We start from the raw sequence: 214390 nt of genomic DNA, 5'->3' as shown, positions 1-214390 counted from the left end.
AGATGTACACAATCTTTCTTTACAAAATGTAATTACCGGCCGGGCATGGTGGCTCACGCCTGTAATCTAGCACTTTGGGAGGCCCAGGCAGGTGTGGATCACGAGGTCAGGAAGTGGAGACCATCCTGGCTAACGTGGTGAAACCCCGTCTCTACTAAAAATACAAAAAAATCAGCTGTTTGTGGTGGTGGGAGCCTGTAGTCCCAGCTACTCGGGAGGCTGAGGCAAGAGAATCGCTTGAACCTGAGAGGCAGAGATTGCAGTGAACCAAGATGGTGCCACTGCACTCCAGCCTGGGCAACAGAGCAAGACTCCATCAAGAGAGACAGAGAGAGAGATGTAATTAATTACCTTACCAGGAGCCATAAGGAAAATTTAGCTAAATGAAGAGAGACCTCAGGTCCTGGGTGGAAAGATTATTATAAAGGCATTCCTTCTCAAGGTAATGTGTAAATTTAGAGTTAGAATAGTATTTAAGTTAATAAGCTTTTATTCTAAAATTTATTTGCCTAGTTAGGCAAAAATTCCAAACATCTTTGAAAAAGAGGTGAACAGAAGGAAGGAGGGGCAGAGGCGACTAGCCCAGCATTGTCCCGTGGAACTTTCTGAAGTGACGTAAATGTTACACACATAAGGTCCAATACAGTAACTGTTAGCACGTGGATACTGCAAACTTGAAATGTGGCTAGTATGGCTGAGGAAGTAGATTTCCAATTATATTTAATTTTAATTAATTTAAATTTAAATAACCACCTGTGGCTACCAGATGGAACAGTGCAGGCTAGCCTAATCAGATAATCTAGCATATTATAAAACAGTAACAAAAGAGCGAGGCACTGATCTAAAATTAGAAATTAAAAATATGAGTCAGTGAATCCAAATGGAGGACAGAAACCCAACTAAATAGAGAGACAGAGATTTAAAAACATGTACATATGGGTGTGTATTCATTAAAAACCATTTCAAAACAAGGAGATAAGGAAGAATTATGTAACAAAGGACATGTTATAATTGAATAGAAATTTGAAACAAAATTAAAGCTAACTCCAACCAAAATTAACTGTAGCATTAACTCGAAAACCATGGACAGATAGCAAAAATTTGGCAATGTGTGTGAAGCCAATCACGGAGATAATTTTGCTTCTATTCTCAGGAAGTAATCTTAAATGAAAAAAAGGTAATAAGCTCAGCGTCTGAAAGTATTCATTCATTCATTGTAGCGTTTCTTATAATAGTGAAAAACAAGAATGTGGGGAAACACGTTAACAAAAGGGGAAAGACGAGTGTTCACATTAATTCAATTATGGAAACTTTACATGGTTGTTAGAAATGGATGCTTGGAAGAAAGCGTAATAAATTGGAAGTGATTTATATAGGCAAGACACCATGGCTCAGGGCTGTAACCCCAGGGCTTTGGGAGGCTGAGGCAACAGGATGGCTTGAGGCCATGAATCCAACACCAGGCTGGGCAACATAGCAAGACCCTGCCTTTACAACAAAAAAAAATGTCAAAATTAGCTGGAAGTGGTGGCACGTATTGTAGTCCCGGCCCCGGCTACCGGAGAGGGTGAAGTGAAAGGATCACTTGAGTCCAGGAGGTGGAGATTGCAGTGAGCCGTGATCGCACCACTGCACCCCAGCCTGGGTGAGGGAGCGAGATCCCAACTCTAAAAAAAAAAAAACTTACGGCCGGGCGTGGTGGCTCAAGCCTGTAATCCCAGCACTTTGGGAGGCCGAGGCAGGTGGATTACGAGGTCAAGAGATCAAGACCATCCTGGTCAACATGGTGAAACCCCGTCTCTACTAAAAATACACAAAAATTAGCTGGGCATGGAGGCGCGTGCCTGTAATCCCAGCTACTCAGGAGGCTGAGGCAGGAGAATTGCCTGAACCCAGGAGGCAGAGGTTGTGGTGAGCCGAGATCGCGCCATTGCACTCCAGCCTGGGTAACGAGAGTGAAACTCCGTCTCAAAAAAAAAAAAAATACATGTTAAAGTTTTTTTTTTTTTTTAATCTGTTGAATCGCGAGGTAAGAGTTTAAAAACATGGAGTTAACTAAAAATAAAAGCTTTTGTTTAAAAAAAGAAGAACCTGCCCCTTCCCCTGCAAGAGGCTGGGGCATTGGAAAAGCCAGTGGTGTTACACAGCCACCTTCACGGCCGCCCACATCTCCCCCACGCCCACAGCGCCCTCTTCGGATTGATACACCGACCCAGGGACTTCGCTTCCTACATGCTGGGCATCTTCATCTGCAACCTGCTGCTGTACCTGGCCTTTTACATCATCATGAAGGTGAGAGCGGGCGCCGGGAGCGGCTGCCTCGGCCCTCGGGCTGGCGCAGGCGGGGTCCCGCAAGGCCGCATCTGGTTCCTCCCGACAGCTCCGCAGCTCCGAGAAGGTCCTCCCGGTGCCGCTGGTCTGCATCGTGGCCACCGCTGTGATGTGGGCCGCCGCCCTGTACTTTTTCTTCCAGAATCTCAGCAGCTGGGAGGTAAGAGGCTGTTTTCCTCTCAGACTCCTCTCTCCAATTTGCCGTTTTGGGCTTTCTACCTTTCTCTCTAATCGTGTTTTCACAGTGTCTAAAATGAAAGTTTTCTCTACAAGGGATGGTTTTTAGAAGCCACACATAAATGCACAATAACCGCATGTGGTTCTCATGCTCAGCATGGCAGACGCCCCGACTTGGCCTTCACTGCGTGTTTATGAGGGTGCCGGTCCCAGGGGATGCTCACCGTGGTCTTCACTGCGTGTTTATGAGGGTGCCGGTCCCAGGGGATGCTCACCGTGGTCTTCAGTGCGTGTTGTATTAGGGTGCCGGTCCCAGGGGATGCTCACCGTGGTCTTCAGTGCGTGTTGTATTAGGGTGCCGGTCCCAGGGGATGCTCACCGTGGTCTTCAGTGCTTGTTTATGAGGGTGCCGGTCCAGGGGATGCTCACCGTGGTCTTCAGTGCGTGTTGTATTAGGGTGCCGGTCCCAGGGGGTGCTCACCGTGGTCTTCAGTGCGTGTTGTATTAGGGTGCCGGTCCCAGGGGATGCTCACCGTGGTCTTCAGTGCGTGTTGTATTAGGGTGCTTGTCCCAGGGGATGCTCACCGTGGTCTTCAGTGCGTGTTGTATTAGGGTGCCGGTCCCAGGGGATGCTCACCGTGGTCTTCAGTGCGTGTTGTATTAGGGTGCCGGTCCCAGGGGATGCTCACCGTGGTCTTCAGTGCGTGTTGTATTAGGGTGCCGGTCCCAGGGGATGCTCACCGTGGTCTTCAGTGCGTGTTGTATTAGGGTGCCGGTCCCAGGGGATGCTCACCGTGGTCTTCAGTGCGTGTTGTATTAGGGTGCCGGTCCCAGGGGGTGCTCACCGTGGTCTTCACTGCGTGTTGTATTAGGGTGCCGGTCCCAGGGGATGCTCACCGTGGTCTTCACTGCGTGTTGTATTAGGGTGCTTGTCCCAGGGGATGCTCACCGTGGTCTTCAGTGCGTGTTGTATTAGGGTGCCGGTCCCAGGGGATGCTCACCGTGGTCTTCAGTGCGTGTTGTATTAGGGTGCCGGTCCCAGGGGATGCTCACCGTGGTCTTCAGTGCGTGTTGTATTAGGGTGCCGGTCCCAGGGGATGCTCACCGTGGTCTTCAGTGCGTGTTGTATTAGGGTGCCGGTCCCAGGGGATGCTCACCGTGGTCTTCAGTGCGTGTTGTATTAGGGTGCCGGTCCCAGGGGATGCTCACCGTGGTCTTCACTGCGTGTTGTATTAGGGTGCCGGTCCCAGGGGATGCTCACCGTGGTCTTCAGTGCGTGTTGTATTAGGGTGCTTGTCCCAGGGGATGCTCACCGTGGTCTTCAGTGCGTGTTGTATTAGGGTGCTTGTCCCAGGGGATGCTCACCGTGGTCTTCAGTGCTTGTTTATGAGGGTGCCGGTCCAGGGGATGCTCACCGTGGTCTTCAGTGCGTGTTGTATTAGGGTGCCGGTCCCAGGGGGTGCTCACCGTGGTCTTCAGTGCGTGTTGTATTAGGGTGCCGGTCCCAGGGGATGCTCACCGTGGTCTTCAGTGCGTGTTGTATTAGGGTGCTTGTCCCAGGGGATGCTCACCGTGGTCTTCAGTGCGTGTTGTATTAGGGTGCCGGTCCCAGGGGATGCTCACCGTGGTCTTCAGTGCGTGTTGTATTAGGGTGCCGGTCCCAGGGGATGCTCACCGTGGTCTTCAGTGCGTGTTGTATTAGGGTGCCGGTCCCAGGGGATGCTCACCGTGGTCTTCAGTGCGTGTTGTATTAGGGTGCCGGTCCCAGGGGATGCTCACCGTGGTCTTCAGTGCGTGTTGTATTAGGGTGCCGGTCCCAGGGGGTGCTCACCGTGGTCTTCACTGCGTGTTGTATTAGGGTGCCGGTCCCAGGGGATGCTCACCGTGGTCTTCACTGCGTGTTGTATTAGGGTGCCGGTCCCAGGGGATGCTCACCGTGGTCTTCAGTGCGTGTTGTATTAGGGTGCCGGTCCCAGGGGATGCTCACCGTGGTCTTCAGTGCGTGTTGTATTAGGGTGCCGGTCCCAGGGGATGCTCACCGTGGTCTTCAGTGCGTGTTGTATTAGGGTGCCGGTCCCAGGGGATGCTCACCGTGGTCTTCAGTGCGTGTTGTATTAGGGTGCCGGTCCCAGGGGATGCTCACCGTGGTCTTCACTGCGTGTTGTATTAGGGTGCCGGTCCCAGGGGATGCTCACCGTGGTCTTCAGTGCGTGTTGTATTAGGGTGCTTGTCCCAGGGGATGCTCACCGTGGTCTTCAGTGCGTGTTGTATTAGGGTGCTTGTCCCAGGGGATGCTCACCGTGGTCTTCAGTGCGTGTTGTATTAGGGTGCTTGTCCCAGGGGATGCTCAGCGTGGTCTTCAGTGCGTGTTGTATTAGGGTGCCGGTCCCAGGGGTTGCTCAGGTGCTCGAAAGCCCTGAGTAGTGCTCATCTTCACCACTTTCTCACCATCTCCACCCATCAACACATACCCAAGCGGGAGTGTCATTATGTCCAGTCCATAGACAGCAGAGCCCGGGCCTAGGAAATTAGTGGTATATCTGAGGCACAGAACAGTAAGAAGTCTCAGCATTCCACCACAACTGTCACCACCGTGAATTTTGGAACACTTCTGTCACTCTGGAAAGAAACCTGACATCGTTAGCATTCACTCCTCACTTCTCCGGACCCCTTAGCCCTAAGCAACTACTAAATCTACCTTTCGTCTCTGCATATTTGCTTATTCCAGACATTTCATATAAATGGAATCACATGGTACGTGGCCTTCGTGTCTGGCTTCTTTCCCTCATGTGTGCTAGGTTCGAGCACGTGGTAACATACACAGTACGTCCTGTCTAGTCATTGCTGAATAACAATCCACGGTACTCATATGCGCATTTTACCCACCTGCTCATCAGTTGATGGACATTTGCATGGTTTTTATTTTTGTGTCTGTATGAATGATCCTGCTGTGAATATTTGCATACACGTTTTTTTTCTTGAGGTAAAATATACATATAAAATTTACCGCTGTTACCATTGTAAAGCGTGCAGTTCAGTGATAATAAATACATGTCTATTGCTTTTCCCCTCGTCTCCCTCTCCCCACTGCCCTTCCCGGACTCTGGTAACTACCGAGCTGTTCTGTATCTTCACGAGATCCACTTCTCTAGCTCCCTCATGTGACTAAGAACATGCAGTCTCTCTCTCTACACTTCACTTAGTTCAACTTATTATAATGGCCCCACATTCCATGTGTTGCTGCAGATGGCAGGGTTTTATTCTTTTTTATTTGTGTGTGTGTGTGTCTGTGTGTGTACGTTGTCTATGTAGATATGTGTATCATATTGTCTTTGTCCATACTTTCGCTGATGGCCATTTAGATTGATTCCATATTTTGCCTATTGTGAACCATACTATATAATCAACATGGGAGTGCAGATATCTCGCTGACTGATTTCTTTTCTTCTAGATATATATCAAGTAGTAGAATTGCTGGATCATATGGTAGTTCTATTTTTTTTCTTTTCTTTTTCATTTTTTTTTTTTCTTGAGGCAGAGTCTGACTCTGTCACCTAGGCTGGAGTGCAATGGCATGATCTCGGCTCACTGCAACACCTCCCGGGTTCAAGTGATTCTCCTGCCTCAGCCTCCTGAGTAGCTGGGATTACAGGCACCTGCCACCACGCCCAGCTAATCTTTTTTGCATTTTTAGGAGGGACAGGGTTTCACCACGTTGGCCAGACTGGTCTCAAACTCCTGACCTTAGGTGGTCCATACACCTTGGCCTCCCAAAATGCTGGGATTACAGGCCAAGCCACCACACGCAGCCGTAGCTCACTTTTTAGTTTTCTGTACTAATTTACACTCCCGCCACAGTGACTGAGGGTCCCTTTCCTCCACATCCTCGCCTGTGTTTTTGATACAAGCCTTTTTAATAGGGGTGAGGTGATATCTCATTGTACTTTTGATTTGCATTTCTCTGATGATCAATGAACCTCTTCATACGCCTGTTTGTCATTTGTATGACTTCTGAGAAACGTCTATTCACATCTTTTGCCCATTTTTAAGTTAGGTTTTTTCCCTTAGAGTTGTTTGAGCTCCATATCTATCCTGATTACTAATTTCTCATCCGACGGATAGTTGGTAGATATTTTCTCCCCTTCCGTGGGCCGTCTCTTCACTTTGTTCGTCATTTCCTTTGCTGTGCAGAAGCTTCGAAGCTTGATGTCATTTCATTTCCCTGTTTCTGTTTCGTGCCTGTGCTTTTGCGGTCTTCGTGTACAGGTTTTTGTGTGGATGTGTGTTTTCTTGGAAATTAACTTTTTGAACCAGACAACTGGTAGTGTTTTTGTAGCTTTCGGATGCTCAACTCTTTGAACAGTTGAAGTGTGGGAATCTTGCCCATGCCCTGTCTCCCTTTCCTCCAGGGAACGCCGGCCGAATCCCGGGAGAAGAACCGCGAGTGTATCCTGCTGGACTTCTTCGACGACCATGACATCTGGCACTTCCTCTCTGCTACTGCTCTGTTTTTCTCATTCTTGGTGAGTGCGGATCTCTCTTTTTGTGACTGTCTTCTCTGTTTACATCTTGTACTCTCATTTTCTTCTGCTGCTCTTCCTTATATCCTTTTTTTATATTCCTCTCATTTTTCTTTCCAATTCCTCTTTGTAATTCAATGTACAGACCATCTTATTTCTTTTTAAAAATTTTGTATCCTTTGGTTAGATCTTTAGTTTTTCTTTACTCTTCCGTGTCTTTAGACACAGAGGGACGAAAGCACAGCACATTTGTCCGGAATTGGTTATTAGACCCACGTGCCCAGAATTTCCCCAGGAATGACGTTTAGCAATTCCGATAACATTGGGTAACTCCTTCTCATGCGGTACTCACACCCCTCCCTCCCCTCCCCCTCCTCCCCTCCTCCTCCCCCTCCCCTCCCCTCCCCCTCCCCCTCCTCCCCTCCTCCTCCCTCTCCCCTCCCCCTCCACCCCCTCCTCCCCCCTCCTCCTCCCCCTCCCTGAATGTATCACAAATATGTTACAGATTCCCTAAGTGCCCTGGGATAGCAGCCATGCCCCTGCTGCCTCCTGACCAGTCTGTCCCAAATCTCTCCTGTACTTTGTCTATTTTTTTGCCCCAACCCTTTCGCAGAGGCCATGCGTATTTATATCAACCCTGGATTATAGTTTCATCCTTTAATCCCAACTTTGACTTTTCCCAATTAAAAGTCCGTGGTGCCTGTAGGCAGGTTCAATTGACAATTCACCCTGCTAGACTCCCCGGCTCCACGCTAAGCAGGCTCAGGCCTGCCGGGTAACTTCAGGAGTGGAGCAGGGGTACCCCCTAGTGGCCACTTTGGGAAGCTTACCCACTCTGTACAGACATTCCTATGGCTTTTACTTGTGAGCATCTTTCATGAGAGAGGCAGAGACAACAAAAGCGGGAGTGAAGGTTCCACGCGGGGGCAGTGGTAGTCGGAACTGGAAATAGAGAAGGGTGCATTTCTATACAGCAACACTCTATCCAACAGGACTTCATGCCCTTTAAGTCTTGACCTAAATGTTCCCTTCTAAGTAATTACTTCCCAGGCCACCCCATCAAAAGTTTTTACCTCCTCACACCTGAAGCCTCCTCTATTTCCTCCCTTATTTAACGTTTATCCTTAGCACTTATTACTATCTAACGTGCTACATTTCACTTGTGTATTTGTTTCATCTCCAAAGCCCTCTTTAGAATGTAAGCTGCATGGAGACTAGGGATTTTTCTCTTTCATTCCAAACTGTATCTCCATAGCAACTGGAATAGCTTCACAAATATTTGAATTAATTGAGAAATGAATTGTATAATTATGACAAGTGCCTATTAAGAGCAAGGCATTGCAGAGAGCTGCAGAAGACATGAGGGGACTCACAGTTTCCAGTCTGTGGATGTCTCCGAGAGAAAACAGGGACTGAGCGTGACAGTGACTGTCCATTCCTTTCATTCCTCCGTCCCTCTCATTTCAGGTTTTGTTAACTTTGGATGATGACCTTGATGTGGTTCGGAGAGACCAGATCCCTGTCTTCTGAACCTCCTACATTAAGAGGAGGGGAGGGAGCGATCAATCCTGGTGCCGTTTCACCAAAATTACAGTGACTGCGGCAAAGTAACCACTGCCAGACGCTCCACTCACACTCTAGAGCCAACTCTGCGTTCACACAGGAAGGAGAGGGGCTGCAGGAGATTTACACCTGCAAGAAGGGAGGCAGAAGGGGAGCCATGCTGAGGACAGATGCAAACATGAGGAGCTGAGAGACTTGCTCCTTCCATCTGCGGCTCTGAGTGCGACAGGGACAGACGCTGCCTCCAAGTCAACTCGCCATCTTGGGGTCCCTCCCACCCTCATGGAGACTTGCCAGCAATGGCAGAATGCTGCTGCACTCTTCCCTCCAGTTGTCGCCCTGCCCAGAAAGGCCAGCAGCTTGGATTTCTTGCCCAGAGACTGACTTGACCCCATTCATACCTCTGCAACACCTGCTGCTCCAGCAGGAGCATGTGATTCTTTAGAATATGGTGGGAAGGTGACCCCAGGCCCTACTGGGATACATGTTCTAGTGGCACCAGCTAGTCTTCTCCCAGAAGAAACTGTATGTTTCCCCAAGTTTCCGATGCCATCAGAAGGGCTCAGGAGGGGGGTCTGTCACACATTTCTCTTAACAAGTAACTGTCACTGGGACCAAGGCCTGGGTGCTTATGTGTTCCTTTGTGTCTTCATCTCACTGACCTGTGTGGATCTCATCACTCTGGCTCTGCCTTCTTGGAAAGGCCCTGTCACTCCACAGATGTCTGGCCAGCTTCAAGGAGAAGGAGAAACAGGAAAAGCCCTTTTAACAGCAGCAGGAACAAGAGAAATGACTAACCATACTAAGAGACCGGTAACAGCAGCAGCAGGCAGACAGGCCTCACGGTAAGGACTTGGGCTGCCAGAGCAAATTCACAGAGTGAGCAGTGCTTACCCGGCCCTCCCATTCACCCCGCTCAGTTCTGTGCCCACATCGCCTTCGGGGAAGAAATCAGTGTTCTAACCAGGAACACTACTGCAGGAGTCCACAGCGAGTCCATCATCTGTCATTCCATGTAGATCAGGGTTCTGGATTTCCTCCCTGGAGTTCTCAGAAGCAGCTCTCAGGATGAACATACTGTCCTCTTCCCCTCTTCTTGCAAAGAGCACCGCTCATCTAGTGTTGTCTCTCAGCTGTACCTGACTCTCATTGTCTCCCCAGTAAGGTGTTGGAAGACTCAGTATCTGGGTTCCACTCGCAGTCTGGCAGCTCTGTCTGTGAAGTCCTGCATTGGCCAGGCCCCCTTGTTGCCTGTAGTATGATGTAATCAGAAAACGGATGTACGGATGTGCACACGGGTGTCTATTTGCTTATGAAATTAAAGTCACCTCTCGCCTCTGCTTTCCTGATCATTCGTTAGAAAAAAATGGATCCGGCATTTTTTTTTTAAGTATTATTCTTTCTCTAAACTGTTTGCACTGTGTTCAAAAACCCATTTTAGAAGTTTGAACAGCAAGCTCTTCCTGATTTTAAAAACATAAAGATGCTTTCAACAAAATATTTTGTGATTTTTTTTAAGTCCCTAAATGTGTACTTGGTCTCCTGTTATTCTTTATTCTTTAAGAAGCATTGGCTTCCATAGACCATATGAAGGCCACCAATTACATGGTGGTGTTAATGCAACACGTAAAAAAATTTGACAGGGCACAGTGGCTCACGCCTGTAATCCCAACACTTTGGGAGGCTGAGGCTGGAGGATCATTTGAGCCCAGGAGATTGAGGCCGCAGTGAACTATGATTGTGCCCCTGCACTCCAGCCTGGACGAGAGTGAGACCCCCATCTCTTAAAAAATAAAAATAAAAATAGAGATTTGAACCTGTTTAACTAAGGCTGCTTTGACCTAATTTCTTTATCTTAACGCGCTCTGGTTTCTAATCCACCAAAGACCAAGGAAGGAAACGTGAACAGCGCAGTCCATTCAAGTCGCCCCGTGGCTGAAGTGAATACACGGAAGAGGCATAGCCTGTTTGGTAGCTTGTTTGGGAAAACGTGAGTGGAAATGGGGAGAGGGCGCTGGAGGAAAGGGTGGACTGTGCTGCTGGAGCCTTCGCCGTTTTCTGATCACGCCTGTCTTGTGCTACAAACTCACTGTGGTTAGTTCTGTTCTCTGCAACAGTACCGAAAATCCAGATCAAGCTTGCTATTTGTTTTTACAAATAGTTCCAAAGGGACGTGTTGCTCATTCCTTCCACGGCGCCTGTCTCACGGTTGGAGCACGTAAAGTCATTCAGCGGCGCCTGTGGGGTTTGCACAGGTGCCGGGGTGGCGGGGAGCACGGGGAGCTTAAAGAGCTGAGCGAGCCGTTCCTGTGGTGCAGCGTCTGCGCCCCCTGGGCCCGGGTTCGTGGACTTCGCTCTTTAAAAGAGCAAGGAAGAGGGATGCCGAAAGCCGAGCTCGCCAGGAGGGTCCCTGGAGGAAAGCAGTCAGTACCGGGAGGCTCTTGGCAAAGGAAGCGCAGAAGTACTAAGAGCAGTTCAGCTGGAGCAGCCGGAGGAGCAAAGCTGCGCCGCAGAAAATGGCCCCTCACGCCTCTGGCCAAGGCTGGAGGAGCAGCCCCAGCTCTTCGTGCTCCACAGTTCACTGAGGGGTTCGCCCGGGTTTATTTCAGCAGCAGGAGACGCCCGCGGAAAGCCGGAGTCCAACGGGGGAAGGGACTTTCCAGGACTGAAGGAGGTCGCCGAGCCGGCTCCTCGGGGCAAAGAAAAGGGCAGCTGCTCTCCTTGTAACTCCAGGCACCCACCAGAAGGTTCTGTGGGGTCACAAAATGCATGTGTTGGTAAATCAAACACCCAGATCCTCCTCAGTCTGGGTGACAGTCTCTCTATCCAAAACTCAGGGAAAAGGGAGGAACAAAGGTCAACGCTATTATTCATGGAAGAAACCGTACAATCTGTGACAGATTCTGGAGTCCACCTAATCTCTGTGCGCCCTTGGACAAGTGGCTGAAACTCTCGGATCCTCTGCTGGCACATCTCCAGGATTCTTCGTGAGAATGGCAGAGGTGGAGGCGTGCGGGGCACCCGGAGCGGTCCTCACGCAGAGAGGATCCTCAGCTTACCCTCCCGAATCCCACAGGGAGGCAGGGAAAGACTGGATCTGTCAGCCGGGCTGGGATCTCTCTCCTCCAGGGCTCTTCATTGAAACAACCGTCGCATTTCCTGTCCTCAGCCCCGGGAGGCCCTGAGCAGGTTGGGAGGCCGCCACCTTCAGAGACTCTGCCCACAGCTGCTCAGCCTCCTCCTGTCCCTATCCCCCTCCTTGTCCTTTGTGGCTCCATTTCCCTGACTCTGGCCCTGAATATCCTTATTCCAGCTCAGATTTTTTTTTTTTTTTTTTTTTTTTTTAATGCTACCAGAGCTAGGGCCAAGTGGAAAGCCTGGCTGTTTATAATGTGACACCATCACTGCTGACTCTGCTGAATCTTAAGGAAAACCTAGGTTCTCTCCTCTCAAGTAGCGATTACCACCCTGTTTCGGAGACTGCCACGTGCAAATGTTTTCCTCCCTTCCCACCCTGATTACCAAACGTTCTGTAGGGCAACCTTGCATCTTCAGCTGAGAAGAACGCTTCAGCCTGCAGGTGACAAAACAGTCCCTGAAAGGGGAAGCCTGGCTTTGAAATGAACCACTACAAATCTAATGTCCCTAGTGAAACTCAGGAGAAGCACTATCGGCAGATTCTATTTGCTCTGCTTGAAGCAATGGAAAATTCTTCTTTACCATGATTCTGCCCAGCTTGTAGTAGTTTTTTTGTTTTTTTTTTAAGCACTGGAGGAGACGAGATATATTTGTGTAGCTAAGCTTTAATGTCTCCTCAGTATGAAGGCACCTTTGTTAACAAGGTTAACTGCATGTTAAATCTTAGGCCTTAACGCTCATGAATTCAAGGAATCTGGGGAAGAGTCACAGATCAGCCTTCACCACTGAGTTTCTAGAACACCACAGCAAGAGAGTTTCAGCTTGGGTCTCCTCTGTAAAGAGACCCCTACTCTTGGGAGGCTGAGGCGGGTGGATCATGAGGTCAAGAGATCGAGACCATCCTGGTCAACACGGTGAAACCCCGTCTCTATTAAAAATACAAAAAATTAGCTGGGCATGGTGGGGCGTGCCTGTAATCCCAGCTACTCAGGAGGCTGAGGCAGGAGAATTGCTTGAACCCAGGAGGCGGAGATCGCGGTGAGCAGAAATCGCGCCATTGCACTCCAGCCTGGGTAACAAGAGTGAAACTCCATCTCAAAAAAGAAAGAGACCCCTGCTCAATAAACTCGGAGGCAGTGGGGGCTGTTTGCACTGTACAGCTTTCCTGAAGCATGGTCTTGCTGTTCTTACTGTAGGACAAACAAGACTAGATGGCTACTAGTACCTTTTGCTGCCCCAGTTTTATATCTCTAGATTAAGAGATTTTATCATTTTCCCTGAACTGTTAAAATGTTTTAAATTCCTTGGCTCTATCTTACCTCCTTATCGTCTTGTCATCTAAGGTTTACTCTTCACTGGAGATGAACAATAGCTGACATTTATTTAATATAAAAGCTGAAGTCTACGTTACATTTCAGTCAAGTGCTAAATAAAAGCTGGGGTCCCATCTCCTGTTCCAGCATTATAGTTATGATTTAGAAATCAACAGATTTAAACAGTGAAAGATTTTTAAAACAGGGCAAGAGAAACCTGATGTGCAACCTCACCATGGCTTGCTCCCGGGGCCCTGCTTTATATTTAAGTCTCGATTTAGTGTGTGAATTAAAACTCCAGGCAAGGCGCAGTGGCTTACACCTGTAATCCCAGACTTTGGGAGACTGAGGCGGGTGGATCACGAGGTCAGGAGTTTGAGACCACCCTGGCCAACATAGTAAAATGCTGTCTCTACTAAAAATACAAAAAATTAGCTGGGCGTGGTGGCGCGTGCCTGTAATCCCAGCTGCTGGAACCCAGGAGCTGGAATTGCAGTGAGCCGAGATCACGCCACTGCACTCCAGCCCCAGCAACAGTGGGAGACTCTGTCTAAAAAAAAACACTCTAGGTCCTTTAAGCAGAATATTGTCCAAACTAATTCAAACGCTATGTGCTTTAGAGTGCTGCAACATTACCGTCCCAGAAAGGTGGGTTTGCATTTTACAGTTAGCATGAAATTGTTCACCTGAGCCTTTCACCAAGCTCCCTGGTACCAGGCAGGCATCCTCTAGGAAACAGGACATATTCAGGCATGAGGTTTACTCTTCTTTTGTCTCAACATGGGACCCCTTGAGAAGTAAGTTTTTTAGCGGGTGCCTTTCCCCTTTCTTCTCTCATCATATCTCTGTTCACTTAGAGAAATCAGAAATACGGCTTTAGTAAAGAGTCATGAAATGTGTGGGCGAGGTACTTTGAGAAACCAGGCACAGCCATGAATGAAATGCACACATCCCTTCCAGCATGTGCTCTAACGTCCATTAGGGAAGATGGACAAGAAGAAACACATGATTATCTTTTACGATAATCAGGCAAAAAGCTACAAGAAGAGAACATCCTTTTAAGAATCGTATCATTAGGTGCAGAACAGGAAAAAAATCCAAGTAATTGTCAGCAATGTTTATGCTTAGATGTGAAGCCCTAATTGCTGACAGCATCTCCCTCACAACCAAATTCTTCGAGAGCATACTTGGTTCTGGAGCCCTCCCTAAGAGACCTCCTCAGGGAGGTTCAGGCTTTCTCTGTCTATGGTGCCCGGTTCTACTACAAAACCAAACACAGGAATCAAGTGATTAGGGGAGACCCCGTGCAGGATCTGGTGTCAGAGAAGGATGTTGGTTCTCAGGGAAGGGTGACTTTGAAGAAATAAGCTTCTTGCTGAGATTCCTCCAAACAAGTCTGAGCATTTCCAGTTGACTTTCGAAGGCTAAAACCTTGTAACAATTATGTGGATGGAACATTCAGGAAAAGGAAAACAGGTGCGGCAAGAATAATGTAAATCCGGAAGACCAAATGGAGACGCAGTTGCAGGTCAGGGTTAAGCAGTTAGTGATTTCTGAAAGCCTAGGTGGGAAGGGAACACGTAAGATTTTAGCCTGCACCATCCATAAAAGCCACGAAGGTGGAAGGCGGCTTTAAACGAGAAGGTAAATGAGACCGGACGGGGACATACAGGGAAAGACAGCTGCTGCTTTGAGTCATAGAAGTTCAGAGGTAAGCTAGAAGGAAAAGAAAATTACTCAACTTCATGAAAAGCATTGGGCAGTAGTGTTGATGACACAGGACGCATGGAGCCTGCGGAGGCCATTTTAGTGTCTGTAAAATGGTTTGGGGATGGGGGACTAAAGGAGGAGAAATAAACTTTTGATGTGGTAGATGTGTGGGTTTGATCTTGCTTTTAGGCAAACTGAAAGCAAAAAGAAAGCAAGCCTTGGGGTCCACTGAGCTGAGGCTACAGTGACTACTAGCTACAGGCAGAATTGTAAAATATCATACTGGGACTAAGAGGGAAGCTTACGGCCTGTCCGATGCCTACTGCCTGGCCTGGCCTGCCTAGAGGAGGCGAATAACTGGTAAAAGGGGACAAGTCAGAAAAATAAGTGTGATGATGTAACTGACGACCTCAAATTTTTCATAAGAAAAAATGAAAGTCCCAGTTTTAATCCCAGAGATCTAGAGAGAAGGATAACTGGAGTGGGGATGATTGTATTCCATCCTTAAAAAAACAAAAACAGCTCTTTCTGCCTAACTCTTCCTGAGGTTGCAACAACCTCACTCTGCTAAAGGGCAAGTATGGGACTGAAGCTTTCAGGCTGCGCTCTTAGTGGGATCTTACTATTGGAAACTTATATCCTCAATTTCTACCTTCCGACTTCTATTAATAGAACATTCAGGTTGGCATAACTGATGATCATAACGGCCAACGTTTGGCTGCATGCGGTGGCTGACCCCTGTAATCCCGACGCTTTGGGAGGCCAAGGCGGGTGGATCACTTGAAGCCAGGATTTCAAGACCAGCCTGGCCAACATGGCAAAACCCTGTCTCTACTAATAATACAAAAATTATGGCCCAGTGCAGTGGCCCACGCTTGTAGTCCCAGCACTTTGGGAGCTGAGGTCAGGAGTTTGAGACCAGCCTGGCCAATATGGCGAAACCCTGTCTCTACTAAAAATATTAAAAAATTAGCCGGGCGTGGTGGCATGTATCTGTAATCCCTGCTACTAGGGAGTCTGAGGCAGAAGAATTGTTTGAACCCAGGAGGCGGAGGCTGCAGTGAGCTGAGGACGCCCTACTGCACTCCAGCCTGGAGGACAGAGTGAGGCCCCATCTCATAAAAAAAAAAAAAGCCAACATTGATCATTGGGCACTCTGCTAAGGGTTTTATACACAGAAGCACATGTAATCCTGGAAAGCTCCCTGAGAAGGTGAGGTTTTCAGGATTAGATGTGGTTGTGTACATACAAACTATAACCATGAGCCCCGTTTCCTAGATAGAGAAACTGAAACTTGGAGAAGTCACTGCTCACTAGGTGAAGTGAATGGTGCAGAAACCCGGTCTAACAGGAGTGAGCGGCTCAGGTAAGAACAGGGAAAAGGACAACAGACTGCGGTGCTGTGAAGAGTCACCTTATTTTTGTGTGTAGCTATATTTGCAAAACAGAGGCCTCGAATTATATAACTGTTGGAGGTATTAAAAAAGGAAAGTGTTTTTCAAAATACGGAAGACACATGCCTGATAGATAAACCCGAGTAACAATGAAACTCACTGTGCCTTGGGAAAGCCAATCCATAAAACCATGGCTGTGGAGCATTTTGGCTCTCTAAACCGGAACGGCTGGATTTATATAAGGACTATGGCTTCGGTTTCTAAGCTTGTAAAGTTAAGAACCAAAGTCTGTTTTATAAATTCAATGATTGTACTTGGCAAAGCACTATAGACCCAAAGATTTATTTTAAATTAAAATATATGTAGCATAAAGCATCAGGTTACCACTGGGAGCCTGTTGTTTCAAAAACAAAATTTAAAATGGAGAGAAATCACAGGAATGTAGTGGGGTTTTTTATTTTCTAAAAAACATTCAGTAGCCCAGTGCGTTGGGGATAATCCCAGCACTGGGGGAGGCCAAGGCAGGAGGACCACTTGAGGCCAGGAGTTTGAGACCAGCCTGGATAACATAGCAAGACCCGGTCTCTACAAAAAAAGAAAATTAAAGGTTACAAAACATTCAAAAACTCAAAAAGTGGTCAAGAGTCTAAAAGTTCTCCAAAGCTGCTTCCAAAACCATGGGCTAGCAATCCGTGCTACCCCATGGATTGGGCAGAATCTACAACTCCCACAGTGGAAAAACCATCTTGATTCTTGGTCTCTGGGCCCAGCTCTCTCCTCCTATAAGGTAGTGGTTTCATCATAGCTACTTTAAACTTTCTTCCCCCCCCCCAAAATTTAAAAATTTTAGACAAAACTAGCTGAACTGAACTGGAAAATGGTATTTCTTCATTTAGGGTATAATGATAATGGTGATAAATATTTCTAAGTGTGTCCAGAAATAAGACAAAAAAAGCAATAGGACTTGGTTTGAAACTCTGACATGCTAATGTACACCTGTTTCATCTTCTGTACTAAGCCGACTGTTGGGCTTTAAAATATATATATATATTTAAAGTGAGCTGGGCGCAGTGCCTCATGCCTGTAATCCCAGCACTTTGGGAGGGCAAGGAGGGCAGATCATTTGAGGTCAGGAGTTCGAACCCACCCTGGCCAACATGGTGAAACCCCATCTCTACTAAAAATACAAAAATTAGCTCAGTGGGATGGCACATGCCTGTAGTCCCAGCTACTCAGGAGGCTGAGGCAGGAGAATTGCTTGAACCCAGGAGTCGGAGGTTACAGAGAGTTGAGGTCGCACCACTGCACTCCAGCCTGGAAACAGAGTGCGACTCTGTCTCAAAAAAATAAAAAATAAAAGTATTTAAAGTGAATTTGCATATCACTTCATTGTAACATTTTTTTTTTTTGAGACGGAGTCTCACCCTGTCGCCAAGTTGGAGTGTAGTTGTGCTCTCTGGCTCACTGCAACCTCCGCCTCCCGGTTTCAAGCAATTCTCCTACCTCAGCCTCTCGAGTAGCTGGCACTACAGGCTCGGGCCACCATGCCCAGATAGTTTGTATTTTTAGTAGAGATGGGGTTTCACTATGTTGGCCAGGATGGTCTCGATCTCTTGACGTCGTGATCTGCCTGCCTCAGCCTCCCAAAGTGCCGGGATTGCAGGTGTGAGCCACTGCGCTCGGCCTGCAGCATTTTTTTTTAAAGGAATATAACCTAATTAAACCATGAATTCCCAGAAACCTTCACAAACCAGTAAGTTCTACACAACTACAATCAGGCTGCAGCCTTTTTCCAAACCACGTATCTGAATGGGGCTAAGCAATGTAAGAAAACACCACCAATCAGACCCGTGCAGCAGAAAGTTAGTTAAAAGCTGGATGTTAGTATCTTCCCCAGAATCTGTAGCTTATTTGATCACGTGAAAAATTAAGTAGCACACTGATACTAGTTAACCGACGTACCTGAATTCTGACCTTATCTAGGAAGCAAATTAGCATCATCTCAATTTCTCACAGGAAGCAAAGGGCGAAGAAGCTGTGGACCCTGACCAACAAAATAGATTCTAGTGGAGGCTGCATTTCAGTCGAACATGCAGGGAAGGTGGAAATGAGGGTGGGCATGGAAAATACATTTAAAACCCCATTTGTCCTTAACCACAGCCCTGAGAGGTATGCAGAACAGGTAATAAGAACAATAAACAGGTAAGAATGAGAAGTAAACGGACACAAAGAAACTATGCCATCTTCCCCGAATCACAGCCAGGTAACCGGAGGAACACAGAAATAGTGCCTCGCTTTTCCTTTTCTAAAGAATGACTGCTGTTGGCTCACACCTGTAATCCCAACACTTTAGGAGGCTAGGAGGGAGGATCGTTTGAGCCCAGGAGTTCAAGATCAGCCTGAGCAACACAGTGAGACCCTGCCTCTACAAAAATTTAAAAATTAGCTGGGCAGGTGGTACACACCTGTAGTCCCAGCTACATGAGTGGCTGAGGCAGAAGTGTCCCTTGAGCCCAGGAGTTTGAGGTTGCAGTGAGCTATGGTCACACCACTACACTCCAGCCTGGGTGACTACCTCAAAGTGAAAAATCCTCTGGATAGTTTTTTAAAGAGATCTAAGTTATTAAAATTGGCTGGGCATGGTGGCTCAGGGCTGTAATCCCAGCACTTTGGGAGGCCAAGGCAGGCAGATCACTTGAGGCCAGGAGTTTGAGACCAGCCTGGGCATCATGGCAAAACTCTATCTCTACTAAAAATACAAAAATTTACTGGGCCTGATGGCACACACCTGTAGTCCCAGCTACTCAGGAGGCTGAGGCAGAATTGCTTGAACCTGGGAGGCAGAGGTTGCAGTGTGCCAAGATTGCACCACTACTCCAGGCTGGGTCACAGAGACTCTGTCTTAAAAAAAAAAAAAAAGTGTTAAAATTATTTTCTCATTTTCCTTCAAACTTCTAAGTGGAAAGCTAATAAAATTGTAAAGTATTCTGTTGGCGCAAAAGTAATTGCAGTTTTTGCAATTGCTGTTAATTCCAAGAACTATATTATACCTTTAGGGAGATCAAATTTAAGCACAGTGTTTGCATCTTTATGATTTATATGTCTTTTGTGGATATTGGGGCTTCTTGTATAATCAAAATGTGTGTTCCAACTCTAACATCTAAATGGGAGCTGGCATATAAGAGCAGCAAGTTAGCCCTTCACAGAATACTGACTTCTAATCTGAAGTCCCAAGAAGGTAGGTCAAGGAAAGTATTGTGAGCTTGAACTTCCTGGAGTGCGTGTGAAAGTGATGTCTAAGGCCCTCGTTTGACCTGTTATTTTTATTTCTTTTTTTGAGATGGAGTCCGGCTCTGTTGCCCAGGGCTGGAGTGCACTGGTGCAATCTTGGCTTACTGCAGCCTCCGCCTCCCAGGTTCAAGCGGTTGTCCTGCCTCAGCCTCCTGAGTAGCTGGGATTACAGGCACCTGCCACCAAGCCCAGCTAATATTTGTATTTTTAGTAGAGATGGGGTTTCACCATGTTGGCCGGGCTGGTCTCAAACTCCTGACCTCAAGTGATCCACCTGGTTCAGCCTCCCAAAGTGCTGGGATTACAGGTGTGAGCAACCGCGCCTGGCCATTTTACCTTTTAAAACATTAGGATATACTTTAGACATTCATAAGACAGTGACTTCAGGCATAAATGTGATCAAAACCTGAGCATCTGCTACCCAATGAGGTAGAATATAACAATACCTTTAAGTACTCCTCCCTCCTTGATATCATCCCCCTTCATCCTTTTCTAAGAAATAGCCATTATCCTGAATTTCGAGTTTATCGTTTCCTTATCATTTTTACCACACCTGTTGGTATTTAAACTTTAAACAATGAATTGTCCGATGCACAGGCATTTACACTTTATATCACTTTATACTGTACAAGTTCCTCTGCAATGTTTTTGCCTCCAGGCTTCATGAATGTGAGTTTTGCTAGGTGATGTGGGTAGCTATAGTGAAAGACCTCACTCTTGTCTTAAAGTTCTGTGTTTCAGTTTCTTCCACTATTAAATAAGCAGAGAGAGTTTAAAATGGATCACCTTGAAATACTCTTTCAGATCTGAAATTCTAATTTTACCTTTTATGAGTATAGGGGTACACAGTTTGTTCTAACAATACAGTTCTGGTCCTAATTATAATTTGAGGTTCGCTGGTTGATCAGGACCACAATCCCTATGGCAAATACGTCATGGCATTATTTTCAGATGTTACAGCAAAATTTAAAGATAATATGAACAGAAGACTTCAGTGTGCAAGACAAGCCACTTTAATGCAGGTTTCAAGTGGCACATGCAATCATCAGGGAAGACAGAATTTACGATGCAAAAATGCAAAGTTTATTTTCTTAAATAAAATACTATATTCATATCTATACAAATAATTATTACAACCATTAAAATGTTACATTTAACAATAAAAATTTCCAAACTTTAAACAAGAGGATGGTTCAGAATATTCACACCCTAATACAATGCATTTGTAAAAAGATGTCAAAATAAACAGGACCTATTCTTATTTACAGCTGTAGGACAATCCTGATCATATTATACATTTCTGGTCTGGATTCCATTACAAAACAAATTAGTTTCCCTAAGAATTATAAACCAGGTGGTTTACGGTAATAGGACGCAATGCGCAGCAGACCCTACTGAAAGCACTGAAATTAGTCTTCTGGCGGCTGCCCTTCAGTAAGCTTCTCACCCAGTGTATCTATAAATAATTTGTGAAGGTAATTATGTTCTCCTCAGATTTTCCAACTTTTTTTTTACCAAAGTGAAAATATATCTATATATGTGTGTATATATTTATATAGCCTGCTGAACGTGGAAGCGAATCTCTTCTTCACAGTAACACAACTGCAGCATCTTAACACTGTCTGGTCCCCTTCTTCTTGGAAGATCAACAGTTCAACTCCCCTCAAAGATTACCACTGTCGTCAAGCCCAGTACCTCAGTGACTTCACAGATTAAAAATGATTTGAAGACGTCAGGGGTGGGAGCGCAGAGAAGTCTCAGAAAAGTGAAGGGATTTAGATGCATCTAACTTTAGGTTCCTATGACATAGTATGGTGTGTAGTTGTATACACAACTGAGGGAAAAAAATTAAATCTCATCTTTTTAAAAAATGTGTTAAATTACAAATCATTATCTTCTATCTTATGAAATCTCTAATGACAGGATTATGCAGTCATCCAAAATTACCCCAATTTGGATATTATGCCCAATATTTACAACCCACATTGGTTCATGTTTATGAAGCATCTGACCAAACACATGTGCCAAAAAAAATGACATTTGATACAGTCTGTGTAAATCTAGAAATAAGGATGTCGCGTGGCCACCACATAAGAGCTCCGAGTTTAACAGGAGTTTTGCTACTAAGTTTGTTTTTTTGTTTGTTTTTTGTTTTTTTACAAATCAACATCAAAGATGGCTCAGAGAATGATAAGGCAACAGTGAGAAACATCAGCTGTACTTGTCGAGAAGGTGTCTGACTACACAGCATGTACCATCCCAGCTGGCCCTTTGCTATAACAGAGTGGGTGAGTGATATGTTCCAATAGCTGGTCTAAAGACCAGAGGCACAGTTTCAGGTAAAGTGCAGGAACAGGGTAGAGGCTACAGGTGGAAAGACCTAGAAGCTCTGTGTCCAACAAGGTCCTCACACTTCTTACTAGCGGGGGCTGCCTCAATCTAAATTTAGTGTCCCCCCTCCACAGGCTCTAGTAGAAACCTACACAGGAAGAATATAATGCAGACAGAATATAGTTAAATCCAAGAAAGACCCCTTTCTGTTAAACCCTGGGGAAAGAAAAATGGTAACTTTCAGCCAAAAAGGCATCTTGAGAAGAAACTAACTTCTGCCTTTCATTTGCAGATAGCTATTAGAAAATCGTCCCTCACAGAGTAACCTCACTAGTTTGTGTGGTTGTTGGCTATTACTGTCGCCCTCTGGATGTACACAGCCACAGGCGCACAACCTCCAGGCAAAGACAGCATTTACATAGACAACAGAACTACAAAAATGGCTTCCAGTCTCCTAAAGATATCACTCCAAAGCTGTTTCATTTTGGTACCACCTTTGCCCTTTCATTCCTCCATAGGAAAAAAAAAAGAACAATCAAATCAAGGGGCAGAGCAATATGGCACACTGAAATATTTTAAATCAATTTGGAACTAATTTCGTTTCAAGAAATTCTTGTTACTCTTAAGAGAACAAGAGGCATACTGATTTCCAAAGCCAAGACTTGAGAATCACTGATTTGGGAGTATGACTTCACTACTACACACTGACCACACATGGTGGGCCCAGTGAATGTTTCAAGGCAACAGAGTAATCATCCGCTAAGGAAAGGACCAGCTTCCCTGAGCCCTACTTGACATGGAGCAGATGGAAGAGCCTAAGTGCCTACATATCAAAAAAGAAGCTAATGCTAAGAAGATGCATATTAATGAGATTTTACCCTTTCCCAAAATTTTTAAATTTTACTCTCATTAAAATGTGCTTCCACGTTTTTTGGAGTATAAGTTTTAGCCTCTCCGTGAAATGGCTAATGTTAGAAGGCAAGAGCGAGGCAAATAAATTATCTTTAAAATACTTAAATCATTTTGTATTTTAAGAAGGCTAATTTTTAAAAGTTAATCTTTGTTGCAGTTCAGTATAACCCTGATATGTGACTGGAAAATGCTGCAAAAGAATAACCCCTCCTTTCTCTTTCCCCAGTTCTCATATGTTAACTTTATGAAGCAAGACCACTGAGGAATTCCCACATCTTACCTAGAAAAAAGGTGCCATCTCTGGTACCCCAAAAGGTCTTAAAATAAAAACAAAAATAAATTTCCTGAACTGGCATAAAACAACGTATAAGCCATCCCAGAGCAACTTGTATTTTCCAAAAAAAAAAAAAAAAAAGAAACAATATCAAACTAGATTCCTTTCGTCTACGACTGACACATTAAACATTTACACATGAAGAGAATCCGTACGGTTTCCCTCCATTAGAAGTTAATGTTAAATGTTGAATAGAATCAACCCCTTTTTATAACTAATTCTGTGATCAATAGTGCTAAAAAAGAGACAGAAATAAATGATTTCATCAACGACTCTCCTGACTCAGACATAATTTGGTGTATTTCTAGAAGTTAAAAATTGTTTTACTTTCTATAATCATACATTAGCAAGCCAAGAATGGTTACATTTATTATAACCAAAACTGACTACGTTTTCCGCCATTGCTTTACCAAAATTATATCCAGATTGGCACTAGATATAACAAATTTCTTCCCAAAAACCACGTAGCTGTAATCATCAAATACTTAATACTGCTAGGAAATCTCAGATATTCATGCTTTTAAATCAAATAAGGGCACCATGGTCTGAACACTTTCGGCATCAAGCCCATGTATGAACTGGACTCTTACATATACATGCATATGTCTGTAAAATAATTAGAGCTACACAGAAGCAGGAGCCAATTATTCACAGATGGTCACATTTTTCCTTATATGGTCAAGTAAGCCTTATCGAGACTCTTTCAAGATCAAAATGTTATCTTGTTGGAATGAAGCTCTGAGAAATGCAAATACTATGTCTGAACACAGCTAAGCAGGAAAATACAATTAATGCACAGAAATACTTTAGAGTCACAGGCTTTGAGGCCTTTGCATTGCAGTGTTCAAACTGAGCTTCTCCTTAGCCTGTTACCTTCCTTTCCATTGTGTCTAGCAGTCCCCAGTCCTTCAGAACTCAACAGCCACTGTAGAGTGAGTGAGTGTGTGTGCGTGTGTGCATGAGAGAGAGAGATGGAGGCAGTGATAGAAAGAAGACAGAGGGGGAGAGAAATGAACAGCCAAACACTTGGATAACTGCCCTCCTTGAAATTAGCAGATTGGACCTTTCCAGTACAAAGAAAAACTTGAATGTTGCAGCTTAGAATTCAGTTAAGAGAATTAAAAAGCAAGTCATAAATGCTGCATTTTTCCTCAATAAAAAGTTTTAACTACTGTGTTTATCTGTTGTCTTGTTTAACTAACTTATTCATGAAGCTCTTCTATTCTTCCCCCAAGACCATTTTGAAGGAAGAAAATACAGGTTGTTCTTGCTTTGTAAGCAAGAAAAAAAATATATTTTTTTGTCCCGTAGAGGCTGCTTAGTTGGCAGCAGAAAAAGATAGGAGAGTTTGTTAAGAACAGTAAAAGAGGCACAATTGACCCTTCTGCTGTCTTAAAAAAGAGGTATTCACTGGAGTTAACTGCTCTGACCAACCCTTAGGAAGCTTTTTAGAATTAAAACAAAAACCTGGGGGGCGAGTGGGGGGAACAAGAGCAGTGGCTCACACCCGAATTTCCAGCACTTTGGGAGGCCAAGGTGAGTGGATCACCTGATGTTGGGAGTTCAAGACTGGCCTGGCCAAAATGGTGAAACCCTGTCTCTACTAAAAATACAAAAATTAACTGGGTGTGGTATTATACACCTGTAATCCCAGCTACTCAGAAAGCTAAGGCCCGAGAACTGCTTGAACCTGGGAGGCAGAGGCTGCAGTGAGCCAAGATCATGCTATTGTACACTCCAGCCTGGGCGACAGAGTGAGACTCTGTCCGAAAAAAAAAGAAAGAAAGAAAGAAAAAAAAAAAGAAAAGAAAAGCTAGTTCTTGAGTTCACCTGGTTAACAAAGCAGATAAAACAATTTCTACACATCTTTCCCACCCCATCCCATTTCTGGCAGAATATAACAACAAAAAGTAATGGGCTTCATGGGTTTAAGGAAAGGAATATATACCCTTGTTTTCTTAGTTTTTTTTTAAGTTTTCAAATTTCCATATGGGGTTTTAGATGTATTATAAACTTCTGAGGGGCTTTAAACTACCCCTACCTATATCAAGTTCTTCTATGCTTTAGCAGGTCTCAGGTCTCAATTTCCCATTTTCAGATGGCAGGCCTGTTTTCAAAGAACCAGTTCATACTTTAAAATATGTGTACACACACACACACATACACACAGAGAGACATAAAGACTATATGTTTTTTGAAGCACCATTTCACACCTACCAACAAGAAAAATAACACACTAATTCACATCCTCATTATAATTCTGTTATGAAGGATAATCACGTAATATACAATGCCATATTTAAAATATAAATACTTTCAGTAAATGAAAATAGTGACAGAGCCTAAATCTCTGTTCAGAAATATTTTTAAAGTAAGGCTCAAATAAATGTGTAGATTACAAACACACTATTTCCTGATCAATCCTAATATTTAAATGAATGCAAAGAATTTATTTCAAGATCAAATAAATAGAATGAAAATAGAATACTAAATTAAACTCAGCTGATGAAACATCAATTGTTAACTGAACCCATGCAAAACCTCACAATACAACTAACTGCTTTTACCCTATGGCCTGATGCAAAATGCAAGCACAAAATGGAGAAAAGTACCTAACTTTTTAGCTTTTTTTTTTGAGACGGAGTTTCACTCTTTGCCCAGGCTGGCGTGCAATGGCCCAGTCTTGGCTCACCACAACCTCTGCCTCCTGCGTTCAAGCGCTTCTCCGCCTCAGCCTCCCCAGTAGTTGGGACTACAGGCACGTGCCACCATGCCCAGATAATTTTGTATTTTTAGTAGAGACGAGGTCTCTCCATGTTTGTGAGGCCGGTCTCGTACTCCCGACCTCAGGTGATCCACCCGCCTCAGCCTCCCAAAGTGCTGGGATTACAGGTGTGAGCCACCGTGCCCGGCCTGCTTTCTATTTTTAAGGCTAAATAATTGTCTAAGGAAAACCTTGGCTTTAAAGAATCTTGGCACATTGAAGGATAGTGCAGCTCCCTACTTTGAAGAACAAGGCAAAAAATTCAGATACTTTATGGATCGTTATATTTAGAAAGAATCCTCTGTCTTAACTAAACTTGAGAATAAACAATTCATTTACTGGCTAACTACTTGACTTCATGGACATTGAAGTCAACACCAGTTCAACGTCTGCCACAGGTGAGCAGCTGCTCTAGAGGCTGACATTGGCCAGCACTTGGTTATGGGCCACTGTGTTTTATCAAGCTGCCTGTATTTTTCAGTGGCAACTTAACTACATATTCTACAAGTTATCAACAATCAAGTTGAAAAGCTAGGCCTCCCTCCTGCTACCCAGCACATGACAAGATGACCTTCCCCAATCTCCCGCTAATTAGTATTTAGGAAATATCAACCTGGAAATGTAAATCTGCTTGGAAAATAAAGAAGTACACCATGCAGTTGAAAATGAAAGATAACTTGTATTCTGACAACCCAGTATCTATATCATCTCTGACATGGCTTCCCTAGATTCAGAAGATAACTGAAAACTGATTATACAAAGACACACACACAAAATCCTTCTCTTCAAGTACATGTCTGTGCCCATACACACACACAAATACATTTGTAATCTCACTCATTACCTTTACATTTCATTTATCAGTATTTAAACAGCTGAACTGCAATCATGACCTAGAATATGGCTTATGTTATGGGCAGGTCTGTTTGAGGACTGCTTGGAAGAGTCAGAGGCAGAGGAATTTGCTATTGTAAGCAAAGGTGACATTGCCGAACCATCAGGAAGCGCTGTAGCTATTTCTGGAAACAAAGATGTCATATTAAAATTGGATAAGTGAGAGTTGGTCATGTGCATTGGTGGCATATCTGGGAGAAGAGGAAAACTTGGTTGAGCAAAGCCAACAGGTCTGGGAGGAGATAAAATTGATCCAAAACGGTTATTTAAACTTCCACTGTTTACCTTCTCTGTGCTAGGATTTGAGAACATCTGATTAGAGAAATAGGGGATTGAAATATCATTGGACAGCGTTGGATGAGCAGGAGAGTATGGAGGATAGAAGGAGGGCAGAGTATTTTGCGGATCTACCGGGATGAGGGCTGGAGTTCGAGTGGCACTAGGCTGAGTAACCTGTGGAATGAAAGAAGCATTAGCATTTATTGGTGGATTCATGCCACCCTCGGGAATAAAAGAAAAACCAAAATTTTGTGATAGCGTATGCTGGTCAGGACCTGGATTATCATTAGGTACTTGTGAGCTGTCAGGCATGAAACGAACGATACTTCCTCTCTTCTCTGCAGCAGGCTGTTGACGTCCAAGAATCATGCTGCCACCAGCAGGAAGAGGAAGATGGGGGAGACTGGGATCAAAGACATTACTTTGCCTTTGGTTTCCAGAACGATTCCTTTCAGGCTGACGAATTTTGGAACCACTGCTATCTTGCAGGGGATGCCTTGATCTCTGGGGAACTGAAGAATTAGCTTGACGTACAGGAGGGCCTTGGTCAGCATTTCCATGAGACACAGATGGAGGCGGCAGTGCCGGCCTTGCAACCCCATGCATGTTGGTTGTGACTGGAGGGTTCATGTGGCCCTTGGTTGCTTGACTGTCAGTAATCCTCATGGGATTGGATTTTTGTACAGACACATTGGGGCTTGTGTTTCGACCCTGAATATCTCCTGAGGAAGAGGAACTTGAAAAAGGAATATTCAAGGTGCTGTTCCTGGTGTTGATTGCACCTAAAGACATGTCACAACTTTCCCTATTCTGACTCTCACTCTCTCTTCTAATATGGACATTTTCATGAGTTGGGGGACAATTATATTCAATTGCAGAGGATGGACCACACTGTGTATTCCTCTGATGTTCTGAGAGTGACCTCTGGCTCCCAATGACCTGATCACTGAGGTGAGGGGCAAGTAAGCTCTGCATGAAACTTTGGTGACAAGCGTTTTCACTGTCCCTTGATGGAATACCGTTTCCTGTTGGGATGGTCTGAACCGGTGGGTAAGGTAATCTCTTCTGACGGTCAGTTGGCGGTGGGCCAGTGTTTTGACTAATTCTAAAAGCCTGGGACTGCATACTCCGCAATGACGATACAGGGTTACCTATTTCATTATTTCGTGAAGATTGTACTTCAAAGTTACTCTGGGGCTGCTGACTAGCTCCACTCGTTTTAAATGTCTGACAATCAGAAAGGCGGATATCTGAGGCTACAGCATGGTCCACACGACCCTGCATATTATGAATAGCCAAGCTCTTATTTCTGGGAACATCAAGATAGCTTCTCATTTCAAGCTGATCTGAAACTCTGGAACCCTGAATCGATATCCCCATTCTCTGCTCTGAATTAGAAGATGTCTTTCCAATGAGTGCCTCAGCAGAATAACTTGAAACTCTATTTCTCTCCGGCCTGTGTGGAGTACAGGTCATGTCTGAAGATCTAGTCACAATACTTGGTTGGGACACCATTTGCTGCTCTAAGCCTCTTGATGTCAAAAGCCTCTGCATTGGATTATGCCCAGATACATGTTCAGATGAAACCCCGGAACCCTGCTGTCTGCTTCCAACCTCCTGCTGTTGGTGCATAATATCTTGATTGAGATGGTTCTGGGGACGGTTGTGATGGTTTCGGGTAGCTGAAGGGTTTTCACAGCTCTTCTCTGTCTGGGAGCTTCCAAAGTGTTGCTGCATTTGTTGCTGCAGCTGCTGATGGTGGGGATGTGGCTGGCCACTCTTGGATCGGGACTGGTCAGTCCCATGGTGCTTCGCTTGTAAAGAAAGCTGAGAGGCCTGGGTGCCCTGAACAAGATTCCTCTTTTTCTGCATCTGCACTTCCTGCTGCAGAGTCCTCTGCTGGTGGACATTATGGGGCTGAGAGTGCACAGAGCTCTCTGCATGAGGTACATGATGCTGCATTGGATATAAGTGATGCCTTTCTCTTAACTGCCCCGCTTGCTGCTGCTGCTGCTGCTGCTGCTTTATGTAAAGATGGTTACTGTGAAGGTGAGGTACCCCTTGAGCTGGAACGTGCTGCTGCAGGGCCTGTAGATGTTGACTTGCTTGGGTTTGCTGCTGCTCAGCAACTGAAGGCTGAGAGCCACACTGAACTTCACTTTGCCTCAGTGCAGGAGCCACAAAGTTGTTAGCAGGTGGAAATAATCGTGTGAGGCCATCTCCATGTGCTGGGTTGCTAACAGGCACCACCGAGTTTGAAGAGTTGGGAGGGAGCTGACTGACCATCATTTGAGTTTGATCAGAAATGGTGTCTGGAGTTCTGCTCATCAGGGACATACTTTCAAGCCTGAGGGAGGCTGGCTGACAATGCTTTTGACGTTTAGCCGAGGACAGTAAAAGGTCATCTTGGACAGCACGCTTAGCAGAATCCTTCCGGCTTTCATGACTTGGCTTTAAGAGTGGCTCTTGAATCTGTGAATTTGGTATGGTACTAGTCATAGTATTGAGCTGTTCTTGGGAATATTCGGTTATCAGAGATGGTCCAGGAGGTTGACTGCCGTAGGAGCTAGATGAAATGGTCAGATTAACCGTTGCGGGCACAGTTGTTGGCTCCGAAGCTGGAGATAGCCCTGCACAGCTGACCAGAGGATGGCTGACGCTGCTCTGATGGATAAGATTATTCACACTCAAACTGGTGATGCTTGGTGGCTGAGGGTTCGAAGCCTGTAGAGATGCATTTGATGTTTTAATTCCCAGAGAACAACTTGGTTTTTCAAGGGGCCTCTCCATAGTTGCTTCAATTGAATCCTGAGAATTAAATTCATTCGGTGTTGCTTCTGCCTGTCCTGTGCCATTTTCTTTAGGTATCTGTGATTTGAAAGGTGGGTCTCCCTCTAACGAGGATGCTTCAGAAGGCTTTGAAGCAACTTCCCTTATATCAGCCTGGAGGCCAACTCTTCCCTTTTCAAGGTTTTCCTGGTCAAAAATGGCTCTCGCTGCAAGAGCTACTATATCAGTTTGCTCCACAAAGGTACAGCTGTCACATGTGTTAGTTGTTGCATTGCTGGTCACATCTTCTCTCGTTGTTTCAGGAAGCATGGATGCAACTGAGAAACTGCGACTACTGCCAGAGCTGGTTGACATGGGAGAGTCAGCCTGCCTACTGGTGATCAAAGAACCATGAATAACCTCCTGATCAGGGAGGCAGGGATGATGCTGTGGAGGATCTCTCTCATCATTGTTCATCAATAAGAGTTCCTGTTTGGGTTGTAAATTCACACTTGAATCAACTAATTTAGGATTTTCTGAAGAAAAGTCAGGATGATCCATCTGATCAGAAAGAGAGGATTTCTGAGGGTCTTTTTTTTTAGCAAGATCAGAGAGCAATGTAGTTAGACCTTGCCCCTTTAAGAGACCCGCGGTTTGCATGGTATCTGATGCGTCTTGCTCAACTCTGCAAGGTTCAGCAATGATTTCTACCTCAGAAACACAGTCCGTACTTGTAGTGCTTGTGGTAGATGGTAAACCAGAAACCTGAGAAACCAAAATGTGAGGATCACTTGGAGATGGAATCAACACATTGGCTGAAGTGCAGGGTTTGGCAGCATCTGATGATGCTGAACTACTGGGTGGTTTACCCTGAGACATCTCTTGTTGCAGATTAGGGGTAGAATCTTTGGATTTTGCTGGGGCCACTGCAAAATGTTCACTTGTTACAGATTCTTGAGAGGGTGAGCTGGACTTTTCTGCTGACTTAGATTTGGATGCAGACCCAGGTATTAATGATTCAGAACTCACAGCACCCAAAGAATGTGAAGCAGAAACACTCACACTATTTGCCTGGGACACAGAGACAGATGGTAATACAGCAGGGAGGCTTTCCAGCAGTCCATCATTACAGGGGGGCTCTGCTGAGCCTTCAGTGTTGGGACAGTCTAACTTGTTCACATCTCTAACTGGATTCAGGGAACACGCAGACTTGTTTGCAGCTAAGTGTTTCTTGGCACCTGGCTTCTTAGTCAGCCTTTTTGACTTCACGTTAGGAGGCAAACCGGCAACAGTGTTCACAGAGGAAGGAGTCACTAGATTGTAAGTACTGGCGAGTGTGGCTGAACTATCTGTTGCTACCGGAGGTGCTGCAGTTGTTGCTAATGAAACACAGTTAGGAGTGGTTTGACTATTTGCAGCAGTTTGAGTGTTGGCAGGCTGGCTCATAGACAGTTGCACACAGCTTTGCCCAGCCATCTGTGATATGCTCTGATTGAGGCTGGCCAAAGCACCAAACGTATTCAGGGCAACATTGGTATTTGGATCTTCGCTGGTGGTGGGCTGAATAATCTGCATAGGCGTTTGATTTGTAGTTCCTGACGAAGACAGGACAGGCTGCAAAGCAAAGAGCTGTCCATTTAAAGAAATGGTTTGAGGCTGTTGGCTTGACATCGTAACAGAAAACGTTTGTGTTGAGTTAGACACTGATAAAGATGAAGGTCTTGGTAATATGTGGACAAGATGCTTTCCTCCAAAAGTCTGTGGTGTTGAAACGTTTTGCACTGAATTATTAGACCCTATTACAGCATTGGCTCCATTGATAGGGAGTCGAACAGAACCAGGAGGTGGAGCAGAGAGGAGAGGCAAAGGGTTCTGATTGGCTGCCTGTATGATCACTATCTGTTGACCTACTGTTTGGCTGGGAACTTCTGCCCTCATCACTGTTGGGCATGCGGTGGTGCTGGCTGGTTGAAGAATTATAACATTTTGATTAGTTGGGCCTGCATTAACAGCCGACCCAACTGGCTGAGCCATCTGAATCACTTGCATTGCTGAATTCAGTGGAAGGATATTTTTGGGCGGCTGAGATTTAACTTGTGGCGGAGCAATTAGTGGCTGCATAGGTAAAGACGGACAAGAAGGCAATGTTACAACTACCTGCTCAACGGGCTGCCCATCTGCTGGAAAGGAATTATTCAAGTTGATGCCTGTAGCCATGTGTCTACTGTGGTTGCTTGTGGTGGGGCTAGTACCAGACTCACTCAATGCTGGAGTCACAGCAGAAGACGGTGTCTGGCTTAAGGGATGAATAGTGTTTCCTGCCAGTTGCAAAGTAGTCCACGTTGTCTGTGTGTTTCCAGCTGAAGAAATGCGGGTAAGGCTATTAATGTTTTTCAAATCTGAAACACTAACGCTTGAAGAAGGCAAAGAACAAGAAAGAGTCCAACCATTGTCCAAAGGGTTTCCTGAAAGAGTGCTTACAGGAACGGTGGCCTTCCCTACTGCAGGGGCAGATGAAGCCACCACTGTAGCTGTGCTTGTTGAGTCTGCACTCTTGCTGATGCTCACCGGAGAAGACTCACCTGCAGTTCTGGGAGGCTGGGCGCAGACTGTGGTGGTAACTGAGACAACAACAGTGTTCTGAACATCACCTCTGAAGTCCTGTGTGCTCAAGCAGGACTTGCTTCCATGGTGCACCTCAGTGGCAGTTGCTGAGGAGCTGAGGGGGATGTTTGTAGTACAGGGGGACATTTTCTTCAATAACTTGGGGTTCTCCTGTCCATTCTTATTTTCAGAAGAACTTTGATCATTTAGACATGTGTGCAAAGAACGATGTTGGTGAGGCTCAGGTCCAACGGAAACGGCAATCAGGGAGCCACCAGTGGCACCAAGCACACTTGATTCGCTTTCAGAGGTGGGAAGCTCGAGAATACTTTGAGCAGAAATGGTAGCAGGAAGACACAGAGGAACAGGCTGGTTGGTGGCCAATGCAGGAACTGTGGTCTGATGCCATGGCTTGTTTTCAGAAGGGTAAACTCCGGAAATAGACGCAGGAGTCACCAGATTGCAAGTCCTCGGTACTGGCACCACACTAGCGGTCTGCTTTTGTAAATTAGGACCAACATTAAAAGTTACCCCCTGAACAGCGATTCCCTGGCTGTTTCCACCAGGCTGATTCCCGTTGGAATAAACAATAATATTTTTTTGAACCTGGTCACTAGGAATAACAACAGAGACCTTTGAGTTTTTAAGATTTCCTTTCCAGTGAATTGTGGGGTCATCATATAAGCATATGTCATTAGCTTTCAGTAATTCAATATATCGGCCATTTTCTTTCTGGATTTCTTCGAGTTGTTTCCGTAGCTTTTTTATTTCTTCAGCTAGAATATTAAAAACAAAAATTTAAAAATACCTGTGAATGTCAGTATGTACAATAACTTCCTAAAGAACCGTGTGCTAACCTACTGAATTCTAATTCTAGCACTCTCAATACCTCAACTGAGGCTCTTCAGCTCTTTTTTTAATATGACTTCTTTCTTCTTTTTAGTATGATATCTTAAATCCCTCTGCCCTCATTTAAAAAGTGTAAATCTTAAAAGGTCAACTGAAAAATTACTCATAATGTAGAAATCTCAAAATTCCCAATTCAAGAATTTCCAATAGGGCAGCTACATAGGTGAAATAAGAGAAGACAAATTGATATCATGGTAACATGCTGAGATAGTAACACTGAACGTCAACACGCACTTTAAATGCTGCAGCAGCTAACATTACCTATGATGGTAACAGACAGCCTCTTTATTTTTTATTTTATTTTATTTTATTTTGAGACAGAGTCTTCTCTGTGGCCCAGGCTGGAGTGCAGTGGCACGATCTCAGCTCACTGCAACCTCCACCTCCCAGGGTCAAGCAATTCTCCTGCCTCAACCTCCTGAGTAGCTGGGACTATAGGTGTACACCACCACTCCTTGTTAATTTTATATTTTTAGTAGATTCTGGATTTCACCATGTTTGCCAGGCTGGTCTTGAACTCCTGATCTCAAATGATCTGCCCACCTCGACCTCCAAAAGTGCTGGGATTAGAGGCATGAGCCACCATTCCCAGCTGACAGTCTCTTTTATAAATGGCTTTAGTTTCTATTTTACCCTTTGAAACAATGGAGACAAAAAGGAATAGAACATGTAAGAAGCAAAGTGGCACCAAAGGGCACCAGAGAAAGCATCGACAATGGAACCTGTATTTTGCTAGTTAGGACCAATACAAGTATGCTACTGAGCAGTGAGGGCACTGTCACAGTCCTACTTTCTAAGGTAGATAGCTTCACCTATGAGTCCCACTATTGGGGCAGACTTAATGCTGGTATATGCTCTGTGACCCCACACATCCCCATCTGCCTCCACAGTGGAGGGTATTCTCATTCCTTTCCCAAAGCAGCCCATTCTCCAGGCTAACACCATGTGAGGGAGCCTCAAATGAAAAGGTCTATTCCAACAAAGATGAGCTGAAACTGGCAGATCATTTTCTTAGCTTAAAACTAAGAGACGAAAGAAAGATACCAGTGTCCATGGACAGTAGAAATTAAAGGACAATCACTGTGGACCAAATAATAATCACGGTTCTCACTTACTGCACCTTTACTACCTGGCACAGTTCATTCATTGTCTCATTTAGTAACAATGACCACTATAACAGCTAACATTTATCAGGCGATTACTACGCGCTAGGCTTCCATCTAAGTTCTCGTGTTATCTCGTTCAATCCTCACAAGAACCATGAGATGGCAATTTATATTTTATCATCACCACTTTTACATATGAGAAACAGGGTCAAAGTAGTTACGTAATTTGCCTCAATTCAGCCAGGCAGATACCACGATCACCCTGATTTTAACCTAGGGAAACTGGGACTCAGACAGGTTGAGTAGCTGGCCAAAGGGTACTGAGGGAGTGAATGAAGCTGGGACTCAAACCTAAGTGGGCCCGCGTCCAAGGTCATTGCTTTGGACACTAGGTATGTGCACAGTGAGCATGCAGAGGAAGCCACTGAGAGAAAACAGAGGATAGGGCAGATGCACAGAAAAAGAACCAGAGAAATAATGATCATGACAGAAATAATGAACACAGATTTAGGCTGCCTTAGATACTGCCCCTAACCCATGGCCTGGCTGGTCAGCTTTTTCTGAGCCCCATGCAACTGATATTTTTCAACAATTTTCCTTTTTCCTGTGGTAACTTGATCGTCTCAGCCTCTGTGCTCTGAAATCAAAGGAGCCTTCATTAGAAAAGTCTACTCATTCCCAGGCACAGTGGCTCACTCTGTAATCCCAACACTTTAGGAGGCCGAGACAGGTGGATTATCTGAAGTCAGGGGTTCGAGACCAGCTTGACCAACATAGTGAAACCCCGTCTCTACTAAAAATATAAAAATTAGCGTGTGGTGGCACACACCTGTAATCCCAGCTACTCGGGAGGCTGAGGCAGGAGAACTGCTTGAGCCCAGGAGATGGAGGTTGCAGTGAGCTGAGATCGTGCCACTGTACTCCAGCCTGGCTGACAGAGCAAGACTGTGTCTCAAAAATAAAAAAAGAAAGAAAAGAAAAGTCTACTCATCATTCTGTCTTACTTTCCTTTTGTGGGGTGCCTCGAATGGTTACCAAACATGTATCATTTATGTAACTATCTCACTGCATCAAAGAAGTACCTGGGCCATAAACAACAGCTAACCTAGGTGAAGGGGGAAGTTGCTAATATTTAACTAAAAGTAAACAAGGAGAATGCTGAACGCTGACCTCTTAGGTCTGCTTCCTAATATCCTTCTCATCCATTACAGCAAACACAGCCCAGCACTGACCTTGCCTCAGCCAATTCTGCCCGTTTTTTTCCTCCTTTTAAGATGGACTCCTGAGTTGTCAAAGGAAACTCTCTCCCTGCACTTGTCGGGCTGTAAATGAAAGACAATTGCAAACCGGCCTACCCTGAGCTTTACACTTGCCTGGAATATTTTTTTCTGCTGCCATAAGGAAATTTTGTCTTCAATGCTAATGGAAAAAGAGAATTCATTTGATGGCATTAAAAAGTCACCTTTATCTAAAAATCAAATATAACTAAATGATCAGGCAGTTTGATGCATATATTACAAGTAGTACAAACAAAATGAATGTTTTGGTCTTTTTTGTTAATGCACACTTAAGCCTTGGCACAGGCACATCCTAATCTTGTTTCTAAGCTACACTGAGCAGAACTCCCCACTTACATCCTCTATGGGATTCCCCCAAACTGCAATGTCCAATTGGGATGAAGGTGATTTAGCACTCCCAGTATCATGAGTTAGGCAAACATGCAATACACAAACGAGTTCAAAGTCAAAACCACGTATGCCTGAGACATAAAGGTGCTCACAGAGGAGAAAGAGTTAGACTCAAATGAATTTATTGGCGACACTATTCTTCCAGACCCACTGAACGGGGTCTTAATATTGTTTTGGGGCCAAAAAGCTTTCTATATCCTAATATAAATTTTACCGCGACACAAACGCCTAAACATTTTAAAAAACAACAAAAAGGAAGAACTTTTCAACATTTACCTTGTTCATTGTTTCCTCCATTAAGCAGGAGTTCATCATTTTGCCTTTTCAATTCTGTTATGTATTTAAAGGCTTGGTCCAGGATCATATTCTTGCTCTGCCAAAGGAAAGATTAAAATTTTACAAGTTTCACTGAAGCGTAAGAACTTGCCAGATGAAATTTAAAGATTTGTCTTTACCACATATATATGACATATATCTTCTCAAAATTTAAAATAGGCACTATATTCAAAAGCTTCTACTGTATATTTTTCATTTATTAATTGGTTATTGGGCATCTAACATGTGGCAGGCTCTGTTCTAGGCAGTGGGGATATAATAATAAAACACACAAAGTCCCTGTCCTTGAAGAATACACACACACACACACACACACGCACACACACACGCCATGAAGAAATACAAAGCAGCATAAGGAGGGGGCTAGAGTGATTAGAGTGATGGTGGAGGTGACTCTGTTACTGTGTGCAAGGGACTGAATGTTTGTGCCCCCTAAATGCATATGTCTAGACCCTTATCCCCAATGTGATGGTATCTGGGAGGTAATTAGGTCATGAAGGTAGAGTTCTCATGATGGGATTAGTGCCTTATAAGAAGAGACACACAGAGATGATCTCTTGGTCTGCCACTTGAGGACATAGCTAGGAAGTGGGTCATCTCCAAGAACTGAACTGGCTGGCACTTGTTCTTGGACTTCCCAGCTTCCAGAACTGCGAGAAGTTAAGCTCCACAGTCTATGGTATTTTTGTTGTAGCGGCTGAACTAAGACACTGAGAACACTGGTTGTCTATGGAGGTTGGAGAAGGCCCCTGAGTAAGGTGATACCTAAGCAAAAACCAGAAGGAAGTGAAAGGAAGCAGGCCCCGCAGATATATGGGAAGGGGAGTCCAGACGGCAGGATAAGAAGGGCAGGGACCCTCGGCCAGGCTAACGGTAAGGAGGCAAGCAGAGCCACAGTGGAGTACATATGGGAAGAGTGGTAGAAGGGGCCAGGCAAGGCTTTCAAAATTGTGTAAAGATTTTGGTTATTCTTTATTCTGTTTACCATAACTACAAATTACTCTAAATAATGGGTCAAGAAAGCAATGTCACCTGACTGAGTTTTGCTATCATGCTTCCAGTACCCTGTGTTCCTAAGCTTTTCCCAAAAAATGTTATGTTAAAGTATTCCTTTATTCTTATGCCCAATTCATGCCTGTATATATCTTTTTTAAAAACCTAGACAAGGCCAGGTACGGTGGCTCACACCTATAATCTCAGCACTTTGGGAGGCCGAGGAGAGCAGACACTTGAGGTCAGGAGTTTGAGACCAGCTTGGTCAAAATAGCAAAATCCTGTCTCTATTAAAATTACAAAAAAATTAGCCAGACATGGTGGCACACACCTGTAATCCCACCTACTCAGCAGGCTGAGACACGACAATCGCTTTAACCTGGGAGGCGGAGCTTGCAGTGAACTGAGATCGTGCCACTGCTCTCCAGCCTGGGCAACAGAGCAAGATTCTGTCTCCAAAGAGAAAAAAAACAACAGATAAAAGGATTTTGTATTTCTTTACCTTTAAAAATATATCTTGGTATACCTATGCAACAAACCTGCACGTTCTGCACATGTACCCCAGAACTTAAAAGTATAATTTTAAAAACAGACTTTACATACAGAGCAAAAAAAAATAAAAAATGTATCTTGGCAATACTTCCATATAGCATCTAAATATCCTTCTTCTTCTTTCTTTTTTGTTTTGAGATGGAGTCTTGTTCTGTGGCCCAGGCTGGAATGCAGTGGCACAATCTTGGCTCACTGCAACCTCCACCTCTCAGGTTCAAGCAATTCACCTTCTCAGCCTCCCAGGTAGCTGGGACTATAGGCATATGCCATCATGCCTGGCTAATTTTTTTTTTTTTTTTTTGTATTTTTGGTAGAGATGAGGTTTCACCATGTTGGCCAGGCCGGTCTTGAACTCCTGACCTCAGGTGATCCTCCTGCCTTGGCCTCCCAAATTGGTGGGATTACAGGTGTGAGCCACCATGCTCGGCCCCTACTTGTTGCTTCTAATGACTGTATTTATTTTATTTACCAGTCTATTATTGATAAACATTTAAGATATCTTAACAGTCATTTCTGGTTTTTACCCTTCAGCCATCAAGAATGTTGCAATGAATATTTAACCTCTACTCCAGGATGTATATTATTAGCTGTCTCTACTCCAGGATGTACATTATTAGCTGTCTCTACTCCAGGATGTACACTATCAGCTGTCTCTGCTCCAGGATGTATACTATCAGCTGTCTCTGCTCCAGGATGTACACTATCAGCTGTCTCTGCTCCAGGATGTACACTATCAGCTGTCTCTGCTCCAGGATGTACACTATCAGCTGTCTCTGCTCCAGGATGTACACTATCAGCTGTCTCTGCTCCAGGATGTATACTATCAGCTGTCTCTGCTCCAGGATGTATACTATCAGCTGTCTCTGCTCCAGGATGTATACTATCAGCTGTCTCTGCTCCAGGATGTATACTATCAGCTGTCTCTGCTCCAGGATGTATACTATCAGCTGTCTCTGCTCCAGGATGTATACTATCAGCTGTCTCTGCTCCAGGATGTATACTATCAGCTGGCTCTGCTCCAGGATGTATACTATCAGCTGTCTCTGCTCCAGGATGTATACTATCAGCTCTCTCTGCTCCAGGATGTATACTATCAGCTGTCTCTGCTCCAGGATGTATACTATCAGCTGTCTCTGCTCCAGGATGTATACTATCAGCTGTCTCTGCTCCAGGATGTATACTATCAGCTGTCTCTGCTCCAGGATGTATACTATCAGCTCTCTCTGCTCCAGGATGTATACTATCAGCTGTCTCTGCTCCAGGATGTATACTATCAGCTGTCTCTGCTCCAGGATGTATACTATCAGCTGTCTCTACTCCAGGATGTATACTATCAGCTGTCTCTACTCCAGGATGTATACTATTAGCTGTCTCTACTCCAGGATGTATATTATTAGCTATCTCTACTCTTTTCGTGTAGGAAACACTGTGATTCAGCCCTTTGTTTGGCAATTTATAATTCTGACTTCCTTACAATGAGTCCCAGCAGAGACCCAATACACAAACCCAGGCAACTCTTTACTATTAAGAGAAAAATAATATTGTTCTTTTTAAAAATAATAACCTGAACAAAGGCAGAACCTGACAATTCCCAGCCACCTGTCCCTCTACTGCAGACAGAGGCCAAAGCCTGTCGAGAAAATCTTAGTCGGTTCTGCTTCTGATAGCCAAATACTGACCTCCTTTGCACATTCTAGCACACCAAGGAAGTTAGATGGTTATGGTTTCCTTTCTTCAGAGAAACTCGCAGGAATGAAAGCCAAGAGCAGGAAAATACGATTTTCCTGGGCAAACATTTGTTTACTGAATAGCTACTTCCATTGAGATGTGGAGAAAGAAAAACAAATTACAAGACATCATGTATGCCATTGTGTTAAGGAAACAGAAGCACGATTTTTAAAAAGGCTGAGAAATACATATATGGGGCCAGGCAGAGTGGTTCACACCCGTAATCCTGGCACTTTGAAAGGCCAAGGTGGGTGGATCACTTGAGGTCAAGAGTTCAAGACCAGCCTGGCCAACATGGCAAAACCCATCTCCACTAAAAATACAAAAATTAGCCTGGCATGATGGCGGGCACCTGTAATCCCAGCTACTCAGGTGGTTGAGGCAAGAGAATCGCTTGACCCTGGCAGGCAGAGGTTGCAGTGCACTGAGATCATGCCGCTGCATTCCAGCCTGGGTGACAGAGCGAGACTCTATCTCAAAAAAAACATGTGGACATCTAAGAGCATCCTATTGGGAAGCATGAAAGGAAATGAAGAGTATGTCCTTTCCAAGGGGACACCACAGAGAAGCAAGCTGATTTGTTCCCTTGATATCCAAGGACATCTCAACACTGAGAAGCACCAGCCTCTACAGAAGGTAGGGTGAGGTAAGGGGTTAAATGAGGGTACTGGTCGAAGGACTCCTAATAAAGCAGTAATAAGAACCACCCCCTAGCCAGCCCCCACACACATTTTCTACACAGCTGGATGACTTTCCCTTCCTGCCCAAACTGCAGGAGACAAGTTTATTTTCTGTGAAATTTGAACCAGAGAATTTCAACCTCAGGGATACTTGGCACAGAAGTGGACAAGATGAGTATCCTAAGTGGAAACACGGGGGTGAGTGAAACTCGGCCTACTACAGCACAAGACTCTCTAGCCCCCCACGCCCTATCCAGCTCCCAGAATAACGGCAACCAGGCTTATACTCCTCTCCCCACCAGTCCCACTCCCAGCCAGGACACTGATGGTTCTTCTCTAAGAAAAGAAAAAAAAATAGCTATCCCACATAAGAAAAGAACTACAAATACTGATATGTTTTAGTTCCACAGCAAGAACAACAGACCTAGAATAGCTTCTGATCATGCAACACTTAGGCCCACCAAAAGACAAACCTATTCAATCAACGTTTTAATGCCTCATTCTCAAGTATGAAAAAAAGCAGCTTCAAGTCACTAAACATTTAAGGAAAACCCCCAAAAAGAAAGACAAGACAAAAGAGGGGAAAAAAGGAAATCAGAGGAAATAAACATACACGGAAAAACTTCAGGAAAAAACCTACATATACCATTCAGAAGTGAGAAGACATTATTGTATCCACGAACATATGGTAGGAAAAGGAACAGAGATTAAGAAAAAAAGACTCTTGGAAATTAAAAATATATGAGCTGGAATTAAAAACAGAAGAGCTGGAAGAGGCCAACTGGTTGAGAATGAAAAAGGAGAACAGAGGGTTCCAGAAGTAAAGTCTCAAAGAAAGAAAATGGCAAATGGAAATGATGCAGTGCATTTGACCTTGAGGGAAACTACTGAGAGATGGCTGGAAGTGTGAGAAGAATTCAAGATAATGATATGAAAAATTACGCAAATGGAAAACTCCTCCCAAAAACAAAAGCAACAAATGAAATATAATAATAGTACACTCCTTGGCTCAACCATGAATAATATTTACAGTTTTAAAAACACAAAAACTGAATACCAATTTAACCAAAAGTTGGATATAATTATACTGGGAGGACTAAAGAAGGAGAAGCCAGGGGAAAAACATAATAATGAGTCAATAGATAATATCTAAGATTGAAAAATAAAGATACAGCAACATAAGCATGTTATTTAGAAATATAAGAGTCAGCCGGGCGCGGTGGATCACGCCTGTAATCCCAGCACTTTGGGAGGCTTAGGCAGGTGGATCACGAGGTCAAGAGATCGAGACCATCCTGGTCAACATGGTGAAACCCCATCTCTACTAAAAATACAAAAAAAATTAGCTGGGCATGGTGGCGTGTGCCTGTAATCCCAGCTACTTGGGAGGCTGAGGCAGGAGAATTGCTTGAACCCAGGAGGCGGAGGTTGCGGTGAGCCGAGATCGTGCCATTGTACTCCAGCCTGGGTAACAAGAGCGAAACTCCGTCTCAAAAAAAAAAAAAAAAACCAAGGAAATTATTAACTTCAAAAGAACCATATATAAACATAAAAAGGAACAAAAATAATCATTCTAAGCACCAAAACAACTTAGGGAATTATCTGTTCATAAGTAATGAATGAAGATATGAGTAGACTTCTTACCTGCTTCAGGGCAGGAGAACATGGGATCAGCTCTCCTATTCTGTTTATTCCAGCATTGATTTTCTTCTTTCTATGCCTCTCCACTAAATGGGAGAAAATTCATTTATCAAACCTTAACTACTTAGTCAAAGTGACCTCATTGAACCAGGGTAAAAAAGTGTTAGGTAAAGAAATCCCTAACAAATGCTTATCAATAGCCAGGCATAGTGGGTCACACCTGCAAAGCCAGCACATTGGGAGGCCAAGGAGGAAGGACCACCTTAGGTCAGGAGTTCAAGACCAACCTGGCCAACATGGCAAAACGCCATCTCTACAAAAAATACAAAAGTTAGCTGGGCATGGTGGCACATGCCTGTAGCCCCAGCTACTTGGAAGGCTAAGGCAGGAGAATTGCTTGAAACCCAGGAGATGGGAGGTTGCAGCGAGCTTAGATCACACCACTGCTCTGCAGCTGGAGCAAAAGAACAAGACTCTGTCTCAAAAAGAAAGGAAAGAAATGCTTGTCAAACATCTACTCTAAATAACTATAGTAAGTAAAACGTCTGCGATGTCATTTTTAAAGTCTAGTGTTACAGAAATCTACATAAGCAATACTTTTGTTCTTTCTTTAAGACAGGGTCTCACTGTGTCACCCACGCTGGAGTGCACTGGCACAACCTCGGCTCACTGCAACCTCCAACTCCCAGATTCAAGCAATTCTCCTGCCTCAGCCTCCGGAGTAGCTGGGATTACGGGCACGCACCACCAGGCCCAATTAATTTTTGTATTTTTAGTAGAGATGGGGTTTCACCATGTTGGCCAGGATAGTCTCAATCTCCTGACCTCCCGATCCGCCTGCCTCAGCCTCTCAAAGTGCTGGGATTACAGGCATGAGCCACAGCTCCCAGCCCCTTTTTTCCTTCTTTTCCCCTTTTTCCTTTTTCTTTTCTTTCTTTCTTTTTTTTTTTTTTTCTCCTGACAAGGTCTTGTTCTGTTGCCCAGGCTGGAGTGCAGTGGCAAAATCACAGCTCACGACAGCCTTGACCTCACAGGCTCAAACAATCCTTCTACCTCAGCCTCTAGAGTAGCTGGAACCATAGGCATGCACTACCATGCCTGCCTAATTTTTTTTTTATTACTTGTAGAGACAGGGTCTCCCTATGTTGCCCAGGCTGGTTTTGAACTTCTGGACTCAAGACATCCTCCTGCCTTGGTCTCCCAAGTGCTGAAATTACAGGCAGAAGCCATCACACCTGGCCTAGCATCCTTTTTAACGATGCCTAATTAGTCTTCCTAAATAAGTTAGGGTAAGCACATCGCTTTTTTAATTTGAGACAAAGTCTCACTGTGTTGCCCAGGCTGGAGTGCAATGGCGCGATCTCGGCTCACCGCAACCTCCACCACCCAGGTTCAAGCAATTCTCTTGCCTCAGCCTCCTGAGTAGCTGGGATTACAGGCACACACCACCAGGCCCGGCTAATTTTTTATATTTTTAGTAGAGAGGGGGTTTCGCCATGTTGGCCAGGCTGGTCTCGGACTCCTGACCTCAGGTGATCCACCCACCTCTGCCTCCCAAAGTGGGATTAAGCCCAGCAATTTGGGAGGCAGAGGTGGGTGGATCACCTGAGGTCAGGAGTCCGAGACCAGCCTGGCCAACATGGCGAAACCCCCTCTCTACTAAAAATTACAAAACTTAGCTGGGTGCAGTGGCAGGTGACTGTAATCTCAGCTACTCAGGAGGCCGAGGCAGGAGAATCACTTGAACCCAGGAGTTGGAGGTTGCAGTGAGCCAAGATTGTACCGTTGCACTCCAGCCTGGGAGACAAAGCAAGACTGTCCCCCCACAAAAAGAAAAGCCTCTAAAATAATATTTTTTAGACCTGAATGTAGTCCCTGATGGAAAATAAGATGCTATACAGTGTGCTAAATTCCAAATGTATGGACGATTAATTTTGTGAATGTTTATCTGGCTTTGGTTCATAATTTCAGTATCTGAAATAAAATTCAATATTTATTTTCTACAGTTGTTCCTACACTAGAGCACTCCAGAACTGAATTTGAGACTGTTCACACTGCAGGATCCTTTAGGGACTAGAGCCTGCTGCTCATCTCTTACCTATACCTCTAGGCAGCCAGCCCCTTCGGGAATTGCTGCAAAGATACACACTCTCCATATTATCTAGGAGAATAATAACTGGATTACCTTGGTAGGTAAAATCACTTGAAACACTAGCTCCAGAGATACAGTAACCTCTTAAATGATCTCCATAGACTGAACCAGAAGATGAGAAACAAGCCATCTTCATGAGACTTAGGGAGTATTTTGGCAATTAAAAACAATAAAGGAACATTTTCCTAAAACATACTGAATAATGATTCCATGCCTATACATAAAAACTTATAATCAAGTGAGGTATAATTTCATTTTGAACGCAAAAAGTGCTAACGGGTAAAATTTAAATTGTTTCTACCTGCATTGTGTGTCTCCCGGTTTTTCTTTCTGAAAAAAAAAAGTACAGATAAAAGGTAACATGAAAATAATGGGAAAGTATTTTTACCACTTTATACTTTAAGAATCATAAAAATTAATTTTATGAATTTGCATTTGTTGCATCAATAAGAAACAATCTGAAGAAACATTTCCTTAATATACATTATGGTATGAAAATTTAATGGCAGAGAACCGCAATATAAATTTAGAAACCACAGGCCAGGCACAGGTGGCTCACACCTGTAATCCCAGCACTTTAGGAGGCCAAGGCAGGCAGATCACAAGGTCAGGAGTTCGAGACCAGCCTGGCCAAGATGGTGAAACCCCATCATCTCTTCTAAAAATACAAAAATCAGCCGGTATCTCATGCTTGCAATCCCAGCACTTTGGGAGACTGAGCAGGTGGATCATGAGGTCAGGAGTTTGAGACCAGCCTGACCAAGATGGCAAAACCCTGTCTCTACTAAAAATACAAAAATTAGCCATGTGTGGTGGCAGGCACCTTTAATCCCGGCTACTTGGGAGACCAAGGCAGGAGAATCACTTGAACCCGTGAGGTGGAGGTTGCAGTGAGCCGAGATCGTGCCACTGCACTCTAGCCTGGGCAACAGAGCAAGACTCCATCTCAAAAAAAAAAAAAAAATTTAGAAGCCACAATTTCTGGAGGTAACTACATTCCATACCCAGAAGTCACAGGTTGGGAAATGAATCAATCACTGAAAAGCTTAATTAACTATTTCAAAATGTAACATAGGTGCTGGTAAATTCACAAAGGGATATGCCAAGTAGGTGATTTCTGATGTTGTCCTGGCACCTGGGCCAGTACGGGTGTGGGTGTACAGGAGAGACACGCAACAGTAGACAGTAATTTTGTAATCCCCACGCAAGGAGATGTGGTAGCCAACAGCACCCATGCACAGACTGGCATTTGAGCTATCTTGCATTGGTGTACCTTAGGTTATCCAAACTCTTAAATTTTTTTGAAAGCCAATCTACTAAAAGCATTGACTTTCCCTTTTATACAAAATTACCAGGAGCATTAGCATTCTCTAATAGCTATTCAGTAAGGAAAGAGAATCACGATTTTAATATTAGAAGCATCAGCCATGTAATACTAAGCAGAAACATTGCTAAAGGTGCTAGAAATTCAGAAAAAAAAAAAAAAAAAAAAAAGGTTGTACAAAGAACCAGAAGTAATGTAGTACTGATATGCATTGGCATTCATGGATTATAATGTCACAAAATGTCTATTCAAACTGACTAGAGCCTGATGAACTTACGATATACTAAAATTAATAGGCAAGTAAAAATGTCATTAGAAACAAAACATTTAACATAGATTTGGTAATATATTATTTTAACTACTGACAGTCATTCTTACTTGTTATACTACTAGCAAAATAAAAAGGACAGATAACTTTTTTTTTTTTGAGCTAAGAGTCTAGCTCTGTCACCCAGGCTGGAATGCAATGGTGTGATCTCAGCTCACTGCAACCTCTGCCTCCCAGGTTCAAGCAAATCTCCTGCCTCAGCCTCCTGAGTAGCTGGGACTACATGTAGGCATGTGCCACCACACCCAGCTAATTTTTGTATTTTTAGTAGAGACAGGGTTTCGCCATGTTGGCCAGGCTGGTCTTGATCTCCTGACCTCAGGTGATCCACCTGCCTTGGCCTTCCAAACTTCTGGGATTATAGGCGTGGGTCACCATGCCCAGCCAGGACAGAGCATTTTTAACTATATACGTCTTTCAGTAAATCTATATTTATCTACAAATATTTTTGGAGAGTAATAATTTCCTAGGTAACTAAATGAAAGTTCTCTAAAGACTACCTATGTAGCAAAATAGAAACTAATTCTGCTTCTTATCTACCCAAAGTAGATCATATTGGGGCTGTGGATACATACCTGTGCTGCTTTTTTGTAGGCGTCTCATTCTCTGTCATTTCTGGCATGGTTACAGTAATAGGAACCTAGGAAAGGATAGAAAGACATACCAGAAAGTTTAGCCATTCTTATAAAAATTGATCAGTAGCAATTTGATTTGAATGCTAAAATGCTAAAGAAACTGACATTGAAAAGCACTGGATTCCGTGTTGCTGATAGAAGCATAATAGGACAAAAGTGCTGTAATTAGCAAGTATAGAAAACGGTGAAGATCAAATGTAAGTTATAGCCAGACAGTGCTTGAGAAAATTTGAGTAGAGAAAGATCATTGCAGGCTTGGAAATCAAGAAAGGCTTGATGGGGATGTGAATTTGAGCAACAGCTGGAAAGATCGGTAGAACACACTTTTGAGTTGGGAGAGTAGACTACTTGTTCATATAAAGTGTTATACAGAATTTAAACTAGAACAACAGTCCCTGACTCTGAACACAAAAAATCAAATGTGACAAGAGCACAAACATGTAGCTTTCCATACATGAAAGCACGCATGCGTTCACTCATGCATTTGTTGGGCTTTCTTTAACTTCAAACTGCTATAAGTCTCACATCATTTAAATGTCATTAAAATCTGGGCATGAAAATTCTATATATTTTTTAATTCTCGGGATACTAAAGAATACATGTACTACTGGAAAGTATATACACAGATGGAAAAGCCCAGAAAGCAAATACATTAATACATTAATCATAATTAAGTAAGGGTAGTGATATTTTGGTGATTTCATCCTCTTCTCTGACTTTCAAAAATTTCATAATGAAAGCTGTAATGCTTTCAAATCCCAGAGACTGACAACTGTATCAGTCCATTCTCATGCTGCTATAAAGAAATACACGAGACTGGGTAATCTGTAAAGGAAAGAGGTTTAACTGACTCACAGTTCCACAGTGCTGGAGAGGCCTCTGGAAACTCACAATCATGGTGCTCTGTCACCTCTTGAATACTTTGCTGCTTAGAAATTTCTTCCACCGGATAACCTAAATCATCTCTCTCAAGTTCAAAGTTCTACAGCTCTAGGGCAGAATAAAATCTTTCCAGTCTCCTTGCTAAAGCACAGCAAGAGTCACCTTTGCTCTAGTCTCCAAGAAGTTCCTACTCTCCATCTGAGACCACCTCAGCCGGGACTTGTCCACATTACTATCAGCATTTTGGTCAAAACCATTCAGCAAGTCTGTAGGGAGTTCCAAGCTTTCCCACATTTTCTTGTCTTCTTCTTTGCCCTCCAAGCTGTTCTAACCTCTGCCTGCTACCCAGTTCCAATGTTGCTTCCACATTATCAGGCATCCTTGTATCAGTGCTCCACTCCCAGTGCCAATTTACTGTTAGTCCATTCTCAACGATGCTATGAAGAAATACTCTAGACTGGGTAATTTATAAAGGAAAGAGGTTTCACAGACTCACAGTTCCTCAGGGTTGGGGAGACCCCACGAAACTTACAGTCATGGTAGAAGAGGAAGCAAACACATCCATCTTTACGTGGCAGCAGGAAGGAGAAGTTGTGAGCTAAGTGAGGAAAGCCCCTTATAAAACCATCAGATCTCATGAGAATTTCACTACCACAAGAGCAGTATGAGGGTAATGGCCGCCATGATTCAGTTACCTCCCACTAGGACCCTTCCATGACAGATAGGATTATGGGAACTGCAATTCAAGATGAGATCTGGATGGGGACATAGCCAAACCATATCAACAACCTTTCAAAATGGGTCTACCAAGTTGGGATACCTGCTCTGGTACACTGGAGGAGGTGCAAGTTTTTTCCTCTGAGAGAAAAAGTAGCAACTATGAAATCTGGAGTCAGAAAGCATGAGCTTAAAATTTGGTTCTGCCACTTCCTAGCTGTCAGGTCTTGGGTAAGTTACATAACCTCTCAGAATCTCAGATGCTTCATCTACACCATGAATCATAACAACTGTATTACTTTATTGGATTGCTTTGAGCAGGGAATGAAATTTTGCAGGGACAGCACAAGACCTCGTTGCCTAGTAATAATAAGGATTCAATAAATGTTAGCTTTAAATGTTAGTGAGATATTTCAGGTTAACTTTAGCCCCAGGGAGAAGGGAGAAGGGTCCTGGGAAATAAGTAGATAAGAATGCAGGAAGGGGACGACAGAAAGTGCTGACTGAAGCAGCCTGTGTAGAAATGTGTCATCAAAACCCATGTCCAGCAGCTTATTCCTATTCCACCTTTTCCCTACCATTTGTGAAGTACCTATCAGCCTAAAAGCAACGCACTCACATTAGGTAACCTTATGGTGATGGTGGGGGTCATATAATTACATAAATAAATGAATAAGCCTTGTGACCTTCTCACCTAAGGACTTGCAGAGTTTCTTCACTTTTGATTCCTGGCTTCCAACGCCTCCCGTTTCTGATCCAAACATAACATCTTCTGCCAGAAGATGGACTATAGGTTTTGCTTTCTTCTTACTACACAAGAGAAAAATCAATGAATGTTTATAGTTGGTAGGTGCCCATTAGCAGCACGTAAGACAAGGGCTGACAACCTATGACATGCAAGCAGATTTTTAGTACCACGAAGGATGATCCTGAATTCTCCCCACCACTTGAAAGCAAATCAATGCAGTCACTCTCAAAAGTCACTTTCCTATTGGTTACCAATACTCCACCCCCACAAAGATGTAGTCTTACAGCCAATGGATGGTTCCTAGGAGGTGATTCTCTGCTTTCTCTTATGCATGCTCATTGTCCCTTAGATCCTCTCTAGCTGCTGGTTACTCAAATCCTCCACCTGGGTCTTACCCTAATCTCTGTCCTCAATTCTAAAGTTGTCTTTCCTTCAACTTCCTACCTCCTACTTCTCTCTTGTAAGAGTGCCTGAAGACTTACATAGGGACCTTCTTCTGAGACAGTGACACTAGGAAGACAGCCCTCAGACCTGTGCATTTTATGTGTCCTAAAAAACTGTAAATCTGGGGGCTTCATTCCAAACATGACAAATGAGAGGTCTGGGAAGGGCCCAGGAATTTGCATTTTCAACAATCTCCTGGGGTGATCTTCTCCCCTCCCCACTCCTTTCCTTGTCTCCTCCCTTCCTCGATCCCTTCCTCCCTCTCTTCCTCCCTCCCTCCTTTCTCTCCCTTTTTTTGTTTTGGTTTTTTAGGTACAGAAACGTTTTAGAAACTTCAGGAGAGGGATTTGAGGTTTAGTAAGTGCCCCAGGTGATTCTAACAGGAGAAAGGTGGAAACACAGGCAGTTATCTTTAATTGGTGAAAGTTCAAGCATTTGACCAATATCCTAGTTCCAGCCTTTCCCCTGCAGCACTTTTGAAAGTCTGTAGATAATTTCACATATGATTAAGGCACATGAAGTAAAAGTTCTAGTTGTCTCAACATCTAGGATCTTTTTTCTGGCCTCAGTCCTTAATAACCAATATCTAGAATCTTAAAGTCAATGACACTAAGGGTCTATCACATAAGTAAACACATCCACTGCACTCAGCTGAGAGCCAAGAATTTAACTGAAAGGAATACAACTGCAAATCAAAATCATCCCATTTACCAAATGCCACTGTGAATATCCATCTCAATGTAAAATTATTTCTGTGCCCAATCATGATACTAAAATTGCATTCCTGATGTCAAAAAAAAAGAACATCTACTGGAAAAGAACTATACAGTATTTTCATGAATCCCTATCCACTTACTAATTAGCTTAACAAAGAAATTGCATTTTTAATATATTTATGTAACTAAATTCCAATATATTCTTTAAAATATTTAAAGTGACATTAAAAAAATTTTTTTTAATTTTTAAAAATGTTTTTAGACACAGGAGTTTGCTCTGTTACCCAGGCTGGTGTGCAGTGGTGTGATTATAGCTCACTGCAGCTTCAAACTCCTGGGCTCAAAAGATCCTCCCATCTCAGCCTTGTAAGTAGCTAGAAATACAGGCACACACCACTATTCCTAATTAGCTAATTAGTTAGCTAATTTTTTGTAGTGATAGAATCTCAGTATGCTGCCCAGGCTGGTCTCTCTCTAACTCCTGGATTCAAGCGAGCCTTCTGCTTCAGTCTTCCAAGGTGCTTGGAGCCATTGGCACCTGGCTCCATTCATATTTTGGCTTCATTAATTTTTGAATGCCAGAGGGTTACATTAGTCATCTCTGAATTATGTTTTTATGGAAGAACTATTTCTGAAGTTAGTCAAACCCAGTAGTTCTCAAGTGTTGTGCTCATATCACCTGAATCAAAATCACATTTTTCAAAACTTTTTTCCTTGAGGTAAAATTTACATATAATAAATTGCATAAATCTTATGTTTATGGGTTTTGACAAATGCACACAACTGTGTGACACAACCATCAAGGTACAGAACACCAGAGAAAGTTCTTTTTTTTTTTTTTTGAGGCAAAATCTCGCTCTGTCACCCAGCTTTGGAGTGTAGGCGCAATCTCAGTTCAATGCAACCTCTGCCTTCTGGGTTCAAGCAATTCTCTTGCCTCCACCTCCCTAGTAGCTGGAATTACAGGTGCCCGCCACCATGCCCAGCTAATTTTTGTATTTTTAGTAGAGATGGGGTTTCACCATGTTGGCGAGCCTGGTCTCAAACTCCCGTCCTCAAGCGACCCACCCACCTCAGCCTCCCAAAGTGCTGGGATTATAGGCATGAGCCACCGTGCCCAGCCTAAGAAAGTTCTTTTATGACCCTTTCAAGTCAATCCCTTCCCCTACTCCAGAGGCAAACCCTATCCTAAATATTTTCATTATATAAATGTATTGATTGGGAATTCTTTTGTGCCGAACTTTCACTAAGCATGTTTCTGAAACTCATCTAGCAGATTATTCATTTTTACTGCTGAGTATAAATATATAACTCTATGTGAATTTGTAACAGAGTTTATCTGTTTTTCTATTGGTGTATACCTGTGCTGTTTCCATGTTTTGGCTACTACAAATAAAGCTGTTACAAACATTCTTGCAAATCTCTTCATGGGTATCATCTTTCATATCTCTTGGGTGAATATGTAGGAATGAAACTCTTATCATATACCCTGCAATTCCAATCCTTGGTATCCAACCAAGAGAAATGAAAGATGATATCCACACATTTACATAAGAATGTTTAGGGCTGAGCATGGTGGCTCATGCCAGTAACCCCAACACTTTGGGAGGCTGAGTCCAGTGGATCACCTGAGGTCAGGAGCTGGAAACCAGCTCTACTAAAAATATAAAAATTAGCCAGGCATGCGTGGTGCACATGCCTATAATCCCAGCTACTCAGGAGGCTGAGGCAGTAGAATACCTTGAACCCAGAAGGCAGAGTTTACAGTGAGCCAAGATTGCACCACTGCACTCCAGCCTGGGTGATAGAGCAAGACTCTGTCTCAGAAAAAAAAAGAAAGAAAGAAAAACAATATTTAGGCCAGGTGCAGTGCTCACATCTATGATGGCAGCACTTTGAGAGGCTGAGACAGGCATATCACTTGAGCCCAGGAGTTCTAAACCAGCTTGGGCAACATGGCAAAATCCCACATCTACAAAAAAAATTAGCCGGGCATGGTGGCACATCCCTGTAGTCCCAGCTACCAGAGGGAGGCTGAGGTTAGAGGATTATTTGAGACCAGGAGATAGAGGCTGCAGAGAGCTATAATTGCACCACTCAGTCTGGGTGACAGACCAAGACCCTGTCTCAAAAAAAAAAATCTTAGCCAGGCGCAGTGGCTCACACCTGTAATCCCAGCACTTTGGGAGGCCAAGGCAGGCAGATCACTTGAGATCAGGAGTTTGAGACCAGCCTGGCCAACATAGTGAAACCCCATCTCTTCTGGAAATACAAAAATTAGCTGGGCATGGTGGCATGTGCCTGTAGTCCCAACTACTTGGGAGGCTGAGGCAGGAGAATCACTTGAACCTAGGAGGCGGAGGTTGAAGTGAGGTGAGATCACACTACTGCACTCCAGCCTGGGCTGGACAACAGAGTGAGACTCCATCTCCAAAAAAAGAAAAAAAAAAAAAAAGAAGAAGAAGAATGTTTAGGCTGGGCACAGTGGCTCATGCCTGTAACTCCAGTACTTTGGGAGCCCAAGGTGGGAGGACTGCTTGCATCTTGGACAACACGGCAAGACCCTGTCTCTTAAAAAAAAAAAATTAGGCATAGTGGTGCGCGCTGCCTAGGATCCCAGCTACTCAGGAGGCTGAGGTGGAAGGATTGCTTGAGCCCAGGAGGTCAAAGTTGCAATGAGCAGTGTTCGTGCCGTTGCACTGCAGCCTGGGTGACAGAGCAAAACCCTGTCTCAAAAAAAAAAAAGTTTAGCGTAGCTCTCTTTGTAATAGCCAAGAGAGTTTTTTATACCTTCTGGATGCCTATCCTTTGTCTGAAATACTGAAATATACTTGGTGAATATTTCCTCCCATCATGTGGCCTGCCTATTCACTTTCTTAATGGTGACTTTTGGTGAGCAAAAGTTTTCGATGAAGTGTAAATTATCATTTCTTTTCTTTTATCATTATTCTTTTTTGTGTCCTGTCCATAAGATATTATCATATACCCTGCAATTCCAATCCTTGGTATCCAACCAAAAGAAATGAAAGATATCCACACATTTACATAAGAATGTTTAGGGCTGAGCATGGTGGTTCACACCAGTAACCCCAACACTTTGGGAGGCTGAGTCGGGTGGATCACCTGAGGTCAGGAGTTGGAAAATAGCTCGGCCAACATGGTGAAACCCCATCTCTACTAAAAATATAAAAATTAGCCAGGCGGGGTGCACACACCTATAATCCCAGCTACTCAGGAGGCTTTACCCATCCAAAAGATATTCTGCTATGATTGTTTCTAGAAGGTTTACACCTTTTTTTTTTTTTGAGACAGAGTTTCACTCTGTTGCCCAGACTGAAGTGCAATGGTGTGATCTTGGTTCCCTGCAACCTCCACCTCCTAGGTTCAAGCAGTTCTCTTGCCTCGGCCTCTCAAGTAGCTGGGACTACAAGTGTGCATCACCATACCCAGCTAATTTTTGTATTTTTAGTAGAGACGGAGTTGGGCCATGTTGGCCAGGATGGTCTCAAACCCCTGACCTCAAGTGATCTGCCCACCTCAGTGTCAGCCACTACAGCTGGCCAAGAAGGCTTGAGCCACCATGCCAGGCCAAGAAGGTTTATAGCTTTAACTGTTATATTTAGGTCAACAATCCATATTATATATGGCACAAGGTAGGGGTCAAGGTTCATATTTTCCCCCGTATGTATATTTAGTTGTTCCAACACGATTTGCTGAAAAGATTTCTTTTCCTCAAAGGACTGTTCTGGCATCTGTGTTGAAAATCAAGTGTCCATATAAGTGTGGTTCCATTTCTAGACACTCTGTTCTGTTGCTCTCTATCCTCATCTGTCCTTGTGCCATTACCACAAAGTCTTGATTATTTATATGCTTAAAATATAGATTCCTATGCCCTACTCCAGACCTAATGAATCAGAATCCTGGGAGGGAAAGGTCCAGCGATATGCACTTCTAACAAGCTCTCCAGTTGATTCTTGTGCACCCTAAAGTTTGAGAAGTATTATATCACTTTAACACTCCTTCCCCTAGAACTTACACAAACTAAGGGACACACAAATTAAGATCCATATGGAAAGACCAGTAAACTTGGAATTAGGAAACCTGAGCTCTGGCTTTAGATTTGCTACTCAATAACTAAATATAATTGTAGTTAGCAGGGTGTAAGTTTCTTCATATGTAAAACAAAAGATGGAACTAGACTCAGTCATTCAATTACGGGTTGCATACCTACACTGTCCTCGGGACTGCTGATATAAAGAAGGATAAGGCACATTGGCCAACAAGAACACAGGCTGGATCAGTGCTGTCCAAAAGAACTTTGTGCAATGATAAAAATTTTCTTTATCTGTGCTGTTCAATATGGTAATATAGTCACCACTAGTCACATGTGGCTACTACATATTTGAAATGTGTCTTGAAATGTGGCTAGTGAGATCAAAGAACCTTTCAATTCTATATAATTTTAAGTAATTTATATAGTAACACACGGATAGTGGAACCATATTGGGCAGCACAGACAAAGGAAAAACTAATTAAAAAGATGAAAAACAGGCTGGGCGCAGTGGCTCACGCCTATAATCCCAGCACTTTGGGAGGCTGAGGCAGGTGGATCACGAGGTCAAGAGATCGAGACCATCCTGGTCAATGTGGTGAAACCCTGTCTCTATTAAAAATACAAAAAATAAGCTGGCATGGTGGGGCGTGCCTGTAATCCCAGCTGCTCAGGAGGCTGAGGCAGGAGAATTGCTTGAACCCAGGAGGCAGAGGTTGCTGTGAGCCGAGATCGCGCCATTGCACTCCAGCCTGGGTAACAAGAGCAAAACTACATCTCAAAAAAAAAAAAGATGAAAACAAAAATTAGTGGATGTCAACTTCCAGGTCTTCATAATATCCTACAGATATATAAGATATTACTATTGGGGGAAGCCGAATCAAGAGTACACAGACTGTTTGTGCTATTTCTGTAATTTCCTATAAGTTTATAATTATTTAAAATAAAGAAAACGTTCTTTGAGACAGGGTCTTGCTCTGTCACCCGGGCTGGAGTGCATGGCCTATTGTCAGCTCACTGCAACCTCCGCCTCCCAGGCTCAACCTCCTGAATAGCTGGCACCACATGAGCATACCATCACACCCTGCTAAGTTTTGGATTTTTTCTAGATACGGTTTCATCATGTTGCCCAGGCTGATCTTGTTTTTTTCTTTGGGTTTTTGGAGTGTTGTTGTTGTTGTTGTTTTTCAGAAAGGGTCTCACTCTGTTACCCAGGCTGGAGTCCAGTGGCACAATCTCGGCTCACTGGAATCTCTGCCTCCTGGGCTCAAGCAATTCTTCTGCCTCAGCCTCCAAAGTAGCTGGGATTACAGGTGTGTGCTACAATACTCAGCTAATTTTTGTAGGTTTTGCCATGTTGGCCAGGCTGATCTTGAACTCCTGAACTCAAGTGATCTGCCTGCCTCAGCCTTCCAAACTTCTGGGATAACAGGAGTGAGCCACTGTGCCCAGCTGGTTTTAAATGCCTGGGATCAAGTGTTCCTCCCGCCTCAGCCTCCCAAAGTATTGGGATTACAGGTGTGACCCCCTGCACCCAGCCTAAAATAAGGTTTTTAAAAGTAAATTTAAAAAGTGTACCATAAAGACTTATTAATAAAATGCTATGCATGGACAAAGTATTGAGCCTATATTTTGTGGAACTCAAAGAAAGACAGACTTGGAAAATGAGTAGAATTTTACCAGGAAGAGATGGGAAGAAAAGAATATGAGGCAGAAGGAAAAGCAATTGTAAGGTAAGGGCAATGAAACATTAAAAAACATGGTGAGTCTGAGGGCTGCATGAGGAATGCAGAAAACACAGGAGGGAGGGAAAGAGGCAAGAGGTGAGGGCAGAAAGAGAACTTGAAGCAGACCGCAAAGGAATTTTCTATGCCTAATAAATGTGTTTGGATTTTATCTCGAGATCAGTTCCCAAATATTAACCTATAAACTAGTAATGGTCTGACATAAAGTCCCCCTGGTTCTACAGTAAAATGGAAGTGGACAATGAAGTAAGGATTTGGTTATTAACATACAACTTACATACAATAAGTCACTGAAGTAGTCAGCTCAATGGGTTTTTATATATTCATACAACCATGTAGCTACCACTCAGATTAAGATACAGAACACTACTGGCATCTCAAAAGGCTTTCTTGAGGTCCCCGCCACTTAATCCCTTGAAGTTTCTTTTAAAAATATATACTCAAAAATGTGCTAAAAGCTCATACATTGCCGGTGGGAATGTAAAATGGAAAACGGCTTGGTGGCTCCTCAAAACGTTAAAAACAGATACTGCAAGATCTAGCAATTTCACTTATAGGTACGTACCCAAGAGAATTGAAAGTATATGTTCAAAGGTTCCTAGTAGCAGTATTAATAATAGCCAAAGAGTTAAAACAACTCAAATGTCCATCAATAAATGGATAATGAAATTTTATTCAGGCCGGGCTGGTGGCTCACAGCTGTAATCCTGGTACCTTGCGAGGCCAAGGCAGGAGAATTGCTGGAGCTCAGGAGCTTGGGCAACATGGCGAAACCCCATCTCTATCAGAAATCTAAAAATTGGCCAAGTGTGATGGTGCACACCTGTGATAGTGGCTACTGGGGAGGCTGAGGTGGTCTGGAAAGCTGAGGCTGCGCCATGACTTCATCAGTGCACTCCAGCCTGAGTGGCAGAGCAAGACCCTGCCTCGAGAGCAGAGCAGACTATTCAGCAATAAAAAGACATGAAGTACCGATATATGCTACAGCATGCATGAGCTTTGAAAATATTATGCTAAGTAAAATCAGCCCAAAACTAAAGGTCACCTATTGTATTATTCTATTTGTATATAATGTCAAGAATATACAAATCCACACAGACAGGAAGTATATCAGTGGTTGCCAGGGGTAGGAGAAGGTTATGAAGAGTGACTGGCTGCTAATGGGGATCGTGTTTCTGTTGCGGATGGTACGGTTGGGTTTTCTTGTTGTTTTGTTTTGAGCCAGGGTCTCACTCTGTCCCCCAGGCTGGAGTGCAGTGGCAATCACAGCTCACTGCAGCCTGGACCTCCCTAGCTCAAGTGACCCTCCCACCTCAGCCTCCCAAGTAACTAAGACTAAGGGCATATGCCACCACACCCAGCTAATTTTTTGAATTTTTTATAGAAACAAGGCTTCCCTATGTGGCCCAGGCTGGTCTCAAACTCCTGGGCTCAAGCAATCCTCCTGCCTTGGCCCAAAGTGCTAGGATTACAGGTGTGAGCCACCACACTTAGCCAGTGCTTTTAAATTAGATTGTGAAGATGGCTACACAACTTTGTGAAAATGCTAAAAAGCACTGAATTGTACACTATAAAAGGGTGAATGTTGGCCAGGCACAGTGGCTAACACCTGTAATCCCAAGCTTTGGGAGGTTCAAGAGAGGACTGACTGAGCCCAGAATTCAGGACCAGCCTGGGCAACATAGTGAGATCCCCATCTCTACAAAAAATGAAAGAATTAGCCAGGCATGGTAATACATGCCTGTAGTCCGAGCTGTTTGGGAGGCTGAAGTGGGAGGATTACTTGAGCCCGGGAGTTCAAGGCTGCAGTGAGCTATGATTGTGTCACTGCAGTTCAACCTACACAACAGTGAGACCTTGTTTCTTAAAAAAAAGGTGGGGGCACAGGGGGTGGTGAGCGTTGTCGTATGTACATTATATCTCAAAAAAAATAAAAATTATAAAATGAGCCGGGTGCAGTAACTCATCCCTGTAATACCAGCACTTTGGGAGGCCAAGGAGGGCAGATCACTTGAGTTCAGGAGTTCGAGACAAGTCCGGCCAACATGGCAAAACCCCCTCTCTACTAAAAATACAAAACAGCCAGGCATGGTGGCAGGAACCTGTAATCCCAGCTACTCGGGAGGCTGAGACAGGAGAATCGCTTGAACTCAGGAGGCCGAGATTGCAGTGAGCCAAGATCGTGCCACTGTACTCCAACTTGAGTGAAGGGGTAAGACTCCATCTCAAAAACTAAATAAACTTCAATATGAAGTGAAAAGCAAAGAAGTGAATATGAACACAAAATATCTGATATATCCTGATTTAATCAACCCTATGTTTGTGAAAACTTTTTAAAATTCATTTTATTAATATGCATAATCATATAATTATATTCATTATGTAACTATTTGTATACATATACATTATTTCACTTACTATTAACTAATTTATAACATAAGTAGTATTAAAATAATTCAGTAATTTGTCCACAGTCACACAGTTAATTAATGGTGGAAGCAGCATCCTAATTTAATTCTATCATACTCTGGAGCCCAAGTCCTTAGCTATTTTCATAGAGCTTCTTCAAAATTAACCACTGTACATTTTAGCAAAATCATATCTCTAACTATATAGTCTCCTTTTTTCAATTTACATCTTATAGTCCTGGATATATGTAGATAGTACAGGTTGAACACTCCTAATCCAAAAATCCAAAATCTGAATTGCTCCAAAATCCAAAACTTTTTGAGAGCTGACATGATGCCACAAGTGGAAAATTCCATACCAAACCACATGTGATGGGTCACAGTTAAAATGCAGTCACGACTTTGTTTCATGCATGAAATTCTTAAAAATACTGTATAAAGTTATCTTCAGGTTCTGTATATAAGGTGTATATGAAACACTTGTAATGAATTTAGTGTTCACACTTGGATCACATTGCAAATATTCAAAAATGAAAAAAATTCCAAAATCTGAAACACCTTCTGGTCCCAAGCATTGGATACTCGACCTATCATATCTAGTGCAGAAAACTACTTTTCTCACAAGTTCCCTGACTCACAGGTAACAAAAACATCCACTGAGAGCCATATTCAAATAAATAATTTATAGTTTTTCACAAAACAAAATATTAAAATCATCTGTTTTTGATGTGTTAAATGTTTAAAATGGAATTCCACTGTTGGAACTGCTTAGAAAAGAAAAAGACTGGCCAGGCACAGTGGCGCATGTCTGTAATTCCTGAACTTTGGGAGGCCAAGGCGGGCGGATTGCTTGAGATACACATGCTCTAATGTCTATCATCTTATTTAATGTTTCAGGTATCTTTGCTCTGTGCTTTGCTATGTGAATTATTATTTGCAGTTATCTTGTCCAGCATCTTAGGTTAAAAATCTTCTACCTGGCGTATTCTATTGCCAAGTTTACCTGCTTCAATTCATTAAATTCTAAAAGCGTTTGGACATATCTGCATGAGTGCAGAAACAGCACAGCGTGCTTGTCATACCCAGAGGAATCTTTCCTCTATGTACATGGTTTCAGCAGCTGCTTTCCACCTCGGTGAGAACTTGAGGACCTACTTATGATATGCTATGTTGTCTTCCACGCAGTATAAGTTCTTATCAGAAGTTCTTTTTTCCTTTACCATTAAGAAAATCCTACATCCTTCAACAATGCCTTGTGGCTCCTTCCCGTCAATTACATCATCATGTTTGGCGCTATCGGTCACAGGGGCTCCTAGTGCCAATCTTGACATGTTACGACACATATAAAAACAGGAAATAATGAAGTCCTGCCACTAGAGCTTTCACCGTGAAGCTGAACCAAACTATATCTTGAGAAAAAGAAATAAGCCGAAGATGTAATTTGCTACATACAGTTTGAAATTTTTCTTTTCAAACTATACAAGTAATCTGTTTGCATACAAATTTATTTTTGAAGAATACAGAAATGTATAAAGTTAAGTGGAAAAGCTTCTTTAAAGATCCAGTCTTCAGGAATAACTACCATGAACAGCCTGACATTTTTTAAGACATTTTTTTACACCTTTTCCTTGTTCCTAACCATATAAACTGCAAACACTTTTAGCACAAAAATTGTATCATAACTAAATTCAAGGAGAAATTCATGCATTAAGGCTTTTTAAAACATTCACTCACAAAAATAAAGCCTGCTCTTTAAACAGCACAGATGTATATGAAGCACCAACGCCCGCTACTTGATACTCTGGTAGTATGGATTTCATTTTTATTTATTTATTTATTTATTTTATTTATTTTATTTTTTTTTGAGACGGAGTTTCGCTCTTGTTACCCAGGCTGGAGTGCAATGGCGCCATCTCGGCTCACCGCAACCTCCGCCTCCTAGGTTCAGGCAATTCTCCTGCCTCAGCCTCCTGAGTAGCTGGGATTACAGGCACGCGCCACCACGCCCAGCTAATTTTTTGTATTTTTAGTAGAGATGGGATATTTCAGACATTTTCTTCCTGCGTATGTCCAAGCAACTACTTATGTACACATTAGTAATGGTTATGTGGAAAGAGCAGGACACATATTCGAAATCCAAATCCTATAAAATACTTTTCACTGCCAGTTCAAATCTCCTGCAGGATGATCCTACTTGGATAAAATACAGGGCAGCCCCCATGACTTTGCTGGTCACAGTGATATAAAAAAAATCCTCTAGTCATTTTTAATCACAAAATGATCCACTAGGAACATCTCAGTACAGTGCCTTTGATGTGAGAAATGCCTCTCGCCACCCAGTGTCTTACACTCTCCCTCTACCCACCAGCTCCTGCCTGACCTTACAGCTCCTGTGTCTTTCTGCTGAGACAGGTTTACTGCTGCCAGGTACCCAGATCAGGTCCCTCTTGAGTGGCCCACATGTGGTCTACAGAAACACCTCTTAGATTAAAATCCTAGAAACTTACTCTATAGGTATATTCATATACACACAAAAAAATTCATTCAAGTATATTCATTTCAACCGTTTCAAGTAGCAAAAGATAAGGAAAACGTCCTATCAAAAGCAGACTGATAAAATGTCATAGTAGTAAGTGAAACCATCTGAAGTTGCCTATATTCAAACCTTTCTGTTTCTTAAAACTGCAATTGTAGGTATCTTTACCCACTGTGGTCCTATTATGTGCTGGTGTGCACGCATGTGTGTTTGTTTGCATGTGTGCGTGTTTGTGTCTGTGTGTGTAAAAATATGAGAAAGAAAGAGAGGCATGTGCATATATACACATACATTTTATTTTTAACCTTTCTGCATTTATTTATCTGCAGTAACACAAATCTGGAGATTTGTTTTCGTACAATCTTAGAGCATATTTTTAAATGATAATTTATTCCAGTCAGTTATTGTAACTATTGTCATATTTGGTCATATTCTGCTCATATTCTGTTCCCTCTCCCCCATTCCTTTTTACTTTTACTTGCCTGATAATTTTTTTCTCTTCCTTTTCCTCAGTATCTTTCTTCCCCTTGCATTTCTATTCCATTCATGAATGTCCTTAACAATTTTAAGAAACATTTTGTAGTGGACATTATTATTATTATTACTTTGAGATGGAGTCTCACTCTGTAGCCCAAGCTGAAGTGCAATGGCGTAATCTTGGCTTACTGCAACCTCTGCCTCCAGGGTTCAAGTGATTCTCCTGCCTCAGCCTCCCAAGCAGCTGGGATTACAGGCATGTGCCACCACACCCGGCTAATTGTGTATGTTTTTTCAACATTTAATTCCTGCTGAATGCTTAGAAAGCCTTCTCAAGAAGGCTGGGTACAAACAAGCCCAGACAAAAAAAGACTGGAATAAATACGTAACTTTTCAGTGCAGAGACATTGACAAACATCCACAAGCATCCGCCCGCCTCGGCCTCCCAAACTGCTAGGACTACAGGCGTGGGCCACCATACTTGGAGATATTATTTCAATTTTTAAAAATGTTTTAAGACTTTGGCCAGGCCCAGTGGCTGACACCTGTAATCCCAGCACTTTGGGAGGCAGAGGTGGAAGGACTGCTTGAGCCTAGTTCAAAATCAGCCTAGACAACACAGTGAGACTCTCTCTCTACAAAAAATAGAAAAAGTTATCCAGATAAAGTGGCATGTGCCTGTAGTCCCAACTACTGGGGAGACTGAGGTGGGAGAATCACTTGAGCCCGGGAAGTTGAGGCTGCAGTGAGCCATGATCATGTCACTGCACTTCAGCTTGGGCAACAGTGTGAGCCCCTGGTCTTTCAAAACAAAACAAAACACAAACATTTGCTTTGCGGCCTAACATATGATGTATCCTTCAGAATGATCCATGTGCTGAGGAGAAAAGGTATACTCTGCGGCTACCGGATGAAATGCTCTATAAATATCTATTAAACCCATGTGGTCTATAGTGCAGATTAAGTCTGATGTTTCTTTGCTGATTTTTTGGTCTGGATAATCTCTCCAATGCTGAAGGTGAGGTGTTGAAGTCTCCAACTATTATTGTATTGGGGTCTATCTCTCTGATACAATAATATTTGCTTTATACATCTGGATGCTCCTCTGTTGGGTCATATATATTTACAATTGTTACATCCTCTTGCTGAAATGTCCCTTTAAAATCATATAATAATAGCCGGGCGCAGTGGCTCACGCCTGTAATCCCAGCACTTTGGGAGGCTGAGGCAGGCAGATCATGAGGTCAGGGGTTTGAGACCAGCCTAACCAACATGGTGAAACCCGGTCTCTACTTTAAAATACAAAAATTAGCCAGGTGTGGTGGTGCACACCTATAATCCCAGGTACTTGGGAGGCTGAGGCAGGAGAATTGCTTGAACTGGGAGGCGGAGGTTGTGTGAGCCTAGAGCATGCCTGGGCGACAGAAAAAGAAATTATATAATGATGCTCTTTGTCTTTTTTTTAATAGTTTTTGTCTTGAAATCTATTTTATCTGATATAAGTATAGCTACTCCTGCTCCTTTTTTGGTTTCCATTTGTATGATATATCTTTTTCCATCCCTTTGTTTTCAGTCTATATGTGTCTGTGTGTCTTTTTAAGAGAAGTGTGTTTGTTGCAGGCCACAGATCTTTTGGCTTTTATTTCTTTCCTTTTTAATCCATCCAGCCATTCTACGTCTTTGGATTGGAGAGTTTAGACCATTTACATTCAATATTACTATTGATAGTTAAAAACTTACTCCCTCCATTTTGTTATTTGTTTTCTGGTCTTCTCTTCCTTCCTTCTCATGTCACTGATTTTCTCTGGTGGTATGTTTTAATTTCTTGCTTTGTACATTTTGTGTATTTACTGTATTTTTTTGATCTGAGGTTACCATGAAGCTTGCAAATAACATCTTTTGACCCATTATTTTAAATTGATAACAACCTAACTTTGATTGCAAAAACAAATAAATAGTCAAGAGAAAACCGATAAAAATTCTACATTTTATTTTTATAAAACTATGGTTTACTTAATAAACATAAGACTAAACAGAAAATCTAAATCATGTTTTAATATCAGATACAAAGCCCTACACCTTAATTTCACCCCCTACTTTTTAACCTTCTGTTGTTTCTACTTGTATCTTATTATACTGTCTTAAAATGTTATAGTTATTATTTTTGATAGATTTCTTTTAATCTTCCTACTCAAGACATGAGTGGCTTACACACTAGAATTAGTGTTAAAATATTCTGTATTTGTCTATGTATTTAGACAATTTCTTATTGCTTGTTAACATCTTTTTCTTTCAGGTTGAAGAACTCCTTTCAGCATTTCTTGTAGGACAGGTCTGGTATTGACAAAATCCCTCAGCTTTTGTTTGTCTGGGAAAGTCTTTGTTTCCCCTTGATGTCTGAAGTATATTTTCAGGGCTAGGTGCAGTGGCTCATGCCTGTAATCCCAACGCTTTGGGACGCTGAGGCGAGTGGATCACCTGAGGTTGGGAGTTTGAGACCAGCCTGACCAACATGGAGAAACCCCATCTCTACTAAAAATACAAAATTAGCTGAGCATGGTGGCTTATGCCTGTAATCCCAGCTACTCAGGAAGCTGAGGCAAGAGAATCACTTGAACCCAGGAGGCAGAGGTTGTGGTAAGCTGAGATCATGCCATTGCACTCCAGCTTGGGCAACAAGAGCGAAACTCCATCTCAAAAAGAGAGAGAGATAAAAAAGAAAGTATATTTTCACTGGATATAATATTCTAGGATAAAAGTCTTTTTTTTTCAGCACTTCAAATACGTCATCTGACTCTCTCCTCGTCTGCAAGGTTTCCACTGAGTAATGTGCTGCCAAACATGTTGGAATTGCTTTGCATGTCATTTTTTCATTTTCTCTTTCTTTTAGGATCCTTTCTTGTTTATTTGTTTTTTGGAGACAGAGTCTTGCTCTGTCGCCAGGCGCCAGGGTGAAGTACAGTGTTGCGATCTCTGCTCACTGCAACCTCCGCCTCCTGGGTTCAAGCAATTCTCCTACCTCAGCTTCCTGGGTAGCTGGGACTACAGGCTCGGGCCACCATGCCCAGCTAATTTTTTTGTATTTTTAGTAGAGACGGGGTTTCACCATGTTGGCCAAGAGATCTCGATCTCTTGACCTCGTGATCCACCAGCCTCAGCCTCCCAAAGTGCTGGGATTACAGGCGTGAGCCACCACACCCAGCCTAGGATCCTTTTTTATCTTTAACCTTTGGGAGTGTGATTATTACATGTCGTAAGGTAGTCTTCTTTAATTTTTCTTGGTGATCTATAACCTTAGATTTGGATACTGATATCTTTCTCTAGGTTTGGAAAGTTCTCCAATATTATCTCTTTGAGTAATCTTTCTACCACAGTCTCTTTCTCTAACTCCTCTTTAAAACCAGTAACTCTTAGATTTCCCCTTTTGAAGCTGTTTTCTAAATCCTGGAGGCATGTTTCATAGTTTCTTCTTTTGACTCCTCTGAGTATTTTCTTTTCTTTTTTTTTTTTTTGAGACAGAGTTTCGCTCTTGTTACCCGGGCTGGAGTGCAACGGCACGATCTCGGCTCACCACAACCTCCACCTCCTGGGTTCAAGCAATTCTCCTGCCTCAGCCTCCCAAGTAGCTGGGACTACAGGCATGCGCCACCATGCCCAGCTAATTTTTTGTATTTTTAGTAGAGACGGGGTTTCACCATGTTGACCAGGATGGTCTCGATCTCTTGACCTCGTGATCCACCCGTCTCGGCCTCCCAAAGTGCTGGAATTACAGGCGTGAGCCACCGCGCCTGGCCCTCCTCTGAGTATTTTCATATAGCCTGTCTCCAAGCTCACTAATTCTTTCTCCTGCTTGATCAATTCTACTGTTCAGAGGCTGAGGCATTCTTTCGTTTGTCTATTGAATTTTCAGCTCCAGAATTTCTAATTGATTCTTTTAAATTATTTTAATCTCTTTGTTAAATCTGTCTGATAGGATTCTGAATTTCTTCTCTGTGTTATCTTGGATTTCGTTAAGCTTTCTCAAAACAGCTATTTTGAATTATCTGTGTCAAAAATCACACATCTCTGCCACTCTAGAATTGGTCACTGGTACCTTATTTAGTTTATTCAGTGAGATCATATTTCCCTGGATGGCCCTGATGCTTGTGGATGTTTGTCAATGTCTGTGCACTGAAAAGTTAGTTATTTATTCCAGTCTTTTTTGTCTGGGCTTGTTTGTACCCAGCCTTCTTGAGAAGGCTTTGTAAGCATTCAACAGGAATTAAGTGTTGCAATCTAAGTCTTTGGTCACTGCAGCCATATGTGCATTAGGGGGCACTCCCGAGCCCAGTAATGCTGTGACTTTTGCAGCGGTACAACTTGAGTGGCCTTGAGTAAGATATATCAAGCAGAGTCTCTGGTTCTCTTCCCTTATGTTCCCCCAAGCCAATGGCGTCTCTTTCTTCATGCTGAGCTGTCTGGAATTGGGAGTGGAGTCATGCAATCCTCCTGTGGATAAAACCACTGAAACTTCTGGGTCACACCTGAAGCCAGCACAGTACTGGGTTTTGCCCAAGGCCTGTGGCAACTGTCTCCTGGCTATCACTGATGTTTATTCAAGCCCAAGGGCTCTTTAGTCAGCAGATGATGTGTCCTGCCAGGACTGGGTCTCTCCCTTCAGGGTAGGTTCCATTCTGGCCTGGTGGGGTGGTCTAGAAATTCATTCCAGGAACCAAAGCCTGGAATTGGAAACATTAGGGGTCTCCTTGGTGCTTTATTTTATTGTGGCTGAGCTGATACCTGAGTTATAAAACAAAGTCCTCTTTATTCTTCCCTCTCCTTTTCTCAAGCCAGAGTCTCTCCTGATGGCCACCACAGATAAGAACTGTGCTGGGTCACACCTGAAGTGAGAAGTTTGGGTCTTGCCCAAGGCCCATGGCAACTACTGCCTGGCTACTGCTGATATTTATTCAAAACCCAAGGGTTCTTCAGTCAGCAGGTGGTGAATTCTGCCAGGAGTGTGTCCTTCCCTTCAGGGCAGTAGGTTCCCTTCTGGCCCGGGGTCGGTCTAGAAATGTTATCCAGGAGCTATGGTCTAGAATGTGGGCTTTATTTTACTGTGGCTGAGCTGGTATCCAAGTTGCAAGACAAAGTCCTCTTACTTTTCCCTCTTCTCCTGGAGCTGTGATGTCTAGAGTTGGAGGAGTGGGGATGCAAGCACTCCGTTAGTCACCCCAGCTGGTATTTAACTAGGTTATGTACACCCCAAGTCCACCTGCTCCAAGCCCAGTAAAGCACTAGAACTTGCACAGGAATGGCAGTCCTTGTGGCCTAGACTGTCTTTTAAGTTGATTTAAAACTCCAGAGCACTTTAGCCCTCACTGGTTCTGGGCTAACCAGAACTCACATTCCAACTGATGGGATGGAAGATTCCCCTCTGGCAAGGGCTGGTCTAAAAGCTCCTTCTGTGGGCATCGGCTAAATTCTGCCCTGTGTTGCTTTCCACTGAGATAGAGCAGCACTGAATTTCAATGCAAAGCTGCACAGTCACTTTGCTCTCCCTCCCCCAAGCACGGAGATTCTCTCTCCATACCATGTTGCATGGCTGGGGAAGGCGGTAAGGGTGGTGTAGGCAATTCAAGGCTGTCTTTCCCTCTTCAGTGTCTCCTTCCTTGATATGATGCTAAAACTAGGTACTGTGATCACTCACCTGATTTTCTTTTCTTTGTAGAGACATGAGTAGCTTACACACTAGAATCTCACATAGGCTCTCACTATGTTGAGCAAACTGGTCTCAAACTCCTGGCCTCAAGCAATCTTCCACTTCAACCTCCCAACATGCCAGGATTACAGGTGTAAGCCACTGTGCCTGGCCACCTGATATTTGGTTTTTATGAAGGTACTTTTCCCTTCTTTTTTTTTTAAGTCAATAAATTTTTATTCAAGGAATTCCATGTTGTGATTTCGTCTACTGTTCATCAAGGTCACTTTAGATCCTCTAAAGAGCTGGGGTGAAGTTAGCCCTTTTTAATGAAACTGATGCTTATTTTAATCCAGCTGTCCTGTCAACCCATAATTCTTTTATTTTGGCTTCTGTCATCTCCTTTTAATATGGATGTACTGATGAAGACCTCACAATTCACCAATAATCTTTGGGATATAATTCATTCAACCAATTGACTTTAGGGTCCTTTTTACTATAGGTGGTGGATCTGCCTGGTTCTTAATTTGACACCCTCTCCTAACATGATTGAGTTCAAATCATATTCATTCCTAAGCGATCACACTCAAGAATAGTACAGATGTCTGGAAATATGGCAATGCCTTGAGACATCACGTTCTCAAGGGTCCCACCTTAGTGTGGGGATTGCAAGCTTGAGCACTGAGCCTGCCTTGGAACCAAACTTTATGGCCACCAATACTCCCATCAGTTAACTGTCTCAGGTATCGTAATATCCCTTCTTATATGTATCAAAACTCACACTGAACAATGAATTCTGGGTTGCAAAAGAGGATTTATTTTTTGCACCTAACCATAAGTCTTTGCCCACAAGTTAAACAAAAACATACATAAGTGTAGTTGAAGGTGCTTTCTTATGTGGATAGTTGTTCTGCAGCATGGGGGCAATTGCTGGAGGGTTCTATTCAGCCCTCTTGCTCTGCCTCATCCCCTCCTCAGTGTTTTGATCTATACGTGACAATTTTCCCAGCTTTTCAACAACAATTATGGTAACTCTTATTTTCCTACTTTCTTATTCTTTTTATTTGTTACTTACCTGGATTTTTTCATTATATAAATGAAATATGCTTGTTTTCATCTACTCAGATCATACTGAAGGAGTTAAGTTGTGAAAAGAAGTACTCTTTTCCTCCTTAAATTTCCTGTTAATACTATTCAAGTATCTATTGCTATATTACTATTTTCCCCTTTTTGTCCTTTATTTTTTGGAAGTGAATACTAACAGGCACGGTGGCTCATGCCTGTAATCCCAGCATTTTGGGAGGCCAAGATGGGCAGACCACCTGAGGTTGGGAGTTCAAGACAAGCCTGACCAACATGGTGAAACCCTATCTCTACTAAAAAGACAAAATTAGATGGGCATGATGGCACATATCTGTAATCCCAGCTACCTGGGAGGCTGAGGCAGGAGAATCACTTGAACCCAGGAGGCAGAGCCAAGATCATGCCATTGCATTCCAGCCTAGACAACAAGAGCGAACTCTGTCTCAAAAAAGGAAAAAAAGATTAAAAAATGAAGGGAATACTAAGTCTAGCCCACACTCAAAGTGAGGAGAATTAATCTCTACCTCTTGGAAAAAGGATTATTTATGTATTCAGAATTATTCTGCAAGGAAAATTTTCACTTCTCCCCTATTTATTTATTCAATAATTTATTTATATCAGTATGAACTCATGATTTATTTTATTCTTCAGATCACAATTCAATGCTAGAGTTAATATGCTGTTTAAATTATGAACACATTGGCCATTGGGTGCTCTTTTGGATTAGCTCTTATCTCTTATGCCCTTTACACACACACACACACACACACACACACACACACACTCTCTTTCTAGTACTTCCTTACTTTTTGGTACTACAAGATACTCCAGACTCATCTTGTGTTTTCCCTACCCCAGTCTTAGAATCAGCTTTCCCTTCATGAAATTTTTGTTCTTTTCATTAGAGAATGGAATTTAGAAACCAAGATCTAGGTGCTGCCTGTTCTCATTGCTACTGGGGTGTCACCGCTTCTGGGCCTTCTCAGCAGACAGATTATTAAATAAATTTACGTCTATTAACCCAGGTATAGACATAGACCTACATTTGCTTCTGTATCTATCTGTATTTATATTAAAATGAGCATGAGTTTACACGTATATCTCTGGTTCTAATCTAGCACCACAGGGCTCAGTATAGTCTGCCTCCCTGCTTATTTGTAATATCTTTCTGACAGTAAGAAATCTGGTTTTCAATGTCTACAATTACTTTTACTAATTTGCTCAATCCTAATATCCATATAAAATGGTTCCAGAATGCTAACTCTACTTCTCATGGTTCTTTTAAGGACCAACTGACATCATACACATCCAAGGTCCTTTAAGGCAATTTCATCCCAAGGGCTTAGCACAATATGTGCACAATGTGTTACTCAAGTGCTTATTGAATGAACAATGGTCTTCTGAAACTAGTATAGCTAAATCTATACAAATGTAAAATATCATTATAATCATGCATAAGCTTCCTTTGTAGTATAACTGTAAAACTGACTCCAGGGTCAGCTAATTCAAAGTTTAACTCCTTGGTCTTATGCTAGTCCCTTGATATACAATCACCTACCGGGAATGTTTTCTCCTCTGTTACTGAGTGGTCCTGAGTGCCATCTGTGCAGAGAAGGCCCATTTTGAATTCACACTCAGCAATCCTAGTCTGTCTCCCATCAATTACTCCTAGAGCAGAGGTTCTGAAAACTGACTACTCATCAGAATCATCAGAATTCATTTCCAGAGATTGGTTCAGTATATAGGATGCAGTGTTCTTGAGGGCAAGTATTTGAGTGTGTTTCATTCACTGATGTACTCTAAGTGCCTAGAATCATGCTAGGCACATAGTGAGTAATCAGCAAGTATTTGTTGAATGAAGGAATGGGTGACCGAGGTGGGGTACAAGAATTTTTCAATACTCCTGAAATGATTCTAAAACACAGCCACTGTGATCATTAACACAGATGCTCTAAAGCCCCTGTGTACCCTTCGCCTTATATCAGTGAATGAGATGGTATAGTGAACAGGAATAGCCTTTGATGTCAGACTTAGGACATCTCAAAGCTGGCAGGTGCTGGCTATTTGCTTTTGAAACAAGTACCCTTCAGAGTCTCGGCATCCTCACATTTAAAATTGAGAGAGTCTCACCAACTCCACAGAGGGCTGTTACGAGTTTACATGATGACACATTTTATGGATCTGGCAAAGTGCCTGGTACATAGCAGGTGCTCAATACACATTAGTTGCCTTTCTTCCATTTCCCCCTTAATTGACTGAAAAGATAGAAGTTATCTGGTCCAAGTTCCTTAACTGGATTCTACATTTACCATAACAGAATCCTGTAAACCTATAAATCTATCCTTTCAGGCCTCCAGGACTTCCTAAAGTTAATTCTTTGATCTGAGAAAAAGGATCCTATATTTGATTCTTTCCTTTTTAGCACTTTAGTTTCCCTCTTCCATCTCTCCTTCCAAAATGCAAGGATTTCCCTCACATTAAACAAGAATTTACTGCCTTTCCTACCTACAACTCCATTTCTCTCCCCATGTTCCTGTGAAACTTCTCACCTCTCCATCTTGGTCAATCTCTCCTAGACCTTCTGACAGGTCTAGCCAACCAAAGCTGCGGTCAGGTGCCATTTTGCACCTGACATTTTCTTCTTGGCAGGATTTGAGGCTGCTGATCTCTCCCTTTGTTGAAATTCTCTCTCCTAGGTTGTCTTTCTCCTCTCCAATCATGCACCCTCTTTCTCTAACATGAACGCTTATCTTTCTCCTTTGAGTTCCAAAGCTCAACACTCCTCTTTTTCAGTCTTGCTTTTTCCTTACAAAGGTTCAAACTGTTTCTATGCAAAAGCCTTTTTGTTTTTGTAATAAAGCTACCTTTCAACTCTGACTTTGTCCCAAATCTCTGGATAGGCAAAGCTCTCTTCAGAACATTATATTTCAAACAAATTAACAAGTCTGTTTGGAAAGTGTTAAATTCCCTTCTCTCTTAAGAGATCTGTTTCCAAGTTCTCCATCTTATCAATGACATCAAAAGTTTAACCTGGCTCTAGACCCTCAAATAATCTTCATATCTTCTCACCAAATCCTATCAACTCTTTCATAATGCTCATCTCTTCCCCTTTGTTATGACTACCTTAGACTAGGCCCCATTTTACACACGTCTGGCTTTAAGGAGTCTTTCTGCCCTCAGCCTTTCTCCCAGTAGATGGATTTTATACCTCAAAGTCTCAACAGTCTTTTCAATTCGCCATATTTACTGTGTCCTTTCCTGCTTCAGAATCTCCAGCACTGTTTCCCACCATCTACTGCATTACATCCAAACTCCAGGTTTGGCATTCGTGACTGTACCTCTTCACTGGCCGGTCTCACCTACTCAATTCCATCTAGCACAACACACATAAAAGTGGGGTTTTCTAGCTTATCATGCTATCTCCCTCTCCCTCTTCTTCAATTCAAGTAGGTTTATCCCTGTGCTCCTTATCAGCTAGTTCACTTTGTGCTAAATCCACGCTGTTTTCCCACTGAAATGACCTTTCCACCTTGCTCTGTTTATCCAAATCCTACCAACCCTTTAAAGTCCAACACAAGTCTGTCCTCTCTATAAAATTTTCCCTAATATTTCTAACAAAACTAAACCCTCTACCTACACGCTGGACTCTATCACTCTCAATATTTAGTAAACTTCCTACATAACATCCCTTTTCTCTCATATATTATAATCCCTCCTTCCCTCTTAGTGCTTGTCCATTAAAAATATCCTTATTCAGGGCCAGGCGCAGTGGCTCAAACCTGTAATCCCGGCACTTAGGAAGCCAAGGCAGGTGGATCACTTGAGCTCAGGAGTTTGAGATCAGTCTGGGAAAGAAACAAGGCAAAACCCCGTATCCACCAGAAATACAAAAAATTAGCCAGGTGTGGTGCTGCAAACCTGTAATCCTAGCTACTCAGGAGGCTGAGGTAGGAGGATGGCTTGAGCCAAGGAGGCAGAGGTTGCAGTGAGCTGAAATCGCACCACTGCACTCCAGCCTGGGTGACAGAGAGAGATTCCATCTCAATAAAAATAAATCCTTATTCAACTGTTTCCATGTAAACCCCTAAAATGATTTTTTTTCCTGATCTTGCACCTCCCTACAGGTGTCCCCATTCTTCCTCGTAACCATCAGGGTTCTTGAACAAGCCGTTGACACTTCCTGCCCTCTTTTCCTCACTTCCCATTCACTCTTCACCCAGCTGTTACCTGACTTTTATTCCTAAAACTGCTTACACCAAGCTCACCAAAAGACTTCCACACTGCCAAATCCAATGAACGCTGCAAGAAATCTCTGCTGTTTTGGTCTTCTGATAATAATACCCTGGCTTTCCTTTGGAGACCTTCTCTGTCTCATCCCTGAAATCAGGTGGGACCACCAAATATGGGCTCACCTCTGGGGCAGGCATGGGCCTAACTAATAAGACTCCCCACAAGGAGGAAAGCCAGCTGAGGTTGAATCAGCCCCATGGATCCTTGCGGTCCTGTGTGCTCTTGTTCTCCTGGCCTTCCCAAGACTTCATTATTCTATCTCCCTTTCTTTCTGTGAGTTTATCCACTGCCTGCTTAACTTTAGCCAAATTCAATTTCTATTGTTTATAACCAAAGAGAAGTTGGCCCCTCCAATGACACAGAGGTAGACAGTGGTGACACCACAAATTTCTTCTCTTTATTCCCTCCATTTTGGTTTCTGCTGTTTAAGGAATTTCTGAGAGTCCTCACTATATATCCTCTTTAAGCTTTCTCTGAAACCTAGAGCAGTGGTCCCCAATCTTTTTGGCACCAGGGACTGGTTTCATGGAAGACAATTTTCCATGGACAGCAAGTGGAGCGGATGGTTTGGGGATGAAACTGTTCCATCTAGCTTAGGCATTAGATTCTCACAAGAAGCACACGAGCTGGATCCCTCGCATGAGTGGTTCACAACAGGGCTCCCACTCCTATGAAAATCTGATGCTGCTGCTGATCTGACAGGAGGGTAGCTCACCTCCTGCTGTGCAGCCTGGCTCCTAACAGGCCACCTGGGGACCCGTGCCTTAGAGCTTAGACTAAACACCCTTCTTCATACCCCCAAACATCCTAATCCTCCACAATGTCTTAACATGAACTACAGTCTATATACTTACTAGTTTTCCCCACTAGGTTATAAGCTTCTAAATAGTAGAAACTTACTACTCCACTACTGAGTGCTAATTATTGAGAATACAAACGTGAAAAAAATCATATTATTCATATTACTGAGAATACAAACATGAAAAAAAAATTTGATGTTTGTATCCTCAACAATTAGCCCTCGGTAATTGGGTAATAAATGTCTGCTGAAAGAATAGCTCGTCTTTCCTTTTTTTTGTATTAATCATTACATCATAGATTTTACATACTTATGTTTAATTTAGCATCTAATGAATACTCCATTGAGTTCCTTAAACAATCCTCCCAATCAGTCTAAAAAGTTCTTATATGCTGAGTCCACCATTTACTATTTCTGTTTTCTCTTTACAACCTAACAGTGTTGGGCACATGGTAAACAATAAATACTTGGTGAACCGAATTAAAAACACAGCATTAGCACACTAATAGAAACAACCTATCATGCCCTACTGATCCAATTAAAAGACCTGGCCTTCTGAAGTAGTGCAATTGTACCCATATGGAAATTTTAATGAGAAAAAGAAAAATTATCCAATTGGACAGTTAACCACTTTTCTCTTAGCAAGAGTTCCACAAATATTTTATGAATAATAAGTGTACACCCTTACAGTACAGAGTAAAAAACTCAAGACACATATACGTCTGTGCATATTAGAAGGAAGAGTACATATTTAAAGGGTCTGTCACAACTACAATCACTTAGATTCTACTAACCTTTAACAAATCCATAATAGGAGTATAGGACAGAAAAATATTTAATAGCAAAATCAATTAATGCCAAATAACTTATGCTCAAGATGTATACGGCTATCTTTTTATAATATATAACATGGCAGTCATTTACTCATTCAAGAACATTTATTAACGCCTAGTAATCACAAATGCAATGTTAGGTCCTGAGAATACAAAGATAAAAAGAACACAGTTCCTATGTTGGTAGAGTTCTACTTCTGCCGTGCTGCAATGCTATTCAAGAATATGTGAATGGTGCCCCCCGGAGCTGCTCAAAATGGAGGCTCTGGTTAGCAGTATGGTGGGGAAGGCATATAAACACACATTTAGGGCAATGTGCTAAATGCTAACACAGAAGTAAGTACAAACTGTTATGAGGCCACGGAAGATAAATAACTTACTAACAAAACAAAGACAAGATATGAAAAAAATCCTGATGTCTATACATGAATTCAAAGCTAGTTAAGGTATGAGGAAGCTGCTAACATTTCTAAGATGAAATCAAACCTAAAACTATGGTTGCAGGAAGAGTCAGACCAATCAAACTTAAAGAAAACTTCTGTAGAAGAGATGAAAAGTAAAATATTCCTTCTCATTACATTTGAGAAGAATGAAACACATACACATAGAATTTAAACTGCCATATGCTGTAAGCATAAAGGGAGTCTTTTAAACAACGTGTAGCATAAAAGTTCAAAGGGAGTTGATCAATAAGAACCAGAGTAAGCTATGCAGAAAACCTTCATAAAAGTGTAATCAGAACTATTGTTGGCAGGACGGAAGAACAGGGGAAAGGTCTCCATATCCTGAGAAAGGCCAACATTTTTAACAAAAGCAGTGGGGGGAAAGTTAGACACATGTGTGAAGCCTGATTTAGAAAAGCCCAGAACACAAGATTAGCCTTTGGACGCTGTTCTACTCTCATGGGAGTTCTCAGCCAGGGCCACTGAACAGAATCACCTGGAGAGCTTTAAAATATATGCCCATGGGGGCCAGGTACGGTGGCTCACACCTGTAATCCCCGCACTTTGGGAGGCAGAGGCGGATGGATCACCCGAGGTCAAGAGATCGAGACCATCCTGGTCAACATGGTGAAACCCCGTCTCTATTAAAAATACAAAAAATTAGCTGGGCATGGTGGCGCGTGCCTGTAATCCCAGCTACTCAGGAGCCTGAGAATTGCCTGATCCCAGGAGGCGGAGGTTGCGGAGAGCCGAGATCGTGCAATTGCACTCCAGCCTGGGTAACAAGAGCGAAACTCCGTCTCAAAAAAAAAAAAAATATGCCCATGGTAGAGCTTTACTCCAGAACAAAAGTAAGAGAATTTCTGGGGGAAATGGCCTGGGCATTAAAACTTAAAGACACACAAGGTGATGCTCAGGTACGGTCTAGGTTGAGAACCACTGGGCTGGGGAATAGAGAGGTAAAGCATGGCAGATACAATCAAGACTCTAGCTTGATTTAAGACCCTGTTTATAAGCAACAAATCTGAGCTGATTACCTGTTGAAGCTTATCTTCTAACCTGAGTTAAAAATTCTCAGTTTTCTTAGTGTTTCTTTTCCCTTCTCCACAAGGCTAAGCTCTGAAAATAGGAAAAGTACCCATCAGTTTCTCATACATGACTGGTTCATTGCGTGTAGAGCCTACAGCTTTAGAACAGTACTTCCATGGTGTTCCATAGACACCTAACCTAAAAAGTAAGTACTTCTTCAATTCTAAGCGGCTCTTACAGCCGCGCGATGCACTGCTTTTTTATTAGATGTTCTTGGCTGCGTGTGGATTTTACAAAACTCCTAAATACAGAGAGAACCCATTACCTATGCACACCTATGTCTTTCAGCTTAGACCAGGGAGTCCAATCTTTTGGCTTCCCTGGGCCACAATGGAAGAAGAATTGTCTTGGGCCACACATAAAATACACTAACACTAACGATAGCTGATGAAAAGAAAAAAAAATCACAAACAAAAATCTCAATGTTTTAAGAAAGTTTACAAATTTGAGGCTGGGCGCGGTGGCTCATGCCTGTAATCCCAGCACTTTGGGAGGCCGAGGCAGGCAGATCACCTGAAGTCAGGAGTGTAAGATCAGCCTGGTCAACACGGAGAAACCGTCTCTACTGAAAAACACAAAAATTAGCTGGGCTAGTGGCGTACGCCTGTAATCTCAGCTAATCAGGAGGATGATGCAGGAAGATTGCTTGAATCCGGGAGGCAGAGTTTGCAGTGAGCTGATATTACACCACTGCACTCCAGCCTGGGCGACAGTGGGACGCTGTCTCAAAAAATAAAAAGTTTATGAATTTGTTGTCTTGGGCGGCATTAAAAGCCGTCCTGGGACGGTGGTTAGACAAGCTTGGATTAGACTCACGCAAAACGTTAACATTTAAGTATTGATTCTTGCATGGATATATTATACTACTTCTGCTTTCAGAAGTGCAATTACAATGTATTTCACTTAGTTTGCAAAGAGTACTTTCTGAGTACTTAAAGAGAAACAACCTATGTATTCGAAACAGCAACTCTGTCCTATGTTAAACAAGAGTCCCGTCCGGGAGAAAAAAGTCCTCAAGGTGAATGGAGAGTAGAAGAGCCTGCTGATCCTTTGAAAAGTAGGTCGGTCTGTCTGGTTTTCTTTACAAAAGAGCAAACGTGGGAATATGCTTCAGGATCCATGTTACTCACCGTAAGATTTATTCAAGAAATCTGCACGTTGTTTATAGGTAAGGAAATGTCTTCTTTACCTACAAAGTTGGCCACGATTGCCTTGTTTTGTGTGGTGTTAGGTCACTGCATCTATTTGACGGTAAAAATGTTATGCGAACAGAAGTTGAAATTCTGCACTTTGGTTTACGCAGTCTCTTGTTTCCAGATAAAATTAATAATCGCAAAGGACCTCATCCCAATGTAACGGGGAGGGTTGGGAGGAGAGGCTTCAGGAGTGAGTGGGGTGAATTCAAATGTCTAAACTGCAAACGTGAACAAGAGCCAGGAATTGCAAATTTCACCCGGATATATGAAAGTAGACTTCAAGAGCTGGTCATTCACTTGCACTGCTTCTATTCAGAAAGCAAAAGAATGGTTTCTAAAACGAAAACGTCAGCCGAACACTTCGACAGGGGAGCGAGAGTGAAAAAAAAGCCACGAGCGAGTCTGACGACTGGGTCCGAACGAAATTCAGAGGGCGAGGAAAGAAGGCGGCGAAGGCGAGGGAGGCGGGCAAAGGCCATCTGGGGCGAGCCCGGCTGCCCAGCTCTTCATGCACCCAGGGCAGCGTGGGGCCCCTCTCGGCCCCCGTGCGTTAGGAGCTGGGCGCAGGGCGAGCTCCCCAGGGGCCGGGCAGCTGAGGGGCGCGCACGCCGCGGGCGCTGGCACCACACCAGGTACCGCACGCGGGGGTCCCCGGGAAGGAGGCGCACTGAGCGCAGCCCCGGCCTCCGGGAGCAGGAAGGGGGTGGGTGGAGCTGAGCCCGGGGCCGCCCCCCGGAGCCGCCCCCGCAGCCCCGGCCCCCGCCCCCCGCCCCGGCTGTCAGCGGCCCCCTCCCGCAGTCACTTACCCGCCGGCTGCGCGGTCTCGGCCGCGGTGGCGGCGGCGACGGCGGCGACCCCCGCCTGGGTCATGATCCCAGGAGGGGAAGGCAGGAGTGTCCGACCGTCTGGGCGAATCGCTCCGTCCGCAGCCGCCGCCTGCTCCTCCGGGGCTGGGGGAGCGCGGGCCCAGGCCCTCCTCTCCCCCCGCCCCCGCCGCTTCTTTTTGCGGCCACCGCCGCCGCTGCGAGCCCGAGCCCTCAAGGCCGGAGACCCGGCGGCAGCGCGGCCTCAACTTTCCCAGCCCCCCTCCCCCCGCCCCTCCCCGCCCCTCCCGCGGCCGCTGCTCAGCGAGCGAACAGCCTACCCTGGGCGCGCCGCGCTCCCGCCTCTGTCACTCCACCCGCCAATCAGGATGCGGAACGCTGCCATAGTAGCCAATAAGAAGACAATGCTTTTGCGCTACGCCAGGGGGCGGGAGGAGGCGGAGAGAAAACCAAGGAATGAACGGGACTCGGGCGGCCCAATGAGGAGGGCCGGGGGGCGGAGGTGTGCAAGTTGGGTTGAAGGAACAGGAAATATTCTTAAAGGTAGAATGACGGACAGGAAGGAAAGCCAGTAGGTGAATGGGAAAGAGGTGGGCCTGGTTCCTTAAAGGGGACGCCTTGAGAACCTAGAAAAGAAGGCGTTTTAAGAAACTTCTTTGTATCGTGTTCCGTGGTCTCCTTCCTTATCTTTCAGTGGGAGTTTGGAAGTCGAAAAATGGAAAAGGAAGAGGGCACGAAGCCTTTCGGATTAGTTAGCCCCTCTTGGCGCCGAGGGCGGGAAGGTGAGAAGATGCCTCTTAGTTAAGGTGGAGAAGGAGGGAGATCATCAGAAGTCTCCGACCTCTCTGCAGCTGGAATATTGTTGCTGACTTGACGCTGCTCGCATTCGTGGGCTGTGATCGCTTGTCCTCCTCTATTTGCAGCAACGCAGATTTCTGCGAACTGGAGATGGCCATGTTCAGAAATGCCCTGGGGCCTCCCAGCTGGGACAAGGGAGTTTGGCATTGGGGGATGGGGTTTGAAATCTCAAGCCTGGGTCACTGAAGACCTGGGTCTTGGAGGCGTGGGGCCACGGGTCACGAAACAGAGACCTGAGTGCCCCCTAACTCCAAGATGGGTGTGGAGCCTTTGGAACCGTGATCACAACTCCCTTTTCCTCGTTTCGCTTCCTATTTTATCACCCCTCCCGAAACAGGTGTCCTCTACCTAGTTGTGGTTGTAGATTTCCAGGCCCTTCCACTACCAGATTCGGAGGCTTCCCAGATCTTAGATGTCCATGGGCTAACTTCCAGATCACATAACTCCCAGAAGGTGCACACAGGGCATGGCATAATGGGAATTACTTGAGCCTGAATACAGAAGCAGCAGCCCCCGCCTTGACAAAAAGGGTAAAGGTAAACAGTAACTGAGTCGTACGTTCGTATAGCAGATTGAAAAGCTGTGATGAAACGGAATGCCTGTAATGTTGCTTATAAACCCGTGGCACTAATGAACAGGCTAGACATTTCTTTGACTCCCCCATCTAGACACAATGAAGTTGTACTTAGCCTTTGAACAGACTTGGTACAACCAAATCAGAGCTGCAGATAAGAAAGAGTCTAGAGTCAGAGCCATGACAGCAATGCTAGTAACACCACCGTAGAATTGTATGCTCGGCCGTAGGGCACAATTTCCAATGTGTTCAGATTATTAGATATTTCTGGTTAACAAATATCATATCTAGGGTATGCATGATTTCCTAAACAACTGCAATGCATCAATTCTAAAGTAAAGCCACACGAATACTTTTGATGTTTCATGAAAAAGAATTTAACAGTTTATTTAGATCACTTTTAAAAATACACATTAATACCTTTCTGGCACGATATAGACTTAGAAAAGCATTTTCTGTTTGATAAAGATCAGAATATTAGGTTTTTCAATTAATCCTTATTTCCTAAGTATAGCCTAAATCCCAAACAGGGATTTTTCTTTTTTCTTTTGTTTTCTCTTTCACTTGTCTTTTTCTTTTATTTCCTTTCCTTTTCTTTTTTCCTGCAACAGGGTCTCCCTCTGTCACCAAGGCTGAAGGTCAGTGGTGCTATAACAGCTCACTGCAGCCTCCACCTCCCAAACTCAAGCAATCCTCCCACCTCAGTCTCCCAAGTTGCTGGGACCACATGCCCAGCAATTATTTTTTGTTTTGGGTAGAAATGTGGGTCACATTATGTTGCCCAGGTTGGTCTTCAGCTCCTGGGCTGAGGCCCAGGGATCTTTTCCTTGGCTTTACCCTTTTAACATCAGTTTCAGGTAATCACACCAGTCCTACTTGCAAGCTAGCTGGCAGTGCTCCAAGTGCCTATATGGTGGTAGAATATAACGGCCAAGTGAATCAGTCTATAGAGCTGTTCATTTTTTCCAAGTGGACAATCTGATTTTCACCCACATTGTTGAGACTTTCCAATGGTTCTAAAAGACTATTTGCATGATTTATAAGCGCTTCCTTGCATCCCCAGTTTCATATCAAGACCTCTGTTTATTCCTGCTACTGGAGATGAGTGACAGCGGGAGGGAGCTGCTGACAGCCCGGAGGCAGCCAGGGCTGCTGGGAGGCCCCAGGCTCAGTTCCACCCACCCCCTTCCTGCTCCCGGAGGCAAGAGCTGGGCAAAGTGCGCCTCCTTCCCACGGACCCCTGCGGGGTGCCAACACCTGCAGGGTGTGCACCCCTCTTTTCCCTGTCGGCTCCGCGTCCCCAGCGGCGCGAGGGGCAACAGGGCTCCCAGGCTGCCCTGGGTGCATAAAAATCTGGGTAGCCAGGTTCCCAGCAAATGACCTTTGCCCCACTCCTTCACCTTTTCCCGTCTCCTTCATTTCCTCTTCTTTTCTTACCTTCTGAATCTCTTTCGGGCCCATTCGTCAGACCCGTGTAGCTTTTTAACTCTCACTTCTCTGTCGAAGTGTTCGGCTTAGAAGCCATTCTTTTCCTTTCTGAATGGAACAAGTTGAATGGCCGGCTCTTTTTTTTATTTTTATTTTTATTTTTTTGAGATAAGGGTCTCACCCTGTCACCCAGGGCTGAAATGCAGTGGTGTGATCATGTTCACTGCAACCTCAACTCTTGTGCTCAAGGGATCTGCCTCAGCCTCCCAAGTAGCTAGGACTATAGGCACTTGCCACCACACTCGGCTAATTAAAAAAGAAAAAACTGTAGCAACAAGGTCTGTGTTCCACAGGCTGGTCTTGAACTCCCGGACTAAAGAGATCCTCGCAGGCCAGGCGCGGTGGCTCACACCTGTAATCCTAGCACTTTGGGAGGCTGAGTCAGGTGGATTACCTGAGGTCAGGAGTTTGAGACCAGCCCGGCCAACATGGTGAAACCCCATCCCTTGCAAAATTTCAAAAATCTGCCAAGTGTGGTGGCAGGTGCCTATAATTACAGCTTCTTGGGAGCCTGAGGCAGGAGAATCGTTTGAACCCAGGAGACAGAAGTTGCACTAAGCTTAGACCACACCATTGCATTTCAGCCTAGACAACAAGAGCAAAACTTCGTCACAGAAAATAACAATAATAATAATAATTAGCCCATTTAAAAATCGATATGCTTATCTTATTGAATTGCAAAAAAAATTTAGGTGTTTTGGATAAAAATTCTCTCTCAGATATGTGTTGTGCAAACATTTTCACCCAGTCAGTGTCTTGCTTTTTATTTGCTCAACAGTGTCACTAAAAAAATAAAATAAAATACATGCATACCTCAGGGATATTTTGAGTTGGATTCCAAACCACTACTACAAAGAGAATATTACAGGGCTGGCGCGGTGGCTCAGTCCTGTAATCCCAGCACTTTGGGAGGCCAAGGAGGGCAGATCATGAGGTCAGGAGATCAAGACCATCCTGGCCAACATGGTGAAACCCCATCTCTACTAAAATACAAAAATTAGTTGGGTATGGTGGCGCGTGCCTGTAATCTCAGCTGCTTGGGAGGCTGAGGCAGGAGAATTGCTTGAGCCCAGGAGGCAGAGATTGCAGTGAGCCGATATCACAGAGAGCGGAGATCGCACCACTGCACTCCAGCCTGGTGACAGAGCGAGACTCCATCTCAGAAAAAAAGAGAGAGAGAGAGAGAATATTACAGAAAAGCAAGTCACACACATTTTTGTTGGGCAGGCACTGTGGCTCATGCCTGTGGACTGCTTAAGCCCAGGACTTTGAGACCAGACTAGGCAACATAGTGAGACCCAGTATCTAAAAAAAAAAAAAAAAAAAAAAAAAAAAATTTGACAAATAAAAAAATGAGTTGAGAGGATCACTTGAGCCTGAGGTGGAGTTAACAATGAGCCATGATCTCGCTACTACACTTCTGCCTGGGCGACAGCAGTGAGACCCTGTCTTACAAAAAAAAAAAAAGAAAAGCTGGACGCAGTGGCTCACTCCTGTAATCCCAGCAGTTTGGGAACCCAAGGTGGGCGGATCACAAGGTCAGGAGTTTGAGACCTGCTTAACAACATTAGGGAAACCCCATCTCTACTAAAAATATAAAAATTAGCCGGGTGTGGCATGCGCCTGTAATCCCAGCTACTCGGGAGTTGAGGCAGAATTGCTTGAACCTGGAAGGCAGAGGTTGCAGTGAGCTGAGGTTGGGCCACTGCACTCCAGCTTGGCTGACAGAATGAGACTATGTCTCATAAAAAGACATGTCTTGGGAGATGGAGGTGGGAGGATCACTTGAGGCTGGGAAATCCAGACCAGCCTGGACAACAAAGAGAGACCCTGTCTGTACCAACCATAAAAAAATTTAAATGAACTGGTAGCACACACCTGCAGCCTCTGCTACTTGGGAGGCTGAGGTGGGAGGATGACTAGAGCCCAGGAGATTGAGGCTGTGGTGAGCTGTGATCAAGCCACTGTGCTCCAGCCTGGGCAGCAGAGTGAGACCCCATCTGTTAAATAAACACATAAATGTTTAAATTTAAAGTGTTTTAAATTAAATTAAAATTGGAGCCAGTCTTCTCAAACCCTGCTGCTGCTTTATCAAACGAATTCATGTACTGTTCCAATTCCGTGAATGTCATTTCCACAATGTTCACAGCAGAGTCTATCCCATCAAACCACTTTGCTCATCCATGAAAAGCAACTCCGTAGCCAGATTCGGTGGCTCACAGCTGTAATCCTAGCAATTTGGGAGGCTGATGCAGGAGGACTGCTTGAGCCCAGGAGTTTGAGACCAGCTTGGGCAACATGGTGAAACCCTGTCTCTACTAAAAAATTAAAAATTGACTGGGCATGGTGGCATGTGCCTGTGGTCCCAGCTACTCAGGAGACTGAGGTGGGAGGACTGCTTGAGCCCAGGAGATCAAGGCTGCAGTGAGCCAGTACATATGGCTGCATGTCAGCCTAGGCAGCAGAGTAAGACCTTGGCTCAAAAAAAAAAAAAAAGTTTGTGGAAAAAATGAATTAAAAGATAAAAATATAAACATGATTTCTGAACATAAAAACTCCATCAACTTCAACTTCAGGATACTTCTGTAAGCAACGATACCAGCAATTTAGTCCGTCCTTAAATAATTGGGAGACCTGGAAATTTAACCATGTCAATGCAGTCTTTTTTACTGATTATTAACTGAAGAAATGTGGGTGCCTTTTAAAGATTTTTTTAAGGTTAGGAAACATGAAGAAGTCATAAGGAGCCAAACCAGGACCATAAGGTGGACGCCTAATGATTTCCCATCAAAACTCATGCAAAATTGCCCTTATTTGATTGGAAGCATAAGCATTGTTGTGGTGAAGAAGTACTAGCCACTGAAAGCTCACCTGGGGATTTTTCTGCTCAAGCTTTGGTTAACTTTCTCAAAACATTCTCATAATTAGCAGAAGTTACTATTTTGGGGCCCTCCAGAAAGTCAACAGGCAAAGTGCCTCAAGCATCTCTTGACCCTTTCACTTGTGCTTTGACGGGGCCACTTCCACCCCGTGATGGCCATTGCTTTCATTGTGTTTTGTCTTCAGGACCATCCTGGTAAAGCCGTGTTTCATGTAGTGTTATAATACTCAGAAGTGCTTCAGGATCTTTGTCTCGCTTGTTTTAAAATTTCCATTGAAAACTTTGCTCTTGTCTGCAACTGATGAGTTGTCTGCCTCAATCCTGGCTACTGCAACCTCTTCCTCCCGGGTTCAAGCAATTCTCCTGCCTCAGCCTCCCGAGTACCTGGGATTACAGGCAACCGTCACCGCATTCAGCTAATTTTTATATTTTTAATAGAAGTTTTCACCATCTTGGCCAGGTTGGTCTCAAACTCTTGACCTTGTGATCCACCTGCCTCGGCCTCCCAAAGTGCTGGGATTATAGGCATGAGCCACCACACCCAGCCCATGGTGTTGGCTATTCTGTTGTTAAATCATTGACCAATGATTCTCTTCAATTAGGGTGTGAATAAAACTTTTTCTCACAAATGGATGTGGATGGTCTGCAGCTGTGGGCTTCATCTTCAATATCATATCCTTTCTTCCTAAAATTATGTATATATTTGTAAACTGTTGATTTCTTTGGGGCTCTGCCCTCATAAACATTTCGTAGGCCGGGCGCGGTGGCTCAAGCCTGTAATCCCAGCACTTTGGGAGGCCGAGGCGGGTGGATCACGAGGTCAGCAGATCGGGACCATCCTGGTCAACATGGTGAAACCCCGTCTCTACTAAAAATACAAAAAATTAGCTGGGCACGGTGGTGCGTGCCTGTAATCCCAGCTACTCGGGAGGCTGAGGCAAGAGAATTGCCTGAACCCAGGAGGCGGAGGTTGCGGTGAGCCGAGATTGCGCCATTGCACTCCAGCCTGGGTAACAAGAGCGAAACTCCGTCTCAAAAAAAAAAAAAAAAAAAAAAAAAAAACATTTCGTAAAGCACCAATGACAATGACTTTACCATTCTTCCACCCAAGTGTCACCAAAAATTCGTGTTTTGTTTGTTTTTTGAAACAGGGTCTCAGTCTGTCACCCAGGCTGGAGTACAGTGGCATAAACATGGCTCACTGCAGCCTTGACCTCCCGGGCTTAAGCGGTCCTCACATCTCACCCTCCCAAGGAGCTGGGACTACAGGTGCATGCAGCCACGCCTGGCTAAGTTTTGTAGTTTTTGAAGAGGCGAAGTTTCATCATGTTTCCCAGGCTGGTCTTGAACTCCTGGGCTTAAGAGGTCTGCCTGCTTCAGCTTCCTGGAGTGTTGGGATTACAGGTATGAGCCGCCATGTCTGGCCCATAGCTTTTATGTGATGTTTGTTCTTGCTTCAATTTTAGCATTTTTTTTTTTAGAGGGAGTCTTGCTGTGCGCTGGAGTGCAGTGGTGTGATCTCAGCTCACTGCAGCCTCTGTCTTCTGGGTTCAGGAGATTCCCCAGCCTCAGCCTCCCAAGTAGCTGGGACTACAGGTGCGCATCACCATGCCTGGCTAATTTTTGTATTTTAGTAGAGACGGGGTTTCACCATGTTGGCCGGTATGGTCTCGATCTCCTGACCTCATGATTCACCTGCCTCGGCCTCTCAAAGTGCTGGGATTACAGGTATGAGTCACCGCCCCCAGCTAATTTTAGCATAATTTAAGTTGGTCTGAAATGGGCTCTTATAAATTGATGTTTTATCCTTTTTAGTGCCTCAAACTACATCCTGTTCAAACATATTATAACAAGTTAGTATAAGTTTATTTTGGTGTGAAAAGTTTTTGAAATCCATACACATAGTTTTTCATAATATGAATTTTCTGTGAACTTTTTGAAGACCCCTCGTTTTGGTGGCTAGAGCCTTATAAAATGTATTTCCTGAATAATGAGACTTGAAAGTTGACGTTACTCCTTGATCCACGGGCTGCAGAATGGACACCGCGTCAGCAAGCATCAAACATTAACCTCCCACGCATCTCCAGCAGAGCTCTTGGATGACTGTGTGCGTTGTCAGTGAGCAGTAATATTTTGAAAGGAATCTTTTTTCTGAGCAGTGGGCTCAACAATGAGTTTAAAATATTCAGTAAATCATCCTGTAAACAGATGTGCTTTATAATTTCACTTACAGAGCATGTGAAGAGTAGACTTAGCCTAACTCTTAGGGCTCTGGGATCATTGGGACGGTCAGTGAGCATCGACTAGAGCATGCAAAGAGTAGACTTAGCCTAACTCTTAGCGCTCTGGGATCATTGGGATGGTCTATGAGCATCGACTTCAACTGAAAGTCATCAGCTGCATTACCCCTAACAAGAGAGTAAGCTCGTCTTTTGAAGCTTTTAAGCCAGGCATTTACTCCTTTCTAGTTATTAAAGTACTGTAAGACATCATCTTTTAAACAAAGAAAAGTAGAAAAAATAAAAATAAAAACACAAAAACATTAAAAAAGAAAAAAAAAAGGCATCTTTTAATAGAAAGCTGTTTTGTCTGCATTGAAAATCTAGTGTGCAATGTAACCACCTTTATCAATGATCATCGCTAGATCTCCTGGGTAACTTGCTGTAGATTCCATATCAGCCCTTGCTTCTTCCCCTTGCACTTTCATGTTACGGAGACGGCTTCTTTCCTTAACCTCATGAACCAATCTCTGCTAGCTTCCAACTTCTCTTCTGCAAGTTTCCTCACCTCTTTCAGGCCTCAGAGGATTAAAGAGAGTTAGCACCTTGTTCTGGGTTAGGCGTTGTCTTAAGAGAATGTTGCAGCTGGTTTGATCTTCTATCGAGATCATTAAAACTTTCTCTATATCAGCATTAAGGCTACTTTGCTTTCTTACCATTTGTGTGTTCGCTGGAGTCGCACTTTTAATTTCCCTCAATAACTTTTCCTTTGCATTCAAAACTTGGTTGCTTGGTACCAGAGGCCTAGCCTTTAGCCTATCTTGGGTTTTAACAAGCCTTCCTTGCTAAGCTTAGTCATTAAAAGCTAGAAAGCTTTTAATTTCAAATGAGGGACATATGACTCTTCCTTTCACTTGAACACTTAGAGAACATTGTAGGGTTATTAATTGGCCTAATTTCAATATTACTGTGTCTCAGGTAGGCCTCAGGAGACGGAGATGATGGAATGGCTGGTGAGTGGAGCCGTCAGAACACACACTTTTACCAATTAATTTCACCATCTTATACGGGCACAATTTGTGGGGCCCCAAAAGAAATACAATAGCAACATCAAAGATCACTGATCACATATCACCATAACCAATATAATATTATAAAAGTTTGACAAAAAAATTGATAAATGGGACTTAATTAAACTAAAGAGCAACTGCACAGCAAAAGAAACCATCAACAGAGTAAACTGACAACCTACAAATTGGGAGAAAATATTTGCAAACTATTCATCTGGCAAAGGTCTAACATTGAAAATTGACAAGGAACTCAAACCAATTAACAATTAAAAAAAACTACAGTAAAAAGTGGGCAAAGGACATGAACAGGCACCTTTCAAAAGAAGATATACATGTAGCCAATCAGCATATGAAGAAATGCTCAACATCACTAAACGTTAGAGAAAGCAAACCCAAACCACAAGAAGATACCATCTCACACCAGTTAGAATGACTTTTTTTCCTTCTCACAGGGTCTTACTCTGTCACCCAGGCTGGACTGCAGTGGTGTGATCTCAGCTGGACCTCCTGGCTCAAGGGATCCTCTTACTTCAGACTCCTAAGTAGCTCAGACTACAGGTGCACACCACTACACCAGCCTAATTTGTGTAGTTTTTGTAGAGAGGGAGTTTCACCATGTTGCCCAGGCTGTTCTTGAACTTTTGGACTGAAGTGATCTGCCTACCTGGGCCTCCCAAGATGCTTGAATTACTGTAGGTTTGTGCCACCTCACTTGGCCCTAGAATGGCTATTACTAAAAAGCTGAAAAATGGCTCATGCCTGTAATCCCAACACTTTGGGTGGATCATGAGGTCAGGAGATCGAGACCAACGTGTCTACCATGGTGAAACCCTGTCTCTACTAAAAAACCAAAAAATTAGCTGGGCGTGGTAGCACGTGTCTATAGTCCCAGCTACTTGGGAGGCTGAGGCAGGAGAATCACCTGAACCCAGGAGGCAGAGGTTGCAATGAGCCAAGATCGTGCCACTGCACTCCAGCCCGGGTGACAGAGCAAGACTTCATCTCAAAAATAAAAAATAAAAAAAGCCAAAAAATAACAGATACTGGGAAGGTTGTGGAGAAAAGGGAATGCTTACACACTACGGGTGGGAATGTACATTAGTTCAGACACTGTAGAAAAGCAGTTTGACGATTTCTGAAAGAACTTAAACAGAACTACCATTTGACCCAGCAATCCTATTGTTGGGTACATACCCAAAGGGATATGAATTGTTCTGCCGTAAAGGCACATGCACACCTGTGTTCCTCACAGCACTGTTTACAATAGAAATACATAGACGCAATCTAATTACCCATCAATTATAGACTGGCTACAGAAAATTATGATACATATACACCATGGGATACTATACAGCCATAAACAAGAAAAAGGTCATGTCCTTTGCCGCAACATGAATGGAGCTGGAGGCCACTATCCTAACTGAATAAATGCAGGAACAGAAAAGCAAATACCGAATATTCTCACTTATAAGTGGGAGCTAAACGTTGAGTACACATGAACCCAAAGAAGGGAACAGACATCAGGGCCTACTTGAGGGTAGAGGGTGGGAGGAGGGTGATGATCCAAAAACTACCTATGGGGAACTATGCTTACTATCTGGGTGATAAAATAATATGTACACCAAACCCTCATGATACACAATTTACCAATATAAGAAGCCTGTACAGGTACCCTTGAACCTAAAATAACGGTTTAAATAAATAGTAAACACTCAAATTACCATGACATTTGAATAACCAGCAATGAGAAAAGTTCAGCAACAATGGTTCATCCTTGTCAGCTCTCCTGCTAGAAACCGAATATGTATTCCTCATCTTTGAAAAGAGCAATATGACACCAATGTAGCACATTATCCTCTTCTATGAAATCCATTATTTTCTCCTTTTTTTTTTTTTTTGAGAGGGAGTCTCTCCCTGTTACCCAGTCTGGAGTGCAATGGCGCAATCTCGGCTCACTGCAACCTCCGCCTCCTGGGTTCAAGCAATTCTCCCACCTCAGCCTCCCAAGTAGCTGGGATTACAGGCATGTGCCACCACATCCGGCTAATTTTTTGTATCTTTTAGTAGAGACGGGGTTTCACCATGTTGGCCAAGCTGGTCTCGAACCTCTGACCTCGTGATCCACCCACATCAGCCTCCCAAAGTGCTGGGATTACAGGCTTCAACCACCGCGCCCGGCTACTTTCTTCTTATACTGCATTATCTATCACGGTCTATTATATTCCATGGGACATATATCATGCTTTGAAAACTCTTCCAATGGGTTTACACCTTCAACTTCAAACACTGGAAAGAGTTTTTTTTTTTTTTTTAAGACAAGGTCTTACTCTGTTGTCCAGGCTGGTGCGATCTCAGCTCACTGCAACCTCCGCCTCCTGGGTTCAGGCAATTCTCCTGCCTCAGCCTCCTGAGTAGCTGGGATTACAGGCACGCGCCACCGTGCCCAGCTAATTTTTTGTATTTTTAGTAGAGATGGGGTTTCACCCTGTTTGCCCAGGCTGGTCTCAAACTCCTGAGCTCAAGTGATCTGCCCACCTCACCCTCCCAAAGTGCCACGACTATAGGTGTAAGCCACCATGCCCAGCCTGGAAAGATTATTCTTTAGAGTTAATAGTTCCAAAATCCCCCCCTCAAAATTAATAACAGTTTAAAATATTGCAAGAGTTATCAAAATATGATACAGAGACACGAAGTGAGCGCATGCTGTTGGAAGAATGGCACTGCCAGCCTTGCTCAATGCAGGGTTCACACAAACCTTCAATTTGAAAAAAAGTGTAGCCAGGCGTGGTGGCTCAAGCCTGTAATCCCAGCACTTTGGGAGGCTGAGGTGGGTGGATCACGAGGTCAAGAGATCGAGACCATCCTGGTCAACATGGTGAAACCCCGTCTCTACTAAAAATACAAAAAATTAGCTGGGCATGGTGGCGCGTGCCTGTAATCCCAGCTACTCAGGAGGCTGAGGCAGGAGAATTGCTTGAACCCAGGAGGCGGAAGTTGCGGTGAGCCGAGATCGCGCCATTGCACTCCAGCCTGGGTAACAAGAGCAAAACTCCGTCTCAAAAAAAAAAAAAAAAAGTGTAATACCTGTGATTCTCAATAAAGCAATACAACAAGATATGCCTGTAGCTGTTCTGAGATACAACTGACCTGCAGAAACTGAGCATACCTACAATGTATAATGTGATAGTTTTGACATATATATATACCTGTGAAACTTTCCACAGTAGAAAAAAAAAATCATGTTCTTCTTGCTCCTCAAATTACCATGCTCATTTATTCCCTCCTCTGCTCCCCAGGCAACCACTAATGTACTTTCAGCCACTATACACTAATTTCCATTTTCTATTATGTTACATAAATGAAATCATTAAGTATGTACCCTTCTTGTCTATCTTCTGTCATTCAGTGTACTTACTTTTTCCCCTTAAAGACAGAGTCTTGTTCTGTTGCCCAGACTGGAGGGCAGTGGTACAATCACAGTTCATTGCAGCCTTGAACACCTGTGCTCGAGAGGCTTTTTTTGGTGGGGCAGGGAGGGTGCGGATAGATTCTTGCTGTTACCCAGGCTGGTCTCCAACTCCTGGACTCAAGTAATTCTCCTGCCTCAGCTTTCCCAGTGTTAAGATTCCAGGCAGGAGCCAACATGCCCAGCCTGTGTTTAGTTTTAAAACCACTGCCAAACAGCTTTGCAAAGTTCTGGTACTACTTTATATTCCCACTAGTAGTATATAAGAATTTGAATTTTTCCACATCCTTGGCAACACTGTATATGGTCAGTTATTTTTTATTTTATTATTATTATTTTGAGACTGGGTCTCGCTCTCTTGCTCAGGCTGTATTGCAGTGGCGTGATCATGCCTCACTGCAAACTCTGCCTCCTGGGCTCAGGTGATCCTCCGGCCTCCACCTCCTGAAGAGCTGGACTACAGGTGCACACCACTATGCCTGGATAATTTTTGTATTTTTAGTAGAGATGGGGTTTCGCCATGTTGTACAAACACTGTCTGTACCAAAAATATAAAACCAGGCATAGTGGTGCATAAATCTTAGCTACTCAGCAGGCTGACAGCAGAATTTGATGGAGGTTGCAGAGATACCCGGTGACAGAGACTCATGTCTCAAAAATAAAACAACAACAAAAAACCTCTACAATGTTAGATTATTTCTGCTGCATAAATTCTGAACTTTTGCCGGGCACGGCGGCTCACGCCTGTAATCCCAGCACTTTGGGAGGCCGAGGCGGGTGGATCACGAGGTCAAAAGATCGAGACCATCCTGGTCAACGTGGTGAAACCCCGTCTCTACTAAAAATACAAAAAATTAGCTGGGCATGGTGGCGCGTGCCTGTAATCCCAGCTACTCGGGAGGCTGAGGCAGGAGAATTGCCTGAACCCAGGAGGCGGAGGTTGCGGTGAGCCGGGATCGCGCCATTGCACTCCAGCCTGGGTAACAAGAGCGAAACTCCGTCTCAAAAAAAAAAAAAAAAAAAAAAATTCTGAACTTCTCTTTTGCACTCCTTTTCACACTTTTAAGTCTCAGTTCTCCTATGGAATTAAGGCTTTTTGTTGGTACTGGAGCCAATGTTAGAGAAAACAAGTCAATGTAGGGAATTCAAAATTAAGGTAAAATCGAGATCCTTGAAGAAGCTGATTAATTTTAGTAAAGAGATGACCTTCACTTAGACATGAATTCTACTTATCTTTAATGAGATCACAGAAATGATTTGCCTTGATCGCTAATGTATCCCTAGAGCTCCGAATGGTAGGCACCCAACACATTTGTAGAAACAATGTACAACTTTTATATCCACTAAAGGAAGATCATTTCTAACTTAGGAAGGTGATAATGAATACGGTAAAACTATTTTAAAGGTGCTGTAACAAAGCTCATATTATTAAGGGAACTGGGTTTTACTATTTAGGCTGTGTATTCGAATTTCACCTGCATAAGCAATTACACATATAGTATCTGACAGTTTCATTATACTTTAGGGGAAGAGATTGCTAGTGACAAGGATAATTCAACATTGTTCAAATCTTTTAAGAAGATTTTTGATACTGGAAAATGGTTTCTCAAAGATAAAGTAGACAAGCTCTGTAAGTATGGACAAATAAACAAAGAAAAGCATTATCATCAGATGTCCTGTGAAAGGGGCAGCTATTTAGCATGCGCTTTAATTTATACTGTTTAGATCCTTTGAGTTCAGATGCCTTGAGTTTTTGAGGACAGTAAATAAAACAAGTAAAACTGGGATGAAATTAAGCTATGTGGCAAATTAGTTGCAGTTAAAGCAGGAATATCTAACTCAAAGTTTACAAACTCCTAAATATTCCAGGCAGTAAAGTAACTTCCCAAATGCTGGATTTAAGCTTTCATCACACATTTTAAAAGGTCATAATTCTTCTAGATCTAAAATCTAGGCTGTTAATAAGTAGCAATTCCTTCATATTAACTTACTGCTCCCAACTGTTTGGGAATCAGATCTTGATGCTATTTTTTTCTTCTTCTAGAAGCTACTGAGCAAGGAACAGACACACCTTGATTCACTCTAGATAAAAAACATTTCACCTAAGAAATCAAGTATCTTAATTTTAGGGAACTGAAAAGGTTGAGAATTTCTGTCCCAGTAACAGATTGCTCTGACTTAACATTTCTCAATGTTCTACCAAGTGAACTACACATAAAGAAATCTGACTCAAGCCCTTTTTCCAATGACTATATTACTTGGCTGTATCACAAATTAGGACTAACTTCCTACAGTTCAGCCTTGCAAGGGAAAACTAGTTAAGCACACTCTGCCATAGAAAACATTTACTCCCTGAAAAATTTCCATAGGCTCACTGTGCCTACTTGACTGTAGTATCCAATTTCCCAGAAATGTTCAAATCACTGAGAACGTCATCACTGAGACAGACTAGTCTCCCCTCCCCACTGAAATCCCAACCACAAGAGCAGAGCCTTTAGACCGACCATTTCCTTTCTATCCTGAATAAGTGTGAAGTGCAGTGCTTTCTAACCCTCATCCAGAAGACTACTTGCTTTAGAGACTAATAAAACACAACTAACTACAACTACCCTGACCTTGGGAGACAAGTCCGGCATCTTCTGAGAGGTGTGAGTCTCCTAGGGGGTCCAATGATACCCACCTCCCAGTATTCGCATCCTTGTGCAGTCCTCTCCCACACTATACCAGGCTGATTCGATGGTTGCTCTGTGTGACTAATGGAATATGGCAGAAATAATGTCACCTGAGGCTACATCATTAAAAAATATGGCTTCTGCTCACTTTCTTGTATCACCTGCTCTGGGGGAAGCCACGTGCCAGTTGTCCATCAGGCAATCCCATGGGGATACCCATCTAGTGAGGAACTGAAGCCCAGGAGCCATGTGAGCAAGACATCTGGGAAATGACTCCTCTAGCCTTGTCAAGCTTCAAGATGGCACAGTCCTGGCTAACAGCTTGACTGCAACCTTCTGAGTTCTCAAGACAGAACCACCCAGTTAAGCAGCTCTTAGATTCCTGATCCCCAACTGTGGGAGATAATACGTTTGTGGTTTTAAACTACAGTCATAACTAAGACACACTAGGCAAGGATTACTCAGTTCCTTGAATGAAAAAAGCAAAACTCATTTTAACAATTTTGACTAGAAATAAATACTGAATTAATTTTGTTAAAGAAAATTCTTAAATTCATGTTTGATATTCAGGAAAAAGCTTAGAAACCAATTCCCAACTCATTAAACTCCTTCCTTCCTACAAACAAAACAAAACAAAAACCTCAATGTTATCTGTAGCCAATACATATTGCTAATTAGATTGCCGCCTCAAGTGTCAAGTATTTCTAACAATTACATTCAAATTACAGCAGCAGGACAGTTCCTTGGATCTTATTTTTTTCTTTCTCATTGGAACTGTAGTTATTGGGCAGTGTACCTAGCAAGTCACAGAAGATCTGAATTAGAATGCCTTAATTACACCTGGCCTATTTTAATGATTTTAAAAGTAGACCTTAGAGAAATGTGACAGTAAATTCGAGCAGTAAGGGAAATGCCACACAATGAGTATGTCCAGTTGCTGGCTGCAGAATCCAGCAATGCAGCTTTGACATTTACAGATATCACAGATCACTAACAGAACAACACGTAAGTTTATTTCAGATGTAACAGCAATGTTAACATTGACAAGTTTAATTCTTAACTGCACCAAGTAAACTTAGCCATTTAAGTATTTTTTTAAAGTTATTCCCTCCAAAAAACTGAGGGAGCTTTGCTTTTCCACCACCACACCATGGTTTCCCAATAGTTCTCTTTTTGGAGGACTTTTCAATTGATGAGTAAACAAACTGCTTTAGAGATATTTCAGAACTTCTCCCAAATGAAAACTAATCTGGACAAACTATATATTGCATAGATTTCTCTAGATTCTTTGCCTTAAAACCTAAATGCAACTACCATAAAGTGTAATTTTAACCTATTTGCCCCACAGTAAAAACTATTTGTCCTGAAAAATATGATGGATATATCCTGTGATTTTCTAGTTAACAGAACTGTTCTACCTCAAAGATAATTATCATCATATATCAAAATAATCAGCTCAACATGGGACATTAGTTCGATCTTTACTGACTCATAGGCATATGAAGTTGTGCCCAGCTTTTTACCTCTTCCACATTTTTCTCCTCCTCCTCCATAAGTGGATGGAATTATTTAATGTAAGTTTGATGTAGGACAATTAACCTTTTATAAACATTTACAGTTTAAGTCATTGACTAGCGTGGAAAAAGAAACTATATATATATTGATAGGGAGCCTACACAATTCAAAATTTAGTATTTTTTCCTCCTTAAATAACATGTACTTGTCATGAGGCAGCTATTCGGTTTTCAATAACCACATTTAGGGATACATTCATAGGACTGATTAGATAGTCCAGGTGAAATGGTTATAGAAATAGAGGCAGTGTCATCTCAGAAAACCATTTATATATCAAAGTCCATTTTGATATCTGGAAGTTTACAAAAAGGCTGCTGTATTCTTCAAACTAATTACACCTTCTGTAACTCAAGCACTCTTCTCTTGGCAAGAGCAAGCTGAAGCTTATCCATGAAGATAAAGGTGCTTAATGCTAAACTTTTCTTCTAAGCTTAGATTTGGATTGTTTAAGAAATGAACATCCCCCCAAAACCAGCAAGGTCTTTTTACATTTTTACCATCTTAAGATCAGAACTCTATAAACTCCTTCGTCAACTGTCTTCTTTTTCTGTATTATTCTTGGCACTCGAGACTGTTGAAGTCTACTGCACTTTGTACTTTCACATTCTCAAAAACTTAAGGTTACAAAGTGTGCATAAACATTTTGTAAAATAATTTTGTCATTTAACATATTTGGAGATGAGACTTATATACCAGAATTTTACATAACAGGATAAATACTATGAATGAAACTTCCTTTTAAAGTCAAATGACAGAAAGCTCAAGCCCTGTGCATTATTTTAAAGTCTGAGAAAATGTCTAACTATTGGAGATGGGAGTACAAGAGGCAAACAAAAATCTTTCAGATGTCTTCCATCTTACAAAGTTATCAACCTGTCAAAGCCACTCCCTGTGTGCCAGAAAATGATCTGGCATAAACCAGTCCTCTCAGTGGAGGACACAGTGCCATTTGTATTATTAACACTTTACACTTCTGCTTTTCCAAGAATAGAAGCAATATGTTTAACAATTATCCCTGCCCCAAATCCTTAAACTCAGTATCATAGGCACAGAGTGTAAGCAAATCTGGGATGCTCTCCAACAGATATGCAATAGCACAGCTATGTTATTCTCAAAAATATTGCCTATTTTTTCCTGTAAAATCAAATGCTCAGTGGTTACACTTTTAACAGCTGGCACTGGATGACATTAATTGCATTTATTATGTCATGGTCCATCTAAGCTTCCTTTAGGTATTTTTAATATGTTCAACAGAAAACACCTGCTTCACGTTTATTTAGGGGCAGTGACCTATAAGGACATCAACTCAATTTTTAGGGTTAGACTATTTTTGGGTTTACTGAAGAAAAAGGAACAGGGAAAAAATTAAATCACAACAAACCTCTTTAGGTCAGTTAAAGGCCATATCTCTAGCTGGGATATTAAAACAAATTAATCTCACCAGCTCATATTCTAAAAGTTAATGCCACTAGTAACAATCAACAGCAGGAAAAACCAACCTGCTAGTAACCAGCCCACTCAATAACAAAAAAGCAGTTTAACTCAAATATTTAGACAAAAGTATAACACTACCTAAACCAAACTGCCCCACCCACCAGCAAGAAGAGAAGAAATAATTGCTTAATAATCAAAATAAGCTTAGTATTTCTTACACGGATAATGATGTTCCAACTTCCGAGAGTGTGCTCAGAAGGACTAAAGGTGGAGTGAAGGCAATGCCTAGGGATTAGTATCCCATGAAGTCTTTTAAAACCCAAAGAACCACAAGCACACTCAACTTGTCTATGAATTAGAGAATAAGATATTGCTGCTGCTTCTATTTGTCTTTTGAAATATACAATATTTTGTGGGCTCTGCCATTTAATGTGAAAGCAGGACATTAAATTTGCAATTATTTGACAACTAAATTTGTAGGACCATCTAACTTTAACTGCAAAATTAAACAGATCTACCTTTTCCTTCCTTCAAACCACCTCACAAAAATAAGAGAAAACAATCCAAACATGATTTTTTTTTAAGTCCTTGAAAGTACTAAAACTCTTAGAGGAAACGAAAGGAAGAAGGAAAAACAAGAACAAGGAGGGAGAAAAGCTTTAAAAGAAAACGGGGGGAATCAATGGGCCTCTCTTTTATTTGGCGACAAGCAAGTGCAAGAAAGTTCATTTGTCATTTGATCAGTTGTCTGTCTTCTGTACATCTGCATTCTGAGCAGAGGGGACTCTGAGGTTTTTCTGCAGCACATGGGCATCTGCGGGCTCTATCCTCTTATAGTAGTTCTTCTTTGTCTCGATAATCTCAAAGCCAAACCTCCTGTAGAAGTCAATTGCCGACTCGTTGCTGATCTGGACGTGCCTGAGACATAAGAAAAATCAGAAACATTAAAATTAAGGTTTCATCGTGTTTTAAGCATTCTCCACAGATAGCAAGAATACTGTAGACATTTGTTACATTCTCTTTACAATTACCAACAATCAACAAAGGTTAGGCATGCTTATCTAAAAGCTTATAACGAAAGTTTACACTTTTAATCTAATCTTGTCTAAACTCTGTAAGACGAATGGCTGAGATTAGAAGGCTCATAGTGTTTATTCTTGTAGCCAACAAAGGATAAAGCAACATAGCTATCAAAATATTTTTCACTGTAAGAGGAGAAATTATGGCTGGGTGCAGTGGCTCATGCCTGTAATCCCAGCACTTTGGGAGGCCGAGGCTGGCAGATCACAAGGTCAGGAGATGGAGATCATCCTGCCAGCATGGCAAAACGCCATCTCTACTAAAATACAAAAAATCAGCCAGGCATGGTGGCGCGTGCCTGTAGTCCCAGCTACTTGGGAAGCTGAGGCAGGTGAATCGTTTGAACCCAAGGTTGCAGTGAGTAAACATCGTGCCATTGCACTCCAGCTTGGCCACAGAGTGAGACTGTCTCAAAAAACAAACAAGCAAGCAAGCAAGCCAAAAAAAAAAAAAAAAAAAAAAAAAAAACAGGAGAAATTATTAAAAGGCCCTAATAACACAAAGAAAAAAACAATGAAAAATAAAAAGCTAGGGTCTCAAAGTTTGAATATTTATCTTCCTTCTGATTGATTGAAAACATGTTATGTCTTTTTTTTTTTGAGACAGAGTCTTGCTGTGTCACCAGACACCAGGCTGGAGTGCAGTGGTGCAATTCTCGGCTAACTGCAACCTCTGCCTCCCAGGTTCAAGCAATTCTCCTCCCTCGGCCTCCCGAGTAGCTGGGATTACAGGTGCGCACCACCAAGCCCAGCTAATTTTTGTATTTTTAAGTAGAGACGGGGTTTCACCATGGTCTCAATCTCTTGACCTTATGATCAGCCTGCCTTGGTCTCCCAAAGTGCTGGAATTACAGGCATAAGCCACTGAGCCCGGCCTGGCATGTCTTAAAAATTATAACACCATATAATCTCTCACATGGCCAAACCAAATTATAAACATCTATGACTGCGATCTTAGTCATAGCTCTTAATCTACAGTCTCCTGAGATTCAAGTATAATTTCAGCTAGATAATCCCTAGTTTTGATTATTAAGCTCTATTACAAATGATCATGTCACATATCCCTGAACAAAACACACAGGGTTTTCCACAAGAAAAGTAGTATTTAAGGTCTTGAATGGCCATGAATTCTGAAGACCTGAGTTTTAATCCTGATTTCATCCTTATGACTTTGGAGCTCTCATTGTAATATAATAAAGCAATGTGTTCTATCTCAGGTTCCTAATCTACTACTATTAATAAAACAAAACTAACAATTACATATCTACTGCCATAGTGTTTCCAAAGGCACAATAAGTGGCCAGATTTTAAAGTTTCTAGTAAAGATTTCTACTGCTAATTTATTAAACCACTTTGATAAGAACATTAAATATTATTTTACTTACAGATAGATGTTGTCAAAAGTACCATCTTTTTCACAGATGTTTAAGACATGATTTAACATTTTAGTTCCTGTTAATAAAACAAACAAATATGTGACTCTGTAAATCAGCCTTTAAATTATACATCTATCCATTTGCCATTTGAACTATTTATTGAGTCCTACATACATAACAAATCTATGCAGGGCTCCCAATAGAATTACGTTAATAAACATCACTTATTTTTCACCACATTTTGTAAAATTCAGTAACCCTTTCTCAGTATTCCTTAAAAAGACCCAATTAACTAACTGGGTCAGACACATTAACAAATAATATATTTATGCTTCTCTGAAGAAGAAGGAAAAAAAAAAGACCACAAAGAATTTTTTACCTATTCCTAGCCTTCGGTAAGGTGCCAGACATCCTAGTGTCATGATGTAAAGTCTCTTCTGGTTCTGTGAATGATCCACCCTACAGCATACCGCACCTACAGCAATATCATTGAAATAGGCTGCCAAGGAAAATACGAAGATATAACAACAGAGTAACACATTTTAGTTAATCTTTTTCCCTTTTAAAGGACTACACTGTTGCTATCAGCATTAAATTTCATCAACCATTCCATGAATATCAATGACCTCAAAACTCATTTATGCCATCTTAGGAAGTTTAAGCGTCCTCTAGAGTATAGTTTAATAAGTGAAAACACACAGGCATACAGACACTAAATAATTAAGAACATTTAGCATTTCTTTTTAAAATTCAGCTATTTTATTCAACTGAATTCTCTGAGATTTTTCTCACAACCTAGACCACTCCCATTTCCTCACTTGTAATATAAGCAAACTAGTTAACTCTTTCTGCTCTATAAAAAACTAGGGTTCAAGAACAGAAAGAAAGAAAAGAAGGGAGGAAAAAAACTGTATTATACCAAGTTTTGCTAGCTCGCCAACCTCCAGCACATCCTTGTAGAACTTGTCATTGTAGCTGACTGGAAAGATGACCTGATTCAATCTTTTCAACTGTTTAATATTGTGTGGTGTCACATCTCCCAGCTCGATCCGGCTACTGGAACAAATCAAAATGTACTCAATAAAATATAATTAGCCTCATTTGTTAATATGAATATATGAAAGGGGTACTAAAGTCTTTTTTACATGATTGATAAATCCAACTCCTTCAGAGTGGCTTTATATCCTCATGAAGATTACCATTTATATGCAAATTTCACCATTCAATATAAATTCTTCTCATTGCTTTCATACAATTACATACACTTAGAGACAAATATGGTATAGAACAACTACTACAAAGGCCAGAATAACATTCTACAGGCGTCAAAATTTTCCTTATTTGTAGTTCAGAAAAATTTAGATACACCTATTTCTGGTAAAATTACAGCTCATTTGTCCAAGGAATTTATTATAAGTAAATAATGGAAGTATGCAATACGATGCACATTCTATTCATTGAAAACCGTGGTCTAGGAACTACCTACATCAGAATCACAGAGGTGATACCCAAAATTCACATTCCTGGACACACATACCCCATTTTCAGAAGTACAGTTGCTGGAAATGAAACGAAGGAAATACACATTTTGAAAAACACCTCAGTTTGAAAACGATCCATTAAGAAAGCAACAGGAGTAATATGGTTTGGCTGTGTCCCTGTCCAAATTTCATCTTATTGCTGCTCCCATAATTCCCACATCATGGGAGGGACCTGGTCAATCACAGGGGCGGTTGTCCTCATGCTGTTCTCGTGATAGTGAGTTCTCACAAGATCTGATAGTTTTTTTTTTTTTTGAGACGGAGTTTCGCTCTTGTTACCCAGGCCGGAGGCAATGGCGCGATCTCGGCTCACCGCAACCTCCGCCTCCTGGGTTCAGGCAATTCTCCTGCTTCAGCCTCCTGAGTAGCTGGGATTACAGGCACACGCCACCATGCCCAGCTAATTTTTGTATATTTAGTAGCGACGGGGTTTCACCATGTTGACCAGGATGGTCTCGATCTCTTGACCTCGTGATCCACAGGCCCTAGACTCCCAAAGTGCTGGGATTACAGGCGTGAGCCACCGCGCCCGGCCGATCTGATGATTTTAAAAGGGACCTTTCCCCCTCTTTGCTCTCATTCTTCTTCCTGCCATCATGTGTAGAATGATGTGTTTGCTTCTCCTTCTACCATGATTACAAGTTTCTGAGACCTCCCCAACCCTGTGAAACTGTGAGTCAATTAAACCAATCTTTCCTTTATGAATTAGCCAGTCTCGGGTATGTTTTCATTAGCAGCGTGAGAACGGACTAATACAAGGAGCATTCCTAAGAAACCACCAGTAATCAAAACAATTGGTTCCATGAACAAAGAGATTAAAGCTAAAAGGTTCTGAGTTCCAATTCCTAACAAAGTATGAAAGTTGTTTTACCTATAGAGCTGTAAACAAAAGAATTTTTAACAGCTGAAGTGAACTTCACTACTGTTAATTAAAGGCAGATCAAATGCGAGAAGGCAAACCTGACAGTATTCTACACTCCCCCCACCCCCAACTCCATCCGTATTATTTGCCCAAAAAGATGTTGTGGTATATTGTAGAGAAAAAGCACATTTCAACTATATTTAAAAACTGACTTCTGTTAACATATACAGAAGCATGCTTGAAAGAATTGTAATGTGTAGTAGAAATTGTAATTTTAAAAACTGTATTTTGAAACGTTGAAATTTAGATTAAAAAACAAAAAACACCAGCTGGGCATGAAGACCTGTAATCCCAGCACTTTGGGAGGCCAAGGTTAGAGGATCCTTTGAGCCCTGGAGTTCAAGACCAGCCTGGGCAATATAGTAAAACTTTACAAGAAATTTTTAAAAGAGAGCTGGGCACGGTGGCTCACCTGAGGTCAGGAGTTCAAGACCAGCCTGGCCAACATAGTTGGCCCATCTTTAAAAAAATAAAAATTAAAAAGACAAAAACAAAAACAAAAAAAACCAGGTGAGGTGGTTTGTACCTATGGTCCCACTATTTAGAAGGCTGAAGTGAGAGGATTGCTTGAGCCTGGGAGGTCGAGGCTACAGTAAGCTGTGATTGTGCACCACTGCATTCCACTCTGGGTGACAGAGAGACTATCTCAAAAAAACAAAACAAAACAAAACAGCAACAATTACAAATTTAAAAAAAAAAAAAGAAATTTCTAAAGTTGATTTACCTGGATAGAGAGGAATATGATATAATATTTACCTTATAGTACAATTCTCTAATGTATTACTCTGTAATGCCTAGTTTGGAGAACATTCTGCTTGCTAAGGAGTTAGAGGCAAAAACAGAGGAGACTTTGCTCCCCATTTAAGTAGTCTATATGAAGAACACAAAAGATACCATAAAGCATCCTTCCTGTCATACTTAGCAGTTTTGAAAGGCTTAGCTCATCTGAAACCTTTAGCCTTTCTTTCTCAATTGTTTAGTTTTTATACCACTGATCTGTATTATTTGTTGCAATCAATTATCTTTGCATGTCTTGTATGTCTTCCTAAAACCTGAAGTTTCCTAGGAACCACCCAGATTAAACAAACATGTTAGTAAAGGAGTAAGAGATTTATGTGTTTCAAAAACCTCTCAGACCACAGGAAAGGCTAAAAAATAAAAATTAAAAAAATAGAGATTTTCTTGTCCTAGTCTCTTCCAACTTCTAGCCACTTAAGTATGGCCTTTTCTCATCCCAAATATTTGACAAATGCAATGAATTCCCTGTAAGAAATTCATGTTTTCTTTAAATAGATTACATCTCATTCACACAACTCCCCCTCTTCATTAAAGCACACCTGGTTTTTTCCTTCTTTAAGGCTGAAAGTAAATGACATTTTGCCCAGAACACTTCCCTGACTAAAATCTACTGGACTCACTTTCCCCACTACCAACCATTCACATAAAAAGAAAAAAAAAAAAAAAAAAAAAAAATCTGTGGATACTGTTATCCTGTAAAATACAGAATCCTTTATTTATTTATTTATTTTTTGAGACAGGGTTTCACTGTTGCCCAGGCTCACTGCAGCCTCCACTTCCAAGGTTCAAGAGATCTTGTCACCTCAGCCTTATGAGAAGCTGAGACTACACGCACATACCACCACATCCAGCTAATTTTTGAATTTTTGTAGAGGCAGGGTTTCACCATGTTGCCCAGACTGGTCTCCAGTTCCTGAGCTCAAGTGACCCACCCACCTTAGCCTTCCAAAGTTCTAGGCTTACAGGAGTGAGCCACTGGGCCCGGCCAAAATACAGGACCCTTTAAAAATGCTTTAGCAGACAGGGATCAAATCTTACCTACATTTTCTGCTATTTAACTTACCAGAGTGCCACAAGTTGGGTGTAATTTTTTTTTACATACAGTTTATATTAATTCAGAGCACATCATTTGAAAAAAGTTTTGGTATTTAAAAAGTGATTTAATCTTTGCCAAATTTAAAAAAATACGTCTTTTTTTTTTTAAAAGCACACCACAGAAATGACAAAGGTAAAATATCCTGCAGTAATACATCCAGAAATAAGTCTGTTGATAGTCTTCCAATATTTTTCTATGCACATATAAATACACATACACGTTTTAAACAAATTTGAGATGCATTTGGTAGCTGTTGAAAAAATTAAGTCATTTGTGAGAAATTAATGATTTTTGCTAGAAACAAACAGGCCAGAACAATTTCAAAGTGTTCAATTAATGTAACCCTGTCAGCCAAACTGAGCTTCAAATACAGTTTAACTCTAACATGATATGTCTGACTGAAATGGAATACTTCTGTAATCCTGCTCACTTAGTTCCAAATTATTTTAAGACACAGATTTTCTAAATATATCAAAGTAATAACATCAATTTGCAAATTTAGCAAAGAACATGTAGTAAAGGCATAAGCATAAGGGATATGTAGAAATGTCAATAAAATGATCACATTACTTGAATGTAAACAAACAAAAAGCTTTTAGTTAAAATAACCTATAAAAAATTAAAAGTCCAAAGTCTCTATTAAAAAACTAATTTAATGGAGATTTTAAGAATTCTGTGAATCTTAATTTTTCTAAAGTTCTTAAGAACAGAGTTGCCCATTTAAAAAGCATACATTTCAATAAATTTGAATATCTATGTGTTATGCATCTGGAATGCAAAGGAGTTTATATTTAGTAGGAAAGACAGGTAAATACAATGTGCTACTAACAGTGAATGCACATATAGTACAAAAATACTAGAATGAAGGTGACTCTGGGAAACATTTTGAAGAATGACTAGCTTATTCTGTGGAAGGGCAAGAGATGCAGCCTAATAAACATGAAAAAAATAACAATGATGTAGTGGAAAACTACAGTCAGTTTGACATGGCTAAAGCAACGTGAGCTTGTGTGTAAATGTGGAAGCTGAAAAACAACCAATTTTATGAGGAACTCATGTATGGACACATTTGGTTATCATCTCTATACTTATTCTCTTGGTTATCTCATTCAATCTTGTAGCTGCGTGGCTTTAATGCTGCCAATTCCAAATTTCTTTCTCTAGTCTATTACTTCTGAATTTGACACTCCTAAACCCAAGCCATTTCTTGTAGACACTTCAAAGTGAACATACTGCAAACAATTTGGGATCTTTTTTCCCACATCTGCTTCACTTGCAGTTTTTCCTATGTCAATGATGGCCTCTCCATCTTTGGCTGCAGAATACGTTAACTCCTTCAAGTCTCTGTTCAAATAATATCTCAAAAAGGCTTATGCTGACACATTTAATTTTCTTTTTCTTTTTTTGAGATGGAGTCTCACTCCGTTGCCCAGGCTGAAGTGCAGCAGTGTGATCTTGGCTCACTGCAACCTCAGCCTCCTGGATTCAAGGAATCCTATTGCCTCAGCCTCCCAAGTAGCTGGGATTACAAGCATATACCACCACCCCTGATGAATGTTTGTATTTTTTGTAGAGATGGGGTTTCACCATGTTGGCCAGGCTGGTCTTAACTCATGGCCTCAAGTGATCTGCTTGCCCACCTTGGCCTCCCAAACTGTTGGAATTATAGGAGTGAGCCACTGCACCTGGCCCTTGTAATATTATTATTTTTAGATTGATTCTCACCCTGTCACCCAGGCTGGAGTGCAGTGGTGCAATCTCAACTCACTGCAACCTCTGACTCCTGGGTTCAAGCGATTCTCCTGCCTCAGCCTCCTGAGTCGCTGGGACTACCAGGCCAATTTTATTTTTTTAGTACAGACAGGGTTTCACCATATTGGCCAGGCTGGTCTTGAACTCCTGACCTTGTGAGCCACCCACCTCAGCCTCCCAAAGTGCTGGGATTATAGGCATAAGCCACGGCACCCACTCCCCTACAATATTCTTGATATGTTTTCTTATCAGGGTTATGTTGGCCTCGAAGAAAGTTTGGAAATGTTTCTTTCTTCTTGCTACTTCATTTGATCAATGAAGAGAAAGCTCCAAGTCTTTTCAAATTACGTTAGTAAGGGCATAAATATTTAGTATTTAGTACTACTGTTGCTAATTTGACCCTTTTATCATTTTGAAGTATTCCTCCTTTTTGTTGGTCATATTCCTTGCCTTAAAGTCTACTTTTTTCATCAATGCACACATACAGCTTTTTTTTTTTTTTTTTTTTAAGATGGCGGTCTCAACTCTGTGCCCAGGCTAGAGGGTAGTAGCACAATCTTGGCTCACTGCAACCTCCGCCTTCCGGGCTCTCAGGGGATTCTCCTGCCTCAGCCTTCCAAGTAGTTGGGACCACAGGTGCATGCCACCACTTCCAGCTAATGGTCTCGAACTCCTGAACTCAAGCAATCCACCTGCCTCAGCCTCCAAAAGTACTGGGATTACAGGCATAAGCCACCAGACCTAGCCGTACAACTTTCTTCGAATCAAAGTTTATGTTCTTTTACCCTTTTTTCTTTTTACTTTTCCTTGTGTCCTTATATTTAAAGTATGTGTCATGTAAACAGCATATACTTGGATCTTATTCCTTTAATCTGACAATTGGAATAACTAGTTTATTAACATTTAATGGGCCAGGCACAGTGGCTCACACCTGTAATCCAAGCAGTTTGGAAGGCCGAGGCAGGTGGATCACTTGAAGCCAGGAGTTTGATATTGGCCTGGTCAACATGGTGAAACCCTGTCTCTACTAAAAATACAAAAAATTAGCCAGGAGTGGTGGCATGTGCCTGTAGTCCCAGCTACTTGAGAAGCTGAGGCAGGAGAACTGCTTGAATTCAAGGGGTGGAGGTTGTAGTGAGCCAGGATCACACCACTGCACTCCAGCCTGGAAGAGAGAACGAGACTGTTCCAAAAAAAAAAAAACAAAAAAGAAAACCCCAGCACCAAAAAACAGATTTAATGTAATTATTGAATTGCTGATTTAGTTGATTCACGTCCCTCAGCTTGCAATTTTCTATTTGTACCTAGTATTAACAGTTCTTCATTTTCCAGCCTTTTGTGGGGATCAATTTTGATTCATCTCTTGGATTTCAATAAAAAACTTTTTAAAGCTTACATAAAATTAAATTCATCTTTTTGGTGTATAGTTCTGAGTTCCTACAAATACATATAGTCATGTAACCATTATCAAAATATAGAATAATTCCATTACCTCCAAAACCTCATACATGACCCTTTAAAGTTCAACTGCCAGGTACCCACTAATCTCTGTTCCCCATAATTTCACCTTTTCAAGAATGTTACATATATGGAATCACAAAATACATAGCTGCTTGTTTGGTTTCTTTCATTTAGCATAATGCCTGAGACTCACCACAGTGTTGTGTACAGCTCATTCCTTGTTAATGCTGAGTGGTAATCCGTTATGTGGGTGTACTGTAAATTTATCCTCTTGTTGAAGGGCAGTTCAGTTGTTTACAATTTTTTGGAGATTATGAATAAAATTCCTATAAACATTTATATTTACATATAGGTTTTGGTGTGAACAAGTTCTTATTTCTCTTAGTAAATCCCTAAGAGTGGAAATGCTGGGTCTTAAATGTATGAGTTCTGGCTGTTTTGCATCCTCATCAGCACCTGGCATTATTAATGTTTAAAATTTATGCTATTCTAAATACAGGTATGTAGTGACGCCTTATTGTGGTTTTTAATTTGCATCTCTAAATAATAAATGCAGTGAACACCTTTTCATGTATTTCTTTGCCATTCATGTATCACCTTTGATAAAGTATTGGTTCAGATCTTCTGTCCATTTTTTTAAAAACTGGTTTTTCTTGAGTTTTGGGTGTATTATGCATACTTGTCATTTGTAAGTTATGTATGTTGCAAACAATTTTTACCAGTTTATGGCTTTTTTCATTTTCTTATTGTTTTTGAGAGTTGTACGTTTTGACAAATTTATTCCATGGACTGTACTTCTGAGTTGTATTTAAGAAATATTCCTAACTCAAGATCACAAAGATTTTTATGCTTTCTTCTAGATGTTTTACATTTAGGTATATGAACTCCCCCTTTCTTAAATCCCCCTCATTTTTTTTTTTGAGACGGAGTTTTGCTCTTGTTACCCAGGCTGGAGTGCAATGGCGTGATCTCGGCTCACCACAACCTCCGCCTCCTGGGTTCAGGCAATTCTCCTGCCTCAGCCTCCTGAGTAGCTGGGATTACAGGCACGCGCCACCATGCCCAGCTAATTTTTAATATTTTTAGTAGAGACGGGGTTTCACCATGTTGACCAGGATGGTCTCGATCTCTTGACCTCGTGATCCACCCGCCTCGGCCTCCCAAAGTGCTGGGATTACAGGCTTGAGCCACCGCGCCCGGCCCCCCCCTCATTTTTTTTAAGCAACCTTCTTGAGGAATAATTTATATATCATAAGAGCCATGTTTTAAATGCACAATTCAGTGATTTTTTTAAAACTATAAAGTTGTGCAACTATCAATGCAATTCAGTTTTGGAACATTCTCATTATATTCCCAAAATTTCTTAAGATGCATCTGCTATCAATCTCCTTTCCTACCCCCAGACAGCCACTAAATCTTTCTCTTTCTACAAATGTGCCTCTACTGGACATTTAAAATAAATGGAAGTATACAATGTTATCTTTTGCACTAGACTTCTTTCATGTAGCAAGTTATGTTCACCTGTGTTTTCACAGGTCAGCAGTTTGATCTTTTTTTTAAATTTAAAATGAAATTTTTATAATTTCTAAAAGATATAAAGACAGGGTTTCACCATGTTGGCCAGGCTGGTCTTGAACTCCTGACTTCTGGTGATCCTCCTGCCTCGGCCTCCCAAAGTGCTGAGATTACAGGCGTAAGCCACCACGCCCAGCCAGCAGTTTGATTTTTTATTATTGAATAGTAGCCTATTTTGGTATAGTTTATACTACGTTTTGTTTATTCATTCACCGGTTGATGGATATTTGGGCTATATTTGCATCTTGGCTATTATAATGCTGCTATGAATACTGCATAAAAGTCTGTGTGTGAACATATGCCTAGTTGTTTTTTTTTTTTCTGGTAGATAACTAGAAGGGGGATTGCCAGGTTATATGACAAATATGCTTAACTTTTAAAGAAACTGCCTGTGGTAGGTATAATAATGCCCCCAAGCCCCCAAAAAAAGATGTCTATGTCTTGATTCCAGAAACCTTGAATGTTACTTTACATGAAAGACTTTGCAGATGTGATTAAGATCTTGAGATGTGAAGATCAACCATGATTGTCCAGACACGTCTATATAATTGCATAAGTCCTTAAGAAACATAGGAGATAGGACAACGGAATACTATTCAAAGAGATTTTAAGATGTTCCATGGCTGGCTTTAAAGATGAAGGAGGAGCCAGGAGCCAAGGAATGCAGGTTACCTACAGAAGCTGGAAGAGCCAAGGAAATGGATTCTCCTCAAGGCCCTCTAGGAGAAACACAATCCTACTGTACTGAGTATCCTAGGGCTATCTTTAAAAATTACCACAAACTCAGTGTCTTGAAGCAACAAACATATTTTCATATAGTACAGGCGGCTAGAAGTTCAAAATCAAGCTGTTGGCAGGGCCATGCTCTCTAAACTCTGTGAGAGAATCTTCCTTGCCCTTCCAGGTTCTGGTGGCCCCAGGCTTGCGGCAACCTATCTCCAATCTCTGCCTCCATCTTCACAAGGTCTTTGCAGTTTGTCTGTTTCCTTTCCTCTGCTTATAAGGACACTAAGTCATTACACATTTAGGACCCACTGTAATTCAGCATGAACTCAATTATACCCACAAAGACCCTCTTTTTTTTTTGGAGATGGAGTTTTGCTCTTGTCCAGGCTGGAATTCAGTGGCGCCACCTTGGCTCACCACAACCCCCACCTCCTGGGGTCAAGCGATTCTCCCGCTTTAGCCTCCAGGGTAGTTAGGATTATAAGCATACGCCACCAAGCCCAGCTAATTTTGTATTTTTAGTAGAGACGGGGTTTCTCCATGTTGGTCAGGCTCGTCTCCAACTCCCAGCCTCAGGTGATCTGCCTGCCTTGGCCTCCCAAAGTGTGGGATTCAGCATGAGCCACTGTGACCAGCCAAAGACCCTATTTCTAACTTAGGTCACACGCTGAGGTTCCAGGTAGGTTAAGAATTTTTGAAGGACACTAGTTTAAAATCACTGTATCTGCCACCTTGAATTAGCCCAGTGAAACCCATTTCAGACATTTAACCTCTAAACTGTGGCTGTGCCATTTTATATTTCCATCAGTAATGTATTTGGGTTCCAGTTCTCTACACCTTTTATTGCCTTTGTTTTTTTCCATCGAACCTAGTGTCAAATACTTCTAAGGTATGAATGGGCACTTTAAAAACTGATTTATAAAATGCAGTCTAAACGTTACCCAATGTGACTGAAGCAATGCTAGTGTTAAACAGACAAAAACTAGATGGTAAAGGGAAACGGACTTTTTAAATGAAAGAATTCCCTTTTATACCTCACTTTGACAGCTGTTTCCTGAAACAACTAATTCACAGCATATAACCTTTGATTAAGGAACTGTGTCAGATTACCAAGGATGTCTGTAGTGAGAAGAAGGTCAAAGAACAGAATATAAGAAACACTTGAATTTTAGAGGTGAAAGAACAGGAACCTACAAAGATGTCCAAGAAGCAATTTCCAAGAGAATGGACGTAAAAACCTGGAGAGTAATGCTACAAAAATCCAAGAATGGATCCCAAACCTGGTTATATACCAGAATCATCTTGCCAGTTAAAAATTCAGGTTCCCAAATTCCACCTTGGCAGCTTTACTTTTGTAATTAAGCTTGTTATGTAAATCATCCAAATTTAACACCCGTCTAAATTACATTTCCACTGCATGTGTGTCAATTCCTAAATCTGAGAAATTTGGTGAGGGAAACAGGGACTAAGGACGGGCATAGAGAATGGGTCATTGGAAAAAAAACTATGCTATATGATAACAGTGGATTTCACTTAAACCAGTGCAGGAATATTTGCTTAGTTCTGATAAGAATGTAACATAACAATGTAGACTATCTTAATTTATCAGTAGTTTAACACCTTTCTTCTGTATATAAGACACACATTGCTGGCCTAAAGGTTAAATCACCATGTGGTCACATCTATTTGACCCACACTTTTTTTTTTTTGAGACAGTCTCGCTCTGTGGCCCAGGCTGGAGTGCAGTGGTGCTATCTCAGCTTACTGCAACCTCTGCCTCCCAGGTTCGAGCAACTCTCAGGCCTCGGCCTCCTGAGTAGCTGGGACTATAGGCACCTGCCACCAAGCCCAGCTAGTAGACATTTTTAGTAGAGATGGGGTTTCACCATGTTGGCCAAGCTGGTCTCGAACTCCTGACCTCCTGCCTAGGCCTCCCAAAGTGCTGGGATTACAGGTGCGAGCCACCGTGCCTGGCCTACCCCATAGTTTTTCTTTTTTGTTTCTGGTTTTTAAGTTTGCTGCAATATTTAAATGAAATGATTTTACACCAAGTCTCAAGTTGCAGCTTCTCCTAACTGACTTACCTTATCTGCGCGGTCCCCTTGGCACTAGTTTACAGCCCCTACCTGTGGAAAGTTGAAGACGGTTGCTGTCAAATACACTAAATGACTCTCTTAGCTCAAGTAAATTGGCATAACAGGCTACTTTTCCTTGTTTTTCAAATCCATAGCAATCAAATCCCAAGGCACTTTCATATCACAATTTTTAGACTAAGGAACGGAAAGTGGGACAGACTGTGATGTAAACAAGAAACAGCAACTGCCAGAGTGCCCACAGACACTTTACACTAAGTCCGTAAATGTGAAAAATGCAGTTACTTGCCTGCCTCTTTAGATTCCCATTGGCTATTAATATGTGCCAGTCTCACAAGATTAGTGTATTATTCAGTATAATTTAATGTACGTAACTTCTGGGCTTAGAATGTGCTAGTAGGAAATCTTTACTCTTGGCTTACAAACCAAGCAGTGTGATGAGATAGATAATCACACTAAATTTTAGCACAGTGGTGTCGGATTAATATGCATGCAAATGTTTTTAGCTATTTAATGTATTGTCAATTATGCTCATAATTGTAAAAACATTTAGTAGCAATATTCTGAAAGGCCACAAGATGGGGATATGACTCCACAAAAGTGGGTCTTGGTACAGAGTAGGTTTTTTTTTTTAGGAGGAAGGTTTCACTATGTTGCCCAGGGGCCTCTAACTCCTGGGCTCAAAAGATCTTCCAGCCTGGGCCTCCAGAGTAGCCAGGACTACAGGCATCACATCACCACACCAGGCTCAAACTGTGACTTTTAAAGTTACATAACAACAAGTGAAAATGAGGCTGTAATCCCAGCACTTTGGGAGGCTGAGGTTGGTGGATCACGAGGTCAAGAGATCAAGACCATCCTGGCCAACATGGTGAAACACCGTCTCTATTAAAAATAGAAAAATTTTCTGGGTTAAGCATGCCTGTAGTCCAAGCTACTCAGGAGGCTGAGGCAGGAGAATCTCTTAAACCCTGGAGGCAGAGGTTGCAGTGAGCCCAGGTCGTGCCACTGCACTCCAACCTGGAAACAGAGTAAGACTCCATTTCAAAAACAAGAAAGTGAAAATGAAGTAAAGACAAAGCTTAAAGCCTGTTTATACAGTATTAAGTGTACTATGGCACATAATTTTTACTGCCTATTCATCTGTTGTACAGAGCATCTGATATTTTACAGATGATGAAACTGAACCCCCAAGAGACAAATGTGTCTGCAGCTATACAGGCAATTACAGATAAAGCCAACATTGAGCCTATGTCTATTAGTTCCCATTGTAGCACAAGATCAGTCACACCATGTTCTGTCAAAGGAGTGATCTTTACTTCTCAAGACCACTTTTCAAAAAAAGAGAGATCTATTGGGAAACATTTTTCGGATGCATACTGATAAAGGTGCATTTGCATGAAACTCAAATCATCTTTCAGTAAGGATCAAATGGTCCTTTGATTTAAAAATGTCAAGGGGTTAGAAGGGAGGTAATTTTTTCTTAGCTAGCAGTAATATTTCTAAAATCTAACCCTGTAGTAAATTACATGAAAGGGAGATTCCTCTAGAAAATAAATTCCTTCAACCTGAAAGTACGCCCATTCAGAATTTATCAAAGTACAGCTTAAATATTAACTGTTCAGAAGGTTTTAACCTGTCGTCCACTTCTACCTTATATGAACTATATTACTGTTTCTGTCCTTACAAGGTATATCTCTGCCCTGCGACAAACATGTATTTTTATACCTTACCTCTTTAAGACTTAGGGCAGGATCTCAAATATTTCAGGAAATTACTAAATTACTTAGTAAGTTCCGTGTCATCTGGATTTTAGAGCAGGGTTTCTTAATCTCAACATTGGCATTTGGGGCTACATAACTCTTTGTTGTGAGGGGCCTTTCCAGTGTACTGTAGGATACTCAGCAGGAGCCCTAGTTTCTACCCACTAGATGCCAAAACTCTCCCTCATCCTGTTAGGAAGACCAAGTGTCTTCAGACATCATCAATAATTGGGAAGAGGGTGCTGGGGTTGCCCTAGTTGGCAGTCACTGTTCTAGAGGTTTAGCAGTAATTTAAAAAGTGAAAGTGGCATCTCAGCACTTTGGGAAGCAAAAGTGGGCAGATGCCTTAAATCCAGGAGTTTGAGATCAGCCTGGGCAACAAGGTGAAACCCCGACTCTATTTCTTTAAAAAAAGCGAAGGTGGGGTGGACCAGCTCTCCAAACTGTATGCCTGTAAGTATCAGAGGTATAAAAATCTCAGAAATTATTTGGTCAGTTACTAATGCTAAATACACACACGGGAACAATCTGCTCAAGACTATATATAACCTAAAAAGAATCAAATTATTCTTTGGAAAATTGTTTCCACTGTCATCCATATATTCAGTAAAGAAAGCTCCTTGCTAGCTATGGCTTTTCTTTCACTACTATATAAATATTAATGTTTTTATTTCCAAATCTCTGAATCTAAGCCATTATTTCTGACTGGTTACTGGTGATCTCCACAAGAATCTCAAATTCAACACATCCAAAAGCGACATCATCACTTTCCCTAAGAAATTAGAACTACCTCTTTGCTCTATGAAGAGCCCACCATTCATCCAATAGAGAAATTTAGTTTTCGATGTATTCTTTATGCCCTATTTTAATCTGTTAATCTTGCTTCCACAAATACCTACAAAACAGAACTGGCACAGAGCTAGAATTTTTGACCATTCCTATGCATGTTCAAGCCATTCCCTTTCAAGACAGCCAAGGCCCAGAGGTTGGAATACCTTTAGGAGTGACCTAGTTATCATGTGTAGTGCATAGAATTGAAACTTGGTTGCTTTTAGTTCAATGCTTTTTGCATTACAGCAAGTTTCCTTTAAAATAAATAACAATACAGACTAGAGGCGGGGGAACCCAAACATACCTTTAAATAATATCCTATTTTCTGGAAAGAGAAGTGTTTGAAATGCTCCTAAGTACAAAATATTTTCACCTCTAAAAATTTTTATTTCCGAAGACCTGGGCCCTAATGTCTCAACCCCACTTTCTAAAGAACATAATCTGTTTTATAATTTGAAGTCAATTAGCATCCCAATTAATAACTGGGTAAGTTATAAAGCAACTTACATTGTATGTCCCAACTTTACTAAATAATCACCAAACTTTTAAAAAAGGAAATGCCATTACCTAATCAGCAAAGTAAAACTACAGTTAGAGCAAAATGTGAATATTCATTCAAAGAAAACTTGTAAGGAAGTCATTAGTTACTTCTATAATCTAAAAAGGATTCCATGTATTGAATGGATCCCAAAGAAAATTTAGACCATTCATGGTTGAAATGTCAGTCACAACATCTTCATCTGTTTTCTTGAGGTTTTTCCAAGTGCCCTTCCCATTCGTTAGCCCTTGGAGAAAGAAGGACATTCTCACACACTGCTGTAGAATAAATTGCTACTATGTTTTTGGAGGTCAACCTGCAACAAATATCAGAGGTTTAAAAATGCCAGTACCTTCTGATCTGAAAAATTCATTCCTGGGAAATTATCAAAAAGAAATAATTAAGGATGTGTCAGGTAGTTTTATGAACAAGCATTCACTAGAGCACTATAGGGGACTGAGGCGAGATGTCTCTGGAATTGGAGAACAAGGTTTTCCCTAAAGAACAGTTTCTGGGCCGGGTGCGGTGGCTCACGCCTGTAATCCCAGCACTTTGGGAGGCCGAGGCGGGTGGATCACGAGGTCAAGAGATCGAGACCATCCTGGTCAACATGGTGAAACCCCATCTCTACTAAAGATACAAAAAATTAGCTGGGCACGGTGGTGCGTGCCTGTAATCCAAGCTACTTGGGAGGCTGAGGCAGGAGAATTGCCTGAACCCAGGAGGCAGAGGTTGCAGTGAGCAGAGATCGCACCATTGCACTCCAGCCTGGGTAACAAAGAGCAAAACTCTGTCTCAAAAAAACAAAACAAAACAGTTTCTGATAGAGGCAAAATATAGTGTGCACTAGCTCAAGAAACAAGAATACTTCCAATTATCTCTTCCCTACCCATTCACAGCAGACCAAGTGACTCATAACACTTCAACCAAAAACCAGAGTCACCTCAAAATCTTTCACCATAGAGGTATAAACAGCCATAAACTATCTATTGGCCTAGAAGTTGAAACATTAGAAATATCTACCATCTGGAAAGTAGATTCTAAGGGAACAGATCCTATTTTATACAACTTTGGCTTTTAATGGGTTTAGCACAGGCCTGGTCCAACACAAATACAAGTGACATACAAAATTTAAAAATGTTTACTATCTTGGGAAGACTTCCTTGATACAACAACAAAAAGTTTCTCCACATTAACGTGAGGATAAATCATTTCAACACGTAGTCAAAACTTATTTCACCTTAAAAAACTTTTTTTCATTCCAAGTCTTTAAAATCCAGTTTACTATACTTACAGTATGGCCCAATTCAGCTTCTCATTTTCCTTAGAAATACTTGATCTGTATTTACATTTCACAAAATTTGTAGTAGATCCACCATATCTAAGTTGTTTCAAAACATACTTAAAAACTGATCGATAACTGACTGTGAGTTTTCTGTTCTTTTTGAGACAGGGTCTCGCTCTGTCACCCAGGCTGGAGTACAGTGGCATGATCAAGCCTCACTGCAGTGCAATCTCAACCTCCTGAGCTGAAGCAATTCTCCCACCTTGACTTCCCAAGTAGCTGGGACTATAGGTACACACCATCATACCCAGCTAATTACAAGTATTACTATTTTTCTGTAGAGATGAGGTCTCACTATGTCACAACCCAGGCTGGTTTGAACTCCCGGGCTCAAGTGATCCTCCTGCTTTGTCCTCCCAAAGAGTTGGGACTGTGAGTATGAGCCACAGTACCAGCTGAGAATCAGCTGTTACACTTCAAAGTTTAAAATTTAGTTCTTCTGTCATAAAAGGCACACTTTTCTTTTTTTTTTAAACATCACTTTTAACTAAGACCCAATGACAAAAGGTGAACTGTAATCAATTTGGTAAAGCTGATTAAGATTTACAGGACCCTTTAAAGCTTCCATTTCTATGTCTACTAATGGTTTCCCCACATAGGCCTTATCATCTAGATGATAGTAGAGTTTTCAATGACTTCATCATAAGGACTAGTGGTGGTAACAAAAGCTTTATCACTTTGAACTTCACAGACATTATCTGAGACACTGTCTCTCCTTCTTTTACATAACATTAACAGTTACGTCTTTGTTTACAGAGGTATAGTAAAAAGAAAAGAAAAAAAACCAGTTAACTTCTTTAATCTCTTCTTCAGTGTCTGAGAGTCTGAACTGAACCTGTCCACATACAGCAGTAGGTGTTTTCAGAAAGTAATGTGGATGACTATACTTGAATAAAGGATAATCGAAGAAACATATAATTTGGCTTCAAAACATGAACATTACATGCTGGAAAACAGTGAAACACATCAGCTGCCCAGCATTCCTGCTCCATATCCTCAGCTCCCAGACTGCAGCCATCTTACCCAGGAAATGACAACTGTGCCACAGATCACAAGGTACATTTCAACTGCTCAATAGACAACTGTAGCTAGTCAGGACTCTATTGGACAGAACAGTAACATTTTTGCCATTAAGTTAGGCATCGAATAGACTTAAATGTAACTCTCCTGTTCACCATAGGAAGAATGTTTCTACTGGTTACTATTGGTATTCTATTGGTTACTGCAGCCTGCGTTTGAAACAAGATTAAGGCCAACATTTGAATAATTGAGAATCTTGCTTCAGATGTCACACAGCTGAAAGCGATAGATAGTACCTGGAAGAAAAAATTAGCAGTCAAAAAGATTTCCAACTGGGCGCAGTGGCTCACACCTGTAATCCCAGCACTTTGGGAGGGCAAGGCAGGCAGATCCCCTGAGGTTGGGAGTTTGAGGCTCCCTGACCAACATGGCGAAACCCTGTCTCTACTAAAAATACAAAATTAGCCAGGCATGGTGGTGCAAGCCTGTAATCCCAGCTACTCAGGAGGCAGAGGTGGCAGTGAGCCGAGGTGGCACCATTGCACTCCAGCCTGGGCAACAAGACCCTAACTTCACCTCAGCAACAACAACAACAACAACAACAACAACAACAACAACGGCAACAAGATTTAAAGATTTCCACAGGCCAAATGGAGGATGCAGCAAAGTAAAATTTAACAAAGATATTAGTTTGGTTTGGTCAGAGCTTTAGATTTAAAAAGATTTTAATTGACAATACAGCTAATGTCCAACAATGTAAAATTAATTTGACCATAAATTACAGTAACAGGAAACACATGATTTGGACCAGTTACAGTTTCCACTCTACTGAGCATATGTACAGTAATATTCGCATACAGCAGTCAGGATCTTTGACATTACAACAAACAGGGAATATGTCTTGATTTACTAAGATGAGTGCTTGAACTACTAACTGACTTAAAAAAAAATCTTTTCTAACCCAGAAATTATTGACTATTCTTTGTTCAGAGCTTTACTAAGAGCTGTCTGAAATTTCGAGGAGAAATCATATCCCTAACGGCAACAGGAGCCAACAAGGCACACAACTGTATAGGCAGCAGCTAGACTTTCTCAATTCCACGATTCTATTTACAGATAGATGCAAACACTTGATCTTATGCTCTAAGTGGCATAGTTGTGCCACATCATTAAATACTGACATAAATTGTATTATAAATTATGTCCCTTTTATATTAGTGATGATTTTTTTAAAGAAAACTTATGATGTAAGTAGGTTGTATTTTATATGAATTCATCTCAACACAGTAAGTGCACATTACAAAGTACTTGTTAAAATTCACTATTTCAGTCAACAAATCACGAATTGTTTGTTTCACAGAAGGAAGGAGTATACACTGCAGGTTTATAAAAGGTGTCAAATGCTACATCAGCCTGACTAGCTTTTGATTTTGCTGAAAAACAAAACAGCAATATAACCTTTTAAAAAAAAAGGTGTTATGTTTTTTTGGTTCTTTTTTTTGAGGCCAAGTTTTGCCCTGCTGCGTAGGCTGAAATGTAGTAATAAGATCATGGCTCTCTGCAGCCTTCACCTCCTGGGCTCAAGTGATCCTCCTCCCTCAGCCTCCCATGTAACTGGAACTACAGACATGCACCACCATGCCTGGCTAATTTTTTTTTTTTTAAACGGAGTCTTACTCTGTTGCCCAGGCTGGAGTGCAGTGGCATGATTTCAGCTCACTACAGCCCCGGGTTCTAGTGATTCTCCTGGCTGATTTATTGTTTATAGAGACAAAGTCTCACTATGCTGCCAAGCCTGTTCTGAAAAGTTTTATTCATGTGTTAGAAACACAGTAAAGATCACAAATCTTGTTAACATCTATACATATCTATGTCACCAATACTGAAATATAAATTCTAGCATCTCAGAATGCTAGAAATACTCCTTTTGCCCCTTTCCAGTCCATAGGCTGTCAGATGTAACCACTGTTCTGAGTTCTTAAAAGTTTTGTTTCTGACTGCAGAATCTTACATTTTAACATTTGATAAAATGGCTTCCCTATTTCAATTAGTAAACTACATTTTTGCATATTTATATTACTGCTACCTACTTTCCCATCTTAGTCATGTATTCACATTTTGCTAAAGAAATTTTTTATTAGAGCTAATCTGCACTTCTTTACTATGATTGAAGGCCAAATGACTTGGTTTATTATAGTTTCCATTACACAGCCACCTCAGTCATGGTTATCTGTGACATACCTTCTCACTTGAAATCACCTCCCCTAGAGAAGAACAACAGATAAAATTACCACCCACAAATTCAAACTACAATGTCCGTGGTTCATAAAAAACATCAACCTAAAAAGGAAGCAATATCTCCTAGTATATCTCAAACTTCTACATGTGCACATAAATTATATATTGTAGTTAATAACCGGAAATTTATCTTCTATGGAGGAAAGACATGCCAATACAATGGAATGTCCTACTGCTACTACTAATACAGAAAAAATACGAAGAAAAACCAGATAATCTGCCAGGTGCGATGGCTCACGTCTGTAATCCCAGCACTTTGGGAGGCTGAGGTGGGTGAACCATGAGGTCAGGAGTTTGAGACCAGCCTGGCCAACATACTGATACCCCGTCTCTACTAAAAATACAAAAAGTTAGTCGGTGTGCTGATGTGTGCCTGTAGTCCTGGCTACTCAACAGGGTGAGACAGAAGAATCACTTGAACCCAGGAGGCAGAGGTTGCAGTGAGCTGAGATCATGCCACTGCACTGCAGCCTGGGTGACAAAGCAAGACTCCAACAAAAAAGAGAAGACCAGACCAGACAAGTTTTAAGTTTCAATATGATAGGCGATACAGGCAACAAAGTTTCAAATATTTGACTGGTTTTGTGTTGGGAATTCTGCAGTTTCCAATTTTAGATATTTCAATTTACTGTTTACTTAGCTCAATATACAATAGAACACTTAGCAAATAAAATTTCATACAAAAAAACATATAATCAGGACCACTGTTTCATTTTTACAGGCCATTCCAAATTAAATCAGGACTATAAAACTGACCACGTTGTACACGGTGGTCCAAGTTTTGGAACTCAAGGCACTTAACTTATTTTAAACCTATACTGTTGCAGGTGCAGTGTCCGAGCAAATACAAGTAAGGTTCACACAACTCATTTGTTGAGAGTCTTAAATACAGACTTAGAAGCAAAAAAAAAATTAAAGTTTCATCTCATCTGGGAGTTAGTTCATTTTTTAAGTTAAAGGGATTACTCCTGTGAAATCATCTTGAAGGTTTACTGTAAAGAACACAATTCTAAGCTCCCAGTCACAAGAAGTAATAGAAACTTTACAGGCATAGTTACTGGCATAAAGATACAGATGCAATAATTTTAAGTTTCCTCTAAATTCAGCCAGTTACTCATTTCTAGGGCTCTGTCTCCATCAGGTTACATGTAAATATCCATTTAAACAGAGATAAATTGCTCCATGAATATCTTAAAGGCAGACTGAATAATATGACTGGTTGGCTCATTTCTATTGCCAAGTTAGCGATCAGAAAGAACATTACACCCGATGGAGACTGAACTAGATTGAAGATTTTGGATCTAAACATACAGAATAATTTCCTGCAGTCCCCCTTTGTAAATCCATGGCAGTTTCAATATTGGGAACTCCTCGGTCTCATTTTTCTTACTGAACAGAACGTGGTAATAAGTACTAAGGGCCTGACAATGAGAACAAAAATGAGTAAGAGACAGCAACCAGCTCCAGAAGTGCAGTATATGCTGTACGTGGTGGCTCATGCCTGTAATCCTAGCACTTTGGGAGGCAGAGGCTGGTGGACTGCTTGAGCCCAGGAGTTTGAGATCATCAGCCTGGCCAACATAGTGAGACCTCCGTCTCTACAAAATATACAAAAATTATCCAGGAGAGTTGGTGCGCGCCTGTAGTCCCAACGACTCGGGAGGCTGAGGTGGGAGGACTGCTTGAGCGAGGAAGGCAGAGGTTGCAGTGGGCCGAGACCGAGCCACTCCACTCTGGCCTGGGTGACAGGGTGAGACCCTGTATCGAAGGGGGGAAAAAAAAAGGAAGAAGAAAAAAAAGAAGTGCAGCATAGCAGAAAAACAACATTCCCCAAATATGTTGGATTGTATCTAATACAGCCAAGCTTCCCAGATTATGACTCAAGTGGAGCAAATACTTCCTATACTCATCAATTAATTTCCCTAACTGGAACTCTCTAGAACTTGAAGTGAAACAATGCAGGTATGGTGAACAGTTCATGGTTCTTAAACTTCAAAGATTCTTAATACAAAACATACTATTCAACATTAGAATATCCAGTATTTAAAGGAAAATTAGAGTAAGGAAACATGTTACAGACCTAAGACCAAATTAAATTTTCTTGGAATTTCTCCAATAATCTCGAACACTGATACACAGAGATAATATGTAGGTCCTTATTTGGGGCAGTATGAGATTACGTTGAAAATGACTTTTACTTCATCCTCAAAAGGGCTGCTGAATAGTTGGACCGGCTTCGCTAACTTAAAACATAGTTACGATTTCCTAATCGATTTACAACAAGAACAAACTAAGGCATTGCAGAGAACTTGCTAACGATTATGAGCTTCCTTTCTTTGAGGGTAAAGACAAGCTCCAAAACGGCTTATTTAGGCAATGCTTTGGAACAACGTTATGTAATTAATATATATGTAATTAATATATTAGAACTATATAACTTAATGCTAAAGAGACATTTCGTAAAAATTTAAACAGTCGAGGCCGGGTGCGGTGGCTCCAGCCTGTAATCCCAGCACTTTGGGAGGCCGAGGCGGGCGGATCACGAGGTCAAGAGATCGAGACCATCCTGGTCAACATGGTGAAACCCCGTCTCTACTAAAAATACAAAAATTAGCTGGGCACGGTGGCGCATGCCTGTAATCCCAGCTACTCAGGAGGCTGAGGCAGGAGAATTGCCTGAACCCAGGAGGCGGAGGTTGCGGTGAGCCGAGACTGTGCCACTGCACTCCAGCCTGGCGCCTGGCGACAGAGACTCTATCTCAAGAAAAAAATAAAATAAAATTTAAGCAGTCGATAGAAAATAATTCCTGATTTTATCCAAGAGGCAAACGGTGAAAGAGCGAACATTTAGTCTGCCGATCACCTGAAGGGAGCAGCGTGGTAAAGTACCCAGGAAGCCCTCGGCACTCGGGGCAACGGTGAGCTGCTAAAGCAATAGCGCCACCTACCGATCCACGCGGTACTTCCTGGAAGATATTGGCTCCCCAAGTCCACCGTGATCGTGCCCCCCCCCGCTGTGACCCAACCCAAATCTAGTTGAGTCACTAGCTGTTAATACTCGTCCCCGCGCTCTGCGCTCTATTCCAACCTCCTCTTCCTCCGCAAGGTTCGGCTCCGCTCCCGAGCGTGAACCAAACACCGCCGCTGCAGAGTTGAGGCTGGAGACGGAAACCAACCGAACGACTCCACCTGGAGCGGCGGCCCGGGCGGCTCGGTGGTCCAACCCCGGGAGGGGGCCGCAGGCGCCGCACCGTAGCCTTTCCCTGTTGCCCCACTCACTCAGCCCGCACTCATCTCCGGACCGAAACCCCGGGACCCTGGGGTCCGGGCTCCGCTGGCCCTTCAGCCCGCCAACAGCCCGCGCCCCGCCTCCGCCCCCTCCGGGAGCGGCCGCACTGAGAAGCCCAGAAATCTCCCTCCGCCGGTCTTCGCCCCGAGACTCCGCTCCTCCGCGGCTCTCCCCCGCGACACCCGCCCGGGCCCCTCTACCCCGCCGGCCGAGCCCTGCCCAACTGCCCTTCTCACCCTTTCATCTTCCCCGCCTGCTGAGGCCGTCGTTACCACCGATATCAACGCCGCCGTCGTCGCCGCCCTCCGGTCTCCGCGCCCTCAGCTCGGACCACTCCACCCCGCAAGCCGGCCTCCTGGCCGGGGCAAGGAGCTGAGCTAGCGCCGAAGGCCGCGAGAGTCGAGCGAGGGCCTAAATCTCCGGTGGGGGCGGGGCTGTCTCCCTCCGCCGCGCAGGTCCCGCCGCTTCCCCACACGTGCGCTCGGGTCTCAGCTCCCTCCCGCCGCTACCGCCAGCCAGACCAGCCGCCGCGCGGTGACCTTTCACCCCGCCCCTCTGCGCGCCGGCGCGTCCGCCGCCTCACGCGCAGCCGCACTGCTCGCCCCCGCGCACCCTGCCCCCTCCACCCCGGAGCCTCCATCTTTCTCCCGGACTGTAGCTTCCGGCGTCCTTCTCCTCCCTCCCACCTATTACACTACTTGTGTGGCTGGCTCGGTAGGCCCTGGCGGTAAAACCCAGATTTTTCCACCCCTTCCTCTCCTGCCTCGTATCCGCACGATCGGTCTTTCTCGGACCCCTTCTTCCCGGTGTGTGGTCTCCAGAGTGACCTTCAAACGCTCTTGCCTTCCACTAGGGTTTTGTAAGGCTGGTTCTAATAAATGTAAATAAATCTGCGGAAAGCTCAGGTAAGTTAGGTGTCTTAAAACAATTAGACGTAGTTAGCGATGGGCCCGATCGCTCGGTTACTCTCCAGCACGCTTCCAGTTTTGAGCTCACGTGATGGACCCCAACCTCAGAGCCTGGAATTTTACAGGCGGCTTCCGGAGGGAAGGAACCCCGCCGCCATTTCCTGTCCCTCGATAGCGGCGTGAACGTCACTTCCTTAGCAGTGCGCTTTAGCCCTTGCTGTCCGCGTCTTCCACGTTGTACTTTACAACACGGTCCTTGTGAAAATTCATCTTTATTTCTTTAATCTAAGGAGATTAATATTCAAGGAATCTGTGAAAATACGGGCCCCCAAGTTGTAGCGAGATGGGATGAGGGAAGTCAGGGCGGAGCTGGACGTCACATGACTGTTGGACCCGCCCCCCTCCTCTGCAGCTGAGGACTTCCCCGCCCGTGGTGACAGAGCCTCTGGGTCCTCGCTCGGTACCGTCTCTGCACCTCGCGCCCCAGCAGGTGAGCGGCGGCCGGTGACTGGCGAGTGGTGGGGGCAGAACAGGTAAAAGGGGTAGAAGAAGGCAGAGCAGAGAGGAGGGAGAGTGTGAACGGCGACCTCCCTGCCTGAGGCTTCTTCCCCGCTGTCACCCTGCAGGGGCAAGGAGCTCATTTCCCCTGACTCCCCCTTCCCCAAGTGTGGTCGGCCCCGCTACTTGGGGATTGAGATGTCCACCTTTCCCAGGGTTGGGAGTGAGTGCGGCCATGATGATTCTGTAGTCAGAGCCTTTGGGGCTTCGGGTAGCAGATTATTTCAGCCGTTCCACAGGGTCTGCAGTAGACACTAGGTCCTGTTCCTTAACGCCCATTCTTTGGCAGAGATCCTCAGCGTCCTTACCCTCAGCTCAGGGCTGAGGAGCGGGGAGGAGGCAAAAACCCTGCAGGCAGAGGCGTCTCCGGTGAGACGGGCTTGGGAGGGACTGTCAGATACGGCCCTGACTGCGGAGTCGCTGTGAAGCTTCCCTCCGAATGTGCTTCCTCAGTCATTCTAAGGGTTTTATCTGACATCCCTGCAGGGAAGGTTCCGCAGATGTTCACGTGCTTCAGATGGGACTGGAAGGGTGAAAGAAGGGCTTCTACTTTTCCTTCTCTGAGGGAGAGGACAGTTGAAGGAACACTGTCTCCAAAACAGGGGGTGTTAGTAATGCGACAGTCTCGATTGAATGAGGAGGCGTTGAAAGATGGTATTGTGGTGTCGTGGTGTGCGGGGGGCCCGGGCTAGTTTAGGGAAAAGTGAGTAGGGTTCCTTGAAACCGAAGTAAGAAACTGACTGGGTTGGAAATACTGTTAAACCGGATTCATTTGGCCGTATGCTTAAAGGTAGAATCAAGTCGAGATGTTGCTGTCTGCACATATTTTCTGCCTTTAATCTTTCCCTTTTTGTCCTTGTCCCCTAAGATATTACTAAATTGCCACTCCCAGAATATTCCTCGACCCGCTTTATAGTAAATTTAGGTGAAGTAGAATTTGTATCCCTCCTAAATTTTCCCAATTGTAAAACTCCCGGTGTCCTCTTCAAATTTTGATGAATAGTATTTTGTGAAAATACAGTTGTTTTGCCCAGGTGTTGTCCAACCTGAGTACTCCCATTCTGTCTGTAATGTATTACCAGTGTTTTGACCCCAAGCCACGGGCTTTAGGGAAGAATGTTTTTCGGTTTGTGGTTAAACTCTTTTTATTTGTACTGCAAACTCAGAAGGTTCCATGCTTCTTTTCACTGTTACAAATATTACAAATTTTGTATTTAAAATTTAAATTACACCTTAATATGAAAAATAGTATGTTCAGTTAAATCTTGTAGTTTTCTAAGATAATTAAAGAAGACTGCTGAAAAATGAGGAAGATGGAATCACCTTTGAGTGGTGGATGTGGCTGATTTATTTTTGTTTTTCTGTGTCTTCCAAATGCTATACAATAAACTGGCCTTATTTTGTTAAGGAGAACAAAAAGTTAATATTCTAGAATAGTAGCAATTTAACAAAGTACTTTTATAGTAAGTTCAAAATGCACAACCTGGCTTATTGATGCTCCTTGCTAGGAAACAAGGAGATGAAGATGTTGCTTTCCCCAAGTAGTGAAGAGGATTACTATTATCTCTTGTGGATTTACCGTTTTAGTATTTTGTACTTAGGATCCATACTGGACAATAGACTACTATATTAATACATGTATGTCACCATGCCTGCTTTTGATATATTTGTGTGTGTGTGCATGTATATGTATGTGTGTATGTGTGTCTGTGTATATATATTTATAGTTTTAGCCGTTAATTTTCTCCATAATAAGATTTCCTTGATTTCTAGAGGAGAGAGGGAAAAAAGGAAGTGTTACTTCATTGACCAGGTGACATTGCACCACAAAAGGAGAATTTCTTAAGTGCCCTGGAAGTCCTAACTAGTCCTGTCTGGCTGATACCAAAATGGGAAAGAGAAAATCAGTTAGAAGCCATTGACTACTAGAGGGGAAAATATCAATATGAAAGTGGTTAAATGAGTCTGCAGTTTTACTTCACAATTCCCCCAATTTTAGGGAACTTATGAAAGCAATAACTTAGACCACTGATGAAATGTAGATTAGTAGCGGGAATTGGTGGCCACATTGCTGTTAAGGTTAAATGTGAAAAAAAGCTTCGACATTATGCATAGATCACACACGATTGGAAGCCTGGAAAACATCTCTGAGCCTAGCCTTATCAGTTTATGAGTGTTACATGTAGAAATCTTAACATTTATTAGGGAATTGTGCTATAGTCCACTGTTAACTAAAACATAAGGATTTTGTTCTGTTTTAGCGTCCTCGGCACCTCTGGTTTTCTTACCCTGAGGTCTTTCTTGTTTTCAGTGCCTTTACAGATTTTTGCAACCACTAAGAATGCTTTTTTCCCCCATGGACAGAGGTGGCCACTCACTCATGGTGATGATGATAGACTTCTAATCATAATCATTATCATCATCTTTTCTATTCGTCTACTTGCACTTCTAGCCCTGTATTTAATTGCTGTTTCCTGGGCTGTTCTCAGCAAATCATAAAGCTTCCAGGACTGTGAACTATAACACTGTTTTGTCTTCAGCACCAGAATACTGAAGCTCCTGATAGGTACTCAATAAATTGTTTATTGAATGAATGTTGGACAATAAGACAAGGAAATTAAACCACTTTAATTTTTGCGGATCATAGATCTTCCTAAAATTGTGCACTAAATGTTAACTTTAAAACATAAAACTAGTAATAACCTTCAAAATTCATGATAAATACATAGATAAAAACCTCAGGCCAGGCACAGTGGCTCACGCCTATAATCCCCGCACTTTAGGAGGCTGAGGCCCGTGGATCACAATGTCAGGAGCTCTAGACCAGCCTGGCCAATATGGTAAAACCATCTGTACTAAAAATACAAAAAAATTACCTGGACGTGTGGCTCATGCCTGTTAATCCCAGCTACTTTGGAGGCTAAGGCAGGAGAATTGCTTGAACCTGGGAGGCAGAGGTTGCAGTGAGATTGGGCTGCTGCACTCCAGCCCGGGCAACAGAGTGAGACTCTGTCTCCAGGAAAACAAAAAATCAAAAACCTTAGATGGATTTTATTAATGCTGAGACCAACTTATTTTCACAGCATGTTTATTTACTAGTAAGTATTTTTGTCGTCAAAATATGGGAGAGAAGGGAAGAGGAATGAATTGTTCTAAATGAAAATTTTGTAGCTCTGCGTGATCTGTAAGTGAACTGGCGCTAGACTAAAAGTCAAAGGATCTTCATTCAGCTCTGCCCCTTTAGTTATATGTCCTTTTTAAGTAATGTTGGGGAGAGGTTCAGGTTTGATACTTAGGAACCTCACTATGACAAAAACCCTAGGTAATTTATGTGAAAATATTTTAAAAACTAAGTAGTGTCTGTAATCCCAGCACTTTGGGAGGTGGAGGTGGGCTGGTCACGGATCAGGAGATCAAGACTATCCTGACTAAAACGATGAAATCCCATCTCCACTTAAAAAAAATATATACAAAAAATTAGCTGGGTGTGGTGGCATGCACCTGGAGTCCTAGCTACTCGGGAGGAGAATCAGTTACTTTGATTTTATATACTGAATTTATAAAGAAGACTTAAGACATCCCACAGAATTGACTGATGTCCCTGTGAGCAGCAGGTTTGGGGGATGAGGAAAGGAGTAGAATTTGAAAAGAAGCTGTTACCCAAGAACTGGAGGAATAAGAAAAATGTACTTGTAGCAAAAATTCTAAAACAGATTTATTAATTGTATCTGAAAAATATAGTCAAGATAAAGTCCCTTATTTTGGCAACTACAATGTCTTAATATTTTCTGCATAAACATTTCCCAAAGCTTGTGATATATGGAATCAATTTAAGGAGTCATTTCTTCCATTTTGAATTTTTTATTTCTGCAGTGGATTATAGAAATATGTTAAAATTGTACAGAATTGTAGAGTAGGGACTTTTGAGTCAATGCTTATAAGTTTAAAAATTTTGTCTTTTTAAAAAAAATTTAAGTGTTTTTATATCTTATTTGTCTATGTGAAACAGACAAAGAAATGTAGAGAACATAATGGAGACATAAACTAGAGTAAAATTCTTCCCTTCCTAAATTGATGATTCACAAGGATTAGTAGTTTGGCAATGGAAAATATCAGTAAGTTAAACAGTAATTTAAGTATAGCTATCATGAGTTTATGAATCACTTTAATCCTGAAAAAAAAATTACCCATTTATCTTAAGGAAAGATTTTATTAAAACTTGATTGACTTTTCTTTAGTGTTGATTATTACAGTAGATGGATTTATTGATTTATGAATGAACTTATTCTTTATATTAAATAAGTTTATTGTAAATAAATAAACTGTGAGCAATGAGAATGTTTTCTATATAATTTCTGAAGATAATTTTAGTTTGCTATTCTTTTTTTCTCTATGGTGAAATGAAAGAGACTTTGGTTTATGTAAGTGTATTCTTTTGGATGTAGTATATACATATTTGCGTATAGTTATACATAGTAAATATTTGTATATAAAATACATAGTATGTGTATGTATATATAGAGACAGCTGAAGTGGACGTGTATCATTGTAGTTACGTATTTATTTTACCTGAAACTATTGAAGTGATTTTTAGAATTATCTAATGATTTATTTATGTTTGAAACTCCTCTTTCTGTATATTTCTTTGTAGTTAGCTCTAGTTAATAAATTTACAACTATGATTAACTGTTTTGAAAAATTAATGGCATATCATAAGTATTTTTAGATTTAAATGTTAGAAGGAAACACTTTCTTATATCCAAAGGTTTAAAAAAACCACTATTATTTTTTGGTATTGCTATTATGATAACTTACATTAAAAATTTCATTTTGGGATCTTAATGCTATCTGTCGAAACTGTTCTCTTGGTGATAAAACTTAAAAAAAAATTTTATCTGCAACATGCCACATGTTGTTTCTTTTCTGAAAAATAATTAAGCTTATTTCACTGAAAATAAAATGGGTGGTGTATGATATGATACACAGAAGTTCCAGATGTGCTTGAGCAATGAAAAGCAACTAGACTTTATAAGTTTTAATTCTTACTTTTTAAAATGTTTATTTAAAGGTAAAACAGAGAAGACTAATTAAATTGGAAAATACCTATAACATTGGAAAGAGGGAATGTGGATAGTAGTGACAGTGTATACATATGGAAAAAGTTGTAAGGAAATGCAGCAAAGTAAGTAAGTAGATTGATGCAGTAAAGAAAATATTGAGGACCGAGCACAGTAGCTCACACCTGTAACCCCAGCGCTTTGGGAGGCCAAAGCGGTTGAATCACTTGAGGTCAGGAGTTCGAGACCAGCCTAACCAACATGGTGAAACCCTGTCTCTACTAAAAATACAAAAATTAGCCAGGCATGGTGGCTCACACCTTTAATCCCAGCTACTCAGGAGTCCGAGGCAGGAGAATTGCTTGAACCTGGGAGGCGGAGGTTGCAGTGAGCTGAGATCGTGCTACTGCACTCCAGACTAGGTAACAGAGCAAGACTCCGTCTCAAAAAAAAAAAAAAAAAATTGAGAAAAGGGCATATGTATAGTAGTGATAGTATATACATATGGAAAAAGTTGTACTGCGCTCCAGCCTGGGTGACAGAGCGAGACTCTGTCTCCAAAAAAAAAAAAAAAAATTGTAAAAAGGGCATATGTATAGTAATGATAGTATATACATATGGAAAAAGTCATAAGGAAATACATCAAAGTAAGTAACTTATTACTATAACTTCTGTATATTTGAATTTATATTATCAATAGGCATTGCAAAATATTTCTTAATTTGATATGGAAAATTAAGGCACCTAAATAATTCTTTCATCTTCACCACTTGGATACCTTCAGTGAAATGTTTTGTCTTATCCATTTAGCTGAGTAAGTTATTTAATTTTGTAGATGTGTAGATGTATTTTTAAGTTTATAAGTGCAGTAGAACTTTAAAAAGCAGAGTAAATCTCAGTATATAAGAGAATTTACCACATATCAAAGGGATAATTCAAAACAATGGGGGGAAGGCACATATATATCATAAATGTAACTGATACAACTTGCTCATCTAGAAGAAAACAAAATTGAACCCCTACTTTGCAACATATGCAAAACCTGCTTTCAGATGGATTAGAGGCTCAAATGTAAACCGTAAAACATTTGAGACACTAATCTCCTAAGTTTCTTTATACATACAATCCAGATGTGGTTTTTTAAACCAATGTGGGAACCTAATGTCATAAAACATTTGAGACACTAATCTCCTAAGTTTCTTCATACATACAATCTAGATGTGGTTTTTTAAACCAACATGGAAACCTAAATGTCATAAAAGTTCAGACAGACACATGAGACTACATAGAAATGAAGGATTCTTTTTTTTTTTTTTTTTGAGATGGAGTTTCGCTCTTGTGGCTCAGGCTGGAGTGCAATGGCACAATCTTGGCTCACTGCAACCTCTGCCTCTCGGGTTCAAGCAATTCTCTTGCTTCAGCCTCCCAGGTAGCTGGGATTACAAGCATGCACCACCACACCAGGCTAATTTTGTCTTTTTAGTAGAGACAGGGTTTCTCCATGTCGGTCAGGCTGGTCTTGAACTCCCAAACTCAGATGATCTCATCCTTCTAAAGTGCTAGGATGACAGGCATGAGGTACTGTGCCTAGCCAGAAATGAAGGATTCTTTAGTGGCAAAAATAAATACAAAATCAGGTGAAAAAAGGCTTGAAATATATATAATAGATGAGTTAACAGTTGTAAGAACTCTTACCAATTCAGAAAAAGTTCACCCAGTAAACATAGATAAAACAAGTGACCAGAAGTTTACAGAAGAGAAATTCAAACATTCAACAAACCTAAAAGGATGTGTAACCTTACTGGTAATGAATATACTAACAATAAAATATTACTTCTCTGATAAGCAAAAATTAAGTGGTAAACCTACTGCTAGCAGGGATATGTGGAGAAGGATTATCTCATAAAATGCTAGTGGAGATGTGAAGTGTGAAGTTTTTTTTTTTTTCTAATAAACAATCAGGCAACATCTGTTAATAGTGAGAATACATATATTTTCCACCTATCAGTCTAACTCCATGTAATCTCTTCCTTAGAAATAAAAGCACCAGTAAGAGTTTACCTGAGTGTTAGTTGCAACAGTGTTTCAATGTCAGTAGTGGCAACAAGGTCGGAACGAAAGGAATACCTGTTAGTAGAGGTATTGTTATATAAGTTTTGGCCTAGGCATTTTATGGAATGCTGTGAAGCAATTAAATGGTAGGAGTTAAATCTATTCATGATTGGAAAGGATTTCCAAGTACATTCTGAAAGGATTTCTCTCATGTATCTTTTTTTCTTTCTCTCCCTGAGACAGGATCTTGCTCTGTTACCCAGATTAGTGTGCACTGGTGCCATCTTGGCTCACTGCAACTTCCTCCTCCCAGGCTTAAGTGATCCTCCTCCTGCCTTAGCCTCCAGAGTAGCTGGGGCTACAGGTGTGCACCACCACACCTGGCTAATTTTTTGTATTTTTCGTAGAGACAGGGTTTCACCTTATTGTCCAGGCTGTCTATCATGTATCTTAAGAAAAAAAAGTACAGAGAAACATTTATACTGAGATCTCATTTTTGGAAAACCAGTTGAAAGCACCATGAGTTTTCTATATTTTTACCTGGTTGTCTCCGTTCAAAAGAGGGAATAAGCAGAAAGGAAAGAGACAGAGTGTCCCTGGTAACATATTTATATGAAACTACATGTTTGTGTATAAGATGCATTATAAGAAACAATGGGCATTTAGGTGATTTAGTTTCTTCCTTACATTTTTCTACATTATATGGTTTTTGTTTCTGTTTTTTGAGATGGAGGCTTGCTCTGTTGCTAGGCTGGAGTGCAGTGGTGCGATCTCAGCTCACTGCAACCTCTGCTCCTGAGTTTGAGGAATTCTCCTCTCTCAGCCTCCCAAGCAGCTGGAACTACAGGTGCAAGCCACGACACCCAGCTCATTTTTGTATTTTTAGTAGAAATGGGGTTTCAACATGTTGACCAGGATGATCTCCGTCTCCTGACCTTGTGATCCATCTGCCTCAGCCTCCCAAAGTGCTTGGATTATAGGCCTGAGCCACCATGCCAGCCACATTATATGTTTTTATTTTTACAGTGGACATGAAGTGTTCCTGTAATTAGGAAAAACAGGTTGGGCACTGTGGCTCACGCCAATAATCCCAGCACTTTGGGAGGCTGAGGTGGGCAGATCACTTGAGCCCAGGAGTTTGAGACCATCCGGGGCAACATGGCAAGACCCCCTCTCTACCAACAAATTAAAAAAAAAAAAATAGTTGGGCATGTAGTCCCAGTTACTCAAGAAACTGGGAGGATCACTTGAGCCCAGGAGTTCGAGGTTGCAGTGAACTGTGAATGTTCCACTGTACTGCAGCCTGGGTATGAGAGCAACGCCCTGTCTCACAAGTTAAAAAAAGAAAAATGTACCAGAAAATGATAGCCATTACTAGATAAGATTGCAAAATGGCATGTTATTTTTGGTATGGGTAGTCAGTGCTCTAGACACGCTTTCTACCTTAGAGCTATAGAGCATATTGTGCAAGTATGGGATCTGTCACCTGACTTAATCATATGACAGAATCATGAGAAAAGCTCATATTTGGGTTTTGGCACATAAACTAGATTGCAAAATTAACTTGCCTTAAGCAAACTTTTAGCAAGAATTTCTTTAAAGAAGCAAAATGTAAAGTATTTACAATTATTTAATACTTGATTTCTATCCTTTTAAAAGTATGTCAATAGAATACATCATTCAAAGCCAAGGTAGAAAATGGCAGATGCTTTAGAGTTAGATTTGTTGCATATTTAAAGTAGCTGTATTTTTTCTCACATTGGTATTTCTTTCCCTTTTCATTACCAGTTTATTAATTGCATATGTATGCTTTAATGTAAGCTGTCCAGTCTTTTTTACAAGAGTTGGGATGTATGTAAATAAGAATAATTTAAAAGTATTAACATAGCAAGGAGATGAAGGACACCAGACTGTGTGAGTCAGATCCTGGCTCTACTTCCTAGTGGCGTGACTTTGGGGGAGTTAGTTGTATCTTTTTGTATTGCATTTTTCTCAGCTTTAAAATAAGAGTATTTAGCTTCATTGGGTGTTGTCAATAGTATAAGAGAAGTGATTGGAATAGTAACTGGCACATAAGACCCACATATATATTTGCCAGCTGGGTGCAGCGACTCACACCTATAATCCTAGCACTTTGGGAGACCATTGCAGGCAGATTGCTTGAGCACAGGAATTGAAGAGCAGCCTGGGCAACATGGCGAAACCATGTCTATACCAAAAAAAAATAACAAAAATTAGCCAGGCATGATGGCACACACTTGTAGTCCCAGGTACTCAGTAGGCTGAGGTGGGAGGATCACTTGAGCATGGCTGGCAGAGGTTGCAGTGAGCTGAGATCATGCCACTGCAGACCCTGGGTGACAGAGCCAGACCCTGTCTCAGAAAAAATATATATATAATAATAAATATGTACTATTATTTGCTCAGTTAGGTATAATATATAATAGTTTTACTTGGCTCAATTGTTTTAACATTCATTGAATCATCCAATAATATTTTTAATTCAGTTGAATGGGTAATACATAGACAAATATGGTAAAATTTATATATAAGTGTATTTGCTCTCTCCTTATTGTTTTTTTCTCCCATATGGAGAAAATGGCAGCACCTCTTCATACGTTTTTCACTTAGGAGTATTATCTTGGAGATCTTTTCACGTTGATACAGTTAAAGCTGCCTCATTCAGCCAGGCACGGTGGCTCATCATGCCTGTAATCCCAGCACTTTGGGGGGCTGAGGCCGATGAATCACGAGGTCAGGAGTTCAAGACCAGCCTGGCCAGCATGGTGAAACCCCCTCTCTACCAAAGATAGAAAAAATTAGCTGGGTGTGGTAGAGCGTGCCTGTAATCTCAGCTACTCGGGAGGCAGCCAGAGAATCACTTGAACCTGGGAGGTGGAGATTGCAATGCGGTGAGATTGTGCAATTGCACTCCAGCCTGGGCAACGGCTTGAGAGGCTATGGTTTGGTGGGGGGAAAGCTGCCTCATTTTCTTTTTAATGATAGTTTAGTAGTCAATTGTATTAATATACTTTCATCATCATATGTAACATTTATTGAGAGCTTACTCCTGATCCAGATGCTTTCTTAATACTTGAGTTGTATTAACTCATGGAAGCCTCAAAGCAACCTGAGATAGGCACGTTTTCCCATATTTAACAAATGAGGAAAATTAGGCACAGGGTGATTAAATGTCCAACAGTCACACAACTCATAAGCCCCTACGGCTCAAGATTTGAACCCAGGGAGTCACTTTCCAGAGATTGCTGTCATAATACCCCTAAACATGTAGCCTGTCATAGTATTACAAGGTATTTAGCCTCCATATTAGTGGACATTCCGGTCTTTTGCTTAAGACAGTGGTATAGTTAATATTTTGTTAATAAAACATTTTATACACATACAGTAAATTCCTAGAAATGGACTAGCCATGTCAAAGGTAAGTACATTTTGAATTTTGGCAGGCACTGTCAAATTGCTCTTCAATTTAGGGAGGTGCAGAAGTTCACCTTTGTCCTTAGTAATCTGTTAAAATCTGCCGTTTTGCTTGGGTGTGCTTTTAACATTTCTAGCATCCCTGAATTGTGTGTGATCTACCATCATGTAATAGCATAAGTTACTGTCATATGGAATTAACGTAACAATGTCAGTATGAGAAAATGGTGTGACCTTTGGACTTGTTAGTTACAAATAATAGTAAGTATTTTAGATATAACTTGAAATGCTCCTTAATGTGATACATACATTGAAATTCTATCAATCAAAGTTTGAGTATATATTATTGAAAGAATAAAATGCTGTAATTGTAAATTGTTAAAGTTGCTGACTTTGTGTACTAAAGCAATTATGTAAGAGTGTTCAAGTAGTTATTAATTTGAACATTAAGAGTGTGGTGACTAGCTAAATATGGGAATAACTGTGTCCTTTCTTGTGAAGAGTGATTATTTTCAATAATCCGTGAGTCCTAGTCTGAGATAATGCAAAATTAGGCAGTGAGGGGGTTTATTTAGATGAGTTATAAAATCCACAATTATTTTGAGTATAACACACTTGGATTCACTGCCCAATATTTCACTAGTTCAAGAAAGGGAAAAGTATCTCATCGTGAATCTAAGAAGCAGGTTGACTGACACCAAACTCTTCAATGTGATCCAAAATAGATGCTTAAAATACGGAATCTTCTCAGGTCCCAACCTAGTATACCTGCAGTGCCTGAATGTGGACCTGCAGTACCTGCTTGTTTTACAGTGGGGTGTGTGTGTGTGTGTGTGTGTGTGTGTTTGTGTGCACGCGCACATGCGCCTTTTAAATATGACCTCATTCTCCCTAAGAAACTCTACTGGGGTTAGGGACAGCTTGGGAAGTCGCTATAAATAGAGACAAACAGACTGTCTAAAACAGTTCTTTAAAGTGAACTAATTCTACCTCAAATTAGAGTAGTATAAAGTAACAGAAAATAACTTTCCCTATACCCCCACCCTCCAGATGAGCCATTGAGCCATATCAACTTTGATGTCTGAATTATTAGAGCTTAATCTAGCCTAATGCCTCATGGCACGGAAGTGTATTCAAGATGGAGTTAATATTTTCCTAAATTCTCATTCAAGCTATTCTAAGTCAATATGCCATTAGCCCTGTTCTGAAAATATAGGCGAATAAAGTACTTAAGAGGCATATCTGACTTCTACACCTCTGAGCTATTAAGTGACTGTGGAAATTCCCAGAATTAGCTAAACTTGCCAGGACCAGAGGGTGCCCACACAGCCTTATCCAGAGCCACATTATTCATTCTAAATAGACAAACAAAAAGCTGGTTTGGTTAAGTCTTCATCTGTTCCCCCAATGCGATTTCTAGGGTTCAAATTCTCAAGTTTGCATAAGCCAAGTAGTCCTTTAGAAATACTCTGTTAGTCAACAAATAAAAACCCAAGTGAGTATGTATTCTGTGGAAGCATGTCTTTATAGGAGTCATGCTGGCAATAACTCGTGCTTTTCAAAAAATAATTTTATTGAGATATAATTGGCATGGCTGCACACAAAGTATACAATTGGATAAGTTTTAATATGTATGTACACACATGAAGCCAGCACTATAATCAGTATAGTGAACATATCCATCACACCCAAAAGAAGTTTCCTGGTGCCTCTTTTTAATGCTGTCCTTCCATACCTCCTCACCTCATCCTTAACCATCATGATCTATTTTCTATCATCATAGGTTAGTTTACATTACATGTATCAATGATTCATATTTTCCTTGCTGAGTATTATTCCATTTTATGGATATACCATAGTTTGTTTATCCATTCACCCATTGATGAATATTTGTGTTGTGTTTCCACTTTTTGGCCATTATGAATAAAGCTTCTATGAACATTCATGTAAGTCTTTGGACATAAGCTTTCTCATGGTTAAGTAACAAGGAGTAGAATGGCTGAATCATATGGTAGGTATAAGTTTAACTTTTTAAGAAACTGCCAAACTGTTTTCCAAAGTGGTTGCACCATTTTACAGTTCTACTAGCAATATGTGAGAGTGTTAGTTGTTCTACATCCTTACCAACACTTCCTTTGGTCAGACTTTTAAAGTTTTAGCTATTTTGATTGCTGTGGAATGGCATTTCATTGTCGTTTTAACTTGCATTTTCCTAGTGACTAATGAACTTGAACTTAAGCATCTTTTCATGTACTTTGCTATCTATCTTCTTTGGTGAAGAGTATGTTCAAATCTTTTGCTTATTTTAATTGAGTTTTCCTAGTATTGAGTTTTCTGGGTATAAGTTCTTTATCAGGTTTATGTCTGTAAATATTTTCTCCCAATCTTTACTTTGTCTTTTTGTTCTAACAATGTTTTTTGATGAACAGAGGCTTTAAATTTTCATGAACTTCAGTTTACCCTTTTATTCTTTTATGGATGGTGCTTTTAGTGTTATGTCTAATCCAAGGTCACAAAAGAAGTTTAATAGTTTTAGGTTTTACATTTAGGCCTACCATTTCATTTTTAGATGCTTTATGTAGTTAAGGGGTGTTTTTTTGCATTTACATATACATTGGTTCTACCAACACTTGTTGAGAACACAATATCCTTTCTCCACTGAATTGCCTTAATACTTTTGTGAAAAACCAGTTGCTCATGTTTATGTTGGAGTGGAGCCTTTTTGAGCTGATAAATTTTGTAAAATTTTAAATGATAATACTAGACAGATTCGCAGAGATTAAATTTTATCTATTCTTTATAGAATTATATGTGTTCTACTGTTCATAAGATGGAACAAAATAACCACTAAAATTACTAATAAAATTATAACAAAGTTAATAAATGAATCAAATTTAATATTTTCTTAATATTTAAGAGTATTTAAGAATAATCTCTGATCTCAGAAGATCATTCTGTGATGGTAATATTTGGATTCAGCTTTGGCCTCAGGTGAATATTTTTAAAATCTTGGCCATCGAGCATTAGGCCAGAATGTGTAGTCAGTGTACTTTGAAGGTGTTTTTGTCAGTTTTCACTCAACAATGAGAGTTGTTTTTTGTTGTTTTTGGGGGGGGAGAGACAGAGTCTCACTCTGTTGCCCAGGCTGGAGTGCAATGGCACAATCTTGGCTCATTGCAAATTCTGCCTCCCAGGTTCAAGTGATTCTCCTGCCTCAGCCTCCCAAGTAGCTGGGACTACAGGTACCCGCCACCACACCCGGCTAATTCATTTACAGTCTGGCAGTGAAAATAGACATTTAACAGCTTTTTAATCACAAGAGTAGTAAGTGCTGCAAAGGAACAGTATTAAAGACCTTGAGCACAGGGGAGCAGGCAGTTAATTTCTTAGCAAACCACACTATTTAAAACCTCGCCTCTCCCCACAACTAACTTAGTTAAATAAACCCTGGTTGTTAATCATAGTATACTAGGAAAACTGTTAGAAATACAAATTTCTTGCCCTCTGAATTGAAAATGTCTGGACTTTTGACCATAGTCATTGTTGAAATCCAGATTGTAAGGTGTTTTTTCACCTATCTTAGGCAGCATTCTTTTTTTTTTTTTTTTTTGAGACAGAGTTTCGCTCGTTACCCGGGCTGGAGTGCAATGGCGCGATCTCGGCCTCCTGGGTTCAGGCAATTCTCCTGCCTTAGCCTCTTGAGTAGCTGGGATCACAGGCACGTGCCACCATGCCCAGCTAATTTTTTGTATTTTTAGTAGAGACGGGGTTTCACCATGTTGACCAGGATGGTCTCGATCTCTTGACCTCGTGATCCACCGCGCCCGGCCGGCAGCATTCTTTTCCTCTTTTGTCTTTAACTTTATGCTTTAGGATATATTTTTATTGCATAGATTTTATGAATTTCTGAGTTAGGTGTAAACCTTTTTATGTGACACTCTCTTCTAAACATTGGGTTAATATCCCAGAGCACAGTTTATGAACCTTTGTCCTCTCCTATTCCATCCATTCAATAAATGACAGGATGGATTCATTTAAATGTAGACATCATATTTTCTTTTCTCTCTCTCTTTTTTTTTTTTGAGTCAGGGTCTCACTACGTTGCCCAAGCTGGTCTTGAACTCCTAGGCTGTTGTGCAATCCTCCTGCCTCAGCCTCCCAAGTAGCTAAGAATACAGGCATGAGCCACTGTACCTGGACAGCATGATTTAATAGTATAAGTGTAAAAGCACTTTTACTACAATACTCTTGATGCTGTCTCTTTTTTGTTTCTTGTATGTACATCAATCTCAAATGCTGACACTGCTTATATTTGGCTAGTTTAGCTGCTCCTATTTTTTTTTTTTTTTTTTGGCAAAATGATCAAAATTTGCTCACTAACATTTAAAAGAGTAATGTGGTAATCCTAAAGTTTTAAAAATAAGTTTCTGGCTGTGTGCTGTGGCTCATGCCTATCATCCCAGCACTTTGGGTGGCCGAGGTGGGTGGATCACCTGAGGTCAGGAGTTCAAGACCAGCCTTACCAACATGGTGAAACCCATCTCTACTAAAAATACAAAATTAGCCGGGTGTGGTGGTGCGTGCCTGTAATCCCAGCTACTCAGGAAGCTAAGCCAGGAGAATTGCTTGAACCTGGGAGGCAGAGGTATTATGAGCTGAGATTGAGCCATTGCACTCCAGCCTGAGCAACAACAGCAAAACTCCATCTCCAAAAAAAAAAAAAAGTTTCTAAGTATTCTAAGCAATTGCCTTTTAAAAGTAGTTATACAGTTTCTAGTTTGACTCTTTTTGAAGGTGATAATTTTCCTGCATGATTGCCTGCAATTTTTTTTTTTTTTTTGAGATGGAATCTCGCTCTGTCTCCAGGCTGGAGTGCAGTGGTGTGATGTCACCTCACTGTAACTTCCCCTTCCTCCTAGGTTCAAGCGATTCTCCTGCCTCAGCCTTCTGAGTAGCTGGGACTACAGGCGCGCGCCACCACACCCAGCTAATTTTTGTATTTTTAGTAGAGATGGGATTTCGCCATGTTGGCCAGGCTGGTTTCAAAGATCCACACACTTTGGCCTTCCAAAGTGCTGGGATTACAGGCATGAGCCACTGTGCCCAGCTTCCCGTATCTTTTAAAAGAGCAAAGACGTTATTCCCAGAAGATCCCCAACAGATTTTGCCTTATTTCTTATTGGCCAGACCATCATTTATTATGTGCGTATTTCCAAAGCAGTCAAAGGAACTGGAATTACAGCAATAGGCTTACCAAATTTTGAACAAAGTTGGCTTTTGGTTGGCAAGGAAAAATCGGGAAACTAAGTACAGATAGCGAAATAAATCTGCCACATAAGCCATTCTAATAGGCTTGCTAGGTAGGTGGATTGAAGGAGATGAATAGAAAGAGCGTCACAAAATGACTAGTACTGTACTCTAAAAATACGATAGGGTACTTAGCTGGTATTCCACTATAATTTCCAGAGATAGTCTTTAATCAATTAGATAGAATGTATTTTTTCAAGTGTTAACATTAAAATAATGCTTCCTTATCAATGAAGCCCCAGGATTTTGTATGTGAATAAACATTACCTTGGTAGGTTAGTGTTTAACTTACATATTACCTCATCTTTGCCCCCAACAGCCATATCATCCAAGACTCTGCTTACTAAAAGAATTATTTCTGAAATAATGAAATTATCAAGTGCATGAACCAGCAGCAGTTTGGAGTGGACATTATAGGCAAACATTTTTTCCTCTGGTGTTATTTGCCACGCCAGTGTTCTGCAGTGCCTGTTGGGGAGAGACTGATGACTCATTAGCTCAGATGGTTGCCTCTGCTGCCTTTCTGGATTTTTCCTCTTCTACCACAGGGTTTTTACTTTTGTTTAAATCTTTCACAAATGGGGAGTGGAGAGGAACCCCTATAACTTGTAACCAAAGAATCTTAGTTGTAAGTTGTATTTACTTTTTATCCTTAAGCAAGGTTGAAGTCAAAACAGCTGAAGGCAACATGTTTATATAATCACTGATTTGAGTTTTCCGTGAATGCATCTGTGTCTACCACACAGCTTTCAGGAAAGTATGTAATAAGTATTCCTGCTTTTATTTATTTATTTGTTTATTTTTGAGGCATTCTCTCATCCTTTACCCAGGCTGGAGTCCAGCTCACCACAACCTCCACCTCCTGGGTTCAAGCAGTTCTTCTCCCTCAGCCTCCCAAGTAGCTGGGACTACAGCTTTGCACCACCACGCTCAGCTAATTTTTGTATTTTTTGGTAGAGACAGGGTTTCACCATATTGGCCAGGCTGGTCTTGAACTCCTGACCTCAAGTAATCCACCTGCCTCAGCCTCCCAAAGTGGTGGGATTACAGGCATGAACTGTCGCACCAGGCCTCATGCTTTTATTTTTTAAATGTTTGGGAACAACAATAGCTGTATAGGCTGGTGTAGGGGCTCATGCCTATAATCCCAGCACTTTGGGAGGCTGAGGTTGGCAGATCACCTGAGGTTAGGAGTTCAAGAATAGCCTGGTCAACTTGGTGAAACCCCATCTCTACTAAAAATGCAAAAAAATTTCCAGGCATGGTGGCTCATGCCCATAGTCCCAGCTACTTGGGAGGCTGAGACACAAGAATCACTTGAACCTGGGAAGTGGAGGTTGCACAGAGCCTACATCATACCACTGCACTCCAGCCTGGGTGGCAGACTGAGACTCCATCTCAAGAATAAAAAAGAGAATCAATAGCTGTATATTGTCCTAAGAAGGAGTTACTACTTTGGGAGGCTGAGGCGGGTGGATCATGAGGTCAGGAGTTCAAGACCAGACAGGCCAACATGGTGAAATCCCATCTCTATTAAAAAATACAAAAATTTGCAGGGCATGGTGGTTCATGCCTGTAATCCCAGCTACTTGGGAGGCTGAGGTTGGAGAATTGCTTGAACCTGGACCTGGTTGGCAGAGGTTGCAGTGAGCCGAGATCACGCCACTGCACTCCAGCCTGGGCTACAGACTGAGAGACTCCATCTCAAAAATAATTTTTTTTAAAAAAGGAGTTATTAAATAGCCTATAAAACTATTTCATGTAGCATTAAATCCTATTATAGTTTGGACCGTAGAGAGATTTGGGCTAAGATTAATTTTCAGGTCGGGCACGGTGGCTCATACCTTTAATCCCAGCACTTTGGGAGGCTGAGGCAGGCTCCAACACAGGTCAGGAGTTCGACAGCAGCCTGGCCAGTATGGTGAAACCCCGTCTCTACTAAAAACACAAAAAAATTAGCGGTCATAGTAGCGTGTGCCTGCAATCCCAGATACTCGGGAGGCTGAGGCAGGAGAATTGCTTGAACCCAGGAGTCAGAGGTTGCAGTGAGCTGAGATCATGCCACTGCACTCCGGGCTGGGCAACAGAGTGAGACTCCATCTCCTCCCGCCCCCCGCTCCCCCCCCCACAATTAACTTTTAACATGATCTAATTTGCAGTATAATTTGCTTATTGAAAGTTGAGTGTTCTAGGAGATTGTTTTAACATTTTAAAACGCCTATTCTTTTTCAATTAGAGCCATAAGCATTCAATGATGAAGCAGAAGATTTTAGTGGGCTATTTTTAACTCTTCACAGACAATAAGAAAAAGTTATAAACAAATTAGTATGTTGTATTACCATGGTTATCAAAATACTATATGTTTAGCCCTATTCAGTCATCGGGTCACTATGGTATGTGTACCTGATGAGTAATTTTTATCTCACTGTGGGGAGGAAACACTTGGATATTTTTCTCTCTTTTCCTTCTTGAGTTTTTTCAGTTTCTTATTTTTATGGATACATAGGTGTATATGTTTACAAGGTACATATTTTTCTTATAAAATTTATTGTATGAATGAAGTAGAGTACAAAGCTTGTTTGGAATTCAGAGAACATACAACAGCATTACCAAGAATCTCCCTACCTATAGTAGACTGCTGTAGCGTCCTATTTCTTGGTCACATTCTGGGATGGGGGACACAGAGCAGTGAGTGGTTATTCACTTTGATGTTTATTTGGATGGATACATTTGAAAGGAAGAGGGTGGGAGCAGAGTTGGGCAGAGGAAGAAGTTGAAATGTAATGCAAGTCCCACAGAGCCTCAGGCACCCAGTGGGAGAGATCTGGAGTGAGTGTTGCTTGCCAGAGTATTCTGTATCAGGCTGAGATGGCTGGGCCTTTGTACCTCCACTGTGTCCAGTAAGCAAAACACTGCCCTACAAGTGGTGTGAATGCAGGCAAGGCAGCTCTCTGCATCTGAGGCTGACCTTGAGGGGTTAACAGCTGTTAGTTATTTACTAAACACTATGGGAGTGCTTTTTGGACTGGGAGTATTTGAGCAGACACATGAATGATATGAAGAAATGAGTCCTCGAGAAAAGAACATTCTGGGCAGTGACACAGGAAATATAAAAGATCCATGTTGCTGTAGCAGATTAAAATGTAAATATTTTTAAATGTCAAGATGCTTTTTTAAAAATGCTTGGAATTTTGCACTTTAAACCTCGTGTTTTCATAATTGTTAGGAAAGATGTGGTAAGAGCAGGTTCAGGATGTATTTGCAACTACTTCTCTGTATAAAAACAATGGAGTAGAGAAAATGAAAATACTCAGAATCATCATTACATTTTTCTCCACTTAATACTGGCTTTTTAAATTTTATTTTATTTTTGAGACAGAGTCTTGCTCTGTTACCCAGGCTGGAGTGCTGGAGTGCAGTGGCGCAATCTTGGCTCACTACAACCTCTGCCTCCCAGATTCAAGTGATTCTCCTCAGCCTCCTGAGTAGTTGGGATTACAGGCGCGTGACACCACGCCTGGCTAATTTTTTTGTATTTTTAGTAGAGATGGAGTTTCACTATGTTGGTCAGGCTGATCTCAAACTCCTAACCTCATGATCTACCTGCCTTGGTCTCCCAAAGTACTAGGATTACTACAGGCATGAACCACCCTCACCCAGCCAGTATTGGCTTTTTAGAAAGGACATTCATCTTGGTTTGCTGATACAAGAATATTTATGAAAGTAATGTAAATTTATGGACCTGGTCAGTCATCTTTCGGTAAATTTTGTAGAATTATCACTTAGGCTCTTGGTTCTCTTATTAGCATGATGTCACTTCCTAATGTCTGCTATCTTTGGCATAAATTAAATAATATGTACCTAAAAAAAGTTTAAAACTATAGAATCATTAAAATTCTTGTGTTGGCTAGGATTTTCCAGCTGACTGCTAACCCACAAGACAGCTGGATATGAACAAACCCATTTGGTTTCCGCTAATCATTCCTCATACATATGGAGGCATGCATTGTTTAGTCTTAAAGGGAAAGCATGTAAATTTCTGTTTTAAAAAATTGGAACAGACATTATTATTCCCTCATAAACTTTAGAATACCTTTCTGAACCACAGGTTTCAACCATCTATGGGGAAGCTTTACCAGGTATGCTGATGCTTCTTTGTTCATCCCTCCAAGTCTCAGCTTAACCTCCTGTTAAGTCACTTTTATCCTGTCCAAGTCTAGGTTAGATGTCATTGCTTTATGCTCTTCTAAATCTCTAGCCTATAGTACTCCTAAGAGAGCAGATATGTCACCTTATAAGAACTACCTGTTTGTCTTTTCATCCCACCATGCCAGAAGATCCTTGGGAGAAAGATTGTGTCTTACTCCATTATATTTTCTATCTATAATCCAGCAGCTGGCACATCATCAGTGCTTAAAAAAATCCAGTCGGTCTTCGAAAATAAAGTTATGATAAAATACACCTGATAACTAGGGGGAAAAAATAGCTAAGTGACTAGATTTGGTTCAGATCACAAGGTAAGAATCACCAGATGCTTTAGAGAAAAGGCGATCTTAGCTTATATTGACAGAATAAAATTCTGTAAATAAAAAAATTAAAAAGTAGTCATTAGAATTACTTTACTGTTAGGCATACTGTTAAAAGCCTCACAAAAACCCCATTAGATTTTACAGATGAAACTGAGGCTTAAAAGGATGAAAGAATTTGATTTGCCTAAGGACAAAACTTACAAATTCAGTCTTCGGCGGGAAGCAGTGGCTCACGCCTATAATCCCAGCATTTTGGGAGGCCGAGGTAGGTGGATCATGAGGTCAAGAGATCGAGACCATTTGGCCAGCATAGTGAAACCCAGTCTCTACTAAAAATGCAATTAGCTGGGCATGGTTGTGCGTGCCTGTAGTCCCAGCTGCTCTGGAGGCTGAGGCAGGAGAATTGCTTGAACCAGGAAGTCGGAGGTTGCAGTGAGCCAAGATTGTGCCACTGCATTCCAGCCTGGCAACAGAACAAGATTCCGTCTCAAAAAAAAAAAAAAAAAAAAAAAAAAATCAAAGTCTTCAAACCATGGTATTTGTTTCTCAATAAAAAGAAGCATTCAGGGCCAGGCCCAGTAGCTCACGCCCATAATCCCAGCACTTTGGGAGGCCAGGGTGGGCAAATCACTTGAGGTCGTAAGTTCGAGACCAGCCTGGCCAACATGGTGAAACCCCGTCTCTGCTAAAAATTCAAAAATTATCTGGGCATAATGGTGCACACTGTAGTCCCTAGGTACAAGAATTGCTTGAACCTAGGAGGAGAAGGTTGCAGTGAGCCAGGATCATGCCACTGCACTCCAACCTGGGCGACAAAATGAGACCGTCAAAAAAAAAAAAAAAAAACCAGAATTCAGAACAGATGAAGCAGTACTCTTCAGTACTCACTTATACAGCATCTAGAATCTTGTTTTATCTGTACCATTTAAAGAAAATAGTGACATCATGAAATACTTCTAGAGAAGGGTAGTCACAGGAGTGAGGGATCTGAGATGAGTCTGTTTGAGGGACAGTGGCAGTCACTAAAGAGAATTTGCTCAGAGGGGAAACATACTTTGTATGGCTATAGTAACTGGAAAAATTAGGGCCAGAGGATAGAAGTTAAGGGAAGTAGATTTAGGTTGGATATGAGAGATAGTATTTCTAAAAACAGAATGGCTTTTTCCAAATTGAGGACCTATATTCAAATAGTGTTTACTGATGACATTTTTGTAAGCATTTTACATTTCACAAGGAACTTTTTTTTTTTTTTTTGAAACAGTTTCCTTTTTGTCGCCCAGGCTGGGATGCAGTGGCGTGATCTTGGCTCACTGCAACCTCCGCCTCCCAAGTTCAAGCGATTCTCCTGCCTCAGCCTCCTGAGTAGCTGGAATTACAGGCGCCCACCACCATGCCCAGCTAATTTTTGTACTTTTAGTACAGATGAGGTTTCACCCTGTTGGTCAGGCTGGTCTCGAACTCCTGATACCAGGTGATCCGCCCACCTTGGTCTCCTAAAGTGCTGGGATTACCACCATGAGCCACCGTGCCCAGCCTCAAGGAACCTTTAAACAAACGCATTTGTAATGCAGTCACAAGTCTGGGGCAGGTGGTAGCATTCTTGTTTTTCAAATGCAGATGTTAAGAGATTTTGATTTGTCCCAGATGTTTTACAGCATGTCATTGATAGGACCAGAATGTGATCCCAAGTCTGCTGACCGAAGATCTCATGCCGTTTCCACTTCAATGGGCAGATGACCATGTGTCATGAATGCTATGAAGGCAACATCCGTATCTGAGGAGGAACTTAACACTGTTTGTGATTGTCAGTTTCTTCTCTGACTGAAAATCTTTGATTTTTGGAAGATTGAAATTTCACCTCATTCATTTGTTCACTACTTCTTTGAAGACTTTTCCCAACCTATTTTTCAATAAATATGTTTAACTTTTCTTTCTGTTTTCCACTGTATTCTCTCATAGTTTCCAGGAAGTCTCATTCTGTTTAGATTCCAATTTTTACAATTCTGTCTGTTCTTAATGACTTCTTCTACTGTATCTTCAGGAAGCCAGGAATCCTAATAAATTTCTGCTGGGCATGGTGGCTCATGTCTGTAATCCTAGCACTTGTATGCCGAGGAAAGCAGATTACTTGAGCCCAGGAGTTTGAGGCCAATCTGGGCAACATGGTGAAACCCTGTCTTTACAATAAATGTAAAAATTAGCTGGGTGCAGTGGAACACGTTTGTCATGCCAGCTACTGAGTGGGGTGAGGAGGGGGGGCAGCTGAGGTGATCACTTGAGCCCAGGAGGTAGAGGCTGTAGTGAGCCGTGATTGCGCCACTGCACTCCAGCCTTGTGACAGCGAGAACTTGCTCAAAGAAACAAAACCAAAAAGCTTGCTTTCCAGCTACTGGTTCACTATATACTTCATCCGTATTGGTCTACACTTCTTCCTGTTCAATCAGTTTCTCCTCTGCTCCCAAGGTGGTGTGTGTACCTCAATTGAGCATTCAAGTCATGTTGTTTCACTATACAGCTGTTTAAAGCTTCAAAAGCTCTGTAAACATGTGATAAATGGAATTCCATTGACATTCAAGCCTTACCTATTTCCAAAGCTTTTTCCACTTATCCTGCCTCTCCTACTTTAATTCTGTTAATGTAATTGAGTATCATTTTTCTCATAATAGTTCTTCCTCAATAGTTCTTTCCTTGTGTTTATAAGATAAAGACCACTTGTTATCTTGGCAGTCAGTTCAAGACCTGCAAATTAGTCTTTACCCTTACATCCTTATTTCTCACTGCTGCCCTGAAATAAGTCTTTTATACCAGTCAGGCTGGTCTGTTCACTATTCCTGAATGTTTTCTTTCCAGTCTTTTGTTATTGGCACCACCCCCGCCACAATGTCTCTGCTACGTTTCCTTTTCTGCTGTGTACAAATTCTACCTGACCTTCAAGATGTCTTCTCTAAACAGTCTAATATGTGAACTTTCAGTAAATAAGAGTATAGTATATGATACTAACACTTACTGATCTATGACTCTTTCTTAGTGGCTGTTTTGGGACATTATTTAGCTTTCCCTATGTACATGTATTTCATCTCCCTCATTAAATTGGTGATGGTTATTAAGGTATACCAGAAGTCAAAAATAACCTTTCTCCTTTGGAATCTTACCAGTGTTTAATGTGAACTTGGATAGTTCATGTTTTTCAGATTGTATATCTATAAAGTAAGAGGTTGAAATGAATTTCTTAAGCAATTTGGTGTGTTCCACTAAAAGAAAAAAGGAACACCGTTCCCAGTTAAAATTTAAAGATAGGTAATAAATAAATACTTTTAACGTAAATAAAATATATCATTTGTTGCATGTGAAAAGTGCTATGGTATAAAATAAAGTAGGGAAGGAAGGAGTTTGTTGCAGTTTTGAGTAAATGGGCAGGGAAGCCTTGTGGAGAATGTGATGTTTGAGTGAAGATCTGAAGAAGTGCTGAACACGGTGGCTCACACCTGTGATCCCAACACTTTTGGGAGGCCAAGGCCAGAGAATCACTTGAGCCCAGGTGTTCAAGACCAGCCTAGGCAACATAGTGAGATCCTTCACAGAAAATAAAATAAAACAAGCCAGATGTGGCAGCACACCTCTGTGGTGCAGGGCACTAAGGAGGATGAGGTGGTAGGATTTCTTGAGCCCAGGAAGTTGAGTCTGCAGTGAGCCATTATCATACCACTATACTCCCACCTGGTTGACAGAGCCAGACCCTGTGTTAAAAAAAACAAAAAAACTGAAGGAGGTGTAGGAGCAGATACCTCGGAGAAGAACATTTTAAGCAGAAGGAACAACCTGTACAAAGGCCCTGAGGTAGAATGTGCTTGCGTTTTTGATAACTGACAAAGAGTTCAGTATGTATATGCAGCACAATCAAGCAAAAGAGTAGTTGGAGAAATCAGAGCGATGGAGGATGGTGTTGTTAGAGGGCTGCATAAGTTGTTGAGAAGACTTCATGTTTTTATCAATACTTACTGATATTTCCTATGAAATACTTCACATAGCGATATCATTCAGTTGCAATATAGCCATCGAGCATCCAGGAAGGGGGTACTTTTAACTACATTTTAGGAATTTTGGCTCAGTTCAGTGGCTCATGTCTATAGTCCCCGCACTTTGGGAGGCTGAGGTGGGCGGATCACTTGAGGTCAGGAGTTTGAGAACAGCCTGGCCAATATGGCAAAACCCTGTCTCTACTAAAAATACAAAATTAGCCGTGCATGATCACATGCACTTGTAATTCCAGCTGCCGTGGAGGCTGAGGCACAGGAATTGCTTGGGAGGCAGAGGTTGCAGTGAGCAGAGATCCCTCTACTGCATTCTGCCTGAGTTTTGGAGTTAGATTCTGTCTCAGAACAAGCAAACAAACAAACACCCTAGCTGGGCCTGGTGCTACACACCTAAACAAACACCCTAGCTGGGCCTGGTGCTACACACCTAAACAAACACCCTAGCTGGGCCTGGTGCTACACCTAAACAAACACCCTAGCTGGGCCTGGTGCTACACACCTAACCAAACACCCTAGCTGGGCATGGTGCTACACACCTAAACAAACACCCTAGCTGGGCCTGGTGCTACACCTAAACAAACACCCTAGCTGGGCCTGGTGCTACACACCTAAACAAACACCCTAGCTCGGCCTGGTGCTACACACCTAAACAAACACCCTAGCTGGGCCTGGTGCTACACACCTAAACAAACACCCTAGCTGGGCCTGGTGCTACACACCTAAACAAACACCCTAGCTCGGCCTGGTGCTACACACCTAAACAAACACCCTAGCTCGGCCTGGTGCTACACCTAAACAAACACCCTAGCTGGGCCTGGTGCTACACACCTAAACAAACACCCTAGCTGGGCATGGTGCTACACACCTAAACAAACACCCTAGCTGGGCCTGGTGCTACACACCTAAACAAACACCCTAGCTGGGCATGGTGCTACACACCTAAACAAACACCCTAGCTGGGCATGGTGCTACACACCTAAACAAACACCCTAGTTGGGCCTGGTGGTACACACCTAAACAAACACCCTAGCTGGGCCTGGTGCTACACACCTAAACAAACACCCTAGCTGGGCATGGTGCTACACACCTAAACAAACACCCTAGCTGGGCCTGGTGCTACACACCTAAACAAACACCCTAGCTGGGCCTGGTGCTACACACCTAAACAAACACCCTAGCTGGGCATGGTGCTACACCTAAACAAACACCCTAGCTGGGCATGGTGCTACACACCTGTAGCCATAGCTACTTGGGAGATGAAGGTGAGAGGACCTCTAGAGTCCGGGAGTTTCACACTGCAGTGAGCTATGACTCTACCATCACACTCTAGCCTGGGTGATAGAGAGCCTCTTAACATTTTTTTTTTAATTAAGGAAAAGGAAATTTTTATATTCTACTTTGAAGAAGTATAAAAACTCAAGAATACGCCAAAGATGAGAGTGGTTTCATCTTAGTGGACTACCTATATTGGTTCTTTTCCTTTAGGATTTATAATTATAACTTATTTTTTTATTTACCATAGGTTAACTAACATGATGGATTTTTCCAAGCTACCCAAAATACTCGATGAAGATAAAGAAAGCACATTTGGTTATGTGCATGGGGTCTCGGGACCTGGTAAGTAATACATTATAATCTCAAAGTAAGGATATCTAACTTTGATTGATGTCTCTATTTCTTTTTTTTGAGACGGAGTTTTGCTCTCGTTACCCAGGCTGGAGTGCAATGGCGCGATCTCGGCTCACCACAACCTCCGCCTCCTGGGTTCAGGCAATTCTCCTGCCTCAGCCTCCTGAGTAGCTGGGATTACAGGCACGCACCACCATGCCCAGCTAATTTTTTGTATTTTTAGTAGAGACGGGGTTTCACCATGCTGACCAGGATGGTCTCGATCTCTTGATCTCATGATCCACCCGCCTCGGCCTCCCAAAGTGCTGGGATTACAGGCTTGAGCCACCGCGCCCGGCTTCAAAGTATTTTACATAGAAATATACAACTTTCTGTTTACCTGCATACATTCTGTTTGTCCTTAGAAGATCTCATAGTGACTATAAGACTGAAGTAGTATCTCTATCATAAGGGCTCATCTAGCATTGATTGTCTAAATTTGATAATTATTATTAAGGTGCTACTTTGTGATATTCTGTTATAATTATATAAATATATAACCAGTATTTAGTTTTATATGTGTCTTAATTTTTTGTTAAATTTGAGGTTAAAAAAAACTATGAAGTTTATAGCTTTTAATATGTAATACCTTGCATATAGCAGGTATTCATTAAGTGTTAATTTGCTTTGAACTTTAATAATTCAAATGCTCAGAGCATTTCTCAGCAATATTAGCTGTTGCTCTTTGCATTTATGAAACTTTTTGAGTAAGTGTCACGTTATTAACCACCTGTGGGAAAAATGTTGTAGGACCCAAACTCTATGTCCATTCTGCCAAAATGTGGAGTACTGCTTTTTAAATAATAAATCTTACTCCAGTGTTTGTTTTGTTACTCAGTACTCCCTCTACAAAATGTGATTCACAGCCAATTTCTCTAAGTAAAACCTGCCCAGTGATTTATTATTCTTAAAACCTCATGCTATACAGTCTTTTTCTTGTTCTAGTTACAGTTGAGGTGGTGACAGTTTTTTGATGTTTATGCAAATGAAGACTGTCAGTCACTGTGCCTCATTTTTGTCCCCCAAAAACTTGGTGTTTGAGCTTGATTTCATTGGTTAAGTTATAAAAAGGTTATCAGTATATTTTGCCATGTAGAGAAATAATTGTCCTCTTAATGATCATCTTAAGGGTCTTTAGGATGGACAGGTTAAACCCCAGAACTTTTAGAGAAAAGGCAAAAGACTATCAAAAGAGTTTAGGAAAAAATATTCTGTGAAAATGTGTAGTAAACTGCTCCTGGAAACAATCTTTAATTTTTTAAAAATATTTTAAAAATGTTACTTTAAGTTCTGGGATACATGTGAAGAAAGTGTAAGTTTGTTACGTAGGTATACATGTGCCATGGTGATTTGCTGTACCTATCACCCATCATCTAGGTTTTAAGCCCTGCATGCATTAGGTATTTGTCCTAATGCTCTCCCTCCCCCTGCCCCCTGCAATTTCTAATTCTTAAGTATTTAATAAGGTAATAGAACAGTGGCATCCTTTTTTGGCTTATGAAATATGATTTTAAATCTCTGGTAATTTCAATGCATCTTAATTCTTAAGTAATTGGTCTAGAGGTAAATATTTATAGAATGAATAAGTCTTCATTCTTTTAATGCAGTTAATTAACTATTAAACTTTAATAGTTTCCACTGAAGCATTATCTATTACATAGTTGTAATCAATTGTATCAGAAGGCTAAATATTAAAAATTGATTTATTCTTATACATATCTAAAAATATGGCAACCTTCCCTCCCTGCTAGAAAAGTCATTTTTGCTTACTAGACAACATGGTCCAAAAAGTAAGTTCAAATTTTGGTTCAGTATGTATGTAAGGCTTCTCAGTGGGGACTTTACTGAGTGGCAGTGATTGACTATAAATATTCTTATGGCCTATGAAAAACATTTTGTACATGTGTCTGTGAACTTTTCTAGTAGACCTATTATTAGTTTATCAAAAGGTCCATGTCCCAGAAGAGTTTTAAGACCCTGGTATAAATTGTTAGAAAGTAAAGATGTTGCTTTTGTCTTATCTCTCAATGGAAACATTCCACCATACTACTACCTAAACCATTTATTCCAATTTCTACTTCTTTTTTTTTTTTTTTTTTTTTTTGAGACAGAGTCTCACTCTGTCACCAGGGGCCAGGCTGGAGTGCAGTGGCGTGATCTCGGCTCACTACAACCTCCACCTCCCAGGTTGAAGCAGTTCTCCTGCCTCAGCCTCCCAAGTAGTTGGAACTACAGGTGCATGCCACCATGCCCAGCTAATTTTTTTTTTTTTAGTAAAGACAGAATTTCACCATGTTGGCCTGGATGGTCTCAATCTCTTGACCTCGTGATCCGCCCGCCTCAGCTTCCCAAAGTACTGGGATGACAGGCGTGAGTCACCACGCCCGGCCTCCAATTTCTGCTTTTAAAAGTTTTTTTATTGTTCCAAAGCCTTCACTCCATATATCATGGCAACTCCCAGAACGTATCTGAATCCTACCAGGTAAGTTTGCCATGCAGAACTTGAAATGTTTGAAAAGTTTTCATATATATTAATGCAAATGAAAAATCTTTGGCTTACCTTTTTATATCATGTACTAAAAATATATCTTTATGTGAAACTACCAGTTTATTCCATAGTAGGTTTTTAATCGGTCTTATGAATCTATGAGAGAGGAATGTTATTGGGCTTATTGGGTGTTTTAATCATTTGTGACTCTTCAAAGAGCACTAGAGTCTTAAGTCATCAAAATAGTCTTTTGTTCTCTTCAGTGGTTACAGCCTGTGACATGGCCGGTGCAGCCATGTATGAGCTGGTGAGAGTGGGCCACAGCGAGTTGGTTGGAGAGATTATTCGATTGGAGGGTGACATGGCTACTATTCAGGTGTATGAAGAAACATGTATCCTTTTTGGCTCCATTTCCTGCCTCACTCTCTGTTTCAGAATGTAAGGATTTAGGCCAGGCATAGTGGCTCACAGCTTTAATCCCGGCACTTTGGGAGGCCAAGGCAGGCAGTTCACCTGAGGTCAGGAATTTGAGATCAGCCTGGCCAACATGGTGAAACCCCATCTCTAGTAAAAATATGAAAATCAGTTGGGCATGGTGGTGGGCTCCTGTAATCCCAGCTACTCAGGAGGCTGAGGCAGGGGAACAGCTTGAACTCAGGAGGCTGAGGTTGCAGTGAGCTGAGATCTCACCACTGCACTTCAGCCTGGGCTACAGAGCAAGACTCTGTCTCAGAAAAGGAAAAAAATAAATTTAAGGATTTAAGCCAAAGGTAGACTCAGCAAAGTAGCAGCAACTAATGATATTAGAAGCATGAAATGCTGGTGTTGTGAAGAGACCTGAATTACCCAGGAGTGTGTTAAACAGAGAGAAAAAGGTACTATGAATCAGTACTCTTATTTTAAGAAATTAGTATCATCTTCTGAACTTTCATTGCTGTTACTGCTTCAGCAATTCATGAACTTCAGGGGACCGATTGAATTGTATCCTCACTGGGACACATATTGTAGAAGAAAGTGTAAACAGAATAACAATATTGATTTTTGTGGTTAAAATCCTCCAATCATGATTTCAGTTTAAAATAGTAAGACCATAAATAAATCAGTCACCATTCTATCCTAATAGCATTGTGTGACATATTACATTTCAGTTTTAGTACTAGGAAACCTTTACTATTTGGTTATCATACTTTTGGCTTTTAAACAGTATTTATTTTCAATTTTCTATGAAAAATAAACATAAAGGCCTAAGCCTAGCAAAGAGGTATCACTTTGTGAGTGCTTATGCATGTATTTTACTCTGAGTTTCAAAATCAGCATTAATTCTTTGAGTATTTAATTAAGATTTATTTGGTACAACGTTTTTGCCATTCTAAAACACATGCATGCAGATATCTAATCTCTCTGTAGTACTGGGTGCCAATTTAAAACAAAATCATCCAAAATTTTAAATAACAATCGAAGTTTTTGTAGCTATGAAATCATGACTAATCAAAAATATTTTTTTCTATTACTTTTATCTTTTGTTTAACCTTTTACATGGTTTGAAGATTTAAAATAAATGAAAATATAGTCACAGCCCTCCTTGCCTTTGTTGTCTTGTATCTGGCCATTTATCAAAACACATACACACATATGCAACCACTTTTATAGTTCCCTTTATTGTATATTCTTCTAGTTTAGTAGTTACATACATGAGCAAATAAAAATATTTGTATTTTTCTTTCCTTTTTCCCACAGGATAGCATATTATATGTACTGTTACACACCTTGTTTTTTTTTTCACTTGAAAGTATATGTATTGTAGAAAATAAATAGATAGGTACTAAATATAGTAAAATGTTAAAGGTAGAATATAGCTGGTAGAGATGGAGAGTCTACTGTAAAATTCTTTCAACTTTGTTGTTCTGAAAATTTTCATAATCAAAATTGGAAATGAAAATACATAGTTTAGGGGCTGGGTGCTTCCAGCACTTTGGGAAGCTGAGAGGAGTGGATCACCTGAGGTTGGGAGTTCAAGATGAGCCTGACCAACATGTAGAAACCCCATCTCTACTAAAAATACAAAATTAGCTGGGCATGGTGGCACATTGCCTGTAATCCCAGCTACTCGGGAGGCTGAGGCAGGAGAATTGCTTGAATCCAGGAGGCAGAGAGTGCAGTGAGGCAAGATCACGCCATTGCACTCCAGCCTGGGCAAGGAGAACGAAACCCCGTCTCAAAAAAAGAAAAGCAAATACATAGTTTAGAGAATTCATGGCATGGTAACACTGGTTCTTTGTTTTATAGCCATATAATAATTCCATCATATAAATTTACCATTATTTATTTACTTAAGTAATCTCTTAATGATAGATGTTTTGGTTTCTAGTCTTTGGTCGTTATAAAGTGCTACAGTGTAATTATAGTAAGAATTCACAGAATTTGGATTCCTAGGTCAAGACATCCATTTTGAATTTTGATAAATATTGCTAAGTTGCTCTCAGTAAAAGTTGTACTGATTTTACTCCTGTCAACAAATGTGTGAGAACAAAGTGGACTCATTATGCTTATTTATGTTTTATTCTTATTTATATGTTTTCAAAATGACTTTATTCTTCAGATTTTAGGTTTTGTCCAAGTACTAATGCCCTTATTAGGGGACTGATACTCCTCAGCAGTGTATGTGAAGCAGTGTATTATTAGCAAGAGGTTTTAGCTTCTATTTTTAGCCCTGTGGTTCCTCAACTTTGCAGAGGCACTCTGGGAAGCTGCAGCAAACTCATGTGGTACCCAGGATATTTTAACTGAGGCAAACACAGGAATGTCAGACATATTATCAGACACCACATGAACTAGTAACTTGAGATAATAAACAGTTTCATTGTGTTGCTGTACTATATTTTTGTCGATGATGTTATATCTTTGCAAAGCTGAGATTTTGGCAGTTGCTAAGCTACAAAAGCAAGTAACGTGAAAATCAAAATGGAACAGGTTTCCAATCGATTGCCAGGTTGGAAAATTATATAGTTCCCCAAAGGCATATACATTTATAAGAATTACAGATATTTAGGACTGAAATTAATGTTCTTTCTTCTTTCAACTTACGCATATATTTTTTCAGATTGCTATTCAGTAGTTAGGACATACATACGTAGTAGGTTATTTAGACATAACTATTTAGTAAATGGAAGTGTTAGATATATCTTTTGTCCTGGGACACTGAAAAATTAGTGAAACACTACGAATGCTGTGAACTGAGAAAGTTTGGGAACTTCTGTTTTCACTTCTTGAGTGTCATTTCCTTGTTAAACTATGGTATTTCCTGTTAATTAACGTCTTTAAACCTTTATAGTGGGTTTTCCTTAGCTGTGCTTTTAGCTGGCGTGTCTGTTGGAGATCCTGTACTTCGCACTGGTAAACCCCTCTCTGTTGAGCTTGGTCCTGGCATTATGGGAGCCATTTTTGATGGTATTCAAAGACCTTTGTCGGATATCAGCAGTCAGACCCAAAGCATCTACATCCCCAGAGGAGTAAATGTGTCTGCTCTTAGCAGAGATATCAAATGGGACTTTACACCTTCCAAAAACCTACGGGTATGTATGTAACCAAGAATTTCTGAAGTCATTGAAAGAATGTAAAATGAACATGTAGTGAACTATGTTGTACTCTTAGTCCAAATAAAAACGGACTACAGAAGGATGGTTTAAATTTTTTCTTAACTCTACTTCATGGGATTTTAGAATTAATGTTTTATTGATAAATCCGGCAAATGGTTTAAATTATAACAACAGAGGTAAGTTCTACTTGACATTTATTTGAAAATTAAGCAGCAAATACGTTTATTTCCTAGATTGGCAGTCATATCACTGGCGGAGATATTTACGGAATTGTCAATGAGAACTCGCTTATCAGACACAAAATCATGTTACCCCCGCGAAACAGAGGAACTGTAACTTACATTGCTCCACCTGGGAATTATGATACCTCCGTAAGTATCAATTAAACTTTATCTCGCAGATTGGCCCTATTTTATATGATGGTTGTCCAGTTTTAGTGTCCTAAGTAATTAAAGAATTGATATTTAATATATAGGTTTTGAGTAACTCCTGTAATTTTCAAAGGGTCCTTTTTGTTTTTAACTTGGATTTAGGGATAAAAAAGCAGAATATATTGTTTCTTTTTAAAGAATTGTAACACTTTTCTATTGTCTTAATTGATGCTACATTTATTTAAACCCCGATTGTTTAGGCATAGAGTAGACTTTGATTTTAATGGTATATCAATATTCACATAATAATTACATCATGGAGCCTTTGAATTCTTTTTTTGGGTCGGGGGACAGGGTCTTCCTGTGCTGCTGAGGCTGGAATGCAATGGTGCAATCATAGCTAACCACAGCCTCAAGCAATTATCTCACCTCAGCCTCCCAAGTACCTGGGACCTCAGGCACATGCCACCATGCCCAGCTAATTAAAAAAAAATTTTTTTTTAGAGACAAGGTCTCACTCTGTTGCCCAGACTGGTCTTGAACTTCTATACTCAAGTGATCCTTCTGCCTCAGCCTCCCAGAAATGCTGGGATCACAGGTGTAAGCTCCCATGCCTGGCCTTGGATTAAAACTTCGACCTTTAATGTTATTTACAGTCACATAATACCAAATACAGTAGGTCCATAATCTTTATGGGCATGAAGATAAATTTACTGAAAAGACTGTCGTAGCATATCATTTTCTCCCAATAAAATGTGATAAGAAATAACCATTTTTTAATCATAAGAGTAAGGCTGTGCTCCATAAGATACAGAAAACAAGAGTTAAGATAGGGATTTGGGGCAATCAGCTAGACTTGCACACTAGCTTAGAGACTCGCTCCCACTGGATGATTTGGATTCACATATCAACAAAATTAGAGATTTCTGTAGGGCCATGGACATTGGAGCTGTTTGCAAATGGTTGAAACCATTTCAGTGTTCGCAAATGTTACTCATTGCCTTTTTGCTTTTATAAATATTTAATTTAAATATTTATTCCTTGGGCTTATGGGCAATGTAATAAACAAATAAATATTTACAAATATTCAACTTTCTGTTTTTGGGGAGGTGGGGACGGAGTCTTGCTCTGTCACCCAGGCGGGGGTGCAATGGCGCAATCTCGGCTCACTGCAACCTCCACCTCCCGAGTTCAAGCGATTCTCCTGCCTCAGCCTCCCAAGTAGCTGGGATTACAGGTGCCCACCACCACACCTGGCCAATTTGTTTTTTTGTATTTTTAGTAGAGACATGGTTTTACCACGTTGGTCAGGCTGGTCTCGAATTCCTAACCTCATGATCCACCTTGCTTGGCTTCCCAAAGTGCTGGGATTACAGGCGTGAGCTACTGTGCCTGGCCATATTCAGTTTTCTTAAACATTTTAGGGTCCTTCACAGATTGGTATTTTTCATTAAAGCAGTATAAAATCATTATAATAATTAAACAAAACAAAAGAGGAAAATAAATTACAAAGGCATTCACTTCTCCACTCTCCCTCTCCCTGAAACATCTGATTTTGTATTCTTTAAGATTTCTCCTGGGCTGGGTGTGGTGGCTCACACCCATAATCCCAGTACCTCGGGAGGCCGAGGAGGCGGACCACCTGAGGACAGGAGTTCAAGACCAGCCTGGCCAATATCCAATATAGTGAAACCCCATCTCTACTAAAAAATACAAAACTTAGCTGGGCAAGATGGTGAGTGCCTGTAATCCCAGTTCCTTGGGAGGCTGAGGCACGAGAATCACTTAAACCTGGGAGGCAGAGGTTGCAGTGAGCTGAGATTGCTCCACTCCACTTTAGCCTCGGCAACAGAGTGAAATTCGCTCTAAACAAACAAAAAAATTTCTCCCCAAGCATTTGCGTATAATTTATTCAGCTATTTCTTTGTTGCTTAATATACTTCTTTCTTTCTTTTCTTTTCTTTTTTTTTTTTTTTTAAGAGATGAGGTGTCATTATGTTGCCCAGGGTGCTGGAACTGCTGAGTAGTTGGGATTACAGTCACAAGCCTGATATACTCCATTCTAAAAAAAACTCAGAAATTTTGTTTTTAATTATTAAAAAAGTAATAAATGTACCAGGTTAAAAAAAAAAAAAACTAGGACTATCCATAATAATTATAATAAAGAGTATAAATCTCTCTCTTCACACTTACATTCCTACCCCCAAGAATTAGGTTACTTTGATACTGAAGAAAGAAATGTTCACGAATGTGACCGGACCAAATCTTGCTGTACTTTCACAGGATGTTGTCTTGGAGCTGGAATTTGAAGGTGTAAAGGAGAAGTTCGCCATGGTGCAGGTGTGGCCTGTACGTCAGGTTCGGCCTGTCACTGAGAAGCTGCCAGCCAATCATCCTCTGCTGACTGGCCAGAGGGTCCTTGACGCCCTTTTCCCGTAAGTTTGAGATGCCTCATACTTTTCCTTCAGAGTTATTATATGTGCTTATGTTTTTATTATCTTTGTAGATAAAGGGTTTATGTGTTTAATACTGTAATACATTTTACCTAGAGTAATAATGGTGAATTAAATATATTTGTCTTTTACTAGCACTTATTATAAATTCAAACCATTGAAGACTTTTTTCATGGTTACCCACAGAAAGTATTATTTGTGAAACTTCTGAAAAAATAAAATTTTCTGAAGAAAATCTGTACCAAAACAATATAATATAACTGTGTTTCCCTTGTTTTTGTTTTTAATTGAGACAGGCTGTCACTCTGTCGCCCAGGCTGGAGTGCAGTGGCGTGATCCCAGCTCATTGCAACCTCTGCCTCCCAGGCTCAAGCAATCCTCCTATCTCACCCTCCCAAGTAGTTGGGACAGGCATGCACTACCACACCTGGCTAATTTTTTGTATTTTTTATAGAGACCGGGTTTGACTATGTTGCTTAGGCTGATCTTAAACTCCTGAGCTCAAGTGACCCACCCGCCTTGACCTCCCAAAGTGCTAGGATTACAGGCGTGAGCCACCGCAACCGGCCACCATGTTTCTTAAGTTATTCTAGACTGGGAACCAAGACAGAAGCCACAGTCAAATAACTGGGATAACATTTGGAAGAGGGAAAGAAAATACTACAGAATGTGCTTCTAAGTGCTGTAGTGTACTCACAGCTCTGAAGAAACAAGGCTTTTAAATCTCTTTTTTGGTGAAGGAAGTATCTGTACTAAAGAATCCAGCGGATTGATTTAGTCCCAAACTCCATACCTGGGATAAATTAAACTTAGAGGCAAGCAACACGGATACCCAACTTTAAGTTTCATGCTGTATCTACTCCTTGATTAAAAATTATTAAATAATTCAGATGACAGAGCAAGGGGAAAATGCACTACTTATGGCAAAGAAGTAAATACTTCCAATTATCTGTAGCTTTCAACTGATGTCTGTTTTTGGCTTAAGCCCCTCTGTAACCAATTGTATAATTTTATGATGAACTGATTTTGTGATATACAAAGTTCAAATGATTTAAGTATATATTATTACCAAGCAATTTCTTATGTCACTCAATAAATCAAAAGCATGCACAGGAATAGATTTCCCAACATAAAGTATGTATTTAATTTATTTGCTTGTATAACTTTTTAAAAATAAAGAGTTGTGGTATAACTTTTTAAAAACAATTAGTAGATTTATGTCACCATAAATTGATGATTTCTATTAAAAGTATTAGCAAAGGGCAAGGCGCAGTAGCTCAAGCCTGTAGTCCCAGCACTTTGGGAGGCCAAGGCGGGTGGATCACAAGGTCAGGAGTTTGAGACCAGTCTGGCCAATATGGTGAAACCCTGTCTCTACTAAAAATACAAAAAAAATGAGCCAGACGTGGTGGCACACACCTGTAATCCCAGCTACTAAGGAGGCTGAGGCAGGAGAATTGCTTGAACCCAGGGAGCAGAGGTTGCAGTGAGCCAAGATCACGCCACTGCACTACAGTGTGGGCGACAGAGTGAGACTCCATCTTGGGGGGGTGCGTGAGGGGAGGAAATGGCAAAAACCGCAATTATTTTTGCACTGACCTAAATAAAATCAACTGGACTCTCTCTGTTACCCAGCAGTCTTTCTTAATTTGTTGTCTGCTCTCTCCATTTTCTACGAGTGCTTAAAAACCATAAACCATCTACTATATCTCTCTTTCTCTCTCTCTGTCTCTCTCTCTCTCTCTTTTTAAGAAACGGGTTATCACTCTGGCCCAGGTTGGAATGCAATGGCTAGATCATAGTTGACTGTAACCTCAAACTCCAGGGCTCCAGTTGTCCTCCTGCCCCAGCCTTCTGAATAGCTAGACCATAGGCATGCACCACCATGCCCTTCTAATTTCTAAATTTTTTTGTTGAGATTGGGTCTTGCTCTTTTGCCCACACTGGTCTTGAACTCCTGGGTTCAGGCAGCCCTCCCACCTCAGTCTCCCAAAGCATTGGGATTACAGGCATAAGCCTCTGTGCCAAGCCTTTTTTTATCTTACTATTTTCATATATCAGTCTTCTCCAGTTTATGGAATATGTTTCATAGTGCTTTCTTTAATTTGTGTTTTTGTGTTCCTTACCTACTTTATTTATTAACATCTATTAGCAAGTCAAGTAATCCATACTTTGTTTTCTTTAGGTGTGTCCAGGGAGGAACTACTGCCATCCCCGGAGCCTTTGGCTGTGGAAAGACCGTGATATCACAGTCCCTATCCAAGTACTCTAACAGTGATGTGATCATCTATGTAGGCTGTGGGGAGAGAGGAAACGAGATGTCCGAAGTCCTCCGGGACTTCCCAGAGGTCTGTGTAAAGCCTCACATCATATCCTAGAGAAAATACCACTAACCTGTGTTCCTTGACAATTAATAAAGCTTTGTGTTGGGTCTGGAGCAATGATGTCATTCGTCAAGGATCTTTCAAGGAATTTTAAAATTATATTTGTAATTATATTTGTATATTCAAGAAAAGGAATTTTGGTTCTTTTGTTGCTGCTGCTGTTGTTGTTGAAACGGAATCTCGCTCTGTCGCCAGGCTAGAGTGCAGTGGCACAATCTCAGCTCACTGCAACCTCCACCTCCCAGGTTCAAGCAGTTCCCCTGCCTCGCCTCCTGAATAGCTGGGACTACAGGCTTGTGCCACCACACCGAGCTAATTTTTGTATTTTTAGTAGAGACAGGGTTTCACCATGTTGGCCAGGCTGGTCACGATCTCGTGACCTCGTGATCCACCCTCCTCAACTTCCTAAAGTGCTGGGATTACAGGTGTGAGCCGCTGCGCCACCCAGTTTCGCCCTTTTTGTCCAGGCTAGAGTGCAATGGTGCGATCTCAACTCACTGCAACCTCTGCCTCCTGGGTTCAAGCAATTCTCCTGCCTCAGCCTCCCAAGTAGCTGAGATTACAGGCGCACGCCACCACACGCAACTAATTTTGTATTTTTAGTAGAGACAGGGTTTCACCATGTTGTCCAGGCTGGTCTTGAACTCCTGACCTCCATTAATCCACCCACCTTGGCCTACCAAAGTGCTGGGATTATAGGCATGAGCCACCATAACCGGCCAGGAATTTTCATTCTTAAGTCAAACACTTGAAAGTTTCTTTTTGTGGTCTGGTGATTTTTACTTACTGGGAGAAAGATGAAACAAAACATTTATAGATGTGACCTTTTCGTATGATTTATGATCTAGAGTACTATAGTAATCCTTTTTTTCATAAAATATTTATTTATGAAATGGAAATAATGTCTCTCTTCTTCATAGCACCATGGAGTAGAGAAGAGAGGTTGAAGTGGTGCAGAATATTACTTTAGGAACAGTGATTGTACGAGGCATTAAATATGGGCAAAAGTTGTAAAAAAAAAAAAAAAGAGGGAGGGCTAAAATGTAAAATGTTACCTTAGAAATTGGAGGTTCACTGATATCTATTTTACCTGTAGCTCACAATGGAGGTTGATGGTAAGGTAGAGTCAATTATGAAGAGGACAGCTTTGGTAGCCAATACCTCCAATATGCCTGTTGCTGCTAGAGAAGCCTCTATTTATACTGGTGAGTATATAATTGGAATAAAAGCAGTTAACATCTGTTCTTAAGTGTAAAGCTAGCACCAAACTTTTCTAAATAACGTTTTGCTTTCATTCTGAAATATCTCTGTACATATAAGCGCATTCCTAGCTTTTAAAATATTTTACGTGGCTGGGCAGGTGGATCACTTGAGGTCAGGAGTTTGAGACCAGCCTGGTCAATATGGTGAAACCCCATCTCTACTAAAAACACAAAACATTGGCTGGGTGTGATGGCAGGCATCTGTAATCCCGGCTACTCAGGAGGCTGAGACAGGAGAATTGCTTGAACCCAGGAGGCAGAGGTTGCAGTGAGCCGAGATTGTGCCATTGCACTCCAGCCTGGGCAACAAGAGCAACATGCTGTCTCAAAACAAACAAACAAACAAAAACATATATATATATATATATATATATATATATATATATATACGTATATATATATATATACGTATATATATATATATACGTATATATATATATATATATGTATATATTTTGTTTTATATTTTAAATATATATATATATTACTTACTGTATCTTCAGAATAAGCAAATATATTTATAGAGGTGCCTCAGTCTTTTTTTTTTTTTTTGAGTCATGGTCTGGCTCTGCTGCTCAGGTGATCTGCCCGTCTTTGCCTCCCAAAGTGCTAGGATTACAGGCTAGGAGTGAGCCACCACTCCTAGCCTGATGTATCTTATACAACCTTTTTCACTACATGTTTTTTAATTGATCTAGCTTTTCAATGTACTTGTACCTGTGTAACTTGAATTATCAGCTTTGAATTAATATATTCTGACTGGGAATGTAAAAGATAAGACAGTTCATTTATTGATGACCTTCCATCTCTGGTTCCGTTTCCATCCCTGCTTTTATGTCTACGTTTTCAGGATTTATAAAACTTCACTTCTTTTTTGTAGCCATAAAGCCAATATTTGAATTAGCTTCAGGCCTACATTAAAATGGAGTTCGTGCTCACTAGCAGTCCCTTGGCTATGATTTCTCCATTTCTTGATTGACTAAAATTTGACTTTTGGAAGTTTCTTCAAGACTTATGGCAACTATGTTCTCTAAATTCTTGTTTCTTCATAAATTTGATTATTTTTTTCTGTTGCCTTTAAATTTTAATAGTAGTTTGGCTGCATATAAAATTCCTGATCAATATTTTCTTCTTTGAGAACCAGTATTAAATGCTGGGGACAGATCTGAGGCTGGCCTGCTTTTTTTCCTTTTGTAGGTGATTTTTCTCTTTTTTCCTAAAGGACTTTCTCTTTAAATTTGAAATCTCTTAACTTTATTAGGATATATCCCAATGTTGATAGTCTCTAAATTTTTCTGGAGACATATACCCTTTTAATTTATGAATATGTTTTTTATTTTGGAAAAATTTAGAAAATTACATCTGAAACTTTTTCATTATGGCTGTCTTCAAATATACCAACTAGACGTACTAGATTTTTGTTATCTGTTTTCCGTATGCATCGTTTCTTCTCTAATCCTTTTTATTTAGCCTTTTGTCTGTTCACAGGATAAATGGTATTTACTCTTTGTGTTGCTTCTAATGAAACCTTCACTTCTATTTCTTTTTATTCTGCCGGCTCGTGAAGCGTCTCTTCTTATCTTGCTCCGTATGCCTTGAGATTTTATTTTGTAGTGGGCTGCTTTAATAGGGTGTTTTTTTTTTTTTTTAATTAACTGTGGTCCCAGTCTTCATTTATTCTTTGGCAAGTTATTTGGCCATCATTATATTCTTCTCTTCTGTCTTTTTTCTTACTTTATCTTTGTTTAGATATCCTGTTCTGATATTTATTATTACCATTACTCATCTTTGTAGGAGATGGGTGGGTGGCTGTGACTGTGGTCCAGGGTAGCAGGAATTCTTCATGGTAATTTGTGAAGTTTATTACGGCATGCATCTGTGTAAGGAAGTTATTTCACTCTTCTTGCCTGATGCCAGAAATCGGCAAGTGTAAGGCCTTCCCCCCGGCCCCACCCACTTTTCAGTTAGTGAAAATAGAGTACCTGCTTGTGTTTTGTTCATCCCGCGTTCCTGCTTCTCTCTGATGCCAAACCGGGTGTGAGGAGCACCTGTGACCGGCCATGTTGCTTTTTGGGACGTTCCAGACAAAGCACTCTTTCGCCTCAGGATGTGCCTTCAAGTTTGCAGAAGCTTTATCTGAGATTCGCGGCTTCATAGAATTCTTGGCATTTTTACATACTCTTACTTGGTTTTTACCTCATTTAGGTGACTTTTTTTATTATATTGTTGTGGGACTACGTCTCCTGGTTTTTAATGATTAAATTTGTATTTCTACATTTCTTGTTCTCCTTGTTTGGTGGTAACTTTTGTGAGAAAGAGACAGTGACATATTCACCTACCATTTTAAGAAAGCTACCTTATTCTTTTAAATGGCTGCACAGTATCACTTTGTATGGATATATCATAATTTAACTGGCATCTTTTTGGTGGACTACTGGGTTCTTTATCCGTGTTTGTGATAGGCAGCACTAAGACACCCTCATACATACATTCTTACATTGTTCTTTGTATGTTTTGCACGCATGTTTCTTTGCGTGTTGTTTTTCCCTAGAAACAGGGTCTTGCTCTGTCACCCAGGCTGGAGTGCAGCGGCATGGTCATGGCTCACTGTAGCCTTGACCCCATGGTCTCAGGGGATCCTCTCATCTCAGCCTCCCAAGTAGCTGAGGCTACATACATGAGCCACCATGCCTGGCTAATTTTTTTATTTTCTGTAGGGATGGGTCTCATTTTGTTGCCCAGGATGGGCAACTCCTAGCCTCAAGAGATCATCCTGCCTTGGGTTCCCAAAGACCTGGAATTACAGGCATGAGCCACCATGTTGGCCTCTTTGCACATTTCTTAGGGTGATTTCTTAGAAGTAAAATTCCTGCCAATACAGGTGTTAATGGTGATTTTACATGGTGATTGCCCTTCCAAAGGGCCAACAGTGGACAAGAGTTTCTGCTTCTTAACATCTCCACCAATGCTAGTTTTTTCAACATGTTCTTATGATAATTATCAACCATACGGAAAAGGTGAAAGAATATTACAGTGAATACCGTGTACCTGGCACCTAGATTGACAATTGAAATTTTAACTATTCTTGCTTTATTAGATACCTGTTAAATCTGTATTTAACAATGAACTAGCATCTTTCCTGTGTGAATGAACCATTTAAAAACTGCCTTGTGTTCATTTTCCTTTTGGATGATAGTTATTTTTCATACTGATTTCTAAAAGCTCTTTTTTTTTTTGTTTTTTGTTTTTGAGACAAAGTCTCACTCATTCACCCAGGCTGGAGAGCAATGGTACGATCTCGGCTCACTGTAGCCTCTGCCTCCTGCCTGCGTTCAAGCAGTTCTCCAGCCTCAGCCTCCCGAGTAGCTGGGATTACAGGCATGCACCACCACCACACCTGTCTAATTTTTGTATTTTTAGTAAAGACAGCATTTCACCATGCTGGCCAGGCTGATCTCACTTAATCTGCTATATAGAAGTATATATGGCAGGCAATGTTATTCCATTTTTAATTGGTTGGGAAACCACACTGAGAAATCAAGTTATTTTGCTAAGGTTAATGACAGAATAGGAACTAGAACCCAAGACTTGTTTCTGTATATTAGCTGCTTAGAAGTGGTTTACTGTCTAAATTTACAGGATAGGACCTGATCTGCATAGCAGAATAATCCGGACAATTAAGATATTACTCATTTTAATAACATTTATTACTTTTGAAAAGTAACCACCCAAACTGATTGGTTAAGGGTTATTTTTGGATGCATGCATGTTTGTGTATGTGTATGTGATATATAGAGAGAAGCTACATTTGAAAATTAATGTCAGACTTAATTATTTCAACAAAGAATAGAGAAAATCATTTCCTGCTTTCTAAAAATACTAGGGTAAGCTAGGCTATGGCATCAAATAATTCCAAATGTACATTTGCTCAATATAATAGAGGTTTATTTCAAGTGGTCAGGGGACTCTTTACTCTGGAATTCTGGGCTGCAATCCAGGCTAAAATGAGCTCTATCATTTTCAACACATGGCTTCCAGGACTACTGGGAGTTATCTCCACTTACTGGGCCAGAAGGAAGAAAGAGTATGAAAGAGCCTGTGACTTGTCTAGCCATAGAACACATTATTTTGGCTTGAATTTCGTTAGCCAGAGACCAGTTACACGGCCATATCTAAGTGCACAGGATGCTAGGAAACATAGTTCAGAATGTGCCAGAAGAAAAAGCAGATTTGAGGGAGCGGCTAGCAATCTACCTTGTGTACTTACTGCTTTTAAGTTTTCTTAAGGGTGGAAAAAACAGGATTTTGTATGCTAACATTGTAACTTACAATAATATTCTTCCCAATTTAGGAATCACACTGTCAGAGTACTTCCGTGACATGGGCTATCATGTCAGTATGATGGCTGACTCTACCTCTAGATGGGCTGAGGCCCTTAGAGAAATCTCTGGTCGTTTGGCTGAAATGCCTGCAGGTAAGTCTGTTTATTGCTTATCACGTAAACAAGGCTGATACAATTTTGGGGGCTGGCTTAGAAACTCTCTTTTAAAATGTATTTTCCTTTTTCAGATAGCGGATATCCAGCCTATCTTGGTGCCCGTCTGGCCTCTTTTTATGAAAGAGCAGGCAGGGTGAAATGTCTTGGAAATCCTGAAAGAGAAGGGAGTGTCAGCATTGTAGGAGCGTAAGCACCCAAACTGTTTACTTTGCAAAAGAAAAAAAGTCACAGATGTATCAAAGAGAGAAAAAAAGTCACTTATTTTAAAGAGAGAATATTTAGCTCCCACTGGGAGCAATGGTTCTTAAGGAGGGTTGCCCTCCAGAGTCACCTCAGGAGCTCTTTGAAGATGTACATGTTTAGGCAATTTCTACATGTTCTGGTTCCATAGGTTTGACTTTAATTTATATATTTATATATTTAATTTAGATATGCATTTAATTTTTGTAATTTAGAAAATTATAGACATATTAAGGTGAGACTGCATCATAGTAAAAAGAAAATGAAGATTCATAATTACTGCATAAAGCAAAACTTTGTCCTGGAGCTTTTCCTTCTTGCTTAATCTATTTGATTAGAATAATAAAATTGATTATAATAAAATGTGTATCTCATTTCTCATACTAGAAGCTGTTCTGTAGTTTTCATTCTTGTTTACAACTTAAATACTGGCTTTTAAGATTCTTAGGTAAGATTTTCTTTCCAAAGGTCATTTCTAAAGTTATTTACAGTAAAACGTTTTTACTTTAAAATTGACTTTCAAAAAAATTTAACATTTATATTTTATTTTTTATAAGCATTTCTAATGACTGCATTTGTTTGTAATGACCATGTATATATTTTTTTAATTTAGAGTTTCTCCACCTGGTGGTGATTTTTCTGATCCAGTTACATCTGCTACTCTTGGTATTGTTCAGGTATGTCTTTCCCTAGTGTAGTCAACTTCCAAGTCTTTCCTCCTCTCCACAGCCCCTGGTATTCTAATACGATCTAATGTAATCATTATAAAGTATTTAGTTTAGTCTCTAAAGGATAGGCAATGGTAAAGTCCATTTTAGGAACAGTCTCAACTCTGAGAGCCTTTATTACTGTCTCTTTTTTTCTTAGCTGTTTATATAGGATTTATAATAAACTTAATAATATATAAATGAAAAATATATTCAGGTAGCAAAAGTCTTATTAGTATTAGAGTAACACTGTTCTTTTAGTCATAGTAAGCCTAGTTGTAGAAACAAAGAGGCTCAAAAATGTGTAATTCCCAGAAGTTATTTCTCTTCATGGTACGGCCCAAGGCTCTCTTCTGTTTAGTAATAATTCAGAGTCCAGGACTCCTTCCATCTTGTGACTCCACTGTCACCTAGTCTGGTGATCATCTGCATCTAGCTGACACAAGGGAAAACGGTGGAGGAAGCTACCCGCCTTTTTTGAACCTTGGGTTCGGAAGTGACATTCACTGCATTCATCTGTTAGCCACCACACCAAAGTGAAAGGAAGGCTGGAAAATGCAGTTTCTGTCTAGGCATTTGTTTCCCAGTGACAAAACGTGAATTTTAGTGGATAGCTAGTTAGCCGAAACAAAAAATGTACACAAATCAGTGCTATAGTTAAAAAAAAAAAAAAGTTTATATATGTGTGCTATTCATGTGGGAAAAACAGGATATTTACCTGTGTTTCTAACAGTATCAGATAAAAGGAAATGGCAGAGGCTAAATTTACAACACTCAAGCTCTTTGACACTTGCCAAAATTTTGTTTTAAATTATGGGGAAAGAAGGAACAGAGTTGGGAATGCATGGAATGTCTGTGAATTTTTGCCCTTACAGAACTCACTGTCAGATGTTATTGCATTGGCTCTGAATGATAGGGAACTGAATTTTTAGTAGAGGCAGGGTTTCACCATGTTGGCCAGGCTGGTCTCGAACTTTTGACCTCACGTGATTCACCCGCCTCAGCCTCCCAAAATGCTAGGATTACAGGCCTGAGCCACATGCCTGGCCCAGAACAGTTAGAGGTTTATTTTTTTGAGGTGGAGTCTTGCTCCCATCATGCAGGCTGGAGTGTAGTGGCGAGATATGGGCTCACTGCAACCTCCCCCTCCTGGGTTCAAGCGATTCTCCTTCCTCAGCCTCCTGAGTAGCTGGGGTTACAGGTGTGCACCATCACACTTGGCTAATTTTTGTATTTTCAGTAGAGACGGGGTTTCACCATGTTGGCCAGACTGGTCTCGAGCTCCTGACCTCAGGTGATCCGCCTGCCTTAGCCTTCCAAAACGCTAAGATTACAGGTGTGAGCCACCACGCCCAGCCAGTTAGAGGTTTTTAATCAAAGTAAAGTGTGTATTCCATCTACATAAACCTGTTCTGGTTCATCTATTTATTGTACCGTAATAATCTTCCAAAGAGTCAATTAATTTTTCTTTTTGCTATCTGATTTGACAAACTATTAAGAAAGTTCAGGTAAATTTTAAATTTGATTTGTAGGTATTACCCACCTTGAAAATGAAAGGAATACATTATTGTCATTTTCTACAAGTTTTATTCTGTTTCAATGATACTTAGTATATACTAAAAAGATGTATGATTTGACCAGCGAATTTTAGAATTGCATATTTAGGGGCCAGCATGGTGGCTCATACCTGTAATCCTAGCACTTTGGGAGGCTGAGGTGGGCAGATCACATGAGGTCAGGAGTTCGAGACCAGCCTGGCCAACATGATGAAACCCTATCTCTACTAAAAATGCAAAAATTAGCTGGGCTTAATGGCTCATGCCTGCAGTCCTAGCTTCTCGGGAGGCTGAGGAAGGAGAATCATTTGAATGTGGGAAGTGGAGGTTGTGGTGAGCTGAGATCATGCCACTGCACTCCAGCCTGGGTGACAGAGCCAGACTCTGTCTCAAACAAAAGGAAAAAAAAGAGTTGCATAGTTAGGACAAATATGCTTTAGTATTTTTTTTGTACCTTTGTTTTTTAAGAAAAATTACTGTTATTGTTGTTGTTGTTTTAATCAGGTGTTTTGGGGCTTAGATAAGAAACTAGCTCAGCGTAAGCATTTCCCCTCTGTCAATTGGCTCATCAGCTACAGCAAGTATATGCGTGCCTTGGATGAGTACTATGACAAACACTTCACAGAGTTTGTTCCTCTGAGGACCAAAGCTAAGGAAATTCTGCAGGAAGAAGAAGACCTGGCAGAAATTGTACAGCTTGTGGGAAAGGTGAGTTGTTAAACTCCATGGAAGAGAGATCGGTGGGTTACACTGCAGTGTTATAAGGATAGATAGAGCCTTGGATATTGCAGATTCTTGCCTAGCAAATTAATATTTATTAAATATTTGTAATTGACGTTTTTTATTCTTTATAGTGCTTAGCATGGTCCTTGGGTATATTGTAGGCAAGAAAGAAAGGCTTGATTTGCGTTTATCTTGAAATGGAATATACCCATCACCAACCAAATTGGAGGTGGTAGAGTTAGGATTTGTTAACATGCATTTTTGTAGCAATGTTAGGGCTAGGTACCAGAAGAATTGGCTTCTAGTTCCTCCAGTAATTAGCTATGTGACCTTAAACAAGTGACTTACTTTCCTGTGTCTGTATCTTGATACTTCAAAGAAAGAAGGTGTAATTAAATGTAGACAAATTAAATGCCAGAATGAAAAGATTTCTCAGGTAGTATGCAATGCTAGTCAGTACTCAGAGTCCTCTGTCTGGTTGTGTTCTTTTAATTATATGTTACAAAGTCACTTCCTAATTTATTCCAACAAAGGTCAATATTTGGAGATAGCTAACATTCTAGCATGTATTACTACTTATTATTTATAGAATACTCTGCCCAATATGAGAAGCAAGAAACAGAAGAACTGCAAAATCAGATAAAGACAATACAAGAAAGGAAACCTATAGGCTAATATTGTTGATGAATGTAGGTACTTAATAGAATATTAAGTATTAGTGTACAGGGTCCAGTAGGATATTAAAGACAAAATGATTCATAATGAGCAAGTAAACTTTGTCTCAGGAATGTCCGTATTAGACACAGAAAATCTGTGATGCACTAATAATATAACGGAAAAGGGATATTTCAGTCAATGTGGAAAATATTTGAAGTTTATTAAAATTTTTTTAGAAACATCTTAGCAAACAAGAAATAGAAGAGAACTTCCTTAATGTGTAAAAAGTAAAATAATAAGACCTAGGGAAACCACTTTACTTAATGGAGAAATTTCAGATGCATTTCATTTAAAAATTAGGATTAAGGCAAGAATGCCTAATCTCATGACTGTGTTCAGTTGAATACCAGAGATCATAACAATGATGTAAGAAGAGAAAAAAGAAAAGGTATAAAGAACGAGATAACAATGTCATTGTTTGTAGATAATATGCTGATATACTAGAAATTTAACAAAATTAACAGAAGCAGAAATAATAAAGAGTTCACTGGGGGGGTTCTGATTCAAGATAAACACAAATCGAGAATTTCTGTACACTAGCAATACCAACTAGAAAATAAAAGTGAAAATAAGATGCTCACAATAGCAACAAAAAGTAGAGTGTAGGAACTAGCCAGAAATACATATTTCTTCCATGAAAACCACTTTTAAACTAACAAATGAAACAGAAGATGATCTAAAAACAAAAACAGTCCATGCTCTTGGATAGAATGACTTATTAGAAGGATGCCACTTCTTGGCCAGGCACGGTGGCTCACGCCTGTAATCCCAGCACTTTGGAAGGCCGAGGCAGGCAGATCATGAGGTCAGGAGTTCAAGACCGGCCTGGCCAGCATGGTGAAACCCCGTCTCTACTAAAAATACAAAAAATTAGCCAGGCATGGTGGCATATGCCTTTAATCCCAGCTACAGGGGAGGCTGAGGCAGGAGAATTGCTTGAACCTGGGAGGTGGAGGTTGCAGTGAGCCAAGATTGCACCTCTGCATTCCAGCCTGGGTGACAGAGTAAGAGACTCCATCTCAAAAAAAAAAGATGCCACTTCTCTTTAATCTGTAAATTCAGTGTAACACCAATCTAAAATTCATTTGATTTCACAAAGATTCACAACCCTAAATAAGAGTAGTAAAAGTTGGGGCCAGGTGGTGGCTCATACCTGTAGTCCCAGCACTTTGGGAGGCTGAGGCAGGCAGATCACAAGGTCAAGAGATTGACTATCCTAGCCAATATGGTAAAACTCCATCTCTACTAAAAATACAAAAGATAAAAATAAAAAAAATCAGCTGGGCATGGTGGTGTGCACCTGTAGGCTTAGCTACTCAGGAGGCTGAGGCAGGAGGATTGCTTGAACCTGGGAGATAGAAGTTGCAGTGAACTGAGATCATGTCATTGCACTCCGGCCTGGGCAACAAGAGTGAAATTCCATCTCAAAAAAGAAAAACCAGCCGGGCTCGGTAGCTCAAGCCTGTAATCCCAGCACTTTGGGAGGCTGAGGCCAGCAGATCATAAGGTCAGGAGTTTGAAACCAGCCTGGCCAATATGGCGAAACCCTATCTCTACTAAAAATACAAAACCTAGCTGAGCGTGGTGGTGGGTACCTGTAGTCCCAACTACTTGGCAGGCTGAGGCAGGAGAATCGCTTGAACTCGGGAGGCAGAGGTTGCAGCACTCCAGCCTGGGCAACAGAGTAAAACGCTGACTCAAGAAAAAAAAAAGAATAGTAAAGTGGGAGTTTTTCCCCTGTTGGATAAGGGGAAATACAGAACCATAGTAATAAAAACAGTGTGGTATTGGTAAAATAGCAAACCAATAGACCAGTGGAACAGAACAGAGATAGACTTGTGACTGTATAAACCATTGATACTGCAAAGATGGTACCTTAAATCAAGTGAGGCAAGGATAGATTGTTCCAGTCTGTGATAGAAAACTGTTCATTATTTGCAGGAAAACAAATTTGAATTGTTTTCTAATTCCACGTACAAAGTTAGAATTCAGATAGATTCACAATTTACGTGGGAAAGGTAAGACTTTCAGATTAATAGAAAACAAATATTAAGAGAATATCTTTGTCATCTAGAGTTGGAAAAGGACTTCTTAAATAAACCCTTTAACATTAGCCTTAAAACCAACCAAACAAACAAAAAAAGAGTTTTTTGATTACATAAAATGTAAAGATTTTTGTTTAGCAAAGGCCTACCATGGATTAATGTAACAGACCAGTGACATTGGGAGAGGAAGTTTGTGACATCTCAAACTGATGGACTGGCTGGGCATTGTGACTCACACCTGTAATCCCAGCACTTTGGGAGGCTGAGGCAAGTGGATGGCTTGACTCCAGGAGTTCAAGACCAGCCTGGGCAACATGGCAAGACCTTGTCTCTACAAGGTCTTTGGGGAATATATAAAATTAGCTGGGTGTAGTGATGTGTGCCTGTAGTCACAGCTACTTGTGAAGCTGAGATGGGATGATCACTTGAGCTCAGGAGGTTGAGACTACAGTGGAAGGAGACTGTGCCACTGCACTCCATCCTGGGTGACAGAGTGAGACCCTTTCTCTATTTTTTGAAATACATAAATAACAAGATTAAAATGTTTAGAAAAATTTTTAATTTTAAAAATACTTTTTAAAAAATTTAGGAAAGAAAAAACTGATGGACTAATATCTAAAATCTACAAAGATCTCCTGTAAGTTAACAAGAAGACTGGAACTTCAACAGAAATGTGGCCAAAAGAGAGAACAAACTATAGAAAAGGAATCCCAAAGACTAACAGGCCTGTGGAGAATTGCTTGAAGAACACTGAGAACACCACATTATACTAGTTAGAATGTTAAATATTGCCAGGTGTTGTGGGGACGGAGGAACTGGTGTACTCTTAGGTGGGTGGTAGTCTGGTGCTGCCATTGTGGAGAGCAGTCTCATAGGACTTGTTTACATACCTGGGACCTAGCATATTTGTTTCTGGATATTTATCTCCAAAGAAATTCTCAAACTGGTCCTTAAGTGGATGTTTGTGGTGGTGGGGAATTAGAGGAAATCTGAACGTCCTCTACTGTGAGCAAAAGATGCAAGGTAAAATAGGGAAGGTACACGCCACAAAGGATGAAATACACTAGAGCTGGAAGCAGCAGACCATGTGATACACAGCAGCATGGATGGATCAAAACAAAGCACCAAACCAAAGACAGAAGTTAGAAAGCTTTACATAATTAAAGACACTTGCACAAAATATAATACACATTTTACATGAATTTATATAAATAAAAGGATACACACAAAACATTATTTAATATTTACCTGTGGTTGAATAGAGGACTAGAGAGAAAGGGATTTTAAAAAGGAAAATTGGAGACCTGGTCCTTACCTAAGGAGCTTAGCACACATAAATAATACAAGAATGTGGCCGGGCGCAGCGGCTCACTCCTGTAATCCCAGCACTTTGGGAGGCCGAGGCGGGTGGATCACGAGGTCAGGAGATCGAGACCATCCTGGTCAACATGGTGAAACCCCATCTCTACTAAAAATACAAAAAATTAGCTGGGCACGGTGGCGCGCACCTGTAATCCCAGCTACTCGGGAGGCTGAGGCGGGAGAATTGCCTGAACCCAGGAGGCGGAGGTTGCGGTGAGCCGAGATTGCGCCATTGCACTCCAGCCTGGGTAACAAGAGCGAAACTCCGTCTCAAAAAAAAAAAAAAAAAAAAAAAAAAATACAAGAATGAAGTTAACTCACTGGGCTTGTCCATTTTCCACTCCCAAGAAATCTTTACCCGTTAGCAATCTAGCAACACTCACACTATCTCTCAAGGCTGCTAGGGTGACTACAAGGTGGGACTTCTGAGGTAGTGATATTCAAAAGGTGAAGCTCTGTAACTTAGCGGTCCTAGTAAAGTAGCGCTCAGACGCAGGTGAATACATACTTACTGTACTTCATAGTTCTAAATGTCATGTCATGTTTCTAAAATTCAGCTGTCTATGAGCTATATAGATCTTTGTGAAACAAACCTGAGACTGAGAATTTAAATAATTAAGATAGCAAGCTATGATGTGAAGAGGTACCTCAAGAAAAGAACATCAAGCTTTTTGCCACCCATGTTTGTTTGTTGGTTTTTTGTTTTTTGTTTTTCTGTGACAAGGTCTTGCTCTGTCACCCAGGCTGTAGTGCAGTGGCACGATCTCAGCTCACTGCAATCTCCATATACCTCCCAGGCTCAAGCAATCCTCCCACCTCAGCCTCCCAAGTAGCTGGGACTATATGAGCCTGCCACCACGCCTGGTTAATTTTTGTATTTTTAGTAGAAACAGGTTTTTACTGTTGCCCAAGCTGGTCTCGTATTCCTGAGCTCAAGCAATCCTCCCACCTCAGCTTTCCAAAGTGCTGGAATTACCGGCATTAGCCACCGCACCCGGACCCATGTTCTTAACAGCACTGTTCACAATAGCCAGGAAGTGGAAGCAACCCCATGTCCTTCTATAGATGAATCCATAAACAAAATGTGGTATATACCTATAATAAGATATTGTTCAGCCTTAAAAAAGGAAGGAGCTCCTGCTGGGCACGGTGGCTTACGCCTATAATCACAGCACTTTGGGAGGCCGAGGTGGGCGGATCACAGGATCAGGAGTTCAAGACCAGACTGGCCAATATGGTGAAACCCTGTCTCTACTAAAAAATACAAAAAAAATTAGCTGGACATGGTAGCTCATGCCTGTAATCCCAGCTATTTGGGAGGCTGAGGTAGGAAAATTGCTTGAACTGGGGGAGCCGGGAGGTTGCAGTGAGTAGAGATGGCACCACTGTACTCCAGCCTGGGCCACAGAGGGAGACTCCATCTCAAAAAAAAAAAGGAAGGAGCTCCTGTCACATGCCTCAGTACAGATGAAACTTGAGGGCATTATGCTAAGGGAAATAAGCTGGTCACAAAAGGACAAATACTGTATAATTTTCTTTTTATGAGGTATCTAAAATAGTCAAATTTATAGAAACAGAAAGTAGAATAGTGGTTGCCAGGGGCTGAGGGGAGGAGAGAAAGGAGTTACTGTTTGATGGAGGTAATGTTTCAGACTTGCAAGATGGAAGAGCTCTAGAGATCTGTTTCACAGTAATGGGAATGTACATACCACTACTGCACTATATAATTTAAAATGGAAAAGATGGTAAATTTTATGTTAGATGCTTTTTCACCTCAGTCTTAAAAGAACATCAATCAGAAAGCAGTTATAAGTAAATTTATTAACAATAGGTGATTGTGTGTGGATTATATAGTTTCTACTTGTTAATTAATTGCCACCATCGATCTTACATTTCAGAGTAACTGTCTAAAAATATCTTTTTGTCTTCCAGGCTTCTTTAGCAGAAACAGATAAAATCACTCTGGAGGTAGCAAAACTTATCAAAGATGATTTCCTACAACAAAATGGATATACTCCTTATGACAGGTAAGCTATATTGATTTCCTTTTTTTATTTGAGGATTTTCTGTTGTATTTTGGTGAAGGAGTACACATTAAAAACCTTATTTTATTCTCATACAAGCTCATACACTCTGACTTAATAGATTGGTTTGTGTATTCATAGTAGACATCTAATGATCTAATATGTCCCCTATCTTGATTTGCTCATTTGTCCAATTATGACAGTATTTTCACTCATACATTCATGTATAATTAGATTTAACTGTGGCTTAGTGCAGAGCCTGGGGATTACTCCCTCCTTCAGAAGCCTTCTCCTTTCTTTCCACTGCCCATGTCCCCTTTATTCTCTTGTGGTGCTGTTGTGTTGAGACAGGGTCTCACTCTGTTACCCAGGCTAGACTTGCAGTGGCGCAGTCTCAGCTCACTGCAGCCTCAGCTTCCTGGCAGTTCTACTACCTCAGCCTCTTAAGCAGCTAGGACTGCAGGTGCCCGCCATCATGCCCAGCTAATGGTTTTTTTTTTTTTTTTTTGGTAGAGACTGAATTTTGCCATGTTCCCCAGGCTGGTCTCCAACTCCTAGGCTCAAGCAATACACCCACCTCAGCCTCCCAAAGTGCTAGGACTCACAGGCATGAGCCAACACACCTGGCTTCTTTTATTCTTTTCCTAAATAATTGCATTCTGCTCTCCTGCCTCACTTCCTAAGGGCCCTACTGCTTACTTTCTACCAGGGCCCCTGTTACAGTGCACATCTCCTACTCAGTGCTTTTCATTATTATCAATGCTGCTACCAAGGCTTGTTTAAAGTTCTCGTTTTTTTAAAACTTTGAGAATTCAGCCCTTTCATGTCAGGTTATCTTTTCTCCCTCAAATCATATTTGGCCCCATATAAGACTGAAGAAGGAACTGAGCCAATAGAAGGATTACCAGAATGTAGGGCAAGCAGTAAATATGCCAGTATATCAGTGAGCCCCAGAAGTCTGCTATACTGGGAACTTAGGAGGCTTCCAGGAACCACCTACGCAAAGATAACTCAACAAGGGAAAAATTCTTTGGAAAAGGTGTAATGGGAGTATGTGTGAAATTACGTATGCAGATGTGTTTAAACGTGTCTGAAAGTTGTAAGGATGTACGTGACGGAAGTTGAACATTTGTTCATGTGCCTGTTATTTAAAAGTATGGGCAAATGAAAATGAACACATTAAGAAAAAAAAGGCTGTGGCTCACGCCTGTAACCCCAGCTCTTAGGGAGGCAGAGGCGGGAGGATAGCTTGAGCCCAGGAGTTCTAGACCTGCCTGGGCAATATAGCAAGACCCCGTTCTCCATGAAAAGGAAGAAAACACACACACACACATAAGTGTAACTCCCCTCAAAGAAAAAAGAGGCCACTATTAACTTCAGGAATTTGCAGTTTCCTGCTCTCCTATTACTCATTAAACCTAATCCACTGTCACAAGGGAGTCTTCACAATTCAGTTATTTTACCATCTGGGTCACTTATTCAACTGCATTGTCCAGAAACCCTCAGAGAGTCATGAGATTATAGCAACACTGTTTCTTTGTTTCTCCTGCTTGATGATTCTAACAGAGAAAATTAAAGTGCACCCTGAAAATAAATAAAATGATATATATCTTCATCTATCCCATATCCTGGGACACCTCCGTCCAGAAACTCTGGTTAAGTACTTGTAGGTCTTTTCACTATTCTTTTTTAATTCCTTATGTATCATCTAATAAATATAAGCAATCTACATAATGAGCTGAAGAAACTAATGCTCTGGTAGTTTTACGTAATGTATGAACCTGTTTTGGGGTTTATTTTTGTTGATTTTCTTGACCTTCATTTATTCTAGGTTCTGCCCGTTCTACAAGACAGTAGGGATGCTGTCCAACATGATTGCCTTTTACGATATGGCGCGTCGAGCTGTCGAAACCACTGCCCAGAGTGACAATAAAATCACATGGTCCATTATTCGTGAGCACATGGGAGACATCCTCTATAAACTTTCCTCCATGAAATTCAAGGTATATTTTGTTTCTGCTATAACTTTTTAAGTTGGAAATGCTTCTTTTTAATTTTTCTAGCTATTTGAGTCCCAAACCTGGGATATAAAACTTGCAGTTATCATTTTCACACATGTTCACATTTTGTAAAACCAGTAGAGGCCTCTAAGTGACGTTCATATAGGAATTCTAATGATAGAAATTAGTCTGTCAGTCAGGCACAGTGGCTCTCATGCCTGTAATTCCAGCACTTCCAGAGGCTGAGGCAGGAGGATGACTTGAACCCAGGAGTTCAAGACCAGCCTGGGCAACACATTGAAATCCTGTCTCTACAAAAAATAGAAAAGATTAGCCAGGTATAGGGGCACACACCTGTAGTCCCAGCTACCTCGGAGGCTGAGATTGAGGCTGCAGTGTGCCTTGATCGCACCATTACACTCCAGCCTGGGCGGCAGGGTGAGACCCAGTCTCAAAAACAACAAAATTAGTCTGTCACGTCTAAAATAAATGCTGATATGTTTTCTCTTTTGTCTTAGCTGCCCGTCAAATTAGGGGTTACTTCATAGCTGAGCAACAATTACCTTACTCCAAGTGCCTGTTAACATCTAGCCCACGTTCTTCTGAAATGTTTACCTCTTTTAAATATCATGTACAGCATGACATTTTTTAACGTTTTCTTTTTTTGAGATGGAATCTTGCTCTGTCACCCAGGCTGGAGTGCAGTGGCACAGTCTTGGCTCCCTGCAACCCTTACTTCCCAGGTTCAGGTGCTTCTCCCGTCTCAGCCTCCCAAGTAGCTGGGATTATGGGCACCTGCCACCACACCCAGCTAATTTTTGTATTTTTAGTAGAGACAGGGTTTCACCGTGTTGTCCAGGCCGGTTTCAAACTCCTGACCTCAGGTGATCTCCCTGCCTTGGCCTCCCAATGTGCTGGGATTACGGGTATGAGCCACTGTGCCCAGTCATGTTTTAACTTTTAAGTGGTCTCTTGTTCTTTTGGAAGTATGCAAGATAAAAATAGATAATTAAATGAAAGTAATAGGAACTTAGTCGGAACTCAGATATATAAGATTTTTAAAAATATTTGATCAGTTGAATTGTATTTATTTCTGTAATGACATCCAGGCATATTTACTAAGCACCTACTGAGAATGATTCTCTGAGTGTATATGTAACATAAAAATTTTAAAATAATATATGTATTGTGTGTATGTGTGTGTTTGCACTGTAGATTGAAAGTAAACCTGTACAAATAGATATTAACTATATTTATAATTTAAAAATATTTATACCTTTTTGGTCTTGTCATTTCACCTTGAAATATATAAACCAAGGAAGTAATTAGAATTTTGGAATTTTGATATGGATATACAAGGTTGTTTATTTGTTTATTAAATTTCTTTCTTTCTTTCTTCTTCTTTCCCTCCCTCCCTCCCTTCCTCCCTTTTTTTGAGACAGAGTCTTGCTCTGTCATCCAGGCTGGAGTACAGTGGCACAATCCCAGCTCACTGCAACCTCTGCCTGCCAGGTTCAAGCAGTTCTCCCTGCCTCAGCGTCCTAAGTCGCTGGGATTACAGATGAATGTCACCACACCCAGCTAATTTTTGTATTTTTAGTAGAGATGGAGTTTTGCTATGTTGGCCAGGCTGGTCTCAAACTCCTGACTGACTTCAGGTGATCTGCCCACCTCACTTTCCCAAAGTGCTGGGATTACAGGCATGAGCCACTATGCCTGGCCAGATTTCTTAAGTGTTACCCGAGAATGAGCAGAGCCAACAGTACATTACGGGGTGTCCATAAGATAGATATTATGAAGGCATTATCATTTTTGTCAAATATTCAAAGACATGGAGAAATGCTTATGGCACAGAGTGAAAAAACTTCCATATGTAACTTGTTCCAAATACTGCCTCAACGAACTATACCTTCATAGGAAGAGGATGAAAAATACATACCTGCAGTAATGACGATTTCTGTTCACATGCTTATTGTGTCAAATTAACACCACAGGTATTTTTCAATGTCATCAGTCTTCTGTAGCATTATTTTTGGCTGGAGAGTAATATTTTTCTCAGACACTTAGAAAATCTTCAGTTATTGGTGTGGATGACCATGTAGTTGCGCGTGGTTGGTTTTTTGTGTTTTCTTAGTATGGAGTCCCAGAAGAGGAATGATTGGCTTAGAGAACTGGAACGTTTTAAAGTCTCTCTTTTTGTTTTTTGTTTTGAGGCAGAATCTTGCTCTGTCACCAGGCTGGAGTGCAGTGGCGTGATCTCAGCTCACTGCCACCTCCGCCATCTCCCAAATTCAAGTGATTCTCCTGCCTCAGCCTTCCGAGTAGCTGGGATTACAGACAGGTGCCACCACGCCCAGCTAATTTTTGTATTTTTAATAGAGATGGGGTTTTTCCATGTTGGCCAGGATGGTCTCAATCTCCTGACCTCATGATCTGTCCTCCCAAAGTGCTGGGATTGTAGGCGTGAGCCACTGCACCCAGCTAAAGTCTCTTTTATACATCTTACTCAGTAAGTTGTTTCCATAAGAATTTTAGGCTGGTCCAATGGTAGTGGGTTATCAGAATTTATTAACATTAGTGTCACTAAAGTTGGTATACAACCTCCCACTGCTAAATTAGACTAACTTTTAAAATAAAAATAAAAAAATAAAGAATTTTAAATAATGGTGCATTTTAACATTATTTCCTAAGTTTTACTTTTCCATCTTAGTGTGATAGTACCAGATTTTAGCAAATTCTGTTTTGATTAAATTAATTCCTGATTATCATGCGTGAAGTCATATGCATCTAATATGTGAAGCGGCATAATTTCCCACTATTGTGCACATTGTTGAGGATAAGGGCTTTGGTCATGGAATGTGACTATCAGGCAAACTTTAAGTAAATGGGAAAATGAGTATAGTTTTAACTCCTGCCTGTGGTTTACCAGTGTCCCTCTCTAAACCTAGTACTCAAAATATATGAAAGACAAGTAACTTGGGCCAGGTGCAGTGGCTTACACCTGTAATCCTAGCACTTTGGGAGGCCGAGGCAAGTGGATCATCACTTGAGGTCAGGATTTAAAGACCAGCCTGGCCAACATGGTGAAACCCTGTCTCTACTAAAAATACAAAAAAAAACTTGCCAGGCGTGATGGTAGGTGCCTGTAATCCTAGCTACTTGGGAGACTGAGGCATGAGAATCACTTGAAGCCGGGAGGCAGAGGTTGCAGTGTGTCACTCCAGCCTGGGCAACAGAGCAAGACTCTGTCTCAAAAAAAAAAAAAAAAAAAAAATAGAAGTAACTTACCATACATAATGAAAATTACTTTCCAAATGTGAGTTGAATTTGTAATGTCTTCTTTCAGGATCCAGTGAAAGACGGAGAGGCAAAGATCAAGAGCGACTATGCCCAACTTCTTGAAGATATGCAGAATGCATTCCGTAGCCTTGAAGATTAGAGGCCTTGAAGAGTAGAACTGTGATTTCCTTTTCCTCAGCAAGCTCCTATGTGTACTTTCCTAAATTTCTCATCAAACCTTTTGCTTCTTTATCGTGCAGCTTTGAGACTAGTGCCTATGTGTGTTATCATTCGTTTCCCTGTTTTTTTGGTAGGTCTTATATAAAACAAACATTCCTCTGTTCTAGTGTTGTGAAGGGCCTCCCTCTTCGTCTGTCGTGGAGAATACAGTAAATATGTATAATAGTCACACTACTGTAAGCTTGTATGTAGGGTGACCCTCTGTCCGAGGTGTACCCTTTCCTCACCTCCATTAAACTGGAAACAGGACTCCTGCATGTACTCCCTTTGCAGTGAATTCGGAATGGAAGGCAGATTTCTATACCTTTTGAAGAGGCACTTTGTGAAGTAACTCAGCATCTGCTCAGGTCATTGACAGCTTGACATTTTGCAAAAGAATTGCCTTGCAGGAAATACTTAATTTTCAAAACATGATTGATGTTTCAATTATGCATTGCTTCCCCCAATATAAATCAGGAGTATTTGTGGGAAACTATTGGGAACTGTACTCTTTTATTATTATTATTATTACTTTTTGAGATGGAGTTTTGCTCTTGTTGCCCAGGCTGGAGTGCAGTGGTGGGATTTTGGCTCACTGCAACCTTCACCACCTGGGTTCAAGTGATTCTCCTGCCTCAGCCTCCCAAGTAGCTGGGATTACAGGCATGCGCCACCACGCCCAGCTAACTTTGTATTTTTAGTAGAAATGGGGTTTCTCTGTGTTGATCAGGCTGGTCTCGAACTCCTGATCTCAGGTGATCCACCCGCCTCAGCCTCCCAAAGTGCTGGGATTTCAGGTGTGAGCTACCATGCCTGGTCAGGAACTATATACTCTTTTAAAAATAGGCATTTGTGGGGCTCACACAATATATGAAATAGTACCCTCTAAAAAAGAAGAAAACAGAGTCAGGGGGTCAAACTTAGATCAACATTGTCTTATTAAAGCATAGTTTATTTCACTAGAAAAAATTTAGTATCAAAGATTATTATGTACTTCATTACTAGGAAGTTCTTTTTACAGTTGCATTTAAAACAATCACTGAAAACTTGATCCACATTACACCGTCTATTTTCCTCAACCGTCTTAGAAGCCGAAGCTTCTGAGAATCATGTGGCGAGTGTGATGGGCAGTGAACTGCCAGAGAAAATGTTTAGTAGCAATGAAAGGCTGTTTGTACCTTTAAGGACCAGCTGGGCTGCAGTGAGTCCCGGGGCCAGAGTGGCATTATGTTTCTACAAAATAATGACATATGTCACATGTTTGCATGTTTGTTTGCTTGTTGAGTTTCTGAACAACCAGTTGACCAATCCTAGAAAATGCTAATTTCTTTCATATGGTTTTTGGTTCACTGGCGTAAGAGGTTTCTCAGAATATATATGGCCACAGCAACATACAGTTTCCATCCGAAATTAATTTTGTATCTACTGATAACAGAATCTGGGTCACATTAAAAAAAAAAGATCATTTTATCCCGTCTTTGAAGTATATGTTTAAAATAATAATTTATGTGTCTGTATATTGCAGAACAACTCTGAGAGCAACAGTTTCCCATTAAGTCTGACCAATAGTGCTGGCACGGTTGCTTCCTCTTTGGGAAGAGGAAAGGGTATGTGAACATGGTTAACAATCTCAAATCCCCAAATCGTGATGGTATAAACAAAGGATTTATTTCATGCCTTAGTATGTTATTGTTAAATCTTTAGAGAATGCCTATCTCTTGGTCTATTAAGGAAAGAAGCAATCAATCAGTAGAGAATTCAGGATACTTCCGTTTAAATCCTTGCAGATTGCATGTGTTCACAGTGGCCTGCTACTGAGGAAAGGTATTCTTCCATACGACTTGTGTTAGCCTTTGAGAATATTGACAGATGGAAATCATGCAGTGGTTTGTTGAGATATACAGACGTAATGGTGCTGTTTGGTCAGTTTGCTTCCACAGTGGCCTCCCCCAGGAGGCCCTAAGACTAGTAGAAATTAAAAGGATTTCAAAAACTTTCTATTCCTATCTTAAACCTACCAGCAAACTAGGATTGTGACAGCAGTGAATGGTATGATGAAGAAAGTTTGACCAGATTGGTTTTTTTACTGTTTTGAATTTGAAATCATTCTTACTCCCTTTAAGGATGTTGATGTATGAGTGTGAAGATGCTAGAGAACCTGTGCTTAGATATTCATCGTAAGTCTCCCTTCACCTGTTACAGAATTTCAGATTGGTCACTGATAGTATGTGTTTCTTTAGTAAGAATGTGTTAAAATTACAACGATCTTTTAAAAAAATGATGCAGTTCTATATTTATTGTGCTATGCCTGGTCCTAAGTGGAGCCAGTCAAAACAAGTTTCATATGTATTTTTCCAGTGTTAATCTCACACATGGTACCCTTTGGAGATTTCCTTCCATCCTGAAGAACGAAAAGAAGAGACCATATATATTGCCTCCTTATCCTTGAGATTTCACTACCTTTATGTTAAAAGTTGTGTATAATTGTTAAAATCTATGAAAGAATAAAAAGTGAATTTAAATTAACATTTTTTTCTTTTTCTATTTTTTTAAGGCACAATCTGCTAGAAAACATGTACCTTGTATCTTGACTTACTGTTTTGGTACCTTTTAAAATGTTTTCCTTCCTTTTTATAGATTGTTACTTAAGATTATGAAATTGAATTGGAGCCCTCACTGTAGCCTGCAAAAAGTCCCATAATTGTATCTCACTATGTTTTGGAAATAGAATACACAGAATCCCATCCCATTCTGGATTTCTCTTTTTTTTTTTTTTTTTTTTGAGACAGAGTCTCATTGTGTCACCAGGCTGGAGTGCAACGCACAATCTCGGCTTACTGCAACCTCTGCCTCCCAGGTTCAAGTGGTTATCCTGCGTCAGCCTCCTGAGTACCTGGGACTATAAGAATGCACCACCAGGCCCAGCTCATTTTTTTGTATTTTTAGTAGAGATGGGGTTTCACCATGTTGGCCAGGATGATCTAAATCTCCTGACCTCGTGATCCGCCCCACCCAGCCTCCCAAAGTGCTGGAATTACAGGCGTGAGCCACCATGCCCAGCCCCCATTCTGAATTTTACTTGAAATTGAGACAGTGAATGGTTTCTATAAATTCACTTCTAAATGAAAGGAAATCAGTGGTACTCTTCAGTTTTTAACAAGTGAACTAAAGACTTATAATTTATGATTTTTCAAGCCAAACAATTTAAGGTCCAGTATAAGAATGTAGCAGCATCCTTTGTAGCAATTCATTACGTTACATAGGATATATTTTATTTCCATAAATGTTATTTATATATATATATTTATATATATATTTATATATATATATACATATATATATATATTTATATATATATTTTTTTTTACCAAATGGTGGACTGTTTATTTCATTGCTCAATCAAAACATTCCATGCAAGACTGCCTTAAGGAATTTCGAATGTTTCACTAATCCATACGGGGGTGGAAGGGAAGCTCTGCTGCCCCCTGCCACAAAATTATTTGATATAACTAATGACATGCAAACACGATTTGCAAAAGCAGAGCATTACCACAATATGATATCTTAAAAATTGGTTGAGTAAATAGATTTCATATCTTTAAAAAGAGAAAAAAATTACACTGTGTTGAGCATGGGAAATCTGGGCAACATCTACAAACCTTCTCATTTCTAGATAGGAACAAAGGCCCAGAGAAGTTAAGCCATTCATCCAAGTTCACTGAGCAAAGAGTTTGCATTTGCTATTTTGGAGTAAGTTGTCTCTTTTCAAATGGTTTTTAAAAACGGGTATCACATACTTTTTGTTTGTACAGAACATTCATATAAAATAGTTGCTCTTTAACTGCATCCATTATTATTTATCCGCTTATTTTTCTGTCATAATGCTGTGACTTTTTTCTATGAATATTCACCTATTGCACTGAAAGGCTCTGCTGGATTTGAAAACTACAGATTCAGAAACATGGCACAACGTTGCAATTCACAAACCACAATTTTTTAAAAGAATTAAGTATTCATGCCAAATCAAAATAGCCACTCACCACTGCCAAACACATGTTTATATTTCATTGTAGAGACAACCACAAATTAAAAGTATCTGCCAAAATGTCTCTTTTCTCTCTTAAAGTCATCTTTACTTTCAAGATGTGCCTGTTTGCAAATACTAGCATTCACAGTACAACTGAATTAGTTACATTCATAACGGTCACGATTGTTATTCTGTGTTCAAGACTCTCCAGAATCTTAATTGCCTAAAATGAGGTAGATAAACTTTTAAGTTTGTTGGTTGGGATTAATTTCCTTTAGATCTTGATCATCTTATTTTTTAAACAGAATTCCAAAATATTTAGCAAAAAATTGAAAATGTCTGAGCACTTTGCCTAAAAGTGGAAAAATATAATTTCAAAAGGTTATTATGAAAGTTGCTTTACCTCATTTCAATTTAAAAACAATAAAAGCATCAAATTACAAAACCACCCGCATATCTTAAAGCTGACAACCTAACATCTTCCAACATTTAAAGAGACCCTTCCTGTAGTTCTGGCTTGGGGTTGTGTAGATGCAGAGGCAACAGTTAACCATTCGGGGCCAGACCAGCTGCTGCCCCTTAACCCCTGACGCTGATTTCAAGTTTCCTCCAGCGTTCAGGCCTGTCTCCTGGAGTTCTTTATAGGAGGCTCTCAATGAGTTCTCAAATACCATCTCTGGAGATGGGTCATGCTTCAGAGAGAAGCTGGAAGTGCAGGCCCCTCTGGATGAAACAGGCTGCAGTGGGCAAAGCTGGAAACAGAACGAGGCTGCAGGCATTGATTGAGCTGCAGTCTTGGGCGGACTTAGACTGTCAGGAGCAGGCCACGATAGATCAAGCAGGTGGTAGCCCCAGGGGCTTTCAGGTGGTTGGGGGCAAACTGGGCATTAGACCAGCTAAAGGTCCCGGAGTAGGTCGACGAGAATTTTCTGAGAAGGCTGGCAGACTACCGCGGACCTTTGTCTTTTTACGTGGAGCCACGGGCGAGGCGCTCGAGAACTTGCTGAAGGAGCTTGACTTCTTCACTCCTCAGGCCAGGTCCTGGAGCATGAGGTCCTCGGCCAGGACGCCTAGAAATGCACTGGTGGCGGAACTGAGGACGGTAGCGGCCACCTGCACCGGGCGCGTGGCAGCAAGACGGCCACTTCCACCCCCGTTCGCATCTGGCTCCGTGGTGCCTGGCAGGCCTGGATCGCCAAGTAGGCGGCGCAGCGCGTAGGAACAGCAGGGCCTCGGGTACTGGTAGGCGCGACGCCCACTGTGGTCACGCACGTGCACCTGGGCACCCAGGCGCGCCAGGAGCAGCCCCGCGGCGTCCTCGCGGCCGCGCAGCCCAGCCAGGGGCAGCGGCGTGTAGCCACCGAGCCGCGCGACCTCCACCAGCCTCCGCGCCATCTCGCCGTGGCCGCTCTCGGCGGCCCGATGCGGGGCAGTGAAGCCAGACACGAAGTCGCGCTTGGCCCCAGGCCGCGGTCGCGCAGCAGCAGCCCGTGCAGTTGGTGGGTCCAGCGGCCCCCGGACGAGCCACTCGTGCTCGGACGGCTCCAGGGGCGCGGCGGGCACCTCCTCGGCGTCGGGGCTCAGCAGACGCCTCAGGTGCGGGGAGCGGCCCGATCCCAGGCCGAGGCCCCGGCCGGGTTCCTCCACCGAGAGCCGCCTCCGCGGCAGAGGGGAGCTCCGCGGGCTCGGCTCCTCCGGCAGCTGCCGGCGCAGCGCTGCGCCTCCGCCCGGGTGCGGAGCGTGGCGGGGCCGGGGCATGCGGGGCTTCTGCGGCGGCGGCCCTGTCGCTGTCCTGGGCCCGGGGTCCGGGTCTGGCGGGTCCGCCTCCGACGGAGCCCTAAGCGCTGGGTCCCTCGGGCCCTGGGCTAGCTCGACGGCTGGAAGCTCCCCGGAGGCTGAGCGGGCTCCGAGGCCGGCGCCCCAGGGGCGTCCTGCGTCTCGGTCGGACCCGGGTCCCCTGGCGGCTCCACCGGCTGCGGCGCGGAGACCCACGGCGGAGCTCCCGGGCAGAGGCGTCCCCGGTAAGACGACAGGGGGCTTCGACGGCGGGGCCGCTGCCTCGGGGAGGCCGGAGGGCGCGGGCTGGGGCTCCGGGGGCCGCGGCTTCTTCTCCAGCACCACGAAGTGGGCGCCGTCGAGCTCCTTCGCCGCCGCGGCGTCCTTGACCAACCGCCTGAAGCGGCCCCGCAGCCCGGAGCTGCCACCTTCCCGCCGCGCTCCTGCAGGAAGCCCAGCGCCGCCGCCCGGCTCACCCCGGCAGCCGCAGCGCCTTGGCGGGGCCTGAGTTCCTGGCTGCCGGGCAGGTGGGCGCCGCGTTGCCGCGGGACGCGGGGGGCCGAGGTTCCGGGAGGCGCGGCCGCGCTCACCTGGCGCCTTCCCCGCGGCCGGCCGGGCGTGTCCCCGAAGCTGGACCTCGATCGCGCCGGTGCCGCCGGGAGCCGCGGGGAGCGCCCACCCCCAGCGCCCCGCCGGGCCCCCAGTGTTATGTTTTTAACGATGTCCAAAGGAGTGAAGCAGCAGTGTCACATAAACAACTCTGTATTGCCACTGAGTCCCAAGTGTATGTCCAGAAATACTTTAAAAAGCACGAGAAGCCCCTTCGTTACAGTCGGTGACGTTTTCCTCTAAGTAGCGTCCGGTATCTTCAGCGTTAGCTATAACCGTATTGCTACAATAGAGGAGCACGAGGAAGGGAACCGACTTGCTGAAACGGGGCGATAAAGCAGTACTGACGTTGTTCTAAGAGCTTAGTGTGAATTCCCCCCGAAGTCCACTCTGAGACAAGCAGTTGAGTTGAGGTAGTTTATTTGGGAGATGACACCAGGAAACACCATTAAGAAAGTAGAGAATTGAGACAATAGAGAGAAGCCAATTAAAGCACCCATTGTAACCAAGTTAACCCTGGGGACTATGGAGCACAGTCCTACTGCGGATTTCGGGGAACAGTGAAAATGCACCTCTCAGCCAGCGAGGGTGTGAGGAAATTAGGGTAACTTGTTTGACAACCAGCTCCTGTCAATTTTCCATCGGAAAGCTGTTCCCCTAAAAATGGGGAGAGTCAATGCATAACATGCATTCAGGTATATCCAGCCCTGGTAGCCACAGAAAACCCTCTGCAAAAAAGTTTAGGTACTAGCAATTGGGAGGTCAGGCTGGTGGGCACTGAGATGGTGGTCATGCTTGAGGAGACAGAGGTAGGACACTACTAGCAACTACTGCAGTCTTTTTACAAACCCAGGAAAAAAGTTAGTCAATTAGTAACTGAAAAGTTACTCTGGGCTGGGTGGCTCACACCTGTAATCCCAGCACTTTGGAAGGCCAAGGCAGGTGGAACACTTGACCATTCTGGCCAATATGATGAAACCTCATATCTAGTAAAAATACAAAAATTAGCTGGGTGTGGTGGTGTGAGTCTGTAGTCCCAGCGACTCAGGAGGCTGAGGCAGCAGAATTGCTTGAACCCAAGAGGCTGAGGTGGCAGTGAGCTGAGATTGAACCACTGCACTCCAGCCTGGGCAAGAGCAAGACTCTGTCTCAAAAAAAAAAGTTATTCTGCAAAATAAGGAAACAGCATGTAAAAAGATCAGGAGACTTGGAGAAAAGATGTTTTAGAAAGAGCAGAGAGTATACATACTACCAGTTTGGGGTCTAAGTAAGCAGATGGGACTTAATGGTCCGGAAAGTAAAGGCAGCTTGTGGATTATTTATTCCCACCCCTCAGTAGAAGAGGAAATTGAAGTTCAGGGACGTTAATTGATTTGCCATTGTTAGAGAGCTGCTTAATAGTGGAATCCTGGCTTCCTGATTCCTAGTGTTGCTTTGTTTTCACTAAATCATACTGTATGTCTTTTCCTTACATGTGTACTTTTCATTCAGATGCAAGAAGTTGGGTTGATTAATATGAGATAAAGTAACCTGAGGAAAACCAAGGAGAAATCACTTGCTAGACAAAGTGGACATGGACATGGGTAGTATGTTCACTCATCTTTTTTCTTTCTTTTTTGAGACAGAGTTTCACTTTTTGCCCAGGCTGAAGTGCAATGGTATGACCTCGACTCCCTGCAACCTCCGCCTCCCAGGTTCAAGCAATTCTTCTGCCTCAGCCTCCCAAGTAGCCGGGATTACAGGTATGCATCATCACACCCGGCTAATTTTTGGTATTTTTAGTAGAGACAGGGTTTCACCATGTTGGTCAGGCTGGTCTCAAATTCCTGACCTCAGGTGATCACCTGCCTGGGCCTTCCAAAGTGCTGAGATTACAAGCATGAGCCACCACGCGCAGCCCACTCATCTTTTTTTTCTTTTTTTTTAGAGACACGATCTCACTCTGTCGCCCAGGCTGGAGTACAGTGGCATGATCATAGCTCATTGCAGCCTCAAACTCTTGGGCCCAAGAGGTGTTCCTGCCTCAGTCTCCTAAAGTGCTGAGATTACAGGCATGAGCCACCATGCCTGGCCAGTTTTTTTTCTTTTAGGAGATGGGGTCTCACCCTGTTGCCCAGGCTGGAGTGCAATGGCACGATCTTGGCTTGCTGCATCCTCTCCTTCCTGGGTTCAAGTGATTCTCATGCCTCAGCCTCCCTGGTAGCTACGACTGCAGGCATGTGCCACCATGGCCAGCTAATTTTTGTATTTTTAGTAGAGACAGAGTTTCGTCATATTGGCCAGGCTGGTCTCAAACTCCTGACCTCAGGTGATCCACCTGCCTCCCAAAGTGCTGGAATTACAGGTGTGACCCACTGCACCTGGCCCAATTTATTTTTCTTAAGAAGGAAAATGTGATTAGGAGATTGTTTGAATTTGAGCCAGAGTTGAAGAAGATGAATCTAGAAATAGATAACCAGTTTTACCAAAATTGTGTAGAGGTCTTTAAAGAGGGGAGGAACAAGAATCTATAAATAATAAATGGGGCTGGACGTGGTGGCTCACACCTGTAATCCCAGCACTTTGGAAGGCCGAGGTGGGTGGACCAGAGGTCAGGAGTTCAAGACCAGCCTGGCCAGCATGGTGAAACCCCGTGTCTACTAAAAATACAAAAAAACTAGCCAGTCATGGTGGTGCGCAACTGTAGTCCCAGCTACTTGGGAGGCTGAAGTAGGAGAATTGCTTAAACCTGGGAGGTGGAGGTTGCAGTGAGCTGAGATCTCACCACTGCACTCCAGCCTCGGGACACATTATAATAATAAATATCTGGTAAAGGACCTATATCCAGAATATATAAGAAAATCAATCCAATAAAAAATGTGGAAATCTTAATAACTAAAAAAAGAATTAACAGGCACCTAAAAAATTTGCCAATAGTATGAAAAAGTTACTCAGCTTCTCAGGGAAATGCAAAGTAATAAAATATGGTATCTCTTCATACTCACTAGAGTGGCTAAAACGGAAAGGACAGAATACCAAGTGCAGGTGAAAGTGTGGAGCAACAGAACTGTCATACATTTTTGGGAGAAGTGTAAATTTGTACAACCCCTTTGGAGAACTATCCTGACAGAACCTACAAAATTGAATTAGGAATACCTAATGACTCACGAATCCCATTCTGAGGTCTATAGCCAACATAAATGGATACATATATGTTCACCAAAAGACATGCCCCAAAATGTTCATAGCGGCACTATATGTAAAAGCCCCAAACTGGGAACTACCTGGATAATAGTTTGAAGAACTGAGGTAAACTATGATATATTCACACAGTGAAATACTACACAGAAATGAAAGTTAATGCAACAACCTGCATGAATCTCATAAACAGAAGGTTCAAAGAAGCCAGACAACGGTGAATGATTCAATATATTTATAATGTAAAAAAACAACTTATGGTATTTAAGTCAGGGTAGCAGTTACACATGGTGAGGAGGGGAATGTCAATAGCAAGAGAGTAGGCCGGGTGCGGTGGCTCACGACTGTAATCCCAGCACTTTGGGAGGCCAAGGCGGGTGGACCACCTGAGGTCAGGAGTTCAAGATCAGCCTGGCCAACATGGCAAAACCCTGTTTCTATTAAAAATACAAAAATTAGCCAGGCATGGTGCCTGCAATCCCAGCTACTAGAAGGGCTGAGGTAGGAGAATCGCTTGAACATGGGAGGTGGAGGTTGCAGTGAGCTGAGATCGTGCCACTGCACTCTAGTCTGGGCAAGGCAACAGAGCAAGACTCCATCTCAAATCAAAAAACAAAACAACAAAAAACAGGAGTAGCAGAAGGGGGGCTTCCGTGGTGCTGATAATGTTCTGGTTCTTGCTGTGGGTCCTGATAACAAAGATGTGTTCACTGTATAAAAATTCATGCACAAGATTCAAGCACTTTTCTGTATATCCATCATACTTTACTAATAAGTTTACAAAAACAAGTAATGAGTATACTGGGGATTTCTATTTGAAGTCGTTTTTCATTAAGAAATATATAGCGGTGGTTTAAAAATACTCTTAGGTTTCACGTGATAAGAAAATGATGTTGCTTTTGTCTGATTTTGAAACTTACACTTTTCTGGCACTGGTAATAGATTTACTTTTTTGGTTCAGGCACTTTCGATTCTCTTTTCAACCAATAGCTTGTTTTGTCGGATAGCTGACCTGGATTTGGGGAATATTCTGTACTTGGAACACAGGCATAGAATGTGCATAAAGTGTTGTCTCTTCTGTAGAGACAATCATCTCTACAGAAGTGCCGTAGCCAGTTGCATACAAATATGTACTCAGGTGTCCATGGATACATATCACAACCCTCAGAGAAGCAACAGATGACTGTTAGAAACAGGTTTAATGTTTTAAATAATTATACATCTTATTTAGATGTTTCCCACACTTGTCTGATTGTAAGAAACATGGAATTGTGATAATATGAATTCCCAGGCACTGCCCCAAACCAACCTGAATTGGAATCTCTAGTTTGGGAAAAGGGTAGGGGAAATGATTTAACGAGCAATCCAAGTGATTCTTACCATGGGGCAAGTTTTGGGAAACAACTGTCTTTATTCTGTGCTTAGCTATGAAAAGTAACATGAGGCTGGATGCAGTGGCTCACGCCTGTAATCCAAGCACTTTTGGAGGCCAAGGTGGGCAGATCACAAGGTCAGGAGATCAAGACCATCCTGGCAACACGGTGAAACCCTGTCTCTACTGAAAGAACAAAAATTAGCTGGCTGTAGACCTGTAGTCCCAGCTACTCGGAAGGCTGAGGCAGGGGAATCACTTGAACCAGGGAATCAGAGGTTGCAGCGAACTGAGATCGCACCACTACACTCCAGCCTGGGTGACAGCAAGACTCCATCTCAAAAAAAAAAAGTAACATGATATACTTAGATTTAAATAAGCATTCTCCCAAATTTTGACTAGTTTTTATGGGAATCACCCCTGTGAGAGGCTAACAACTTGGCCTCTGCCATTAGGTGAGCTTGATTCCTTACACACTCTCCCTGGCTGGAGGCTATCGAGCTACGGGAAAGAAGGAATTGAGAGGAGAGTGACTAAGCAGGACACTATTTTCAGCCTTCTTGGTTGATGAGATAACAGCTGGGTGAACACCGAAGTGGTTTAACTGGGCATTGTGTCCCCCTTTCTGGCTCCTGATCTAAGCCTGTTTTATGACTTTGTTTACCAGGCATTGTTTCAGCCTGGTGACCTCTCCTGTGGTCCTTGTCTTTTGCAGATGCATGATTTACTGCTGAGCTTGTGACTTCTAGATAATTGAAGATTGTTATCCGAGTTACTGGTTGTTCTGATAATATTGATAATCAGCATCACCTACTTCCCCCTTGACCTTTTAAATCAGTATCTGTTCCTTTTACTAGTTCCCCAGAATTGTTTTCTGTTTCTTTTGTTAGTTGAGAAAAGCTTTGATCGGACATGAACAACATTAAGTAGGAAAGTATATAATGGAACCTACTGCACAAATATAATTGCTGTTTGGGCACTGCCTAATCAGTCCTCCAGACCCCGCTCTCTGTCTCCTTTTTTCCACGCACGCTCTCTTCCAGGTTTGGGACCCTCTCGCTGGACGAGACTCCCGGGCTCATGTTCAGTTTCCAACAAGTTTTATCACAATCTCAGCATTATAAGATATTGTAGAACCATTTATCCTTTACGAAGTTCCTTGGCACTGGCCTTAAACTGTCCTCTACTGATTCACATGTATTCTGACTCATTTAGACTCAGAATAGTCTGGCACTCAAAATTTTCCTAAATCATGAAATTTTAGCAGTAATAACTGCAATGCCTAAGGATTTTAAACAGGCTTCTATTATAGTAGTTTCAGGTATTTTATTCAATGAACCAATGTTTTTTTTTTTTTTTTCTGTCAATTTCTCTACATACAGGAGAGTTTAAAAAGGAATTAAATTCTGCAATGCATTTTGATTTTGCTATACACAGGCTTAGCTTGTGAACATAATCATAAAAGAGCATAATTTAGTTTCATTTTTAAAAATAGCATTTGTTGGCCATGCACAGTGACTCACATCTGTAATCCCAGCCAAGGCAGGTGGGTTGCTTGATCCCAGAAGTCTGAGATTAGCCTGAGCAACATACATAGTAAGACCTCCTTTCTACAGAGAAATCAAAAAATTAGCTGGGCTTGATGGCATATGCCTGTAGTCCCAGCTACTTAGGAGGCTGAGGTGGGAGGATCACTTAAACTCAGGAGGTCAAGGCCACAGTGAGACATGATCATGCCACACTGCACTCCAGCCTGGGTGACAGAGTAACACCCTGTCTCAAAAAAAAAAAAAGGCATTTTTTTCCTGGGATTCAAAAAAAGTTTTTAACACATCAAGATAAATATTTTTGGTTTGATTGTTTGTTTTTTGAGATACCATCTTTCTCTGTCACCCAGGCTGGAGTACGGTGGCACGATCTCAGCTCACTGTAGCCTTGACCTCTTGGACTCAGGCAGCCCTCCCACCCCAGCCTCTTGAGTAGCTGGGACAAGAAGTGCATGCCACCATGCCCAGCTAATTTTTTTTTTTTTTGAGACAGGGTCTCACTCTGTTGCCCAGGCTCAAGTGATCCTCCCACCCTGGGTCTGGCTAGGTTGCCCCTGGGCTCAAGTGATCCTCCCACCTCAGCCTCCCAAAGTACTGGAATTACAGGTGTGATTCACCACACTCGACCTAGTTTGACTGTTAACGATCATCAGAATAGCTCTTGTATTGTTATAACTCCCAAATAGCTAATACATTGAGTTTTTACTTGATGACTTAAAATTACACTGAGTCTTGGGACACCTTGTATAAAAGTCCCAAATTGCTTTCAATCACATAACATCACATTTGTGGTCTTAATTTTTAAATACATGTTTTATTTTAAAGTCTTTATAAAGCCCTTTTGACATTTACCCTTATTTATGATAGTATTTCCCCAAGCATGGAACCACAGGTTGAGTTTTCTGTAAACAGATGAACTTCCAGAGCTCATCTAGGTGGAGATTGAGATATAAGTTGTTAATTAGCAGCTGGACATGGTGGCTCACGCCTGTAATCCAAGCACTTTGGAGGCCAAGGCTGGCGGATAACCTGAGGTCAGGAGTTCAAGACCAGCCTGGCCAACATGGCGAAACTCTGTCTTTTAAAAAAAAAAAAAGGAAAAAAAAAGTTGTTAATTAGCAATAAACAACGTGGAAAGGAAAGGAGCAAAAGCAGGGTTGGGCAGAAAATAAGTAAAGTACAAAGCAGGCCTGACAGACTTGTCCACTCCAGGGTCGAACCTCTGGAGTCTGCCAGAGTTGACAAGCATCAGTCTAAAATGGCCTGGCCTTTATACCCCTGCCTCTCTTGGTTCCAAGATTGAAGATACTTGCTGTGAGAATGCTATCTCAGATTAGGTGGTTTTCAGCGACTGTAGAGAAAGAAGGAGCTGATAGCTGGAGGCTGTCTGCTGACCACACTCCTGGCAGCTGGCAACAAGTGCTTCCTGAGAGGGAAACCTACACGGTACACCCCAGTGTCATGAGATGGCTTTAGGAGAGAGACAGATGAACAGTATGCATTTTAATGTCTAGAGGGAAACACTGAGTACTTTAAATCCATGACTTCAAGGATCTGCTTAAGGAGGCAGCCAAACTATTCAGTATTTTTAAAAGTGAGGCATTTTTAATGAAAAATATTGGCTGGGCGGCTGGGTGAGGTGGCTCATGCCTGTAATCCCAGCACTTTGGGAGGTGGAGGGGGGCGTATCACCTGAAGTCAGGAGTTCGAGACCAGCCTGGGCAACGTGGTGAAACCCCGTCTCTACTAAAAATACAAAAATTAGTTGGGCGTGGCGGTAGGCACCTGTAATCCCAGCTACTAGGGAGGCTGAGGCAGAATTGCTTGAACTTGGGATGGGGAGGTTGCAGTGAACCAAGATTGTGCCATTGCACTCCAGCTTGGGGTTCAAGAGTGAGACTTTGTCTCAAAAAAAAAAAAAAAAAAGAAAAAAAATATTAAGTACATAAAATCACAGAAGTAAAAAGATATGGCAAAAATGATGGTGGTTTTCAAATGACAGAAATTTCAGCAACCCTGCTTGTAAGTGAAAAACTGGACTGAGTTTTGCTATCAGTTAAAATGTAAGTGCTTACTGGCAGGGTATAGTGGCTCATGCCTGTAAACCTAGCACTTTGGGAGGCAGAGGTGGAAGGATTGCTTGAGTCCAGGAGTTCAAGACCAGTCTGGACAATATAGTGAGACCCTGTCTCTATTTAAAAATTTTTGGCCTGGCGCAGTGGCCCAAGCCTGTATTCCCAGCACTTTGGGAGCAGGTGGATAACCTGAGGTTGGGAGTTCAAGACCAGCCTGACCAACATGGAGAAACCCATCTCTACTAAAAATACAAAATTAGCTGGATGTGGTGGCGCATGCCTATGATATCAACTACTTGGGAGGCTGAGGCAGGAGAGTTGCTTGAACCCAGGAGGCAGAGGTTGCAGTGAGCTGAGATCGAACCATTACACTCCGCCTGGGCAACAAGAGTAAAACCCTGTCTCAAAAAAAAAAAAATTTTTTTTTTAGGCCCGGCATGATTGCTCATGCCTATAATCCCAGCACTTTGGAAGCCCGAGACAGGCAGATCACTTGAGATCAGGAGTTCAAGATCAGCCTTGCTAACATGGCAAAACCCCATCTCTACTAAAAATAAAAAAAAATAGCCATGAATGGTGGCATATGCTTGTAATCCCAGCTACTTCGGAGGTTGAGGCAGAGGATCTCTTAAATCCGGGAGGCGGAGGTTGCAGTGAGCCATGATTGCACCACTGCACTCCAGCCTGGGTGACAGAGCGAGACTCTGTCTCCAAAAAGAAAAATTGACCAGGCTCAGTGGCTCATGCCTGTAATCTCAGGGGAGGCTGAGGCAGGCAGATCATAAGGTCAGGAGTTCGAGACTAGCCTGGCCAATATGGTGGAACCCCATCTCTACTAAAAATACAAAAAATAGCCAGACGTGGTGGCAGGCACCAGTAGTCCCAGCTACTCAGGAGGCTGAGGCAAAAGAATCGCTTGAACCTTGGAGACAGAGGTCACAGTGAGCCGAGATCGCACCACAGCACTCCAGCCTGGGCAACAGAGAGAGACTCTGTTAAAAAAAAAAAAAAAAAATTTAATTAATTAATTAAAGAAATACAAGTGCCTACTGATTATCTTTAGAAGAATTCAAGGTAAATGTTAGCCTTGTGTCATATAGAAATTCACCATCGAGAACGATCCAAGATGGCCGATCGCTAACATCCCGGGATTGCAGCTCTCAGGGAAGGCGCGGAGAACTAGAGGACGCCACACTTTCAGACAAATTCTGGTCGCTCACGGGGCAGAAGATCCCCCAGTGGAGGAAACACACGGGTGGCCAGCGCGACTCTCGTGGCCGGCGCAGCGGTTCGGCCTGCACCTCGGCACGGCAGCTCTCGGAGCAGAGTAAACAGGTTCGGAGGACCCGCACGAGTCCCCAGCAGGACACCAGAGCCCGGTGCAGCGGCTGTGAGGGCACCTCAGTGCAGCAGCGCTCGGCGCAGAGTAAACAGGACCGGTTCCCCTTCTGACCGAGGTTTGGAGCCCCGGGAAGGCAGAGTCGCCTACTACGGACACAAGAAGGAAGCCCGACAGGAGAATCCTGGGCAGAAGAGCACCATCAGTTTTAACGCCACTGCTCTGGCCCTGGGAACTAACAACCTGGACGTCCACTCAAGAGACCTAATCTGAAAGTTGGTAATTTCAAAGAGACAGGAGGATAAATTTACAATGACGGGAAGAAACCAGCGTAAAAAAGCTGAGAATACTCAAAGTCAGAACGCCTCTCCCTCTAAAGATGATCACAGTTCCACATCAACAATGGAACAAGGCTTGATGGAGAACGAGCGCCTCCTGATGACAGAATCACTCTTCAAGGAATGGATAATAACAAACTTCGGTGAGTTAAAAGAACATGTTGTAGCCCAACGTAAAGAAACTAGGAACTTTGACAAAAGGCTTGATGAAATCCTATTGAGAATAGACAACTTAGAGAGGAGTATGAGTGAATTAATGGAACTGAAGAATACAATACAGGAACTCCGAGAAGTATGCACAGGTTTAAACACTCAAATTGTTCAAGCAGAAGAAGGGATATCAGAGGTCAAAGTCCAACTTAATGAAATAAAACATGAAGAAAAGATTAGAGAAAAAAGGATAAAAAGGAATGAGCAAAGTCTCCAAGAAATGTGGGACTATGTGAAAAGACCAAATTTACGTCTGATAGGTGTACCTGAATGCGACGGAGAGAATGAATCCAAGCTGGAAAATACCCTTCAGGATATTATTCAGGAAAATTTTCCTAAACTAGCAAAGCAGGTCAACATTCAACCCCAGGTAATACAGAGAACACCACAAAGATATTCCTCAAGAAGAGCAACCCCAAGGCACATAATCGTTAGATTCACCAGGGTTGAAACGAAGGAGAGGATACTAAGGGCAGCCAGAGAGAAAGGTCGGATAACCCACAAAGGCAAGCCTATCAGACTTACAGCAGATCTCTCGGCAGAAACTCTACAAGCCAGAAGAGAGTGGGGGCCAATATTCAACATCCTCAAAGAACAGAACCTTCAGCCCAGAATTTCATATCCAGCCAAACTAAGCTTCACAACTGAAGGAAAAATAAAATCTTTTATGAACAAGCAAGAACTCAGAGATTTTATTACCACCAGGCCTGCTTTACAAGAGCTTCTGAAAGAAGCATTACACACAGAAAGAAACAACCAGTATTAGCCTTTCTAAAAATACACCAAAAAGTAAAGAGCACCAACATAAAGAAGAATTTACACCAACACATGGATAAAACAGCCAGTCAACATCAAATGGCAGTAACCCTAAATTTAAATTGACTAAATTCCCAATCAAAAGACACAGCCAAAACCCAACGGCATGTTACATCCAGACCTGTTTCACATGCAAGGATACACAAAGACTCAAAACAAAGGGATGGAGAAAGATTTACCAACCAAATGGAGAGCAAAAATAAATAATAAATAAATAAAAAGCAGGAGTTGCAATTCTTGTATCGGATAAAATAGATTTTAAAGCAACAAAGATGTAGTGGTAAAAGGATCAATGCAACAACAAGAGCTAACGATCCTAACACCCAGATAGGAGACTTAGATTCAATGAGACAGAAAATTAATAAGAATATCAAGGACTCGAACTCAGATCCAGAACAAGTAAACTTAATAAATATTTATAGAGCTCTCCACTTCAAATACACAAAATATACATTCCTGTCAATACCACATCACACCTACCCATTAGTTTAAATGAAACATTGATTGGCCATTATTAATACCCAATTTTTTTCAAAATAAAGCAATATTTCCATTTACTCTCCCTCTTTCTCTTCCTCTTTCTTCCTCTCCTTTACTTATTTTTTTTTTTTTTCTTTCCTTCTCTCAAAAAAAAAGAAATCAACTTGTAAACCTCTAGATCCAGGTCGGCAATGTCTCTTTCATTGCTTGATTTCCTTTCTTCCCTTCCCTCCCTCCCTCCCTCCCTCCCTCCCCGCTTCCTCCCTTCCTTCCTTCCTTCATCCCTTCCTTCCTCCCTACCATCCTTCTTCCCTTCCTTCCTGCCTTCCTCCCCCACCCAAAAAAAAAAAAAAAAGAAATTCACCATCAAATGCAACGCTCTTCAGGAAGTAACTACTTCAAAATTATTGGGACTTTTTTTGATATTTGAATCATAACCTGTTGGTATTATCTTTGATTAAACTACTGCCAAATACGTTTTTGGTTTTGTTTGTTTGTTTTTTCTTTTGAGACAGGGTCTTACTTTGTCACCCAGGCTGGAGTGCAATGGCGCCATCTCAGTTCACTGCAGCGTTGACCTCCTGGGTCATGGCTCAGATGGTCCTCCCACCTCAGCCCCCAAGTAGCTGGGACTATAAAGGCACCTGTCGCCAGGCCTGGCTAATTTTTTTTTGTTTTTTGTAGAGTCAGGGTTTTGCCGTGTTGCCCAGGCCGGTCTCCAATTCCTGACCACAAATGATCTGCCCGTCTCGGCCTCTGAAAGTCCTGGGATTACAGGTGTGAGCCACTGCGCCTGGCAACAAATAAGTTTTGAGAGTTCACTCATATTATCCTCTTTTGTGACGCTCAGGAGAATTTTTAACCATAATTAAATAAACAAATCACTGTTATTTACAGAGTCGCTTGTGTAAGGAATGATGATTGCAAATATGCCTCTGCAGCTGTTTTGTCTCTATGAGCTGTCGGGTGCTTCCCAAGGGTAATTTTACATTTGCCACATCACCTGTATCTTAAGCTACACAACCCCAAATCCAGCGATCAACTTCTTTGAGCTCTGCAGACACTAAATTATAAATTTAGTTGTGATTCTTTGCCTGTAGAAAATACTCTTGTCGGCCGGGCATGGTGGTTCACGCCTGTAATCCAAACACTTTGGAGGCCAAGGCAGGCGGATCACCTGAGGTTGGGAGTTCAAGGCCAGCCTGACCAACATGGTGAAACCCCATCTTTATATTTTAAAAATATGAAATTTGATACATATTTTATATATATATATATATATATAAAAGAAAATGCTCTTGTCTGTCGGGCGCAGTGGCTCACACCTGTAATCCCAAAACTTTGGGAGGCCGAGGTGGGTGGATCAGGAAGTCAGGAGTTCAAGACCAGCCTGACCAAGATGCTAAAACTCCCTCTATACTAAAAATACAAAAATTAGCCAGGCATGGTGGCGTGCACCTGTAATCCTAGCTACCTGAGAGGCTGAGGCGGGAGAATTGCTTGAACCCAGAAGGCAGAGGTTGCGGTGAGCTGAGATGGCGCCACTGCACTCTAGCCTGGGCGACAGAACTAGATTCCATATCAAAAAGAAAAAGAAAAAAGAAAATGCCCTCGTTATAAGCAAGAGCCATCTACATGCTATATCATCAAAAATGTTTATATGAGAAAATTGAATTAATCCATAGACACTTGATAAACATAAACACAGACCATTGAGTCTATCTCTTGAGCAGAAGGGGAAACATAAGCCTTGATTTTAAGGCAAATTGGGTTGAGGATAAGCAATATCAATTTGCATTTTATAAACTGAAGATTTAAACATTTACTTCATTAAAATAACTTATTCCATAAATATGGCAGAAGCAAGCAAAAAAAAAAAAGCTTGCTCTTTTGAAAACAAGATTCTGAATTACAGCTCCATGATGTGTTTATGCAAATGTATACGAAGATCTGTTTTTTCTTTATTTTTCTGCAAGTCTTACTTTGTCACTCAGGCTAGAGTGCAGTGTGGTGTGATCCTCGCACCGCAGCCCAAATAGCTGGGACTGTGGGCACAAGCCACCACGCCTGGCTGTGTGTGTGTGTGTATGCGTGCGTGTGTGCTCGTGTGCGTGTGTGTGCATGTGTGTGTGCGCGTGTGCGTGCTCGTGTGCGTGTATGTGTGCGTGTGCGTGTGCGCGCGTGTGTATGTGTGTAGATAGGGTTTTGCCATGTTACCCAGGCTGGTCTCAAATTCCAGGGCTCAAGCGATCACAACCTTGGCCTCCCAAAGCGCTGGGATTATAGACATGAGCCACTGCACCCCGCCTGTGTTTCTTTCTAGAACTTTTAAAGACATGTGTTCTCAATACCAGCCCCGTCACCTCCTGAGAACTTTGTTCCAACAATTACCTAATATTTAAAAGGTCATCAGTTGCTTTTTTTTTTTTTCAGTAGGCACTCTTCTCTCTATCTAATCGCAGGGATAGAACATCGTGGTGGATAAGAGCACAAGCTCTAAGATTAGACTGTCCAGTTTCAAATTACAACTCTGCTGCTTACTGTTACCCTGAGCAATCGTCTTAACCTCTCAGTTCTCTCATCTGTCAAATGGGGGTGACAAATGCCTCGCTGGTTTAGTTAGGATTAAGTTCAGCTTGAGTGACAGAAATTTAAAATAATGAGGTTAAAATAAGGTTGAAGTTAATTTCTCTCACATACACGTAAGTGTTCCGGACTGGTGAAGTGCATACACGAGCTTTGGGTACCCAAGTCTGTTCTTCTCAGTCCTCAGTGCTTGCCTTCCATCCTCCAGCCTGCAGAAGTGGAAAAATATCTTTTCCTCTCCCCATCCTAGGTTTATGACTGAGGCCCCTGTAACAAAGACAGATGAGCAAGAGAAGAGCGTACAAATGTATTTGTGTAAGTTGTACTTGACATAGGAACCTTTATAAGTAAATGAAGACTCAATCCATTAAACCTGTGTATTCTAGGCCAGGCGCTGTGGCTCATGCCTGTAATCCCAGCACTTTGGTAGGCCAAGGTGGGTGGATCACCTGAGGTCAGGAGTTCAGGGCCAGCCTGGCCAACATGGCGAAACCCCATCTCTACTAAAAATACAAAAATTAGCCAGGCAAGGTGGTGGGCACCTGTAATCCCAGCTATTCGGGATACTGAGGCAGGAGAATTGCTTGAACCTGGGAGGTGGAGGTTGCGAGGAGCCAAGATCACACTATTGTACTCCAGCTGGGCAACAAGAGTGAAACTCCATCTCAAAGTAACAAAAAACACCGATGTATTTTTCGGCAAGATTTGATGAAGAGTGAAGAAATATATGATAGGATAAAAAGTATGAGCTAATAGTGATCAACAATGGGAAACAGCAAAGCCTGTTTGTTCAGATTCTTCTCTGTGACCTTTGTTTTCAGAGATAAAGGATGTTCCTTGCTTCCAGGTACAGAGTGGCTCCTCTCACATGAGGGTCTATGACCTGCTTCAGGAGAAGGTTTTATGACCTGTTTCAGGGAGGAAGGACGAGGGAAGGTCAGAGAAACCTCCCTGCTTCTGTGGTTTTCTCAAGTTCCTTCAGCTTAAAATATTTTGGGGTAGCATATTCTGAAACCCATCAAGTCCAATATGAATGCTTTAGCTCAATTCATCAAACCTACATACCACATTCCAGCCATCAGGAAGAAGAAGAAGGAAAGATGAGCAGGTCCGTTCCCCGTGAGGACGTTTCTACTAACACACAATCAGCCGGTGCTCAGTCCCGAGGCGACACCTACGTGCAAAGGAAATTAGAAAATGTATCCTGTATTTCAAGTAACTGTGTACCAAGATAAATATCACAATTCCAAAATGACCGTGGTATCACCCATACAGGCATTTTGGAAAATGTGTGAGTTTTAAAACTGTATCACACTGGGCCCAGTGCAACAGCTCACACCTATAGTCACAGCACTTTGGGAGGCCAAGGTAAGAGAATCACTTGAGCCCAGGAGTTCCAGACCAGCCTGGGCAACATGGCAAAACCCTGTCTTTGCAAAAAAATACAAATTATAGCCAAGCACGGTGGCAGGCACCTGTGGCCCCAGCTACTTGGGAGGCGGAAGTGGGAGGATTGCTTGATCCTGGGAGGTAGAGACTGCAGCGAGCTGTGTTAGTGCCACTGTACCCAAGCCTGGGCAACAGAGCAGAAATGTGAAGAAACGAAGAATCGCCATATGCCTTGCATGAATTTCACATGTCCTGCCATATGTTCTCATAGATCAAACAATTGCTTTTGATTATCTGTGTCTACAAATGAACTCCACATTGTGTATAAAGATGTAGTACTACAGCCAGGCATGGTGACTTACACCTGTACTCCTAGCACCTTGGAGGCTGAGGCAGGAGGACGGCTTGAGCTCAGAAATTTGAGACTAGCCTGGGCAACATGACACAACTCTGTCTCTACCAAAAAATACAAAAATCAGCTGGGTGTGGGGGCATTCACCTGTAGTCCCAGCTACTCCGGAGCTGAGGTGGGAGGATCACTTGACCCATGGAGATCAAGACTTCAGTGAGCTGTGATTGTGCCACTGCACTCTAGCCTGGCTGCTAGAGCAAGACCTTGTCTCCAAATTTAAAAAAGTAAATGTGTGTAGGGCATGGTGGCTCACCCCTGTAATCCTGGCACTTTGGGAGGCCAAGGTGGGTGGATCACTTGAGTTCAGGAGTTCAAGACCAGCCTCGCCAAAATGGTGAAACCCTGTCTCTACTACAAATACAAAAATTAGCTGGGCGTGGTAGCAGGTGCCTGTAGTCCCAGCTACTTAGGAGGCTGAGACAGGAGAATCGCTTGAACCAGGGAGGCAGAGGTTGCAGTGAGCCGAGATCTGCCACTGCACTCCAGCCTGGGTGACAGAGTAAGCCTCTGTCTCAAAAAAAAGAGAATAGAAAAAAGGAAAAAGAAAATGTGGTAGTGTGACTGAGAAGCTGAATTTTAATTATATTTAGTTTTTTTTGTTTTTGTTTTTGTTTTTTTAAGCAGTCTCCGTAGAGTGTCAAAAGTTGCCAGTGCCGACTGTATTGCAAGCCCTCACGGCAGGGTATTGGGATAAGTTTTCAATTAGCAATAATCGCGCCTGGATAAACCTCATTGGCTATGATGCCGCCGCTGCGCAATGCTGTATTTAGTTTTTTGGGTTTGTTTTTTGAGGCGGAGTTTCACTCGTGTTAACCAGGCTGGAGTGCAATGGCGCAATCTCGGCTCACCGCAACCTCTGCCTCCTGGGTTCAGGCTATTCTCTTTCCTCAGCCTCCCGAGTAGCTGGGATTACAGGCACGCACCACCACACCCAGCTAATTTTTTGTATTTTTAGTAGAGACAGGGTTTCACCATGTTGACCAGGATGGTCTCGATCTCTTGACCTCGTGATCCACCCGCCTCGGCCTCCCAAAGTGCTGGGATTACAGGCTTGAGCCACCGCGCCCGGCCTGTATTTAGTTTTAATTGAAATTAAATAGCAGCATGTGGGCAGTGGTTATTGTATTGGAGAGCACAAGTCTAGATCCATAGTTTCACATTTGTGACATCCAGTTTTATCATTCCTTCTATATTTATTTATGGATTTATTTTATTGCCTGTGAGCATATTCAACTCGCCCTGAATATATGCTTCCCTTTTATCTTTATTAGCTGGAATTCTTCTATTAAAAAAGGTCTTCCAGGATGACTTTTACCAAAATTCACAGCTTGAAGTTTCTTAGGGTCACCTGGGTAGTGTGAAGAAGCTCTGCAAATCAGGGCACGGGTTTGTTTACAATGATACATTTTTAGGTAGGTGTTCAACTCTGACTCTCTTGGGTGTGAGCTTGTGGGACAGGCTTTCTTTGGGTTCATTCACTCCCAGCTTTGTGGGAAGGTCGTTTCCCATCAGACTCTCCACACTGAGATGTTGGCTGCTGTCAGTCTCTTCACCAGGCCTTGAAATCAAAACCTCAGCGTTTGGCCAAATTCAGGACAGAAACTGCCTCATTACTTTAATCATGTTTCTGTTCCTTAGATATTGGCCTGATAATTCTTATTTTCTTGTCAGCTCTTTCATGCTTTGCAGAAGACTGTTGAAAAATATTTTGTAAAGCATTTTTGGTTATTTTTAGTAGGAATTTTGGTCCAAATATGTGACCCAACCTATTACCAGATCTAGGAGTGGAACTCTATCATGTATTTTTTAATACTCACAAAAACCTATGAACAGGTTACTATTATTATTTTTCTTTTTTTCCAGATGAAGCGGATGTGGCACACAGAAGTCACTTGCACCCGTCATACAATTAGGTTTTGAATCCTCTCCTGGCTAGGCGCAGTGGCCCACATCTGTAATCCTAGCACTTTGGGAGGCTGAGGCGGGCGACTACTTGAGCTCAGGAGTTGGAGACCAGCCTGGGCGACATGGCGAAAGCCCGTCTCCACTCTACAGGCACAAATGAGCTGGGCGGGGCAGCGCACACCTGCGGCCGCAGCTACTCAGGAGGCTGAGGCGGGAGGAACACTTGACCCGTAGAGGTCGTGCTGCCGCACTCCAGCCTGGTTGATAGAGCAAGACCTTGTCTCAAGAAAGAAAGACAGAAAGACAGAGAGAGACAGAGAGAGAGAGAGAGAAGAAAGAAAGAAGAAAAGAAAGAAAGAAGAAAGAAAGAAGGGAGGGAGGGAAGGAAGGAAGGAAGGAAAGAAAGAAGAAAGAGAGAAAGAAAGAAGGGAGGGAGGGAAGGAAGGAAGGAAGGAAAGAAAGAAGAAAAAGAGAGAAAGAAGGGAGGGAGGGAAGGAAGGAAGGAAGGAAAGAAAGAAGAAAAAGAAAGAAAGAAGGGAGGGAGGGAAGGAAGGAAGGAAAGAAAGAAGAAAAAGAGAGAAAGAAAGAAGGGAGGGAGGGAAGGAAGGAAGGAAAGAAAGAAGAAAAAGAGAGAAAGAAGGGAGGGAGGGAAGGAAGGAAAGAAAGAAGAAAGAAAGAAAGAGAGAGAGAAAGAAAAGAAGAAAGAAAGGCTGCATCATGCCAGATGGCGGCCGCGGCGGTGAACAGTGCGATCGGCGTCTCGAGCTCCGGGGCTGCGGCCGGCGCGTACGAGCAACTCAAGGGCGGCTGGAGCCGTGAAAGCCCCAATCTTAGCAAGTGCGGGGAAGAGCTGGGCAGGCTCAAGCTAGTCCTTCTAGAGCTCAACTTCTTGCCCACCACAGGGACCAAGTTGACCAAACAGCAGCTCATTTTGGCCCGGGACATACTGGAAGTCGGAGCCCAGTGGAGCATCCCCCGCAAGGACATCCCCTCCTTCGAGCGCCACGTGGCCCAGCTCAGATGCCACTACTTTGATTACAATGAGCAGGCACCCGAGTCAGCCTACACGCACCAGCTCTTGGGCCTCAACCTCCTCTTCCTGCTGTCTCTCTGGAACTCAGCCACACGGCTGAGTTGGAGCGGCTGCCTGCCAAGGACATCCAGACCAACGTCTACATCAAGCACCCTGTGTCCCTGGAGCAATACCTGATGGAGGGCAGCTACAACATGGTGTTCCTGGCCAAGGGACACATCCCCGCCGAGAGCTACACCTTCGTCATTTACATGCTGCTGGGCACTGTCAGGGATGAGACTGCTGGGTGCATCGAGGCGGCCTGTGAGAAAATCCTTTTCACTGAGGCCACGAGGATCCTCTTCTTCAACACACCCAAAAAGATGACAGACTATGCCAAGAAGGGGGCCAGGGTGCAGGGCAAGGGGCCGTGGGACCAAGGGGTGCAGTCACAACTGTGGGGTAGCCTAGAGGGATGCTGGAACAAGACTGCCCAAGTTTAAGTTCAACTGTGTGACTCTAGGCAAGCTGCCAAAGCTCTCTGAGCATCAGTTTCTCTATCCACAGAATGAGGCTAGAGCTTAATACGTGGGATGAGCTTAGCACCTGACACCAGCTGGAGGCGGGCGCTGCACGCATGTTGGCTGCTGTCTTTATAAGAACAGCTGGAGGCGGGTGCTGCATGCATGTTGGCTGCTGTCTAAGAATTTCTTAGCGGTGGCAGCTTTTTCTGCAAGACGTTGCTTCATTTGGTCTCAGGCATTTGAGCATGAACAATGCTTGGTGCTGCAGGAGGAGGGCCAGGACCAGGCTATGGAAGGAAAAATTGGGCTGGACACGGTGGCTCACATCCACTAAGGTGGATCCTCTCACCTCAGCTCACTTTGGGAGGCCGAGATGGGAGGATCATCTGAGGTCAGGAGTTCGAGACCAGCCTGGCCAACATGGAAACACCCCCATCCCTACTAAAAAATACAAAAAATTAGCCGGACCTGCTGGCAGGTGCCTATAATCCCAGCTACTTGGAAGGCTGAGGCAGAAGAATCATTTGAACCCAGGAGGCAGAGGTTACAGTGAGCTGAGATGACGCCATTGCACTCCAGCCTGGGCAACAAGAGTGAAACGGGAAAAAACAAAAAGGTGAAATTGCATTTGAGTGATGGGACAGCTGAGACTGAGAGATCACCGGCCAAACACTATTCTCAGCACTTTAAAGGTGCTGATTCACTGAATCCTCACAGTCGACCCAGAGAGGTATGTAATTAGGGCCCCAGTCTCAATACAGAGAAACTGAGGCATAGAGAGGGGAAGTTACTTGCAAAGAGTCTTTGGGGTAGAGTAGGTTTGGTGAGAAGAGGGAGCATAGTACACATGGGCGAGTGCTGGCTCCACGGGGTGGAGATGGTGCCTGTGTGATCACCCCACCCATCTCTAATCCCTCCCTTCCTGCAGCGAGGGTGGGTCCTGGGCCCCAACAACTACCACAGTTTTGCCAGCAGCAGAAGCCAGAAGATACCAACATTCCCTCCACGGAACTGGCCGAATAGGTCATCGAGTATGCCCGGCAGCTGGAGCTGATCCTCTGAGACCACCGGGCACTGGGTGGGGCAGGGCACAAGTTATTTAAAACAGTTACAGCACAGGGTTTCCACTAATAAAGGTGGATTGACATTCTCTCTTCCAGGCCCTTGTCTCCCCAGTTGGGATGTCAGAGAGACAGTTCTAATCTCTGAAGAACTTGGAAGTTTTGGGGCGCTCAGAGGTTGGAGATAACACCCTCCAACTGGGCAGCCTCTGGTGGCCATTGCTCAGGGTCTCAAACACAGATGCCCACTGTGACGCGGCAGCACTGTGGCCTGCAGGAGGGCATGGCCCAGGTAGGGGACACACAGAAATGCTGGGCCAGGGTACCGGAGTTTTTCAGCAAAAGGGGTGAAGTGTCCCATTAAAAAGAAAAAAATGTTGGCAATGAATTAAACAATTTTTCGAATTAAAAAAAAAAGTGGGCGGGACACGGTGGCTCACACCTGCAATCTCAGCACTTTGGGAGGCCAAGGCCGATGAATCAGCTGAGGTCAGCGTTAGAGACCAGCCTGACCAAAATGGTGAAATCCTGTCTCTACTTAAAATAAAAATTAAAAAATAGCTGAACGTGGTGGCCCATGCCTGTAATCCCAGCTACTCAAGAAGCTGAGGTGGGAGGATTGCTTGAATCCGGAAGGCAGAGGTTGCAGTGAGCTGAGATCGCACCACTGCACTTCGGAATGGTTGACGGGGTGAGATTTTGTCTCAAATAAATAAATAATTTTTAAAAATTATCTTAAACACCCAATTATAGGCTTTACTTAAGTTGAAGACTTCTAGTGACTTTTATGAAAAATAATTTAACCTGTTTACTTTGCTTTTTAAAATAATTAACAACAAATCTGAATGTTAAATAAAAAGGTGTTTAAAGATTAGAATCCTGTTCTAACTTTAACGTATTAATAGCTATTACCCTAAATGTTCTTGACTCAAAATATGCAACAAAAGTAAATGGTGAGGTGTTAGGGTAAAAGCAAATGGCACATACATAGAAATACCACCCGTGACCAGGCGGGTGGCACATACATAGAAATATCAGCCGTGACCAGGCGGGTGGCACATACATAGAAATATCACCCGTGACCAGGCGGGTGGCACATACATAGAAATATCACCCGTGACCAGGCGGGTGGCACATACATAGAAATATCACCCGTGACCAGGCGGGTGGCACATACATAGAAATACCAGCCGTGACCAGGCGGGTGGCACATACATAGAAATACCACCCGTGACCAGGCGGGTGGCACATACATAGAAATACCAGCCGTGACCAGGCGGGTGGCACATACACAGAAATACCAGCCGTGACCAGGCGGGTGGCACATACATAGAAATATCACCCGTGACCAGGCGGGTGGCACATACATAGAAATATCACCTGTGACCAGGCACGGTGGCTCACGACTGTGATCCCAGCACTTTGGGAGGCCGAGGCAGGCGGATCACGAGGTCAGGAGGTCAAGACCATCCTGGCCAACATGGTGAAACCTTTTCTCTACTAAAAATACAAAAATTAGCCAGGCGTGATGGAAGGCGCCTGTAATTCCAGCTACTCTGGAGGCTGAGGCAGGAGAATCGCTTGAACCAGGTAGTAGGAGGTTGCAGTGAGCCAAGATTGTGCCACTGCACTCCGGCCTAGGTGACACAGTGAGGCTCCGTCTCAAAAAAAAAAAAAAGAAGGAAAGAAAGAAATATTACCTGTAATAGACCCTGCTGGTGAACTGCATGTATGCTCTTTGCCAGGCCGGTTCACGTATTCTAATGGAGTGTTGGCTGCTGAGAATTCACAGCACATTATTTGTGCTGAAACTTGCCCTTACCAACAGCAGCTGCCACATCTGGCAGTTCCTGGAAGCCGAAGCCCTCTGTTCCCCCCACCCACACACCCAACTGCACTCAAATCAATATAAAGGTATCGGAGACCAACTCTCTTGCCTCAAGGTGACACCAGTCTGTGATGCTCCAGAGCTCCCTGTGGGACCAGGCTGAGGAGAAACTTCCGTTGTACCCACATCAGTATCTTCTGTTTCTCCTTCTGTCTCCTACTTTCCTCACTCCCTTATGAGTCTCATCTGAGCAGCACTCCCTCAATAAGTCCTGAGATTCACTGGAATGTCATTCTCAGACTATTTCTAGGGAACTGAACTGAAGACATTCATTTCCCTCTTGCACAGAAATTCTCACTGAGCAGAAATAACCACTGTGATTTTTACAGTTATATCGAACAGGGTCATAGAGTTGTCCTGTTCTGTAAGTTCTCACTAAAATAAGGCCTTCAAGTGATATATTAAGAATGTATTGGGGCCAGGGACAGTGGCTCTCGCCTGTAACCCCAGCACTTTGGGAGGCCGAGGCAGGCAGATCACGAGGTCAAGAGATCGAGACCATCCTGTTCAACATGGTGAAACCCCATCTCTACTAAGAAAACACAAAAATTAGCCGGGCTTGGTGGCATATGCCTGTAATCTCAGCTACTCAGGAGGCTGAGGCAGGAGAATCATTTGAACCTGGGAGGCGGAGGTTGTGGTGAGGTGAGATCATGCCATTGCACTCCAGCCTGGATGACAAAAGAGAGACTGTCTCAAAAAAAAAAAAAAAAAAAAAAAAGAATGTATTAGGCTGGGCACTGTGGCTTATGCCTGAAATCCCAGGACTTTGGGAGGCCAAGGCAGGCAGATCACTTGAGGTCAGGAGTTTGAGACCAGTCTGGCCAATATGGTGAAAATCTCTCTCTACTGCAAATAAAAAAATTAGCCTGGCATGGTGGCAGATGCCTATAATTCCAGCTATTTGGGAGGCTGAAGCAGGAGAATCGCTTGAACCTGGGAGGCAGAGGTTGCAGTGAACCAAGATCGTGCCACTGCACTCCAGCTTGGATGACACCCTGTCTCCAGAAAAAAAAAGAATTCATTATTTCAGGCTGGGTGCAGTGGCTCATGCCCGTAATCCCAGCACTTTGGGAGGCTGACACAAGTGGATCACCTGAGGTCAGGAGTCTGTGACCAGCCTAGCCAACATGGTGAAACTCCACCTCTACAACACATACAAAAATCAGCTCAGTGTGGTGGTGGGCACCCGTAGTCTCAGCTACTTGGGTGACTAAGGCAGGAGACTCGCCTGAACCCGGGAGGTGGAGGCTGCAGTGAACCAAGACTGCACCATTGCACTTCAGTGTGGGCGACGGAACAAGGCTCCATCTCAAAAAAAAAAAAAAAAAAGTACTATCTCTTCATACCTACCCATTTTGGGCATTTTTGCCTCATTTTATAGAAAGTTTCTTCAATGTGTCAGCCTTCATTTTGAGAGAATTAAGAATTCAGGTCATCTTTTACTTTCTTTATTTTGTGACATGGGCTTGCTCCAGGCTCAAGCGATACTCCCGCCTCAGTCTCCGAGTAGCTGGGACTTCAGGCATGCACCAGCACACCTGGCTAATGAAAAACTTTTTCTTTCAAAGACAGCATCTTGTTGTGTTGCCCAGGATGGTCCACATCTTTTTCTCCAATGTCTTTCTTCTATTCTAGAATTTGAATCACATAAAGATTCTGTTTTCCAAAGGTTGTACTTACCTTTATTTCATTTTATTTTTGAGATAGGGTCTTGCTCTCGTGCCCAGGCTGGAGGGCAGTGTCATGGTCTAGCTTACTGCAGCCTTCCCAGGATGTAGTGATCCTCATGCCTCAGCGTCCCGAGGCGCTGGGACTACAGGTATATACCACTACGCCTGGCTAATTTTTAAATATTTTGTAGAGACAAGGTCTAACTATGTTACCCAACCTGGTTTTAAACTCCTGAGCTCAAGCAATCCTCCCTCCTCAATCTCCCAAAGCGCTAGGATTACAGGCTTCTCAGTCACACTACCACATTTTTCTTTTCTTTTTCTTTTTCTTTGAGACAAAATCTGGCTCTGTCACCCAGGCTGGAGTGCGGTGGTATAGTCAGGGCTTACTGTAGCCTAAGACCTTGGGCTCCAGCGATTCTCCCACTTCAGCCCCCTGAGTAGCTGGGACTCACCACACCGTTAATTAAGGGAATTTTTTTGGAGAGATGAGATCTTACTGCGTTTCCCAGGCTGGTCTCAAACTCTCAGCCTCAAGCAATCCTCCTACCTTGGACTTCCAAAGTGTTGTGATTAGAGGTGTGAGCCACCATGCACAGCCTACCATCATTTTCATTTTGCCTAAATAATCTTTTTTTGGTTATTTAGGGAAATAAATAACCTAATAACCTTTTTGGGGGAGGGACAAGGTCTTACTCTGTTGCTCAGGCTGGGGTGCAGTGGCATGATGATGGCTCACTGTAGCCTTGAACTTTCAGGCTCAAGTAATGGATCCTCCCACCTCAACCTCCCAAGTAGCTGGGACCACAGGTACGAACCACCACACTGAGCTAATTTTTGTATTTTTGTAGAGAGGGTTTTGCCATATTTCCCAGGGTGGTCTCAAACTCCCGGACTCAAGTAATTCTCCCGCCTTGGCCTCTCAAAGTGCTAGGATTACAGGTGTGAGCCAATGTACCTGGCTTGTAATTATTATTATTATTTTTTGAGATGGAGTTTTGCTCTTGTTACCCAGGCTGGAGTGCAATGGCGCGGTCTCGGCTCACTGCAACCTCCGCCTCCTGGGTTCAGGCAATTCTCCTGCCTCAGCCTCCCAAGTAGCTGGGATTACAGGCATGTGCCACCATGCCCAGCTAATTTTTTGTATTTTTAGTAGAGACGGGGTTTCATCATGTTGACCAGGATGGTCTCGATCTCTTGACCTCGGCATCCACCAGCCTCGGCCTCCCAAAGTACTGGGATTACAGACTTGAGCCACCGCGCCCGGCCGTAATTATTTTTTAAATGCACCATTGTGTGACATTCATGAATATTTGTATTCTTGCCTCTGTTTCCAACAAACATAGCTACTCAAAAAACACTACACATTTTATATATTTTTAGCATGGGTTTCTAATCACAATGAATACAATTTCTATTCTTATGTTTAGTTGGCTGAATTAACACTTATCCGTGACTTATAACTGCCAAATTGCTAATAATCTTGCTAGAGATTTTTATTAAATAATACCCCTGTGGCCTATTAGGTTCAACGAAATAGAAAATGTCATTTCTAAAAATGTCTAATTTCCAGGTAAAGTATTATATAAAGGAAAACATTGTCTCAACGTGTGATTTCTAAATTTAATTACACTATCAATAGTCTATTGGAAAACTTTTGGTTATTTCTTTGTAAAGGCAAAGCATTTCTACTTAAAATAGCAATACTAAAATTGAGAGGTGGGCCGGGCTCAGTGGCTCAAGCCTGTAATCCCAGCACTTTGGGAGGCTGAGCCAGGTGGATCACGAGGTCAAGAGATCGAGACCATCCTGGTCAACATGGTGAAACCCCGTCTCTACTAAAAATACAAAAAAATTAGCTGGGCATGGTGGCGCGTGCCTGTAATCTCAGCTACAGGCTGAGGCAGGAGAATTGCCTGAACCCAGGAGGCGGAGGTTGCGGTGAGCCGAGATCGCGCCATTGCACTCCAGCCTGGGTAACAAGAGCAAAACTCCTTCTCCAAAAAGAAAAAAAAAAATGAAAAACATTGAGAGGTTGGTGGGTATCACTGAGGCAGAAAGATAAGAGAGGAATGGCAGAGATGGCAGGTCAAATTTAGTAGGTTAATTTTTTAACACCACAGGTTAGAGTGCAACATTAGATAATATAAGGCATCTCATTTCAGAAATCGACACAAGGTATATTTAAATAATTTATAATTTAATGAAATGTGAATCTGGAAACCTAATATCCTTAGCAAATGACCTAGGAACTCTCTCGGTTTGTATTTTCTCTTTTCACTCTAATACTGGCTTCTAGTTTGCATATATTCTTATTTTACCAGCCTTAAACTTTGTTCTGTTCAGTGGATCTCATCCTACAGTCCCAGGAAATTTTACCCCTTTCTCTACCCAACTTATCTTAAGCCTGTGGTTTTCGTTTGTTTGTCGTCATTGTTTTGAGACGGAGCCTCTCTCTGTTGCCAAGGCTGAAGTGCAGTGGGCGACCTTGGCTCACTGTAACCTCTACCTCCACCTCCCAGGTTCAAGTAATTCTCCTGCCTCAGCTTCTGAAGTAGCTGGGATTACAGGCACACAGTACCACACCCGTCTAACTTTTGTATTTTTAGTAGAGATGGGGTTTCACCATGTTGGCTAGACTGGTTTCCAACTCCTGACCTCAGGTGATCCTCCCACCTCCACCTCCCAAAGTGTTGGGATTACAGGACCACCACACCTGGTCTAAACCTGTTTTTCTCAATTGGCTCTTTCCTTTTAAGGTGTGTGTGTGTGTGTGTGTTTGTGTGTGTGTGTGTGTATACATATGTATATTTCCTTGTAAGATATGAGTGTGTGTATATATGTATATATATGTATATGTATATATATGTGTATATACGTGTACACATACATACATATATACACATACATATCTTAAAAAGAAATATACATATATATACATATACACACACATATATGTATATATGTGTATGTGTGTATAGTCAAATAAAAAAATGTTTGCCCATCTAATTCTCAATAAGCAACATTTAAATAAAAACATAATCACTTTCATGATTTATTTACTTAAAATATTGTGATATGTATCATGAATACAGAAAAATATATAGTATTAACATGGACAATTAAAAAAATAACATACATATGTATGTACCCATCATTCAGATTAAGAAATAGTATATTGCTCCAGGCATGGTGGCTCACACCTGTAATCCCAGCACTTTAGGAGGCCAAGGTGGGTGGATCACCTGAGGTCAGGAGTTCAAGACCAGCCTGGACAACACAGTTAAATCCCATCTCTACTAAAAATACAAAAATTAGCCAATTGCGGTGGATTACACCACAATTGGTTAATTACAGGGATTATATGCCTGTAATCGCAGCTACTCAGAAGGCTGGGGCCAGGCACCGTGGCTCACGCCTGTAATCCCAGCACTTTGGGAGGCCGAGGCGGGTGGATCACGAGGTCAAGAGATCGAGACCATCCTGGTCAACATGGTGAAACCCCGTCTCTACTAAAAATACAAAAAATTAGCTGGGCATCGTGGCACGTGCCTGTAATCCCAGCTACTCAGATGGCTGAGGCAGGAGAATTGCCTGAACTCAGG

At 42.1% G+C, this 214390-nt stretch overlaps 5 protein-coding genes, 1 long non-coding RNA gene, 2 other non-coding genes and 2 pseudogenes across 26 annotated transcripts in view; 4 read left to right on the top strand and 6 right to left on the bottom strand.

The window, feature by feature from the left end:
• The window catches only part of SIDT1 (SID1 transmembrane family member 1), a 95925-nt gene extending 81011 nt beyond the window's left edge, over window positions 1-14914 (top strand). For all 7 annotated transcript variants that reach the window (XM_035274486.3, XM_035274485.3, XM_035274488.3 and 4 more), the window contains 4 exons: window positions 2187-2292; window positions 2381-2491; window positions 6918-7031; window positions 8496-14914. In XM_035274486.3, coding sequence (XP_035130377.2) covers window positions 2187-2292; window positions 2381-2491; window positions 6918-7031; window positions 8496-8558 — 394 coding nt within the window. In that variant the 3' untranslated portion in view covers window positions 8559-14914. The remainder of the gene's footprint in view (window positions 1-2186; window positions 2293-2380; window positions 2492-6917; window positions 7032-8495) is intronic.
• A 5583-nt stretch (window positions 14915-20497) lies between these two features.
• Window positions 20498-77627, bottom strand: USF3 (upstream transcription factor family member 3). 5 transcript variants are annotated; one of them, XM_078352343.1, is made up of 8 exons: window positions 77340-77627; window positions 48690-48805; window positions 46337-46401; window positions 44411-44439; window positions 41961-42043; window positions 37688-37805; window positions 36304-36400; window positions 20498-33100 (listed from the first exon to the last, which is right to left on the bottom strand). In XM_078352343.1, exons 7-8 carry the CDS (start codon window positions 36389-36391, stop codon window positions 26646-26648), a joined length of 6543 nt encoding a protein of 2180 aa, XP_078208469.1. In that variant the 5' UTR covers window positions 36392-36400; window positions 37688-37805; window positions 41961-42043; window positions 44411-44439; window positions 46337-46401; window positions 48690-48805; window positions 77340-77627; the 3' UTR covers window positions 20498-26645. The 5 variants fall into 5 exon arrangements, with proteins under 5 accessions (XP_078208469.1, XP_035130373.2, XP_017820737.3 ...); XM_035274482.3 differs by lacking the exon at window positions 37688-37805; XM_017965248.4 differs by lacking the exons at window positions 37688-37805; window positions 41961-42043.
• LOC118148188 (small nucleolar RNA SNORA40) lies at window positions 67551-67678 on the bottom strand. The gene has a single exon (XR_004734965.1). It is a non-coding gene; the product is annotated as a small nucleolar RNA SNORA40 (small nucleolar RNA).
• Window positions 76945-84407, top strand: LOC118147765 (uncharacterized). Of its 2 annotated transcripts, none has more exons than XR_013527753.1 (3): window positions 76945-77165; window positions 78052-78139; window positions 84310-84407. It is a non-coding gene; the product is annotated as an uncharacterized LOC118147765 (long non-coding RNA). The 2 variants fall into 2 exon arrangements; XR_013527752.1 differs by lacking the exon at window positions 84310-84407 and adding an exon at window positions 83761-83835.
• Window positions 84408-93576: 9169 nt separating this feature from the next.
• NAA50 (N-alpha-acetyltransferase 50, NatE catalytic subunit) lies at window positions 93577-122118 on the bottom strand. Of its 5 annotated transcripts, none has more exons than XM_078352347.1 (5): window positions 121861-122118; window positions 98969-99105; window positions 98429-98548; window positions 98059-98125; window positions 93577-96512 (listed from the first exon to the last, which is right to left on the bottom strand). In XM_078352347.1, exons 3-5 carry the CDS (start codon window positions 98469-98471, stop codon window positions 96335-96337), a joined length of 288 nt encoding a protein of 95 aa, XP_078208473.1. In that variant the 5' UTR covers window positions 98472-98548; window positions 98969-99105; window positions 121861-122118; the 3' UTR covers window positions 93577-96334. The 5 variants fall into 5 exon arrangements, with proteins under 5 accessions (XP_078208473.1, XP_078208474.1, XP_017820739.1 ...); XM_078352348.1 differs by having other exon boundaries at window positions 98969-99102; XM_017965250.4 differs by lacking the exon at window positions 121861-122118 and adding an exon at window positions 121334-121587.
• On the top strand, window positions 121704-183095 carry ATP6V1A (ATPase H+ transporting V1 subunit A). 3 transcript variants are annotated; one of them, XM_008982466.5, is made up of 15 exons: window positions 121704-122002; window positions 148500-148594; window positions 151397-151525; window positions 154491-154705; window positions 154963-155100; window positions 157384-157535; window positions 159739-159901; window positions 161034-161142; window positions 165551-165673; window positions 165769-165883; window positions 166551-166614; window positions 168705-168908; window positions 174980-175074; window positions 176903-177074; window positions 180418-183095. In XM_008982466.5, exons 2-15 carry the CDS (start codon window positions 148510-148512, stop codon window positions 180508-180510), a joined length of 1857 nt encoding a protein of 618 aa, XP_008980714.2. In that variant the 5' UTR covers window positions 121704-122002; window positions 148500-148509; the 3' UTR covers window positions 180511-183095. The 3 variants fall into 3 exon arrangements, with proteins under 3 accessions (XP_008980714.2, XP_008980712.2, XP_008980713.2); XM_008982464.5 differs by lacking the exon at window positions 121704-122002 and adding an exon at window positions 122444-122495; XM_008982465.5 differs by lacking the exon at window positions 121704-122002 and adding an exon at window positions 122444-122538.
• A 2211-nt stretch (window positions 183096-185306) lies between these two features.
• Window positions 185307-186995, bottom strand: LOC100390934 (ankyrin repeat domain-containing protein SOWAHA-like; annotated as a pseudogene). The gene has a single exon (XR_013527751.1). The product of XR_013527751.1 is annotated as an ankyrin repeat domain-containing protein SOWAHA-like (transcript).
• On the bottom strand, window positions 186462-187115 carry LOC144579635 (uncharacterized; the record flags this gene model as incomplete). Its single annotated transcript, XM_078352417.1, has 1 exon — window positions 186462-187115. A coding segment is annotated over one exon (654 nt), but the record flags the coding sequence as incomplete, so codon positions are not given.
• A 16231-nt stretch (window positions 187116-203346) lies between these two features.
• On the bottom strand, window positions 203347-203484 carry LOC118148266 (U4 spliceosomal RNA). Its single transcript, XR_004735021.1, has one exon. It is a non-coding gene; the product is annotated as a U4 spliceosomal RNA (small nuclear RNA).
• Window positions 203485-205261: 1777 nt separating this feature from the next.
• On the top strand, window positions 205262-208049 carry LOC100391283 (26S proteasome non-ATPase regulatory subunit 8 pseudogene; annotated as a pseudogene).
• The last annotated feature ends 6341 nt before the right edge of the window (window positions 208050-214390 follow it).

The sequence above is a fragment of the Callithrix jacchus genome, chromosome 15 (genome assembly GCF_049354715.1).
Source record: "Callithrix jacchus isolate 240 chromosome 15, calJac240_pri, whole genome shotgun sequence".
In the NCBI taxonomy this organism is placed as follows: Eukaryota; Metazoa; Chordata; class Mammalia; order Primates; family Cebidae; genus Callithrix; species Callithrix jacchus.
The sequence above is the reverse complement of the archived record's forward strand: the minus strand, read 5'-3'. Positions and strand labels throughout refer to the sequence as shown.

Excerpts from the sequence above, each read along its gene's own strand:
- USF3 (XM_035274482.3), bottom strand. The coding sequence starts at position 46,383 with ATGCCAGAAATGACAGAGAATGAGACGCCTACAAAAAAGCAGCACAG. Across the intron at positions 42,044-44,410 it reads CCGGGAGACACACAATGCAG|TGGAGAGGCATAGAAAGAAG; the intron begins GTAGAAACAATT and ends TCTCCCATTTAG. Across the intron at positions 36,401-41,960 it reads GTTCTCCTGCCCTGAAGCAG|AGCAAGAATATGATCCTGGA; the intron begins GTAAGAAGTCTA and ends TTCCTTTGGCAG.
- NAA50 (XM_017965250.4), bottom strand. Across the intron at positions 98,126-98,428 it reads TTACCGAAGGCTAGGAATAG|GAACTAAAATGTTAAATCAT; the intron begins GTAAAAAATTCT and ends TTTTATTAACAG. Across the intron at positions 96,513-98,058 it reads ACTTTTGACAACATCTATCT|GCACGTCCAGATCAGCAACG; the intron begins GTAAGTAAAATA and ends CTTATGTCTCAG.
- ATP6V1A (XM_008982466.5), top strand. The coding sequence starts at position 148,510 with ATGATGGATTTTTCCAAGCTACCCAAAATACTCGATGAAGATAAAGAA. Across the intron at positions 161,143-165,550 it reads AGAAGCCTCTATTTATACTG|GAATCACACTGTCAGAGTAC; the intron begins GTGAGTATATAA and ends TTCCCAATTTAG. Across the intron at positions 166,615-168,704 it reads CTACTCTTGGTATTGTTCAG|GTGTTTTGGGGCTTAGATAA; the intron begins GTATGTCTTTCC and ends TGTTTTAATCAG.